General features: G+C 41.5%; 1 long non-coding RNA gene across 2 annotated transcripts; it reads left to right on the top strand.

Annotated features, from left to right (window-relative positions):
- Positions 1-54,728: 54,728 nt before the first annotated feature.
- On the top strand, positions 54,729-240,782 carry LOC138989524 (uncharacterized). 2 transcript variants are annotated; one of them, XR_011465816.1, is made up of 5 exons: positions 54,729-54,881; positions 69,067-69,147; positions 70,180-70,400; positions 73,688-73,769; positions 240,690-240,782. It is a non-coding gene; the product is annotated as an uncharacterized lncRNA (long non-coding RNA). The 2 variants fall into 2 exon arrangements; XR_011465815.1 differs by lacking the exon at positions 240,690-240,782 and adding an exon at positions 99,017-99,126.
- Positions 240,783-288,358: the final 47,576 nt, after the last annotated feature.

The following is a 288,358-nucleotide window of genomic DNA, read 5'->3' as shown; positions in this document are numbered from 1 at the left end:
GTGGCAGAGCTGGGCTTTGAGATCCAGTCTGGGGCGTCTCTGGTGGCTCAGACAGTAAAGAATCTGCTGGTAATGTAGGACACCTGGTTCGATGCCTGGGTTGGGATGATCCCCCGGAGAAGGGAATGGCTACCCACTCCAGTATTCTTTCCTGGAGAATCCCCATGAACAGAGGAGCCTGGTGGGCTTCAGTCCATGGGGCCGCAAAGAGTTGAACACGTCTGAGTGACTAGCACTTTCTGGGTCTGCCATGTTATGCTACTCCTTGGAGGATAATATAATTCTTACCATCCTGGATTGAGAGGGCAAATGAAGTAGAGATTATCAAACTACTTTGTGGATATTTTTTTTAGGACTCAAAAAAAAAAAAAAAACGTATTTGGCTGAGCTGGGTCTTAGTCATGGCACACGGGATCTTTTACTTACAGCACGCGTGAACTAGCTCCCTGACCAGGGCTTGAACCTGGGGCCCCTGCACTGGGAGTGTGGAGTCTTAGCCACTGGACCACCAGGGAAGTCCCTATTTTTTGAATATTGCTCTGAACCCTGGGTCCACATCTCCTGGTTTCCTATCTGGAATTGTCTGGGTTCTTCCCGCTCTCCAGTCATCTTCCTCTCCCTTTCTGGTACTACTTGAATCTTTGATTTGTGAACAGCCAATCTCACTGGCTAATCTACAATCCAGTGTTGATAAATGATGATAGCCTAATGCGTTTGCTTTTCTCAGATTACACACTTCCATTTTAGCTGAAGTTTTAACTACGATTTCCTAGTCTGCTGACACTAGGGGTCCCCCCTCCTTCTCCTCATCAGCCCCATGTTCTATGAGATGTTTCTGAAAGAAGCAAACTTTGTAGGAATTGGTTCCACACATGCGAGCATCTTTATACTTTATAAGACAAAAGAGAATTTGTGGGCCTTATTTCTGTGTCTTATTTGAAAGCTTGAAAAGTTCAGAAGAAATCCTCCTCACTGCCATCTGAATGGGCCACCCTTGTAAGAACCATTGTCTTGGGACTTCCCTGCTGGTCCAGTGGTTAAGACTTCACCTTCCAACGCAGGAGGTGCGTGTTCTATCCGTGGTGGGGAGCTAAGACCCCACATGCCTCGTGGCCAGAAAACCAAAACACGAAAGAGAAGCAATGCTGTAACAAATTCAACAAAGACTTTAAAAATGGTCCACATCAAAAAATCTTAAGAAAAAGAACCATTGTCTCTCCCCAAGGGCCACACAGCTGTGGAGGCTGTCAGAGTGGGGTACAGAGGGTACTGTGTGTGATAGGTGACGTCCCACTCTGTCTCTGGGTCAGGCTGGCCCTGCTGCTCAGCACGTTTCCCCCAAGAGCTGATGAGAAGGTGGACAGCAGACTCACTAAGAGGGTGGAACATGGAGCCCATGGGGATGGGATGGGGCTGCTGCCCAGAGAGGGGAAAACATGCCTGCAAGTTGCTGAGAAAGGTGAGTGTGTTTGCCTGAGGTTCATCACAGCCCTTCATCCTGTGTGCTGCTTGTATCCCCCCTGTTTCTGTTAATGGATGTATTCTCGGGGCTCTGTATACATACCTGACACATATAGGGGCTTCATTGCTCTGGGGCCATGAATGGCTCCAGGGCCTGTGGAGCATCTGTGCTGCCTCTTCCCCCACCACCAACCCCACTCCCTCTCCTCCAGCCACACTGGCCTCCTTGGACACATGACCCATACTCCTGCCTTGGCCCTTTAGCTGGTCTCTTTCTTGGGCTTTTGGTTCTAACAGTCTTACATCCTGGGCAAACTGAGGTCATTGATCCTCCTACATTTCTCTGGAATGTTCTCCAACATTCCAACCAGGCAAACAAATTCCTTTGTTCCCATCAGGTCTTTGCTTAAATCTTGCTTTCTCAACGAGGCCCACTGCTTCCTACTCTCATGGTAAAATGGAAATTCTACCATTTCCCTAGAATTAAGCGCCCTGAGGGCGCTGTTTGTTGGTTTGTCTGTTTTGTTGGTTTCTGACTTAGCCTGAGTGCCTAGAACAGTGCCTGGCATATAGTAGACGCTCAGTAAATAAAGAAGGAATGAATAAGCACTCATATTTTCTCTGCAGATGTTACTAGATATCATAGGAAGGGGGGTTAAAAAAAGCACTGCTGTCCTCGCTTTCAAAGAATTTATAATGTAGTGAGGGAAATACAGCAAGAAGTCAAGTTCTTTTCATCTGAAAAAGATTTATCCTTTATCCTGAGGTCCACTCTTGATATAATCTAATTCCTTCCACCTCTGGCCATGTAAACTCTGTGAGAGGAGGTGCTCTTTGAATGATAGCCATTTCTTCATTGTCCATCAAATCACACACTATTTGACTTTCTCTTCTCCTGCTCCACTGAAATCCTTCTCCTTAAAGCCATTGATAACCTCTGTACTGGCAAATCAGTGACTAGCTCTTAGCCTCCTGAAGCCTCAGTCTCATCAGCCTGGGTTGGATGCTTCCTCCTCCGTCAAGTGCTTCTTTCCTTTGCTTCCGTTGTATCCCCTGTGGAAATTCTTTCTTTTACAGGTCCCTTTAAAAGAAAGTGCAGAGAGTGCCCCTCTCTGCACTTCCCAGATGCTGGTTCTTTCGGAAGGTTCTGTCCTTGGACTGCTCCCTATTCCTTTTACAGTGTCCCTGTGTGAACTCACTCACTCTCAGGGCTTCAGTGGTTTTGTATTCCTGATCTCCACCTCTCTGTCCCCAGCTCAAAACTCACTACCAAACCGCCTCATGGACACTGCCTACTTTGTATCTCCCTTTGGATGACACCCAGGCCCCCCCTGCAGGCCACATCCCAAGAGAACCAAATGCCAGCCACTCTTAACACACTGCTTCCTGTTTCCTTGATTTCTGTTAGTGGCACCACCATTAGTTAGGCTTTCAAGCTGGACAAGCGGGAGTTATCCTTGACTTCTCCTTCACCGCCTGCCCCGCCTCCCCCGACCATATTCATTAAATTATTGGGTCCTATTAATTTTACTTCCAAAACTTATTTTCAAATATGTCATTTTTACTCTATACTAACAACCATCCTCTCTCGCTTGCCCCTCTCAGCAGCCAGCAGCCTCCTAACAGATTTCATGCATCTGGTCCTTGTCCTCGAGCCCATCGTCCATGATGTTGTCGTTCTTTCCCTATTGACCACTTATCGTGCGCCAAGCGTGGCGATAGGTACTAGGAATACAACAGTGAAAAAGACATAGACCCCGTTTTCATAAATCAGCAAGATCCACATAAATAATAAATCTCACCCTGGCCCTTTCTGGTTTACAACCTTCCAACATGTTTCAACCCTTGTCCCAATTAGCCTTCGCATGCTTTAGTCATGAATCCCTTTTGAAATCTGATAAAAGCTGAATTCCTGCATAAAACTTTATAACAGCTTCAGGGGGAAGGACCCTGACCCTGAAGGCCAGACTTCAAGAATCCTTGACCTTTGGGATGAGCAGATGCAAACCATTATACACAGGATGGATAAACAGCAAGGTCCCACTGTATATCACAGGGAACCATATTCAATATTCTGTGATAATGGAAAGAATATGAAGAAGAATGTACATATCACTTTGCTGTACAGCAGAAATTAACACAACATTGTAGATCAACTGTATGTATTCAAAAAATTAAAAAAAATGCTTGACCTGAATGATCAAGTGTAAGTAAGCCTTTCTGAATATACACCTAGCCCTCCATAGCCTCACCCGCAGCCTGCTGCTTGCCTCGCCCATAGTCATGTCCACCTGTCTCACTCTTTGGTGTCACAACAGCTTCGACCTTCCTGAAACTCCTCACATGCCTCATCCACTTACCTGGTGACCGTTCATGAAGAAGCGAATTTCTTAGATTCTGAGTCACAAAAGCACGGAGGTGAAAAAGAACGTGACGTGGGCTTTACGTTCCCCATGGCTTTCTTTTGCTTCGGCTATGCCCTCTCGTGGTGCCTCTCGGGTCCTTCCTTCATAACTGGTCATTGCCCACTTTGAAATTCAACTCAGGCATCTTTATTCCTGGAAGATTCTCCTAGATATAACCTCCTTCTTCAGATTGATTTCCTTCTCTGGGTTCATGGGTCTGCAAGTATCTGTCTCTGAGTCTTAATACATTATACTGGTACTTTTTTGTTACTTTGAAGGGGCTTCCCAGCTGGCACTAGTAACGGCACTAGTTCTTTCCGAATGGTAAAGAAACATAAGAGATGTGGGTTCAGTCCCTGAGTCAGGATGATCCCTTGGATGAGGGCGTGGCAACCAGCTTCAGGATTCTTGCCAGGGAAATCCCATGGACGGAGGAGCCTGACAGGCTACAGTCAATAGGGTCGCATAGAGTCAGACACGACTAAAGTGACTTAGCACACACACAGGAGCTTTACAAGGGCAGAAAGAGTTTTGTTCTTGAGTGTTTTATCCTTTGGTGCATGCTTCGATTTACTGCTCAATAAATATTTGTGAAATGGATGAATGACGAGGAAGAATGAATAAGGCTAGAAATACTGTATCAAGCTGCACCAAAGGAGACCCCTGAATGCTGGCCTAGGCGTTTTGTTCTTTACTGAGTAGCTCATGGGAGAGTCATTGGACATGTTGGGCAGAGGATGGTAGGGTATAAGTGAGCCATAAGTGCATCTTTGTGATGGCAAATCCAGCAATGGCTTCCAAGTGGAGGAATAGCTTCTGCCAAGGGCAGAATCTGAGTACCAAAGAGGCGAGGTGGAGGAGGGAAGAGCCCTGCTGGAAAAGCTGGGTTGGGGGCTCTGGCTTTAGCTGCACCACAGTTTAAGCTGTGCTTTATTTTTACTTCCCTCTCCCAGCCCTGGTTTCATCACCTGTTAACTTAGGGAGTTTAACTGGATGAGCTCTGGGCTCCTGTTCTATGTCTCTGGGTCTTTCCTGCTTGATGGCACCTCTCTGTTACAGACCCAAGCCCTCAGCTTCTCTAGGAGCCCGGGAATTACAGGGTGCTTGCTAGAAAATGGCTCTTGGAGTCCACTGTAGTGACCTCGTTCGTGCCTTGCTTAATTTGCGTGCCTGGAGAGAGAACTCAGACTTGGAAGGCAGAGGAGGGTATTTCAGGGTTGATAGGGATCTCGGATGTCACCAGGGCTTTGACTGCTGGATAATTAGGCCCCAAGTGCCGGCTGGCTACATCTCCAGCCCCCGTGTCCCATGTCAGCCTGGCTCTGGCTCCCTCGTTTTCTCTCCTTGGTTACAGAGATGGCCCCTGACTGGGATATTCCTGTGAGGAGAGGCCCGTTGTCAGAGCTGGATGAGGTCCCTCAGAAGAAACTCCGTGCAGGTGAGAGGGGCCGGTGTGTGCCCACTCTTCCCTCTAACAGGCTGAGGCTTCCCATCTGGTTGCTGCTTTAAACACACCCCAGGTCCCTGCAGGAGGCAGGCATCTGACAGGGATGTGTGAGCACCCCACCATCTGTGCCTGTGCATGGCCTTGCTGGGGTGTCAGGAGTGTCACCCAAGGGCTTTGCAACAGCCTGGGCAGGTGGCGTTTTGGCTTTTCTTGAGGAATGAGGGACTCAGACCCAGAGAGGCTGAGCAACTTGCCCTGGTCTCGAGCCAGTATTTGCCCCTGGGCTTTTAACTCCAGAGCCAGTAGTCTGTCTAACCATACAGGTGTGGAGAAGCAGCCGTTCCACCCCACAAGCTGCCCGCACAGCGACTTTTTACTATTGCGCAAAAATGGAGGAAACTTGGAATCCCCAAGGCGGGTTTGAGTCCTGACTCTGACATTTGCATGTGGCCTCTTGTGGCTCAGTTGGTAAGGAATCCGCCTGCAATGCAGGAGACCTGGGTTTGATTCCTGGGTTGGAAAGATCCCCTGGAGAAGGGAAAGGCTACCCACTCCAGTATTCTGGCCTGGAGAATTCCATGGACTGTATACTCCATGGGGTTGTGACGAGTCAGACATGACTGAGCGACTTTCACTTTGGGAAGTGACTCCACACACCTGCGAGCTTCGTTTGCCGTATAAAAATCAGGGGCCTCGGATCCCACTTACTATAGAAAGTTGTTGTGAGGAAGAACTGGGCTATCAGGAGTAGGCCCCAGGTTTTCTGGGAAGTGGCAGGATCCCTGTGGGAGAAAGAGGCAAGGGGCAACTCTAGGGCCCCTCTAGCGTTCCTTCAGGTGGGACCGAGAGGTCTCAGGGGCTCGGATGCAGGAGGAGGTGAGGAAGAGGGAGCCCCTTGCTTGGAGACAGTCACTGAGGAATGGAAGCCGAGCTTCAGCACCTGCTGGCTGTGAGACTTCCTGTAATTAACTCGACCCCTCTGCACCCCAGTACCTGCATCTGTGACTCTCAGTGTACCCCACAGGTTGTTAAACAACTTTTAAAAGGAGAGAAAGCCAGCCAAAGAGTGAATAAAAATATGGAGGCCATATAGTTCTTTAAAAACTAGCTTATCATGATGTTTTTTCTAATTTGTGAATATAATTCTGTGAAATGTCTTACGAAAGGACAGAATTAAACTGTATTTTGGTATAATTTAATGAATAATCTTTGTTTCAAAGACTCAAAGCATTTTGGAATATTGTGCAAAAAAAAAAAAAAAAACGAAAAACAACAAAAAAAAAAAAAACCTCTAGACCGTTTGATCACTGTTGATAAGGAATCCTTTTAATTCTTTTTTACTGATGTCAGTTGCAAGAGGCTGTAGATAGAGATCATGACAAAAGCAGCTGGGAAAAGCAGAACCTTCTCTGTCCCTTATGAATATTTTGAACACGTCCATAGAAAATATTTTTACCTGTTGACTCTTATTTCCCAACAAGGACAAACACTCACCTTCTCATGAATGCCTTTTTCTTTCCATTTTCAATGTTAATTCTCCCTATGATGTCCTTTTCTAGAGACCAAAGTAAGAGTTTGCTTGATATAAATAATGACACAGTGCATGGTCCTGGACTAACACAGAACACCAATTCAGGCCTGACGTTCCCCTATTATTTATTGTGCTATCAGCACAGCTTCTCAATTGGATCCTGGTCTTAAATCAGGGATCCCATCACGGAACCTAATGTGAGAAAAAAACCAGATGCCCTAGGAGCCTGTTTTATTTATCCTCCCTGGCTTGTCAAGCAGTCAGAAAACAGAGACTTGGCATTAAAAGGTATGAGCTGAATAACTCTGTCTGGTTGCTAATGATACTGTGATGTGTGAAACACCAGGTATTGCTGATGCTACTCCGAGCAGATCTGTATTCTAGCGGAGTCAGACCCAAACTCCTTTGTCTAATAAGACATTTAGCATTTAGAACATACAGCTAGAGCGTTCTCAAGGCATTTAAAATTTCATTTGAGTCTTATGGGAAATGCAAAAGGGTCGAGGAATTAAGAGAGTTGTTTGAGCTTCGAGGTGGACTCAGTAGGTTGAATTCCACTGGAGCATTGCTTGGACTACCTGGATTAAGTATGGGACAGTCCCCCGATGAGCTGCGTCCAGGTCAGGTGGGTGTTGTTCAACACACACAGGCACTCAGTGCCAACTCTGTAACAGCTGTTTCTAGAGATGAATGCAGAGGTCAAAAACTGTTGGTTCCTGCCCTAAAGAACCTACACTGTCAAGAGAGGTGGGAAAAACAAAATATGATTGCAGTCCCTAGGTGAAGCTTCTGCAGTGCTCTCCATGAGGGTGACTGCCAGGCCTGTTGGACTTTGGCTTTGGGGCATCAATAATGGAAAAGAGTTCCAGAACTCTCCCATCTTCTGATCTCTGCCTCCTAGAAAGTGGTGGTGACCCCATGTTTTCAAAAGGGCAATTTTCAAGGGTCCTTGTTCATTCCCTCACAATAATTAACTAAAAGGAAAGGAAAGGCACTTCAATGAAAGACAAGAGGTATCAGGTGAGATCCTGGACAAAGTCCTATGATGCAAAGATGGATATTTCTCTTTGACCACCCACTCTCAACTGAGAGGCTGGCCACATGTTACAATGGAAAAACTCTACTCTCTCCTGGAGACCTCTGGCCAGGCATGGAACCTAGTAAACTAGGTCTCAAAGGGGAAAGAAATAGCCTTGATTTATAATGTTTGCCAGTTTCCATGGTGTAATACTTCATCATGGTTGATTTCAAGCTGTCAGTGGTTTAAAAATGGGCTTGAAATTTTTTTGAAAATTTAGTAGGTTCTGGTGAGCCACAGGGACTGGGTTCTGTTTACTGCTGCATGGAATACTGTTTAATCTTCATTTCCACAGAGCTAATAATTTCTGCCTTGGAATCTCCAAGGTTATAGTAAATATGGGCATGAGGTAGACTGTGCCATGGATTATCATGGAGGGTCTTAATAAATGTTGGTTCCCTTGACTCCTCTTTTCTGTATCTTCAGAACAGCAAAGTGATATAGGAATTGTCACTTACTCATTGATTCATTTGTTCAATATTTATTGATCAGCTACTATGTAGGCTATGCTTCTAGGCCCTAAAGGTTTAAAATTGACCCTGATACTGGGAAAGATTGAGGGCGGGAGGAGAAGGGGATGACAGAGGATGAGCTGGTTGGATAGCATCACCGACTCAATGGACATGGGTTTGGGTAAACTCCGGGAGTCGGTGATGGACATGGAGGCCTGGCATGCTGCGGTTCATGGGGTCGCAGAGTCAGACATGACTGAGCAACTGAACTGAAGATAAGAGTCTTGTCTGAGTGCATTCTCTAGACCGGTGTGGGAGATGGAGCCATGGGTCAGAGTCATAGTTGAGTGCACAGAGGTTAATGCTGTGAACTAGCAGCATGAAGATCGTGAGCGGAGCAAAGAGAAAGGCCAAAGAGGAGTGGGGGATCAATTGGGGAAAGTTTCTTGGAGCCAGAAACATTTATTAGTCCTGATGCGTGAGGTAGATGAGAAGGGGAGAAAGTCACTGTAAGCCAGTGTGGACAAGTGACTTTCTTTTCATTATTTCTCCTCTAAGGAACCTTTTCAGACATCTTTTTCTTAGTCATTCTGACCTTCCTTCATGGAAAGTAAAAAGAAGCTGCATATCTGTGTATGTACTGCATGGAAGCTTGGGCTTCATACATAAAAAGAGTGTGATACTTTTCTTCTCCCCAGAACCAAAGGGCAATGTTGCCTCTTATTGAGACTCTTTGCTAATTCTTGAGCCCATAATAAGCTGTTGATCATTATTTGCAGAATGAATGAATACATAAATAAGTGTCCCCACCAGCAGAAAACGCTACTGCAAGAAATGGGGCAGAAGAGTAGAATACAGCCTAGGTGAATGAGGCACTGCAAGGCTTTGCTCTCATTTACAAATTTGGGCTTTCCAGGTGGCACTAGTGGTAAAGAACCTACCCTCCAATGCAGGAGACGTAAGAGTCACAGGTTCAATCCCTGGGTCAGGAAGATCTGCTGGAGGAGGGCATGGCAACACACTCCAGTATTCTTGCCCGGAGATCTCCATGGACAGAGGAGGCTGGCAGGCTGCAGTCCATAGTGTCACACAGAGTCAGACAACGACTAAAGTGACTTAGCACATGCAAATTAGGAAACCAGGCTCAGAGAGCAGTAAGGGATAGGATTGGATGGGTCAGTTGGGTCCAGTGATTAGGTAGGTCTTCAACTGTAAGCCTGAGATGTCCGCCTCAGTGACCTATGAGATTCTAAACCCCTTGGCTCACAGGAGGAGAGTTACCTGTGACTCTCAGGACTCCTCCTAGTTGTTCCTTAGCAATGAGCCAAGTTGAGGTCTGTGGACAGAGATGCACAGCCACTGGCTAACTTATTACGCTCCAAAGTTTTAATGAAAGAGCTACAATTGCCAAGCTCCCTGCCTTTGGCACTTGAGAATCCATCTCAATTTCCCCTTTCTTTCTGAAGCGACAGTGATTAAGGATTCATTCTGCACATAAAGCAAGTGATCAATGGCTCCTGGCAGTTGCCATTGTCTGTCCCCCCATCACCCTCCCATCAGTAGACAATGTATCTTGGGGAGCTGCCGGGGCCTGAGAAAAATGAGTTTGCCAGACACAGTTCTATTTTGATTTAGATCACAAATAGCTCAGCTGAGTTTTTACACTGATAACGAGGAGATGGGCTCTATTTCCTGAGTTCTGAGATCTGAGAGTACATTCCATCTCTGTTGAGAGAGAAGGGGAGACTTCTTGTTGCTAGCTGTAATACACTGGACCCAGAGTTCTGTGGTCAAGAAGGTGCCTAAGGGACTCAGTCTCACTGATCTGGCCCCTTTCCTGGAACTTGAGGGGTTGATGGGGTCACTGAGCCTGAGGTCTTCCTGGCCTGGGTCCTTCCTAAGCCCCTCAAACCAGGGCTCACCAGGCATCAGCCTTAGAGAGAGGGAGAGGGGAGGCCAACCTGTCAGCTACTGGTTCAGTGTCTAGGTGGGGAAGGGGCAGAAAATCCAGGGAGAACTAGAGGGTGACGAGGGGTGTCTTGGGCTAAGGCTGCTGGGCCCGCCTCTCGTGTTCCAGGAGGGACATCAGCCAGGAAGAAGGAGGGGGTCTTGAGGAGAGGAGATTCAGCCTCCCCATCCCATACTCTCCCACAAATGCTTTCCTTCCCTTCAGCTTTCCTAATGGGAATAAATCCTGAATTTGTGCTTGAGGAGCCCAGGTTAGGGTCAGAAGCCAGTGGTAGGAATAACGAATGATCAGTGAGAGAAGTACCAATAGAAGCAAATGGTGAAGACTCTGGGGAAACTTGTGTCGAGGAGACTTTAGGGCAGGCAGTGAGGGAAAAGTGGGGAGTTTCCAGCCAGGTAATCAGGGGAAGGGCCTTCCAGTCAGAGGACACCATCTAGATTAGAACACGGTCCTCAGGAACTGGCGGGCAGAGGTGGGGCAAAGGTTGGACTATGTGTCTAGGGACAAGAGCACCTAGGGGTTATTCTGAGGCAAGAAGTGAATTCAGGTGAAACAGTGTCCACCTGTAATTTCAACTATTAACATAACCATTGAAAATAAAATTTGGAAGGAAAGAAACCAAAACGTGAGCAGCACTTAGCTCTGGTGGTCACGGGTGACTTCTCTGTCCTTTGTTACATTTTCTCTATATTCCAACTGTCAATGAGCATGTGCTAGTTTACTTTAGAATTTTTTGGCCTATTTTTAAACAGCTTTATTGAGATATAACTCACATACCATATAATTCATCCATTTAAAGCATATAAATCAGTGTTTTTTAGTATATTCACAGAGTTGTATGGTCATCACAATCCATTTTAGAATATTGCATTATCCCTGAAAGATGCCCTGTACCCATTGAGAAACATTCCCTGTTTTCTGCATCCATACCACTCCCCGCCCCCCACTCCTACTTTCCATCTCTAAGCTTGTCTATTCTGGACATTTCATAAAAATGGAATCATATGATAGGTAGGTGCTTTTGTGTGACTGATTTTCTTTCTTGAAATCATGTTTTCAAGGTTCATCATGTAGCCTGTATTGATACATCATTCCTTTTTATGACTGAATAATATTCCACTGTGTGGATATACCACATTTTTCTGTCCATCATTGGTTGATGGACATTTAGGTTGTTTCTAAATTCTGGCTGTTATGATTAATGCTTCTATGAATATTGTTTAAGTTTCTGTGTGAATATCTGTTTTCAGTTGTCTTGGGTATATGTATGTGTATGTGAAATTGCTGTATCACATCCTGGAGAATTCCATGGATAGAGGAGCCGGGCAGGCTACAGTCCATGGGATCATGAAGAACCAGACATGGCCATGCGACTTTCACTTTTCATGATAACTCTCTATTTAAATTTTTGAGGAACTGCCAGACTATTTTCCACAGCAGCCCTACCACTTTACATTCCCACCAGCTATGTATGAGGGTTCCAATTTTTCATCGTCTTCTCAACACTTGTTGTTATATATCTTTTTTATTCTAGCCATCCTAATGGGTATTGAGTGGTATCCATTTTGTATCTGTGATTCCAATTTGCAGTTCCCTAACCTAGATAGCATATTGAAGAGCAGAGACATTACTTTGCCAGCAAAGGTCCATCTAGTCAAGGCTATGGTTTTTCCAGTAGTCATGTATGGATGTGAGAGTTGGACTGTGAAGAAGGCTGAGCGCCGAATTGATGCTTTTGAACTGTGGTGTTGGAGAAGACTCTTGAGAGTCCCTTGGACTGCAAGGAGATCCAACCAGTCCATCCTAAAGGAGATCAGTCCTGGGTGTTCATTGGAAGGACTAATGCTAAAGCTGAAACTCCAATACTTTGGCCACCTCATGTGAAGAGTTGACTCATTGGAAAAGACCTTGATGCTGGGAGGGATTGGGGGCAGGAGGAGAAGGGGACGACAGAGGATGAGATGGCTGGATGGCATCACCAATTTGATGGACATGAGTTTGAGTGAACTCTGGGAGATGGTGATGGACAGGGAGGCCTGGCGTGCTGTGATTCATGGGGTTGCAAAGAGTCAGACTCAACTTAGCAACTGAACTGAATGATTAACAATATTGAATACTTTTTCATGTAATTATTAGCCATTTGTATATCTTCTTTAGAGAAATTTCCATTCAGATCCTTTGCCCACTTTAAAATTGGGTTATTTGTCTTTCTATTGTTGCATTATAAGAGCTCTTTATATATTCTGGAGACTCTACCCATATCAGATATACAATTTGCAAATATTTTCTCAGATTCTTTAGGTTGTGTTTTTTACCTTCTGAAAAATATCTTTTGCAAGACAAAAGTTATTAATTTTTATCAAAATTCAAATTTATTTATTTTTTTGTTTTTCTTTGGTTTCTTGTTCTTTAGGTAATAAGAAACTTTGGCCTAATCCAAGGTCACAGAAATTTACCCCTATGTTTTCTTCTAAGAGTTTTATAGTTTCAGCTCTTACATTTATATTGATTTATTTTGAGTCATCTTTTTATATGATGTAAGGTAAGGTTCCAACTTAATTCTTTTGCATGTGATTTTGGGCTTCCCTGGTAGCTCAGAAAGCAAAGAATCCACCTGCAATGTGGGAGACCTGGATTCAATCCCTAGGTTGAAAGATCCCCTGGAGGAGGGTATGGCAACCCACTCTAGTATTCCTGCATGGAGAATTTCCCTGGACAGAGGAGCCTGGCAGACTACAGCCCATGCGGTTGCAGAGAGTCAGACACGACTATGCGACCAAGCATAACACAGCATTTAGTTGGTCCATCACCATTTGTTCAAAAGTCTATCTTTTTTCTTCCTTTAAATTGTCTTGGCACCTTTGTCAAGAATCAACTTCCTTTTAAAGGTGTGGATTTTTAAAAACTTTTTTTTTTTTATTTAAGGCTAATTGCTTTACGGAATTTTGTTGTTTTCTGTCAAACCTCAACATGAATCAACCATAGGTATCCATATATCCCCTCCCTTTTGAACCTCCCTCCCATTTCCCTCCCCATCTCACCCCTCTAGGTTGATGCAGAGCCCCTGTTTGAGTTTCCTAAGCCATACTGCAAATTCCCTTTGGCTATCTATTTTACATATGGTAATGTAAGTTTCCATGTGACTTTTTCCATACATCTCACCCTCTCCTCCCCTCTCCCCATGTCCATAAGTCTATTCTCTATGTCTGTTTCTCCATTGCTGCCCTGTAAGTAGATTTTTCAGTACCATTTTTCTAGATTCCATATATGTACATTAGAATACGATATTTATCTTTCTCTTTCTGACTCACTTCACTCTGTGTAATAGGTTCTGGGTTCATCCACCTCATCATAACTAACTCAAATGCTTTCCTTTTTATGGCTGAATAATAGTCCATTGTGTATATGTGCCACAACTTCTTTATCCATTCATCTGTTGATTGGCATCTAGGTTGCTTCCATGTTCTAGCTATTGTAAATAGTGCTGCAATGAACAATGGGATACATGTTTCTTTTTTCAACCCTGGTTTCCTCAGGGTATATTCCTAGGAGTGGGATTATTTCTGGATTCTTAATTCTGCTTTACTGATCTATATGTATATTCTTATGTTAGCACTTTATGTCATATAGTTTTGATTACTGTGGCTTTGTAGGAAATTTTGCAGTTGTGAAGTGTGAATTCTTCAACTTTGTTTTTTTAAAGGATTACTTTGGCTTTTCTGGGTCCCTTGAATTATTATATGAATTTTAGGATCAGTTTGTCACTTTGGCCAAAAAAGCCTACTGGGATATGATCAAGATGGCATTGAATTTATAGATCAACTTGGGGGCTTTACTTTTAAAAAAGGAAAGTGGTCTTGAAGTGAAGCTGTATGGTATAGAAGAAAGAATGGATGGAAGTTTCAAAGTCAGGTGGGGATCAGTTCATATCTGACCTCCCAGCACTGGCAAACTCTTGATCTTGGGTAATTCAAGTCTTCTTCTTTGAGCCTCACATTCCTTATTTGTAAAGCAGATCTAAGGATACTTATTCTAAAGCTGTTTTGAGAATTAACCAAGCTCATCTGAACAATGTATAAGGACAGTGTCTAGCAGTGTCTGTTTTCTGGGGTCTTTGGAACTCACCCAACTAACAGGAGGGAAAGTATCAGATCATAAAAATGTAAAGGCTGGGAAGGACCTCAGTGATTAATGCATATTGAAACGTCTTTGTCTGTGACCTTAATCTTTCCTTTGCCCCTAGAATACTTTTCTCCCTATAGCGCTGACAAAATTCTGTTCCCTCTGATGGCCTAGTTGGAAGTAATCTTCTCTTTTTTGAAAGTACCCAGCAGTTTTTCTTCTCTGACAGTATCTAATTCTGTTTGCCTATTTTCTCTGGATTTGTGTATGAGTCTTGGCTCCACTTTTAAATTGTAAGCCTATAAAGGCAGAATTGGTCATGCCCTCCTTAATAGATAAGTGTGGCAGGGTGGGATGAAGCATGGCCCTGTTCATGGTCAGACAGTGTGGGTGTCTTTGTGTGTATGTGTGGGGGGGTATCATTCCCTCCACACCTCTCTTCACCCTTCCCAAGCATACACATAACCCCCCTCATGCTCGTCAAGGCTCTGCTGACAGTGAAGTGTTTAAGGACAGATGAGTTGACTTGAAGACCTTTGAAAGGGTACTGAGATTTCTTCTACCCTGGGGTGTGGGCGCTTCCTTCATCACCCACACTCGGCTCAACTGGGAGGCGACTGACATCCTCTCCTCATTGATCATTACTTTTAGCTTTGCCAATTTGATAGGTGAAAAATAATATCATGTCCTAATTTGTATTTCTTTCATTGCTCCTGCAGTTGAATTTTTAAATATGTTTATTAGCTATTTGTAATTCTTTTTTGGTTACCTTTTCTACCTGAAGTATTTCAACTTTTGGATTTGTACTGCTAAGGAGTAGACTGGGATTAGCAGGAGATGCAGTTTAACAACCTTTTGCGGGCCAGTCAGTCAGAAGTTTGAAACTGACTCATTCTGGGGTGTGTGGGGGGTTGTGTGTGAGGTATAGGGTATGTCTGGGGGGTTGTGTGTTTGTAGGGTGGGGACACAGCCTCAGAGAACTGAGGACTCACTTCTGATATCAGTCTGTGGCACTCTTAGTTATGAGAGAACGATTCTGCCATGTGGTCCTTATTAAATGCAAATTTTAGCATCATAGCCCTCTGTGTAGAGCTCCAACTGAGATCTGTTTCTCTTAATTCTTTTATTTAAGCCTCCTTGCTGACTTCAGATGCTGGTGACTCTGTCAAAGCGTCTCTTCTGTGCACACAGGCTTCTGATCACTGCCCTTAGAAAAATAGAATGGAACATTACAGGCCCCCATTGGGGTGAAAAATTGCTTTTCTGTATCTGTTGCCAGTTGTCAGTTAATTACCTAAATGTTGGATGAAGGCTAGAAGTGGGGCAGGCTGGAGGCAGAAAGGGAGGGGGAGTTTCTGTGCTCCCTGGCCACATGGAGGGGTCCTGATGCCTGGAGTGGGCTGTTGGAGCAGGAGGATCACAGGAAGGTCCAGACAGGCTGTCCTGGTGAGGCCCTGGGAAGCTGAGGGCAGAGACATCAGTGCCCTGTAAGGCTCAGAACCCAAGAGAAAGATCTTGTGGATGGCTTCATGGAGCAGGGGATGTTTGGGTTAAAAGTGGGGGGGCAAGGGATGATGATGCTTTGTGTGGAGGGACTAGCAGGGAAAAGACCTGGGGCCATGAGAGCCCCACTTCCCCTGTGGGAAGTGGCAAGTGATGGAGACCAGCTAGGGCTCCAGGGCTCTAGGTGTGGATGGTGGGAATGAATGGTGGGGATGGACCCGGAGCGCCTGGAGGAGGCTTGTAGGTGGCGGAGATATCAGGTAGGACAGCCTCAGGGCTCTCAGGAGGCAGAATCTGCCACATTCACTGAGGGGCTGCGAGATGAAGTGACAAGGCCTTGTAGGGCCAACTCTGACTTCTGGGTGGATGGTGTTGCCAGGAACAGAGGTGGGGGTATCAGTAATGACTTCAGAATCAGTTCAGTTCAGTCGCTCAGTCGTGTCTGACTCTTTGCGACCCCATGAACTGCAGCACACCAGGCTTCGCTGTCTATCACCAACTCCCAGAGTTCACCCAAACTCATGTCCATTGAGTTGGTCATGCCATCCAACCATATCATCCTCTGTTGTCCCCTTCTCTTCCTGCCCTCAATCTTTCCCAGCATCAGGGTCTTTTTAAATGAGTCAGCTCTTTGCATCAGGTGGCCAAAGTATTGGAGTTTCAGCTTCAACATCAATCCTTCCAGTGAACACCCAGGACTCATCCTTAGGATGGATTGGTTGGATCTCCTTGCAGTCCAAGGGACTCTCAAGAGTCTTCTCCAACACCACAGTTCAAAAGCATCAATTCTTCGGTGCTCAGCCTTCTTCACAGTCCAACTCTCACATCCATACATGACCACAGGAAAAACCATAGCCTTGACTAGATGAACCTTTGTTGGCAAAGTAATGTCTCTGCTTTTGAATATGCTGTCTATGTTGGTCATAACTTCCCTTCCAAGGAGTAAGCATCTTTTAATTTCATGGCTGTAGTCACCATCTGCAGTGATTTTGGAGCTCAAAAAAAAAAAAAAAACAAATAAATAAAGTCAGCCACTGTTTCCACTGTTTTCCCATCTATTTCCCATGAAGTGATGGGCCCAGATGCCATGATCTTCGTTTTCTGAATGTTGAGCTTTAAGCCAACTTTTTCACTCTCCTCTTTCACTTTCATCAAGAGGCTTTTTAGTTCTTCTTCACTTTCTGCCATAAGGATGGTGTCATCTGCGTACCTGAGGTTATTGATATTTCTCCCAGCAATCTTGACTCCAGCTTGTGTTTCCTCCAGCTCAGCATTTCTCATGATGTACTCTGCATACATATAAGTTAAATAAGCAGGGTGACAATATACAGCCTTGACGTACTCCTTTTCCTATTTGGAACCAGTCTGTTGTTTCATGTCCAGTTCTAACTGTTGCTTTCTGACCTGCATACAGGTTTATTCGAAATGGAACATGTTAAAATGTGGAAATTGAGGTGGGAGTTTGGGGAACATCAGAGTTTGTGGGCAGAACAAGGAGCATCTGTGAAAGAGATCAGGGTGAGAGGAAACTCTGTCCAGGTCAGTTTCTTGGAGGCCCATAAAGGAGGAGGTACTTCTAGAAGGCAGGCACCAGTGATAGTGTCAGTTGCTGAAAGAGTTTAGATCAATATTTAGATGGATTGGACAGAGACACATTTGGCAAAGGGCATGGGCTTTAGGTGGAGATGAACTGGGGTTCAAAATTTTGTTCCAGTACCTAGTATTTCTAGGGTCTTAGAGATATAATACTAAGCCTGAGTCTTAGCTTCTGCATCTGTAGAATGGGGAGATGATAGTAGTAGCCAATGTAGGACTGTTGCAAGAATTAAGTGAACTGCAGGTGAGGTAGTAGGTGCAGATCCTGGAACACTGAGCAGACAATAAATATTACTCATTGTAGTTATGATAGGTAAAAGTGGTAACAATGTCTACTTACAAAACTGTGCTAAGAATTACATGAGAACGTACATGAACGCGGACTTCCCAGGTAGCGCTAGCAGTAAAGAATCCCCCTGGCAATGTAGGTAGATGTCAGAGACACAAGTTCGATCCTTGGATTGGGAGGATCCCCTGGAGGAGGGCATGGCAACCTACTCCAGTATTCTTGCATGGATAATTCCCCTGGACAGAGGAGCCTGGCGGGCTACAGTCCATGGAGTCACATAGAGTTGGACTTGACTGAAGCGACTTAGCATGCATGCATGGTTGCTGTCTCTTGTCTAGTCCGTGATGTTTGGGTGTTATACTGTGATTTGTAATAAGAAATGTATATATATTTGGTCTCTGTGGCCTTTGCATGCACGAATCTCTCCAAACCCCTAGAATTGTCTGTGATGAGGCCCATATAGGCATCTTTTGTTATGTTAATGAGGTGACTTTTGGAAAGCATCTAAGAATGGGGGCTGGTTGCTGGGGGAACCAAACTTGTGATTACAGGGCTTGAACTTTCAGCGCCCCACCGCCCACCCCCGTGAGCCCACCCCCAACCTCTGGGGAGGGTAAATGGACTGGAGATTGAGTTCAATTGCCAAGGCCAGAGATTTAATCAATTGTTGCTATGTAATGAAGCCTCCATAAAACCTCCCAAAGATGGAGTTTAGAGTGGTGTGCCTGGAGGGGGCATGGAAACTCTGTGACCCTTCCTGATACCCTGCCCCATGCATCTCTTCCATCTGGTTGTTCCTGAGTTATATCCTTTTAGAATAAACCAGTAATCTAGTAAGTAAAGTATCTCTTTGAGTTCTTTGAGCTGCTCTTATAAATTAATCAAACCCAAGGAGGGGTCATTGGAACCCTTGACTAGACTGAAAGTCTTTCAGAAATATAGGTGACAACCTGGACTTGAGATTGGTGTCTGAAGTAGGGTGGGGGCAGTTGGGTTAGGACTGAGCCCTTCACCTGTGGGATCTAATCCCATCTCCAGGGAGGGAGACAGTGTCAGAACTGAGTTGAATTGTAGGACCCCCAGGAGGTGGGGAGGCTTCACCAGGGACTCGGCAGTAAAGAACCTGCCTGCAGTGCAGGAGCCGCAGATGAGTGTTTGATCCCTGAATGGGGAAGATCCCTTGGAGGCAGGCGTGGCAACCCACTCTAGTATTCTTACCTGGAGAATCCCATGGACAGATCTCTATGGGGTCACATAAAGCCAGACATGACTGAAGCAACTGAGCATGGATGCACACAGCTGGTGGGGAGCATTGTTTGGATGTGTGGGAACTTCCACCCCTACACACACACACACACACACACACGATGTAATTGAGCGTAGACATCTTCATGGGGATGAGAGCTGCCAGGGGAAGGTATCAGCTAGGACCAGGCCAGGAAGAGTATAGTGTGGGTCTGAGAGAAGGCCTGGTGTCTGGACCAAGGCTGGGAGTAGTAGATTCAAGTTCAGTGCTCTAGGGGTCTGTTCTGAGAGGTCCTAAAGGTGATAATATTAAGTGGGAATCTTTTTTTTTTTTTTTGAGAGTCTGACAAAATCCAAACAAGGCTAGGCAACAGGGTGAGGGGAGTGAGCCTTTGGGGCAGACTTGGGCAATGTGGGCACAAATGCTGTGTTCCTGCTTTGTGGACATTGTAGCTGAGTTCTCTGTGGGGACTTGAGCTGGCCCCACCTTGAGGTGCACAGGCAGGAGAGCTGGGGACTATTTGCAGATGATGCTCACTCATGGGTAGGGCTCCATGTGTTCCCAGGTCTGGCTCTCACTGGCCCAGGACCAAGGCCTGGAGAACTGAGCTTATAGGTGACTGGGTACATCTTGGTCATCTGGAGATCATTTCTTATGAACTCACTGACCCTGTGAAAATGTCTAGACTGGGACTTGAAGTCAAGACGGTGTTGGGAGTTCATGCTTGAAAGTTCCCTTGATGTCAAACACATTGCAATGTGGGATGAAATATTTAAGAAGAACTCAAACATAGCCACATTCAATAAAGTGAGCACCTCTGTGAGCCAGAAGCAACACATTAGACTTACTGGGCTCCTGGGCTTGGGAATAGGTAGAGGGGGCTTGTAGTACACCTGCTGTGAGATGACAGGGACCAGAAGTTTTAGACTCATGACTGGGAACTAGACCTGAGCTCAATGGGTGAAACTGAAGTGCTCACTGCCAACTCTTCAGAAAGGACTAGAAGAAACTAGTTACTGCTTGGAGCTGCAGAATGTTGCAGAGCCGAATGCCTGGGTAGAGGGAAGAAGCTGAGGAAGCCATACCATCAGGACCTCAGGAGCTACTCCTGGCCCAGTGACTAGATCTGTGATACCCCTAGAATCACCTTGGAAACGGAATCCTGAGCCACCATTACCACAGCTGACTCTGGGCTAGGAGAGCTAGGAGGGGAACTGATCAACTTCCAGACAGGGAGGGATGAGAGGAGACTGAGGGATGATGGGAGGGAAACATTCCAAATGAACCTACCCACAGAAGTCCCAGAGCCCATGAAGTAAACTAATGTCGAGAAAGACAGCCAAAAGCTCAAAAATCAGCAGAATTCACTCCCATTGAAACTGAATAGAGCAACATGAAAATTACTTTAAAATGAGTATGTTTGAGATCCTTGAAGATATAAAGGAAGGAAGAACACCTAAACAGCAGGAAATCATGAACCAAAAACAGGCAGGTAGAAATCAAGAACAGGTGTATGTGAAAACGAACAAATTAGGGACTGGAAGTGAAAAACCAAGCAATTGGAATAAAGATATATTCAGGGGACAAGATCGACCCTGGAGTGGATGTGCCCAAGAGAGCATCAGGGATTTGGGAGGTAACACTGAGGTGGTCGCCTGAATATAGACAAAGAGGTGGAATCTGGAAAGAGACGTGGAGGACAGACAGAGTTTCCAACAGATGGGCTTCCAGAGATGGGGAACTGAAGGAATAGGAGAAGAGCAGTTTTCAAAAAAAAAATAAAAATAATAGCTTAGAAAATTCTGCAATTGAAAAAAGATACAAATCCTCAAATGAGAAGCACATACTAAACACTGAACAAATTCGTGTCTGGCACAGGACTCTGCACACAAGCGGTAGCTGCACAGTAGATATTAGTTCCCTTCCTTTCCCTGTCACTCCTTCCTCTTGTCCTTCCTGGTTTCTTTCCAGAAACCATTACTGACCATTTGGTATGAGCTTGACACCGTGCTGGACTCTGGACACACGAAGGTACAACACGTCCCCCCTAACAAAGAGCTGAGAATTTGGTAGGGAATACAGACATGTCAGCAAGTATTTGCAACAGAGTTAACAGGGTCCTTGACAGAGATCTGTTTAGAATCTGGAAGATACAGAAAGGAAGGAAAGGTGTGTTTGTGTGTATGGTTTGATAGAGTAAGTGATACTTCCAGAGTGTCATGGGAGGGATGAGCAAAGGAGAGGGGACAGCATAAACAAAGGCACAGAAGCTCATGCTTTTGCACCTGAGGGAACTGCAAGCAGCTTCCTGTGGCTGGAGTGTGGGGTTTGAGGGGTATGTGTGTATCTTCCCTTGATTGGCTCCATGTATCACAAACTCCCCAACAGTAGGCTCTGTGGGGCCAGTGCCTTTCCAGATCCATGAACAGCTGACCTTTAAAAAAAAGAGTCTTGCTGACCCACCTGCAGAGGTACAGAGCTATCTTCATGGATGCATTTTATTGACACATTCTGGAGAACAGAGGTTCGATGCCCTCCACAGATGCTCTGGGGAGCTCACATTCAGGCCCTTCTCAAACCCAAATCCCTTAGAGGAAGAGCTCCGACAGCCCAGGGAGGTGTTGCTGATTCCTTGGAGAGGGGCTGATCTACCCCCGTGGGTCCCTGGCTGATTCACTAGGGGAGAGTTTCTCAGCTTCTCTGTTCTTTCATCTGTCACCGGGGGATGACTTCCGTGTTTCACAGACGTGTCGTTAGCAGGAGCAGTGGCAACACCCTTTGATATATGGAGATGAAAGATGCTGGATTAATTCAAAGCTTTATTTGTTGTTTTTCACTATTATTACTAGTTAAACTGCTGAACACACTTTTGACAGTCTTGTCAGAAGCTCTCCCATATGGCCTCTCCCTGGAAGAGTAAACACTGCCTTCAGAGGCATGACTACTGTGTTTTTTTTCCCCCTTTCTTGGCAGTGAAAAATGACTTCAAATCACAGTATTTAGGATGATGATATTTTTGATGTACTCTATCTTCTTTCAAGCTCTTACTCTACTCTGTACTCCTGTGTAAAAATCAAAGGACAAAAGAAAATTTAGGAGCCGGCCTTGCCTTGGCTTCCAGAGCCACCTAGGGGTCAGTGTGAGGAGGCTGTCTGTTGGTGGATGATGGGGAGGAGTGGGCACTCAGAAACAAAGATTTCACAGGGGTTGAGTTTCATGGAGGCTTCCCTGGTGACTCAGATGGTAAAGAATCTGCCTGGAATGCAGGAGACCCAGGCAAGAGAAGGGCTGTACCCTCATACAGGGGCCGCATGAGACACCTCTGAACAGGATCTGCCTTCTTCCCTAGATCACAAGCTCCTTGAGAGCCTGGATTTCGTGTAACCATCTGTCTTTTGGGTGGAAAAGAATTCTTTGGAAGTAATGAAGTGTAAGCTTTGGTAATCCTTCATCTCAGATCTCATCCAAGGCCCTAGGAGAAGCCCTAACAACACGTTCACATGTTTTTGTAAAATTTGTAAAACTAAGACATTTTAACAGCCATTGGTTAAAACCAGTCTCTTTCCATTTAACTTCTCTATTACACTTCCCTTTGTGTCCAGGGAGCCTGGGGTGGCCATGAACACACTGGGGATTCTGCTAATGGAAAGTTGTCTGGAAATATGCCAGTCTGACTGCAATTTGTAAAAATAATTTGGAATATGGCAATAAACAAGTAAGCATTTACAGATTCCAGATTTGGGCCTATAAGAAGCATATCTTCTTTTGTCTTCATTTATTAAAGAGCTATGAGAAAATTCAGATGAAGATTAATAGACTGCGAAATGAATGCAAAAAGATATATAATTATATCAAAAAAATTCTCTACTTCCTGATGTTAGAATATGCAACGCAAAAAAAAAAAAAAATCCAGATTCTATTAAAAGGATATCTGTAAGAGAAAGAGATACATTTTTGAGTTTAATGACACTTAGGTCCATATAATTCTTGTCTGTAGCTCTCCTGGGCATTGTAGACAGTTTAAGTGTTCTTGGCCTCTGTGTGTTTATGTGTGCTCACTTGCTACAGTCGTGTCCAACTCTCTGTGACCCTATGGACGGCAGCCCACCAGCCTCCTCTGTCCATGGAATTGTCCAGGCAAGAATGCTAGAGTGGGCTGCCAAACCCTCCTCTAGGGGATCTTCCTGACCCAGGGATCGAACCTGTGTCTCCGACATTGCAAACAAATTCTTTACCTGCTGAGCCATCAAAGAAGCCCATCCTTGGTCGCTACTCACTAGATATTAGTGTCACTTCCCTGGTTGTGATAACCTAAAATTTCTCCAAACATTGCCACATGTGCCCTGGGGCAAAATAGCTCCTTTTGAGAACCACAGACGTAACTGCACTGAAGGGGGTTTGAGAAGAAAGGAGCTGACTTAAGTACTTTCGGAAATCTGTGTTTTTGACTCGATACTGTAAAGCTAAAGACAGAAAGTATTGCTCATACACATGGGATTTTCCCATGGAGATTTGGGTTAGCAATTCTGAAAGCGCTTTCTCTGTACACTAGGGTACAAATAAGTAAAAGTATTGTCGAGAACAAGAGCTTTCTTACTGTAAGAGGAAGAAGTTAAAAGGGAGGAAAGTATAGATTGAATACTGTGGTATCTGGATTGAATTCAGAAAATTATTAGTAACTCTTAGTGTGTATATAACATACACATACACATGTAAATACACAGATGCACAAATATAGATGTGTGTGCACACAAGGGTTAATGTACATGCATTTAATTTTCTTCTGTGGCGCATGAAAAGGGCCTGGAAGCAGAGGAGTGACATCCCAGGAGCAATGAGCAAACCTGCTATCCACATTGTGATAAACACTGCTCCATAGAAAGGAGTCAGAGTTCCTCGGAGAAGTGGCAGATTCCAGAGCAGGCTTAGGGAACAGACAAGATGAGCCTATAACAAAAAGTATGGAAGTCCACCCCCAACCCCCAAAAAAGGGGGAATATGTTGAAGAGCACAGAAGTCAATCTCAAAGAACTCCTAGTGGTCAAAGCTGGAAAATTTTGACAAAAATTAGATTAGGATAGCACTGGATTATATCCTAAAGAATGAAATAAATAAGCATGAGTCCCTAATCACCTGGAAAGCAACTGATAAATGTGGGGGAAAAGCTCTTTCACAGGGAAGAATTCCACGTAGTAAATAAAGAATTATACTTAATAAATAAAGAATGAGAGAAATAGAAAGTCATGTTTAAAACCACTGTATTGCCACAATAATAATTTCTATAAGTAAGTTCTACCAATGGATAATAAAATTAGAGGGGGAAAGTTTAAAGGGAACCAGGATTTCTGCATAGTCTCCAAGTATCTTCTTCCCAATGTTTATTAAATACAAATGGAGAAATAGTTACTTTTCAGTGGAGAAGTGTGGCATGTGCCATCTTAACCAAGAATCAAGGTTAATATCACCTGTAAGGCAGAACAACTCAAGTCCCCCTGACGTGATACACCAGGGATATCACCTCTGTGGAATTCTTTTCAGTAAAGAATGTGCTCAGTTTAATCGTGGGAAAACTCCACAAATTCACACGGGGGACCTTCTGCAAGGCAACTGACTAGTACCAAATAAAGAGCTCAAGGTCGTGAAAGACGAGGAAAAGCCGAGAAACTGCCACACATGGGAAGAGACTAAAGGAACAGCTACTAAATGCAATGTGGATTGAATCCTGGGACGGAGAAAAGACATAAGTGGAAAAACTAGTGATCTCCAAGGAAAGTCCGTAGTTTCGTTCATGGTGTTATACTAGTGTTAATTTCTTGTTTCATGGCTTTCCTATAGCTATATGGAATATTTACATTAAGGGAAGCTGGGTGAACACTTGGTGCTGTTTTTGCCACTCTTCTGTAAGTCTAAAATTATTTCAAAATAAATATTTTAAGTTTTCAGTTAACTACATCAGAGGAAATATTTAGTTACCTTTGTAATCTTTAGTTAGGAAACATTATAATTGTCCCATGAAGTGGTAATGATAAAATATTCAGTCAAAACTGCAGGAAAAACAATATTATAGAGTGTGTAGAAACATACACCTAAGTTAAGCAAGAAAACAAACAGTTAAGTAAGAAAAACATTGTTGTAATGAATTTTCTGGTGCTTTTTATTTGTCAACTTCTTATACTTATAACTTGCAGTGATTTTTCTGATTTTAATATTCATTTTTGTACTTAAATTTGTATTCTTAATCTTGTAGTCAAAGGCACAGAAGGGCTGTCTATTATCAATGTTGGTTTCCTGTCCCGTTCTTTCCTAAGGAACTGTTTTCTCTGTAACTTCACCCCCCATTCTCCTCTACATAATGGTGAGGGCAGCAACCTCTAGCTCCCTCCACTGATAGTTTAACACAGTCATGGTGTGTCTGCAAAAGAGACAGACCTGGGGGTTGTCTTGATTTGAATCTTGATTTGAAGACCCTGCTCCTCATTTTCCTAAATTTCCTGGTTGTCTGTCCAGTGGTCCCAATGTGCATCTCTTTCTGTGTTTCATCCTCTATATCCACCGAGCTTAATTATTTGGGATCTCCAATGATGAGAAAATATATTTGCTTATTGTCTTTTTTTTTAGGTTATTATTTTCAGTCCTAGAAATAAATAAATATTCTCTCTGAAAGGAAGGAAAAAGAAAGAATTCTTTCCAAGAAATTCTAATTCCAGCCCAATCAATGTAAATATTTTAGTATATCTCGTCCCTGTCCTTTTCTTAGGCATGGGGATGTGTGTATTTTAAAACATCATGGTGATAATGCTGTATGTATCATTTCATTTCCTGCTAACAGTACAACGTGAATATTTTCTCATAGTATTTTATGTAATATTTATATGTGTCATATTAGTAACTACACACTCTTCTGTAGAATGAGTATCATAGTTTACTTAACCATTCCTGGGTCACCGGATGCAGCAATGGACTTTATACACAGAGTATGTGTGTTTTCATGCATGTGTGTGACTTTTACAAGGTACACTGAGGAAAGTGTCAGTCGCTCTGTCATGTCCGACTCTTTGTGACCCCATGGACTGTAGTCCACCAGGCTCTTCTGTCCACGGGATTCTCCAGGCAAGAATACTGGAGTGGGTTGCCATGCACTTCTCTAGGGGATCTTCCTGACCCAGGGATCGAACCTGGGTCTCCTGCATTAAAGGCAGATTCTTTATCATCTGAGCCACCTGGGAAGCCCTAAGGAAAGGCAACCAGAATACCTCAGCAGGGTGTAAGCATATTAGGCAAGGACATTGTCTCTGCGAGGCCCCTGGACTTTTCCCTCAGATGATGTGAAAGGTAAGGGGACCACACCAATTGAGAGACAAGTTTCAGTTCTAGTCTGAGTCTGGAGTTCAGCTTTTTGGTTAAACTAGATGATTTCCTTCTTCTAGGATGAATGCCTAAGAGGATGTTTATTAAGCACCAGGAGAAATGAAAATTAATGCAAATGTCTATGAGCCACTAAAGCCCAAGGAAGGACAAGAATGAGACATTGCAGCAGAGAGGAAACGCAATCCATAATAATGGAGCAAATAGTGTGTGTGGGGACTTCCAATGAAGACAGAGACTTGCAATGTAATTAAATCAGGTCCTTGGACAGCTGAAAAACAGGGCCGTTAATGCAATGAAGCCCACTCTGCAGCAGAGGTGTCCGAGGATGCATTAGAGATCAGAGCCTTGGCTTCTAGATTCTGGATGCCACACTGATCCTGTGGTCTAGCATCTCAAAGAGAATAATTGTGCTCCCTAGTAATGTGAGTGATATGGAGGGCCCTGAATCTGCAGATTTGCCCAAAGTAACGGAATGCAGATGGTCATTTAGGAATTTGGAAAAACAAACACTCTTTTACTGAGAGAGGGTATTGTTTAGTTAATAGAATATTGTGGACAATTGCCTCCCTCAGTAGACCATGTACTTTGAAGGATATTGGTGACGTTCAAAAGTCCAGAAATGCTTGGCATGGAAAGCACAATGGGAACTTAAGACCCGTTGGCCCAGGAACTCTGTAAAAGCCAGCTGAGTGCTTGAAGCCAGCTGGTATTGGAGATAGTCAACGGTCTACCAGAGGAATCCCGAGAATTGTAGGGGCTGCCACTCACCACAGAGAAAGGGCTTTGTATCAGAAGCCTGAGCTCTTGCCGTCAATGCCGCACTGATGCCCATGATTTCCCACAGATGTTTCTAAACAAAGCGGAGAATGCTATTCTGTACATGTCTGTAGATCCTGCCAAGTCAAGAGAGTCAGGATTCTCCCAGGGGCCTGCTCAGCTGCTCCATGGAGAAGGGAAGATGAAAGAGGGGAAATTGTTCTTTTGGTGTAGACTGGAACAGACTGTGGTGATTCCATGTACCATGTTGGCATCTGATAGGGTAAGAGTTGTTTCTGAGCCAAACGTACAGGGGATGTCATTGCCCTTTTAAAAGTGACTTTCTTTTTTACTCATTATGAGGATTTATTTCCAGTAAGGCAATGGTTTTCAGAAGGAGAAGATAATAAAATTTCCAGCCACAAAAATAAGTAAACAATTTTGGATTCTGTTCCTGCCCCTCCTAGGATGACATCCCATGTGTTGGCACTGAGTCTCCTTGTGATCTATGCTTTTTCCAGTTTCATCTTCCATCGTGTTCCTGCCAAGATCATGCCCTCACTGACTTTGTGGTTTCTAGAACATATTTGGCACTGCCAGTCCTGTAGGTCCCAAAATGTTGATGAAATAGGTGCTTTCCTCTGTCATATGCACTTTGTCCTGGTGATCTTCCATGCACCCTGAAAGATCCATTCCAACGTTCACCTCCTCGGGGAAGCTATATCAGACAAGACTTCAAAAGGAGACAAAGGGTGTACTCACTTTAGAGTAATTCCAGGAGGGTTTAATACAGTTCCTAATAGAAGCAGAGGTACTATTTAGAGAGGAATTGTTGCTTAATTGTTCAGTCATGTCAGACTCTTTGCAACCCCATGAACTGCAGCATGCCAGGCTTCCCTGTCCTTCACTATCTTCTGGAGTTTGGTCAAATTCATGTCCATTGGGTCGGTGATGCCATCCAACCATTTCATCCTCTGTCTGCCTCTTCTCCTCCAGCCCTCAATCTTTCCCAGCATCATGGTCTTATCCAATGAGTAGGCTCATTCAAAGAAAAATGGACAGCAATATAAGCATCCCTAAGTCCAAAAGGATGAGGAAAGGGAGAAGCTCCCAGAATTCAAACCTAAAAGCATAAAGTTATGTGTAAAAGGCCATCTAGAGAGAATCAGGCCTATTTAATCAAATAGACACTCTGGATGCCCTCTCTTCCCTTCCTGTGATCTCCTGCTAAAGCTCCCCATTAGTCAACACCCAACCACATGTCAGGAGACAGGGGAGTCTCGTTGTTGAGATCCAAGTGGATCAGCTTGGGGCAGAGGACAGGGCAGATAGAGGAGGAGGGAGGGTAGATCTGGAGGAGGAATGGAAAATACCAAGTGCGGTCCACTTCTTTTGTCCTGCAGAATCCATTCTTGTTCTGTGTGTGTATGTGAAAAGTTAATATTCTTCAAGGAACAAATGCAAAAATTCATCAATTCAGTTTTACTTACGCAGGAATCTTAACCCACTAGCCACTGCTGATATTCTTTGTATTAGGAAGTTTTGGGCAGGGGGAGGGAGAGACATGAAATATTAAGTAACCTAAAACACAGATGTTCCAGTCCTTGCTTCTGAGCTAGTGTTCAGGTTTACAATGATAATCATATTTTCTCTCACCACAATTCCATGTTCTCTTTACCCTTTTCCAGACTCATAGGTGAGATGAGATTCTTTAACTTACTGTATTGCTAAAGATACCAGAACCTTTTTCCTGTAAGATCATAAGCCTTGGCAATCTTGTTTTTACTGTGTTCCATTGATCAAGGCCACTCCAGTACTCTTGCCTGGAAAATCCTATGGACGGAGGAGCCTGGTAGGCTGTGGTCCATGGGGTTGCTAAGAGTCAGACATGACTGAGCGACTTCACTTTCATGCATTGGAGAAGGAAATGGCAAGCCACTCCAGTGTTCTTGCCTGGAGAACCCCAGGGACGGGGGAGCCTGGTGGGCTGCCGTCTATGGGGTCGCACGGAGTCGGACACGACTGAAGCGACTTAGCAGCAGCATTGATCAAGGCCACTGCACAAAGGAGTACAAAATGGCACTCCAGTGAGAATTTTGGATTTCAAGCACACTCCTCTTTATTTCTTTTGGGTATCAGCAGTCTATTTTACTCCCAGCTTTTGGGATCATGCATATGTACACTGGCCATTAGAATGTCCCCTTTAAATTCCTTTTTGTTGGAAATGGTAAAAAGTTTTGTTTCCCCCAAAACATAACTTTGCCTGGGAATAAAAGCTTCAGACTTTGCACAGATGGTGCTTCTGTATACCTGATGATGCATCTGCTTTGGGTATATAGTGAAGCTAGAAGCTCCTTTCATTCATGTCACTTACTCCTTTTCACACAGATATGTGTTTGTGTCATGTCTAGATTCTTCCAGAAATCCTGAAAGGAGTTTGGTCAATAGCCATAAAGGCATCAGCTTTATCAGGAGCAGGCCTCTAAATCACAGTATTTAAAAGATATTTTATCCAGAAACAGGAGCAAGATATGAAGAACTCTTCTCCCACAGAGAGGTGCTCTGGCCAAGAGAGAGAGAGACTGCTGGCCACGGCTAACAAAGTAAAGCCAGAATTTTAAATGCTTTTCTCAAGGAAAAAGAAAAAAAAAGTCCTTGAACCTTTCTGAAAGAATTTCATCCATGAATTAGCTTAACCCTGCAGATATGTTTTGCTATATAAATAAGAGAAATCTTTGAATTCAGGGTCTTGGAGTTATCATCGTAGATGCTACTGAAAAATTGGAAAAAACTTTCTTGCCTTTAGCTACTCATACAGAAAGAAAAAAAATGAAGGCCAATGTCCTTGCAAACTTTCAATGGCTGGAGGAGTTGTTTTTCCAAGGTAAAACTGAGATACAAAATTCTCTGTCAATTTCTTTGAAAAGAAATCAGAAAACACCTGGAAACTCTTCAGAAGCTTTGCAAAATGTATCTCTGTCTTGATGGCACTAAAGTTGAATTAGAAATTCATAATCCTTCTCTTTCTGATATAAAAGTATATTGATGTGGTCAAAACTAAGTCCTTCTACTCTTTGAAAGCATCATTAGAAATATAAGAGAGACAAGCCACAGAATAGAAGAAAATATTTGCAAATAACTTGTCATAAAGCACTTGTATTTAGAATAAATAAACAACTCTTAAAATTCATTACTAAAACAAACAGCCCAGTAAAGAATGGGCCAATAAATTGAATAACCCTTACCAGAGATATGATCTTATAAGCATGTGAAAAATTGTTCAACACCCTTATTCATTCAGATCAGATCAGTCACTCAGTCGTGTCCGACTCTTTGCCACCCCATGAATTGCAGCACGCCAGGCCTCCTTGTCCATCACCAACTCCCAGAGTTCACTGAGACTCACATCCATCGAGTCAGTGATGCCATCCAGCCATCTCATCCTCTGTCGTCCCCTTTTCCTCTTGCCCCCAATCCCTCCCAGCATCAGAGACTTTTCCAATGAGTCAACTCTTCACATGAGGTGGCCAAAGTACTGGAGTTTCAGCTTTAGCATCATTCCTTCCAAAGAAATCCGAGGGCTGATCTCCTTCAGAATGGACCGGTTGGATCTCCTTGCAGTCCAAGGGACTCTCAAGAGTCTTCTCCAACACCACAGTTCAAAAGCATCATTCTTTGGTGCTCAGCCTTCTTCACAGTCCAACTCTCACATCCATACATGACCACAGGAAAAACCATAGCCTTGACTAGATGAACCTTTGTTGGCAAAGTAATGTCTCTGCTTTTGAATATGCTATCTAGGTTGGACATAACTTTCCTTCCAAGGAGTAAGTGTCTTTTAATTTCATGGCTGCAGTCACCATCTGCAGTGATTTTGGAGCCCAGAAAAATAAAGTCTGATACTGTTTCCACTGTTTCCCCATCTATTTCCCATGAAGTCATGGGACTGGATGCCATGATCTTCATTTTCTGAATGTTGAGCTTTAAGCCAACTTTTTCACTCCCCACTTTCACTTTCCTTCAAGAGGCTTTTGAGTTCCTCTTCACTTTCTGCCATAAGGGTGGTGTCATCTGCATATCTGAGGTTATTGATATTTCTCCCAGTGCCGGGAGCCGGTGAGGCATTCCACTCGTGACAAAGGTCATGAGGAAGGAGGCTCGGCATACACAAAGGCGGGATCGAGCCTCAGGAGTCCGCCCGGATATTCTTGAGCATCTACCCCCCCAAAAAACCAGAGTCTGCCTACTTTATTTTTTTTTTTTTTTTTTTTTTTTCATTTTTCTTTTAAGTCTGCCTACTTTATTGCTTTGTGCTCTCACCTCTGACTTTACTGGGGGCTGTCCCCTACCACCATCTCGCTCTCTCTGTCAAAGAGTTAACTTACAGCTCCAATTAATAAAGTTCCTGGGCAATTAGGAGTGTTTAAATCCAAACCCCTCAGATGGCTCTCTAACTCGCCTGACAAGTTTACCCGGACTCCTGCAGCTATGCATACGATTGTTTACAGTCTCCCAGCCTCCAGAGGCACAGGAAGCTTAAGATATTCAAATAGCTTAGAGCCTCTCAGAGAGTTAGAAACTGTCAGAATAAACTAGTAAAGGATTTCATTGATGAGTCAATGTTTGTTGCCAAGTTTTCACATCCCCTGTATTGTATCCTTGAATATGTATTAATTAATTAATAGTTGGTATATAGAAAAAATAAGTAGTGGCCTTGGTGTTAGTAACTTTAGATCCTTAAGGTAATAAATTCTTTCCTTTGTTGTAAACCCATTACACATCCGCCCTATAGGAATGCAATTTTATCTTTGGAAGATGGCGCCAAACCTTAAAATAATTACTCTTAGAGAAAATAAGTCTTTGTTGATAAGTCCTTGTCAAGAGTCATAAAATGTTAGTAGGCCTTCTGGCCAGAAGATGATGTAAATCACCTAAACCATTTGTATATGATAAATTTGCAGGAAAGAAACCCTGGTTTTTGATAAGAATCAAAGACTGCTGACTTTGCATCCCCTATTATCCTCTATGTGTAACTTAGGGTATATAAGCCCCTGTTGAAAATAAAGCTACGGGCCTTGCTCACCAACGCTTGGTCTCCCCATGTCATTCTTCCCTTTAACTTCCAGCTGAGTCTCCATCTGGAGCGCGGAACCCACCATGTTTACTAATTATGCCTGGGCTTCTAAGACCCACTCGAGAAGGTGTCTAGGGTGAGGCACCTTCTGCTATTTGAGAGGGCGCCTGCGGCCTACGTAAGTGGTGCAAACTTCTTGTCTTGAAGTTTTATTGGTCTCCCGCGTAAACCAAGCTACTCAGCCTCTTTTCTCCACTGAATTTTCCTACTGAGCTATCTTCATTCTATTATTCTTTATATCTCTAATTAGCATATAAATAGTCGCCTAGGCCGTCTCTCCTTCGAATACCCTGGATCAGCTGGGGCTGGTCCCCAGCATACCAGCAATCTTGATTCCAGCTTGTGTTTCTTCCAGTCCAGCGTTTCTCATAATGTACTCTGCATATAAGTTAAATAAACAGGGTGACAATATACAGCCTTGACGTACTCCTTTTCCTACTTGGAACCAGTCTGTTGTTCCATGTCCAGTTCTAACTGTTGCTTCCTGACCTGCATACAAATTTCTCAAGAGGCAGATCAGGTTGTCTGGTACTCCCATCTCTTTCAGAATTTTCCACAGTTTATTGTGATCCACACAGTCAAAGGCTTTGACATAGTCAATAAAGCAGAAATAGATGTTTTTCTGGAACTCTCTTGCTTTTTCCATGATCCAGCGGATGTTGGCAATTTGATCTCTGGTTCCTCTGCCTTATTCATTAGAGAAATGCAAATTAAAACCACAATGAGGGACTTCCCTGGTGGTTGGATGGTTATGACTCTGTGTTTCTACTGCAGAGGGTACGGGTCTGATTCCTGGTTGGGGAACTAAGATCCTGCATGCCACATGCTGTGGCCAAAAAAAAAAAAAAAAAAGAATTATTACAGTGAGACACTACTGCATACCTATCAGAAGGCCGACACAAAAACCGACAATACTAAGTTTTGGTAAAGATGCGGTGCACCCGGAACTCTCATTCGTTGCTGGCGAGGGTGCAGTATCACATGCACCATGGAAAGGCTTGGCTACAGCTTACAGTTTTAGATATGTATCTCCCATAAAACCAGGAAGTCCCACTTCTGGGCCTTTACTCATGAGAAATGAAAGCAAATATTCATATGGACTTGTACTTGAGTATTCACAGCAAATTTATTTATATTAGCCCCAAACTGGAAGCAGCCCAAATGTCCATCCACTGGTGAATGGATAAACAACTTATGGTATATACAACGGCAAGCTACACAGCAGTATAAAAGGACAAACTGCGGATACAAGCGACACGAGGGATGAATCTCAGAAGCATTATTTTAAGTGCAAAGGCAAACCAAAGACTGCATACTGTATGATTTCACTTCTGTGAGATTTTGGAAATGCGAATAACTGTAAGGATAGAAATCAAATCAGTGGCTGCAAGATCTGGGGTAAGGGAAAGAGAGTGACTGCAAAGAAAGGCAATGGGAATATTCTATAACCTGATGGTAGCAGAAGTTACATGACTGTCTATGTTTGTCAAACCTCAGAAGTGAACACCTAAAATGGGTGCATTTACTACATGTAAATTTACTTCAATAAATCTCACATTAAAATTTAAAAAGAGATTTTTTGAAAGTGTATCTCTGGCACCTCGAAATGGCTTCTCCTCCTGTGTTTTCTTTTTCAGGAACTGGTTCACCTTCCAACCTGGATCCTAACCCTGATAGCTGTATTGTAATTGATTTGTTGCCTACACCACCACTAACAAGCAGTTGCAGAGTCAAACAAATTGTTCCTTTTTTAAAACTCCTACATCTCTGTTTACTTCTGCAAGCCTACTGTTTCCCTTTGGTCCACACCATCACTTGCCTGTATTATAGAGACAACCCTGATAGTTCTCTCTGATGCTAGAATGGGTCTCCCTGATGGGTCCTGATGCTTCCGCTGCTGCTGAGTGGACCTATCAGAAATGCACACATCCTCACGGCACTGTCGTGCTCAGAACTGTTCAGTATTCCCCATTCATTGCCTGTAGGATTACCACCACCCTCTCCTCATGCTCTGGCCTTTGTTTACTTTTTAATTCTCGCTTATCATCACCCTCCCATAAATACGCTGTGCACTGTAACCTCACAGTATTTCTTCAGCTTGTGTGAAAAATGCGTGGTTCTCAGCATGAGTTATGCAGACCTCTCCACTGTATCATGTATTCTCCTGCTCTACTTTTCACTTAGCTAGTGCAGCCACACTTACAGACACTGTTCAAGTATACCATTGGGAAAGGCTTTCATGAAGTTTCTATCTGGGCAGCACTTCCTTCTGTGTCCTTATGGTACCCCATGTATGCCTTGAACACAGAACTTGCTGATATTAAATTGTGAGTCTTAGCTTATGAATGCAGGGCCCACGTCTTTTTCAGTCACTAGAAACTCAGCAGAGTTCTTGTTTCATAGTTGAACTAAATTCTTGTTGGGCAAGTGTTCAGTAGATATGTCTGCTGCTGCTGCTGCTAAGTAGCTTCCGTCATGTCCGACTCTGTGCCACCCCATAGACAGCAGCCCACCAGGCTCCACTATCCCTGGGATTCTCCAGGCAAGAACACTGGAGTGGGTTGCCATTTCCTTCTCCAATGCATGAAAGTGAAAAGTGAAAGTGAAGTCGCTCAGTCGTGTCTGACTCTTAGTGACCCCATGGACTGTAGCCTACCAGGCTCCTCCGTCCATGGGATTTTCCAGGCAAGAGTACTGGAGTGGGGTGCCATTGCCTTCTCCGACAAAATTCCTGGACACACAGCATGAAGGAATACTACTGAAATGGGATAGTTAAGGATGACAGAGTGGGAAAACCTGAAGTTGTAGATTTCCTGGTGTTGGTACTTTTTGCCTCCACAGGCTCCTAGGACCTCACTCACTCCCTACTTCTGCCACCAGGGGGTGCTATTCTATCAAGAAGCTTCTAAACCATTCCTCATTTCTAGGCCCACATGGATTTTTTTCTCTGATGCAGGTTATTTCATGTCCAAGAGTTCATAAATCATGGTGTGAAACTTGCGTTTGCGCAAAATTCCTTGAAGAGGACTATTAGAGAAATAATCTAGTGAACAGGATGTTTTAATGGAAAAGAGTAGGAATTTGATTCTACTCCAACTCTAGAGGAGTTTTTACTATCTGCTAGCCTGACCAGCACCAAATTTTAACTTGAAGTGTAGCATATAAAGAGATCTACTTTTAAGCACTTACTGCTTGTGAGAAACTTTCATTAATGCTATTAGTGATTGTGTGCCCTTGTGAAGGAGAGAAGTGAAGCCCAGTGTGTGCGTATGGCTTTGGGAAGGACTTACAGAGTGCCTTGCAAGTGAGCTTTCTGGTTTTTTCTTTCAGAGCCAACTCACTTCTCCCCTATTAAGCAAAAGATTCTGACTTCTGAGGAAATGTGTGTGTAAGTAGGTGACTTTGAAGCAAGGCAAGAACAGGGCTTTGTCCTGGATAAAGGTCGATTGGGAAGATAAATGCTCCCTCTGTGTCCATACTTCACACTGGTGAATAGAGTGGTAGTCAACCTGTTTATTTCCCAGCAAAAGGGAAGTGGCCATGTGACACATGAAGAAAGAGCTTGCATTTGCCTCCCAGATATTTGACCCTGTCCTTCTGAGAGCTACTGGGCATATTTCAAGTCTAAATCCACAGGAGAGTGTTTCCAGAGCTCATGGCCACAGCATTTAAACAGAGATGAGGAACAACCTGAACTGAGATGCATTAAGGAAATCCGACTCCATGACCTTCATCTGTGTCAAGTACAGCACCCGCATCTTGTGTCGTTTTTGCGACTTTACTGTCATTTTTCTTCCCACCATACTTCCTACCTTAGGAGTTCCTGTAGGAAGTGCACGATTAATCTTTTATAGACCTATTCACCTAGGCTTGAAGGGAGTTTGTTTATGACATTGTCATTCCATGAACTCTGAGTTCCCCTGGGGTATGTGTTTGTTGAGCCAAGGTCCTGGCTGAAAGGAATAATGGGTTCAGTTTAGTTTGAGAAAACATTTAGAGCTACTTGGTTTCAACTCAGAGGGGGTGATTTTTAGTGATAGAGTTAGTGACTGATAAAAGTGTATTTTGTTTATGGGAATTTTGACCCTTTGTGTGTCTATCTGTATCTGTGTGAGAGACCATGTGCCCTTGAGAGGTGGGGGGTGGGCACTCTCAGCCTGAACAAAATTGCCCTTTTTTAGTGTCATAGGTTTCCAATATTTTTTTGTTTTTTTCTTTAAGTAGCAGAAACCTATTGTCAAAATCTCATAGAAAACTAACATATTTAACATAAATCGGTAAGTATTTTAATAGCAAAATGTATTTTTTAAGGACATTACTTGATATACAGTTAATCAGTGAGAGCAGGAATGTGTTTGGGGAACACGGAAATTTGAAACTGCTAGTGACTGATGATAGTTACAGTCTTTTATAAGTTTCAGCATCCGCTTTATTTCTGTTTTTCCATATTTAGGTTATACTGTATCAAGAAAAGCCAGATTTACTTAGGTCAGTAATTGCAAATTGTAAGTTTTCTAACAGCTTACTTTACAATCTCAAAATACTCTTTCATTAAAAGAAAAGGTCAGGGAAGCTTTATTTTGAGGGCTCAATAAAAATGAAGTTACCTGGAAACTCCAGTGAACATGCTGGTATTTTCCTTTAAGTTAAAATTTGGGATGTAGCATATTTGTGTCAACATGCTTTACAACAGTTTGACAAATAAAAACATTTTTAAAATAAGATTTGTGAATGTTGGTCCTGTGGCACATGGAGTTAACACACTCTACCCTGTCTCTGCCACTAAAAGCAGTAAGAAATCCTGGGCAGAATACATAAAGCAGCTGTTGGAAGACTCCGAAAAGTAAATGGTAGCAGACAGATTGTGAAAGGGACCAGAACTTGAAGTTCAACCAAACTGGTGGTGAGGGAGTTTCTCTTTATTTTCCTCTGATATCAACATTTTTGGATTCAAAGGCAGCCACAAACCTAGAGATGCACACTAGGTGTGGGAACAAAAACTGAAGCAAACTCTTGTCTTCTGGTCTGAAGAACAGGAAAACAGTCCCTTCAGCTTACAGAAAGTGGGAGAAGTCTTTGGGATATCACCCCTTTTTTTGCGTGCCCTGTCTCTAAAATATACAATATCCCTTCCCTATGAAATAGCAGAATGGCCTTGTCAGAGAAAGAAGCCAGTGAGCTTGATAGATCAATAGAAACTATCCAGTTTGAATAATGGAGAGAAAAAAAGATAAATATATATATATATAAACAGAACCTTAGGAACGTATAGAACAACAAGAAAAAAAAAATGAGATTTGGATAACATATTTGTGGATCAAAGATATTTATAAACATTAAGTCAAACTACTAGTTATATGCAGGGGGAAAGTTTTCCTTTCCTTGAGGAATTGGTATGTTACTGCTTAAAGACAGTGAGAGAAATGTAACATATCACTGCATATTTCCCTTGTCATTTTGGTTGTCAGAAAATATGTTAAATTTCAGGCCCAAATATAATTGTTACTTTGATTCCTTCTAGACAGGTTTTCATTATTTATTTCCAGTGCAAAAATCCAGGAAAAAAATAAAAGGGGTAAAATTAGAAAAGAACAAGCAAAACTGTTGTTATTAGCAGATGACATGATTGTCTTCATAGAAAACTTAAAAGAATCTAAAAAAAAGCTAAAACCAATAAGTGAATTTAACAAGACTGGTGACTTCAAAGTCAATATACAAAAATAAATTGTATTTCTAAATGTTAGCAGTGACCAACTGGAGAAAGAAAATTTAAAAGAATTATATATATATTTTTTTAATTTTTAAACTTTACATAATTGTATTAATTTTGCCAAATATCAAAACGAATCCACCACAGGTATACATGTGTCCCCCAACCTGAACCCTCCTCCCTCCTCCCTCCCCATACCGTCCCTCTGGGTCGTCCCAGTGCACTAGCCCCAAGCATCCAGTATCGTGCATCGAACCTGGACTGGCATCTCATTTCATACCTGATATTTTACATGTTTCAATGCCATTCTCCCAAATCTTCCCACCCTCTCCCTCTCCCACAGAGTCCATAAGACTGTTCTATACATCACTGTCTCTTTTGCTGTCTCGTACACAGGGTTATTGTTACCATCTTTTTAAATTCCATATATATGCGTTAGTATACTGTATTGGTGTTTTTCCTTCTGGCTTACTTCACTCTGTATAATAGGCTCCAGTTTCATCCACCTCATTAGAACTGATTCAAATGTATTCTTTTTAATGGCTGAGTAATACTCCATTGTGTATATGTACCACAGCTTTCTTATCCATTCTTCTGCTGATGGGCATCTAGGTTGCTTCCATGTCCTGGCTATTATAAACAGTGCTGTGATGAACATTGGGGTACACGTGTCTCTTTCCCTTCTGGTTTCCTCAGTGTGTATGCCCAGCAGTGGGATTGCTGGATCATAAGGCAGTTCTATTTCCAGTTTTTTAAGGAATCTCCACACTGTTCTCCATAGTGGCTGTATTATATTTTATGAGAGCATCAAAACAAGAGGTATCTAGGAAGAACCTTTAAGGAAAGATGTGAAAGACCTGCACAATAGGCACTACAAAATATTGCTGAGAATGGTTAAATCAAATTGAAAAATAGAATTATACCATGTTCATTTTGATTTTCAAATGTTAAACCAACCTTGCCTTCCTTGTAGGAAACCTTCATAGTCATGATGTATTAACCCTTTATGTGTTTCTGGATAAATTTCTTTAAATTTTATTAAAGATTTTTTTTTATGTTCATGGTTTGTGCTTCACTTATAAAACTCATATTTTGATATCTGGGTTACACTAATCTCATAAAATGGTTTTATGGGAAAAATTTAATTCTTCTGTGGTTTCCCAAAGAAATCGTGTATGGTTGGTGCTATTTTATTTGTTCTTTAAACGTTTGATAAAATTAAACTTAGAGGGTATCTGGAAATGGTCTTTTTATTGTGTGAAGATTTCTAATAATTTAATTTCTTAAGGGCTATTCAGATTATCTGCATCTTCTCATGTCAGTTACACTGATTTATATCTTTCAAGGAATTTGCCCATTTCATCTGATTTATCAACTTTATTGGTGTGAAGTATTCCTAATATTCCTTTACCATTTTGCTTCTTTAATATTTTATGGCATCAAAGATGATGTCATCTTTTATTTTAAATGCTGGTAACTTACTTTGTTTTGTTTTTTATTTTTGGTCAGTCTAGTTAAAAGGGTTATAACATTTCTTATATTTTCAGGAAACTAATATTTGTTTATATTTATTTATTGTAACATTTGTCTATTTCCTATTTCATTGACTTCTGCTGCTGCTGCTAAGTCACTTCAGTTGTGTCCGACTTTGTGCGACCCCATAGATGGCAGCCCACCAGGCTTCCTCGTCCCTGGGATTCTCCAGGCAAGAACACTGGAGTGGGTTGCCATTTCCTTCTCCAATGCATGAAAGTGAAAAGTGAAAGTGAAGTCGCTCAGTCATGTCTGACTCTTAGTGACCCCATGGACTGCAGCCTACCAGGCTCCCCTGTCCATGGGATTTTCCAGGCAAGAGTACTAGAGTGGGTTGGCATTGCCTTCTCCATCATTGACTTCTATTCTGCTTTTTTTTCTTTCATCATTTTACTTATATTGATTTAAAATTGTTTTTCTTTGCTTAGTTTCCTAAGGAGAAAGTTCAGACATACAGCTTTATGCTTTCTCCCCTTTGTGATAGAAGCATTTACAGCATTAAATTTACCACAAAGCACTGTTTTATTTATAGCTCACAAATTTTCAAGTGATATATTTCATTATCATTCAGTTTTAAATATTTTAAAATTTACCTTGAATTTAAGATTTTAAGTCAGCATTTAACACAAGATTAAATTTCCACTAAGTATAGAAATTAGACTACATCCTCAACCCAACTTTTCTAGCTTTAGGAAGTATTACATAGGTATGTAAACTGCAACAACCCTAATGGAATGTAATTCTTCCATGTCTATCTCTAGAGCCTTAAAAATATTTAAGTCCTTTGAACTAATTATCTTAGTACCATCCTTTGTAAGTAATATGAAAGAAAAAGCATTATGCATAAATCCATTCATGCAGAGTTACAGACATTTTAGAAAACCCAAAACAGTCAATATATCCAAAAAGAAGGACATGATTGTTGAATTACAAACTCAAAAAATGACATATTTGCACTGGTAAATGAATATTTATCAAGAGTTTATAGTAAGATAGGAAAATGCATGTATTATAATATCTAGGGTAAATCTGTATATAGAAATATGTATACCTACTAAAATAATTTCTTTGACCTACGTTATTTATGTTTGGCTTAATTTCCAAATATTTGAGGACTTTCTGTATATTGTATACTATTTTCTAGTTTAAGTTCATTGTGGTCACAGTGCATATTCTGTATGATTTTACTTTTTTAAATTTATAAAGCTATGTTTTATGACTCAACATATGGCCTACTTCAGTTACACACTGACTTGTAAAGAATGTGCATTCTGCTGTTATACAGGTGCTGCATTCTATAAATATCAGTTAGGCTAAATTAATTGGTAATGTTGTTCATATTTATTTTCTTACTGATTTTTGTCTATTTCTGTTGATTTACTGAGAGAGGTGTGTAAAGATATAAATTTTAGGTGGTATGTTCAATTATGTCTTCATATACCATCAGTTTTTGCTTCATATACCTTGAATGTCTGTTATTGGATATACACATATTTAAGACTATTATGTCTTCTCCCTGAACTGAACCCTTTATCATTATAAAATGTCCCTTTTTATCTCTGGTCCTTGTTTTAAGGACCACTTTGTTGCCTACAAAGCCACATGAGTAGGTTTGCATGTGTAATATTTCCCATCTTTTACTCTGAAGTTTTATGTATCTTTATATTTAAAAATATAAGCAACACATAGCTTGATCCTTATTTTTTATCTAGTCTGATATTCTCTAACTCTAAATTAGAGTCTTAATCCACTTTCAGTTAATGAGTTATTGACATGATTGGCTTTAAGTCTACCATTTTGCTATTTGTGTTTATTACTTGACTACATTTCAGTATCGGATTCCCTGGTGGCTCAGACAGTAAAGCGTCTGCCCACAATGCAGGAGACCCAGGTTTGATCCCTGGGTTGGGAAGATCCCCTGGAGAAGGAAATGGCAACCCACTCCAGTACTCTTGCCTAGAAAATTCCATGGATGGAGGGGCCTGGTGGGCTACAGTCCATGAGGTTGCAGAGAGTCGGACAACCTGAGAGAATTCACTTCACTCACATTTCAGTATTACATTTGACTTCCTTGATTAGCTTTTTTTAAAAAAAATTTATTTATTTATTTTAATTGGAGGCTAATTACTTTACAATATTGTGGTGTTTTTTGCCATACATTGAGATGAATCAGCCATGGGTGGACATGTGTCCCCCATCCCAAACCCCCCTCCCACCTCCCTTCCCATCCCATCCCTCTGGGTTGTCCCAGAGCACTGGCTTTGAGTGCCCTGTTTCATCAAACTTGGACTGGTGATCTCTTTCACATATGATAAAATATATGTTTCAATGTTATTCTCTCAAATTATCCCACCCTTGTCTTCTCCCACAGAGTCCAAAAGTCTGTTCTTTATATGTGTCTCTTTTGCTGTCTCACAAATATGGTCATCATTACCGTCTTTCTAAATTCCATATATATATGTTAATATACTATATTGGTGTTTTTACTTTCTGACTTACTTCACTCCATTTAATAGGCTCCAGTTTTATCCACCTCATTAGAACTGATTCAAATATGTTCTTTTTAATAGCTGAGTAATACTCCATTGTGTATATGTACCACAGCTTTCTTTTCCATTCCTTTGCCGATGGACATCTAGGTTGCTTCCATGTCCTGGCTATTAGAAACAGTGCTGTGATGAACATTGGGGTACACGTGTCTCTTTCAGTTCTGGTTTCCTTGGTGTGTATGCCCAGCAGTGGGATTCCTGGGTCATAAGGCAGTTCTATTTCCAGTTTTTTTAAGGAATCTCTACACTGTTCTCCATAGTGGCTGTACTAGTTTGCATTCCCACCAAGAATGTAAGAAGGTTCCCTTTTCTCCACACCCTCTCCAGTATTTATTGTTTGTAGATTTTTTGATAGCAGCCATTCTGACCAGCATGAGATGGTACGTCATTGTGGTTTTTATTTGCATTTCTCTGATAATGAGTGATGTTGAGCATCTTTTCATGTGTTTGTTAGCCATCTGTATGTCTTCTTTGGAGAAATTTCTGTTTTGTTCTTTGGCCCATTTTTTGATTGGGTCATTTATTTTTTTCTGGTATTGAGCTGCATGAGCTGTTTGTATATTTTTGAGATTAATTCTTTTTCATTTGCTTCATCTGCTACTATTTTCTCCCATTCTGAATGCTGTCTTTTCACCTTGATTATAGTTTCCTTCATTGTGCAAAAGCTTTTAAGTTTAATTAGGTCCCATTTGTTTATTTTTGCTTTTATTTCCATTACTCTGGGAAGTGGGTCATAGAGGATCCTGCTGTGATTTATGTCAGAGAGTGTTTTGCCTATGTTTTCCTCTAGGAGTTTTATAGTTTCTGGTCTTATGTTTAGATATTTAATCCATTTTGAGTTTATTTTTGTGTATGGTGTTAGAAAGTGTTCTAGTTTCATTCTTTTACAAGTGGTTGACCAGTTTTCCCAGCACCAGTTTTTAAAGAGATTGTTTTTTCTCCAGTGTATATTCTTGCCTCCTTTGTCAAAGATAAGGTGTCCATAGGTGCGTGGATTTATCTCTGGGCTTTCTATTTTGTTCCATTTATCTATATTTCTGTCTTTGTGCCAGTACCATACTGTCTTGATGACTGTGGCTTTGCAGTAGAGCCTGAAGTCAGGCAGGTTGATTCCTCCAGTTCCATTCTTCTTTCTCAAGATTGCTTTGTTTATTCGAGGTTTTTTGTATTTCCATACAAACTATGAAATTATTTGTTGTAGCTCTGTGAAAAATACCATTGGTAGCTTGATAGGGATTGCATTGAATCTATAGACTGCTTTGGGTAGTATACTCATTTTCACTATATTGATTCTTCCAATCCATGAACATGGTATATTTCTCCATCTACTAGTGTCCTCTTTGATTTCTTTCACCAGTGTTTTATAGTTTTCTATATATAGGTCTTTTATTTCTTTAGGTAGATATATTCCTAAGTATTTTATTCTTTTCATTGCAATGGTGAATGGAATTGTTTCCTTAATTTCTCTTTCTATTTTCTCATTATTAGTGTATAGGAATGTAAGGGATTTCTGTGTGTTGTTTTTATATCCAGCAACTTTACTATAGTAATTGATTAGCTCTAGTAATTTTCTGGTGGAGTCTTTAGGGTTTTCTATGTAGAGGATAATGTCATCTGCAAACAGTGAGAGTTTTACTTCTTCTTTTCCAATCTGGATTCCTTTTATTTCTTTTTCTGCTCTGATTGCTGAGGCCAAAACTTCCAAAATTATGTTGAATAGTAATGATGAGAGAGTGGGCACCCTTGTCTTGTTCCTGACTTTAGGGGAAATGCTTTCAATTTTTTACCATTGAGGATAATGTTTGCTGTGGGTTTGTCATATATAGCTTTTATTGTGTTGAGGTATGTTCCTTCTATTTGAAGATTAGATTCTTAAAGGTATAAAATTGATAACAAATACCAAAAAGCAAAGATTAAAAATCTAGAGTACTCTCAAAGACACAATACTAAAAACACAAAGCAAAATGAATTCCAAAAATTATTAAAAAATATATATATATGAAATTTGCTTTAAAAATAGGGTCTTTTTTTGGCAAGGTTATAGTAGGTTATAAAAATGAAAATTAAAGGAGTAATAGAGAACTTAAATTTTAAAAACAATTAAAAAGTTAAAATAGTAAAAATGTACCTAGGAATTTCTCTGGAGCTGCTGTGGGCAGTGTGGGGTCAGTTCAGTTTCAGATAGTTCCTTGTTTCAGCTTGTACTTGTTCTCAAGGTCTATAGGCTCCCTCCAGTGTTTAGTCAATGTTAACTGTAAGGTTTTAATCTGTGGCACCTGTCACTTTCAGAGCAGTTCCCTCTTCTTTGTTTGTTTTGGCTTCCTCTGTTTGCAAGTCTCTGCTGCTACTGCTACTGCTACTGCTGCTAAGTCGCTTCAGTCGTGTCTGATTCTGTGCGACCCCAGAGATGGCAGCTCACCAGGCTCCCCCAGTCCCTGGGATTCTCCAGGCAAGAACACTGGAGTGGGTTGCCATTTCCTTCTCCAGTGCATGAAAGTGAGAAGTGAAAGTGAAGCCACTCAGTCGTGTCTGACTCTTAGCGACCCCATGGACTGCAGCCCACCAGGCTCCTCTGTCCATGGGATTTTCCAGGCAAGAGTACTGGAGTGGGGTGCCATTGCAAGTCTCTAGGGTGTCTAATTTCTGCCCTGGCACAAGAGGGCAAAGGTGGTCACTAATTTAGGCTCACTTGTTCAGTTGTGTTGTGGGGAGGGAGGAACACTGCAAACAAATATTGCTGGCACGTATGGGGAGTGCTTGCAGTGTATGGATCACACTGGGTTTGCCCCAGCTCACAGTGGCATGTGCTTTTCGGGTCTACCCTGCTCAGGCTCCACGGTGCTCTGCAAGGCACTGTCCAAAGCAGGCCCTGCATTTTGTGCACCTCCCAGGTCTAAGCTGCTTGGGCTCAGGTTCTTGGGTACTCCACAAGGGCACAGACTCAGTTTGGCATGTGTTAGGTGCCCTTCCCAGCTTATTCTTCTTTGGTACCCTGTTCTACAAATCAACCTATTTCATCAGCCTTGAATTCCTATATATACCACTTTAGCTCATCAAGGTCTCAGATTTCTGCTTGGGAACTACCTCTCTTCTTCATTTTCAAGAAATTAACTTCAAGCAGAAATGTGGGGTGGTGGTGGCAATCATCACATATATTTTTTCTTTTCTCAGGGATGACAAGTCATATGCCTCCTGTTTTCCAATGACTGAAAATAACTTACTCATGTATTTTGTCTAGTTTGAGAGTTGTTTACAACTGTAAGGCTAGTCTGGTACCAAGTACTCTCTCATGATTACAAAAACCTGTTATTTAAAGTAGTTGATGTTAACTAAATCCAACTTCTATTTATTTTATAGTACTTAAAACAAGTCAAGAGCATATGTGAGCAACTAAAATTTCAAGGACTAATAAGATGATGAAGCATGTAATTAATCTACTACACTAATAAATTCTACTGTGAAACCATATATTGGCATTTAAGCTTGAATTTTGACTTTGGCATGATAATATTTGAAACTCTTTCAAGGAAGAATTTTTAAAAGGTGACCCAACAGCTTTCTATAGATTGAATATTGGAAGTAGTGTTTTTTTCCATTTGGAAGCATTGATTTCTTCCTTGCATTGATTTTTATGTAATGCACTGATTGACGTGGCTGCCTTAGGATAGTAAGTCTGTTGCATTTCATTTTTTATCATCTCCAAACATCTTGATTCAAGCCTTAGAGTCATTGATTGATTATAGTGTTGGTGTCCTGAACATTGCAATGGGTTGTTTTTGTTTTAAAATTTAACCCCTGTAGGTAAAGTGAAGAAGAGGGGTCTATTATTTTTTATCCTGCTTCACATGCTTACTTGGTGACAGTTTATTCAGATTCCTGTAATTGGTGGTTTGTGGTTCTTTAGGCAAGTAGTGAAAGTTAATCTTTCTTATCTATCTCTTTCCTATTAATAGAGGCAAAAAAGTTTTCAGGAAGCAGAGAGCTCCCTCACTTTCCCCAGGTCTCACTGGCATGTAGAGTCATTCAGTCTTCAGTATGTCACACAACAAGGCTCTGAAGCGTTAACCACGTTGTTGGACTGTCATTAGCACACCAACCAAGTGGAACAAGAGCTGACCTGAGGATTGTGTTAGTCCTTCAATTGTGTCCAACTCTTTGCAACCCCACAGACTGTAGCCTGCAAGGGTCCTCTGTCCATGGAATTCTCCAGGCAAGAATACTGGAGTGGGTAGACATTCCCTTCTCCAGGGGATCTTTCTGACCCAGGGATGAAACCCAGGTCTCCTGCATTGCAGGCAGATTCTTTACTGTCTGAGCCACCAGGGACTTGATCTCAAAGATTATTGAGACAGAAAACTTGTAGGTATCCCCACTCATGCTCTTTAGTTCTACTTTGTCGCTGCCAAGGATTCGTTTCCTTTGTTTAGAGGAGAGGACTACTTCCTCAGCCTCTCACTAGCCACACATCTAAGACTGGTTATTTCTTAGGTCTAATATATAGAGCATCTCAGTTTTTATTCTCTTATTGAAGTAACTAGGAAGAGATGTGGAAATATACACATTATAATTATTACAATGTTTATTATACTTTTAGAATAGTTCCTAAAATCATTGACTTGCCATACTTGTCAGTCTGTTATTTTCTCTATCCTTTAAGGCTGCTAAAGCTACATTTCTTTAAAGAGTAGTTCCCAACTCAGACTTTGTCCTGAGTTAATCTGCTTGAATTACTGACATTTTGGTGTATTTTAATATGGGAATTCAAAAAGGGATGTTTTTTCTTTTCAGTTTTATTTTAAAAAATATTTATTTATTTTTGGCGGTGTTGGGTCTTTGGCGATGCTGCATGCTGCGGGCTTTCTCTAGTTGCGGCATGCAGGCTTCAGTAGATGCTGTGTGAATAGGCTCTGTAGTCGTGGTGCATAGGCTCTGTTGCCTTGCAGCATGTGGAGTCTTCCCAGACCAGGGATCGAATCCACGTCCCCTGCATTGCCAGGCAGATTCTTAACAACTGGACAACCAGGCAAGTCCTCAGTTTTCAATGTAAGTTAGATTTGTTACATAGTTGTACAAGAAATTGTACTATGTATTTAATGTTAAAAATGCTCTAAGATAATGTTCAGGATCAATTGTTAGAATATGTTTATTTGCTTTTAGAATTGTGTTTTCTAATCCCATGTATGAGTAATCCACAAATATGAGAAGCTCGTGCCTCCATCTATTTTGTGGTGTCCTTAACTCCCTGTCCTGGGATACACTCTTGGGAACAGCTTTGTATGGAAAATAGTGGAGTGGGTGGATTAAAGAATTCCTCTAATTTTCCACACTTAGAAATATGTGATCTGTCATACCCATTTGCCCTTTGGAGATCTTATAATGACCTGGCATCTGGAGGAAAGTAGAGATTTTCCTGAATCCTCCTGTCTTTATACATTTCTCCCTCTTTCTACTATGAAGATTTGTTAGGACTCTTGCTTCAGACCAGAGGTTATCTAGTCTTTTAAAAAAATATTTCTAACCTGGAGTTGGTAACAATCTTTTTCTTCCCTCCTGCAAAGAAAGAAGACTCTTTAATAACAAAATAATGATAACTAAATTTAGTACAAATCAGACTTTACAATGGACTTTCTAATAAAATCCTCCCAGCAACTCTGGGAGGCAAGCACCATTTTCATCATCACAATTGTAGACAAGAAGAGAGTGGTTTGTTGCCATATGATAGGAGAGATTCATATGGAATGTGAAAAGGAGGATAGCTTGACAAATGAATGGAGAGTTTTGAAATTTTGAACATTAAATTTTGGTTTTGATTGAAGTAAGGAACCAGAAGGGATCTATGAAGTCCAGCTCAATAGGCTTAATTTTCATACATAGAGACTTAGACACAAGGTGCTAGAGGTCAAGGACTCGCTGCTCTCAGAACTGGAACAGGGCACCCTGTCTAGAAGAGCAGCCTCTAGGGCAGAGCTGAACGTTCACCTTCCCAACGAGTTGCTTCCTCTTAATTAATTCTCAGCACTTCTATTCAGACTCGATGTAGAAAGAAGGCCTCACTTGCTGAGGGTACAGTAAGGACCTGTCCTGAAGTCACCTTTAAGGTAGAGTTCAAGACCCTCATTAAAATGCATCTCTGTGGGATGGGAAGGGAAAGACATGTGGGCAGTAGGCTTTGTGAGCCCACTAGCATGAATTAGCTGGTCTAATTGGTGTACTATCACTGTGCAGTCTGACTTCCAAGGTGACAGCTGGCTGGGCTGGAACCTTTTTATTGAGCAATCAAGGAAATGAAATGCTATACAGCACAGAATTGGAGAAGATGAACCTAAATGGGGCACCATGATGGACAGTCCTGGAGAGTTCAGTGGGCATTGGACAACTGGATTTGGCAGGTTGGGAGGACTCCAGACTGCACTCAGTTCTGCACAGGACCAATTCTATCTGACTCTTTCAGTGTGACCCCAGGGGTTCACTGATCATTCATTCATTTATCAAATATCTGGACTTATTTTTTTTTTCATGGAATTTCACTGAGTTCATTATAGTTAGAGGAGACTAATTAATGAATTAAGCCAATGTCACATTGTGTTCCAAATACAGAAAGGCCCTGGTGGCTCAGATGATAAAGAATCTGCCTGCAATGCGAGAGACCCAGGTTGGATCCCTGGGCTGGGAAGATCCCCTGGAGAACAAAATGGCAACCCACTCCAGTATTCTTGCCTGGAAAATGCCATGGACAAAGGAACCTGTTGGGCTACAATCCATGGGGTCACAGAGTTGGACACTACTGAATGACTAACACACACAATTACAGAAAGGCATAGTCATTGTGAAGGAAAGGCTAGACATTGAGAGAACCCAAAGGTGAAAGTGACATAGTTCTTGTCTTCAGAGTCTACAGTCTAGTACACAAATCAGTATTGAATACAATGAGATAAAAGGGAGGCAGAGATAGGTACTTAAGGGAGTATACAGAAAGCATTGTACAATCCACGAATGGAGAACTTTTGTGCAGCTGAGGAGGATTAGAGAAGGGTCCATAGAAGAGGTGGCATTTGAACTGGCTCTTGAAAGGTTGAGAAGAATGTCATTCCCAAATTCATATCTGCATGCCACAAGTCTCCCTTGAGCCCTAACTCATAGGTATAACCGCCCTGCTCACTTTTTCATGCAAATATCAGATAAAGTATCTCATACCGAACGTGTTTATAATTAGACTTGTTTTTACCACTCCAAACTGGCTTGTCCCCCAGTTTTACTCATCTCCGTTCTTCCAATTGGACAGATCCTTGCTCTGCTCCTAAATCTACCCCTTTCATTTTTGGCCAAAGTCAAGCTTTATGCATGCAGTAGATGATTGCTTTGTGAGACTTAGATTTTTGATGTGTTGATGAGACTGATAACTGGCTAAAAGAGACTTGATAGTATTTATTTATCTTAACTTTTTATTCAGTATTGGGGTGTGGCTGATTAACAATGTTGTGATAGTTTCAGGTGAACTGCGCAGGGACTCAGCCACACATATACATGTATCTCTTCTCCCCCAAACTCCCCTCCCATCCAGGCTGCCATGTAACATTGAGCAGGGTTCCCTCTGCTATACAGTAGGTCATTCTTGGTTATCCATTTAAAATACAGCAGTGTGCACATGTCACCCCAAACTCCCTAACTATCCCTTCCCCTTGGCAGCTGTAAGTTTGTTCTGTATGTCTGTGAACACTAAATAGTATTTAAAAAGCTCTAATGAAAGATGACGTTTTCTGTTTGTAAGACAATCCACCTAGTGGAGTCTGTTTGATCTGTACCCATGACTTAAAACTTACTTATATTTTAGAGGAATGAATGCATTCATAAGATTTGTGTCACCCTTAATTAACCAAGTATGATCTCACTGTGCATTTTCATTTGATTTCACAGCAAGAACATTGACACGGATGTCTTTACTTTCCTTATTCTACAGATGAGAAAACTGAAGGAGAATGAGCGATTTACCTGTGATATTACAGGTCATTCATAGAAGAACCTAGGAGGTGGCTTGGAACCTCTAGGCAATCAGTGGTTCAGTCCTAGGGAAGGGACAGGAGTAGATTACACTAGAGAAGAAGTTTGGGACTTATTTGTGGAGAGCCTTGAATGCCCCTCTTCAGGATTCTTCTGAAACTGGGATTTCCAGAATAGGACCAACTCTTTCCCGGAATATGCTAGGTAATCCACACAGGCACAGCAAAATACTAAATCCTGTATTCAGACTTGAAAAACCTTTTCTTTCAAATTAATTATTTTTGTTAGTGTCTTATAATATGGTAGTGCATTTTCAGAGAAAGACAGGAATACACAAAAGCACATACTTATAGCTCAATTTTTTAATTGGTGAAGTGAAATTATACTTTTTGACCAAGACAGTTTCATGATGACTGCAGTTGCCTTGGGAAAATTAACTGTGGGTACCATAGCTGGGAACTCAAGATAGCCCCATGCCCAAGGGTTCTTGAGCATGCCAGTTGCTCTGGTTTGTATAGGAAACCAAGGTGAGATAATACAAGTAAAAGCACCCCAAGGATGTAAAATAAATCAAAAGCATGCCAAAAGATGCAAACAGAATTTGTCTTTAAAACCACCCAACAGCTGATTTTAGATTCTTGGAAACCAAGGTCTGTGTTAAAGGTTAAGAGGAGAATCTTCAAAAGAAAGATGAGCAACTTGACACTGATGCTGTGGAAACTTTTTCAGATCTGACTGAGCAGATTTGAACTTGTTTATTTACTTGGCATTCCTACTGTCTGTTTTAGAATCCTTAGAGCCTCATCTGTGGGAAAACAGAAACACTGTAGAAAGTGGAACTGGGTTTTGAAACACCTGAACGGGTTTTTAAGGCACCTTTACCTTTTTATATGGGATGGCATTTATCATTCTGCGGTCCAGCACTGATAAAACACGAGCAGGAAGGCGTGCAGTGAAGGAAATAGCCGGGTGAAGAAATTGACTACCCAAGCATTAATAAGTAGGAGGTTCCATTTGTTCTCAACCCCCCTCCAGCTTCAACATGTTTTTATGCCCAGCCAGAGAGGCGGCATTTTTCTGTTTTTCAGAACTGAGCTGAACCTGTGTTTCAGGAGCTCTGGCTTGAAAAGGTTTTATTCTATGAGGAACAAAGTGGCAAACTTTCTAATTTAGTTAAAATTCCTGTAACTTAAGAACCAGCTCAAAAGGATCTTGGTGCAGAACGGTCTGTTTGCCAGAGTGAGGACTCCACTGGCGTGACAACTATTTTTAGGGAGAATGCTGGCAGGCAGCATCCTAATGAAAGGCACAACAGAAGTAGCCTAAATGCTTTCCTGCTCTGTCCAACCTCGACTGGAGAGAAGGCCTTTTTTACAACCACATTTTTCTGAGTTCAAAGGTTTTATGTGTCTGTGCATATTGCATGTGCTTCAACCACTGCTAAGTTCCATGGAGAGGGGGAAAAAACAGATACCATTTGCAAACCCACAGCTTAATGGTGGGTTGTTGGTCAGGAATGATCAGTTTTAGGGCTCAAGGAAGGGCATATTGAAGGTTATCAAATCTGAAGTGTAACCAAAGAAAATGCTGGGTAAACCTGAGTAAGGCAGGGCAATCAAGCCTTTTCATGGAGAAAATAATGTGTTTTTTTGTTGTTGTTATGAATGCCTTTTTTGAAGGCAAGAGTTATTTTGTTAGAACAAGGGAGTCTACTTAAACAACAGGAGTATAAACAGGACCTTCTTTTCTGTCTGCTGACAGTTTTGGGTTTCTTGTGGGAGAATTTTAGCTGGGAGAGTGGAGGGGAGCAGGAGCCCTGTGCTGGCTGGAGGTCAGGAGACCTGGCCTGGCTTGTCTATGTCAAGAAATGACTTTTGGGTTTGACCTTGAACCAGACCTTCTGCTCCCAGACCTGTTTCTGCTCCTGTAAGTGGTGCTTCTTCTATGAAGTGGTACTTCATAGGCACACCTGAATCACCTCCCAGCTATAAGAATATGACTCTCTACCTGTTGCTTTCCATGCTTCTCCCTTCCTCACTCCACGTGAGAATAATCCCTTTCTTCCAACAATGGAGCCTTGCTCTGGTTCGGCCCTGTGTTCTCCACTGTGGTGGGCAGATCAGCACCAAGTACCACCTTCCATGGAGTCTAACCCACGTTTGTCCGTATGCTGTGATGTTATGTTACCTACCACTTAGAAAAAACTACACAACAGTTCTACCTATTGTTGTTATTGTTCAGTCGCTCAGTCGTGTTTGACTCTTTGCAACCCCATGGGCTGCAGCATGCCAGGCTTCCCTGTCCTTCACTAGCTACTGGAGCTTGAGGTCATTTCCATTGCATCAGTGATACCATCCAACCATCTTGTCCTCTGTTGTCCCCTTCTCCTCCTGCCCTCAATCTTTCCCAGCATCAGGGTCTTTTCCAGTAAGTTAGCTCTGTATATCAGGTGGCCAAAGTATTGGCACTTCAGCTTTAGCGTCCAGTCCTTCCAATGAATATTCAGGACTGATTTCCTTTAGGATTGACTTGTTTGATCTCCTTGCAGTCCAAGGGGCTCTCAAGAGTTTTCTCCAACACCACAGTTCAAAAGCATCAATTCTTCGGCACTCAGCTATCTTTGTGGTCCAGCTCTCACATCCATACATGACTACTGGAAAAACCATAACTTTGACTATATGGACCTTTGTTGGCAAAATAATGTCTCTGCTTTTTCATACACTGTCTAGGTTTTTCATAGCTTTTATTCCAAGGAGGAAGTGTCTTTTAATTTTGTGGCTGCAGTCACCACCTGCAGTGATTTTGGAGCCCAAGAAAATAAAGTCTCTTATTATTTCCATTGTTTCCCCATCTATTGTCCATGAAGTAATGGGACCAGATGCCATGATCTTAGTAGTTTGAGTGTTGAGTTTTAAGCCAGCTTTTTCACTCTCCTCTTTCACCTTCATCAAGAGGCTCTTTAGTTCCTCTTCACTTTCTGTCATAACAGTGGTGTTGTGAGCATGTCTGAGGTTATTGATATTTCTCCTGGCAATCCAGCTTATGCCTCATCCAGCCCAGCATTTCACGTGATGTACACTGCATATAAGTTAAATAGGCAGGGTGATGATACACAGCCTTGTTGTACTCCTTTTCCAATTTTGTATAACTCTGTTGTTCCATGTCTGGTTCTATTTCTTCTTGACCTGCATACAGGTTTCTCAGGAGGCAGGTAAGGTGGTCTGATATTCCCATTTCTTTAAGAACTTTCCACAGTTTATTGTGATCCACACAGTCAAAGGCTTTAGCATAGTCAATGAAGCAGAAGTAGATGTTTTTCTGGAATTCTCTTGCTTTTTCTACTTGGGTTGTCAGCTGTGGGATGCACCCTGAATTCAGAGACTGATAATAATGTACACCTCTTTGATGCAATATAGCCATTAAAGACAGTGTAGTGATTGGTAGAACAGGTAGTGGGGGACACACCAGAGAGATGAACATGGGAAGGATGTTTCTGAAAGTCTTTCCAAAGACTACTAGGTCTGTTGAGGGGATTGGTGGCATTAAAAGCCAGACTGCCTGCCATAGTTTCGTTCTCAGCTCTGCCACTTACTGGCTGTGTGACCCAAGACAAGTTTCTTCGTGTCTTTGTAACTCAGTTTGCTCATCTGTGAAATGAGTGATGAGGATAGTAATTGCTTCATAGGAGTGTGGTAAGGATCATGTTAATGAATGAGTGTAAAGTATGTGGAACAGAGCCAGGCACTTAGTAAGCACCCCCTAAGTGTTCTGATTGATGTGGGCGTGACTGTATGGTCAATGGCTGGATCCCCCTCCAGGATGTGAGCTCTGGGAAAGCTGGGGACAGGCTTATTTGCTCTCTCATCGTAGTTCCTAGTGCCTGCCAGTACCTACTATATAATTAAGTGCTCAGTAAATATTTGTGAAAATGAATTTGCTCTTTATTATCTCCTAGGTCTTCCCAGGTGGCACAGTGGTAAAGAATCTGCCTGCCATTGTAGGAGATGTGGGTTCAGTCTCTGGGTTAGGAAGATCCTTTGGCGAACGGTATGGCAATCCACTCCAGTATTTTTGCCTGGGAAGTTCAATGGACAGAGGAGCCTAGTGGGCTACAATCCATGGGGTCACAAAGAGTTGGACATGACTGAGTGACTGAGCATGCATGCACTCACACACACATACTAGACATTAGCCAGTATTCACTGACCTCACAACACACACACACACATTGGACATTAGCCAGTATTCACTGACCTCACAAGGCTCTTTCATGAAATGAGCATGACAAAAACCCATTGCAATTAGTTTTTGTACAGTTAGCAAATGTATCAGAGAACTATACTCTTAGGTCCTTCCTTGCAAATGATAGGTGTCTGTCTTATCAGCCTGTAGATTCTGGCCTCCTAATAAGGACAAAAGTAGATGCTAGAAATAAGTAAGAAGACCCGTTGTTCCCATAACTCTACTTTCTCAAGGCTCTGCTGATTGGAAGGCAGATGATGTCCTTGAGCGACTCCACAACCCAGATAAGGCTGTCGTAAGACAAAAGGACTGTCCCTGCTTTGACAAATGGGACTGACCTTCCAGTCCTGGTGAAACATTCTGGCTTCAACAAAGTCTGTATCAGGTGGGAGATGATATATGGCTGGAAGTATGTAAATCCACAGGCAGGTGTTAACTGGCTGCTTTGTTATGCAATTAACCCACAATTCGCAAGCACCTCCAAATAAGTAGGTAAGTTGTATTTGCTGTCTCTCCTGCCTTTTTTTTTAATTTATTTTTTTATTGAAGGATAATTGCTTTACAGAAGTTTGTTGTTTCCTGTCAAACCTCAACATGAATCAGCCATAGGTATACATATATCCCCTCCCTTTAGAACTTCCCTGCCATCTCCCTCCACCCCACCCCTCTAGGTTGATACAGAGCCCCTTTTTGAGTTTCCTGAGCTGTACAGCAAATTCCCATTGGCTGTCTACTTTACATATGGTAATGTAGGTTTCCATGTTACTCTTTCCATATATCTCACTCTTTCCTCCCCTCTCCCCACGTCAATAAGTCTATTCTTTATGTCTGTTTCTCCTGGCTTTTTAGTGAAGTGTCCACATTAAGAAACACTCTGAGAAAGAAAGATTCATTAGTCTTAGATCCTGAGAGTCTCTCTCTGAATTAAGATTCTGTAATTTAGCTTCAAATAACAGTTATTTAAACACAAGATGAGTCAATGAGTAAAATTGGAGGGATTTTTTTTCTTTTTCTTTTTTTTTTCCTTAGTATGTTTGCCTTGGTACCACCTCCAGCAGTCAAGGAAGGTAACTTCAGAAATATCCTGATTCTATCAGGCCGGAAGTGAAGTAGCAATCAAGGAATGAGAATTTCACAGTTAATCTGAGCCCAAAGAAGAAAAGATATCTTCTGTTATTTGGTTCTCTGTCAACAGTTTCAGATAGGAGCTTGCTTTTCCATCCATTATCTTTTCCTCTGATCCAATACATCAGCTTGGTTCTCTTTCTCTGAAGTTAATCCAAATTTCTGTATTTTTCCAAAATACAGAAACTTTCAATTCAATGTCACTCTATTTTCAGATACTTGAACTTTTGAATTCCTAATTGAAATTTTGATTCAATTTGTAAAAATGAGGACTGGGAGGGCATGATAATTATCTTCAAACAGTTGAAGATCTGTCATGGGAAAAATGAAAAACATAGTTTTATAAGTATGTAGAACAAGGGACGCATGCTGTAGAGGGGTTTTTAATTTATTATAAAGGTGTGCTGTTTGTCAGTCAAGGATGAGCAAAAATGAAATTGGTTATCCCAGGAGATAGTAGGTTTCTCACACTAAGATATGCCATGGATTTGGCAGGGTTTGCAGATTTGGTAGACATTCATGCTGTTTTCCAGTATCTGACTCTTCTCTCATTCAGGTCACATAGAAGACTGAAATTCCTGGCCCTCTTGTGGTCCAGTGAAACTATGTGACTACTTCTGGCTCTTATATCTAGCCCATAATATTTAATTATGGAACTTTAAGGATGCTCCTCCATGGCCAGTATAATGTAAAAATCACACGGAGCTTCCATCAACTTGATGCCCAGGGGGTAACCATAAGCAGAGACCTCTGGTGTCCTACAGTGGGCATGTAGCAAGAAGGAGAAATAAACACCGCTTTTAAGCCATTGTGGTATTACTGAACTCATCCCAAACAGGGACTGGGTTCCCTTATTCCTGGGTAGCAGCAAGCTCAGGAAGATCGTTTCCTCCTCCAGCCTCAGGGTTGGATTTTGGTTGGTCACAGCCAATCATGGCTCTTTAATTTCTTTTTTTTGGTGGGATAACACCACCCATGGCTGGTCACATGATCAGGTTCCGGCTGATGAGACTAAAGAGCGGTCATGGGTGGGAGCAGCCTTTGAAAAAGGTTTTGTTTCCTTACAAAAAGAGGGAAAAGAACAAGGAAAGAAATTATTTTCTTTCCACTGTTGATTGTTTTGTGTGAGACTGAGATATTTGAGTGGGGAAAGTCTATTTCAGACAGAGAGGGTGGAGATGACATAATAAAAATAGAAATAAAGTGCATAGTAAATTTAATGCACTTGACTTGAATCATCCTGAAACCATTTCCCTCATCCTAGTCCATGAAAAAACTGTCTTCCATGAAATCATTCTTTTGTGTAAAAAAGGCTGGGGATCACGCATTAGAGTCTTCTAAGAATTAGAAGGGAAACAGAGACACTTGTCTCTTGACTCCCTTTTGTCTCAGTGGGGCCATGATGGCCTTCACAGTCACGTTTATAATCTCCTTTATGACCAGGTCTTTGCCCTCCTCCCTCCAAATGCCAGTGGAGGTAACTTGTGGAATTCATTATTCCAGGAGGTAGTGCAGTTTGTGCTCAACAAAGTGAAGTTCCCACTTCCTAACTCCACAGCCAGGCAACTGATACTTCCACTTGCTTGTCTCATAGGTTCCTCAATCTCAGCTTCAAAACCCATTTCTCCTCGTAGGGTCCCTGTCCCAGTAAAAAGAATCATAGACTTTGCTGTTACCCAAATTAGAAATCTGGGAATGACTCACTTCCGCTAATCACACCAGCTACTATAGGTTTCAATTACATTATCTTTGTTTTCATTTTATGGAATGAGACTTGTCTTGGGTGATTCCCACCGCATTGCCTGGTCACTTGTTGGTGTTTTCTGTGTATTTGTACTTTGCCCTGGGTTTTCTTTTCAAAAACAACAAGCCTCTTCACAGAGGCTTAAAGATTAAGCAGTACACCGTGGTGGGTGTGGTATATGCTCTGCTGCTGCTACTGCTGCTAAGTCACTTCAGTCATGTCCGACTCTGTGCGACCCCATAGACAGCAGCCCACCAGGCCTCCCTGTCCCTGGGATTCTCCAGGCAAAAACACTGGAGTGGGTTGCCGTTTCCTTCTCCAATGCATGAAAGTGAAAAGTGAAAGTGAAGTCGCTCAGTCGTGTCTGACTCCTAGCGACCCCATGGACTGCAGCCTACCAGGCTCCTCCGTCCATGGGATTTTCTAGGCAAAAGTACTGGAGTGGGGTGCCATTGCCTTCTCTGGTATATGCTCTACAAATGCTTTTTCCATTGATACTTGAGCAAGGCAGACTTTCCAACATCACTGAATGTAGAGTTAAACCTAATATTCTTTGAGTCTTCCTGTCCCCAGGGGAATTTCTTTGCAAATATTACCTAATATTTGTTTCCCCTTGTTTATGATTTTTTAAAAAGGTGTACTATTTTGTTTCTCATGTAACACATGTAGCTCATCTTATTTTCTGTTGTCCTTAAGGATAGCATGAAATCTCTCCTACCCCACAAAGACTTCCTAACAAGTGAGGCAATGTTTACTCATCCATCATGAACGGGTGACACGGTCTAGGCTGAGAGAAGCCTGCTTATGAAAACAGAATGGCCAACCTCTAGCCACCAGGCCTTCATGGTGTACCCACTGGGCCCAGATCTGCATTTGTAGAAAAGGCTACACTGTCTGGAGAAATGAGCACTAGTCAAGAGACAGGAAAAGGAATTAAGTCTACAGAATACAATTTGTCACCTAACACATCACTTACATGAAAGGAGATCTGAGCAGGGATATCAGGGTAAAGGCCAGGGTGAGGGGACCCTTCCCTCTTAGCTGGGTGAATGGGCTGCAAGGACTCTAGCTCTTTAGTGTGAACACTCATGAAGGGGCATGGACCCAATAATAATAACAACAAAATACAGCATCGATGATAGATGCTCTGTTCTGTTTTGAGAGCATTACATGTTTCATCTCCTATAATCCCTTCAATAACCCAATGAGGTGAGTATTATTATCACACCCATTTTATCTATGAAGGAAGCTGGGGCACAGAGAAATTGAAAATGCCTGAAAGTGACTGAGCTGGGACTTGAACCCCAGGCAGTCTGGGTGCAAAGTGTGGTACACTCTTGCCTCTCCAAACAGAGAATGAGCCTGAAGCATTTACTACTGACTTGGTAGTTAATTTTCTGTCCTCATGTCAAGCAGCTCTCTCTCTCCACTTGTAAATGCCTGTAATGACACTCCTGGTGTTTGAACACTCATGGATCTGGTGTTTGGGGGGAATCCCAAGAAGATAGTGGTAGACATGGCGAATTGGCCTCAGAATGAGCTGAGCATAATGGAACGGATTTTCTGAAGTCAGTAGAGCCCTGAGACCAAAACAAAAATGGGGACCCACTGACTCATAGACACTCAGACTCCTCACCTCAGGAGTTTCTCTCCACCCATGCCTGTCCAGCTGGTGATGTTCAGGGCTGTGTGTTTGATGAATGAGGGAAGGAATGAGTGAAAGGAAGACATTGGAAATGGATACGAGCATGGCCCTCTTGCTGGGGTAGAGCAGCCGAACAAGAGGCCCGACTACCCTCCTGCTCAAACCCCTCTTGCACAGTCTTGCTGAGCCTTGGCTTTATGGGGGGCGCTCCCTCCCAGCATTACAGCCTGCCAAAATGCCACCATCTCCTGAGGCCCAGCTGTAGGCTGTGCTCCCCTACGATGCCCTGCTGGCCCCTAGGCCTCCCCACCTTGTCCTTTGCAGACTCCCTTAGCGTATGGTCTCATTCAAACAACCCCCAGGCATAGTTTTACTCACAGTTGTTGCGTGAGTCTTCTGCGCTGTATCAGTATGGAAAGTTCTAGAAGATGGAGGCTCTCCTCACTTTTCCATGCTCCTTCAGAGCCCCCACTATACTGGCCCACTACTACTTGTGTGTTTCCTTGTATCCCACACATTTCAGTTGGATTTGCAGGGGAAAAGACAAAAGGGAAGCCTGAGAGAAAGAAGGTAGTTTGCTTTTGAAAGACAGAGAGATGCTTCCCTAATAAAAGATAAAATGGCCAAATGAGGGTAGGCTTGTGCCCCTGAGATAAGAGGAAAGGTCATTTCTTTAAACAGTAAATGGCTAGAAATGCAGAATGGATTTATAGGGTGCCTACAAATCCATAAAAAAGCTTGCACACAGATGCATGCATATTAATCCCGAATTGGCTATGAAATTTATCTTCATGAGTAAAGAGAAGAGGGATTGTTGATCCTGTTATGATTTTTACCCCCATCTTTCCAAAGAAGACAGGATTAATACCAGGAGAGATAAATCATGATGTGATTTTTGTATATATGCACAAAGCAAACACAATGAATATTTGATTTTCTCCAACTTCTGCAGGGCTAAATCAATTTGAAGAGATAATGGTAGAGGATTAAGTTATTGGAACGTGTGTAACTATAAAGTTTTGAATACAGTTAACTCACAAGTTATTACAATTTCAGTATAACATCTGTTATCATTGAAATAACAGATGTGTTGTGTATTGTGAAACTAAGGGGAAATTGGATATGCACACATTTTTCAAAAGAAACCAGACTCCTATTAAATTGTTTGTGAAATGCAGTACTGTAAAACTTATTGCAAGAGTAGATGGGGTGTCTCAAAAGGAGGCTATATCACAAATAATACTATTAATGGAAAGTCATCTTAACATAGGCGGCCACTGAAATGTTATATGAACTCCTGCACTTTGGTAAATCACAAAAAAAGGAAGTTACCATACTTAAGGATTTAGAAAAATGTCATGCTGCAAAACAGAAAGTAGCAATCTGTAAAAGTGAGCTTGGTGTAATGAATGATGATTTCCCAACTCTGCGATCCACGCTTACTGCCTTTGTTTTTAATCTTTTACTGCATAACTCTAGTGCTAACTCCTTGTATACAGTGAGTTATGTCCACCATCCTTTTCAGCAGTCATATTTTCTGAAACCCAGAGTTGGGACTTGTTCTTTAATGAGACCATGTTGATGTGCAGAAATGAGGGAAGAAAAGATTTGACATTTGAAGTTTTTCTCATGAAATCTGGAATAAATGGTCAGTTTTCCTGTGTTGCCCAGCGGGTGCTAGCCTTAAAGCAGAGACTCAGAAACTATTTCCTCATGGGTCTAAATCGCACCTTGCTCCTCACCCAGTACCACCCTTGAGGCACCTCTGTGAGTTTTCTGATCACAGTATTGTGATTACATGGTTGGTAGCATTCAGCTAATATTTTGTCTAGAGTCTTTGAAAGCTGTTGCTACATTTTTCTTTCTCTACCTGTCCACGATTGTGCTTTTCTTTTTTGGAAGGTCTGGGGAGACAAATTCCAGTGTATTATTATTTATCAAGTTTCGTGGTCAGCAAAGAATATACCCGAAATGTGAGGTTGGAAGTAGTTGGGGGAGATCTAATTAAGCTTGACTTGCTCTGGTTTTCAATTCTCCCACCGTTGACAGCTCACTCCTAGGAGAAAGTGGTCCCAGTTGGTCTCCACCACAAAAAGGTTTCTAATAAAATATTCAAGATAGCTGAGGACCTTCAGAATGGGTAATTTTATTCAACATACACTATGATCTGCTGCTGGTTGTGGGCTCTAGACCAATACCCAGGAGCTTCTCTTAGAGTGCCTGGCTGTTATGCATTATGCTAGAGTATTCTGTGAAAAGTCAATTTACTTGGAGTCAGAGACACGATATTTTAACTTGGAGACTAAAATTGTCCCTGGGGTTTAGTTTGCTGCCATGATTAACTTCTTTCTGTTCTGCAAATCCTGGATTTATTTTTAACTGCTTCAATGCTGCATTTTTTAAAGACTCACGAATGGTTAAAAAATAGAGAGAGAAAAAAATCATGCAAGAAATAAATCTAGGACTCAGGAAGAATGCTCTGATAAAGTGCAGACTTTCATTAAATAATGCCTGTAGTGAGTTTACCTGCCGTTGGCTTTGCCTCTGGTTTCGAGAGCCTGCCTAACCAGGCCTAGGACTTAATGAGGTGGCTCCCTTCAGTGTCTTAGACACTTAGCTCTCAAAAATCTCTATCTACAAACCAATTTTTCCCATCCATTACAAAACGAGCAGGAGAAATTGAATGCGTGTGTTGAAATCCCTGTTAATCAATTGGACGATTCCCCTTGGATTGTGGTTGAAGAGCAAGTTTTCATTATCTCTAATAATTAGCATCATCTTTTTTGAAATTAGCTGAATGGACTGACACAGTAATCTGTGGTGGATATGTCATGTGTCTTTCCATTATTAACTTTTCTGGGAGGAGGGAAAAGTGAGTAGGGAAAAAAAATGGACTCTGGGAATTTTTTTCTTTTCTTATCTCAGTGGCATTTAACATGAGCATGTTGTAGGTGGGGTCTATTTTAGATGTTCCAGAAGTGTAATGAGTGTGAGCTTTGGGAACATAATCAACAACTTGAGTCCTGTTCCTCCCATTTACTTGCTGAGTAAAACTGGGCAAGCTACTTACCTCCCTAAGTTCACATTTCTGCCTCTGTAGAATGGAGATGATGATAACGCCTTCCTTATAAGGTGACTGTAAAGATTAAATGAGAGACTGCACATAAAGCACTTAAGAATTTACTGGCACTTAGTAAATACCCAATACATTGTAGCTACTGTTACTGCAGCTTTATTACTTTAGGCAGCTGTCACATTAAATGGAAGTTCTTCTTATTCATCAGATATTGATGCATTCACTTAACCACTATGCTGAAGGCTGCTGATGGGGCCATGAGACGCACAGAGAGACAAATCACTCATTCATGTAGGGGGATCACATGTGGTCAGAAATGTTCCTGGCAGAAGGTGGGAGGTGACAAGTATCCTTGAAGATGAACAGGGCAGTGCCTGGCACACTGGTGCTAATGAGATGATTCCCCTTCAAGTGGTTGACAGCAGAGGTTATGGGACAGACCTACAGAGCAATTCTGTGGTTTCTGACAGCAGAACCGCCCCCAACCCCACACCCCCACCAAACTTAGCTCTGTTTTTGAGGCTATTGTGGAGTGAATGTTTATGTTCCGATTCACAGATTCATATGTTGAAGCCATTCATCCCAGTGAAAGTATTTGGAGGTGGGACCTTTGGGAGGTGATTAGGTTTAGATGTGATCATGAGAGTGCAGCCCCTCTGAGGGCCTTAGTGCCCTGGTAAGAGGAAGAGACAAGATAGCTCCCCCCTACCCTGCCATGTAAGGGCACAGCAAGAGGGTGGCTGTTTGCAAGCCAGGACTGGGTTTCTACCAGGAGCCACATTTGCAGGCACCTTGGTGTTGGACTTTCCAGTATCCAGAACTATGAGAAATGAATGCCTCTTGTTGAAGCCATCTGGTCTATGGAATGTAATAGCAGCCCAGGCTAAGCCAGAAGGCTTCTGTGAGCTCGCTGTTATCCTTTTCACAGATCTCTTTCTTGCTTCAGTCAGCCAAAGTCCATCTGCTGCTTGCCACCGTCCGGCAGCTGACCAGTGTGCCCGTCAGTGGTGGGATCTGCATTCCCATTGAGGCACAGCCTGTGTCTCCAGTCCTCTCTGCCTGCCTTCTTCTTTTTCATCCTGCTCCAATAGGCTAATTCCTTCAAGGCTCCCTCATTCATCTTCCAGAGTGAAAGAATCTGAATGGCCTAGTTAATCACAGGGGGCACAGTGTGACATCAGACCACCCCAGTGGAATGAAGTCAGCCTGGAGGTGGGGACACCTCTGGTCTAGTTTGGGGAACAGGTGTACTTGAGGTGGAGCTTGGGGCATCTTCCCTCCATGTGGGGCACAGAGAGGGCATGTCCCCTGAACAGAGCTGGTGAGTGCGGTAGGCACCGTGACTGATGTTTCTAGGACAGTTTTCACGGTGTGACATAAAGTGAGGCCCAACATCCCCAATGGGATATCTGGGAGACATGCTGACTCCACCCTTCCTCTACTGTCACTATTTCTAATGGCTTCTCCTGACTTCATGCTTCTAGCAGTGTTCTCACTAAATAGTAGACTTTCTGTGATTGCAACATTTTTGAACGCTGTTTATGTTATTTACCTCTCTTTCTCTTTTCCCTCTTTTCTGTGCATTCTTTAAGGTCAGGAACCAGCTTATAAACACAAACCTAGTGTAGAGGTGGACGCATCAAAGTTCATGTTAGGGTGTTGATGGCTGTTGCAATAAACAGACTTCCAGGTACAAATATGATGGTTTGAAGTCCATTTCCTCCTTACATGAGGACCCACATAGGAGTTCCTGATTAGTGGGTGGTCTTCTAGCGATCAGGGATCAGGACCATCTATCAAATGGCTTCACTGCTTCAATCTGAGGCCTTCCAGGGCTCCATGCTTATCTGCCTCAAACTGGAAGGAGGGTTCCATGTTCAGTGTTTCATAAGTGAGGACTGGAGGTGGCACATTTCATTCCTGTTGACCTTCCGCTGACTAGAGCCTGTCGCATAGCTGCCCTTCAATGTAAATGATTGGGAATTATAGTCTTGCTGTGGACCTAGAAGAGGAGGAAATGGTTTGGCATGCAGCTGGCTAACCTCCTGAGTCTTGAACTGGCATATGAAGAAAGAGGAGAATCTGAATGGATAGAGATGAGGGAATGGTACCTCAGAGAGCAGTGGGCTTGAGGACTGGAGTAGGGAGAGGGTTGGTTGTGAGGAACGCAGAGTGGAAAGCTAACCACTTCTCCCCAAAGTCCCTGATTTGAGATTCCAGAAACAAAAATGAAGATGCTTACTGAGGACCCATAATGCCTGGTTCAAATCTCAGTTCACATACTTATCAGCTGTGTTATCTGGCTTATGTTCTCTGCACTTCATTTCCTTATCTGTGAAATGGGGACAGAGATAGTTTCCACCTCCTTAGGCATGTTGCCAAGATTGAATAAATTAACACCTGTAAAGGAATATGGGAGAGAGCTTGGCATACAATAAGGAATCAACAAATGTTACTACTTTTACTCTTTCCATGCGTATGAATATAAAGTGTGTGTGTGTCTATAAATTATAACACCATGAGGTCATAGATATAGAAATACGGGGTAAGGGAGAGAGAAGGGAGGATGGTCAAGGATTTAATTTCAGCTTTGTATTGATACTTTGGTCACTAACTAATAATTCCATGACACTCACTCACTCTTGTTCATCTTAGTACTTCAGACAGTAAGTTTTTTTCTTCTGATGGCCTTTGCTCTCCCACCAATTATCAGCTGGTTCTTCCATGACATTTGGTTATACATTTGGTATTTTGTGTTACGACATAAATCTCTTCTCTCTCCAAGCTTTTGTCTGAAGTTTGGCTCATTTGTCCAAGGGCTATAATGATGCTCATTAGTATTGGAAGGACCTAGCTACTGCCGGCTTCTTTAGAGCAAAGCCCCACTCATGCCGGCCTTTATTCCAGTAGGGTGTGCTGCCCATTAATGCAAGGTCATTGCCAGTTCCTGCTTTCATTTCCGCCTGCCTTTCTGTGCTCCTCTGGCTTGCCTCTCCTATTGCCCAGCGGGTTGCCTTCCATGGTCAAAGGCCACCTCCCATCCACTGTCTCACTTGGGCCACAAGTTCTTGGGGTTCTATGGTACCACCCCCAAGACAGCAGCTGCCTTGAGCTGACAGCTCCCCCAACCAGAAGCCAGGAGGGGCGGAGCCGCAGCCTCCGGAGAAGTGACGGGTACTGGCCACAGGCATTTGATGAACTACCTCTCTGCATTCTTGCTTCATGGAGAGGCCCAGTGGAGCGGGTTTGCCAAGTTCTCAAAGAAGAAAACACTGTGTTTCCACTCGACTTCACATTTCGGAAGTAAACTCGCCGGGCAAGTTCTTCCATGAGGCTCATGTAACTTTAATGCCTCGTCCTGGCATTGTTTCCTGGCCTGGCTGGTCCTGGCCCCACTGTGTGGCCTCCTGGAGGACAGGATTTGTTCCGTGCCTCGAGGGCATGCTGTCCCAGGTCAGCAGATGGCCTTCTGATGACTGTTTCCAGCCTGTCTTACCTGACCATTCCTTCACTGTATGAACAGATGTTTCCTTCACTTCAGAGCTGCCCAACCGGATTGGTGATTTTTCTTCTGGCCTTTTGTTTGCACAGGACATAAATCTTTCTCTTCTTCTGACCTGGCCTGCAGTTCCATCCACCTGTGCCCGCCTGGAGCAATGTATAACTCTTGCCAGTTCTGTTTCCTTTGCTCGCTTCAGCCTATAAACCAAACTTTCTTCTCCCTTCCACCCACCCCCTCTTCTGGGCTGATTCAGCACTCTCTTAGCACCTGGCTGCCAGTTAACACTTAACCACAAAAAAGACATTATTTTATGGGTCTGACCTGAATTGGAAACTTCCAATAGAATGAGATATGCAATAGAAATCTCCATCCCATTGGCCTCCTTTCTTTCTTTTTCTAGAGTCTGAGGAGACTTAATTTACACCAGGTTAGCAGCAACCGTGTTAATTGAAAATGAGGTAATTAAATAACTTGATACTTTGAGCTGTCAAAATATAGCGAGTCAGTTGAATCAATCCAGTTAAATGTTTAACAATGATCCCCAAAATCGGATATGAATGTAAGAAGAAAGGAAAGGGACTGTGTTCCTAAGAGGGCACTCTTGTGGAGTCTAAATTATTACGAGGCAAACACTATTGACTTTTCCAATTGTTGCAACTGCTTCAGTGGTGCTTGGTTTGAGACTTTTATTTAGGTTTTCTGGACTAGAGAAGAATCCCTCAGCATATTTTCTTGTTGCCTTCTTTTTATTGCAGGTGTAAAATGCTCTCAAAACATTGTTTTTCACCTTCAGTTAGAAACCAAGAATGTGAAGCATTCATGTTGTAGCAACAGGCTGGTCAGAAAGGGGCCTCAGCTGGGGTTACAGTAAAGTTTGCAGTAGAATGAAAGAGATCCTTTGCCTCTAGAATGTACCAGCCACACAGTCACTTGTATTACTGTTCATAGATGGCTGCTGGTTGGGAATGCCTGGCTACATTTCTATTTCTTCAGGATGTTAGCTCGTGAGTTTTTTAAAAAATGGATCACACACACTTGTAGTTTTTACTTTGCAGCAGGTCAAGATTTGTTGGGTAATTAAAACCTAAGTCTTTTTGACAAGGAGTGTAGGTAGCATGAGAGATGCCTTCAAGACTTAGGCTGAATTGACAGAGCAGCCAGCATCTGGGTGGACGATTCTGACAATCCATCCGTTTGATAGGTCTCTTCACCTCAAAGAACTGGTATGCTGAATCCATCCCACTTGAATTAACTGATCATTCCATTTCTTTAGCAGAGCAGGATAACAGTTTATAGCATGTGTATGATGGTTTTTGGGCTTCCTTAGTGGCTCAGTGGTAAAAAATCTGCCTGCCAGTGCAGCAGACATAGGAGACATAGGTTCGTCCCTGGGTTGGAAAGATCCCCAGGAGATCCACTCCAGTATTCTTGCCTGGAAAATTCCATGGGCAGGGGAGCCTGGCAGGCTGCAGTCCGTGGGGTCGCAGAGTCGCACATGACTTGAATGACTGAGAACAGCACAGCATGAGCCTTTTATTTTCCAATGTGTTTTCACGTCTATTGTGTCTTTGGATTCTCACCTCAATTTACATGGAGGAAAAGGAGATCCAGAGTGGTTTGCCTGGGTTGGCTAAGGTTCTAGAACTTGTTAGCACCAGACCCAAAATTATATGCTAGATAATATCGTGATTCCTACAACAGTGAAACATTTTCATTTCACGTATACCTTCAGAAGTACACTCTGAATTTTAAAAGCGCTAACACATAAGGGGAGCCAACTTAAGCTTATGTAGAACTCTTTCGCCCCCCACAGCAAAGTTCACACTTTGTGGTACAGTTTTCTGTCTTTTGTCTCTAATAACCAACTTCTGGCATTGCCGCATCCTCAAGTATCATGTAAGTCGTCCAATCAAGAGTTCATTATGCACACTCTAGGAGTGTTAATTCTAAGACCAAGCCACTCTGGATGAATAACATCCCTTGAACATTTATCATTCATATATGGTACTTATGTAATTTGTAAAGTAAATAGAACTTTCAGGTGTTCAGGATGGTAAATATTTTGTTGTCGGTGGATGGAGTATACAACTTGGGTAGTGACGGGGAGAGGAGAACTGTCTAGTTGTGTCTTTTTATTTTAAAGCTGAGGAATTCAAGGCCCAGGGAAGTGAAGTGACTCTATCCAGACTTGTGCTATTTAACACCAGACTCAGGTCCTCTACATTTCAGCCTGGTACCTGTTCACCATGGTGTCATGCCAGTAACGGGAGCCTGACTGCCCAGCCTCATGGAGGGTGATAGAAGCCTTCCCACTGAGACCCCTGCCTCTCACAGTGGCCATGTGTATAGATAAAACCATGGCATAATTATAGTTGTTTTTTTTTTTTAAAGCATGGGACTTAAGCAATTTATTATCAAAGTATTTAAATTACTTATAGATGCATCAGTGTTCTTGTTCGACTCCTCTGTATTGAGCCTTGTTTAATAATTTGTAAATTCACTAGAAGTTAGGATCACACTCTATTTGCTTTATTGGTAAGGCTCCTGAAACCACAAGTATTGCATATTTAAAATAATGATAGCAAATATGTAATGAGAGCTTCCCCTATACAAGCATTTTGATTACATTTTCCCATTTAATTCTGTCAAATACCTATGAAGCTGCTCCTCTTATGATCTAATTTTATAGACAAGGAAACTGAAACCCCTCTCCCCCAAATGGTGAAGTTGTGATCTGCTCACATGGTCTGATTCTCAAACCTGCATTTTCAAAATTGCTGTTTAGCCAAGTCAGTCATATTTCAAAAAGAAATTCAGGAACTTCTCATGCTGTTTGATTTCTTTGATAACTACAAAATGAACTGCAAGTTAAAAATATAATTTGCTTAACATTCTCAGCTAAGAACTTCTGGATTTGGTAACCAGGGAATGCCAGGGTGGATGCCCTCCTGAATTCATTTAAGAGGGCTTTCCATGGGTGTTGACTACCCACAAACACCTTTTAGAAGGACTTTTGGGGATGAAACTTCTCTGGAAAGTTCTGTACCACTAAACAAATGTCTAAGCACACATAAGGAGCAGTTTGTATAAGAATCTCTTTTATAAAGCAAAGTAGAGGATTAAAGTGTGGCTTTTTCCATCACAGCAGAGGTGCTGGGCTCAGCCACTGGGAATGGCCTGAGAACAAGTCCACATAGAAGAAATCTGAACTGAGCAGAGAGATGGCAGGAAAAAAAAGAGATTTCTTTTATAATGTTTTAAAAATATTTCTTCTATTTATTTGACTGCGTTGGATCTTAGCTGTGGTATGTGGAATCTAGTTCCCTGACTAGGGATCAAACCCAGGCCCCCTGCATTGGGAGCACAGAGTCTTAGCCACTGGACCACCACGGAAGTCCTAAGAACCTCTTTTTATAATCTTGACACTTGTTTTAGAAGACAATGAAGACATTGAGTTAAAAAGATAAGCAGTGTGGAAATAATTATTAAACTAGTTAAAGCCCAATTTATGTTTTCAGCTGTTTCTAAATTAGGAATAGAGTAGTAAAGTCCCGTATATTTTTTCCTGCTTTATTCATTCTCCAGGTGTCATCACCCAAATTTTACCTGCCCATTGGTGAAGATTCAGCGGGAGTCATCACAGCCCAGGCAGGCTGCCCAACTCAGGTGAGAATATTGGAATAATTAGCTTTTGATTTTGAAACCACACCAATTTAATAAGGAAGAACCCACAGAGAGCTGACGCAACCTCCCGGTGTCCCTTTCACAGCTCCATTTTCCCTGGGCTTACCACCAGCCCTTTTAATAAACATGAGCTTTGAAAGAAAAAGCTACATAAAATTTTATACTTCTCAAATTCTGGTTTTCTTTTTAAGTTGCAAACTCAAGCCTGATTGTACTGTACTGCAACCAAAAGACCCCCTCAGGCAAGAAACACATTATGGGAAGCTATTTATAAGGTTTAAATTATCCATATTAACATACTTAAGATTCACCAGTGTGGTTTCTAGATGCCAGATTCAATCCAAAGTGATGTCTCAGCATCGGTTAGATAGTTGACTACGTAGACTTTCTCCGGAGAAAAATGCAGAACGAAACCACAGGGCTTGAAGACCCCTGGAGGAGTTAACTAATCTATCCTCCTGCCTCTGGCAGGACCAAAAGCAAAACCCATTTAGGTATCAGCACAGGCCTATATGCCTGTTTTGTTTGCAAAACTTGATCGGTTCCATCTCTTTCCATTTTTAAAGTGAAAGCTGTAGGCAAAATACAATAGAAAAAAATTATTTAGTATATATAGACATGCATATATACAGACAACCCTTGATCATTAAGTATTTATTGGAATTCTCCTGTATTAAAAGGACAGCATTAGGCCCAGAGAGTTAACCCAGTGTAGGTAAAAATACAGCGTTCACTCTCAGAAGCTTACAATTTGGTTAGGAAGACATAACATATATCATGACAGTGCTGGATCATGTTGACATAAGTATTAGCGACCTAATATGTACCAGCACAGACAATTCTAACCACATTTACTTGAACTTCAAGTTCCTTTATACTTTTATGTCCTGGGAATTCATTCATAGCATTTTGAAATTACAAAAACCTGACTTTAAGGAGGTTGAAGACATCCAATTTTTCTATCCTGAATTTTCGCCCAGAAATGTATCTGTTCCCTCTCTTTCCAACCCACAGCTGGAAATCAGCAGTGTCACCAACTGGACTGGTGTGAGAGAACCAACGATGCAGGACCAACATTTCCATGCAAGGTTTTGGTTCCTGGCATTCCCCTGGTCTAAGGGGAGGATTTTCAACTGGACAGAAATGGTTAATGGCTCCCTCACTCCTGTCTTCCCTCAAGTGGGATCAGTAGCCTCCTACCTGGGTCAGAAGTGTGGAATTAAACAGACAGCTGGGTAAAAAATCCACTTTCCATTACTTCATGCACTCATTCCTTGGGTTGTTCTGGGCTAGACTTTGGAGCTACAGAGATACTCGGCTCTGATTTGTGAAGAGTGCACAGTAGATATATAATCATGACGTGGTGGCAAAGGTCAGTAATAGAAGCAGGTACCCGGTGTATTGTGGGAACCAGGAGGGAAAGGGATTATATCAGCATGAGGTCTGCAGACTGTTTCATAAATTATGCCACATTTAAACTGAGTTTTAGAGAATAGCAGATTTCATTAGCTGAAGAAGGTGCAAGAATCATTCTAGGCAGAGGGAACACTCTGTCTGCAGAGTAGTGATCCTGGAACATGGTGTGGGCCAGAGAATGACGACAAGAAGAGGCCCTGCACAGAGCGGTGAGGGGCGGAGGCTGGAACTGCAGTTTGGTGACCATGTTATAAAGGGCCTTTAGAAAGCTTGTTTTGGGAGTTTGGATCTGATCCAGAGAGAAGGATGCGGACAAGGAGTGGAAGCAGTTAAAGCTCTTAGACAAGAAAGAACAGGTCTGAGTTCTTGCTTTAGGAAGATCATTCCAGCAGCCAGTGAGTGCAGGGAATATTGAGGTGGAAAGTAGCCCCGAAGAGTGAGACTGGCTTGGAGACCACATGGAAGTAGTCCAGGTGAGAGGAGATGAGGGCTAAGTCAAGGTGGAGAGGGAGAGAACGGCCTAAGGAGATGGGGGCATCATCAGAGATGACAGGATTTAGAGACTGGATCTTGTAGGCAAAGGAGAGAAAATTCCAGGAAAGTGCTCAGTTTCTCTCTGCTGCTGCTCCTGCTAAGTCGCTTCAGTCGTGTCCGACTCTGTGCGACCCCATAGACGGCAGCCCACCAGGCTCCGCCATCCCTGGGATCCTCCAGGCAAGAGTACTGGAGTGGGTTGCCATTGCCTTCTCCAAGTTTCTCTCTAGATAAATGGAAATAAATGTGAGAAGAGGAGAAAGTCTGGAAGGGGTGAGTGTAGAACCAATGTAGACGTGTTTTTGTAATGATATTTGTGGGGCAAGTTGTTGGCAATATTTAGTTCAGTTGAAAATATAAGATTACAGAGCTGAGGACTGACAGAGGTGGGACATGACAGTTAAACTCTCCATGGGTGACTGAGTGGGGATTGTATTTTTGGGAATTGCTGCCATTGCTGCAGGTGTCTCCCTGTCTACATCCCCAGAGATGGTTGTGGGCTCATTAGTCTAAGTCTCACCATGGTTCACATGGGTCATCCCTTCTCCAGGATTTTTTTTTTTAAACCGAGATGCCCTTTTATCACAGGGGAGACTGGGATCTGGGAGCAATGAGAAATTTTCTTTCAGGCGTCTGTTTAATCTGAAAAATGTATTAAAGTCTGAATTCTACCACATAAAACATCCATGTTTGTTCTGATATAAATTATATTTTAAATTATTTATTAGTTAAATTATGGGTGTTAGCTGCCCCTGCCCCATACCCAAATCTCTGTGTATCCTGGGAGATGTGCCATGGTTATCCTGTGGCCTCAGGCTGCCCTCGCATGTGACCATCCATATCCTTGGTTTGTCAAGCATACATCTCACCAAGATCTGACCATGACTGTGGTCAGCCTTCTGTTCAGAGCGAGTCCCCTGGTTTCCACATGCTCGAGTATTAGGTTATGATATTTCAGAATTCTGGAGCATACCTTCAGGCAAGGTGTGAACAGATACCAACTTCATAGCAAGAAAAAACTCAGAGCTAGTCCTTTTTCCTTTTCTTTTCTTCCTTTAAAATTTTTTAAATTTTGCGTTTTTATTGGACTATAGTTGATTTACAATATTAAGTTAGTTTCAGGTGTACAGCAAACTGACTCAGTCATATACATAAATATATTTACTCCTTTTGGGTTCTTCTCCTATATAGGTCATTTTAGAATACTGAGCAGTGTTCCCTACACGATACAGCAGTCCTTATTAGATTATATATTTGCCCTTTAAAAAAAAATTACAAAGATAGGACACAAAGGTAAAAGATAAACAGTACATAAGCACATTAACTATCAACTGTATGTTTCTACTTTCCTCCTAGTACCTGCCCCCACCCCCACCCCCACTCCTCAGGGGTGACCTAGCTGAGTAGGTGGGTTGTTGTGTTTATTGCCTTGCTACTCAGAGTAAACAGCACTCAGCAGCACTAGCCTCCCCTGAAAGCTTGTTAGAGTTTCAGGCCCCACCCTGGCCTCCTGTGTCAGAATCTACATTTTAAGATCCCCAGGTGATTCCTATGCACCTTCAAGTTTGAGGAGTGAGCTTTTTGTGGACCAAGGAGAAGGGAAAGTTTATTTCCTTTCCTTTCATCTAGGAAGGTCTGGAATTTGAATCTCCAGATGCTATTGCAGGAGGAGCTCAACCTGCTGTGGAGCATCATCTCTACTCTATATGGGACTGGTCCCCTCCTGGGGACTTAAGAGGTCACCAGCCAACCTCACTGTTGAAAGACCCCATCCATTCCTTCAGCTCAGACTTCCAGGAAAACAAAACCAAACCAAAAAGGACAATCCCCAAGCTGTGTTTCCTGGTGAACGCCTATGGCTGTTCACACCCTTTTGAACAGAACCGTCTCTCCTGGTGTTTCTTGGAAACCGCTGGGAAAGGAGGAAGAGTAGCTTCTCGTGACAGATCACCTAGTTCATGGTGCCATCGTGGCTGCTGGGGAGCTTATGGTGAGGTTGCTGGTGGAGGTGTTTCTCTGGAGCCCTGTGTGAGGAGATTCAAGCATAGATGTTACAGAGAAGACACCCAAGTTCACTACAGAATTTTACAGACTGGACACCGTCCTTCTGAGGAGAGAACTTAGTTTGTATACTGTGGTACTGCTGGCTCGGATTAAGGGCACCTGGGTTGTAAAGAGTCGAGTCAGTCCCTCAGGTCTCCTACATGGTGTGGCCGCTTCTGCTGCTTGCTGTGGTGGTGGGTCTTGGGATCAAGCACAACAGTCCGCCTTTCCCCGTTGTGTGGTGTGATGGCTAAGCTGAAATATACTGGGTGATCTAAAACGATTGTACAGGGGAAGCCATGATCATAGCCACCATGGCTTGGTCCTCTGGAGATGGAGAAGGCATAAGAGAAGGGATCTGGCAGTAGGGAAACATGTGTGAGATGGCTAAGAGGATGACGGACGCTTTTATTCACTCATTCAACATGTAAACTGAGAACAGAACAGGGCAGTCTTTTCCAATATTTTCAGGCTTGTGTTTTATTTTGATGTATCTGAAATGTCCTTTTTTTTTTTTTTCCACTGCCAGGGTTATAAGATATTCCTTATTCCCTCTGCCTCGCCTCGACCATCTCCATTAAAAGTCAGTGTCTTCTGTCTGTCTTCATCAGGTAAGATAGGGTTTTTTTTTTTTGGACTTTAGTTTCTGTGCTATGAAAATGATGGTTGTGTTTTCATTTTTAAACTATAAAAACGTAAAACTGAATGCATTTTCTCAAATTACTTATGGTCTTCTGTTCCACCTGGGGGGTTTGATCTGCCTCTTTAGGGATTTCTCTCGCCTCAGAGAGAATCACTATGCTAGGAATTGAGTGCAGGTGAACTTCTAAAAATAATTATCTTGTAAAGATCATGCCAGAGATCTCAGAAAAAAACCAAGTGGGCAGCTTCTTCCCATAGATAAAGAAGATAAGATACAGGAGAGGGCACACCATAAGGTTTGGATTATAATTGGCCTTTCTCAAATATGCTTTCCTCCATCTCCCTTCAGATATGATTCTGGGAAGGCACTTTAGCTGTTTTTAAGTTATAATTTTAGCTGTGCTTGCCAACATCTCAGATCTAAAAGATAAGGGACCAACTTATTTTTCCCATTGGAAGTTAGTTTTAAAAGCCCTGGGAGAGGCCTTCTCAGACAAAAAAATTCCTACTGAAGGGTGAGTGATTGATTGAGGTCTTTCTTAAAGTAAATTCTGATATAGGAGGTGGCAAAGAGTATGGGAGTTTGTGTGTCTGAAGAAATAAAATGGAAAAGGCACAGAAAGAGACACAGAATGTGGAAGACAGATGTGGCCAGGGCAGCAGTGACTATAGGAGTTTTAGTGTCTTGATGTCTCTAATAACACCTTTCATGCATATATAGTAGTGAAGGGCCAACATGGTGTTTCTACTCAGTATCCCAGGATAGCATCTGACAGATAGCAGATGTTCAGTTAATGTTGAATGAATCAGTCCATTCTTAAAAATATTACTTGGTAACTTCTTTAACTCTTTTTACCTGTTAAGGGAAATAATATTGGTGAGCGGGATGGCTTGTAATGTCCCAGGGGCTTCACTGATGTACAGAGTTCATCTGGGTATCTTAAGAGAACTTCACAGAAAAAGATAATTTTCACAAAATATCTGTAAGATGCATGGAACGAGTCCTAGCTTTGCTACTACTACCCTTGTGAATTTCTCCATGCCTCAGCTCTTCATCCCTAAAGAAAGTAGCAATGAGTATTTCAGAGTTGTCATCAAGATTGACATGGGTAGGGTATGAGGCATATTGATGGCCACTATGTCAATATAACCTCAGATATGCAGATGGCACTACCCTTATGGCAGAAAGTGAAGAGGAAATAAAGAGCCTCTTGATGAAAGTGAAAGAGGAGAGTGAAAAAGTTGGCTTAAAGCTCAACATTCAGAAAACGAAGATCATGGCATCTGGTGGGCATGGGAAATAGATGGGGAAACAGTGGAACCAGTGGCTGACTTTATTTTTGGGGGGGCTCCAAAATCACTGCAGATGGTGACTGCAGCCATGAAATTAAAAGACACTTACTGCTTGGAAGGAAAGTTATGACCAACCTAGATAGTATATTCAGAAGCATATTACCTTGCCAACAAAGGTCCGTCTAGTCAAGGCTATGTTTTTTCCAGTAGTCAGGTATGGATGTGAGAGTTGGACTGTGAAGAAAGCTGAGTGCCAAAGAATTGATGCTTTTGAACTGTGGTGTTGGAGAAGACTCTTAAGAGTCCCTTGGACTGCAAGGAGATCCAATGAGTCCATCCTAAAGGAGATCAGTCCTGGGTGTTCAATGGAAGGACTGATGCTGAAGCTGAAACTCCAATACTTTGGCTACTTCATGTGAAGAGTTGACTCATTGGAAAAGACCCTGATGCTGGGAGGGATTGGGGGCAGGAGGAGAAGGGGACGACAGAGGATGAGATGGCTGGATGGCATCACTGACTCGATGGACGTGAGTCTGAGTGAACTCTGGGAGTTGGTGATGGATAGGGAGGCCTGGCATGCTGCGATTCATGGGGTTGCAAAGAGTAAGACACAACTGAGCGACTGAACTGAACTGAACTGATGTCAATGTTAAAAAAATATCTTTACCCCAAAGTGATTCATGATAAGTGTACAATTAAAGTGGGGATCTGAGTTCCCTACCAGTTTAAATTCCTTTGGAGTAATGACTTTTAGGATTGTGGGTTCTTGGGAAAGTGGTATATTTCAGAAGCATGGAGTTGTCCTTGGTGGAGACATTGCCTGGTTCTCAGCAGGAAGAGAGTGTTGGTTTTTGATCAATGTGTTTATAAATGTTACTCAAACCAAGGGTGTAACTCAGAGGCACTAGAACCTCCTTAGAGATGATCCTTGGATTTAAGGCCGATGATATAGTGGTGGTTTCAGGAGCCATGGATTCTTTTAAAGCTTGACCTGGTAATTATAAAACTGAGTATTCAAATGCATTTGGACCATAGGCTTATTAGGGGCAAGAGATTGTGACTTTTTCTTGGTACCTGCACAGCTTTTAGCCAAAGCCTTCTAGTAGCCTCTAAATATTTGCCGAGTAAATTAATGAATGCCCAAAAGAAGGCCAACCAGAGAAACGAGCTAGAAAGGTTGAGATTGCAGACAGGGACCTAACATAGAGGGAGGGTGGCTAGTGATGGATGGAGGCAAAGTTGGCAGGTCAAATACAAGCAGCAATGTAAAAGATAGTCCAAACTCAGGCCATTTCCTGCAGAGGTTTTTGGGTTGGTGTTCCCCTGAATTTCACATTTTATAGGGCAACTGTAGGTTTTCTTGGAGGGCCTCCCCACAGGTAGCTTTGTCCTGGCCTCAGAGCATCCTGGGTCACTATGGGAAGTTGACTTGAGTCATCTTTGGTGCCAAGATTTCTTAGTCTGACTTGCATGACACCTACTTCCTGTTAGAATGGGGACGGAAGACCTTGGCTGCCTGGGATACAATCATGTGGTATGAGTCACCTCTGGGCTATAGTCCATTGTTTCTTTCTGCGATAGTGTGGAACTATTGCAGAATACTTTTGATCACGTCCTTAACAGTGGTTCTTCTTAAGGTCTATCTGTCGGCACTGGAAGCAAGCCCTTGTGACTCAGCCTCACAGGTCCAGGAGAAAGATGTGATGAGAAAAACAGCTTGTTTTTCAGAGTTGCCATGTAGACATTTTATAGTCTGATAACCCTCCTCACACCCAGAGCCTGGACATTTTGATAAGGCCTTGCCATCAGTTCCTGCTTTGCTTTTCCTAGGGCCCCTTTAAAAATAATGACCTACAGTAAAGCCCACAAAAGTTAGTGACCTCCGCCCCAACGGTACCCGTTGTCTCCTCCCTCAAGACCTGGCATGGTGGAGGCCTGCCTTTCCCCTGACTCACTGTGCCCTCTGGCATCTAGGATCTTGTGATTCGACTTCCTTTGTGTGGATGTATTGACATTGTGCCCTTAAAACGACCCCATGTGTGGTTTCACTTCCCCAAAGTGGGAGCTGGATGCTGAGGGAGCTGTCTGCCTCCCCCTTGTGAACAATGTGTGCTCCCTCCCTCGGTAGGTCACAATCCACATATTCTTAATTCAATACCCCTGCTCCAGCTCCTCAGCACAAGAGGTGAGCACGGACTCTGAAGCATTTATTTATCCTTAAGGACTTCTTATGTACAACATGTACCCTCCATGTACTCACCAAATGAATCCAACAATATTCGATGTAAATCCAGAAAAAACATTTCATAGGCTAGGGGTTCAAAATTATCATTATTACCATCATTGCCACCACCATTCCCATCATATCATCAAAGCTTCCTTTGAGAATCTAATAAAAATTATAGGCTTTCTTCACCAGAAAAATGTACCACACACCTGCACCCCAAATCCTGCGTGCTATTCATATTATAGGAGATTCACAAAATGCCAGAAACCCTGCCAGAACCTCCATGTTAAGGAACCCTGCTTTGGGCTGAAGTGGTCAGTTCTGGTCTTTGTCCTCAGACCCCCATCAGCAAGAAGACCGTTGATTAACACAAGAATGGTGTAATGTTCAGAGGCAGAGTGGCCAAGAAGAGGTGCTTGCTGAGTTGAAGTCCATCCTGATTCATTACTTTAGACCATCTTGGAGGTGTCACTTACATTAGTATGAAGTGCAAATTATTATTTTCAATGAAGGTGGAAGTAGCTCAAAACCTTTAGAAAGTAATACTTATGAATATGTAATAAAAAGTTAGTCTGGGTTTATTGAAGTAGCAGATACTTCCAATGAATATTAATAAGGGAACTGAGACAAGAAGAGATAGTGGGTTATAATGTCAATGCACCGAAATTGAGAAAGATAAATTTTAACAAAAATGATTAAAATAATTGATGCTAATATAATTTTTATATGTTCCAAATTTTTAAGGAATAAGAAATTGCTTTGGAATTCAAGGTCAGCAGATTACATGTTTAAATGCCAGCTCAGCTACAACTGTGCCATTACTAACTTTCACTACATATTGAAAAATCTATGTGGGGTGTATTTCGATTTCCCGATTTTGCTCTTTTTAAGAGAGAAAAGTTAAAAGGTGAATCCATCACCAGGCTGGTATTTAAGCTCATAATCAAGATAACCAGAATAACATTTAAGGTACAAGCTGCTGAAAATAATTGATTATCTCATGTACAGTCAATCTCATTAACATATGGCAAAGATTACAGCATAAACATGAGAGTCAGCATAAATCCATTTGCTTGAAAGTACTAAAGATGATATTGGCAGGTACCAAACAGATGTCTTCTTAACAAGGCCTGGGAATGATTTCCTCGCACTTTCACTGGCTACCTCCTCTTCTGCAAACCCCATCTCTAGTTCCTCTGCTGTGTTGGTCACTCCTCCTTATTATTTAGTGCTCTCCTTTGCCATTTAGAAAGAGAGATGGCCATCACTCACTTGACTACCATGGAAGTCTTTCTGGTGGGGATCTGAGCTCATCTTTTGAGATCTTTACTTATTTTCTGCCACTCTATCATCTTCAGCTGACTTTAAATCTGTGGATTGAGATTAACCATGCTATCTCCTTTTTAAAATTTTTTATTTATTAAATTATTTCTGCAGTGGATCTTCATTGCTATGTGCATCTTTCCATAGTTGTGGCAAGCCAAGGCTAATCTAGGTACAGTGCATGGGCTTCTCATTGCGTGGCTGGCTTCTCACGTCATGGAGCACAGCCTCTAGGTGTGCAGACTTCGGTAGTTGTGGCTCTTGGTGTCCAGAGCACAGGCTCAGCAGTTGTGGCCCATGGGCTTAGTTGCTCCACAGCATGCAGGATCTTCTTGGACCAGGGATTGAGTTGGTGTCCTCTGCATTGCAAGGTGAATTCTTAATCACTGGGCCACCAGGGAAGCTGGCAAGATAACTTCTGACTTGATTTATATTTATATATATATATATAGAGAGAGAGAGAGAGAGAGAGAGAGAGAAATGGAGAGGAAAGGGAGGGAATGACCGTGTGTGTCTGTGTGTGTGTGCGTACACTCTCACAGTTTTTTTCTCCTTTGTATGATCTCAGATTTGTATTAAGAAAATAATTCATGTCTAGCATATGTAGCATTTCTGTGTAGGTATAGTAGGGTTTTTTTTCAGGCTATACTTAGCCTGCCATCTTTCCAAAACTATGAGTTTGACCCAATCTCTTTCTTTCTCAGCTTGTCCTTGTCCATTGTTCACTCTATCCTCAGATTCCACATCATGGTTTCTAGAAGGTTCTGGGCTTTACCATCATGGTAGCACCATGTTCCAGAAATTCAAGGTATTGATGTCTAGTAGGAAAGGTTATTGGAGAAGGCAATGGCACCCCACTCCAGTACTCTTGCCTGGAAAATCCCATGGACAGAGGAGCCTGGTAGGCTGAAGTCCATGGGGTTGCTAACAGTTGGGCATGACTGAGCAACTTAACTCACTTTTCACTTTCATGCATTGGAGGAGGAAATGGCAACCCACTCCAGTATTCTTGCCTGGAGAATCTCAGGGACAGAGGAGCCTAGTGGGCTGCTGTCTATGGGGTCATACAGACTGAAGTGATTTAGCAGCAGCAGCAGCAGCAGGAAGGGGTATTGTGTGTGCCAAACAATGAAGAAGCAAACAACACATGTCCACTTGACTTTCCCTTTTGCTGTTACCTGGAGAAGGCAATGACAACCCACTCCAGTACTCTTGCCTGGAAAATCCCATGGATGGAGGAGCCTGGTAGGCTGCAGTCCATTTGCTCTTACCTGGACAGGTGTTTAATGAAGTGTGTTCAGGTACTTGTTATGCCAATATTTGGTGTTTTGCAATGGCACAATCATCACATAATGGCAGGAGAGGGGTATGACCTATCTTTAGGTGAAGGCAAATAAAATTGCATTATCATGTAGTTTAGGTGAGGAATAAATCTGCTAAAAGTCAAAAAAGCTTCAAGGTAAAAGCCAGACAGTTTATAACATCAGCAATTGATGATACTAATACTACCATAAATAACAACAATAACATAGTTTATAGCAATTTACCTTTTAAAGGATGCTTTTACATTTATTTACATTTAATAGTATATGTAGGCATGTGTGCTCAGTAGATTCTGACTCCTTGTGATCCCATGGACTGTAGCCCACCAGGCTCCTCTGTCCACAGAATTTTCGAGGCCAGAATAGTGGAGTGGGTTGCCATATTCTACTCCAGGGGTTCTTCCTAATCCAGGAGTTGAACTCAAGTCTCTAGTATCTCCTGCATTGGCAGGTAGTTTCTTTACCTGGGAAACCAATATTATATGTAAGCCTGGTATAAATTTCATTCTAGTTGCAAAAGGGTCAGACACGACTTACTAACTGAAATAACAAACATACCAAATAACCAGTGATTTGTAGAAGTAACAACTTGTTCTAAAATTAAAATGTTATTTTACTATGGAAGTAAATATGTGGTAAAAATATGTGGTAAAAATGATAACACATTAGCTACTCAAATTTTTATGTATAAAAAAATATGTGGTAAAAAGGACAACACATTAGCTACTCAAATTTTTATATATAGAGATATCTATAATAGCAAAAAATGGAATCTACATGAATATTGAACAGTAATAGAACACTTAAATTATAATGTATCTATTTGCTTGCATTATTAGTAAATGATTTCAACGTGATGCCCTCAAAGAATGTCTGATGGTAGGAAAAGTTCATTATACGTGATAAAAACAATTAAAAAGTATGAACAAACCAATATTCAGTATGTTTCTCACATAATTAAAAATAAACGCACAGGGATGAAATATACACACAAGCATAGGAGCAATATTCAAAGCAGATAACAACTGTTAGGGGAGGCACTAGCCAATCAGAACAGCCACTTTCTCTTCTCAATTGGTCTGGCCATGCCAGTGCTTACTGCTTAGTGTCTCGTCTCAAAATAGCAGCAGTGTTATGATAATGGGAGTGAATGTTCTTCTTTTTGTCTTTAAAATGTTTCTGCACATGTTTCTGTTTTCTAAATTCTGTACAGTGAGGATGTACGAATTAATAGAAAAGAATATAATCCCTTAATATTCTCTTTAGCAAAAACTATAACTTCCCAGAATTTTGCAATGCTGTTTACTTTCCTTCTTGTTTCTATGGTCCCTCCCCCACCCTTCAGTGCCTTGTCTCCCTTAGTCCAAGCAATTCACAGAAGATACTTAAAATGGGTCCATAGATGCATTCTCTGAAATGCCCAATGAAACTAATTGGCTAACTAACTAAACCAACACTATAAAAAGAGAAGTCTATCATTTTAAGATCATTGGTGTAAAACCACAATGTGACCACTTGTATTTTTAGTGGAGGAGTCATACTGGTTACCTTTATTGTTTAGTTTCTCATTTGTGTCCTACTCTTTATGACCCCATGGACTGCAGCACATCAGACTCCCCTGTGCTTCACCATCTCCTGGAGTTTGTTCAAACTCATGTCCATTGAGTTGGTGATGCCAACATCATCATCTAATCCTCTGTCATCCCCTTCTCCTCCTGCCTTCAATCTTTTCCAGCATCAGGGTCTTTCCAATGAGTCAACTCTTCACATCAGGTGACCAAAATGTTGGAGCTTCAGCTTTAGCATCAGTCCTTCCAGTGAATATTCAGGGTTGATTTCCTTTAGGACTGGCTGTTTGCCTACCTACTGACAATTAAAAATTTTTCTCTATCAACAGAGGAAAATAATTACAAGGTTTATTTAACTTTCACTATGTACCAGGCACCATTCTAAGCACTTTCCTTAGATGATTTCCTTTATCCTCACAACCACCCTATTAAGTAGGTGCCGTTATTGTTTTCATTTTATAGATGAGGCTAAGAGAAGTCAAGTAACTTGTGCAAAGTCACACAGCAAGTAGCAAGTAGAAACTTGATCCGAGAGCATCTGATGCCACAGCTTGGCTCTTAACCAGTTTACTACCCTGTACCAATGTTTCACATACAAGTCAGCTTGACTCCAAAAATAACAGAGTGAAAATACACTATACTTTCATACACACCCATCCCAAATGAACATAATTGGTGCTTAATAAATGATCCATAATGATACTAATTATTATTGAGGCTGTTGGCATTTGAAAATCCTTCTAGCAGACAGTGCTCATGGTATAGGACACAGGGCCTCTGATCTGCAGCGTTTGCTGGCTCTCTGTTCTTTGGAGTGATAGCTATGTTCTTAGGCCTCAGTTTTCTTTCCTAATAAATGAAGATAATAATTATACCCACCTTTCAGGGTGTGCAGTATAAACAAGCTAAACATATAAAGCTCTTAGCTCAAAACCTGGCATGTAGTCAGAACTCAGTAAATGTAAGTTGATGCTATGTCTTCTTGTCATTTTTACATTTAAGGGACAAAATATCTGCCTTGGAGGGATCTCCTTTAAGAGGTTTGAACTAGTTCATCATCAAGGCTCCCATGACACAAAGAGTCCAGGCACAGATGCTTAAATCATAAAGGTCAACAAAGAATAGCCTTTAGCTTTTTTTCCAGGCCTAATATTTGTTGGCACTGTGTAGTCCAGATTCCTGTCCCTGTCCCTTTCCCCCAGTGAATAACCAACCTCCTCCTCAAGACTCTGCTTTGCTCTGTAGTTTGGTTAAGGCTTTCCCTAGTCAATTTTGCACACACTGGCCTTGTGATGTTGATTTAAGATTAGTTTAGAGTGAATTTCAGCCATTGTGGATTTCAACCATTGATTGTAAGTTCATTCATAACATGGCTGAGATGAAGTGAATTTTGTCCAATGGTTTGATGTTAAGAGAGTGTGAGGCTAATGGAGTATTCATTGAGCAGTGAACACCTAATTAGGAATTACAGAGAGCTTGGGCTGGCAGCCTGGGTAGTGAAGGTGTCCAGTGAAGGCTGACTTATGGGTATGGGGAAAAGACTACGCTTGGCTGTTTCTGCACTTTTCTTACAGCCTAAAGGGCCTTGTCCTTCCGAATTTTCTGGGCAAATGGTAGCTACAGGGACAGAAATCCTGATTTGTGGCAGCTGAGTGGATGGTAGGACAAAGCTCTTACCCTTCCTGTGGATGAAGAAGAGAAGCAGTTGATTTCTGGGGCAGGCGATCTCTAAATGATTGTGCGCACCCTGATAATTTGGGGAGCTGCTAACATTTTTGGAAATGGGAATATATTTGAAATTCTAACATACAATTTCTAGCTATTTCCAACCTCCCATATGTGAATCGCCAAAAGTGAATTCTGAAAACGGTAGTGGGAAAATACTGCCTGGGGATAAAGAAAAGTTACCGCAGGAGTCTGGTTTCTATATTAATTTATTTCACAATAAGAGCAAATTCCTTTCCCTAGGGGAATATTTGACACAGTAATTGCACTAGGGAACAGTTATTATTTCATTTCACTTTCTTTCTTTTTTAAACTTTCTTTGTAAAGCAAAGTGTTATAAATCTTCCTGAAAGAGCCACTTAAACAAGATTTGTGGGCTGTGAGATACGTGTTTTATGTGTGTGTTTGTATATATATAATGAATGTTATAGATGTATACATGTATATTCATTCATTCATTTGTTGTTGGGTCTCACAATGACATTTTGACTGATCAAAAGAGAAAATTAGAAGTACATGAGATCTAGACACATGAAACACATTTTTCCAGATTTAGAGAGTGAACAGAAGAACACATGCTATCTATCATGAGCGAAAAACACAGACCTGAGTTCAACTTACATTGCTTTTATGGAACCAAACTCGGGCCTGCTTACCTGTGTGCAGTAAAGCCAGTCTACTGATGCCAGATGATGGTGAAGCAAAGTGTAATATTTACTGCAGGCTCTAAGCAAGGAGTCCTGGGCAGTTAGTGCTTAAATGTCCCAAACACCCTGAAGACTTTCAGGGAAAAGTTTATAAAGACAGGGTGAGGGAGGGAGCTTGTGATACATGAGATCAGTTTGTGGACATTCTTCTGATTGGTGAGGTAATCAGGAGTTAACATCATCAACCTTCTGGTTCTAACTGGTCTGGGGTCTACATAGTTTTGGGCAGTAGACAGTTAACTTCTTCCATCTGGTGGGGGTTTCAGTATCTAGAAAACAGCTCAAAGGACCTGACTCAGAATATTATCTACAGCCCTTGAGGAGGAACTAAAGGTCCTTGACTTTGTTTAATAGCAGAATTATTATTGTTTTGTTTTGTGTGACTGTTTTCCTTTCTTTCTGCATCTTCTCACTTCTCCGATTAAATTTATTTTTAACTGGAGTTTTTCTACAGACAAAAGGCAGGTGGAAGACATGGGGGGTGGGTGGGTAGAGTCCTGTTCTGGGAAGCCCTAATAGAATCCTGCTCAGTTACATTGCCTCTGACCAAGTGAGAATGATTTTATTACTTACAAAGGTTTTTAAAATGTAAATTGTATCTATAATACACATCGTAAGTAGTGAAGTCCTATGAATATGATGGTTGGATGGTTGATGCATATCCAATTTAAAACCTTGTGTTTTGAGATACAGGAATTTGAGAGGTACATCATTCTATATTTGAGCTTCAGTTGGGACCAGGCCTCTGGAATCCTTTGACAATTCAGCAGCCTTCCTGTTCCAAGCACCTTCTTACCCTCCTCTGGATATTAGCACTCACAAAATACTCTTGTAGCTTCTGGGAAATCTATAATTGACTCAGATGCCCCAAGGTTTGGGGGCTTAAGCTGCTGTCCCTCCCAGGAACATTTATCACAGAAAAGACCAATGAGAGCCATAGATGCCACTGTTAGAAAAAAAGATGGACTTTTAGGCATGAGGAGCTTTCATATCTTTCATTATCAGTCATTATCAGGGCTTCTCTGGTGGCTCAGCTGCTAAGGAATCTGCCTGCCATGCAGGAGACTTGAATTCAATCCCTGTTGAGAAGATTCCCTGGAGAAGGGAATGGCTACCTACTCTAGTATTCTTGCCTGAAGAATTCCATGGACAGAGAAGCCTGGCAAGCTGTAGTCCATAGGGTTGCAAAGAGTCAGATACAATGAAGTGACCAAGGCTTTCATTTTCACTTTTCAGTCATTATTGGGAACTAAGCACGTGCACAACACACATACTCCACGTTCTTCTAGACAGAGCCACTTACCGAAATAAATAAATAAGTTGCATTACTAAAACTTCCAAAGTAAGAGAGGAAATCAAAGGCAATGGAAAAATAAGAGAAGAATAAGTTGATTCTAAGGAGATTAACATTTCAAACAGATGTTAAATCCTTTATTCCTACGATTATTGTCATTATTAGAAAGATGATATAACCCTATAAGAAGTGGAGAAATGGACAAGAATCGTTCCCATAATCCTTTGCCCAATACAGAAGTTACTTTTTCAAAAATTTTTTGTTTCAACAATCTGATTATAGAGATTAAGAAAACTTTATTTAGGAAAATCAACTTGCTTACCATGACACAGCTTATACAGAACTCCTCAAGATCTGCAAAGAAGACACTCATCTAAGGATGGCTGATAAATTATATTGGACTGTTGTCTACTGATTTTTAAGTGCCGTCAAATCATGTAGCCTGTGTCTAATAAAGACTCTATGAACAGTACATTCCATTGGGCTTACTTTAGGAATGACAACTCTTCTCGGACTTCTCTGAAGTTCTAGAACAAACTATAAAAGCAGGACTGGGCCAGACTCCAGGGTTTCAGTGTCTAAGCCCAACCTTTCCCCTCCTACACTCTGCTACTTTATTCAGTTGTTAAGTTTAGAATGGGTCTTGTTAATAGTTTTCTCTGATTGATTCGTTCTCTCAGATGAGTATAACAGCTTCTTTTCTAGTGAAAATAAATTTAGGTAGGGAAAGAAAAGAAACAACTCCTTGAGGCAGTTGGTATTTTGGTTTTTGATTGTAGATGAGGAAACCAAGGCCCAGAATATTGAGTGGAGCAGGCCTTATTACAGGTCTGTGAACCTCCAAAGCCCATGCTCTCAAACCCTGTGCATGGTTAGGAAACAAAAGGGAGTGATGCTACTGCTTCTCAATGCTGTGTCTTGTTAGATGCTAATTAAGCACAATGCTCTTTTCTCTCAAGTCCACACTCAGCCTCAGAATCCTTTGCAACACAGGACTCTAGGCAACCACAGCCAACCAATGGGTTTGATATAATGTGAAACCTATAGACCAGCCTGGCAAGGCAATATATTCCTTCCCTGAGCTAGACTCATGCTACAAGTAGAGCCCTGAGTGCCTGCCTGTACCACCTATGTGAGTCTGTGAGCAAATCCCTTAAACTTTCAAAGCCTCTTTCTCTACCTTTCATGAGTGGAGGGAACAATACTAACCACTTTCTATGGTTGATGTGAGGAGCACAAATGAGAAAATATGTGTAAAAGCACTTGGTAAGCTTTTTAAATGTAGGGATGGATGATTATATTTAGTTTTACAGATAGGAAAAACTGATTGTACTCACAGAATTCATCACCACTTTAGGTATTTATTCTTTTTAGTGCACGTTTAAAAACCAAGTTTAGCATACTTTTATTGTTATCTCATTTGAAAGTTGCTAAACTGTGTTGCAAAATTCTGCTAATGATTTTTTCCCCCCAATTTTTCCCTTTCTTACAGTAATGATGTTGCTACCTGCCCTAACACATGAGGTTGCCTTCAAATACTGTGAAGGTGGTCTGGCCTCTAACAACTTTGTCACTTCTTTTTTAAAAAAATATTTTATTTACTTATTTATTTTGGCTGCACTGGGACTTAGTTGCTGTTTGTGGGATCTAGTTCCCTGACCAGGGATTGAAACTGGACCTCCAGCATTGGGAGCATGGAGTCTTAACCACTGGATCAGCAGGGAAGTCCCCCTTTTCTTTTCTTGAGTGGCCATGACACCATCCTTTCCCCTGCACCCAGCACTGGGAAATTGAGGAGGCGTGTGATTTACGAGGGTATGAGCAACATGAAAGATCAAAAAAAAAAAAAAAAAAGCAGCCTACCCCTTTTAACCTAGGTTAAAATTGATGGGGAACCCCACCTAGGCTTGCAGGAGCACAGACGAGACTGGTTACTGGAAACTGGGGTGGATGGCCCTGGAGGGGGCTGCCAGTCAGGAGCTGGAAGCTTTAGCAGGTGAGTGAATGCAGCCTGTGGTACTCTGTGATCCAGCAGATGACCAGAGCTGGGAAGGCAAGGAAGCTTTTGGTGTGGCCCATGTGCTCTGATTTTGGGACACAGAGAGGTAGAGAAGGGGGAGCCCAGGGTGCACAGAAGACGCCCAGAGCAGCAGACATTCAAAAAGACAAGTAGAGTAGTATTTGGAGGAATGAGATTTATTTGAGGCCATGGCAGAAGATCAAGAGAAGAGGAGGAGCAGGACATGTGATCTGTAGCTCTTTTTTTAAAAAATGCATTTTATTCAAGTATAGTTGATTTACAATGCTGTGTTAATTTCTGCTGTACAGAAAAGTTGAGAAGAGTATCCTCATATTTTGGAGAAGTCATCACACTGTATATTAGTTCCTTAGAACTTCTTCATTTTATAACTTAAAGTTTATACCCTTGGACTAACATCTCCCCATTCACTCCACTTGTCAGCTCTTGATAAAACCATCCTACTCTCTGTTTTTATGGGTTAGGCGTTTTTAGATTCCACATGTACTTAAGAACATAAAGTATTTGACTTTATTTATCTGACATTTCACTTAGCATAACGCCCTTAAGGTCCATCCATGTCATCCCAAATGGCAGGATTTTCTCCTTTCTCATGGCTGAAAAATATCCCATTGTATATACGTTCCATATATTCCTTACCCATTTACCTATTGCTGGACACTTAGTTTGTTTCCGTATCTTGGCTGTTGTGAATAGTGCTGCAATAAACATGAAAGTGCAGATATCTCTTTCCCTTGCTTCGCATATACACCCAGAGATGAGATTGCTAGGTCATATGGTAGTTCTGTTTTTAATTTTTTGAGGAACCATCATACTGTTTTTCATAGTGGCTGCATGAATTAACAATCTACCAACAGTGCACAAGGGTTCCCTTTTCTCCACATCTGTGTCAATTTGTCAATTTCTCCACATCTGTGTCATCGTGTCTTTTTGATGATAGTCATTCTAACAGGTGTGAAGTGATACCTCATTGTGGTTTTGATCTGCATATCCCTGTTGAATAGTGATGCTGAGAATTATTAGACATTTGTGTGTCTTCTTTGAAAATGTCTGTTCAGTTTCTATGTCCATTTTTTAAAAAAATTTTTAAATTGCTGTTGAATTGTGTGAGTTCCTTATATATTTTGGATATTAATCCTTAACTAGAGGTATATTATTTGCAAATATTTTTCTCCCATCCCATACATTGACTTTTCTTCTTGTTAAGTGTTTCTTTTGTTGTGCAGAAACTTTTTAATTTGATGTAGTTCCATGATTAATTTTTGCTTTTGTTGCTTGTGCTTTTGGTGTCATATCCATTGCCAATCCATGTCAAGGAGCTTCCACCTATGTTTTCTTTGAGGCATTTCATGGTTTCAAGTCTTATGTTTAAGTATTTAACTCATTTCAAGTAAATTTTGTGAGTGGTGCAAGATACCCATTCTTATACACGTGAGTCTTATGTTTTAATCTTTAACCCATTTCAAATAAATTTTGATAGTAGTGAAAGATGCTTTTTCTTGTGCATGTGGGTATCCAGTTTTCCCATCGTCGTTTAGGGAAGACACTTTCCTCATTGAGGAATTATGGCTCCACTGTCAAATATTAGTTGACTATATATGTGAGGGTTTATTTCTGGCTCTCTATTCTGTTCCATTGCTCTACATGTCTCTTTTTATGTTAATACCATATTGTTTTGATTACTGTATCTTTGTAATATAGTTTGAAATCAGGAAGTGTGAGGTTTCCAGCATTGTTCTTTCTCAGGAGTGCTGTGACGATTCAGGGTCTTTGTGGTTCCATACAAATTTAGGTCTTTTTTCTATTTCTATGAAAAACACCGCTGGAATTTTGAATAGGGATTGCACTGAATCTGTAGAGGTTTTGGATATTATGGACATTTTAATAATACCAATTCTTCTGGTGTATTAACATGGCACATCTTTCTATTTGTGTCTTCCTCAGTTTCTTTCATCGAAACCTTATAGCTTTCAGTGTACAGATATTTTATCTTCTTGGTTAAATTTTTTCCTAAATATCTTATTATTTTTGATGCTAATATAAATAAGATTGTTTTCTTTATTTCTTTTTATAGTTAATGTATAGAAATGCAACTACCTTCTGTGTATTGATTCTGTATCCTGTGGCTTAATTTGTTGATTATTTCTCAGTTTTTTAGTAGAGTCTTAAGAATTTTTTATGTATAAGATTCATCTGGAAACAAAGACAGTTTTATATTCTTCCTTTTCAGTTTGGATGCCTTTTGTGTCTTTTTCTTTCTGATTGCTCTGGCTAGGACTTCCAGTACTATGTTGAATTGAGTAGAGAGAGTGGACACCCTTGACTTATTTCTGATCTTAGAGTAAAAGGTCTCAACCTTTTATTGTTAAGGATGAGTTAGCTGTGGGCTTGTCATATATGACTTTTATTATGTTGAAGTACACTCCTTCTGTATCCAATTTGTTTAGAGTTTTTTATTGTAAAAGCATGTGGTGTTTGGTCAAATGGTTTTTCTGCATCTATTGGGATGATCATATAATTTTTTTTCTTTTATTATAAGGTAAGTTCCTTGCATACAAACCTTCAGTTTTCAGACTTTCAAAGATGCTAACATGCACTTGCATGCCCAATCATGTAAGTTAGTCACATATCTAGCATACATTGTTACATGCATACATAGCCTATAAGTAGTTGTATTTTTGCACACTTTGCTATACTGTACTATATAGAGTACAGCAGTACAGTATCTTTATTTGAAGCCCAGGATGTCAGGAAACAAGTGTAAAAGCAGTGGGATGTAGCTGGTAATACTGAATTTTTCAAGGTACTGTACTGTAAGATTCAAAATGTTTATTTTATGTGTTTTTTTAATGTATTATTTGTGTGAAAAGTATTATAAACCTATTACAGTACAGTACCATATAGCTGATTATGTTAGGTGAGTATCTAAGCTAACTTTGTTGGGCTTAATGAACAAACTAGACTTATGAACACATTCTTGGAATGGAACTCATTCATATGTAGAAATTTACTGTATTAATTTGGGGTTTCACATTTATTGATTTGAATATGCATTCCTGGAATACACTCCATTTGATCACAGTGTATCCTTTTAATGTAATGTTGAATTCAATTTACTAGTATTTTGTTGAGAATTTTTGCATCTCTATGCATCAGCAATACTGGCCTCTAGTTTTCTTTTTTTTGCATTGTCCTTATCTGGATTTGATATCAGGATAATGTTGGCATTGTAAAATGAATTTACATTTCCTTTACATGAAGGAAGTGTTTCCTTCTCTTCGATTTTTGGGAGGAGTTTGAGAATAATTGGTATTAATTACTTGGATGCTTGGGCTTCCTTTGTGGCTCAGCTGGTTAAGAATCCACCTGCAATGTGGGAGGCCTGGGTTTGACCCCTCGGTTGGGAAGATCCCCTGGAGAAGGGACGGGCTACCCACTCCAGTATTCTGGCCTGGAGAATTCCAAAGACTGTATAGTCTATGGGGTCACAAAGAGTCAGATATGACTGAGCGACTTTCACTTGGTAGAATTCACCAGTGAATTTCACTTGGTAGAATTCACCAGTGATCTTGCTGTTTTCTTTGATGGGAGGTTTTTGATTATGGATCCATTGTCCTTACTTGTTGATATGTTCTGATGTTTGATTTTTTTCATGAATCAGTCTTGGTAGGTTGTATGTTTCTAGGAATTTATCCATTTTTTCTAGGTAATTCAATTTGTTGCCATATAACTGTTCAAGGTATTCTCTTATGACCCTTTTTATTTCTGTGGCATTAATTGTATCATCTCTTTCAAATTTGATTTTGTTTGAGTGTTTTCTCTTTTTTCATAGTTAGCTTGGTTAATATTTTGCCAGTTTTGTTTATCTTTTCTAAAATTAGCTTTTAACATTGTTAATGTTTTCTATTATTTTTATTCTCTCTGTTTCTTTTATTTCTGCCTTGACCTTTATTATTTCCTTCCTTCTGCTAACTTTGGGCTTAGATTCTTCTTTCTGATTTCTTGAGCTTAATGTTGGCTGTTAAATGTATAAGATGCTTTCAGTTCAGTTGCTCAGTCGTGTCCGACTCTTTGTGACCCCATGAATTGCAGCATGCCAGGCCTCCCTGTCCATCACCAACTCCTGGAGTTCACTCAGACTCACGTCCATGGAGTCAGTGATGCCATCCAACCATCTCATCCTCTGTCGTCCCCTTCTCCTCCTGCCCCTAATCCCTCCCAGCATCAGAGTCTTTTCCAATGAGGCAACTCTTCGCATGAGGTGGCCAGAGTACTGGAGTTTCAGCTTTAGCATCATTCCTTCCAAAGAAATCCCAGGGCTGATCTCCTTCAGAATGGACTGGTTGGATCTCCTTGCAGTCCAAGGGACTCTCAAGAGTCTTCTCCGACACCACAGTTCAAAAGCATCAATTCTTTGGCGCTCAGCCTTCTTCACAGTCCAACTCTCACATCCATACATGACCACAGGAAAAACCATAGCCTTGACTAGATGGACGTTTGTTGGCAAAGTAACGTCTCTGCTTTTGAATATGCTATCTAGGTTGGTCATAACTTTCCTTCCAAGGAGTAAGCGTCTTTTAATTTCATGGCTGCAGTCACCATCTGCAGTGATTTTGGAGCCCCCCAAAATAAAGTCTGACACATGTAGCCACAAAACAAAAGCCACCATAGAGTCTCACAAGCCAAAGGGAAAAGAATCAAACATACCACTGTGGAAAATCATCAATTCATCAAGAAAAGTAGCAAAAGATGAACAAGAACACTAAGGAACTACAAAATATCCAGAAAAATTTAATACAACAGTGCTAATAAGTCCTTACATATCAATAGTTACTCTAAATGTAAATAAATTAAATTCTCCAGTTAAAAGGCATAGAATAGTTGTATGGGAAGAAAAAAAACACAGGCTCAAACTTTATGCTGCCTATGTGATGTTTACTTAACTTTAAAGCCACAGATAGGCTCAAAGTGAAGATATGGGGAAAGATATTCCATGTAAGTGAAACCGAAAGAGAGCATGAGGAGCTATAATTGTATTAGAGAAAATAGATATTTAGGTAGAAATGGTGACAAGAAGCAAAGAAGATCATTATATAAAGATTCATCAAGAAGCTGTAACAATCATAAATATACATGTACCCAACATTGGAGCACCTAAATATCTTAAATACTAACAGATTTGACAGGAGAAATGTGGATTCTTTGGCCTTGGGCAAAACCATCTGAGTCAGAATTGCAGGGGTATCCCAGGAAGCTGTTTTACAAAGGCTTACCAGGTCATTCCTTGGAGAAGGCAATGGCACCCCACTCCAGTACTCTTGCCTGGAAAATCCCATGGACGGAGGAGCCTGGTAGGCTGCAGTCCATGGGGTCGTGAAGAGTCGGACAAGACTGAGAGACTTCACTTTCACTTTTCACTTTCATGCATTGGAGAAGGAAATGGCAACCCACTTCAGTGTTCTTGCCTGGAGAATCCCAGGGACGGGGGAGCCTGGTGGGCTGCCGTCTGTGGGTTCGCACAGAGTCAAACATGACTGAAGCGACTTAGCAGCAGCAACCAGGTCATTCCTAGGGACCCTGCATTTTGAGAACCACGGTTTTAGAATTTTGCACTAGAAAAATAGTTTCTGTAGACTTAAGTGATTGTGATTATCGTGCACGATTTTAAAATCTTTGGTTTTATAGTTCAAACATCTTTCTTCTTTTATTACTTAACTCTAATCCTTTTATCCTTATTTTAATTGTTTAAGTGTATATGTAGGTCACCTTCAACATTTTTAGATAGGGTATAAATGATTAAAGAATAAAGTTGAAAGTGAAAGTGAAGTTGCTCAGTCTTGTCCAACTCTTTGCGACCCCATGGACTGTAGCCTACCAGGGTCCTCCATCCATGGGATTTTCCAGGCAAGAATACTGGAGTGGGTTGCCATTTTCTTCTCCAGGAGATCTTTCCAACCCAGGGTTTGAACCAGGTCTCCTGCATTGTAGGCAGATGCTTTACTGTCTGAGCCACCAGGGAAGTCCCAAAGAATAAAGTTAGGATATTATAAATAATAGTCCCCCACCTCCTGCTGTTGTTGATTCGTATATATCTGTTTCAGACCATGCTGGGTTTTTTTTAATGTGAAATTTTACTTTTGGATAAAGTTGTTTAAAACTTAAACTGTTCACCTCACAGTTCACATTCTGACTCATCCATTTGCACACTTCAGTTTGCGTCTCAGCCTGCATTCCCAATATCTACAGGTCATTACACTTATATTTAAAAATGTGTTTCATTTTCTAGGGAACTTCTTCAAGGCTCATAGGGGGACCAACTGTGAGTACAGAAGGCAAAGGTCACGGGGGAAGTGTTTCTAGAGACGCCGAGTATTGTTACCAAAGATCTAGCACCCTGGCCTGCTTTACACCAAACACATTTCCCAGGGGCTCTCTTGCAAAGTAAAGATGCAGTAAAGACATTCATCTATTCTTAGTATCTGCCAGACTTGGTTTTAAGTCCTGGCTTGGTCACTTACTGCTGTGTAACTAACTCTGCATGTGATTCTTAACCTCTGAAGCTTTGGTTTCAGAGACTTAAGTGGAGGAAATAGCAGTGCTTAGTGAGAGATTGGATAAAACAGGTGAAGAAGAGGAATGCAGCCAAGATGATGCTGAGAATATTTTTTTGAAGGTCAGGGAAAAGGGTTATTCCTAGGAGCACTCTCAGAGGGTTTTAATATGTTTGGGCACAGCACAATAATTGGGCTGGTCCCAGTTTTAGCATCCTCAAAGCCCTTTTCAAATTGTCACTCACTTTCCCTTTATAGCTTTCCACTCACCAGTCATAGTGGGGATCTCCGATACAGTGGTTAGCAATCTACATCCCATTTTTACAAGTTTTATTGGAGCACAGTCACATCCATTCACCATTGATTCATGCATCCTCTGTGGTTGCTATCGTGCTGCAATAACTGAGTTAAATATTTGCGACAGAGACCAAATGGCCCACAGAGCCCAAAACATTTACTACTGAGTCCTTTACAGAAAATGTTTGCTGACTTTGGTTCCAAGACAAGGTTTTCTGGCCCCACCCTGTCTCTCCCCTCAGAACCTTCAGAAGAGATTGGCTGATTTGAGACATTCTCTTGACAAAGTTGTTCCTGGTGTCAGTCCTCATCTATAGCATTTTCTTTTTAGCATCAGCCTTTAAAAGTCATGTCCTAAGAAAGAAGTGATGTAGAAACTGAAGGCAGAATCAATAGAGTGCATTTTGGATTGTGGAAATTTTCTCTTCACTCAAGTCCTACTGCACTGGCAAAACACCTGCAGAGATTGGACATACTTTTGCAATTGGTAGAACTGAAAACAGCTTTGTTAACAGACCTCCTTCCTGGTCAGTACTACTAGTATTCTCAAATTAGAAGGAAGGCAGAGATAGAGGTAAGAATGGGGGGTCCAGTAGGGCAATTTTGGGGCTACTGCTTAATCTCCTTGGGCCCATTTTATATTTTCTCTCGGTACTGAAGACTTGACCATTTAGGGGTACAGGCAAGTTTTGCAGGCTAATGAAAGCTGAGTGATGAAAGCTGAGTCCTGCTGCTGCATACTTAAGCCAGATGTTAACAAGATCTGATGGGTGGGCTGCCTTGGAGGACCCCCAAGCCCTCCAGTTTATTGTGGAGACCCAGTGACAGAAAGCGTTGGTGTTTCCTGAGGTTGATGCCCCCACTCCAGATCCAGCCTCCTCTGCCTGGGCAGGACCTTCCATCCCAGTGGTTTTTCCTCCTCCTTTGCCTACTTTTCTCACTTCTCCTCCTTCCAACATGCAGTTCTTTCTGCCCTGGCTCCTTTCCATTTCCTTTCATTTTTGGGGGGCAAACTCCCATTCCTCCTTCAAACTCCATTTAACTTCTCCTCTGCTGTGAATCTTTGCCACATGGAATCTCTTCTCTCTGTGACCCCAGAGTCTCTTCCTACTCCATTGTAGCCTCACTCAGATAGTATATTTGCATTTTTATCTCTTGCTCCCTTCCATAGTGTGCAGGGACTACATTTTTTTCAGTTTCATATCCCAGTTTCTACCGTAATATCTGGCACACAGAGAGCACCAGTAAATGCAAAGTGATTACGCTTCAAGGTGATGAGCAGGCGCAAATTACTTAACCTGTTTAAGCCTCAGACGTAGCATTGTTGTGAGGAGTGAATGAACTGATTAGGTATGGTGCTGAGGGTGGTGTCTGATACACAGTGACGTCTCAGTGTCAGCTTCTGTGTTACTGCTAATACCCTCCAAATCTTAAATTATCTAATATAATAAGCAACAGTACTGATAATGACGACATGGTGACGGATAACTTGTTGGGTGAAAGCTTCTTTCATTCTCTTGCATTCCCTCAGTGGGGCTGTTGACAAAGGCCAGCCTGCTACCTAAATGGAAAAGCTGTGCTTAGTAGTGAGGGACCTGGTTTCTTCCAAAGCTTCTTCCCACTTGAGCAAAGTTTGAAGTCTCTGAACTTTTCTTCAATCAGGTCAAGCGATCCTGGGCAGGGGGGAACCAACACCAAAGGCCAAGGAATGGGCTCCAACACCCCAACTCATTAATATCATCAGCATCCTAACAAATGGGAGGCCGGAGAGCCAGACCGAGCAGCCACTTGGTCACATGGCGGGGGTCTGCCCCGGGGCCCTGCGCACATTGAGCGGATGGGCACAAGTGCCATCCATATTTCTCTGTGCAGCCCTGGCCCCCACCTCCCGTGTTAACCTGCTGAGCGGGCTTGGCCCAGGTTCTCATGCTTCACAGAGAAGATTTATTCCTCAAGACTGACCTACATGGATGTATGTATCTAAATTCACAAAAGCTTGAGTTTGATGGCAAGCAACAAAAGGTCAGAGGAAAAGCAGGCAAGGCGTTTAAATCAAAATGATGAAACTGGGTAATTTCATTAGCAACAGTTGTATTTACTGGAAGTCACAGATGGCGCAGTTTAGCTCATAGCCAAGTTTTTAGGACAAAATAAGAATGAAGAAAGAAATATTTCAAGGGAGAGGTGGTTAAAAATTAAATAGGCACCAGATGGCTCAAGACTGTCCTTCCTATAAATTTGGTGAACGAAGGCATGCTGAATCCAAAGGCTTTCTGAATGGGATTAGAGCTTGGAAAGGGACTTTAAGAATATATAAATAAGACCTTTAAGAGAGAGAGAGCGATTGAGTGTGGAATTATATAGAGTGGAGGTGACAACTATATAAACTGTATTATGTTTTATTTATTTAGCATTCATGGAGAACCTACTGTGTGCCGTGTCCTGTTTTTAATGTCTACTGTGATGCAAAGGAAGGTTGTATTTTTCTGGAATATTGGAAAGCTCCTTGCCTAGGCTAAAAGACAAGGAGAAGATGGTTTTGAAATGCATCTGGTTATGGAGACACACTTGTTTCTTCTTTGGTGCCTTTACTGAGAAGTATTTAATGATTTCCCATCTCTTGGAGATGAAAATCTGAACTCTTTATCATGCACAGAGCCCTTTGTGAGCTAATTTACCTCTCTGTGCTTGGAGTTCTCAAAGCTGCTGTGCATCAGACTGTCCAAGGGACCTGCATTTTAGTGAGTGGCTTGGTTCAGGCAGATGCAGACTAAGGGATGAGAAATGCTGTTCTAGACTCTTTTCTCACCTGTCCTCATCATGCCTTATGCTGTGTTCCCTGAATTCCCAAGTCTCATGCTATTACACCTTTGCACATGGTATTTCCTAATGCACCTCTCCCATTTTGTCCTCATCTTCTCAGCTTAAGAAAGAAATCTCCGGAAGCACCTTTCTTGCTACCAGGGGCCAGACCATGTAGATCCATTATAAGGCTTTGACTGTTACTCTGAGTGGATTGGGGGTCTTTGCATAATTTTGAGTAGAGAAGAAGTAAGAGGTGATATGTGTTTAGTAGGCTCATTCTGAGAGCTTCAGTTCTAGTAATAATTGTCTTTTATCAGACTAACCATTCCTGCTGCTATAAACTGTGGACACTCTATGAAATACTTGTTTGAAGGCACTAGAAAGCAATGGATAGCAGGCAGAAGTTGAAAGGGACTTGACATTTGAAATAGAGGGGCAGTATTGCGTGAGGCTCGCTTCCTGAATCTTTTCTCCTGAGGGCACTTCTCAGTCTGTGCTTTGTGTGCTGGAGGAGGTCAAGGGGAAAGCCACTCTCTTACTCTCAAGGCTGTCAGAGCAACTAACTGAGGCAGGATATACCAGAAAGTGATGGCCATCAAAGCTGCATATAAGCTTCCCTCCATTCCTGAACTGCCCCCTGAATTGAGCAAATATAGGATGAGATTTTAGGAGCCCAGGAGGAAATTAAGAGTAGCTCACTAGCTCAGTTGGTAAAGAATCTGCCTGCAGTGAGGTAGACTTGGGTTCGATCCCTGGGTTGGGAAGATTCCCCAGAGAAGGGATAGGCTACCCACTCCAGTATTCTGACCTAGAGCATTCCACGGACTGTATAGTCCAGGGGGGTTGAAGAGTCGAACATGGCTGAGTGACTTTCACTTCACTTCACTTCACTATAAGTGCTCAGCAGAAATTTTGCCTTCTGGAGAGAAGTTGCATTGGGAGTTGAAAACTGCCGAGATTGAGGGGAGCTGGGTAAACCCCTTGGGCTTACCATTAGAAATCCCAGAAAGACCACATGGTACAGTAAAGATCACATTTTAGGACTAAGGTGCTGAAATAGACCTGCTCTAACAAAGCCTACAACTAAGCTTCCTCTAGTTCAAGGTGATTCATTGGTACTTAAAATGTCCACAGGGGCAAAACTCAGCACTCTCTAGAGAAAGATATATGATGTATCGTTCAAAATGTCTGTATACCTTTAAATGATAGAATCCCCCAGGTAGAAGAGGCTGGGAATGTATGCATTTTAAGATTTTTATATCCTTTGCTTGTTTCTTTGATTTTTTATGTATTGAAAAGAAATCTCTATCCTTAAATCATTTCATGTTACGCAATACCTTACTTTGGAGAAGGGAATGGGAACCCACTCGAGTATTCTTGCCTGGAGAATCCCATGGACAGAGGAGCTTAGTGGTTTACAGTCCATGGGGTCACAAAGAGTCAGACATGACTGAGCGACTAACCTAATACCTTACTATAGATGCTCTTTTGATCGTCAGAATTTCAAGATCCAATACCCAGTGATGTTTCCAGTGTTACTGTCTGGTGTACAGGGAATCCATTTATCTTTGCGTCACTATTCATGTTTTCTCTGCAACTTTAGCTCTATTTCCCGTTACACTCTCAGGCATTATCTCGATTCTTGATAATTTTATTATAGACCTATGTGATGTTTCCAGTATTTTGGTCTCCCCATTCCCTGAGCTCCCATTGCTGATGATTCTGCCCCACCCTAATTTAGTCACTCACTGTCAAGGTGAAACCCCAGACCTTGTCCTTATTAGTAACTGCAGCGCCTTCAACAGTCACAATTGCAAACATCCACCTCTTTGACGGTGACTTTCTCTCTTTTTAGCTCTTTCTTTCCTTTCCTACCCCAGCTCCCACCTCCCTTCATCTGTTAGTCATAGATCCACCTACATTAGGTCTCTAACTTCCCAGAAGTCTTCTCTCTCCTTACCATCTCAATTCCTTTGCATACCCACCTCCCTTACCCACCTCCTACTTCTTCATTCTGCCTCGATTCACCCCAAACCTGATGAAATGTAATCATTTGTCTCCTACAGCCCGGTGCCTTTGCAGCTGGACAAAACCACAAAGCCAGAATAGAGGACGTCAACAGAGCCCTCCGCGCTGTCTCCTCTTTCCTGCTGTGAGACAGCTGTTTCCACCTTTCTCCACTAAGCCTCCAGATCCCCTCCTTCTCCTCCCTTTCAGACCTGGTGTCCTATTATACTGAAAAAAAAAAAAAAATGAAAGAAAGAAGGAATCAGCCAAGAACTTCCATAGGCTCTCTACCACATCTCCGGCCTTCTATGCTGTGCTCGTTTATTCTCCAGGGGATCAAGACAAAAAGCTCATAAATTCCATTCCTCCCCTGGGGCACTACCTCCTGAGCCTACTGCTCCAGTGCTTCTCTTGTTTCTCAGAACATCAGCTGTTTCCCTCTCTGCTCAATCATTTCCAACAGCATACCATTTACCTTAAAAAGTAAAAGTATGAGGAGATCCCTGGTGGTCTATTGGCTAAGACTCCATACTCCCAGGGCAGGGGCCCAGGTTCAATCCCTGATCAGGGAACTAGATCCTGCACACCACAACTAAGACCTGGTGCAGCCAGATTAAAACAAAGAATTAGAAGTCTTTCTACTTTTCCTTTAACTGCTGTAGTATGACTCCTTATTACAGCTGCTGCTGCTGCTGCTGCTGCTAAGTCGCTTCAGTCGTGTCCGACTCTGTGCGACCCCAGAGACGGCAGCCACCAGGCTTCTCCGTCCATGGGATTCTCCAGGCAAGAACACTGGAGTGGGTTGCCATTTTCTTCTCCAATGCGTGAAAGTGGAAAGTGAAAGTGAAGTTGCTGAGTCGTGTCCAACTCTTAGCTACCCCATGAACTGCAGCCTACCAGGCTCCTCCGTCCATGGGATTTTCCAGGCAACAGTACTGGAGTGGGGTGCCATTGCCTTCTCCCCTTATTACAGTTGCTCTGCTCCAAAGCACCATGTCTGGTTGCTGCCCCATGTCTGATGTAACTCCTGATCTCCATCATCTTTGCAGTAACCCCAAAATTGTACCTTAGGTGATTTAGTCTGTTGTCTTTTTATTGTTTCTTTAAGCAGCATTGCATTTCGATGGAGTTATGGGTGATCATGATTTTCTTCCTTTTACTTATTTGTTCTTTCTTTCTAAATCTTCTATGATGAATATGCAGTACTTTGGTTAAAGTGGGAAACAATAAGATTATATATAAAAAGAAACACCATATTTTGTGAATAATTTACAATCAATTTTTATAGCAAAAATTGGCAGTGGGTTGGAGTGGAATGGGCATCGGGACTGGGGCCAGTTCTACTCCTGACTTGCTCCTGAGAAAGCCACTTAAATTCTCTGAATTTTGGATTCCTCAGCTGTGAAGGGGAGAAACTGCCATTTTCCCAATATTCCTTTCAACAAGGGATCTTAAAAGAAAACTGGGTATGAATATGCTTTGGGGGCTATACCAGTGCAGGCCCTTATCCCTCTTTCCCCATGCATTTGTAGTGAGCTACATGGACATCTTCCTTTTACTAATGAGGAAATAAGGATAATAAGATTGCACCAGTTTAAAGCCCCATCAAAGGTGAGCAGTAACAGGATCAGCTTTCATGCTTCTTGGTCAGGTTCTTCTCTGTGTCCTGATTTCTTCATCCATCCCATCTCCAAAATATACAATATCGAGTCTTCTCTCCATCAGAGATGACTGTAAAGGCTGGTTGACAAAGAAGAGCACTGTGAAGGTATATTGGACCACCAAATGCTATGGAAATATTGCCTGAAAGCCACTGAAGGCATCTGGGTTTTAACACCTGTTAGATCATGTGGGACCTTCACAGATATTGGCTAATAGTTTTGTCGTGTGCCAAAGCTGTGATCTGGGATTCTAGCACTGAAGCCTGCTTGGGTGAGGGTATGCTGACTCCTGTGTATGCAGAACATGGAGTGTGTGCAGCAGTTGTTTTATTGTGATTCTGTTCTTTATTTCCTTCTTTTCCTTCTTCTGACTTGTCTTGGATTTCTAATAAGTAGGCAGAGGAAAGCTCCCTGATACCTTAAAGGGAATGGATTTTGTGCATCCCTAGGCATGGCCTGATCCCCATGTTGGTAACCTGCTGGGTAAAGAAGTACTTCCTTTTCTTTTGTTGTAGAAAAAATATGGTATAGGAAAGCATGGCTGTGTCCCAGATCTGGGGTGATTCCCTGGGACAGACTGCCAAGTGAGGGATCTTGGCTTTGATCAAGAAAGGATTCAGGAGTGAAACATCGTAAAGTGAAAGCAAGTTTATTTATTTAGAGAAATACATACTCCATAGACAGAGTGTGGGCCATCTTAGAAGGTGTAAGAGGCAGCCCCAGTCCCTGGGGTTGTCTGAGAAACTAATAGCCTCCTAAGCTGCGGGGCTGGTTAGTTTTTATGGGCTGGGTAGTTTCATAGGCTAATGAGTGGGAGCAGCATTCTATTTGGAGAAGGGGTGGGGATTTCCAAGAATTGGGGCACCATTCACTTTTTGAGCTTTTATGGTTAACCTCTAATTTGTCATGGTGCCTGTGGGTGTGTCATTTAACTAAGGTATTACAATGAGCATGTGATGAGGTTCAGGGTCTACTGGAACTCGAATCTTCTGCCATCTTGGACCTAGTTGGTTCTAACCACTTTTTTGTGGTATCCTGCTCTTAATGGCTGTATCATTCTTTTTATGCCCCTTCCTTCCTGTCTCACTTTCACTTGTCCTTAAATTCAGCCCTGAGTCTCCTCATCCAAGATATGATGAAAGAACTACTATTTTCACTGGAGCAAGTGATTCTCAAGACATGGAACTTGCACATGAATTCCCTCACTGCCCAGTCCTCTATGCTTTGACCCACAGGTTCTCACTTTCCAGGGAGAAATTAATCTCTGTGTTTTCCCGCAGTCACCATCCCCATTCTTCACAAAGAAGGCCATATTATTTATTGAATGTCTGCTTTGTACTAGGGATATTAATATACCTTGCTCCATTAAATATCAAGGCATCCTTTTAAGGTACATAATAAGACAGTTAATGAAACTCTTTGACCCTGTTGTGTAGAGATGTATAGATAAATTGAAGCCCAAAGGCTAAGAAGCCACAGGACTGTGAATTGAAAGAAATTCTCTGTAATTCCAGAGCAGAGATCTTTCTACCATCCCAAGTGATTTTTTCAAGGCTTTTGCTCCCTAAAGTTTTCCTGACAAGCTCTCCCTCTACCCTTTAAAGTGAAAGGATCCCATACTTCCTTAGCCTTCATCTTCCCCTACTGAAGAGAGCATGTATTTTGACTTTTGTCCTCAAGCATACTGGGATGTTGACAAATCCATCCAGACAGGAGCACCTAGAGCTGCTTCCTGCTCAACAGAGGAGTTTCCTGGGGGAGAAGAAGGACTCCACCCAAAAAGGTTTTCTTGATAATTGGATTGTTAGAGTTTTCAGGGAAAGAGTCTGAATCCAAATAAGCACAATCTAAATGTAAATGAATGTTTACATGGGTATTTGGAGGGACTCTTGGGTTGGAATACTGATGTGGAGGTATTTAGTAAAGCACAGGGAGCTAGCTGACTTTGGAGCCCAGAGTTTGGAAACCCCTCCTCCTGTTCTGATTGAGAGAGAGGGAAAGAGGAATGGATCTGGCTTAAGGACCTCACTGAGCCTGTTTAAGCCTTGTTGTCAATCAGTCGATGAAAACACAATAATGGAAAAACACTTGTTGAGCAGTAAAAGGTGCTGCAGAAATGGCCCCAGTCTCTCAGTAGTTATAGTCCAACCAGACTGTCCTTAGGGGGTCTGTCTTATCATCCAAAGTGAATGTTGTCTTTGTCCTTGACCTTCCTGCTGCACTTCACATTATAGATGGCTGCTCTCCTCATTTGTTCAGATTTTAGGGAGCCCAGGACTCAAGACCTGAGCTTTTGCTCTTGGCTCTGTTTCTTCTCTTTCAGATAGTTCATCTGTCCTCTTTGCTCTGGTTGCTCCCCTCTACTGTTGATTCTTCCCCATGCCTGAACTCATGGGTAATCAATAGTCTCCCACACAAGTGTTCAGATCCTATCCATAGAACCAGCTTGTCTCCTTGCAGGTAGAGAGTATGTCTAACACCACTATATGCTCTGGAGGGCAGAGCCCCTTGTCGCTGCTCCAAACTTGTTTTTTTAATCCTTGCACACAAAACCCAAGAAACATTCATTCAACTTGTAACAAATATGTAATAAACATGACATAATGAATGGTTTTAAGATTAACACATTAAAACAGAAAATATGTGGAATCCCATGATCCTTCCTCCACCCTTCCTTCTACCAGACTAGAAGATATGAGAAGACAACAATAGATTTTTATTAGGTGGGGAGTAAGCATATGATTAGGAACACCCTTTGTTTTCCCAATTCAGTAAATTCAATTAAAAGCTATTTATTGAGACTTTACCATGTTCCAAGTTGGCTGCGAGCTAGATGCTAAGATGTCACTATAATCCCCTCTGCTCTCTGGGGTCTAGAAGAAGAGACAGGTATAGAAAATTGACAATGCAGCATGACCAGGGGGTTCACTCCATGTGAGGAGACGTGGCTTCTGAGAGGAAAGGAAGATATCAGAAAAGCATTCTAAGAAAAGGAAGCATCTGAGTTTTTGTTTTTTTAAATAAAGGCTGAATGGAAATGGGCAAGGCAAGAATAAAGAAGGGGCATACTGAGCAGAAAGTTCTGTGTGGGCAAAGCTGGGAATGAGCAAAGTCCAGTGGGTTGGAGATCTGAGTGGCTTTTCACCAGAGCATAACTCAGTGCAGGGGAAATGGGAAGAGATTGGGGCAGAGGGAGGAAATAGGCCCAGAGGGTCCCTGCAGCCCATCTTAAAATCTTATTCTCTTGCAGCTATGTATAACAAGTGGGGATTGTGGCAGAAGAGAGGCATGGCTGTGAGGTGTTTTACAGACAGGAGCAGGGTGGGCTGTAGGCCAGAGACCAGCTTGGAGCCTATGAAACAGTGCAGAAGGGAGATGATGAGAGATGGAGGTGACAGAGATGTGACACATGCATTTTTCCTTCAAAAATGAGGATGAAAAAGATAAGGGATGTAATTCATCCTTGTTATTCCCTCTAACCCTCTATTGCGAGAAACAGTGTTTGATACATCATAGGCTTTTAAATGTGTAAATGAATGAATGATCCAAAATAGTTATCTAATTCCTACTCTTAAAATTTAAAAACAAATTCATAAATTGAAACAGGATCAGGGTCTGGAAAGTATGGGTGGAACAGTGAAAGAAAGAAGGGAAAGTGAAGTCACTCAGTTGTGTCTGACTCTTTGCCACCTGATGGACTGTAGCCCACCAGGCTTCTCTGTCCATGGAATTCGAGTCCAATTCACTGGAGTGGATTGCCATTTTCTTCTCCAGGGGATCTTCCTGACCCAGGGATAGAACCTGGGTCTCCGCGTGCGGGGCAATCAGACGCTTTACCATCTGAGCCACCATGAATCAACATGGTGGAATAGTATCAGCTAACAAAAATCTAACAAGGTGTCAGTTGCCAAAAACTGGAAGAACTGGCACCAGATGCAGTTTGATTAAGATCCAGCTGGATTCTTTAGAGTAAAATGTATGGCCTTGAATGATACATTTTAATTATCCAAGCTCTTGGTTTATCATCTGTCTTTATGATGGGAATGATGGTATTTTCTCACAAACATGTTGCAAAGATCAAGAGAGAAAACTTATGTCAACATATTTTGCAACCTTTAAGGGCTGTGAAAGGTCAGAGTTCATTAAGGATGTCTCTGGTTAGGGAATGGGACACTCACTGATTGTGGAAAGTCAACCAGATGCTGATAGAGCTTTCTCCACGTTTCTCTGGCTGGTGGAGAAACTGGAACCATAAGATGCTGCAGTTCCTGAAATGTTGCCCTCTCCCTTCTGAATTCTGGTGCTGCCTTTTCTGTTTTTTTGTTTGTTTGTTTGTTTGCTTGTTTTATTTTTCCTGCACCTACCCTTTCCTGATACCCACTTCATAGGAAGCATCCAGGATAGTGTCATCCTTCTCCTGCTCAAACACTAAGCTCCTCTAGGTAAGGAGGTGAGGCTGTGAGTCCCTTGGCGGCAGCAGGTCACTGCAAAGGTGATGGGGTGCTGGGGAAGTGGCAGAGAATGGCCTGGCAGAGGAGTTAGTAAGAGACAGTTGTACTTAGGGTTCTCTTATACCTAAACGTACTGTGCATGAGTGCATCTGAGAGCAGAGGGCAGTACCCAGTGCCCGTGCCATTATGATAGAGCGAACAAAACTAGATGAAGGTTAAAGTGAAAAGTGAAGTCGCTCAGTCTTGTCCGACTCTTCGCGACCCCATGGACTGCAGCCTACCAGGCTCCTCCATCCATGGGATTTTCCAGGCAAGAGTACTGGAGTAGGGTGTCATTGCCATAGTACTAATACTTGAGTTTGCAAAGCCCTTTCACTGCTCTTCCATCACGTTGTGCTGACAGTATCTAGGTGAGGTGGAGCTGTGACTTTTATCAATGTTTGTCCAAAAGCAACTGAAGGCTTACAGTGCCTTCCTCAAGCTTCCCTGACTGGTGGCTGGAAAGGTGAGAGCCCAGAAAGAGCTCTCTGACTCCATGTGTATTCATTCTTGGCTGCCCTTGGTGGATGAACGTGGATGGGGTGCTGGTTTTGATAGGAATGTTTCAAGAAAATTTTAAAAAGTTAACCTTCTTTCACACAAAAGTAAGAGGTGCTTTGTAGAAACTGCAAACACACCAAGAAGTCTAAAGAGAGATCTACAAATTATCTGGGATCTCACCATTTAGAGATAAACACTGTTAACATTTACTGCATTTTTTCAGTCTTTCTTCTGTGCTTATCTTATATATAGCTGAGATTGCAATTTATATGCAGTTACATATCCTGCCTTTCCACTGAACATTCTATCACAAGATTTTCCCCATATCATTAAAAACTCTTAAAACTGTGATTTTTATTGGCATCACAGTATTCCTTTGTATTATAGGAATCTTAATTGACATAAACATTCTTTGACCGTTTAGGTTAGGGAGGCATTTCTTGTTAATTCGTTCCTCAGGTCCTATAGACACCAAAGCAGCATCTCAGCCGAAAACACCCTTTCAGAAGTTTGACTCATCTCAGAGATTCTCATTCCTTTAGGTTGAAGCAGTTTGTCTCTAAGTAAGCCAGTTACTTATTTAACACACAATATATACTCCTTCAAGAAGAGTGTACCTTTTGAATTGGCTGGTGGGAGACGACCTAGGAGGAGTCCCTCCCTATTCATGAACCGTTTGCATTATTTTAAGGCTTAGAAAACTAAAGCACAGAAGTAACTTGAAACAGATGCTCATTGCCAGGCTGTGGTGCTCATGACCACACTTCTTAAGGGGCGGGTTTGCAGAGACAGAGCCACGTGGTCAACGTAGCAGTGGCTCTCTCCCCTCTCTGACACTTTCCTTTGGAAGTAGGGTGGGACCTCACAGGTTTGGTCCCAGGAGTGAGTCTTATGCTGAGTGGTTCTCTTCGTGGATAAAACCTGGCGAATTCGGAGAAGTGTGTGTTTGCTGAATAGTTTGGGTATGAATGTCAATTATAGCAGCTAACATGTATTGAGTGTTTTCTGGGTCTAAGCACCCTAAGAACATCTATATCCTTCTTTTACCAGAAGGTTCTGTAGCAGAGGGCTCAAAACCACAATAAGTAGGGGCAAACTGTTTGCTCACTGTGTAAATTTAGATGAATAATTTAACCTATTTATATTTCCCCGTCCTCAACTGTATGAACATAGAAAAATGTCCAACTTGTAGGATGGTTAAGAGGATTAGCTTAGTTAAGACAGGTTGAGCACTTAATCTAGTGACTGACACATAGTAAGCATGCAACAAAGGTGACCTCTTATTACATAAACCTCCCAATAAACTTCCTGGTACCTCTTATTTTTATTCCATGTTATGGGAGGCTGAAATTGAGGCACAGAGAGGTCAGGTGCCTCACCGAGGGTCACACAGACAGAATAGGGTCCCAACAACTGGACTGCATATACTGTACTCTGATTACTATGCTATATTGCTCTAATTTTCAAGAGCCTGCACAGAAAAGCAGGGCACACTAACTTTTGAATGTGGTAAGGTCTTCAAAGGAGCAGGCAGAGCCTGAAAAGGAAAGAGAAAACCAGAGATGCTTGTGTCCCCGGATCTCAGACAATAATAGACTTCTTATGACAACCAAAAGTCAGGGAAGCCAGCTGTAGTCTTTTGGTACTTATAAGGGGAGAAGGTTGAGAAACTTTTAAAAGATTTCTGGGTGCAACAAAGTGGCCCATGGGATGTAGATATAATAGGTGCACACAGTTCAAATTTGATGCAATAAAACTGTCTCTTCACGTGTACCCTAATGTTCATTGCAGCACTGTTTATAATAGCCAAGACATGGAAGCAATCTAGATGTCCATCAGCAGATGAATGGATAAGAAAGCTGTAGTACATATGTACAATGGAGTGTTACTCAGCCATTAAAAAGAATACATTTGAATCAGTTCTAATGAGGTGGATGAAACTGGAGGGTATTATACAGAGTGAAGTAAGCCAGAAAGAAAAACACCAATACAGTATACTAATGCATATATATGGAATTTAGAAAGATGGTAACGATAACCCTGTATGCGAGACAGCAAAAGAGACACGGATGTATAGAACAGTCTTTTGGACTCTGTGGGAGAGGGAGAGGGTGGGATAATTTGGGAGAATGGCATTGAAACATGTATAATATCATATATGAAACAAATCACCAGTCCAAGTTCGATGCATGATACTGGTTGCTTGGAGCTGGTGCACTGGGATGACCCAGAGGGATGGTATGGGGAGGGTGGAGGGAGGGGTGTTCAGGATGGGGAACACGTGCATACCTGTGGTGGATTCATGTTGATGTATGGCAAAACCAATACAATATTGTAAATCAATTAACCTCCAATTAAATAAATAAATGTATATTAAAAAAACAAAAACAAAAACCTGTCTCTTAACTGCATAGACCCTGTATGTGGCACTAGCCTGGACAGAAGGAGTTGGAAGGAACTTGGTTTTGTTTCAATCTTTGGCTCTCTTTCTCTCCAGGCAAGTTGAAGTCTCCTTGTACCCCTTCTCACTCCCATTCACTTTCCTTTCTCTCCACTCACAGAAATTTCATGTGATGTCTATTTATCTATTTACTTCTGTTTGCTACAAATCACAGCGTAGCAACCTCAGGGTTCCCAACTTTCTGTTTTCACTCATTTTTGTGTTATTGCAATCTATGTTGATACAGATAGCTCAGTGCATTTGTTTCAACAGCTGTATAGTAGTTCATTGTATGAGTATTCTATAATGTGTCCAGGGGCTTCCCAGGTGGCACTAGCGGCAAAGAACCTGCCCGCCTATGCAGGAGACCTAAGTGGCACGGGTGTGATCCCTGGGTCAGGAAGATCCTCTGAGGAAGGCAGTAGCAACCTACTCCAGTATTCTTGCCTAGAAAATCCCATGGACAGGGGAGCATGGCAGGCTACAGTCCATGGGGTCACAAAGAGTCAGACACAACTGAAGTGACTTAGCATACGTAATGTGTCCATTTCCTTACTGATGGATGTTTCTGTTTTGTGGACATTGATTATTTCAGATGATAATGCAGTGAGTAATTTTGTACCGTTCTCCTTGTAAAAATGTGTGAGGATTTCTGGTTTTGGTATCAAGTTATATAAAATGAACAGCATAATTTTCATTTTTTTCTCCAGTTGCTTGAACCTGGAAAAATAAGGATTATATGTGAGAATTTATTTCTGAGGATTTGATAAAACATGTAAACTATTTGGATTAGTTTTCTTTTTAAGGAGAATGTAGATATGGTAATACTGAAAGGTATTAGATTAGGAATGGAATTGTTGAACTAGATAGGTAATTGCTAAATTGCTCTCTAAAGTGACTATAGCAGTCTATACTTCTGCCAGCAGAATTGTATTAGAGTTGTTGTTCCATATTTTCTCCAACACTTGGTTTTAAGTTACCTGATCGTGTCTTCAGTTTTAAATGTGCATGTAACTTATCATTAGAGACACTGTGTTCCACCTTTGATGAATTGCTTAACCATATATTTGACATTTTGCTAGTGGCATATTTTGTCTTTTTCTTAATGATTTTAGGAAGTCTTTACGTGGCTTGTGTTCAGATCCAAATAGCTAGCTTTAACTATTATTTCAAAATATATTCTGTATTTCATTATAATGATTTTAAAAGTTTGATTTTTTTTTTTTTTTTTTTTACTTATAGGCATTTAATTATCCAGGGTTTATTTTTGTGTGGAGTATGATCCAGGGATTCAATTCACCTTTTGTCATGTATAAAGCCACTTACTGAGTTGCAGTTCAGTTTATTTAATTGTTACTGGTTTATTGTTATTCTAGTTTTTCTTGGGTTTTAATGTGTGTATGGGTGTGTATGTGTCTAAAAACACACAAATCTATTTATATAGCCATGTCTATATCTGTTTATCATCTGTCTATAATTTTCTATGTCATCTAATTTTTTTAATTTATAATAATTCAATTCTTTCATAGGATACTCTTTGCAGATACAATTTATCACTTTTTCTTTACTTTTTCATTGGGTAGACTTGCTTGAGGTTTTCTTTTCCTGACTGGTCACTCAAAAATCAGCTTTTGGTTTTATAGACCATTAATATATTTTTCTATAAGATTTTGCTCATATCTTTTAAATTTATTCTCTTTTACTTTCTCTGGGTTGGCTCTGTTTTTCTTTTCCAACTCCCTAAATTGAATATTTAACTCATTTATTTTCAATATTTAATTCATGAATTTAAGACTACAAATTTTCTATAATTTTTTTCTGTCGTCAGGTAGCATAATTTTGATATATATTGCTTTCACTTTTATTCAGTTACAAATATTTCATAACCTCCAAGTCTATATTTTTTTTCTTTAACTCATTGGTTACCTAGCAGTATGACTTTCATTTTCTAAATTTATGTCTTTTATCTTTTTCTGCTTTATTTTTTTATAATTACTTTCAAGTAATATTGTGAATTCTTAATGACAGACTCCATGGGGCTTCTGGAAACAACCTTTATGATTCAGTAGGTAATCAACTTATGACGTTCCACATATGTGAAAAGAATGTGCATTCTCCACATGGGTGGCAGGGCTCTTTGTATTACTATTAGATTGAAACTGGCATTAGTGCTGCTCAAATTCTATCTTTCTGCTAATTTGTGGTTTATTTGATCTCTTACTGGGCTTTCCTGGTGGCTCAGATGGTAAAGAATCTGCCTGCAATGCAGGAGACCTGGGTTCGATCCCTGGGTCGGGAAGATCATCTGGAGAAGGGAATGGCTACCCACTCTAGTATCCTTGCCTCAGAAATCACATGGAAAGAGGAGCCTGGTGAGCTACAGTCTGTATGGTTGCAAAGAGTTGGACACAACTGAGCAGCTAACAGTAATCTCTAATTGACGTGTGAAGAATTCCCATGCGTGGTTTCAATTTGTCAGCGTATCAGTGTAACTCTTGTCACTTTTTGCTTTATGTGAGAAGAAACTGCTGGGCACACAGAAATTCATGATTGTTACATCTCGCTGATGCTGCTTTCCCTGTTAGCATTATAGTGTCCCCTCTTTGTGGCGTGTGTAGTTTGTGCTCTGCATCCTTGCTGTTAGCTTGGGGCCATCTGATTAGTTCTGGAGATCATCCTGGAGACCTTATGTTCCAGGTGACATAGGCCTTGTCACTGATGTCAGACTTTACATATTATACCATTGGGATTTTGGGAGTTGGTCAGTCATAGCAGCTTGTGTTAATCATCCTAAACTACATTCTTATTTTCATGCATTTTGCTATAAATTCTGCTTCCCGTTTTGCTAATATCTTTTTACTATACATTACCATCTTACTTTGTTCTGTATTCACAAGCTATTTCTTTGCTTCTGTTTTTCCCCCTCTTAATGTTTTCAGTAGGAATGCTTAAGTTTCCTGTCTTTTCTTTGTTTTTATTCTTTAATGGTACTCCTAAAATGTTGATATGGAATCTTTTAAGTATATTTTTATTTCTTAAGTTTTATAATAATTTCAGACTTACAGAAAGTTGCAAAAGTAGTACAGCTAATTTTAGCATATCCTTCTTCACCCTCAAATAATCATAGTAAAATGATCAAAACTAGGAAATTAGCATTAGTATAATACTCGTTGCTATTCTATAAACCATATTTACATTTTTTCAATTGGTCCTAAGTTATACTTTTCTAGGATCTAGATCCAATCCAGGATTCAATCCAGGATCACACACTGCATTTAGTTAATCTTCGTCTACACCAGTTTGGGGGAGTTCCTCACTTTTCTTTATCTTTCATGATCTTTACACTTTGAAGAGTACTAGCCAAATACATTTTATAGAATTATAGGAAAGTCCCTAGCATTCATTTTTGAATGGTGGTTTAACTGGATAGCATGTTCCATTGTCTTCTAGCGTCTGCTGTTGCTGATTGAAGTCCTCAGTCAGCCTAATTTTATTTAAAGCTTGTTAATTTATCTTTTTGTCTCTGATGGCTTTTAAAGTTGTCTCTTTTTTATAATATACTGTTTTATTACAGTGTGTGTATATGTGTGCATTTGCTTTAATTTATTCTTCTCATGATTTTGTACATTTCAACAATATGAGGACTTTGGTTTTCATTTCTAGACAATTCTTGAGTATTATCTCTTTGAATATTTACTCGTTTTCATTCTTTCTATTTCCATGTGGAACTCATAATGTGTATGTTGGAAATCTGTAACTTTCATGTGTCTTAACTCTTTTTCATATTTTCTTTCTGTGTTGCATTTTGAAGTGTTCTTATATCTATTTTTATATTTCAGTTAATCTCTCAGTGGTTCTGTCTAGTTTTCTGTTCACCTCTTTCATTGAATTTTTTTCACTGACTTGATATTTTTATTTCTAGATTTTCTATTTGATTCTTTTTAAAATATTTTCTTTTTCATGCTGCCCTATATTTGGCATATAACTTCTGTTCTTTCTGTTAGCTTCTGAACCAGGGGGAGGTCAAAGATTTGTGGAACCTGAAGCATTTTTGACAGCCCGTCTTTAAGAAAAAAAAGTAAACAATTACAGATACAAACTTAAATATACTAGGTAATATTTGTTTGGAATGAGAAAAGAAACCACAAAAATTGTTAGTTCAAAAAGCTGCCAGATACCACAAAAAAGTCCATAAAAGTAAAATACTTTTATTTATTAAGTACCCAACACAGCTCAATCCTTGACTTCCTCTTCCTATGACACATTTATAGTATTTTTAAAGGGAGAACAGAGAGATAATTCAGTCTTTTCTCTAGTATACTTGAGATTAGTGTTAAATTAGAATTTAACTTTTATTATTTGTGGTTTATAAAAATTAGTTTCAGCTTCACACATAGCTTTTGGCAATATAAGAATCACTGTCAAATTTGGGAAGAACTCTAATTTCTTTCATATATTATCTTTAAGAATTGAAAGAATTTTCTACATATGAGACTCTAAGATCTCAGTTGTTTTATCTTTTCTACATATTTGTGGTGCAGGGTACTCTAGGATAAGTTTACAGTAGGATACAATCTTTGGTCCTATACCTTCATGTCACTATACAGAAATGACTATTATCCTCATCAATATATCCAAATAACTCCAAACAATACATTTTCAAAATACATCTCAACTCCAATCTAATCCCAAAGATGTCCATTGCCATTCTCATATCTTCAGATAAAAATAGAAGTGTGAGTGAGACAGAACGGAAAGAGACAGTGGTCTCAACTAATTAAGGTTAAAATATCTTTTGTAAATTTTATAACAACATGAGGCCCTGTGAGTACATTCCTAAGGTCCCTCCCAGGGCCTTGGAAAGGGGCTGTGCCCGTGAGAGGCCCAGAAGCATTAGCTTCATTAACTTTACAGCAAATTTGCTTCTGCTTTGAACATCTAATCATAATTATTTTAAGACCTCTTTTAAATTGCCTTTTTATTTATAGGCACAATGGTTGCATTGGCTGACTCTTTACATAGTGTTGTTTTAGCTTACATTATCTGTAATCTTGGGTTATGGGTCAATTTATGTGGGGTTTGCTTTCTGTGGGAGTCTCAAGTGGTAAACTTGGTGGTTGCCTTTGCCAGGGCTCCCTGGTCCCCAGTCCATGTTAACTTCTCACTTAAGGTTGGAGGTCACATAATATGCAAGTCATGATTGTAGACTCCATACATTTATATGGCACAGATGGGGGTCCCAACTTCTTGCACGCGACTCTTTTTATCCTGGTTCAGTGGATGTCAAGCTTCCTTTCTGCTTCCCAAACCAGTCGGTGAAGCTCTTCCAGACTCTGTTCCAGATCTGAAGAAGCCCTCCTTGAGTTCTGGCAGGATCAGTTTTAGCTTTTCAAGGTCATGAAACCCTTGGTTTCTCTCCACTCCTTGCCCATATCGGAAATCCATCTCCCAGCTATTAGGACTTAAGTTCAAATACAAGAGTCCCATGGGCCATTTTAGCTGGCTTTTGTCCGTAACCGTGGCTTTGTTTTGTCACCTTCTTCCTTTTTAGTTTTGTCACCTGTCTTGGGTTTGAGCCCCATTACGTACTTAACATTCTTTTGTTAAATTTTATCTCACGCATCTGTGTATTTGGAAATGGGGGATGATCCTTTGAGTTAATCTAGGCAGATCAGCTTCAACGCTGTATTCAACACTGTACTTCTGATATGTGTCTACACTTTCTAGAGTACTAGCTATGCATCAGTATGTAATTCAAACTCCCTGTCCTTGTGGAGTTTACTTTCTTATAAATTGAGAGTAACTCTTTGTGCTAGGGACTCTTTTTTTCCCCCCTGCAGAAAAGGTAAAGGAGCCTAACTTCCCTCTCTCCTTTTCCTGAATGTATGTGAGGTTACATAAATGCTTGAGCAGCTCTGTGCCTGTAAGTATTGACTTAGCATTTGAGGATATTTAAAGTAAACTCTGGCTTCCCTGGTGGCTCAGTGACAAAGAATCTGTCTGCCAATGTGAGGGACATGGGTTCAATCCCGGGGTTGGGAAGATCCCCTGGAGAAGGAAGTGGCAACCCACTCCAGTATTCTTGCCTGGAGAATCCCATTGAGAGAGGGGCCTGGCAGGCTATAGTCCATAGGGTTGCAAAGAGTTGGACATGACTGAAGCGACTTAGCATGCACTCATGCAAAGTAAACTCTAGGTCTTTCCTATAGTTCTGTGTGCCCAGAATTTTCTACCAACGTGGGTCACTTTTATTTAGAATTTGTCTATCATCTGCATTGCAATAATAATTAAGCATTCATCCAACTTCTTTTTGCATTTCCCCACAACATAATTCTTTAATTATTTGAAAAGAATTTTCCTTTTTTTAATTTTCCTAGAAAAATCCACCCTTTTTGGTGTATAGTTCTAAGAGATTTGACAAACTATATCCAGTTATGCAACCATCACACAGTCATGATACAAAATAGTTTTATCACCTCCAAAATCTCTTATCTTCTTTTGTAGTCAAACCGTCCTTTTGCCCTCAGTCTTTGGCAACCACTCACTGATCTGGTCTCTGTATCTTTATCTTTCCAAGAATACTGTATAAGTGGAATCATACTGGATGTAGCCTTTGTGTCCGGTTTCTTTCACTCAGTGTCACATGTTTAAGACTCATCCACATTCTTGTGTGCATCAGTAGCTTGTTCTCGTTCTCCCATTTAAAACCCATGTCTTACTTAGAATCTTTTGTTTGTAAAAGCTAATTTTGGTCAGTGAAAATTGAGATTTATTTCTTTTTGCTTAAGATACCATAGAAGAATTCTATGTAATATGTATCATATTACTGGTTTTTAGAGAAAAATAAATAATTGTAATCTTGTGCTTAGCTGCTCAGTCATGTCCGATTCTTTGTGACCCATGGACGGTAGCCTGCCAGGCTCCTCTGTCCATGGGGATTCTCCAGGCAAGAATACTGGAGTGGGTAGCCATGCTCTCCTCCAGGGGATCTTCCCAATCCAGGTATCCTGCATTTCAGGTGGATTCTTCACTGTCTGAGCCACCAAGGAAGCCAATAATAATTGTAATACTTCTGATTTAAAAATTATTAAAGTGGGAACAAACATATTGTTTGGTGTTAGGTAATACTGTAACTCTGGGCCAAGGCAGAAGAATGTAGTGATGTTTTTTTCATACATGTGGGAAACCTGGTAAGTGGTACATATAAGATTTGAAAATCTGCTTTAAAAATATTGAGACTAGCAGATGCTTCACAAATATTTGAATATATGAAGGGTGGAAAGATGGAGCCTAACTGAACCTTAGGGGTTTCCTGAAGCATGGAGACTCTCAGGTTGGTGATTATTTACACTAAAGACCATCTGCCTGCAATCCCAAACCTTTTGGCTGCTGCCTGCAATTCTCCCTGATGTTGTAGTAGTAAGGGCTTTGGCATGTTCTCAGCCTTGTGGGCTTAGGAGGCAACACAAAAGAGCAGCCAGGTAGCACACTGCTGTTGTCCCATATCCTTCCAGAAGCTTGTTCAGGGCCTGCCTGCCAGGCTGCACACCTGCTGCAGCTTGCTGAGTCACATGTCCCATTGAACAGTGAGTTCCCTGATGTGAGGGGGCCACGCACCTGTTTTCTTTAGCCGGGCATGTAAAGCAGTTCATGGCATGAGCCAGATTTCACCTTCAGATATGTGCTTGGTGGTCCCATCACAGGTGACAGGAGGTGATTGCACCTCTAGGACAGGGCTGGGCCCCTGTGGCTGCCAGGGGTGGCCTCTTCCCACACCTGTGTGCTCCTTGCTCAAGCCAAAATGATATAAAATGTGTGTTCAATATAATCACTGCTTCAAAGTAGCTTACCGCCATTTTGGAGGCAGCATGCCACATTGGAGAAGGTGTTCTGTTGCATGCTGGCTGAAAGTTGGCACATCCCTGTCCTTTTAGGCAGGAGGTGTAGGTGTATAGCATCTCAGTGTGGGGAAGACTCCAGTGATCATACATAAAGTCAAGCGAACCAGGTACCACAGTTGCTTGGACAGTTCTCTCCTCTTCTGCATCGCATGAGACAACTGATGTCACATCAGTGGTTGGGGCTCCCACGGGCATTTCCAGATATTCTCCCTCAGCAGCATCAGTGAACTGGGCCCTTGCTAAGAATAACTCATCCTGCACTATCTGGAAACAAGAAGGAGAGAGGCCCTGGTATTTTCTGGTGATTTTTAAAGCTTGATTTTGTTCAGTTTCTTGACAGACAAAGATTTGGCTTAAAATTCCAGTCCTTTTCTTTGATTCTTATGGGCAAACGCTGTATCCATAAGAAAGATTTTGTTAGTTTCTTTTTTTTTTTGCTTTTGTTTTTGTATAGATCTGAGCTTTATTTCGCACAGAATCGGACACGACTGAAGCGACTTAGCAGCAGCAGCAGAGCTTTATTTATTAGAATCTTACAGTGTAAATTAATACTAAGGATTACTAAATTTGGTAACCCAAACTGAAACTGCTAGTTTACCAAAAGCTGGAGTCAGGAGTCTTTTCCTTATAAATATAGAACTTTGGGTGTTCCTTCAATTTGCCAAGCTCATTCGCACCCTAGGATCTTTGCCCTTACTGTTTCCTTTCAAAACTTTTGGACAACTATGACTATAAAAAAATACCCAGTTTTCATTAGGGCAAAATCTGTTTCTAGTTGTTTTTACTTCCTTGGCTCCATTTACCCCACTGATGCCAATAGCATGTACCCTTGGCAGAAGAAGAGAGAGACAGGGATTGCTGGAACCAACCTTGCCTCCCAAGTGCCTGGGATGTGTGATGTAATTTTGCCCCTGGTTAACTTGAACATTTTTCTAATGTTAGTTTTGGGCTTTGACTTTCACTTGGATAGAGTAGGTCAGAATTCAGTAATATAAAAAATTGATTGTATGCTCTTTGTAATCATCATGTAAATGGTCATGTATATAGATTGCATGTTCTAGAGTTTACTAACCTTCTCTTACTTTGGAAAGTTTAGATTAAAATTGTTTTCTGTAATTTTTACAGATCTGTAAAATAGGAAATCCACTCATCCATCACCAAGAGGTGGCTACATTTGCTGGCCTTTGTTCAGAGAACAGAGTCTCCCTTGGAATTAAGACAGTTGACTGATTTGCATTGTTATATGACAGAGACCAACACAAAACTGTAAAGCAGTTTTCCACCAATTAAGAAAAAAAAAGACAGTTGAAATCTACAATCCAAGAAGAGGCCATTCACATTTTAGTTTAGAAATCTTAGCTAAGGGGCTGGGTAAACAGAGATCAAAAACACAACTTGTTCAACAAAAGAAATTCATAATACAGCTTAAGTGTGTACTGAATCTTTTATTAAAGTATCTTGGCTTATTAAATGCCATATGTAAGGATGCTTTCCAAATGCAGTTTTAATAATGATCATAAGTGTACTGCAGGGTAGTTTGAGCATCCATGAAAAGAGAGAAATATGCTTACACTGTGTGGTCATAAAACCTGTAAACTGCCATTTAGTAAGTGGCTAAGAAGTGAATTGCCACAGAAACCAAGACTTGTAGCAGCTGCAAATAAAGGAAAGAAGTTTCTAAATGCTGACACTGGTCATGAAACTGATATTTTATTTAGATGTCCTTGCAGCACAGAGCTCTCAGAAATCATGTTTATAGCCTTCGTGCAATAGAAATACAAGCAATCGTGTATATTTTGGCAGATAGTGCCCGATTTAGTTGTAATAATTCACAGCACTGCTTCGGGGCTTCCATGTTGCTCCAGGCAAAACCCTGTATTATAAATTATAGCACACAAAGCTGAATTTGACCTACCAGTTGATGCATAATCAACTGACTTAATTCTGAATATTAACTACACATTGTGGCCTAAAGGTTTTATGCTCTCTAAATGTAACAATAAATTATACAAAAATCTTCCTCTTGGGTGAAGCCTAAATATAAATAAATCCCCAATCTTCATACTATGCCACAAGACCGGTTACTATAGACACCAGAGAGAATATATTAATCTTAAATATTATTGCCAAATAAAATAACTTTAGAATATCACTAAGTACCTGAACTAATTATAGAAACTTTGGGGAGGAGTTTCAGTACTTTAATAAAACACTTTCCCATTTGCCTCATTTCTTTAGTGGTAAATTGAAAGATATCACTTTGCTTCTATGATCAGGATGAGTAAAATATTTCACTTTAAAAGATTCATCCCAATCCCAGGTTCAGGGTATCGTCCTTATAAGTGCTTGGAAAATACTGTTCTATAAATGGATGAGTTAGGAATGTTTTGAAACATCATATAATCTGATCAAACCAGTCTTGAATTTGAAAAATGTGTATTTCTAGATTAAGCTATTTTGTTCTACAAATGACTTCCTGTGTGATACTTTCTGAGCGAATCGTGTAGCTTCTCTGAGCTGCTTTACTTGCTTATAAAAGGGAGATTAAGGGGAGAAAAATGACCCATTACTATCTCACAGAACTGTGATTTGTGAATACTTGAGACCAATGACTGTGAAGTGTTTTGAAATAATTATCTCTAATAAAGATGTTTTATTCAGGTAAGAAATGATCTTCTTTGCTATGCTTGTATCATATAACCCCAACCCCTCCCTGGCCACAGTTGTCTGTACCTAGGGTAGACAGATTTTCACTTTTAAGAATCTGAACTGAGAGATCCATACCCAGAGAGTTGGCTCACAATTGTCCCTAACCTGGAAGTTCCTTCCTGGGGCCTGATTCTGTTTCCTGGCCCCAGTTTCCATGAGCTGTCTTTGCATCCTGATAATAAACCTCCCTTTCTTTGAGTGTAGGATTCTATTTCTGGCAATCAAACATTTCTAAGTCAACTTTGTACAAGTCCCTTCACTCATTTCTTCAGCACTTACCAAAATTCAAACTCAGGAATTTTTGGTTTAATAGTGGGGGGATAAAATATAAAATTGACTGTAATATGAGTCAAAAATGCCAATACATAGAAAAATACAAGTAGTGGTTCAGTAGCAGAAAGAAATAATATCTACCCAAAGATAGATACAGGTAGATTAGGAGAGTCCTAACAGATGAAGCCTTGCAGGTATTGTTTCTTGTTAAAAATTTTTTTAATTTCCTATTGTTTGCTGTTGTTGTTCAGTTGCCAAGTTGTGTCTGACTCTTTGCAACCCCATGGACTGCAGCGTGCCAGGCTTCCATGTCCCTCACTGTCTCCTGGAGTTTGCCTGAGTGCATGTCCATTGAATCAGTGATGCTATCCAACCATCTCATCCGCTGTCGCCCTCTTCTCTTTCTGCCTTCAATCTTGCAAAGCATCTTTCCCACAGTTTTCTATTGCTGCTGCTGCTAAGTCGCTCCAGTCATGTCCGACTGTGCGACCCTGTAGACGGTAGCCCACCAGGCTCGCCTGTCCCTGGGATTCTCCAGGCAAGAACACTGGAGTGGGTTGCCATTTCCTTCTCCAATGCATGAAAATGAAAAATGAAAGTGAAGGCACTCAGTTGTGTCCAACTCTTAGCAACCCCATGGACTTCAGCCCACCAGGCTCCCCCGTCCATGGGACTTTCCAGGCAAGAGTACTGGAGTGGGGTGCCATTGCCTTCTCCAGTTTTTTATTGGGGTATAGCCAATTAACAATATTGTGATAGTTTCAGGTGAAAAGCAAAGGGACTTACATGTGTCCATTCTCCCCTCAATTCCCCTTCCATCCACGCTGCCACATAACATGAAGCAGAGTTCCCTGTGATATACAGTAGGTCCTTGTTGATTCATCACTTCTTTTTTATGAACACCACCTCTATCATGGTGCAACTACCCATTCTGTCATCTGTGGACTGTAAGAATAGCTTCTCAACTGCTACCGTTGCCTTCAGGCTGCCCTCCATAGCACTGTCAGAGTTATCAGGTAACATCAAACATACAATATCAGACATTGATCCTAAAATAACCTTTAAAAGACTCCCATGCCTATGGGTTAAGGTCCAGGGTCTGCACAATGCATTATGCATACTAGCATAGGGCATTTTAATAGATACTTGTTTAAGGGTCTGTCTTTTCTTCCTGAAGTAGCAAGTAGAGTGCCAGACAGGTGCTACTCATCTTTACATCTCCAGTGAGCATTTGGAAGGAGCTCATGGCAGGGGCTCAGGGAAATTATTGTTTAATTGGATGGCGATGAGATTTGAATTGGTCCTGGAACAATAGCTTCAATTTTGAAAGGTGAATGTTGGGATAGAGGCTTTAAGGGCAGGAGAATAAGAGCCTGAACATGAAGAGGGCAGGAAAGTTCAGACCAGATTCAGGGAGAGTGTGTCATCCGGTTTGGCTGGAACAAAGGGAAGAGATAATGAAGTTAAAGACAGAAGAAAATGTTGGAAAAATCAGTTGGGATCCTGTCATGGAGGATTTTAATTTAAAAGATGTGAGCTTAATTTTGTAGGCACCAGGGAGCCACGTCCACTGAGCATAATGGTAATGTGATCAAAACCACCTTTTAAGGAGGTGAACCTCAGGGGTGCAGAAGGTGGACTGGAATGGAGATCCTGGATTACTCTCATCATGTTCCCAGGGAGGAGGGCCAGGCATGATCCCCCATGGTTTCCATCTTCTTAACTATTTCTTTATATTTTACTGTTCTCTTTTTAGACATTTTTTTTTTTTAAAGAGTCATCTACCATGGCAGTCTCCTTTTCCTTCATCTCAAGTGTAGCAAGGATTTGGGGGGCTTTAAAGCATCTGATAGATATGAACAAGGGCATATCATCCCCTTCCAGATGATCGCCCTTTCATTTTTAGTAACGCTGGGGAGATGGAAATGGTTTGATATGGAGACACGCTTGACCTGTTCTATTTTTGCCATGCTTTCAGGCGGCTTAACAAGAACACTGGGTTCCTGCTTCAGCGAGGGAATTGGAAGGTTTCACGTTCCCTCAGTGGCATTGGTTTCCCTGCTGGCTCCCCAAACTCAGCAAAATTCAGGAAGCAGGACCTCCAAGTCTCAGCTAACTTCTATCACAAATATCACTTCCTCCTTGAAGCCTTCTTTGATTTGTTACCATTCCCCAGGCCTGAGGTAACCCCCAAGTTCTATGGTATTTCCTTTTTCTACCTGAAATATGGTTATCTGTAGTGTGACTCTGTATGCCTACTGGCCTGAAATTTCCTTGATAGTAGAATCAGGCCTTATTCATTCTTAATATCCTCCTCTCCCTCATTCAGTTTCATTGATGTCCATGTGTCTTGTACAAAGGAGGATCCAGTACTTTTTATTTGAATAGCACTTAATATTTTGCTCTTTCTTTTTTCTTTTGAATTTTCTATATATCAGCAAAGGAAGGCTTTACCATCTTTACTTTCATTTTTCAAATGAGAAAACTGAGTATTTGAATGATGTACCTAAGGTTGCATAAAAAGACAAAAAAATTTTTTTTCCTTCCAAATTCATCAGTACTGTTTCTACTACACCATTCTACCTCATGCTGCCTGATGAATGGGAGGACTTGAATTTTCGTTAGGGTTTTATTTTTTTTTGAATTATGCAGAATTCTATTGAGGGAAGAACCTGTTGAGATGCCATCATACTGTCTCCAGCATCCTGGGGAGGCCCACATGACAAGCAGGGGAGTGTGCGAGAATTTCTTGATCTGTCTGAAATATTTAAAATTCAGCCATTAATCATAACAGCTGCATTCTGACTTCAAGTGATCAGCTACTAATGGTTTCGACATTCTGAGTTTGAGAAATTCCTATTAATTGTCCTTAAAAAAGGGCAGGAATGAATAATCTTGACTTCATTTGTGAGAAAAGAATCAATCTCTCTCACTCTTAGGTGCCCCTCCCTTTTTTTTTTTTTCCTCTTCAAAATGTTTTGATCTAAAATGCAGATTTTTTTTTCCCCCTGGGCTTGTTTCTCTGGGTCTGACTTTGAATAGCTGTATGTTCTGAGAGGTTGAGTTTTGGCGGTCAGAATCACCAGGGTTGGGACTGGTGATAACAGGTGCTCCTGGATCAGTTCCCATGAGCTGGCTAAGCTTTAGAACACAGCCAGCCAGGGAGATGGGCAGAACTCTAGGCCAAAGAGGGTGAACACCCAACACATACTTACGATGATAGATTTCTTTCACATCAAGAAGACAGTATAACTTTAATGTGTGAGTACATACATATACCTGTGTGTATGTGTATCTGTGTGTATGTACCAATATGAGTAGGTGTCTATATGTCATCTAAATATAAACACCCTTTGCCATGTCTATGTAGGGGAACAGAATTTCCCACTCCCAAATATATCTCTTTAGTATATTAATTTTAAGCCGGTTATTTTCTGAGAAACAGCAGACATGGGAAAAACTCTGAACACCAAATAGGAGTTTCCCCTTTTAAGAAAAATTTACATTTACAACAGAAATCTCCATTTGTGAGGGTGTTTCATAGATATACTAGGAAGAGGAGGATGACCAAATCTTTAGACAGTCTTATCAGTGGAGAAGGCAATGACCTAAATCCACATATTAACCTCACCTTTGTTTACTATGCTTTCCTGGTTACCTCCCATAATTCACCTCCCATAACTGCTCTCCCCACCCTCAACATCCTCTTGTGTCTTTAGCTGAAGATGGTATTTAAGGTGAGGGTTTCAGCCATTATGACAAGTTGCTCAGTTTTTTTGAGTCTCTCCCATGTACACGTTATCACTGTTTGACTTTCTCCTGTTAATCTCTCTGATGTCAGTTTAACTCTTAGACCAGCCTGAAGAACCTAGAGGGGCAAAGAAAAATTTATTCCTCCCCGACACCTACTTTCTACAAAAGCTCTTAAGCTCTTTTTTTTTTTTTTCACATTTATTTATTTATTTATATTTTGGTTGTGGTAGGTCTTCATTATGCGCTAGCCGGGAAAGAAAAATTTATTCCTCCCCGACACCTACTTTCTACAAAAAAGCTCTTAGTTTTTTTTTTTTTTTTATTTATTTATTTATTTTTGTTTGTTGTGAGGTCTTGGGCTAGTTTCTAGTTGTGGTGAGCATGGGCTAGTCTTCGTTGTGGTATGCAGGCTTCTCATTGCAGTGGCTTCTCTTGCTCCAGAGGACAGGCTTTAGATGTGTGGACTCGGCAGTTGTGGTTCGTGGGTTTATTTGCTCCATGGCATGTGGGATCTTCCTGGACCAGGAATCGAACCAGTGTCCCTTGCATTGCAAGGTGGATTTTTAGCCACTGGACCACCAAGGAAGCCCCAGTTCTTGGGTTTTATTCATAGGTCCTTTTAGTCTTTGCTCATAAATTCACTGAATTTGGTATGAAAATTTGGAGGTTTTCAAAATGGGTTAATTCTCATCTTAATCTACTGTGCAAGGTAATCAGTCCATCTTCAATAAATCACTAATGATTTCAGAAATACTGAACCACTCCATGTGACAGCATTCAATTACTAATATGTGAAGAGTTTAATTTTCTATCTGATGGGAACGTTTAAAAAATGTTTTTAGTTATTTGTGTTTAGATGTTTAGTTCATACTAAACCTGTGTATTAGTTTGCTATGGCTGCTGTAACAAACTACCGCAGACTGAGTGGCTTAACAGAAATCTATTGTCTCCCAGTTCTGGAGGCCGGAAGTCCAAGGTCAAGATGCCAGTATGGCCATGCTCCCTCTGAAGGTGCTAGAGAAAGCTCTTTTCCAGGCCTTTCTCCTAGTTCCTGATAGTTCCTTGGCTTCTGACAGCGTGACTCCAATTTTCACATGGGATTCTCCCAGTGTGCATGTTTGTGTCAACATTTCCCCTTTTGATAAGGACACCAGTCATGTTGGGTTAGAGTCCACTCTGTGCCAGTTGAGATGAGTATGACCTCATCTTAATTGATTACTGTTTGCAACACCCTAATTCCAAACTAGGTTACATTCTGAGGTGCTGGTCCCCCCATTTATTTGGAGGGGGCTGCACTGTGTGGCTTATGGGATCTTAGTTCCCTGACTGGGGATTGAACCTGTGCCCCTGCAGTGAAAGTGCAGAGTCCTAACTATTGGACTGCCATGGAATTCCCTAGTCTTTCCAAATTGATGTCCTTCTTATATGCAAAATACAGTCACCCCAGTCCAATGTCTCCAAAGGACAACCCATCCCAGCACCAGTTCTTAAGTCCTAAATCTCATTCAAACATCATATAAATCAGGTATGGGTGTTACTCAGGGTATGATTTTTATCCTGAGGCAAAATTCCTCTTTACTGGTGAACCTGAGACTACAGACAAAATTCAATGATGGGACAGCACATGATAGATAATCCATTCCGAAAGGGAGAAGTCAGAAGGAAAAGGCAAGCAGGTCTGAAATCTAGCAGTGTAAACTCCACTGGATTTTTTGCCTTAAAATAATCCTTCTTGGCCAGATGCTCTGTCCTCTGGGCCCATACAGGCAGCAACCTCACCCGCTCAGTTCTGAGCAGTGGCCCTTGCCTCTGGAATAGAAGTGGTTTTTCTCTCAGGGTCATTTCCCCCTTATTTGAAGGATCACCCATTTGCAGCCAAACAGCTCTGTTTACCTATTTCCTGCCTGTAAGATACCCAGAGTCTGACAGCTTTCCTTCATTTTTGTCCTGGCTCTGTACCTTCTGGTTGTTGTATCCACAAATGACCTTACTGTTATCTGTAGCAAAATGTTATCTGGCCACGCCCCTGGTGCTCCATCCAGAACATGCAGTAGGTGCCAGTTTTTTTTTGCAATATCATAGGATGAGAATTTTCCATATCTTCAAGTTCCAGTTTCTTTTTGCTTAGCAGCTCCTCGTTCAATTTCTTTCTCTCGTCTCAGCTTTTACTATAAGCAGCAAGGAGGAATCAGTCCACACTCTCAACACTTGACTTGGAAATCTCCTCCATGAAATATCCAGGCTTATTATTTTCAAGTTGTATTTGCCACAAACAGAAGAATGCAATTCAGCCAAATTTTCAGACACTTCATCACAAGTATTCCCTTTTCTAATTATATCTGCAATGACCCTGTTTTTTTAATTTATTTTTTATTGAAGGATAATTGCTTTACAGAATTTTGTTGTTTTCTGTCAAACCTCAACATGAATCAGCCATAGGTATACATATATACTCTCCCTTTTGAACCTCCCTCGCATCCGCCAGCCACCCCATCACACCCCCCTAGATACATACAGAGCCATACAGCAAATTCCTGTTGGCTATCTATTTTACATATGGTAATATAAGTTTCCATGTTACTCTTTCCATACATCTCACCCTCTCTTTCCCTCTCCCCATGTCCATAAGTCTATTCTGTATGTCTGTTTCTCCACTGCTGCCCTGTGAATAAATTCTTCAGTACCATTTTTCTAGATTCTGTCTATATGCATTAGAATATGTTATTTATCTTTCTCTTTCTGACTCACTTCACTCTGTATAATAGGCTCTAGGTTCATCCACCTCATCAGAATTGACTCAAATGCATTCCTTTTTATGGTTGAATAATATTCCATTGTGTGTATGTACCACAACTTCTTTATCCATTCATCTGCTGATGGACATCTAGGTTGCTTCCATGTTCTAGCTATTGTAAATAGTGCTGTAATGAACCATGGGATACCTGTTTCTTTTTCAACTCTGGTTTCCTCAGGGTATATGCCCAGGAGTGGGATTGCTGGGTCATGTGGTGGTTTTATTCCTAGTTTTTAAGGGAATCTCCATACTGTCTTCCAAAGTGGCTGTATCAATTTACATCTCCACCAATGATGCAAGAGCATTCCCTTTTCTGCACACCCTCTCCAGCATTTATTGTTAATAGACGTTTTGATGAAGGCCATTCTGACTAGTGTGAGGTGATATTTCATTGTAGTTTTCATTTGCATTTCTCTAATAATGAGCAGTGTTGAGCACCTTTTCATGTGTTTGTTAGCCATCTCTATGTCTTCTTGGGAAAAATGTCCATTTAGGTTTTTTTTTCCCACTTTTTGATTAGGTTGTTTGTTTTTCTGGCATTGAGTTGTATGAGCTGCTTGTATATTTTGGAAATTAATCCTTTGTCAGTTGTTTCATTTGTGATTATTTTCTCCCATTCTGAGGGTTGTCTTTTCACCTTGCTTAGCATTTCCTTTGCTGTGCAAAAGCTTTTAAGTTTAATCAGGTCCCACTTGTTTACTTTTGTTTTTATTTCCATTACTCTAGGAGGTGGGTCATGGAGCATCCTGCTTTGATTTATGTTATCGAGTGTTCTGCCTATGTTTTCCTCTAAGAGTGTTATAGTTTCCGGTCTTACATTTAGGTCTTTAATCTATTTTGAGTTCATCTTTGTGTATGATGTTAGTGAGTGTTCTAATTTCATTCTTTTACATGTAGCTGTCCAGTTTTCCCAGTGCCACTTATTGAAGTGGCTGTCCTTGCCCCATGTATATTCTTGTCTCCTTTGTCAAAAATAAGGTACCCATAGGTGCATGGGCTTATTTATGAGCTCTCTATAGTGTTCCATTGGTCTATATTTCTGTTTTTTGTGCCAGTAACATACTGTCTTGATGATTGTAGCTTTGTAGTATAATCTGCAGTCAGAAAGATTGATTCCTCCAGCTCCATTCTTCTTTCTCAAGATTGCTTTGGCTATTTGGGGTCTTTTGTGTTTCCATATGAATTGTGAAAATTTTTGTTCTAATTCTGTGAAAACTGCCATTGATAATTTGATAGGGATTGCACTGAATCTGTAGACTGCATTTGTTAGTATAGTAATTGTCACAATATTGATTCTTCCTACCCAGAAACATGGACTATCTCTCCATCTGTTTATGTCATCTTTGATTTCTTTCATCAGTGTCTTATAATTTTCTGTGTACAGTTCTTTTGTCTCCTTATTTTTATAATTCAGTCACTCAGTCATGTCTGACTCTTTGGAACCCCATGGACTGCAGCACACCAGGCCTCCCTGTCCATCACCAACCCCTGGAGTTTACTCAAACTCATGACCATTGAGTGATGGACATCCAACCATCTCATCCTCTGTTGTCCCCTTCTCTTCCTGCCTTCAATCTTTTCCAGCATCAGGGCCCTTTCCAGTGAATCACTTCTTGGCATCAGGTGGCCAAAGTATTGGAGTTTCAGCTTCAGCATCAGTCCTTCCAATGAATATTCAGAACTGATTTCCTTTAGGATGGACTGGTTGGATCTTCTTGCAGTCCAAGGGACTCTCAAGAGTCTTCTCCAACACCACAGTTCAAAAGCATCAATTCTTTGGTGCCTAGCTTTCTTTATGGTCCAACTCTCACATCCATACATGACTACTGGAAAAACCATAGCTTTGACTAGACCATACTTTGCCTTTGTTGGCAAAGTAACGTCTCTGCTTTTGAATAAGCTATCTAGGTTGGTCATAGCTTTTCTTCCAAGGAACAAGTGTCTTTTAATTTTGTAGCTGCAGTCACCATCTACAGTGACTTTGGAACCCCTCAAAATAAGGTCTATCACTGTTTCCATTGTTTCCCCATCTATTTGCCATGAAGTGATGGGACCAGATGCCATGATCTTAGTTTTCTGAATGTTGAGTTTTAAGCCAGCTTCTTCACTCTCCCCTTTCACTTTCATCAAGAGGCTCTTTAGTTCCTCTTCACTTTCTGCCATAAGTGTGGTGTCATCTGTATATCTGAGGTTATCAATATTTCTCCTGGCAATCTTGATTCCAGCTTGTGCTTCATCCAGTCCAGCATTTCTCATGATGTTCTCTGCATATAAGTTGAATAAGCAGGGTGAAAATATATAGCCTCGATGTACTCCTTTCTCGATTTGGAACCAGTTTGTTGTTCCATGTCCAGTTCTAACTGTTGCTTCTTGACCTGGATACAGATGTCTCAGGAGGCAGGTCAGGTTGTCTGGTATTCCCAACTCTTTGAGAATTCTCCATAGTTTGTTGTGATCCACACAGTCAAAGGCTTTGGCATGGTCAAGAAAGTAGAAGTAGATGTTTTTCTGGAACTCTCTTGCTTTTTCCATAATCCAACGGATGTTGGCAATTTGTCTCCTTAGGTAAGTTTATTCCTAGATAATTAATTCTTTTTGTGGCAATGGTGAATGGGATTGATTCCTTAATTTCTCTTTCTGATTTTTCATTGTTAGTATATAGAAACACAAGTGATTTCTATGTATTGATTTTGTATTCTGCAACTTTGCTAAATTCACTGATTAGCTCTAGTAATTTCCTCATACTATCTTTAGGATTTTCTATATACAGTATCATGTCATCTGCAAACAGTGATAGCATTACTTCTTCTTTTCCAATCTGGATTCATTTTATTTCTTTTTCTTCTCTGATTGCTGTAGCTAGGACTGCCAAAACTATGTTGAATAACAGTGGTGAAAGTGGACACCCTTGTCTTGTTCCTGATCTTAGGGGGAATGCTTTCAGTTTTTCACCACTGAGAATAATGTTTGCTTTAGGCATATCATATATGGCCTTTACTCTGTTGAGGTAGGTTCCTTCTATGCCCATTTTTTGAAGAGTTTTAATCATGACCCTGTTTCTAAATAAGGTCATATTCTGAGGTACTGGGGTTTAAGACTTTAACAGGTGAATTTTGAAGGGACACTTTTTTTTTTTTTTTGCTGCATCAGGTCTTAGTTGCAACAGTTGGGATCTCTGATCTTTTTTGCAGTGTGTGGGCTCTTTAGTTGTGGCCTGCAGATTCTTAGTTGAGGCATGCAGGATCTAGTTCCCTGACTAGGGATCAAACTGGGGCCCCCTGTATTGGGAGTGTGGAGTCTTAATCACTGGACTGTGAAGGAAGTCCCTGAGGGAACGCTATTAAACCCATGAAAGTGAAAGTCACTCAGTTATGTCCGACTCTTTGAGACCCCATGGACTACATAGTCCATGGCATTCTCTAGACCAGAATACTGGAGTGGATAGCCTTTCCCTTCTCCAGGGGAGCTTCCCAACCCAGGGATTGAACCCAGGTCTCCCGCATTGCAGGTGGATTCTTTACCAGCTGAGCCACAAGAGAAGCCCAGTAAACCCATAGCAACCTGTTAAGTTTTCAGTTTTTTAGAAAGACCTAACTACCCCCTCACTCAAGTTCCAAATTCAATTTTGACATAGGTATCCTTATATGACAAGACAGCCACCAGAGGTATCAGTGATAAACTAGTCAGTTTCTATGGAATCAAATTCAAGGCAGCATGACTGCCTAAGGCAAGATCTTAGTTCTATGTCCCAGCCCAGCTATACTGACAATGACTAAACAATAGCCACCCTTTACCTTATTTCTACAGTATATGAAAGACTATCCTAATAGTCCTAATAGTTATTACATAACCTTAGAAAAACACTTCAAAGTACTATTTGTAGTGCCCATTTTATAGATTAGGAAACTCTTGCTCATACTGACCTGAGTTTGACTTACTTGCTCATGGTCACAGACCGCAGATCCATGCCTAGCAGTGTTTCAGAAACTTGTCATGACTGAGTCAGTCTGAAATCATCTGTAGACCTGGTGTTTGACTTGCTTTGGCTGACTCATCTTCACAGCCTCACCCCTGTCAGGGGCCTAGGTCCAGGTATCCAGGGATCTTTCCCTTTAGAAACAATTCACAAGCATTCTTATATCCTTGCTTGAGAAAATGATTAAGTTGTAGGTAGAGCTCATGTTTTGTCTATGCCAGAGGCCAAAATTTGGAGATACCCAGGAGAGAGGGTGTTGTGTTTGTGAACGTCATCTATCTCATGTAACATGGAACAAGAAATTTGATATCTGCACATTAAGTCAGTTTCAAAAGATTATGGCAAACTCTAGTCACACATTTGGACTTCTCCTCAGTGACCCACAATGGATCTCCTATTCCACAAATTCATCTCAATGTGCTTTGAGTCTGTTTATAAATGGCTTCTACCACCTCCAGGGCTAGTAAGTCCCCCAGATTTCCTACCTGCTGTGTAAAGTTATATTTCCTTTTAAGTGTTCCCTCATGGCTTTCTTCCAATTTGGAGACTGCTCCCTAGTCCTCAGGTGTAGGGTTAGCTGAACAAGGCCATGTACAACTTCTCACTTCCCTTCATCATTATCTTCGGAGACTTTGATTAGATTGTTTCCGAGCCCTGGTCTTTTCAGGCAGAGGAAGCTGTATTGTTTGAAACCTTTCCTAACACTGCAGAGCCTGCTTCCCCTTCATCATCCTGGCTTTCCATCACTCCAGGTCTGCTCCAGCTGTTAATCTCCAGAAATGTGGTACCCAGGGCAGCAAGGGGCCTCCCAGGCAGGACCCCTACCTGCACCCCTTGCCAGTAATAATGAAATCTCTTGGCCCCATCTTTCTTGTTCTCATCCCCCTGAAGGTTCATTCCACCAGGCGTGTCCCTCGGAGAATTCTAAAGCGACAGATGTCCCATGAAAAGGAAAGCAAATTTCCTCTGGGGTCACATCATGTACTGTCATTCCAAGTGTCTGATTTTAGATTCTGAAGTTCTGAAAGCCCCCGAAGAGTGGAATCTCCTGCTGTGAGGCTGCATGGCTAGCTAGGACGAGCTCTTGAAGTGGGCTTTATTTCAAGTGTGAGGACCTGGTTTATTAGAAGCCAGGGGAAAAACCCACACCTGAGACTTCTCACATGCTTGTGAAATTCAGACATGAGAAGAAACATTGTTGGGATCAATCAGCATCAGCTGGCCACCTGGTTGGAGGGAGATGGCAAGAAGGGAATGGGGAAACTTTGAAAATCCTGCCTTGAATAGAGCGCCCTGACTCCCTGGGGTTGGACCAGGATGAATGAGATCTGCTTTGGCTTGAGCTGACATCCAGTCCCTGGAGTGAATGGTGTTGGCCGCAGGAGGCAGGGGATTCTGTTCTTCTTTTTCAATAGAGTCTTTGTGGTGCCTGGTTTAGAATCTCTCAACCTGCCATCCCCACTCTCTTTGAAGGATGGCTTGTCAACACTGAGTGTTGGGTAAACCTTGAAAAGGTAGTCTTGTTCTTGGCCCAGTGCTGATTTAAAATTAGGTTTTCCTCCATATTTGCAACTGAATATCAACTCAAAGACTTGACTTAACTAAGAGTAGGCCAATAAGAAAGAAAAATAACCATATTAGTGATAGCTCTGCCTTTTAGGAAACACTCACTGAAAAGTGTTTTTTTTTTTTTTTTTTTACCCAAAGTGACACTATTTTCTGTTCAACCACTTGTAGGTAGAGAAACCCAAATGGGAAGATGAGAGAGGCAGGGTTAGAGAGGAAAGACTGAAATGAGCAGTCTTTTAAGCCAGCCAAATACAATCACTTCCAGTGGTTTCAGAAAGGTGATTAACCTCTCTGGGATAATGATATCTATTACATAGGTTTGACTTGAAAAAATGTTATAAAGCCTATAAGGTGATTAACACAGTATACAGAGCATGGCAGGTAAACACTAGACATTCTTTTTCATTTCAAGAGGCACTAAGGTTTTTCTGCAAAGGGAAATCTTGCCAGTATATAATCATGCATTATCTCTTTGTTTAATTTCCTTTTTGTATATGCTATGGAGAAAGATATATGAACCAATAGCAATGTGTTCCAAGAGGGTTAGTTATGACTGTAGAGGGTGGGCCCAGGAGACAGTCCCTTCATCCTTCCTCAGAAGGGCACAGACAGGAAGTGAGCAGGATGTCATTTGAGGAGGCAGGGAAGATCTGTGATGGAGGTTGTCACTGATGACAGGTTGAGAAAAAATGGTCTTACTCCAATAATAAAATAATAGTTAATAATAGAGCAAATATTAGAACCCAATGTATTGGTTATGTGGTGTTTACTAATACAGGTAGTGAACACATTAATTTTTTGATTTTTGACAAGTGGAAACCTGTTCTCTGATAAAGAACTAGAGAAAATGGCAAGACATGAAAACTTGGATAGCCACTTCCCAGGTGGCTCAGCGGGAAAGTATCTGCCTGCCAATGCAGGAGATGCAGGTTTGATCCCTGGGTTGGAAAGATCTCCTGGAGGAGGAAATGGCAACCCACCCCAGTATTCTTGAGTGGAAAATCCCATGGACAGAGGAGCCTGGCAAGCTACAGTCCATGGGTTGCAGACTGAGTCACTGAGCACACACTCACAAAAACATGTATAGAAGTTGCAGGGCTCAAAGGGACTCATTACTTAAGCATATCTTGTGGTGGGTGAAACAGAACCCAGCCACCTAAGATGGCCCAGGTCTGTTGTCTGTGGGCAGTCTGACCTCTTCTACCTGCCATTCCATTCTGTCATCTTCTGGGACAAGTACCCATTGCAATCCTTTTCTTCTCCATGTCCTCCTTTTCAGCACTTCAGGCTGACTTAGAAGATCCCTCCTTGAGGTCCTCACTGTACCCCTCTATGTGCTTTTTAATAAGTGCGTTTCATGAGTTACTCTTGATCTTATGGGATCTTCTTTAGGAAAAAGAATACAAAATTCAGCATAAAATTATTTGGAATGAGCAAAGAAATCATACCAAATTAAAAATATTGAATAGCCAACATATTCCACAGGTGTCCCGGACTGGAAAAATCATTCACTGCTTTAATCAGTTAAGTAACTGATAAATCTCTTTATTTGTACATTTTTGGTGTCACAGTCTGATCACTTTTTCCCATGACAGTGTTTTGGAATATTATCTACAGTGAAAATAGATAATTCACTCTTTTATCATAGTTGATTGAAATTGGTTTTTATTATTCATGACTTGGAATGATTTCATCCATCTTCACAACGTGGTAATTTCATGTAAATTCTTAGCATTTCTGTCAAGTTTGGGAAAACAATCATGCTCTTTTCCTATGAAAACTGTAAGATTTCAGGGCATTTCCCTTTTTTTGTTATTGTTCATTGACTAACCTTCGGTGTTCTTTGAATTGATTTTTTTAAGGAATGTTCCTGGAATCTAGAATGGCTGGCAATAATTTAATTGTACTTGAAAGTTATCATATTCTGCATAAATATATTCCACTAAACTCAAAATGGTTCCTCAATTCAACTTCCCAAAAGCTGCATCCACCCCAATGTTCAAGATCACTAAAATGGCCTCTGACACTTAAGGGGAAAGATAAGTAAGGGTAAATTGGGTTGGTAAGAGACAGTAGTAAACTCACTGAAGTTAAGTTACCTTTTGCAAGATTTATACAATCATATGACCTTAACCTTCACTTGTGTCATGGTTAATCTGCCTCTACCTGTTGGCTCTAGACCTTCCCCCACTGCCACTTGGTGGAGAGTCAGGCAGATAAACAAAGAGGGTACTCCAGGCCCTGTATACACATCCCAGTAAGGCCTTTCTTTCTGCCTCCCTCCATCCAGCTCCTACTTAGCCTGCCATGTCCAGCTCACACACTGCCTCCTTCACCATGACCACCTGGTCTTGTATTGTTCCAGCTTCCCCCCTGCCACTGCCACATTCCCAGCAAGGCAGTCATCAACCTGGGGGCAAGGGCACCGAGCACAGCTCTGGCACTTGATACAGGTACTCAGTGAACCATTCTTGGTCGATGGATTTGAAAATCCATCTGTTTTCTAATTGGTTAACTAATTGGTGACTGCCATGCTGACCTGGACCACTCACTGAAACCAGATGTTTCTCCTAGTTATTTTAAGGATTGCTTTCTAAATGGAATTTTGACTCCTTTTTCCAAAGATAAAGGAAAGCCTGCTGGGTTATTGCTCTCTGCCTACAGAATGTAGAGAAGAGAAAAGCCTTTCATAGACGACTGATCTCTAAAACAGATGTGCCAAGTTCCTTGGGCTAAAAACTCTTTAGTTGGAAATGAATCAGGGCATTTTTAATATGACTTTTCAGAACATGTACTTTGAGCAATACTAATAATGATCAGTGTGATGGTGACTTGGTTTAAAGGTTCTGAGGATCCAGAGTGCTAATAAAACTGCCCAGAGGAACATGAGATCATCTGGTAGAGCAGAACTAATGAAGGACCCACTGCACAAAAGTGTCTCTTGTCAGAGAGAAAGTATTTGTGTGTGGTCTCATCCAACGATGCGCTTGACAAGGACAGAAATAGAAAGCCGTTTGTGGCCACCTGACAGAGATGTTCCTAGTGCCTTGGTTTATTATCCTACTATTGTGCTTCCTTCTTTCCTAAAAATCTTTTTTTTTTTCTTTTCCCTCTTTGCCTTTGCAGTGGGCTTCCGCACCTTTGGTGAGTTTTCATCAGCACATTTCATTCTTAACTGAACAATGAAAAGATCAGGGAGGGAGAAGGGAGGAAATGAGTCTATTACTAATTGTAATAAGGAAGTCAGGGGGAATTGTGCTGGCTTCCTTGTTGTTCATCCAAATCATGCTGTTAATTTTCCTTGACATATACAAGAGGGAGATAAGGGTTCTTGTGTTTAAACAAAGAACCATGAGCATCGGGGGCCTCCTACATGTTAAGATGACACTTAGTATTTATTGAGAACCTACTGTGGACCAAGCTCTGTGCTTTGCATGGAAGCTAGAGGAAAAAGACAAATCTCCTGTCCTCAGGGAGCTCAGAAGATCTCTAGTCTGACATTTGTCATCCTTACAGCACAGCGATGGTGATCCTTGACTGGATGCCTTTTGTGTGTTAAGAACTGTGACAGCTCCAGTGAGCTAAGACACCTTTGTCCAAGGAGGTCAGACCAGGACCTGCATCATAATGGCAGAGAGCAGTCAAGCCTTATATCCATGGGAACAGAGGGAGAAATCGGTGTGAGCTGTAAAGAAGAGAAAGGGCAGAAGTGGAACACAGGCGTTTGCTTACAAAGGTTAGCTTACAGCAGTCCTAGAAACTGTTATCCTCTCTAAAATATGAGACGTTCTGCCTCCACATGGTTGGGTCTTCTTCTCTGTGTCCCGTAGCTGGACACTACTGCTGCTGCTGCTGCTAAGTCGCTTCAGTCATGTCTGACTCTGTGTGACCCCATAGATGGCAGCCCACCAGGCTCCACCATCCCTGGGATTCTCCAGGCAAGAACACTGGAGTGGGTTGCCATTTCCTTCTCCAGTGCATGAAAGAGAAAACTGAAAGTGAAGTCGCTCAGTTGTGTCCGACTCTAGCCAACCCCATGGACTGCAGCCTACCAGGCTCCTTCATCCATGGGATTTTCTAGGCAAGAGTACTGGAGTGGGGGTGCCATTGCCTTCTCTGGTAGCTGGACACAGAGCTTCTCAAAAGTTGAACAGGTCTTTACGTCTGTGTATCATCAAAACATCTTGGCACAGGATAAACCCTCAATAAGTCCTTGGGGAGTGAAGAAGTACCTAAACATTCTGGAAGCAGATTTCAAACTTAGAACTCTCTGATTTCAGAGTCTGTGGTCTTCTCTTCCATAGTGAGTGCTGCTGATGAAATGGAGAAGCCCAGCTGAGTAGCAAGCTTGGGGAAACAGACCTAAGTCCATTGTTGAACATCCTGAGTTTTAGTGATGATGGAATTCCTTAAGGTCCCTGGGAAACGTGGGTCTGATGCTGAGGAGTGAGGTCAGAGGTGAAGGCATATTCTAGAACCTTAGGGAATGGGCAGAAGAGCTGAGATGAATGGAGACGGAGCAGAGAGGGGTCTGGGTATGGGGAAAGTGACCTTCGTAGTGTTATTTGGATGGTCCAGGTTGCATGGGCCATAAAGATCCTTCAGTGAACTACCTCATTTTGTAGGTGAGGAAACTGAGAACTGAGAGGTTAAGTGCACACACAGTTGGTGGCTGGACTCTTCCTAGAACCCTGACTTCTGGGCTCCCTGCACCTGCCTGTCCAGTGAACTGCTTGGGTTACCCATGAGCAAATATTTAATGTGTCCACAGTCACTGGTATCCATCATTGCTTTGTATTTCTACTTTTTTAAATGGAGGTTGAGGGCAACAAGACAAGCATTAGATCCTGAGAAAGGGTCTTGTGTCGTGTGTGTGTGTGTGTGTGTGTGTGTGTGTGTGTGCAGGAGCAGGCAGGTCATTTGGTCATTGGTCTTTAAAAAAAATGAGATTCCTCATCACCTGACAGTGGAGATCTGGTAGTGTCCGGCATTTAGCATGACTCTCCATTTGATTTTACACGAATATTGCAAGGACCTGGTGGAATGATGTAATAAAGAATATCCTGTGTACAAATTTGATAAGCTCTTAACAATATGGTGCCTGACAGCCTCTCACTTAGAGAGAAGACGTTCTGTCAATCAGCATGAAACATGCTAAAATCTCTGCTTCCATAACGTTCTTTGTGCCTGCAAAGCAGCTTTCTTCTCTCTGACTCTAAGTGTCTTTAATATAATATGCCAACTGTGGCAATTGGAAGCATAACGAACAGTAAGTTGCTTTCTTAACTCTCAAGAACTTGTTATTCCCCTGACACCAGCAAGACTCTTCTTCCGAGCGATGCTGCATTAGCACTTTATTCCATCCTCCATCCACTGCTGTCTCCCCCACTTGGAGGGCAGGATGGAAGCAAACAATTGTTGATCGGGCCTCTGCCCTAAGCTTGGCACTCTGTCAGATGATCTGTTAACACTCTTAATCCTCCAACAGTCTTGGAAGGGTGGTGGGTGAGGGCCATGATAGTGTCCTCATTATAGAGATCAGGAAACTGTTATGGACCGAACTGAGCCCCTCCTAAATTATTATGGGTAAGCCCTAATACTCAGTGGGTCTATATTTAGAGAAAAGGCCTTCAAAGAGGTAATTAAAGTTAAATGAAATCATAAGGGTGGGGCCCTAATCCAATAGGTTTGGTGTCTTTGTAGGAAGAGGGACCTCAGGGTTTTGCACACACAGAGAAAAGGCCACGTGAAGACACAGCAAGAAGGCACCACCTGAAAGCCCAGGAGAGAGCCTCAGGAGAAACCAAACCTGCTGACACCTTGATCTCAGACTTCTAGCTTCCAGATCTGTGAGAAAATAAGAGTCTGTTGTTCAAGCCCAGCGTGTGGTATTTTATTATGGCAGCTCTTGCCAAACTAATACCCTGTGGCTCAGGGAAATTATTCACCTAGAAATGACTATTTCCCCAATTTGGAGAATCAGAAGAAGAATCAGAAGAACACCCCAAGGGCGGAGGTAGGGGCTTAGGAGACGTGGGCTTACATCCTGGCTGTGTGGCTAATAAGTTGTATGGCATAGAGAGAGTCACTGCATCTCTCTGGGCCTGTTTCTTTATCTACTGAAAGTCAAATAAGCAAACGATTGAGCTCTGGCATCTCTTCAAACTCTGAAATCTCTCTTTTTGACAATTTCTTCTATGCTTAATTTCCTTATTTGTGAAAGGAGATAAGAATATCTATGCTAAACAATCTGAGGAATATACAAACCCCAGTGAGTTAAATTAAAGGCAGGACTAAGTGTGTGGAAGATGACATAGCCCACAGATGTGCCTGCACTTGACTCAGCTCCTTCCTAGCCAGGGGTCCTGGATAAGTGCTCTCACTGTTTCTAAGCTTCCTTTAGTTCGTCTACAAATGGGCAGAACAGTGCTCCTTAATTTAAAGGACTGTAGTGAAAAATAAACGAGATGCTCCCTGGAACAAGTTCAACATTTACAATGTTGGTCAAGACTGACTACATTGAAGTCATGATGTACAAATAGGTTGTAACCTTCAGTTTGGAACCACCAGAATATTCCATGGCATTCTATGAGCAGTCACTTAGCTGGAACTTTGTGAAGTGTGTACCTCTGGGGCAGGATGTCAGTATAGGAAGTCTTGGGCTATAGAGTTAGACCTGGGCTAATAAGATCCCAGGCTGGGATAAGACCCTGTTTCCTCATAACTTTTGCAGAGGAATTGTAGGGTTGGGTTGATCACATGTTTGTCAAAATGTCTGACTTTTCCTGGCCCAAAGCAGGACTTCAGTAAACATTAATTCTCTTCTCATTTCTAACCAAGTGGAAATACATAATCTCTGATAATATAAGCAGTTTCCTAGAACACCTGGCCCTGCTATGTCTGTCTGTTAGGTTCAGCTAGTCTTTGATGAGAAACAAAAGGCTGCTTATCTACACTGATTGCTTTGAGGGGCTTCTTTGGGATCGAATATCAATAACTCTGGTGTTGCAGAGGTGCCTGTGTATTGTTAGCGCTCAATGAATTTGGTGGTTAGGGACCTTACAGTGTAGAAGAATGAAATGTTCAGCCTTGGTTAGATGTCTTTTCTGAGTAAGAAACTGTTCTGCCTACAAATCAAGGTGATGTGAGTGTCCAAAGCATTGCTTATTATGAATGGGGTGCCTTTAATATGAATCCAGGGCGAGAGTAAATTTACCAACAGCTGATCCAATAAAAATATTGCACCACCTGATGAGCAATTAGGTGAGATGTGTCTGAGTGCCCCTTCCTTGATTTCAGACATTTTATAGCCCATGTATGCCTTCCCACTACACATCCTTGCTCACAACCTGGATTTAGTATAACCTAGTCATCATGATCTGCCTGTGTCTCAGACACAATCCTGGGAAGGTGTAAGCTGGAGCTAATGGCATATAGAAGGAAAACATAATTTGTTTTCTGTTCTTTGTCATTTTACAACTCACAGGCACTTGCTGATCCACCATAGACTCCATTCATTTTGCCTCTGGTGCTCTCAGACCCCATTCTCTCTGTGTGCTCCATTGTCACTTCATGCTAGCTGCAGGAGATGGAGAGTGAAAGCAAGACTGTCTTCCCCCTCACTCTGTCCCAAGTATGGACCCAGGCTTCCCCACTGCATAACAAGACTCTTGCATCTAACACACTTGACTGAGGACTGGAGTTACGTAGGGGCATGACAACAGAGAACTCAACTCGATACCCCTGTCCCTGAAATCCATCACTGGCCATGCACCATCACTGAAAGCTCCTCCTCGACCTGCCATTAAGCCTTGCCTCCATCCAGGAAGTGCCCACTCTTTCATTCATTCAGATAAGAACCCTCCTTTCCATTTTCTCTCTTACTTATATTCTGCCTCCCTCTGGTACTCCTTATTCCTGATATCCCAGGGAACCCTAACCTCAATTTATAGTGCAATAGCTTCTCCCTCAAGGACCTGCTTTATCATGCAGATTAGTTCAGTTCTTGGTTCTTCAATCTCTCCCCTCCTTTGCAGAAAACCCATTGCAGGCCCATAACCTTTAAAAATCATCTTCACTCCTGAGATATATGGTGTTTTACTCTTAGAAATTGGAAATACTCGCAGACAGCATTTTGTTTTGGTCCACTGTGATCAGGATGGTTGTTAGCTGATGCCCTTTGAGTAGGATACCTTTAACAACTCCCTTGCCCACCCCTGAAGTTACCTCCTGGATCTCACACTGTTTCTGGGGCCAAACCTTCTTTCTCTTTTTTCTAGTTGGCCAGCTTCTGGAGTGATAGGAACTATTGAAAAATGGACTTTGTTCTCCAGAAGAAAGAACTGGGTCTTGGTCACAGTTAGGGAGAGACTGTGTCTGAGCAAGACTGAGTCAGCCAGAGGCTAGTTTCCATGGAGCAGGACTGAGAGTCAAATATAACCTTGCCCTTAGTGGCACCCCTCTGGCAGTAGGTAATAATAGATCCTGGATCCCCTGTCAGGAAACATCCAAGGAGTAGAGATGTCTGGCATGTGTGGAGGACATTAGATGCATTAATGTGTTGTTAGGAGATGATGGGAACAGATATTCAAACCAGGGACTTGGCTCTTATCAGTACGGCTCTTGGTCTGTTGGGAGAGAAATTACCTTTTAACTTCAGTTGCACAGCATGTGTTCAGATCTGTGAGTCTGGTTTTGGAGTCACCAGTGGAGATGCGCTGAAGCTGACAGAGGTGACAGCTTCTCACATATGGAAAACTGAATAATAACAATTCCAATTTTGAAGAAGGGCTGGAAATTGCGTTTTCAATTCTAATACAAGGCAGGGACTGAGATGAATAGATTCAAATTGGAATTTGCCAGAGCTCACTATTTTCCTTTTTAAGTGACAAAGGAAATAATGGCTGATGAAGTCCCTCTAGGGGATCTGAGAAAGATTCTGCTATTTTAAAAAATGAGATTCCACATAGAGGCTATTAATTACTACCAGCCATTTGATAAATGTAGCATTAACTGGTTTAACAGGATCAAACACCAATTTACCCATAATTCTCTGGCTGGCCTAGTTGTAAACAGAGACTTCTGATCACTCAGAGAGGAATATCTTCTTATAACAGTTATAAACTGGCCATTTTTGTTTTAATAAATGGTTTGATGAATCTCTGAATATAAAATAATAAATATAAATTATTTTGGAAAATTACTATCAAACAAAGTTGAGTACGTCAAGGCTGTATATTGTCACCCTGCTTATTTAACTTACATGCAGAGTACATCATGTGAAATGCCAGGCTGGATGAAGCACAAGCTGGAACCAAGATTGCCGGGAGAAATATCTATAACCTCCGATATGCAGATGACACCACCCTTATGGCAGAAAGTGAAGAATAACTAAAGAGCCTCTTGATGAAAGTGAAAGAGGAGTGAAAAAGTTGGTTTAAAACTTAACATTCAGAAAACTAAGATCATGGCATCCAATCCCATCACTTTGTGACTAATAGATGGGGAAATAATGGAAACAGTGAGAGACTTAATTTTGGGGCTCCAAAATCACTGCAGATAGTGATTGCAGCCATGAAATTAAAAGATGTTTGCTCCTTGGGAGAAAAGCTATGACCAACCTAGACAGCATATTAAAAAGCAGAGACATTACTTTGCCAACAAAGGTCCATCTAGTCAAAGCTATGATTTTTCCAGTAGTCATGTATGGACGTGAGAATTGAACAATAGAGAAAGCTGAATGCCAAAGAATTGATGCTTTTGAATGGTGGTATTGGAGAAGACTCTTGAGAATGCCTTGGACTGCAAGGAGATCAAACTGGTCAATCCTAAAGGAAATCAGTCCTGAATATTCATTGGCAAGACTGAAGCTGAAGCTGAAACTCCAATACTTTGTCCACCTGATGCAAAGAACTGACTTACTAGAAAAGACCCTGATGCTGAGAAAGATTGAAGGCAGGAGGAGAAGGGAACGACAGAGGATGAGATGGTTGAATGGCATCACTGACTCGATGGACGTGAGTTTGAGTAAGCTCCGGGAGTTGGTGATGGACAGGGAAGCCTGGTGTACTGCAGTCAATGGGGTCGCAAAGAGTCGGATACAACTGAGCAACTGAATTAAACTGAAAGCTGGGTTTACGTGGGAGTAGGAGAGACCAAATCTTGAGTCCTAGACTCTCAGAAGAATAGAATGTTTGTAAAATTACTATGTTCTAAAACGCAAGTTACTTACAAAATTTTTTTTTGTATTTTTGGCCATGCTTCATGAAATGTGGGATCTTAGTTCCCCAACTAGGTATTAAACCCATGATGTCTGCAGTGGAAGTCTGGAGTCTTAACCACTGGACCACTGGGGAAGTCCCTCAAGTTACTTTTGATCTCAATTAATTTTGAGAGTGTATAAGAGCTTAAGCTCTGGAATTAGAGGCAAATTAACATGAGCCCATATCCTAACTTGGTTTCCAGTTCGTGCTTAGTTAACTAGTTCACATGGGTTACTGGCCTCCGCCCTCAAGAAATCAGCCCTAGGTTAAGCTTTTATTTGAATAGATTTACCTTTACATTGGGATCACCTATCTAAAGATGCTGGTTTATGACTTGGAGAAGGGAGGATCTAGCACACTAATCCTTTCTTAAAAGCTATCAATTCTAGACAAAAATACCAAAAAAAACAACTCCTTGAGGGATTTGGAGACTGAAATGAAGTAGGCAGATTTTGGGGGTGACTTGAACCTTGAAGCAAATAACTCCCATAGAGTAAGTTCCATGGCTCAGTGGCAGCTGAAACTGACACAGAGCCCCCTGAATTTTTGAACAGAGGAAGTAGGGGAAAGAACCTAGGTCAACCAGGGATGCCAGGGTACGAGGGGAGAAATCCCCGAAAGGAAGGAGTTAGAGAAGAGCAACTCCAAATTCTGTTTCAACTCAGCCCAAGTCTCTGGCTAATCCCTCAGTTATGAATGTCTGGGACAAACTGGAAGCATCGTGCAGCTAGGGCTTAAAAGACTAAACTGAGGTTGGAACTCTCCCCAACCCAGGTGTGACAGTGTGTGGTCGTGAGCCTGACCAAGTGAATGGTCTACTGAAATAAAAATGTCAACACTCTTTGAAGATATAGAATATAAGTCTTTACAACTAGAATATAATACAAAATTATTCAGTCTATTAAGAGCCAGGAAAATGTGACCTAGTCTCACGGGAAGAAACAATTAACATATGCCAACCCACATATGTTTGTTCTTTTGGGCTGCTGTAATAAACAGCCACAAAATGGGTGGTCTAAATCAACAGAAATTTATTCCCTCACAGTTGTGGAGGTCAGAAGGTTGAAATCAGTGTCTCAGCCTCACTCTTGGAGGCTCTGGGAAAGAATTTTTTTCCATGCCTTTTCTTAGTTTTTGGTCATTGATATTCCTTACTGTTCCTTGGTTTGGGGCTGCATGTGTCCAGTCTCTGCCTCTGTCTTCACATAACCCTCCACGCTGCGTCTCTACATGTCACATCTTCCTGTCCTTTCTCATGTAAGGACCTATAGTTGTTGTTGAGTCACCAAGTCATGTCCAGCTCTTTGCAAACCAATGGACTGCAGCACACCAGGCTTCCCAGCCCCTCATCACTTCTCAGAGTTTGCCCAAGTCCATGTCCATTGAATCAGTGATACCATCCAACCATCTCATCCTCTGTCTTCCCTTTCTCCTGCCTTCAATCTCCCCTGGCATCAGAATCTTTTCCAATGAATGGGCTCTTTGCATCAAGTGGCCCAAGTACTGGAGCTTCAACTTCAGCATTAGTCTTTCCAATAAGTATTCAGTGTTGATTTACTTTAAGATTGACTGGTTTGATCTCCTTGTAGTCCAAGGGACCCTCAAGAGCCTTCTTCAGCACCACAGTTTGAAAGAACCCATAGTATTTTATGCCTAAAATTTTATATACAGCCATATTAGCATGGAAATACAAACACATATCAAAAGTATTTGCAGATACATAAGACTGCAAAGAGCCACACTGAAAATACTTTTAAAGGAAGTGTTCAAATTGATGGAGAAACAAATCCAGTAAATGCTGGAAGAAATCTGTAAAGGGAGGATGATTAAATAATTTAGCAAAGGTTGGTTATCTTTGTCTCTAAAGTTAAAGTTAAGAGACCGGAAAAGAAAAAGTATATGCTTAATAGCATAGAATTAAAATTCTACAGAGTATCAAGAGGAAAGTTGGAATGGAGTATGTAGGTGGGTAGAGAAACCAAAGAATAGGAGAGCAGGGTATTTTTTTGTGTTATTGGCGGCGGCGGTGGGGGTGAGGCACAGTAGGTATTGATATTTTAAAAGAGGGCAGAAGGGGAGAGTAAAGAGAATAGAAAATGTTCAGTAAATTGAAATTAGAAACTAGAGTTGTAGCAACAAATTCTCTTATATATTCATTATGAATAGAAGTTTAAATCCTCAAATTAAAAAACAGAGATTACCAGATGAGATTAAAAAATCTAGTTTCATGGTTTTTTTTTTTTTTTTTTTTTGTAAGAGGCTAAATCATAATGGAATATAAAATTTTAAATAAAAGATTGGGAAAAGATATATCAGGTAAGTATTAACCAAAAGAAAATTGACATGATTATTTTAGTAGCAGAAAAAGTGGGTTTTCATCATAAACCTTAGGATTTGAAAAGGTCAGTATATAATGATAAAAGTTTTGATTCATTCATCAAGAAGATATAACAATTCTGAACATGCATGCAATTAATAAAATAGCCCTAAAATATATAAAGCAAAGCTTGTTAAAACTATCAGAATAAATGGATAAATCCCTCATCCATAGTGGGGAATTTTGACTTACCTCTTCCTTTTGTTAACAGATCAAACAGACCAAAAGATTAGCAAAGATGCAGATGGTTTGAATCCCTGCACAAAACTACAGGGATAAGCTAATGAACATATATAAAATTCTGAAGCCCCAAATTAAAGAAAACTCATACTTATTTATTTTTATCTTCATCTTTCATGTTTTTAAATTATGAAAATATGATAATGCATTTAAGAAGACTTAGAAAATACATAACAATATTACATATAGTTCCACTATATATTACAATTGTTTGTTTTAAGTAGATAAATTAAGATTATTAGTTGGAGTTTCACTATCAAGCTCTCAGAAATTAATACAATAATTGTACAGAGAAGTAGAAGAATATAGTAGAACTGAAAGCATTATGAACCAATTCAACATAATTAAGATTTATATAATTTTCATACAACAGTAGGATACAAATTCTATTCACATTCCCATAGACTATAAACTAGGAGACATTGGAACATATCTAGGGACATAAAACTAGGTGCAAAAATATCATGGTCTAAAGGTATTGAAATCATACAGAGTCTGTTCTCTTATCACTGTGGAATTATGTTAGAAATCAATGCCAAAAGATATTTTAAAATAACCCACATATTTTCAAGTGCAGTGTGACATTTACCAAGAGAGATCTTTGACTTAGCCATTGAAAGCCTCAATGAAGTTAGAAGATTAAAAAAATCACAGAGTGTTTTTAGAGAAGAAAGCATTTAAATGAGAAATTAATATCAAAATGAGAAATTAATATCAAAGATACTTAAAAAAAACCCCAAGCATTTGGACATTAAATGTTTTCTTTTAAATGAAGGATATATCTAAGAAGCCATAACAAGGAAAGTTAGAAAATATTTGCACTAGAATAGAAATGAAAAGAGAATTTGCTAGAATTTGTTGCATGCAGCTGAAGCTGTTCAATGCAATTAAACGCAATGTTGAGTCTTGAATAAGGTATGAAAGCAAATAATGGACACTAGCATAAAATTTTGTGAGATTTGAACAAAATATGTGCTTTAATTAATAATACTGTATCACATGTTAATTTCCTGTTTTTTTTAACAACATAATATTTCTTTATATTCTCAGAATTGGATTAGAAGCTTCAAGCATTATTCACTTTTTAAAAATAATTAATATAATAAACTTTCTAGACTCATAGCAGTAATACTAGATGCTAAAACATATGGAACTATATCAAAATTTTGAGTGAATATAAATTAGAAATTTAGCTTTCTAGTCGTACTAAGTTAAACAAGTAGAGTCAAAATGTCATAAACATTTTCACTAGACAAAAGTTCATAAATTTTCTAAAATAAATATACCTAACTCTCTCTCTCTATATATAATATGTATACAAAAGCTTTTCTACTATGCTTGGTAAAGCCTTGAGAAAGAGCACCCAAAAAAATAGAGATGAAGAAATTGGAAACCATAAACTAAATTAAATGGGAGCACTGAATATGAAATAGAAAAAGTGAAACAAACTGTATTATGTTTCCATTATGGCTTGCAATTGTAATTATCTTTTGTTTTGGGGTCTGGCAATTGACTGTGAAAACTGATAAACATCTACTATTGTGATTTTTGCTTAATACAATAATCATATCATGATTGGTCAACAGAAAATAATAGAATTCTATATCACTAATACTACCATTTAATAGAACTTTTGTAGGAATACATAATCTATACTATAAGAGCAAGGACTATATCTCATAATTTCCCATATAATTGTACCTTTAACCTGTAAGTGTGAGTTATATCATTTTCAGACATATGAGAGTCTTTGTAAATATATTATTTTGTAGTTGACATCTGTATTACGGTCACAGAAACAGACTATAGAATATTAATTCTTTGGAATTTATGAAAGCTTCCTTTGAAGACAGGACAGAGGTAATTTTTATGAAAGTTCTATTCTTTTTCAAAATGAATTTCTTTTCTCCATTTGATGTACATGTTTAGTAATCATGTTATTAAACATTTTTATAGTTTAGTTCAGTGTCTACATCATGTATCAATTTCTGAGAGAAGTGTGTTAAAATCTTCAACTGATTTATTATTCCCATAGTATTGTTATTTCAAGGCAATGTTTTAGGTATGTATAGGTCATTAAATTAAAAGACTCTTACTCCTTGGAAGGAAAGTTATGACCAACCTAGATAGCATATTGAAAAGCAGAGACATTACTTTGCCAACAAAGGTTCGTCTAGTCAAGGCTATGGTCTTTCCAGTAGTCATGTATGGATGTGAGAGTTGGACTGTGAAGAAAGCTGAGCACCGAAGAATTGATGCTTTTGAACTGTGGTGTTGGAGAAGACTCTTGAGAGTCTCTTGGACTGCAGGGAGATCCAACCAGTCCATCCTAAAGGAGATCAGTCCTGGGTGTCCCTTGGAAGGACTGATGTTGAAGCTGAAACTCCAATACTTTGGCTACCTCATGTGAAGAGCTGACTCATTGGAAAAGACCCCAATGTTGGGAGGGATTGGGGGCAGGAGGAGAAAGGGACGACAGAGGATGAGATGGCTGGATGGCATCACCGACTCAGTGGATGTGAGTTTGGGTGAACTCTGGGAGTTGGTAATGGACAGGGAGGCCTGGCGTGCTGTGTTTCATTGGATCACAAAGAATCGGACACGACTGAGTGACTGAACTGAACTGAACTGAGGTCATTATATATTCCTTTTTCATTATTTTGTGCAACTGGAAGAAAAATAAATCAATTATTGGCAGAGCTATTAGATGATCACTCTTACACTGACAACTTTCAACATTTTTCAGAAATACAGTAAAGGTTTTATTGGCAAATAGACAGCACCAAGCCTCCTAACAATTTAAAATTAAAATTAACAATATTTTGAAATTAAGGTGTGTCATAATTTCTATTTTCTAGAGGCCAAGAATAAGTTATTCCTTTATTGCATAAAATATATCACATTTTGTTTTGCTGCCATTATTATTCAGCACCAATTCCTTAGCCACCTTAGTGCAGAACAGAAAGCGGACCTCAGATCTCTAGCTCTAGAGGACTTGAGATGGCAGTGATTTCAGCATGACAGCAAAGTTTGATTGAAATATTGGCCCTATTAGGCACAAACTGCATATTGAAACATTCTGAATTTTGACTACCTTTCCTCTTATAACTACATTGTCTAAAGTGACTATCAAAGCCACAAACACCAAAGTTGTTGTGAATGGGCCCATACATTGCAAGCTAAATCACTTGTCATGTCTGACTCTGTGTGACCTCATGGACTGTTAGCCTGCCAGGCTCCTCTCTCCATGGGATTCTCCTGGCAAGAATACTGGAGTGGGTTGCCATTTTCTCTTCCAGGGGATCTTCTTGTCCCAGGGATTGAATCTGAGTCTCTTAGGTCTCCTGAGTTGGCAGGCAGGTTCTTTACCAGTAGAGCCACCTAAAGAAAAAAAAAATTAAAATTAGAAAAATGAATTCTTATAGGGTAGCTGCCAGATGGGAAAATATAAAAGGACTAATTATTTAATATCCATCCCTCTTACAATGTAGGTTACTCTGACATTAAAGTGGTAGCATTGCTTGCTATACTTCTGATCCAACCTTAGACACTTCGTGAGGTTTTTATTTTTTTCATTTTATATTTTTTCATTTTATATTTTCATGCAGTCTCTGATATTAGAGGGTTATCTGGGTTTGGATCATATAGCAGTGAAAAAAATGAATAAGAGAACCTTTGAAATAGTTATGGCCAACTACATTGATATTGAGGTATCTAGACAAATATTGCCCTTACTGTTAACATATGGATGATAAATTATCTTAAATTCAACCGTTAGTGGTTTCAATGCAATCTTGGGTTGGTCTTAAGAAAATAAATTTTCAAAGGCAGGCACTACTTAAATTGGGCCATTTGGTCCCATAATTGTGGCTTGCCAATAAAGCTTATCATTCCTGACCAGCTCTACAGACCATTGTGTTGGAGGCCATGAGCCAGAGAGCTAAGTTTCAGTGCCATGGTTTGTCTTTTTTCAGTCTGGCTCTGTACTCTTCTGTATGGGCACAAGATTCTGATGAAAATACTTGATTTTCCAGGGTGATGTGGAGGTGCCTTTAAACTAAATGGGCAGTAAATTGTACAGGGAGGGCCACAGCTGGAGACAAGTCAAAGTATGGGTGAGAAAGTGCCAAGAAATGGCAGTAGGAATCTCTGGGTTTGTAGAAGCAGAGAGAACCAGAAGACCATCCCTTGTATGTTCTTGATTTGTTGTCAATTTGATCTGCATATACTATCATTTCATGTTTCTTGCTACGATCTCTAGTGTTGGGTTATATTTTGATTTGATCTCATTTGTTGGACATGAGGGAAAGAAAGTGGAGGTGGACCCTGGTAAGGGGGTGGTAAATATATTGTCTTATGAGGGGAGGTCTCTGCAACATTGGCAGGTGAGGAGGAGCTGAACACTTCTGCAGCCAGAGGGTTTGGGGGAGTCCAGGGATCAGAGTATGTGAATGCATCAACCCCACTGATTGCATCATATACTTCTGGCTCCTGCTGACTTTGCCATAGACTTGCTTATGTTGAGAACTGAACCTTCTCTGGAGCATTGCCCTCTTGTGAGTAAGTCCTGGCCTTCATCCTGATCCTCAGTTTTCCTTTTTTTACCCCTCATGAAAGCCCTGTGGTTTTCACACTTTGCTTAGAATTAATGACTTATCACCTTCAGCATTTTGTTATCTTTCTCTAAAGCCTTAGGTGTCCCTAGCAACAGCTGTCCAATTCTGTTGTCCTTAAAATTCCTGTTTGCCCTCTGTCTCCTAAATACCTGACCTACTGCATTCCTTCAACTAGTATACCATCTTTGTTCACCACTTGTAAGCGTTTTCACAGTTGCACTACAGACTTGTGCTAGGTGCAAACCGGGCTTCACCTACCACTGGCAGGGGTACCCATGATGTGGCCCCCGTCTTAATGCTGCTGTCTTCAAACATCCTGGCATTAGCTATTCTAGGTTGAGATCCCCTGAAAGCAGGCTCTGAGATGGAGGTCAGTGTGTAGGGACTTTTTGTCAGAGAATTTTCTGAGTAACAATTCTTGTGGGGATGAGTAGCGGGCAAGCTGGGGTAAAGAGAGAGTTGAAGTTACAGTGCAGTCTCAGCAGAGGCCTCAGATGACCATGCAAGAGCTTGGATCCTAGAACAGCCATTCAGCATTGTTCCTAGCTGCAGTGAGGGAGCTGGGCATTTATATCTTTTCAATGACCAGATATTAGGTATAGGTTGCTCTGGGAATGGAGTATGACCTTGAATGACCTTTTTTCCTTCGGCTGAGGCCAGTTTCTAGAAAACATTGAGAGCTGATGGCACTTGGAGCAATTGCATGAAAGGTGACACATTTGTGCTTCAGGGAAGACGCTAGAGTTCTTAGTAGTTTATTATTTTGTTACTTGTTTCTCCATTTCCTAGAGTTGATATGAAGATTAAAGAGTATGTATGTAAAGTGCCTGGCATAGTTGGTGTTCAGTATAGTATTATTTTACCACTAGTGCCACCTGGGAAGCCCAACTTTATATATTAATATTTGTACTTATATCTTTATAGTACTTAGTCATAGGTTAAGTTTTTTCAGAGTTATAATCAGTTATAATTACTCATATTTTCCATGTTGCCACTTAATCTTCATAATCATGACTTTGAATGGTATTTAATATTTAATTCCACTGGATTTGTCATTATTTATTATGCTATTTTTTACTTTGTATGTAGTTTTATGTTTCTGCAATTATAATGCTGAGTTGGACATCTTCATGCATCAGTATTTTTCTAGACTTCACATTATTTTCTTAGGCTAGATTCCCAGAAATGGAATTACTAGGTCAAAAACATTTTGACGGTTTTTGATCAAAAGTGCCAAATTACTTTACAAATACATTGTAATAAATTTACTGCCACTAGCAACATAATATAAACTTCCCTGGAGCCTTGCCTATAATTGGTGTTGTCGTTTGAAAAATTGTTACCTTCATAGGTGAATAACTGGTTTTAATCTCTTTCTTTCAGATCAGATCAGATCAGTCGCTCAGTTGTGTCCAACTCTCTGTGACCCCATGAATCGCATCACACCAGGCCTCCCTGTCCATCACCAACTTCCGGAGTTCACTGAGACTCACGTCCAACGAGTCAGTGATGCCATTCAGCCATCTCATTCTCTGTCGTCCCCTTCTCCTCTTGCCCCCAATCCCTCCCAGCATCAAAGTCTTTTCCAATGAGTCAACTCTTTGCATGAGGTGGCCAAAGTACTGGAGTTTCAGCTTTAGCATCATTCCTTCCAAAGAAATCCCAGGGCTGATCTCCTTCAGAATGGACTGGTTGGATCTCCTTGCAGTCCAAGGGACTCTCAAGAGTCTTCTCCAACACCACAGTTTAAAAGCATCAATTCTTCGGTGCTCAGCCTTCTTCACAGTCCAACTCTCACATCCATACATGACCACAGGAAAAACCATAGCCTTGACTAGATGGACCTTTGTTGGCAAAGTAATGTCTCTGCTTTTGAATATGCTATCTAGGTTGGTCATAACTTTCTTTCCAAGAAGTAAGTGTCTTTTAATTTCATGGCTGCAGTCACCATCTGTAGTGATTTTGGAGCCCAGAAAAATAAGGTCTGACACTGTTTCCACTGTTTTCCCATCTATTTCCCATGAAGTGATGGGACCATGATCTTCGTTTTCTGAATGTTGAGCTTTAAGCCCACTTTTTCACTCTCCACTTTCACTTTCATCAAGAGGCTTTTTAGTTCCTCTTCACTTTCTGCCATAAGGGTGGTGTCATCTGCATATCTGAGGTTATTGATATTTCTCCCAACAATCTTGATTCCAGCTTGTGCTTCTTCCAGCCCAGCATTTCTCATGATGTACTCTGCATATAAGTTAAATAAGCAGGGTGACAATATATGGCCTTGACGTACTCCTTTTCCTATTTGGAACCAGTCTGTTGTTCCATGTCCAGTTCTAACTGTTCCTTCCTGACCTGCATACAGATTTCTCAAGAGGCAGGTCAGGTGGTCTGGTATTCCCATCTCTTTCAGAATTTTCCACAGTTTATTGTGATCCACACAGTCAAAGGCTTTGGCATAGTCAATAAAGCAGAAATAGATGTTTTTCTGGAACTCTCTTGCTTTTTCCATGATCCAGCGGATGTTGGCAGTTTGATCTCTGGTTCCTTAATCCTATGCTTTATTCAATGTTTGTCTGTTATTTGCCTTTCTTTTAGTCACCTTTCTATTACACTGTCTTAGATATATAATATTTTGATTTTTAGGAAGTCATTTGGTTGATTGATTACTTGCAATTAATCCATCCTTTTATAACTTAGTATGTCATATCATATTAAGGGTTTCATAACATTCAGTTTTGTCCTTTCAATTTTTGTAAATTTTTATAGGCAACTAATTCATCCATAATTTATCTTGCCCCATGATATGACCCAAAAATATGAATAATTAACCAGTTATTACAACATTATTTTATTGGCAAAATTTAGTCAGAAGGGGTAGAGTGGAATAGGGAGTAGAAAAGATGTAAATGATTAGGAAGATAAAGCCCAGCCTTGGTAAGGAGCAGAGGTTAAAGAAGTAGAGTTATTCTAGGGGGAAATGAAGGTAGATAACTCCATGCTGAGGAAGGACATTGGAGGTGCACTTAGCCAACTTTGTGAAAATTCCCACCTCAGTTCAGTTCAGTTGCTCAGTTGTGTCTGACTCTGCGACCTCATGAACCGCAGCATGCCAGGCCTCCCTGTCCATCACCAACTCTCGGAGTTTACCCAAACTCATGTCCATTGAGTCGGTGATGTCATCCAGCCATCTCATCCTCTGTTGTCCCCTTCTCCTCCTGCCCTCAATCCTTCCCAGCATTGGGGTCTTTTCAAATGAGTCAGCTCTTCACATCAGGTGGCCAAAGTATTGGAGTTTCAGCTTCAACATGAGTCCTTCCAATGAACACCCAGGACTGATCTCCTTTAGGATGGACTGGTTGGAACTCCTTGCAGTCCAAGGGACTCTCAAGAGTCTTCTCCAAGACCACAGTTCAAAAGCATCAATTCTTTGGTGCCTACCTTTCTTTATGGTCCAACTCTCACATCCATACATGACTACTGGAAAACCCATAGCCTTGACTAGACAGACCTTTGTTGGCAAAGTAATGTCTCTGCTTTTGAATATGCTATCTAGGTTGGTTATAACTTTCCTTCCAAGGAGTAAGCGTCTTTTAATTTCATGGCTGCAGTCACCATCTGCAGTGATTTTGGAGCCCCCCAAAATAAAATCAGCCACTGTTTCTACTGTTTCCCCATCTATTTGCCGTGAAGTGATGGGACAAGATGTCATGATCTTAGTTTTCTGAATGTTGAGCTTTAAGCCAACTTTTTCACTCTCCTCTTTCACTTTCATCAAGAGGTTCTTTAGTTCTTCGCTTTCTAGCATAAGGGTGGTGTCATCTGCATATCTGAGGTTATTGATATTTCTCCCGGCAGCCTTGATTCCAGCTTGTGCTTCATCCAGCCCAGTGTGTCTCACGATGTACTCTGCATAGAAGTTAAATAAACAGGGTTTGACAATATACAACCTTGACGTACTCCTTTTCCTATTTGGAAAACAACAACAAAAGTCTGTTGTTTCATGTCTAATTCTAACTGTTGCTTCCTGACCTGCATACAGGTTTCTCAAGAGGCAGGTCAGGTGGTCTGGTATTCCCATCTCTTGAAGAATTTTCCAGAGTTTATTGTGATCCACACAGTCAAAGGCTTTGGCATAGTCAATAAAGCAGAAATAGATGTTTTTCTGGAACTCTTGCTTTTTCAATGATCCCGTGGATGTTGGCAATTTGATCTCTGGTTCCCCTGCCTTTTCTAAAACCAGCTTGAACATCTGGAAGTTCACGGTTCACGTATTGCTGAAGCCTGGCTTGGAGAATTTTGAGCATTACTTTACTAGTGTGTGAGATGAATGCAATTGTGCGGTAGTTTGTGCATTCTTTGGCATTGCCTTTCTTTGGTATTGGAATGAAAACTGACCTTTTCCCACTTAGTGAAGTCAAAATAAGAAAGCTTCTCTGTTCTTCATACCCCAGGTGTACTGTTTTTCTGAAGCTATAACTGCAACCACAGTGAAGGTCAACATGTTGTTGAGAGGTCCTCCTTCTGTTGATTGATAATCTTATATTTAACTCTAGTTGCTGCCTATTCTGTGCTCAGTTCAAGCCATTTATTTTTGCATCAGTGCCAGACTGTTTTAATTATTGATGTTTTACTGTATGTTCTGGATTTGGAAGGCTTCTTTCACCTCCATGTTACTTTTTAATATACCTTAAAAATATTTTGCTTGGTTATTCTTCCAAATTAATGTTGCAGTAATTTTATCCAGTTTAAGAAAAAGAAAAACCCTATTGGGGTTTTTATTGAAATTGCTTTAAAGCAACACTTTAATTGAAAGGAATTGACATCCTTAAAATATTTAGGCTTTTCATAGAAGAACATGCTGAGTCTTCCCATTAGTCAAGTTTTACTTTATATCTCTCAGTAAAATACTCTAGGCTCCTACCCCCACCTCTCCCAATCTAGGTCACACACACTTCCCATTAAGATTCCATCTTCATATTTTATATTTTTTGTTCTATTGGGAATGGGTTTTTCCCCCTCATGAAATGTTCTATATCTTTTTGTCTAGCAGTTTTATTGATTCTTAAAAATTGATTCAAACACTCTTTCAATGAATTTCTTAAAATAGTACTAATTTTCCTATTTCTTTTCTAATATGTATACTCTTTTCCTATTTCTATATTATTAGTGGTCAGAACCTCACTGTGGCTATGTTTGTTTTGTGCCTGATTTTACTAGTGTTGTCTGTAGTGGTATCTGCTTTAAGAGTAGTGTTCACTGGTTTAAAGCAAATGTTTATAGTGGCTCCTCTGGTGGTCCAGTGGTTAGGACTCTGTGCTTCCACAACAGGGGGCACAGGTTTACTCTCTGGTTGGGGAATTCCCACATGTTGTGAGGTGCAGCCAAATAAAACAACTAAAAAGGAAAAAGAAATCAAATTTGCAAACTTAAAAAAAACCAAAACCCAAAAGTTTATGTGTTGAATGAGACTGCTTCTATTTGCATTATTCAGATCAGATCAGATCAGTTGCTCAGTCGTGTCCGACTCTTTGCGACCCCATGAATTGCAGAACCCCAGGCCTCCCTGTCCATCACCAACTCCCGGAGTTCACTGAGACTCACATCCATCAAGTCAGTGATGCCATCCAGCCATCTCATCCTCTGGTGTCCCCTTCTCCTCCTGCCCCCAATCCCTCCCATCATCAGAGTCTTTTCCAATGAGTCAACTCTTCGCATGAGATGGCCAAAGTACTGGAGTTTCAGCTTTAGCATCATTCCTTCCAAAGAAATCCCAGGGCTTATCTTCTTCAGAATGGACTGGTTGATCTCCTTGCAGTCCAAGGGACTCTCAAGAGTCTTCTCCAACACCACAGTTCAAAAGCATCTATTCTTCAGTGCTCAGCTTTCTCTAAAGTCTAACTCTCACATCCATACATGACCACTGGGAAAACTATAGCTTTGACTAGATGGACCTTTGCTGGCAAAGTAATGTCTCTGCTTTTTAATAAGCTATCTAGGTTGGTCATAACTTTTCTTCCAAGGAGCAAGTGTCTTTTAATTTCATGGCTGCAGTCACCATCTGCAGTGATTTTGGAGCCCCAGAAAATAAAGTCTGTCACTATTTCCATTGTTTCCCCATCTATTTGCCATGAAGTGATGTGACCAGTTGCCATGATCTTAGTTTATTGAATGTTGAGTTTTAAACCAGCTGTTTCACTCTCCTCTTTCACTTTCATCAAGAGGCTCTTTAGTTCCTCTTCACTTTCTGCCATTAGGCTGGTGTTATCTGCATATCTGAGGTTATTGATGTTTCTTCCAGCAATCTTGATTCCAGCTTGTGCTTTACCCAGTCCAGCATTTCTCATGATGTACTCTGCATATAAGTTAAATAAGCAGGATGACAATATACAGCCTTGATGTACTCCTTTCCCGATTTGGAACCAGTCTATTGTTCCATGTCCAGTTCTAACTCTTGCTTCTTGACCTGCATACAGATTTCTCAGGAGGCAGGACAGGTGGTCTGGTATTTCCATCTCTTTAAGATTCCATTTCAAATCCTAAAAGATGATGCTGTGAAAGTGCTGTACTCAATATGCCAGCAAATTTGGAAAACTCAGCAGTGGCCACGGGACTGGAACAAGTTAGTTTTCATTCCAATCTGAAAGAAAGGCAATGCCAAAGAATGCTCAGTCTACTGCACAATTGCACTCATCTCACATGCTAGCAAAGTAATGCTCAAAATTCTCTAAGCCAGGCTTCAGTAGTACGTGAACCATGAACTTCCAGATATTCAAGCTGCCTTTAGAAAAGGCAGAAGATCCAGAGATCAAATTGTCAACATCCGTTGGGTCATTGAAAAAGTGAGAGAGTTACAGAAAAACATCTACTTCTGCTTTACTGACTATGCCAAAGCCTTGTCTAACTCAATGAAACTATGAGCCATGCTGTGTAGGGCCACCCAAGACAGATGTGTCATGGTGGAGAGTTCTGACAAAACATGGTCCACTTGAGAAGGGAATCACAAACCACTTCAGTATTCTTGCCTTGAGAACCCCATGAACAGTATAAACAGTATGGAATTGTGTCAGTTCAGTTGAGTCACTCAGTCGTGACTGACTCTTTGCGACCCCATGAATCACAGCACTCCAGGTCTCCCTGTCCATCACCAAGTCCCAGAGTTCACTCAGACTCAAGTCCATCGAGTCAGTGATGCTATCCAGCCATCTCATCCTCTGGCGTCCCCTTCTCCTCCTGCCCCCAATCCCTCTCAGCATCAGAGTCTTTTCCAGTGAGTCAGCTCTTCGCATGAGGTGGCCAAAGTACTGAAGTTTCAGCTTTAGCATCATTCCTTCCAAAGAAATCCCAGGGCTGATCTCCTTCAGAATGGACTGGTTGGATCTCCTTGCAGTCCAAGGGACTCTCAAGAGTCTTCTCCAACACCATAGTTTAAAAGCATCAATTCTTCAGCGCTCAGCCTTCTTCAGAGTCCAACTCTCACATCCATACATGACCCCAGGAAAAACCATAGCCTTGACTAGACGGACCTTTGTTGGCAAAGTAATGTCTCTGCTTTTGAATATGCTATCTAGGTTGGTCATAACTTTCTTTCCAAGGAGTAAGCATCTTTTAATTTCATGGCTGCAATCACCATCTGCAGTGATTTTGGAGCCCCCAAAATAAAGTCTGACACTGTTTCCACTGTTTCCCCATCTATTTCTCATGAAGTGGTGGGACCAGATGCCATGATTTTCGTTTTCTGAATGTTGAGCTTTAAGCCCACTTTTTCACTCTCCACTTTCACTTTCATCAAGAGGCTTTTTAGTTCCTCTTCACTTTCTGCCATAAGGGTGGTGTCATCTGCATATCTGAGGTTATTGATATTTTTCCCGGCAATCTTGATTTCAGCTTGTGCTTCTTCTGGCCCAGCATTTCTCATGATGTACTCTGCATATAAGTTAAATAAGCAGGGTGACAATATATGGCCTTGACGTACTCCTTTTCCTATTTGGAACCAGTCTGTTGTTCCATGTCCAGTTCTAACTGTTCCTTCCTGACCTGCATACAGATTTCTCAAGAGGCAGATCAGGTGGTCTGGGATTCCCATCTCTTTCAGAATTTTCCACAGTTTATTGTGATCCACACAGTCAAAGGCTTTGGCATAGTCAATAAAGCAGAAATAGATGTTTTTCTGGAACTCTCTTGCTTTTTCCATGATCCAGCAGATGTTGGCAATTTGATCTCTGGTTCCTCTGCCTTTTCTAAAACCAGCTTGAACATCAGGAAGTCCACGGTTCACGTATTGCTGAAGCCTGGTTGGAGAATTTTGAGCATTACTTTACTAGCATGTGAGATGAGTGCAATTGTGTGGTAGTTTGAGCATTCTTTGGCATTGTCTGTCTTTGGGATTGGAATGAAAACTGACCTTTGCCAGTCCTGTGGCCACTGCTGAGTTTTCCAAATTTGCTGGCATATTGAGTGCAGCACTTTCACAGCATCATCTTTCAGGATTTGAAATAGCTCCACTGGAATTCCATCACCTCCACTAGCTTTGTTCGTAGTGATGCTTTCTAAGGCCCATTGACTTCACATTTCAGGATGTCTGGCTCTAGGTGAGTGATCACACCATCGTGATTATCTGGGTTGTGAAGATTTTCTTTGTACAGTCTTCTGTGTATTCTTGCCACCTCTTCTTAATATCTTCTGCTTCTGTTAGGTCCATACCATTTCTGTCCTTTATTGAGCCCATCTTTGCATGAAATGTTCCCTTGGTATCTCTAATTTTCTTGAAGAGATCTCTAGTCTTTCCCATTCTGTTGTTTTCCTCTATTTCTTTGCATTGATCACTGAGGAAGGCTTTCTTATCTCTTCTTGCTATTCTTTGGAACTCTGCATTCAGATGCTTATATTTTTCCTTTTCTCCTTTGCTTTTTGCTTCTCTTCTTTTCACAGATATTTGTAAGGCCTCCCCAGACAGCCATTTTGCTTTTCTGCATTTCTTTTCCATGGGGATGGTCTTGATCCCTGTCTCCTGTACAATATCACAAACCTCATTCCATAGTTCATCAGGCACTCTATCTATGAGATCTAGGCCCTTAAATCTATTTCTCAGTTCCACTGTATAATCATAAGGGATTTGATTTAGGTCATACCTGAATGGTCTAATGATTTTCCCTACTTTCTTCAATTTATGTCTGAATTTGGTAATAAGGAGTTCATGATCTGAGCCACAGTCAGCTCCCGGTCTTGTTTTTGTTGACTGTATAGAGCTTCTCCATCTTTGGCTGCAAAGAACATAATCAATCTAATTTCGGTGCTGACAGAATGTGGTCCACTGGAGAAGGGAATGGCAAACCACTTCAGTATTCTTGCCTTGAGAACCCCATGAACAGTATGAAAAGGCAAAATGATAGGATACTGAAAGAGGAACTCCCCAGGTCAGTAGGTGCCCAATATGCCACTGGAGATCAGTGGAGAAATAACTCCAGAAAGAATGAAGGGATGGAGCCAAAGCAAAAAGAATACCCAGCTGTGGATGTGACTGGTGATAGAAGCAAGGTGTGATGCTGTAAAGAGCAGTATTGCATAGGAACCTGGAATGTCAGGTCCATGAATCAAGGCAAATTGGAAGTGGTCAAACAAGAGATGGCAAGAGTGAATGTAGACATTCTAGGAATTAGCGAAATGGACTGGAATTGGTGGATTTAACTCAAATGACCATTATATCTACTACTGCGGGCAGGAATCCCTCAGAAGAAATGGAGTAGCCATCATGGTCAACAAAAGAGTCTGAAATGCAGTACTTGGATGCAATCTCAAAAATGACAGAATGATCTCTGTTCGTTTCCAAGGCAAACCATTCAATATCACAGTAATCCAACTGTGCCCAACCAGTAATGCTGGCTACTGTGCCCCAACCAGTAACGCTGAAGAAGCTGAAGTTGAACGGTTCTATGAAGACCTACAAGACCTCTTAGAACTGACACCCAAAAAAGATGTCCTTTTCATTATAGGGGACTGGAATGCAAAAGTAGAAAGTCAAGAAATACCTGGAGTAACAGGCAAATTTGGCCTTGGAATACGGAATGAAGCAGGGCAAAGACTAATAGAGTTTTGCCAAGAAAATACACTGGTCATAGCAAACACCCTCTTTCAACAACATAAGAGAAGACTCTACACATGGACATCACCAGCTGGTCAACACCGAAATCAGATTGATTATGGAATTGTGTAGCTTTTAATATTATTTTATATTCATCAAATTTTTTAAAGTTTTTTTAAAAAATCACCTATAAGAGAAACTCATGCCAGAAATATTTGATGGGATAGTTATTAAAAACTTTTTATCTTTATTTATTATTCTATTTTTTTGGTGACTTCCTAGTGGCTCAGACGGTAAAGCGTCTGCCTGCAATGCGGAAGACGTCGGTTCAATCCCTGGGTTCGGAAGATCCCCTGGAGATTGAAATAGCAACCCACTGCAATACTCTTGCCTGGAAAATACAATGGACGGAGGAGCCTGGTAGGCTACAGTCCATGGGGTCGCAAAGAGTCGACAACACTGAACGATTTCAATTTCTTTCTTTATTTCTTATGCTATTTGGGTTTTATCTGACATCAATTTCAGTGATTTTTTTTTTCAGAAAGTTATCAATGTCATTGATGTTACCAAATATAACAGTATTCTCTCATTCTTATAACCTATAAATCTGTTGCTAATAGTTCCTTTCATTAAAAAAAATAAACCTATTGATCTTTCTCCCTCAATTCATGTCATAGATTTTGTCCATAGTTTTTAAAAATACCCAGATACTGGTTTTATTTAGTAATTCTAGTGTTGAAAGACAAAAGCTACACACATACACAGATTATTAAGAAACTGTACAATTATTATGAAATTACTAATCTGATCTCCATTTAGATTATCATTTTCTTGCAATCTAGAAAACAAAAGATTTCCTGTTTATCCTTGGAATTTATATTCCCCCTGGTTATACCTAGGTCAGTTCTTTCAACAATAAGCTTGCTTTCAGTAGTCAGTTCTTTTCAATTTGAAGAATCCAGTCTTCCTTGGGAAAACGTTTTTCTTTTCTTTTAAAAACTTATGGCTTCTACTTACAATTTAGCTTTTATTTTCCCAAGTTTTACATGCACATTATTAAAAAAGTCAAGTGATCCCACAGGACTTGCTATGAGGAACATCCCTCCCTCTACCAGCCAGTCCCCCTTCCTGCAATTTTCTGTTCTCCAGAGGCATACACCTTCAATCTTATTTTTAATCTCCCCCCTTTTCAGTAACATGCTTATTTTATCGCATCTTGAGTTTTAGTTGTTGGTGTCATCTGTAGCACCCCCATTTTGAAAGGTGTCTTATTACTTACCCTTCCCATTTCTCACACACACACACACACACACACACACACGCCTGGTCCCCATCCTCCTTATTTGGTCCTCTAATTTTTTTCCATTTCCCTTGTATTTTCTCTTTGTCCTTTTTCTCTGTATTTTGGGAGATTTGCTTAACTTTATTTTTCATCTGTTTCTGTACTATAATCTTTGTGTGGTTCTAGTATTGCTAAAGGTATGTGTTTACATTTCCTTCTTTAATCAGAAAGCTGATTATTGCTAGTTTTCTGTCCTTATGACATAAAAGAATCAGATCTATTGCATCCATCTTCCTTGCTTCTTATGTGTTGTCTTGACATTTACATTTTTTGCTTTCCATTATACAAAAATGTCATGAGCCGGTCTTTTAAATTATTTTCTCTTTGTTTTTTAAGTGCCTTTGTTGTTCTTCACTGCCTTCATTCAATTTCTTTTTTAAAAATAGGGTAATTCAAAACATTGTACAGTAATTCCTCTGTATTTTTCAGTTGCTCCATTTGCTCTTGTTTTATTGAATATATAAATGTATGTATTCAAGAAGCATAATATATGATTTCCCAAATTTCTTCTGTTTCAGTGGAAGCTATTGGCCTCAAATTTTTCAGCTTGGTTCTCCTCTTTCAAGTTGTTGGTCTCTTCACTTAGCCCATAATCTTTTAATCTTCTGATTTTATGGGTGAAAGTTTTTAATAGGTGAAAGCCTCATATTTTGAGATCAATCAGAATTGACAGCTGGTGTGGTTTTCATCAAGAAGTATGGTGTATAAGCTGCGTGTGTGTATCTGTGTGTGTGAAATGAACTGTGATTCCATTTTCCCTTGTGGGCTTTGCTACAGAGCAAACTATTTCATCTCTTCATTCACTTCTTCAGAATTTTTGGAGGGTTTCTCAGATTTGTTCTCTGCTTCATTAATCAAAAGGCAGTTACTATTTGGCTACTGCAATTTTATTTTGGAGTAGTCTTTTCGATTCAGTAAAAGCCATGTCCAGTGGTATCTTACTGAAAACATGAAGCAATTGTTTTTCCTAACATTGGTGTGGTTTTGGAGCAAATCCATTTCAGGGAAAGAATTTTACTCTAATGGTGCAGGAGTTAGCTCTGTGTTGGATGTTTCAACAGACTTCACTTGATTGTATTCTTTTTTTATAACTTTATTCGTGAGAGATGTCAACTGGGTAGTGGTGAAGAGTCAGGAAGTGAGAACTGTCATGAATTCGTTTGTGTTCTGCCCGAAGACTGTGCATTCCGTCCCTTAGGAACTGTGCAGTTCCTGTCTTATAGAAAGAATTGTGTGCCCACCTCCAAGTTCTTCCAGTCCTCCAAATCAGTGTTGTCCAGTAGAAATTTCTGGGATGATACTATATCCTCATGGTACTGTGTGTACTCTGTCCACTAGAGTAGCCGTTTGTCACATGTAGCTATTAAGCACTTGAAGAGTGGTTAATGTGACTGAGCACCTGAGTTAATGTGACTGAGGACTTGAATTTTAAATTTCATTTAATTTCAGTTTGAGTTTGAATAGGCACATGTAGCTGTGGCCACCATATTGAACGGCAGAATTCTTGGCACCTCAAAGCATTCAGATTGAGGAGAGGAGAAAATATCCCTTGTTAAAGTAATTCTGAATCTAGAGGAGAAGGAAAGTGTCAGCCAGCAACTCTTGATCTTCTAAGACCCTTGGTCCACAGAAGCAGAAGGAAACTTCAGATGAGAGTGAGTGGTCTTTTGGATTGAGACAAATACAGATTCCATCAAAGAACAGTCAAACTTTTAGCATAGAAAAAGGTACAGATGCTTGGATCAGTTCAATTCAGTTGCTCAGTTGTGTCCGACTCTTTGCAACCCCATGAATTGCAGCATGCCAGGCCTCCCTGTCCGTCACCAACTCCCGGAGTTCACTCAGACTCATGTCCATCGAGTCAGTGATGCCACTCAGCCATCTCATCCTCTGTCATCCCCTTCTTCTCCTGCCCCCAATCCCTCCCAGCATCAGAGTCTTTTCCAATCAGTCAACTCTTTCCATGAGGTGGCCAAAGTACTGAAGTTTCAGCTTTAGCATCATTCCTTCCAAAGAAATCCCAGTTCTGATCTCCTTCAGAATGGACTGGTTGGATCTCCTTGCAATCCAAGTGACTCTCAAGAGTCTTCTCCAACACCACAGTTCAAAAGCATCAATTCTTCGGTGCTCAGCCTTCTTCACAGTCCAACTCTCACATCCATACATGACCACAAGAAAAACCATAGCCTTGACTAGACAAACCTTTGTTGGCAAAGTAATGTCTCTGCTTTTCAATATGCTATCTAGGTTGGTCATAACTTTCCCTCCAAAGAGTAAGCATCTTTTAATTTTATGGCTGCAGTCACCATCTGCAGTGATTTTGGAGCCCCCAAAAATAAAGTCTGACACTGTTTCCACTGTTTCCCCATCTATTTCCCATGAAGTGATGGGACCAGATGCCATGATGTTTGTTTTCTGAATGTTGAGCTTTAAGCCAACTTTTCCACTCTCCTCTTTCACTTTCATCAAAAGGCTTTTTATACAGAGACCCAAATGTTCATTGAAGTTGGAGAAAATAGATACATGAGACTCAAAGCTATGTATGATGGGCCAATTCTTAACCCATTATTTCATAAATTCTCACCAGTACCCACATACCGTTGTTTCTTGCTTCTCATGTGGTTACACCAAAGTTTCCTTTCATAAGGTTAAGTGGATAATTTGAGTATTTGGGAGAGAGATTTCCTGGTATTTTCACTACTTACCCATATTCCCAGAATCCTCCTGATTTTATTTTCAAATTCGGAAAAAGTACTCAGTGGAGTACTGAGAAGAAAAATGGCAACCCACTCCAATATTCTTGCCTGGAGAATCCCATGGACGGAGGAGCCTGGGGGGCTATAGTCCACGGGGTCGCAAAGAGTCGGACACGACTGAGCGACTTCACTCACTCACTCAGTGATCAGCCAGGCAGATAAATTGATTAGTTTGATTACTTGGGAAGTGGGAACTTGTAAAAGGCATTTGTTTGAGTTCTCCACATAATCACAACAGCACCTTGCCAGCTGACACTCATTTTAATGTTACATTTGGGAGAGAGAATAGAAAAGGTGGGGTGTAGGTGTTACATGCTATGACTTCAAACACAGGGTCACTACTGTCGTCTCCTGCCAGGGTGCTCTCCATCCATCCAGATCCTCAGTCGCCAGTCACTTTACCCTGGAACTTGTTTCAACAAAACAATTTCCCACCCTCTTCACCCTGATCAGATTCCTTTTAAGTAAGAAAGATGAGGGTCCTGATTATATTGTCAGAGTTCCATCCACGTGGCACTGTGGGCAGGTTTCAAACAGCCTCCAGACTTCCCATCATTGAACCCTGTGAGACTGCTAGCACCCCAAGATGGCCTTATTTGCTTTTTGCTTTAAGCAGAAAAATTGGATTTAGAAAGCTTTTCCTAATCTGGATCTCTGCAATATATAATAGACTTCTTACATCTGTCACCATCAGCATTCTCCTTGCCGTCTTTACTTTTATGTTTCAAAGAGGAAAGACGGGGTGCCCTTTCTTTCTCTTCCTTATTCAAGCTCTGTCTTGGAACAGCTAGCCCCGAAGATTAGTGACATCTTCCCGGCCGGGATGATGGGGAACCGGAACAAATTTAGGATTGCCCTCTATACCAGCCACATTCTGTCCTTATTAACTTTAAGGAGCAAATTCTTAATCTGGAAGCCTCTAAGGGTTTTGAAACTTTTCAGATAGTAAAATAGAAGTTAAGCCTAAAGCTCTCTGAACATCCTCTCTATTGATAACATTGATTATGTCCTGGAGATAATGTTTTCAAAGTAGAGACTGAAGCCCACTTATGCCAAAATCATCTCCTATTCTAGTTAAAACAGACTCCCAGACCCACACCAGTCCCAACTGAATCAGAATCTCCAGAGTCATGTGCATTTTAACACACCCCAGGTGATTTCTATGCTTTGTGAGAGCCAGGGTGAAAGAGATATTACCAAATAGTTCCTTCAGTGGTCACTCTTAGAGCAGGGGGAATCAGACTGCAATCTTCTCATCAACAGAGATGTGATCCAGTGGAGAGTCAGGTGTTTTGAAACACAGGAACAAAGGAGGCACAAATTTAAGTCTTGTGACATTATTTGCCTACTGTGGGCTAATAAGGAATAAACCTAGACTCCCTGGCTTGGTTTCCTTGTTCACAAAGATAGTAATGCTTGCTTCACAGGCTTGATTATAAGTCACTTGGCACATAGTGAGCCATTTCTAAACATTTTCTACTTTGATTTTCTCAGTGGATGCTATGTTTTTAAAAGACATTCATATGAAAAAACTTTGCTTTATGAAGCAATAATTTATTCATTAAAGACATGTACACCTGCTAATTAAGGGTTCCAGTGAGCTTGAGTTCTCCCACTGATGTCATTCCTGCCAGTTGCAAAGGAGTTCGGTGTCTCAACCTAACATTATCCTTTGGCTTTTTGAAATATTCAAATACTCCCGTATCCCTGTGACTTGTCACTTCCTACCAGTACCTAAAACTCTGGTTGACAGCTGCAAAACTTTAGCCCATGTTCAGCTCACAGAGCCCAACTATCTCCCATGTCCCATAATTGGGAAGACAATTCAAGAGGATTTAATTCAAGACCCCATGGTTCCAACACCAGGCTCATTCTCTGTTAGGGCTGTCAAGTGACCATTACTCATCCTTGTTCCCCGAAGCACTTTCTGGTGATTTGGACGCTTATTTTTCCATTCAGAAATGTCTTTCCTCATCCTTAACAGATTAATGCTTGGAGTTGGATCCATCTGTGGGGATGGAGCATCTGGGGAGCTGGCCCCACAAAGTCTGGACTATGGGGGATCATGTCTTCTATGGTCTAGGCTTCCTACAGGTGCCTAAGCAAGTGTGGGCAGGCTGATAGATAAGAGCTGCACTTCATAGCCATGTTTAACTACAGCATCTCTGCACAGAATCCATTTCATGTTTTAGTATCCATGTGTAAATTCATTTGAGAAAACAGTGTCATTGTAAACACTGAACAACAGTACTTGAAAATAATTGGTATAGTCCAACATACTAAAACTCAAATTATGGCTGAGCAAACCGAAGCTCCATCAGGGAGATTAAATACCTAAAATAAGGCCTGATAGTTGGATTAAATCAATTTCTACAGACATGTGGCAAGTGCTTAGTGTGTGGCTAGATAAGAATGAGGGGGGGAGCCTTACCCACCCCCTAACTTGATACCCTTGATGGAGGACCAAGAAATGTGCTGTCTGACCTCAAAGGCTGCAATATCTAGTAAGGGAGAACAAGAGAGGCAGATAATTAACTACACTGCATGCAAATATGCTAAAATAAAAATGTTATGGGAATCCATTTGATGAAAACGATGCTAGGTAGCATTGTGCGCTAACTCTAAATTAGGCACTGTGCTTGATTATGTCTGTCTGTCTATCTTTGTGAAATAGGCATCATTTCCCTTATTTTCCAGAGAAGGAAGCCGGGATTTAGAGAGGTGTATCTTACTTAAGTTCACATAATTAGTAGGTGGCAGAAGCTAGGTTCCCACAGAGGTGGTCTGACTCCAGAGCTCACATCCTTATCCACTGCTGCTGCTAAGTCACTTCAATCATGTCTGAATCTGTGCGACCCCATAGATGGTAGCCCACCAGGCTCCCCTGTCCCTGGGATTCTCCAGGCAAGAACACTGGAGTGGGTTGCCATTTCCTTCTCCAATGCATGAAAGTGAAAATTGAAAGTGAAATCGCTCAGTCATGTCTGACTCTTCACAATCCCATGGACTGCAGCCTACCAGACTCCTCCGTCCATGGGATTTTCCAGGCAAGAGTACTGGAGTGGGGTGCCATTGCCTTCTCCACCTTATCTACTAGGGAAATCTAAAAACATCTCAACAGGAGGTAGTTTTTGAACTGGGCCCAAAACGATAAGGATTTTCTTTTAATAGGTGATGGGAGAGGACTATGAATCGGGAAAACATTCCAGGAAGAGTACCCAGTACAGACACAATCTTGGAAGCCTGTTAAAATGGTGAAAATGCAATGTGAGGCCACATTGTGAAAATCCTATGTAATTTCCCTGTAACCACTAGGCAATGATTGGATGGTAGGTGGCATGGCATGTTGTTTAAGAGGGTTGAGTCAGTATTCCCTCTTCTCAGCTATATGGCACCAGGCATGTTACTGCATCTCTCTGTGCCTCATTAGCCTCACATCTAAAATGGGAACATAACCACTTCACAGTGATATCATGATGATTAATGGGGTAATGTACATGGGTGTTTAGCATAGTGTCTTTCACATGGTATGGATTCAATAAATGGTAGCTAATTATTTTTTATGAACTCTCAACCTTATGGCTAATAAGACAAGCTACTACTTTTGAGCACATGTGAGTGTCAGGCATTACAACGAACAGTGCATGTGTATTTTTTAATCTTTACAGATAAAACCAAACTTTCCAGTGCTGATTTGAATGTCTGATTCCAGAGCTCTTAACTACTGTTTCTCTGTTTCCCTTGACACTGCTTGGAACTTTCATCAAGATTTGATGTATGTAGGAGGTTGATACCATGGTTCACTGATGACAGAGATATTCGGAATAAGTGGGCTTTGTAACAACCTCTTCAAATGATATGAAGGAAATGAATCCTTGGCTTTTATACTTCTTCAAGAGCCTATAATGTCTTGATTAAAGTCTCTGGTTTTACTTTATGTATATTTTTTATAAGCCATTCCATACAAATATTTATTTTTCCACCTCTTTGTATAAGGCATACAAATAGCTTTTGGTGCATAACAAACTAATCCAGTATTTAGTGACTTAAAACAACAATTATTTATTTAGCCCATGGTTCTGTGGGTTGGCAAACTGGGCCAGGCTTAGCTAGGTGATTCTTTTCTTTTGGCCTTGGCTGGACTCACTCTTAAGTTTGATTCAGCAGCTGGATCTTCTGGGGCTAGTTGGCCTGATACGTTATTCAGCTGAGAGGACTCACTTCTCCTTCATTCTCCTATTTTCTAGGATTCTAGCCTAGGCTTGTTCTTATGGGGGTAGAAGTGTTCCAAGAACTATAAGAAAGAGGAAAACTCTAATGTGAGAGCTCTTTTTGAAGTCTTTGCATTTTTCTTGTTTGCTGTTTGTCTCAGGGGCCAACACAAATCACATGGCCAAGTCCAGAGTGACTGTGGGCAGGTGAAAAATTCTGAGTGCTTTAATGCAACCATGTACCATCCATGCCTTTCAAGTCCAGCCACATGTCTTGGAAAGACTCTTGAGAAGAGCATCTCCTGTCAAGGGAGACTAGGTATCCAGCTTACTTAGGAGCAGTTATGATATCCTCTTGGTGTGATTGTGGTACCAGATGGTACCAGAAGGTGACATGACACATAAGGGACCACTCACTCCAAATCTGCCCCCTTCACATCCACTATACATAGCCCTTGAATCTGAAGGAGGCGCTTGTCAGAGAGCATTCTAGTAGCTGGTGAGGGCTGAGCTATGGAATGACTGGTTTATTTTTATCTTCTACCTTTACTGTGTCCCCAGGCTGGCATGGCCTGGAGAAATAGCTGTTACATCCATTAGAATTTATGTAGCCCTTAAAATAACTTGGCAAAGGCTCTCTCTAATCTCTATCATTTGTAAGGGCCACTAAGTTGGTCTTGCTTATCCTTGGGATCAGATCATGCTGATATTATCACATAAACTCTCTGGGGTAATAAGCTTTAGGCTAGAACATTCAATCTAGTTAGCATACCAATGGTTTTTGTCGTTTAATTTTTGCTCAACTTTCATGAAGAAAGAAAATGCTGTAAGGTATCTGCAAGTTACCTTATTGCAAGTGTTAGTTGCTCACTTGTGTCCCACTCTCTGCACCCCAGACTGTAGCCCACCAGGCTCCTCTGTCTATGGAATTCTCCAGGCAAGAATACTGGAGTGGGTAGCCATTCTCTTATCTAGGGGTTCTTCCTGACCCAGGGATTGAACCCAAGTCTCTGGCATTGTAGGCAGATTCTTTACCGTCTGAGCCACCAGAGGTATCTGGTATCAAGTTGGGTGCACATAATGTTACAATCTATTACTCAAAGCTGGTCATCCTGGGCAGCTACAATAAAGAGTCTGGTGAAAATAATTTTTAAGTGCTTTTTTTCCCTCCTGTTAATTTTAACAAGAAAGATGGTATAATAGTAAAATCCACCCAAATAAGGAAAATTCTTTGTCTCATTGTAAATACCTTAAGAAACACTGTGCTAATACTTTCAAAACTTGAAACTTGAGGCTCAGAGGACAAGATTCCAAGGGAATGAGATGATTATTCTCATCAGGCCTCAGACTGCTGACCACTGCTGCTGCTGTGTGTAATTGAGTTCTGGATTTGGCCTCCTGTGATTTCAGATGTGTTTCCATTGGCTTTGTGTGGAGAGGCCTCTTTGGTGCACGTGGTTTTCTTATAGGGTTGACAATGATAGTTTTCACAAATACTTTTCACTGAGGGTTTGAGGATGCCAGGATTCAGTTCTGCAGGGACCTTTGGTGGACATTGGACCCTCAGCTTAGCTCATCCCAATTAGTACTTGTGGAGCCCTTTCTATGCCAGGGCCTGGCTGCTATTACACATGGCTTTGACCCCCGGGGAACCTAGAATCTGGTGATGTTTAGTGAAAAAGGCAGGCCTCTTTCACTAGGGCAAAAGAATATCCTAAGATAAAGATACCAAGAAGAAGTACCTGCAAGAGAGGGATTGGTATTTGTGGGGCAAAGTGCAGGAGATTAGAGAGGTGATGCTTAAGGGATGTTTTGGTAGATGAACATTGAAATACATTCCACCTGCCTTGTTGAAACAGAACTGAATGGACCATGGTATCCGGAGAGAGGGTGGGCTAGATGGTTTGTAAAACTACCTAAATCTGCTTGGCAAAATATTTAACCTATCTAAATATGCTGAACAAAATGAATATATTTTAGTTTTTAAAGGAAAAGATGAGCATATAGGAGGGTAGGGAACTTCTCTAAGGTTAAGAATGAAGTAGGAGCAGATATCCAAAGAATTAAGTGAGGGCTGATGTTGCTGCCTATTTTATCGCCAATCACCAATAAATTCCAGGTGACCTGGGTCTCTGGCTTGGTAGTAGCTGTGCTAATGTTAGGGAGGTGGACAAGAAGGCCTGTATCAGAGGGAGACCACTCCTAACTGAAGCTGGGACAAATAAAAAGTGACATTCTCAGAGAAAAGGTGAATTAGAAAAATATCTATTTCATGGAGGCAGGCAGCAAGGCAGAACCTTGACTGATTCAGACTGGCTATTGTTGGATAGAGAACATGGCAATGCACCAGTTTTCATGTGAATTTGGAGCCCAAATTTACAGTATTTGCATGGTCCGAATAACCACAAGCTGAGAATTTTAATTTAAAACTGACCTAGCAGGCAGGAACACAAATCTCTGGAGGAATTCACATTTAGTCCCTGCTATAAAGAATTCCTGGAGCCTGGGTCCCAAAGAAGGTGAACTCCTAAGCAGAAATCACGAAGCATAAGGCAACAGAGTATCATGAGTGACAGTCAACAAAGATAGCCAGTACCAGCCATGGCCTCACATATTTAACATGCTGCATATGTTAAAGAAACAGAAGAGGAAAAAGAAATTATGAGTGAGGAGCGAAAGACTGTCAAAAGTGACCTGACATGAGAGCCTTGAAAAAGTTCTAAATGGAATGTCTGGAAATTTTTAAAAAATTATAATTGAAAAATAAAATTCAATACATGTAGTGAAATAGTAGCTCTAAACTTAAAAACATAGAAATCCATCAATAGGAGAAGGGACAAATAAACCACAGTATATTCATACAATGAAATATTACAGTGCAGTGAAAGTAACAGACTACTGCTAACGCAACAGCTTGGATAAATTTTATGGTCTTACAGTGAAACAAAAGAAGCCAGATTCAGATTACACATGCTATATGATTTCATGTATTCATGCATGCTAAGTTGCTTCAGTCGTGTCTGACTCTGTGCAACCCTATGGACTATAGTCTGCCAGACTCCTCTGTCCATGGGATTCTCCTGGCAAGCATACTGGAGTGGATTGCCATGCCCTTCCCCAGGAGATCTTCCCAACCCAGGGATCGAACCTGCGTGTCTTACATGTGATTTCATGTAGAGGAAGTTCAAAACCAGACAAAGCTAATTGTGGTCAGAATAGTGGCTGACTCACTGGGAGGGTATTGATTGAGAAGGAGCATGAAGGAGCAAGATGGGTGCTGAGAATGGTCTGTGTCTGGGTATGGGTGGTGGGTACACAAGTGTGTATACCTGTCAAAGGTCATCAGGCTGTGCATGTAAGATGTATGTTTTAGCTGTGAATGGAGTTATATCTTACAAAAAGAATAAAAACCCCAGTGGCCCTGTCTTCCTCACCCAAGACCAGATTAGACACGGTAAAGAGAAAATCAGTGAACTGGAACTTATGAAAAATATACAGAATTTGCCACAGAAAGACAAAAAACTTGAAAATAACAGACACTAAGAAACTTAGAGACTAGAGGGAGGTCTATGCAGAGCTCTGGAAGATATAATGGGTGAACGGTTTCTAAGAAAGACACAAATCCTTTGATCCAGAATCTCTGATGAGCTCCAGGCAGGATAGACAGAAGAAATACACACCTAAACACATCATTGTAAAACTGTGGGCCAAACACAAACAGCAGATCCTAAGAACAGCCAGTATGAAAATACAGATTGTCTGCAAAGAACTGTGGACTAGACTGAGCAAGTCAGTGGTGTTGTAAGGCAGTGGATGAAAGGATGTACCATCAGTGTCTTGAAAAGAAAGTCATTCTTAGATGCAGTCTGAGGTTCCCCAGCTCCTTCTGGGGGGAAGATTCAGTGGATGGTGGAGAGAGAGTCTGGGGTGTAGATGCCGAAACATGGGAACATGTGTTCACTGGAGCCAGAAGCCTGGGGTCAGGTTTCTTTTTTTTTTTTTTTTCTCCCGCTCTTGCTCTTTTTTTTTTTTTCTCATTTGTGTTATGGAAATTTCCTGTCACAGATCTGCAGTGTTTTTGTATTAAATATAGTATCATGTAATTTCTAGAAAAAAAAGAAGTAATTCTCAATCTAGAATTGTGAAAGGAGGGAATGAAGGCAAAAGAGTAACTTTTAAAAATCAGGAGAGCAAACCAAAACTGAGAAAGATTTTAGTACCAATAGATACTTACTTAGGGATTTTCTAAATGATGTACTCTTGATAGAAGAAAAATGAATACAGAAGGACCATCTGAGATGCAGAAAGGAATGAGGAGCAAAGGAAATGTTAACTATCAAATGTTCAGTTCAGTTCAGTTGCTCAGTCATGTCTGACTTTTTGCCACCCCATGGACTGTAGCACACCAGGCTTCCCTGTCCATCATTAAATGTTAACTATGTATATTTTCGGAGAAGGCAATGGCACCCCACTCTAGTATTCTTGCCTGGAAAATCCCATGGATGGAGGAGCCTGGTGGGCTGCAGTCTAAGAAGTCGCTAAGAGTCGGACACGACTGAGCGACTTCACTTTCAATTTTCACTTTTCACTTTCATGCATTGGAGAAGGAAATGGCAACCCACTCCAGTGTTCTTGCCTGGAGAATCCCAGGGACGGGGGAGCCTGGTGGGCTGCCGTCTATGGGGTTGCACAGAGTTGGACACGACTGAAGCGACTTAGCAGCAGCAGCAGCAGCATGTATATTTTGTATATATACAAAAGAACTATTTAATAGATATACGCACATATATATGTACACTATATATATAGAGTACATAATTCTCCATCCCCTCTTCCCTCTTATCTCTTGTTCTCTGTATATATAAAAGGAAAAGCTAGAGTCTTGTTCAGGGTAAAAGTTGTTCAGTTGCTAAGTCATGTCTGACTCTTTGTGACCCCATGGGCTATAGCATGCCAGGCTTCTCTGTTCTCCACTGTCTCCCAGAGTTTGCTCAGATTCATGTCCATTGTGTCAGTGATGCTATCTGTTCCATTCTCTGCCACCCCTTTCTTCTTCTGTCTTCAACCTTTCCCAGCATCAGCATCTTTTCCAATGAGTCATCTCTTTGCAACAGGTGGCCAAAATATTGGAGCTTCAGCATCAGTCCTTCCAATGAATATTCAGGGTTGGTTTCCTTTAGGATTTACTGGTTTGATCTCCTTGCAGTCCAAGGGACACTCAAAAATCTTCTCCGGCACCACAATTCAAAAGCATCAGGTTTTTGGTGCTCAGCGTTCTTTATGGGTAGAAGATTTATCCCCCAAACAGAGCATAACAGCCTTAATTAGTTGAACTGAGTCTGACTCATCCTTCCATTAATTCTACCTATTTCAAGGTCATTGCACATCATGAGTTGGGAGTTTTGTTCGATGGTGTGGAGTTCCTAGAATTGTCACTGAACCATTGACTTTGTTAGATAAATCTATCCTGCCATTTCTGACTATTATCTATGTTCCCCTCCATGATACTGGTTAAAAATAGCAACCCCCTAATAAGATAAAAACATATTTTATTCTTATAGTGCAAGCAAAGCCTAGAGATTAATTAAAAGCAGATTTTATTCATTTACATAATGAGGAAATTATTTGCAACATCAGCCCTAATAAAGTTGGATTTGTTTGACAAATGTGATGATTTGTTTTGGGCTAAATATACATCCTTTGTAAATACTTTTGGCTTGGATGGAGAGAAGGCACATTTAAGGAGCAAATGACACTACCATCTGCCCTTTGGTGTGTTAAGTGCTATAAGACATGAAATTGAGAATTCAGTCCCTGATAGGTGAGCACAGCACCCTGTACAGGAAGAGACAGTAGTCACTGGTAGCCTCAGCTGATAATTTATAAATCCATGTTCTTGGCATTCTGCTATCACTCTTGCAGTGACAGACTGCTGGTTTAAAACCTTGACCTCAATTTTCTAGTTCTTTCACAACCCCACCGATCCCTTCCATCTTAAACATTCCTTTAGTGGCCTTTTAATTCCTTAGTGAATATTTCAACCTAAATAAAAATTTCATCTTTTCCATCTTCAAGAGACAGCTCGGCTCTCACCTTCTCGATAAATTCTGCCCTTCATTCCCTGGCAGGATTAGCCACGCCCTCCTCTGCACTCCCTGCTATTCACATCTCTCTATGGCAATTACTTGTTTGTAAGTAGAGAGCTCGGGGATGGCAGACACAGTGAGCTTTTCCTCCCTTGAGCCCCAGCAATCTGGCAGATTGTTACATCAAAACAGAATTATTTCCATTTGAGCAGAAAAGGGGTTTGTGTAAAGCTGGGGCCCATAAAGAGGGTGATGAAGCCTTATGTTTCTTTATGCCTTCAAGAGCAGTTCCACTGACCTCTGGTTGCATCTGCCCTCATTAGGGAGTTAGAGCAAATATTCAAACCCTTCTTTGATAGATAAAACGTCCAAGGAGAGAAAGTTTAAATGGCTCACACAAGGTCCTGGAGTTCATGCAGTGGGGGAGCCCATGGAAAGGATGGCAGATGGGAAATAATAAGGAATAAGGTTTGTACTCCTCAGAAAAATCACTTTATTAATTTCCTCCCCATTTAAATCCAGCTCCTCCTTCTTGGTCCTTTTCTTCTCAGAATCAGAGAAGCGGCCTTTTGATGGAGGGAAGACGCACCGCAGAGACGCTGAATATGCGCTGACCCTCACGCGGGGAACATTTTCCTGTAGAAGCAGCAATAATCATGATCATAATGCTTGCTTGAACTTGGTACTTTTCCTCTCTTTAGTGTAGTCTGAAATGACCCGCTGATGCCTTCAGCGTGGCGGTGTGGCTGCCGAACAGAGAAGAAGCTGGGGACAGCGAAGCGTATTATTGTGGAGCAATTCTCTAAGCTCTCAGGCAGGGCTGTGAATGGCTTTGGTGGATAAGCAGGCCTGGGGCAGTTCAACGGGTTGGGTGGTCAGTAGGAAGCTGTGACATTGTTTCTCTAGAAGGAGTGGGCCGCAGACTTCTCAGGGGCTGTGTTCAAGACGCTAGACAGAAAGGCCCCTAAGAAGACCTCACCAGGCTTAAGCACACAAAACCCAGCTCTTCAGAGGCCCCAGGAGTGGCAGGAAATCTGCTTTCACAGAGGACAGGAAGCATGACAAAAATGAGTAACTCTTTACCTTCTTTCTCCATAAACAATGTCACACACAAATAGGATTCTTAGCCATTCGCTTTCTTAGGTGTGAATGTAACCCTTTTCTGAGGCTATCTCTGTCATGGAATAATACAGCGTTTCTCCTTTGCAAAAAAAAAGGAAAAATGTGAGAATTTAGGAGCTTTGAAGGGAGCTCTCCTTCAGTGTATTTTTTCTGGCAGCCAATAGGATAGATTCCCATAGCAGAGAACCTCCCTGACCTCAGTTCAGTTCAGTTGCTCAGTCCTGTCCGACTCCTTGCGACCCCATGGACTGCAGCACGCCAGGCCTCCCTGTCCATCACCAACTCTCAGAGTTTGCTCAAACTCACGTCCATTGAGTCAGTGATGCCGTCCAAACATCTCACCCCCTGTTGGCAGTATTTTCTTTTTTCCCCAAGTTTATGGAACTATAATTGACATTGTGTAAGTTTAAGGTGTATAATATGTTGATTTGATACACTTATATATTGAATTAGGTGCTGTTTTCCATTTCTGGCCTTTCATCTTTCAGCTACACATAAGAGTTGTGTTAGAACTGCAAAGTAGAACCCAGGCGATGGGGGAATAGGCTTCAGGAGGGCATCATCCTTAGGGGTCCTGACCTCTACTGTACATAAAATATCAGTGTTCTCCACCACACCTGTTTGGACTGACCAGGAGTGGGGCCTTTCTGAAGCTCCCATGGCGAGATGAGTGCAGAAACTTTTGGACTGTCCTCCCGGTCAGGAGTCCCAAACTATTGCCATGACCATGGAGACACGTAAGCACACTCCATGGATCAGACAATATTAAGCTGATAGAAGGAGAGACCATTGCATCTGCCCATGAGCTCTGCCTCCACGCTCCTTCTAGCTCAGTGGACAGGTGTGCAGGCTTCTACCCTAATTGGGAGCAAGCGACAGACTCCCGAGGGAGTTGTCTACCCAGAATTGATATTCAGGGCCTTGGCTAGCTACCCAGCCCTGCATGCTCTCTGATTCTCTTGCTTACTATTTGACTTTAACTGGTCCTTGACCGCTCCCTGGCCTTAGCTCAAATCCCTATTCTGGACGTGCTTCTAGATTACTTTCCTGACTCTAGATTACCCACACAGAAGCAGTAAAGAGGTAGAGAAAAGCAGGAAGACTTTCTGTATTGAGCACTGAGAAAGTTCTGGGCGACACAAAGAGAGATGATGCTGACCAGTACCTATCTTCTGGGCACTCACAGCCTGACTAGAAGAGACAGGCATGACCCTAAGGGTGCCATGAAGAGTTTTGGGGATTGTGATCGTCTGTATGGTCGGGTGGGCACTAGCAGAAAGAAGGAGGAGGCCAGTTCTATAGTGGGGAGGGTGACTGAGAGAAAAGGTGTTGAGGCTTCTTGTAGGAGCTGACACCCAACTGAGTGGGGTAGAGAAAAGGAAGGAGGTGGAGAACAAGATAGCCAGGCACCCTCATTCTGACACTCCTGTAGCCCTTCCGCATTCCTGGAGTGTGGAGACTGGTGGGGAACAGGAAGAGGTGAAGCAGGAGAGATGGTCAGGGACTGGGTGGTGGGGGCCATGAAGTATGGACCAAAACCAGGGGGACATCCCGGGGTAGGGCTGGCCTCCAGGGGGTCCTGGAGTTCAAGTCTTGGTGTCCAAAGGGCGTGGCATTCTTGGACTCCATTTGGGCTGCAATTATCAGAGGGCCACAGAATGTCCTGGTGGTGGTGGGATTTGAGGCTAGATGATGGTGATCCAGGGTTTCCCTGATGGCTCAGCAGGTAAAGAATCTGTCTGCAATGCAGGAGATGTGGGTTCAAACCTGGGTCAGGAAGATCCCCTGGAGAAGGAAATGGCACCCCATTCCAGTATTCTTGCCTGGGAAATCCCACAGAAGAGGACTCTGCTCATTTGGAATAGGACCTCAGGCTATGGTTGGAGAAACAAAGAGTAGGATTCACCCTGCACAAGAAGGCAGGCCAAGACAAGGCCAAACATCAGAGTTGCAGGAGAATGGGCCAGGGGTTCACGGGAGGAGTAGCTCAGCTGTGTGTAGACTGGGCCAGTCCATCTGGAGTAGGGAAGTGTGGCTTCAGAGGCTCATGTATGGAGACTGAGTCTAGGCAGCAGAATAACCCCAGATCCCTCCTTCCAATGGAGAGGAGACCTCTAAAATGCTCCCTTACCAGCTTAGGCCAGCTTGGAAATTCAGTGGAGCAGACTGTAGCCAGGGAAGTGGGAACTTGGGAAGAAGAGGCGAATGTGGAGATTTCAAAGTGAAAAGTGTTCAAGTTTGAGTGCAGATGGCCTCTCTTTTGTTCTTGGATAAGGCCACACTTTCTGCTCTGAAACCTTCACAGGCCAATCCATGATGCTGAAATCTCAGCATAAATAAGGACAAGCTCCCCACCCTTAGTCTACCCCCAACTTGGAGCTTTCTCTTCAGGGCTCTGCCTGCTCCAGCAGAAGCTGAGATGGGGTGTCTTCGCCAAGGTTTACTCCCATCCTCAAAGATAATCCTCTGGATAGGGGCAAAAGTCACTGCCTCTCTGTGAAAGGAAATTCCTGCCCCTAAAGGAGACCAGTCCTGGGTGTTCATTGGAAGGACTGATGCTGAAGCTGAAACTCCAGTACTTTGGCCACCTCATGCGAAGAGTTGACTCATTGGAAAAGACTCTGATGCTGGGAGGGATTGGGGGCAGGAAGAGAAGGGGACGACAGAGGATGAGATGGCTGGATGGCATCACCGACTCGATGGACATGGGTTTGGGTGGACTCCGAGAGTTGGTGACGGACAGGGAGGCCTGGCATGCTGCAGTCCATGGGGCCGCAAAGAGTCAGACACGACTGAGCGACTAAACTGAAGGGACCACCTGTACCCCTCTCCTGTTTTCTAAATAATCACTTTGTGAGGCTTGGATGCATGTGTGCTAAGTCGCTTCAGTCCTGTCTGACTCTTTGCGACCCTAATGACTATAGCCCACCAGGCTCCTTAGGATTCTCTAGGCAAGAATACTGGAGTGGGTTGTTGCATCCTCCTCTGGGGGATCTTCCCAACCCAGGGATTGAACCTGTATCTCTTATATCTCTTGCATTGGCAGATCGGTTCTTTACCACCAAGCCAACTGAGAAGCCCCTTTATGAGGCTTCATAGAGCTACATTTTCAGAATAAGTTATGAGAGATTTTTGATAGTCTCATCAGTCTAGTCTACAGAGAGATTTTGTTTCTCATTTACCAAATAACGTATGTCTCAGGACATTCCCTGGTGGCTCTTGGGTAAAGAAGCTGCCTGGAATTCAGGAGACGTGGATTTGATCACTGAGTCGGGTAGATTCTCTGGAAAAGGAATGGCTACCCACTCCAGTATTCTTGCCTGGAGAATTCTGTGGACAGAGGGGCCTGGTGGGCTATAGTCCATGGGGTCTCAAAGAGCTGGACAGAACTAAGCAACTGATATTTTCACTTTTTTTCACTTTGAGGAACCTCTAATGGGGTTCTCTTCCCCTAGTCATCTGGGATGCTGAAAGATGCTAACTTGAATTGTTTCTACACTGTAGTGAAGAAATGATGCAAATAAAACTCCCCTGCCCCCTGAGACTGTGTCCTGGACCTTCAGCCATACCCTGGGGTCTTCTCCCCAATCTATGGTCACCATGCTGTCACCCACCTGACCATGCAGAGTCTGAGCTGATGGGCAGAACAGGACCATGGGAGTCTCTAGGGCACAAGTGCCATCCTTGTGTTGCTGTCACTCTCTTCTTTCTAATATCAGGTGGGTGGTGGTGCAGAGGCTGAGATGTGGGCAGAAAACAGCTCCAGAGGTCCCAGGGAAAGACTTCTGGAGAACAGGGAGCTCCACTGCCCCCTTTCTGATATCCCCCAGGACTAGCACGGCCAGTGCCTATTGTTCTTGCTCTGAAAAAAAGACTCAATCTGTCAAATGAGGGGATAGAGCCATCTCTGGGGTCAGGCAGGCTTCAGAGTGCGGGAACCAGTCTGAAGTAAGGCTGTCTGGTGTATGGTGTCTGGAAGGATGGGGGCCAAAGGAGTGTGGGATTAAGTGAACCCAGCCTCAGGATTAGGTGAACTGGTTAGAAGGGCTGGCTGTTCTTCCATCTGTGCCCCCAGGAGCTGTTTTATCTCCTTAAACTCAAATGGAAGCTGAAAGTGAGGGCAGCCAGTGGGCCTGGGGGACACGTGGCTTAGGGAGGGGGCTTAGCACTATTTTCCTCTACCCCCTTCTCCTCCCTGAGGCCAGATCGTCTTATTCCCTCAGACACAGTTTGCTAAGAAAGCCAAAGAAGGGAATTAACATGAAAAAGAGAATTGTAAGTATTCTGCTGGGTTCTTTATATACATGATCCATAAAGAAAAACTTACAAAAGAATCCATTTTCTTATTTCCAGATAGGCAAACAGAGACTTGGATATGAAGTCATCCAATCTGGGACACTTCTAAGAGTAAAACGAAGGGGAAGGGCAAAGAGTACTTCCTATTACACACATATGTATATTTTAACCTATTTATTATCTGAGAAACTTGCTTTATTGTATTTTTAGAAAATAATTCTACTCAAAAACTCTTATTAAGAATACAATTTTTCCTTTAAAGTGAATCAACTGACAAAAACCAGGACTATCTCTAGCAAGTGGAATTGTGTGGTTACCCTGCTATTGACTTTTCCAAGGTCACACAGCTAGTAAGTGACAAAACCAGGCTTCAAAGTCAGTCTCTTCCCAGGATTTCATGCTGGTCAGTTCTAGGGGGAAAATATTTGCCAGAGACCCACTGAATGTTCCAGAAGTTTACTTTCAGGCTCAAGCCTATCTCTCTTTCCACTTGGGAATTGGTTTTCTCTGCCAAGCCATTTCTCCCCACTTCAGCTCTTCTAATGTGGCTCCCCTGGAGCTGTGTTTGGGCTGAGGTCACTCTTTGAGTCTCCTCACTGCTGGTGCTCCCTGGTGGCTGTGTGTGGCTTGGCCTGCTTGCAGACCCTCCCCCAACTTGACTCCCAGCGCGTGGCTATTACTAGGTCCTGGCTGTCTCCCTCTCTGTTTCTTGACCCTTCACTGCTCCCTTGGGTTCTATCTGCTGGGTCTGCCTTGACCACTAACCTTCAAGCTAGACTCTGGGCCCCTGGGGATGGTTCCCTCCTTATACGGTTTCACCTACCTCTGCCCCAGCTGCTCCATTTAAATTCATCCCTGGCTGTGGTCCCTGCACCCCACCTCCACACCCACATTCACAACTCCACAGTCTGTGAGATTTAATCAACTAGTTCATTGAGCAATCCAGGTGTATACCCACCTGATTTGAAGTGATTTAGCTTAATGAAGATGCTCACGTGGCCCAGGTTTTCTGGGGCAGCCCTAATTTTAAATATTATGTCTCTTTGTTCTCCACAAAAACCAAATACTAAAAATGCCGATATTTTGGCGTATAGACAACTTCTTCTAGATTGCCTCAGGCAACTAGGGGCAAAAAAGGCATAAATCCCTATTCAGACAGTGTGCCCTACCTTTGGCTCAGGACCTACAGTCCTCTGTTAAATCTTTATTTTTGTCAGCATGGGTGAGTCTAAGAGAGCAGCTTTTTTGTTTATTTAAAAAAAAATCTCATCAGCATCAGTGTCCTTTTGGTGCTGCTACTTTCTGTAAAAAAGTACTCTATTGTCTTCGTTGAATGGCCAACATGTTTCTTGCTGGGTAGCACTGCAGTTTCTGTGGTCTGTGTATCTCCAGGCAGCAACTAATACCCTGTCTGTTGTGACAACCAAGTGAGGTGGATACTTTCCCTGTGAGATTTGGAAGGCATGTCTTCATGCCCTTGTCTATCGCTTAAAGCCCCCAGGGAAATGGTGCTCCCAGTGAATGCCTATCCTTGGCTTTTATCCTTGGCTTCCCTGGTGGCTCAGACAGTAAAGTGTCTGTCTACAATGCGGGAGACCTGGGTTCGATCCCTGGGTCGGGAAGATCCCTGGAAAAGGAAATGGCAATCCATTCCAGTACTCTTGCCTGGAAAATCCCATGGACAGAGGAGCCTGGTAGGCTACAGTCCATGGGGTCGCAAAGAGTCGGACACGACTGAGTGACTTCACTCACTCTTCACTCAGGATAATGAAGCTAATGCCTGCCCCCTGTCCCATCCAGAGGAGCTTAGTGAGATCAAGCAGAGAGCACAGGACTTCAGAACAATACCAGCCTTAAGCTTCCATGCCAAGTCCACTCTGGTCTAGTCTGGTCCTGGTGCTTCTCTTTCAGATGGCCTTCCAGGTGGGATTCCAAATGCAAGGAGAGGAAATAGCCTGGAGAGGAAGAACGTTTGGAGAGGGCAGAGGAAAGTGGTCCCTTGCTACGCATTCTGAGGACCTCTTGTTCCCTGGGATGCTCTAAAATGGCCATGGGGCCAGTAGGCTTCACGACGACTCAGGGCACCTACTGGTATATGACGTCTCTGAGAATTTCTGCAGTCAAGTCACTGGTTTCTCCTAAACATACATATCACAAAATACCTTTTTCATATAATGACATTTAAAAGCTTTAAAAATCAGGTGAAATAGAAGAGCAGGGGAGTTTGGAGTCAGAAGGCCTTGCCTGGATTTGAGTTCAGAATCCTCACATTCACCTTTGTCTCCTTGGGTAAGTTACTTAGCCATGATTTCCTCATCAGTAAAGTGAAGATAATGACAAATGACCTTACAGGATTTTCATGAGTGCTAAAAGGTGCTGGATATGAAAACACTGGGCATATATGTGAGATATTTATAAAAGAAGGGACTTTGTTTGGGTACAAAATTCACTCAGCTAGTACACTTGGTGATGAAGATGATTATGTTGATGTCGACAGGGTCAGAAGCTGCCCTTTCCTGTTTGTAGCACTTTGGGATGTGCGAGGACTAGTGTATATTTGAAATGAAATGTCAGGAGTCTGTGATAGTCATATAATGGAGGATGCTTTTGAATTAATACTTGCTTTTAAGAAAATATTTAAAAATCTTGCAGCAAAATACAGGATGAAAGAGAGGGGAGGCTTAGGATTTGGCTCTAGCCCTCCATCTACAGAGTAAAGCCATGGATTTGAAAGTTGCAAAAAATTCAGTGGGAGGGCCTGGGTGAGCCAGCAGAGGGTCTGGGGTGAAATCCTTCCAAGGAGGTGTTGATGGGACCCAGTGCTCTCTAAGGGGGTGGCTCAGGAGGTTTGCTTTGGTAACTTGACTCCTTTTCATGTACTGTTGTTGTTCTTTAGTGGCTAAGTCATGTCTGACTCTATGCTACTGTGTGTACTGTAGCCCACCAGACTCCTCTGTTGATAGGATTTTCCCAAGAACACTGAAGTGCCCTTTCCTTCTCCAGGGGATCTTTCCAACACAGGGATTGAACCTGAGTCTCCTACATTAGCAGGCCAATTCTTTACCGCTGAGTCACCTGGGAAGGCCCATAAGAATTGACTCTTGCATATTCCAAATAACTTTTACTATCTTGGGATTTCGTTTTCTTTATACTTTATATCAAGAATTCTTAACCTGTACTCCATAGACTGTTAGGAATGATGCAGTGACAGTGGCTACACTTTAAGAGTCCAGAAATTCCCTGAAATTAGAAATAACATTTTGTGTGCATATGTTCATTTTTATATGGAAGAAAGTTCTAAACCACAGAATGCGTGTTGGTTTCTGTGAATTCTATAAATCACATTCAGGTTAAACTCTCTGGCCAGCAGAGTTCACTCTACAGGGGTGAATGGACAGAGGCTTGGGCCCTCCTGTGAACCTTCTATGAACCACCTGGGCTCCTGTGACTGGTCTTAGGCACTTTGCTGTACTGCCTCATCAGCATGACATTTTTTTAAATTAATTTATTTTGATTGGAGGTTAATTACTTTACAATATTGTAGTGGTTTTTGGCATACATTGGCATGAATCAGCCACAGGTGTACATGTGTCCCCCACCCTGAACCCTCCTCCCATCTCCCTTCCCATCCCATCCCTCTGGGTTGTCCCAGTGCACCGGCTTTGACTGCCCTATTTCATGCGTCCAACTTGGACTTTGATTTGGCTTGGTCCTCTAGCTCTTGGGAGCTGTAGCTTCTCTGTGATTCCTCCTCCCCTCTTTGGCATGCAGAGTCCTTGAAACCTGCTGTGGATGCCTCTGTAAATCTTGGGTTACCTGGGGGGCGGCTGACAAGACTTTCACAATTATACAAAGGGAGCAAGCAATGTGAACATCAGATAATTCAAGCTCCTTGCATTTCAGCAGGCACTTATCAGACTCTAGCTGGTGCCATGCTCCATATGAGGACCTAGATATTGGGAGGTGATAGAAGGTAAAAAAAGGATGTCAGGCAACCCCTGAATTTCAGAATCTTTCTGTCCAGTGGACTCAGACAAATGAGCATCTTATTATAACATAAGCAATAACAAAGAAATGATAGAGAATTATGGTTCTTACATTGCTACAGCTGTACTAGAGTTAGTGCTAATTAGTACTAGCAATAATGCTCTACAAGAGTGAGCCAGTGCTGGTGTTCTTAGGTCTCTTGATTTATTCATCTAACAAATATTGATGGTATGCCTAACATGTGTCAGGCACTATACTAGGTACTAGGGATCCACTGACAAGCAAACACAGACAAAATTCATGGCTAGTGTGGAAATTGACATTAAGTCAGATATTACATGTACACGCAGAAATGTAAAATTACAACTGAGATATGAGCTATAAGAATAAGAAACAAGGAACATTTGCAAGAAACGTCAGAGACAAGGAAAATTTGACCTTGTCAGGGAGATCTCTGAAGGCCTCTCTAAGAAAATAACACCTGATTTTTTTCTTTTTGTTTTTTAAATGGGAGTTAACTAGGTGAAAAGGATAAGGACAGACAGGGAACTCAGACCACCAGGAGCAGCATGTAAATAGGCCCAGGCAGGAAATAGCCTGGTGCCTATTAATATATAAAAGAAAGTTCACTGAGGCTGGAATCCAGAGAGTGAAGCGCACTGTGCAAAATGAGGCTGGCCCAGTCCATGGAGAGTCTTGCAAGATAGGTTGGGTTGTGGTCTTTATCCTAAGTTGTGGTCTTTAACCTAAGTGGTCTTTATCAAGTCATTGAAGTATTTCACACGGGAATATGACAAGCAATTTCGATTGAGGAGATTAGGGAAGGTTTTAGAATGGGTAATTTTGAAGCTGATTTTTGGGGAATGAGTTGGAGCTCAGTGGTTAAAGAAGAGGAAAGACCTTTATGGGAACAGCGTAGGTGAAAAACAAGGCAGAGTGGAAGCTGACCTAGTGCCCTGGGAGGGCTAGTTATGAGAGAAGCTTCATAGTTTTAGAGAGATGATGAGAAAAGTTAAGTGAAGCCAAACCATGAAGAGCAGAGATGCTTGCTCTGCTGAAGTGTTTAGGCTTTACTGATGGGAAGTTTCCACTGTTTCCATCTATTTCCCAGATGCCATGATCTTAGTTTTCTGAATGTTGAGCTTTAAGCAGATGGTGATTGCAGCCATGAAATTAAAAGACGCTTACTCCTTGGAAGGAAAGTTATGACCAACCTAGATAGCATATTCAAAAGCAGAGACATTACTTTGCCAACAAAGGTCCGTCTAGTCAAGGCTATGGTTTTTCCAGTAGTCATGTATGGATGTGAGAGTTGGACTGTGAAGAAAGCTGAGCACTGAAGAATGGATGCTTTTGAACTGTGGTGTTGGAGAAGACTCTTGAGAGTCCCTTGGACTCCAAGGAGATCCAACCAGTCCATTCTAAAGGAGATCAGCCCTGGGATTTCTTTGGAAGGAATGATGCTAAAACTGAAACTCCAGTACTTTGGCTACCTCATATGAAGAGTTAACTCATTGGAAAAGACCCCAATGCTGGGAGGGATTGGGGGCAAGAGGAGAAGGGGACGCCAGAGGATGAGATGGCTGGATGGCATCACTGACTCGATGGACGTGAATTTGAGTGAACTCTGGGAGTTGGTGATGGACAGGGAGGCCTGGCGTGCTGCAATTCATGGGGTTGCAAAGAGTCGGACACGACTGAGCGACTGAACTGAACTGATGGGAAGTTGGAGTTTTTAAGAAAGGGTACTGACTGATGTTACCTGCATGTTGAGTCCTGAGAATTCCATCACAAGCTCCCCAGTCATTTCTAGCCTTTGGTTTCTATCTCTAGTTTTACAGATGTGGATTTTGACCAAGTATTGCCACTTGACTAATCAGAATGTTGTTGGAGTAGAAAGTGTTACTTGATTCCATTTGTGACATGGGCTGTCTTTGGCCATCACTTTCTGCTGGGATTGGTCACCTTGATTCCCGTTCACTGAAAAACTGAAATAGTATCCTAATCCACAAGAGGCACTGGGATCCAGAAGTTCTTCTCCTGTTCTGCTGTCATTTATGGATGAGGCTGCACTAAGGGAATTTCCTGAGCAAGGAAATGGGAGCTAAACTTTATTAAGCACTTGAAGAATCTATTTTATATAATAGCAACATTTTGAGACTTCTTGTTCACTGAAATAATCTGGATCTTTTAAGTTTCCCCCTTGTGGAGAAACTGTCAATGTCTTCTAGGATTTGGCAATGGTTTAGCATGGAGATTGTACCTAAAAAATACTAAATGCTTGAGTCACTGCAGAAGAAAGTAACTCTTCTGTGAAGGGAATGGGAGGGCCCATTTGTTATTGGAATAAAGGTTAGAAATAAGCCATAAATACATGCTCAGTATTTCTTCCTGTGACATGTTCTGAAGATGAAGTACATGAAGATGGAGAACTGTCCTAAGTATTATTTTGAGATGGCTGAGATTTTTATCTATAAGTGCAATGTGCATGCATGCCAAGTTGCTTCAATTGTGTTTGCCTTTTCGCTACTCCATGAATTTTAGCCTTCCAGGCTCTTCTGTCCATGGGATTCTCCAGGCAAGAATACTGGAGTGGGTTGCCATGCCCTCCTCCAGGAGATCTTCCCAACCCAGGGACCGAACCTGTGTCTCTAATGTCTCCTGCATTGGCAAGTGGGTTCTTTATCACTAGCGCCACTTGGGAAGCCCCTATATGTGCAATACTATTTAAAAATTACGTGTATTGAGAGTTGAGGAAGATTTTTCCTTTTGAGGTTTCTAAAGATGGAATGAGAGTGGGAAGAAGCTTTTATTGAGTATCTGATAGATACAGGCCCTGTATCTGTATACTATATCGCACCTATAGTATATGACCCATTCTTATAAGAGCACTGCAAATAAAGCTGTGTTACTCATTTTATAGATGAAGATGTGCAGCTCGTAACTGGCAGGGCTAAATTTTGAATTTAGGTCTGACTGCCTCCGAGTACCATGCCATTGCATTATTCCAATTTTACAGGTGAAAACCTAGAAACAGAGAGATTTCATTGCTGACGTAGTGCTGGCTTTCATGTCAGGTTGTCTGACCCTTTGGCCTCTGGAGAAAATGAGGTGAGGTCTGAGTCATCATAGTCACCATTATAACTAATGTGCATTGAGTACCATCATAAACTCTGCACAGGTTTTATCCCATTTAACTCTCACAACAACCCTATGAGCTAGGGATTTGTATTATTCCTCCTGCATAGAAGAAGAAACGGAGGCAGAGAGCTGAAATATTGACCCATGTTCACATAGACAAGATGTGTTAAGTCTGTGACTCTTCCTGGGGCAGTCTGGGTCTAAAACCTGTGGTTCTAGCCATCTCACCATACAGCTGAGCTTTCCACAACCTACCCTGCGAACCTCCTGAAAAATGTCCTGTTCCTACTGAGACTGATGCTCTGTTTTCTCACCAACACAACTCACTGGTCCCATGTGTCCTTTTATTTCCATTTTGTCCTGCATATAAAGATGCTGCTTAAGCATGTCATTATCAGGCTGTGGCAAATGCCCTGTTGCGTTCTCCTTGACCAGCCCCTAATTCAGAGCCTTTTGTTCTAAGCACACTGGAAGGATTTCACTAAACTTAATTTATAGGGCCATAAGCCATAAAACACAGTTCCTTGTTGGGTAAGCTTCATTTACTGACTTGCAGGATAGATGACTCATAAATAAATTGCTCCTATTCCTTGTCGATTGCTGTCCCTATCTCTGGGAATGCATGGTTGCCTTAAATATCTGTAAAGAAAAGAAATTGGATTCTGTGTTAGTGACACTGCTGATTCTCTCTCTCTGACATATTCTGAATATTTTACCCCCTTTTTTTTTTCTAGCCTGGGAATCTTTATAGTCCTAATAGAATTGTTCCTTGTATGGTGCTTTATGCAAAATGGTGCTATTAATATTAAAATGATAAATATTGTGACTTCTGAAATGATATGTTTTGATCACACTTTAACTGTGGCAAAAACACTTTTTTAGGATCCTTTCAAATGTTGTTATAACCTTATATTCACATGCCTACACAGATATGGGTCATCTGGGCTGACATTTAAAAAGATGAAACCCAACTAATTCACCCACAATAATCTTTGGTATAATTTATGAGGGAACAACAAGTTTCTGCCTCTGATGAATGTATACTAGGTATGTTTCAGAAGAAATTTTCATGTTCCCTTTATACTGGGACATGAAGCAAGTCTTAAATGGATTTTTGGACGTCAGCTCACACAGTTGAATTTTTGTGTTAACATGGCCTTAACTTGTCTGACAGAGGCTCCCTCCAGCCTCCGGAGAGAGAGAGCTGTGCCCAGTGGCTGTGGCATGACCACTACTGATGAAATAAAGTGAGGTTAGGGGGTTGGGGGCCCAGCTGCTAACACCAGCTCAGTTATGAAGAGCCACTGAATGACTTGGGCAACGTCCTTCCCCCGAGCCTCAGTTTCCCCCTCTACACACTAAAGGACTTGAATTATTAAATAGTTGGTAAAGACCCTACTGGTACCGCATATTCCATGATTCTATGGCTCTTGATAACGTCCATAGGTGAAGTCCACAAAAACTTTCTTCCGAAATGCGTAATATAGAATTAATACACTTTTTCAGTTACCATCTTCTCTAGTTTTTTGTTGGAGTAAGAAAGGGGGACAGAAATTTATACGACTTTCTGAAAATACAATTAATGTAAATTGTATTTTCAGAAAATACAATTAATATAAATATTGTTATTTATTATATTATTATATATTACATTGTATAATAATGTAATAAAACCCATTTCTTATTTGATGCCTATAGGTACCTATAGAAGAGTAGGCCAGAATACTGGAGTGGGTAGCCTTTCCCTTCTCCAGGGGATCTTCCCAACCCAGGGGTTGAACCCAGGTCTCCCACATTGCGGGCGGATTCTTTACCAGCTGAGCCACAAGGGAAGCCCAAGAATGCTGGAGTGGGTAGCCTATCCCTTCTCCAGCAGATCTTCCCAACCCAGGAATTGAACCAGGATCTCCTGAATTGCAGGTGGATTCTTACCAACTGAGCTATGAGGGAAGCCCATATTATTATATATTACATTGTATAATAATACAATAAAATCTATTTCTTATTCAGTGTCTATAGGTACCTATGGAATAGTAGGTCCTTTGCTATTTCTAACCTTTAACTTTCAAGGAAGGTATTTACTGTCCCATTTTACAGATGAGGGAACCAAAGTACAGAGAGGTGAAATCATTTGCCCAGATTCATACAGCTATGAAGTGGTTTAGCAGAGAGTAGAAGCCTGGGTATGGGACTCCAAGCCTGAACTTTGCCACTGTTTCCACCACCAGCCCACACTTGGACACTTGTGGGCTGGAGCAAGAGTGTCACAGACCACAAATCTTAATATTTAGAAGTTCTGCTTCATGTTGACCATGAGGAGGCTTATTTGCATGGTATGCAGATGTGTCATTGTCTGACTCTCCTCCCCAGAGTCAAGATCGCTAGCAGGGTTCCTGACCTCTGACCCTGCTCACTTGTTATCCACGGTGTTCCCTCAGATGCCTTGTTGTGAGCTGGGAGATTGGATGTTCCACAGCTACATGGAGCCACAGCTTCCAACTGTTGGCCAGTTTTGTTTTTTTTTAAGCTCCTTTATTACTTTCCTAGAGCTGTTGTAGCAAATTACTGCCAACTGCGTGATTTAAGATAAAAGGAGTTTATTCCCACCTAGTTGTGTTGTCCAGAAGTCTGAGATCAAGGTGTCAGCAGGGCTGTGCTCTCTCTGGAGGCTCTCGGGGAGGACCCTCCCTTGACCCTTCCAGTTTCTGGTGGCTTTAGTGTTCCTTGGCTGTGGCTGCTCATTTCCAGCCTCTGCCTCTGTCTCCATATGGCTTTCTCACCTGTATTTTGGGTGGCAGATATCCCTTTCTCTTCCTTGGATTTAGGGCCTAAGTTTAGAATGATCTCATTGCAAGAAGATCCCCTGGAGAAGGGAATGGCTACCCACTCCAGTATTCTTGCCTGGAAAATTTTCTGGACAGAGGAGCCTAGCAGGCTACAGTTCATGGGGTTGCAAAGAGTTAGACTGACTGACTAACATTTTCCCTTTCACTTAAGTAAATTACATCAGTGAAGATCTTTCTCCAAGTAAGGTCACATTTACAGGTTCTGGAGGTTAAGACATAGATATATCTTTGGTGGGGGCACCTTTAACCCACTTTAGTCCTCGATGCCACCAGCTGGACTCAGCCAGACCTGAAGAGAGCATCAATGAGCAAAGGCAGAGATGCAGGCAAAAGGGATACAGGGATATAAAGAACTATGTGGGGTATAGAAGGAGCAGGAGACAGATGCAGAAAAGGAGGGGAGCATTTAGCAGAGGGTTGCACTGTAGGCTCACCCGGGGCCAGGGCTATGAGATGAAAGCCCGTATCAGACACTCTCTGTCGACAGTCAAGATGTATTGAGCTTTTACTCTGTGAAGTACTACAGGAAAGTCAAGAGGTTTGACTCCATACTGGGGCACAGGATTTGCAGACTGGGGAAAGAATCCAGGAGGAAAGCATGCTGAGACCCAGGTGGCACGGCCATGGTGAAAGCTGGCAGAAAACTAGGATGGGGCTGGTGGTGACTGGAGAAATGGTTTCAAATCCAAAATTTTCTCAGCATAAGCCAGAACAGTGAACGCTCAGCAAGGCAGGGTAGGCTTCGAATTCATCATTGCCATTTTTTAAAAAGTTTTATTTATTTATCTTTTGCTGCACTAGGACTTCATTGCTGCACTTGGGTTTTCTCTAGTTGAAGCAAGCAGGGGCTACTCTAGGTTACGGTGTGTGGATTTCTCATGGCGGTGGCTTCTCTCATTGGGGAGCACAGGCTTTAGAGCACAGGTTCAGTTGTTGTGGCGCACGGGTTTAGTTGCTCTGTGGCATGTGGAATCTTCCTGGATCAGGGATCGAACCTGCGTCTCCTGCATTGACAGGCAGATTCTTTACCACTCTTTACCACCAGTGAAGTCCCATCATTATCATTGATAAATAATATCATTAGTAGTAACAATAGGTGCTTCCTTGGTAGCTCAGCTGGTGAAGAATCTGCCTACAATGCACGAGACCCCAATTTGATTCCTGGGTCGGGAAGATCTACTGGAGAAGGATAGGTTTCCCACTCCAGTATTCTTGTATCATCGGTGGAGTGCTTATTGTATGCATATCAGGCAGCTCTGTGCTAAACATTTTTACTGACATTATCTTCTTTAAGTCTCACAACAGCCTTGTGAGGTCGGCATTATTCTTCAAAGGAGAATTTGAGATTCAGAGAGGTTCAGGAACTTTCCCTTCATTTCACAGCCCACGGGGGCAGGGCGGGTATTCACACCCTGAGCTGTGCGAGTTCAGTGTCTCCCTCTCAGTCCCTGCCTGAAGATATGGGTGCAGATTTGCCCATTTCTGGCAGGGCCCAGCTGGTGCTTGGGGACCCCAGGGGACACAGAGTCAGGCCCTGGGGGAGGGAAGACATCAAGAATTGGTGTCTCAGTCATGGAGCTGTGGTTCAGGGTAGCGCCTCAAGCTGGGAGTGAGTCAAGGAAGCCAGCTGGATCCTTGGGTGAGGACTGAGGCAGAAGTCAGTCTCGCAGACCAGGCTTGCTCCAGAGATGCCAAGGGCTATCACAAACCTCATTCCATGTCTTGCACATGGAATAGTGCAGCAAGACAATAGGGACAGCAAGACAGGCTTCTTGCAGGGAGGTAGCCTGATGATGGGGCATGCAGAGATCCTCTCTTCTAGAAGTTTCCTACAGTAGGGAGTGAGCTATATCAGTTCTTCTTGCTCCCAACTCAAATCAGCTCAAGAGCCGATCACAGGCAAGAGAACGAGCTGGGGCGAGAGGCAACAGTACATTTAGCTCTGAGGAGCTAGAGGAAATGGAGGAAATGAAGCAGCAGCTCACAGACACAAGGATGTCTTCCTCTGTGTGCCAGCACCAAGTGTGTTCCTCAAGCCATGGAGGGAGATGGGGGTGTGGCTCAGTTAGAGGTGGGGGACCTTCACTGCAGTTTCTCCCAAGTTTCCCTCTGGTTTCTAGATCCTACCATCTTAGAGTCGCTGTATAAAAAGTTAAAGCCTGTGCAAATCCTCAGAAGAGAATTTCTCAAAATGAACTTATTAGCACTTTAGCTGTATAAATAAGTATTTTAATTTTTGTGGTGCACATTAAAGTTGGTGGATGGGAGACTGTCAGAATTCTTAATCGTCATGAAATATGCTCTTAATAATCAGTCTTATTAAATCTAAATGAAATGCCTGTATGAGGCCCTGTTTTAGTATTTTCTGAACTCACTGCAGCTTTTTTATCTCAAACAGCAAGCAGAGTCATTCTAAATCATCATCAAATTAACTATTTATGCTCCCTTTCACCCACGTTGCTTCCTCCCCCGCGTTCTGCCTCTCCACCAAGCTCTCCACAAATCTCATGTTTTATGGATAAATTACCAGCCCCCACAGTACAGCAGAGGACACCCTTGGAGCGCTGGAGGGGAGAGAGCCAGTCACGGGGAGGCACGATCCCCCGAAGCTCCAGGAAATCCAGGGGAAGCGTCTCCTCGGGGGATGCTGCCCTGGATGAGAGGCTGTGGGCATCAGCAGGTGGCGAGTATCCACCCAAGCACAGCCTCTTCCAAGAGAGATGTCTGATTTGCTTCCTCAGTCAGCTTCTCTTGGCAGAAGGCCAGTGACAAGGTAACGCCTCATCTCAATTTCCTTCAGATGTGATTTGGAAGAAAGTAGCTGACTGGCTTTTCAAGACCTTATCTTTTTATTCCTTTTTGGAGGCTGAGCAGAAAATTTTCAATGCAGAGATCTGAGTTGGCCAAAACCGTAGTGGCAGATACAATGCAATGTCATTTTCAAGCCTGGATGAGATTATGAAAGTGTTGCCCATGACTTTCTAAGGAGCAGGGAGCAGGAGAGATGAGAAGTGACATCTTCTAAGTGGGGACAAATTCTCCCATGAAGGGATAGTGAAGTAGTATGTCATGGGAGTGTACAGGGTGCGGGTTTCTTATCCTAAGGTAACTGGTATCTCAGTGGAGACCCTACCCAAGGCTCTGAAACCATCATAGGAGCCCCACACCTTGGACAAGAGATAGAAGTCATCTGCCTGGCTTCAGTCTTTGCTGCCTTTGTGTGTGTGCGTGCTCAGTTGCTTCAGTTGTGTCTGATTCTTTGCGACCCCATAGATGGCAACCCACCAGGCTCCTTTGTCCAGGCGATTCTCCCGGCAAGAATACTGAAGTAGGTTGGTATTTCCTCCTCCAGAGGACCTTCCCAACCCAGGGAAGATCAAACCCACATCTCCTGCATTGGAGGCATATTCTTTACCTGTGGAGCCATCTGGGAAGCCTTACTTCCCTCCGTTTATCAGAAGAGCCTGGGCCTGAAGCCCCCCCCTTTCTCCAGTCATTCTGCCATTTGTCATTACCTTCTCCCTTCTCCAAGTGGGGAGTTGAAGCTGGACCTTTGATCAGGGCTGTCAGCTTTAGGTTCAGAGGTGGCAAGTGGCGTAGGGGGGAGGCCAGATGTGAAGACACCTTCACGCTTTCAAGGGAAACATTAACTTAGCAATCACTATGAATACTCACCTGCTTCTGCATCTTAAAAATGGGGTATTGTCCCCAATTTTGGGAGGGAAGTAGAGAAGCTCTGAACATCACCACCCATGCCCCACCCCTCACAGGTGAGTACATTAAGGCCAGGGGGGATGCAGTATTTCCAGGGTGACACTGTTGTTAGCACAGAGTCTAGATCATTCTGCTCGGCACCTGGTTCTAAACCTAGTACATGACCTATGGGAACCTGATATTCCTCTTATTCTTCCTCAGTTCAACCTTCTCTAATCCCTGCTCAACATACCTGGGTTCTCTTTTGGCATCTGAGCCACAGAGGCAGGCATCTTGGAATTTGCATGAAGTGTCTGCTGTGGTGTCTGATCAGGGTTTGAATCCTATATCCACCACTCACTGATGAGCGATCTTGGTCAAGCTAGATAACATTTCCAGGTCCCAACTGTCTCATCTCTAAAATAAAGATGATAATGTCTCCCTCCCAGGATTACATGAGAAAAAAAAGCATACGAGTTTTCTGACCCATGGTAGGCATTCAGTAAATGCTGCTTCCTTCTTTTCTTCCATGACAACAAATGTAATCAATTAAGGGACAGGATTCTGGGCTGTGTTTGGCATCTTTTAGATGCTGCCATTACACAAAGATGTTTGAGCCTGGACTTGGCACTGCTCTTTTGTAAACTGAAGTTGTCATTAAGCTGAAAGGAGCACAGTATGCCAACTGGAAAAAAAAATGCCTATTGTTTAAGGAGATGGATCCCCATCATAAGGAGTTGGGAAGGAATGTTCCTAAGAACTCACATGAGGCAAACAAGGGCCTCTGCATGAGTTCTGCAGTGCCCTGGCAATGTGATGCTTTCCGTTTTTCTCTGACCTGGCTCAGAGGGGCCAGGGGCCCATACCACAGCTATAGCACACCCTCTAAGGGCCTCGCAAGTGGCCAGCTACCAGAACAGAATGTATCTGAGTCCTCATTTTTCTCAGCCTGTACCAGGGTGCCAGTCTAGCTGCCTGGGAAACCTTATAGTTTAAATCTCTTCCCATCACTCATTCATTCATCAAACATTTATACATGTTTATTTTAATGCTAAGCCCTGGGGACGCGACAGTGATTGTTAGAACATCAGATGACCAAAATATTTACAAAATAATGTTGCCTTTAAGTGATAGAAAACTACATTGACCTGTGTACAGTGATCAAGCAACTGATGAAAACCACTGCATGTCAGCAAATAGAAGAAATGGCTTTGCTGTCAAAATTGGCCATTTAGAAGAAAGACCTAGGTTTTGCTGAAATCACCTGTGCAGTGATAGAAGAAGAATTGGATTGCCACCCAGGGTAGCCAGCTCTAATTCCTGACTTTTGGTTCTGGTTAAGTTACTTAGCTTGTTTGAGCCCCAGTTCCCTCCTGTGTAATACTAGAGCCATAAACAGTTTCCTTATGGTTTTGTTAAGAAGATTAGAGTCAGCAAAGTTCATGAAAACATGAGGGACAGGGCCTGATACTAAGTGCTCAGTGAGTAGAGGCTGAAACTCAGTTGGGAGAGGCCGGAGAGAGGGTCAGAGCTTCAAACAAATCTCACATCAGATAAGGTTCAAGCAGCGTGACTTAGAACAGATGGCTCTTCAATTATCCAAATGAAATTGGATGAAAAATCCACCCTGGAGATTTTTAGGTGAATTTAGATCCTCCATCTACTCTTCAGTATTTTAGCTCCTGTATTTGACCACCCACTGTGTAGAGTTGTTTTCCCTTTAATTTATCCATCACCTCTTTCACACTCCCAGGGGAACTTTTATTCTTGTGGACCTTAATTCTCTATTGACACAAGGAGTCAGGAAGGCTGTGGGCAGAAGAAGTGAATGGTTATGAAGCATCATGTCAGTACCTGCCTCAAGTACCTTCTTCTGGGGCCAATTTAAAGTACAAACTGATTTGTCTCAAACTTCCTCAACTTTCCTACAGCCCTCAGCCCTGTCTCTGTCCCACAAAGCATCCTGCTATTGATCTCAGTTAATATCAGGGACTCAGGAGGCCATAGCCTGGGGAAGTGACAATGACTTACTGTCAGAGCCTGGCAAGGTCCTCCATCTTCTGGCTCCTGGGCCAGGGCCCTTCTTCCATCAGTCACTTAGGTCCCCCTTGATGTTCAGGTGTCCAGGTCCAGCATTTCCTTTTACCTGAACTCTCAGGAAAAGTACACCTCCCCTCCAGACTCTCCACCTTGCACAACCCCTCAGCTATCTTGGACCGTTGCTTTATTCACTACTATCAAAGAGGAAACCACCCAAAATTGATTCTGCACAGATCAGGGCCTCCCCACTGATGAGACGTAACCTAGAATTGCTTTACGTCTCCCACCCCTACCCCTGCCATTGTCATCAATGCTGCCATTCTTAAAAAAAAAAAAAAAATCTTTGCCATGACATAGCAATCTGTGCTTTTTAAGTCGTTTTTTCACATACATTGTTCTGGTGCTCACAAAGCCTTATGCAGCAGGTGTGGCATTCTTACACTTTTTAAAAATAGATGTGGTAAAAGCAGAAATGTAGGCAGTGGCTCAGCTCCCAGGGCAAGGCCAAGGTAGAGCAAAATCTTGCACCCAGGTCCCTGACTTCCGGCCAGGATTCCCGGCCACGCCTCTCTTCAGGAACCAGCTCTTGGCATAGTTCTTTGCAATTCCTCTTCAGCTCCATCCACCACCCCTGTGCACACTAGCAGGCCTCTTTCTTCCAGGAATGATTACGCAGAAAATGGGAGCTGACAGTGATAGATGGACTTTTCCATTTTCTGCTAACGCAGGCTATGAAGTCAGAGCCCATTTTAATGAATGTCCATTAAGGTCAAATTTGGAAAGCAGGTATTAAGAGTCATTGCCGCTAATTACACCCTGAGAGCTCTATTTGTATTTTCAAATTGGATAAAAAGGTTAGTAAAATGGAACGTTTCAGCGCAGCCTGGCTCCTGGTTTGCTCTCCAAGTTTTCGGAAATGATCAGCTGTCCAAACTTGCTGAGAAGTAATGTTCTGTCTTATTCCTGCCTCCTGCCTCTCAGGTGAGCCGGTGCTACTGGGAGAGTCCTGTCAGTCTCTGGCAGATCCGATTACATCTGGGACCCTTAAGAGTACTTGAAGCAAAAGGCGCTGGTCTATTTTAATCCCGCTCCTTCTAGAAACTAGAAACTGAAAGGAGAGTCTTCCTGCTGACAGGTGGCTCCATAAAAGTCGTCCATCTGCTGCTAATTATGGCAGAGAGAAAATTCACACAGCCGAGTTTTCAGTTTATTTGCTAAAGATCTCCAAAGGTGTAACTGTCTTCCCAGATCACAAGGCCGTTCACAGCATTACATCTATAGAGCCTGTTAATTATTTAAATAATTTAAAACCCAGGGGGGCAGGAAGGATTTAACAGAAGGTGGGCTGGGTGAGGACTGGTTTGATGTTCTACCATGGCAGAGGGAGTCTGTTCTCGCAGCTTACAGAGTCTGCACTCTCAGGGTTTTGCTTTCCTCCTTCCCCTTCTTTCCAAGGGAAACTCAGAAAGGGACTGAATTAGGAAGAATCAGCACTTTCAATCTTCATTTATTTGCTTCCCTAACTGCAGTTCATCCCTGTCTCCCGATTGTAGCCTTGTCTATAAAATGGGCATAACCTTCCAACTATCCCACCCAGAAGGCTGCTGTGACCTTGAGACAGGATAACTGATTAGAAAGTGCAAGGTATAGAGTAATATAGTATGTAAAGATTCCTTTTTTATTTTTGTTTTTAATTGGAGGATAATTGCTGTACAATGTTGTATTGATTTCTGCTATGCAACAACGCCCATCAGCTATATGGACACATATATTCCCTCCCTCTGGCCTCATCCCACCCCCCCCCACCCCACCCTCTAGGTGATCATGGAACACCGAGCTGAGTTCCCTGTGCTACACAGCTGCTTCCCACTGGCTAGCTGTCTGTTTTACACATGGTAGTGTGTGTATATCATGTGACTGTCTCAGTTTGTCCCACCCGCTCCTTCCCCATGTCCACAAGTCCATTCTCTGCATTGTAAAGATTTTTAGGCCCATTAAATAAATGGAAATGATTCAGTCTGATAGAACACACGATGAAATAATTTAACAATAGAAGACTTTTTTTTCCCTTTCCTGTAGTTTTCTTTCTTCCATGCAGACAGCAGTAGAATTCAAAAGTTGCTTCTTCATCTGTTATATATGCTGCTGCTGCTGCTGCTGCTGCTAAGTCGCTTCAGTCGTGTCCGACTCTGTGTGACCCCATAGTATGCCTTTAAAAAAATTCCATAAAAATAGGTTTATATTGTGTTTTAGTCAGTGGTTTATGGATCCATCTCCCTCTACTTGATTGGGAGTGCTTCAAGGATGGGAACAGTCTTATCCTGTTTATTCATATTTATGCTCCCAGTGCCTATCAGAGTCAGATACATAGTAAATGTTCAGTATATGTTAAATTGAAGAGCCTAGATACTTGAAACAAACAAATGTGATTTTACTTTATGATGAAGTTATGTTCAGCATTAACTTTAATAACTGGCACTGAATGTGTCAAATTCAATCACTTTTGACATATTTGATGATTTCTGTGCAAGTGCTGGAAATTCTGTAAAATCCATTTCAAAAAGACAGATAACTCCACGTTGGGTGTGATGGGCCGGAAGTCTCCTAATCTGTTTTCTAGATTCTGCCCTTGCCCTTTGTGTTTCTCCCTGCACCAGAGTCTGCTTTTCACGTAGAAAATGAAGGTAGGATAGGGTTAATCAGGTAACTTAGGTTCCATCAAATATTCTCTGGTAGCTTTAAATGATAAGCTGGAAACTGGTTCCTAGTTGAAAATTTTGCGGCGAGTATGCAGAAAGTGCAAGAATAAAATGGAGTAATTCTCATTCTACACGAAAATGGTAGCACCGTGAGACAGAGGTGAGGCTGGAGGATGAGCCCACTTCAGCAGACAGCTGTATCTGGCTCAGTTGTTGCCTTGTATTTGGCTGTCCTTTAACCTAAATGATATTTTTGAAATACAGTTCATATGGTTTTCCATATATTCTGGTTCCCATGGAGGGTATGTTAAGAAAATAAGTTCTTTTATGACATCATAAAGTAACTTCAATCTAGAACAATGAAAAAATCTTTTAAAGGGCTAGAAAAGGATTAACTGACTAGTAAAAAGATTTTTATTTCAAAATGTCCTGTTAGGTGAAACCTAGTTGCATTAGCTGTTGATTTTATTTTTATTCAAAATTTTTTTACTTTATTTGTCTGTATCAAGTCTTAGTTGCAGCATGTGGGATCTTGTTCCTTGACCAGGAATAGAACCTGAGCCTCCTGCATTGGGAACCACTGGACCATCAAGGAGGTCCATGGATTTGTTTTCTAAATGTTTTATTCTGCCTCTGCTCTTTGCAGACTACCTCCTTCTGATTGTTCAGTGCTCCTCTATTCCTGAATATGTTACCTGTGCACAGAGGCTGCAAAGCTTACATGGCGGGGGGGGGTGGAGGGGGGGCAGGATTGTGCCTCCTGGACTGTACCCACAGCAGAGATTGTCCTCCTTGTACCCTGACATTGTTGGGGATCTCAGTTTTGAATTCAGTTGCCTCATTCGCCTTGCCTTTAGCATCTCTGGTTCTGACATCATCAGATTCCTGCTTTATGATCCCCATCCCTTGAAACTGAGCCTCACTTGGCCTGGCTTTGGTCCTTGCTTTCTTTAGTTATGCAGCCTGCAAGCCTGCCAGGCAACCTCTTCCTGCCTCTGTAGTCAATGAAGTCAGTGCTTCTCTGTGCATCCTTCTGGCCTCATGAGTAAGACTTAGACAAGACACGAGGTAGGAAAGCCTCATGTGATTCTTCCTTCAGTTCCTCCCACCTTTCAGTCATTTCCATTCTCCACTATGCTCTTTCATAAGCTCCCATGGGAAGATTTTCCAAAATCTGATTGTGCTCCAAGCCTTACACATTTGATTGTAAAAGATAGTGTTCTAGCTCTTTCTTCCCCTTTCCCCTATAATTATTTATAAGATGAGGAAAATAAGAAAGGGGTTCCTACTTTAAAAAGAGCTGGGGAATATTTCATTCATAATCTTCATATCATGGACTAATACTGATTATATATTGTTGTATGATATTCCTACTTTATTGATGTGTGTGTGTGTATGTGTGAATGTTCAGTCATGTCCAACTCTTTGCAACCCTATGAACTGTAGGCCACCAGGCTCCTCTGTCTATGGAATTTCCCAGGCAACAATACTGGAGAGGGTTGCCATTTCCTCCTCCAGGGAATCTTCCTTACTCAAGGATGGAATCTGTGTCTCTTGGGTCTCCTGCATTGGAAGGTGGATTCTGTACAACTGCACCACCTGAGAGCCTGATCGTCTCTCCCTAACTGGATGGTCCATTGACTTTCTTCAGTGAATCCATCTCTCTTGTATCTCTCAAGTGTAGCACATTGCCCACAAATACTATAGGACTCAGTTCAGTTAGGTTCAGTTGCTCAGTCGTGTCTGACTCTTCGGGGCCCCATGACTTGCAGCATACCAGGCCTCCCTGTCCATCACCAACTCCCAAACTTTACCCAAACTCATGTCCATCGAGTCGGTGATGTCATCCAGCCATCTCATCCTCTGTTGTCCCCTTCTCCTCCTGTCCCCAGTCTCTTCCAGCATCAGGGTGTTTTCCAATGAGTCAACTCTTCGCATGAGGTGGCCAAAGTACTGGAGTTTCAGCTTTAGCATCAGTCCTTCCAAAGAAATCCCAGGGCTGATCTCCTTCAGAATGGACTGGTTGGATCTCCTTGCAGTCCAAGGGACTCTCAAGAGTCTTCTCCAACACCACAGTTTAAAGGCATCAATTCTTCAGCGCTCAGCCTTCTTCACAGTCCAACTCTCACATCCATACATGACCACAGGAAAAACCATAGCCTTGACTAGACGGACCTTTGTTGGCAAAGTAATGTCTCTGCTTTTGAATATGCTATCTAGATTGGTCATAACTTTCCTTCCAAGGAGTAAGCGTCTTTTAATTTCATGGCTGCAGTCACCATCTGTAGTGATTTTGGAGCCCAGAAAAATAAAGTCTGACACTGTTTCCACTGTTTCCCCATCTATTTCCCATGAAGTGGTGGGACCGGATGCCATATCTTTGTTTTCTGAATGTTGAGCTTTAAGCCAACTTTTTCACTCTCCACTTTCACTTTCATCAAGAGGCTTTTGAGTTCCTCTTCACTTTCTGCCATAAGGGTGGTGTCATCTGCATATCTGAGGTTATTGATCTTTCTCCCGGCAATCTTGATTCCAGCTTGTGCTTCTTCCAGTCCAGCGTTTCTCATGATGTACTCTGCATATAAGTTAAATAAGCAGGGTGACAATATACAGCCTTGACGTACTCCTTTTCCTATTTGGAACCAGTCTGTTGTTCCATGTCCAGTTCTAACTGTTGCTTCCTGAACTGCATACAAATTTCTCAAGAGGCACATCAGGTGGTCTGGTATTCCCATTTCTTTCAGAATTTTCCACAGTTTATTGTGATCCACACAGTCAAAGGCTTTGGCATAGTCAATAAAACAGAAATAGATGTTTTTCTGGAACTCTCTTGCTTTTGTGATGATCCAGCAGATGTTGGCAATTTGATCTCTGGTTCCTCTGCCTTTTCTAAAACCAGCTTGAACATCAGGAAGTTCACGGTTCACATATTGCTGAAGCCTGGCTTGGAGAATTTTGAGCACTACTTTACTAGTGTGTGAGATGAGTGCAATTGTGTGGTAGTTTGAGCATTTATAGCCAGTGTTAAAAACAAAATTACCAAAAAAAATAAAATCCCTTTTTGCACACATGTACTTCACTTTATCACAAAAACAGGTGATAAAGCGGAAATCACCACATGTTTCTGTATATGTGTGCAAAAAGGGATTTTATTTTTTTTGGTAATTTTGTTTTTAATGCTCCAATGTACGGCTTGATGTCTTGAGAAAACACTTCTATTGTCACTACACTGTGGAGCTATTGCCAAGGTACATTTTGCTTTGCTAGTGTAGAAATGGCCTTTCTGTGACCAGTAAGAATTTCTTGGCAATCCTAAATCAAAATGTTCTTGCCAGTGCCTAATTTGGGGAATTGTATTTTTTCCTCACTAATTAACTCCATTGTTTCAATTAGGAAAGAACTTTTCCTTCCAGCCCAGAACACTGTCTCTGTACAGAAAGATGGCTTTGAAATGCTTTCATGATAAAGGTGAGGATTGGTACTAAGCTCATCCAGCCTCCCTAGTAATCATAGTTTCGAGATGGTTGACTCTGTGAGGGTCAGTGTGTTGGAATGAAAGGGTTATATACAGTTGAAAGTGACATCCAAAAAGTCCAGAAGAAGTGAAAAGGATTTGTATTATTGTTATCTTATGGCTAAGTCTCACTGGGGTCAAGTATGTTATCCAGGCTCATTATGGTACTCACATCCTTGAAACTGATCTCCTTAGGAGCTTGGTAACTAGCCAAGTTAATCAGTCATAAATTCTAAAACTCATATGAGCTACTTCATCCTCCTGGTACATTGCTGAAGAAATACTTTGAAACTATAGTGTAGAACATAGTCAGCAGTCTGTGATCTTTGGCTATGAAATCTTAAAATTACTTCCTCTCTATTAATGCAAATTATGGTAATTGACATTGGTGATATATTTAACTGCTTCCTTATGCATTAAGCTTTGGAAAAACAGCTATAAATATTTTGGTGATTTGTGATAGTAAATTAATTGCAGTACTGACTTAAGAATGATTTGGAGCCTTGTTGATCTGTTGGCTCATTTCCCCAAATGCCTTTGCCCTCATTGGGTCAGAAAAAAAAGTCACTATAGATACATTTGCCTTTGACAGATGCTCTTCCATTGATCTGTCATCCCCACATTGAAGACTTTAATGTTCAAGAACATTGGTAGAATGTAAAAGATGTAGTTTGACCTTTCTGGAGAGGCTTTGGGAGCTAATGGGAGAAGGGATAATATCAAGCCACCCTTTTCTATTCTCATAAGATTTCCTGTCTCACTTCATCCACGAATATTAACTGAGCATAAGACACAGGATCTAGGGTCAGATACATCCTGTTCAAAATATACTCTAAAAGCAGCTTCAAGATTGTCAGTGTTGACACCAAAAGGGCAGAAAAAGAAACCAAAGAAAACATTTATAGAGCTTCATCATATATTGTTCAACTGTTAATTTATAGGTTATCATCTCGGTTAATATCTCATCTTGATTCAGTAGTTTTCCTATGTTGAGTCCTGCTTGTATGAAGAACAATATCCTTTTATCTAGTTCTTCTGAATCCACACTTGTGAAAATTTCATGTACTATTGTTTATTCTGGTGTTTCTGGTTTAATTAGGTGGGGTGTGAGGGTATGTTGTAAGAACGGTGGCTGTTACTCCAGCCACTGGTCAAAGTGGTTATCATGGCCTCCATAGTATTGTTTCCAAAGTTGCTAGTCTTTGAGGGTCAGTGTTTGTCAGAGAATTGGAGCAGATGTTCCCTTCTCACTGTTGTGCTCCCTTGTCACCAGCATCCACCTAGCCCAACCGACACCCAAATCCTTGTTCTTACTCAGCATTTCCTTCCTAATGATGTCTAGCATTCTGCTAATTTTTTAAAGTAGCTGTACATTGATCAGTCGCTTTTGGGAACAATAATTTTTAAACCCACTGTTCAGTTTACAACTTTTTTCTTATGTATTCAAAGGAGAGGATATTTCCATTTAAGATTTATAGATTAAGTGCTATTTAAAAGACGGGACTATGTTGTAAGAACTTGATGGTTAAGAATAGTTTTATTCATGATTTTATACCTCACACTGACTAAAATAGTATTTAAAATACTTAAAGCATAGGAGATACACAATCCAAATTCCCTTAATTAAACTGAACAAAAGTAATGACTATGGCCTTCTGTGGTCATCAACACATTATCTAATGAGAGAAGGAGACACTGGATTTTAGAAAAGATGCTGACACGTGGTAGTGAGTGATGAGGTCATTCGTAGCGTCAGTACATAATTTACTTCATTCATTTAACAGCTATTTGCTGTGTTCCTATTATGTTGCAGGCATTGTGCTAAGTTGAAGGAAACTAGAATGTAGTTTGAAATTCTTTTGGGGGCAATCAGAATTACTTTTTTAAAAAATACATTTTTTAAGTCTTTATTGAAGTATAACCTACACATAGTAAAATGCGTAAATCTTAAGTGAACAGCTAGATAAACTTTTTATATTTATGTACCACACAGATCAAGTTATAGAATAGTTTTACTCCTCCAGAAAGCTCTCTCATGGCCCTTTGCTATTAATTACCATTGCTACAGAACTAACTATATTCTGACTTCTACCACCATATACCCGTTTTCTGTTCATGAACTTTATATAAAAGAATCACATGGTGCATACCTTTTTGTGTCTGCCTTAGTTTGCTTAAGTCCCTTCATGAGTCACTGTCTTGTTGTGGCGAAGGGGCTTGTGTAACTCAATGAAGCTATGTTTTGAGATTAATCTATATTGTTGCATGTATCAGTAGTTTTTCTTATATTTTCTCAATACACTAATTAATACAGTGCATTCTCAGAATTACTTTTTGACAGTCTTAAAATGCTACAGGGAAAACTCTGGGAAATGGCCACTGCTATGATGTCCTACTTTTTAAATCTCCCTAGAGCTACTTGTGGTGGGAGGGGAAACAGAGTTACTAGGTTAGCAAAACCAAAAATTCAGGTACAACAAAACTAAGTGAAAAGATATCTTCATGAATGCCAAATACTGATCGATATTAACTGGACCAGCATAGTAAGCAGAAAGTAGAATGGAAAAAAGAGAGGTTTCTTATAAACTGAGTGAGAATTCCCAAGCTGGAAACAGATACTTGGAAGCTGAGCAAGCTAATCCAAGCAGAGCAGCCCAAACTGGAAGATGTTAGAGCAGAATTCATGGGTAAGGTTTGTGTTGCCAGAGCAATCTATGACCAATGTGTCCTTGATACTAACCATCTAAGTCCTCCTTTCAAGGTGATTCCCTTAGGGAGGAGCAACTTCTGTGAATAGAATTCAAAGTGGTTAGGTTAGGGATAGTAGGAGCAAAGAAAAGAAGAAAAATGTAGGGGAGGGGAGCAGAGTCAGCACATCTCAGGAAGAATCAGAGCAAATGATTTTGAGCACTTAAAAATAACACAAAAGGGAGCTGTAGAGCTATGACCCTAAGAATGCTATCCTGGTTCATCTCCTTCTAGCACAGAAAAACTTATCTCACTTAAAACAAGAAACAGAAAAGGATTGTGGGCATACAAATTATTATAGGAAAAATAGCTATCCCATAGAAATTATTACAAAGACCCAATAAACATACTTACAGGCAATTAAAGAAACCAAAAAAAGCCTGCCCACAAAATAGATGAAAATTATAATGTAATATTTCAAAGTATATGTAAGAAAATAATAGAAGCTATGAAAGAACAACAAAAATATGAATTCAAAAAATTCAGAAATTACGTGAGTAGAGAAAAAAAAAAGAAAAGAAAGTTTGAAAAAATATCTAAACTAGGAAAATAATTAAAAATAAAATATTAGAAATGAGGACTGGATGAGAAGGAACACAAGAATGAATAAACATCACAGAAAATTCCTTAGGAGAAACAGAAGATAGAAAAGAGATTAAAGGTGTTTAAATAAAAAGAAATTTAAAAATAAAATAGATACTGAGAAAAAGTGATACAGAAAATAGGCAGTGAAGATCCAATATGTGTATAATAGAAGCTGTCCCCTCAAAGAAACCAAAGCATGGAACAGAATTAATATTAAAAATTCTAATTCAAACAAACTTTCCCATATGAAAGGTAAATGAAAATATATACTAAAAAAAATTTTTTTTTCCTGGTAAAATCAATCCAATATGGCCTAACTGGCTTAAAATGAAAAGAGCATCCAGATCATGATCATGGTATTGAATCATTCACAAGAGAGGGTAAAAAATCAGATTGTCTTAAGTCTTTTCAAAAGCAATTCTATACTATGTAAAGACAAAGGAGAAACATATTTCAGATATTCAAGAACAGTGAGCCAAGGAGCTTCAGTTCAGTCGTTCAGTTGTGTCCAACTCTTTGCAACCCCCTGAAATGCAGCACGCCAGGCCTCCCTGTCCATCACCAACACCCAGAGCCTACCCAAACTCATGTCCATTGAGTTGGTGATGCCATCCAACCATCTCATTCTCTGTTGTCCCCTTCTCCTCCTGCCCTCAATCTTTTCTTGCATCGGGGTCTTTTCAAATGAGTCAGCTCTTTGCATCAGGTGGCCAAAGTATTGGAGCTTCAGCTTCAACATCAGTCCTTCCAATGAACACCCAGGACTGATCTCCTTTAGGATGGACTGGTTTGATCTCCTTGCAGTCCAAGGGACCCTCAAGAGTCTTCTCCAACACCATAGTTCAAAAGCATCAATTCTTCGGCACTCAGCTTTCTTTATAGTCCAACTCTCACATCCATACATGACCACTGGAAAAACCATAGCCTTGACTAGACGGACCTTTGTTGGCAAAGTAAAAGGAGCTTATACACAGCCAAACTAATTTTGATCTTGATAAGGTCAAGTATAGTTGAGGATAAAGTGATGTGTTCAACTAGTTCAGGTACTTCAGTATCAGAGACAAATTTATCATGGCTGAATCTCCTTTAAGGTAACCATTGGTTGTGTAAGATGAAACTCCAAGTGCCATGATGGAGAAGTAGCCATAAGTCAGTATCCACAGATTGTTGGATACCTTTGGCTTTTAGAAGGATCCACTCATAAACCCCATGCAGAGAATTCCCAGAAGATCTGTATCAATAGGCTATACCCAGAAACAGCCTCTGCCAACAGTCACCTTAGGCAAACTTGTCCTTAGGTAACTATTTCTAGAAGTGAATATTAGCCTATTCTGGAAAAAAAAAAAATTCATTCTGTATAATCCTGAAAAGTAAGGTCACTGATACCCTGTGGTTGAGGCCCTCAGCCAGTGGTGCTATCACACTGTTTTGGGCACAGGTGATATATTTCAGGTATTGTCTATAGAACTGTGAGGCATTTTGAGCTTAGAACTTGCTCTACAAGATCTTACCTTTAATGTGAACACCCAGAGTGTGCACATGACATTTTGAATTGTGCTGCCTGGCTTTGCTTTTAAAAAACCCATACTCTTCCATTGCAATAGTATTTCCAGTTTGGTAAGCACATCTGACTTGGAGCCGCACCCTGGACCTGAACTGAATTGAAGGGCTGCCTCAACCAATGTATTCTAGTTCTTGTATACCTTAGTCTCTCTATATCCCATTTCTATAGGAAGGAAACTTTGGGGCATTTGGATAGTTCATAGGACCTTGTGTGTGTCCTTGGCCCCCAAATCCAGAGTTTGCTGTTGTTGCCTGATTGTATTGCTTGATGAAAAGATGGGGCACAGTCTTTGAAACTAATGGACTAAATTTTGCTGAATAACATTTTCCTTGTTTTATTTACCCCCAATAAAAATAATTTTGAGATACTCTAAAAATAATTGTATTGGATACAACTTTCATTTTGGAACTGAACTGAAATAACCATGTCAAAAGCCAACAAACAGATGGTAAACTTTCTGTTTCTGCTGACTTGGGCTAGATTTTTCTTAAAGCAGAAGAGGGGTTTCATGCCTTAGTATCTCAATGCCTTCTAGTCCCCTTTTAACTCTAACAGATTTGGGTCATTCACTGAAGACCCACATTTATTTCTAACCTACATAATCTCCCTGTTTAATTATTGTAAATGATTGACATCAGAAATGCTGAAACATGAACCTGAAATTATAGAAAACTCTCAACTTCTGGTGTTAATGAGCCCAACATCATTTCTGATTTTTTTCTCAGACATTGTTTCTGTTTCAAGGTGTTGAGACCCAGTAAGCATTTTGTTTTTTCTGGGGGATTTCAGAGCCATGTGCTACCTATAAACGAAGCTGAAGATCTGTCAGGTCAGTATACTTGTGGCTTCAGTTTTCATGCGTCCTGACAGACCAGAGGCAGTTCATGACTTCCTCCCTGACTGTTCCTTTCCCCTCTTTGTGTTCTTTTTCTGTACCGCCCCTCCTCCACACTCTGCCTCCATTATTCAACGGCACTGACCTGACACTCACTCTATTGGGTGTTTGCTAGCCATATTGACTTTCCTAACTCAGTCCTTGTGGTGACTGACTTGTATGTGGCGCGACTATGAATCCTTTCTGTTCATTTTAAAGATGAGGAAAACTAAAATTTATTGAGGTGGTAATTTGCCTCAGGCTATAGAAAGTAAGTTGCAGAGTCAGGGCTTGAGTATGAAGGCTTTGAAACATAAACATCTGATTAATGGCTTCTGAGAGCAGCATTTATAAGCAAATGATAAGCTCATTCTCACCACCACTGATTTATTTTCACTTCCCCTCTTTCTGCCACAGGTAGACCTTCACTCCAGTACTCTTGCCTGGAAAATCCATGGACGGAGGGGCCTGGTGGGCTGCAGTCCATGGGGTCGCGAAGAGTCGGACATGACTGAGCGACTTCACTTTCACTTTTCACTTTCATGCACTGGAGGAGGAAATGGCAACCCACTCCAGTGTTCTTGCCTGGAGAATCCCAGGGACGCGGGAGCCTGGTGGGCTGCCGTCTATGGGGTTGCACAGAGTCGGACACAACTGAAGCGACTTAGCAGCAGCAGCAGCAGCAGCAGGAGCAGACCTTCACTGTTCCTCTTCACAGCCTCAATCTTGTTCATCCTGAAAACTCTGATCCTAGCTCAGTCTCTGCCATAAGCTTCTCCAGCTCCTCTTATTTCTCTCTCTCTCCTCAAAAAACCTTTCCCTTCAGGCTCAGTCTCATGATCTCACTTTCAGCCATCCTCTGGTTTGGGGGACGGGAAGGGAATGCGATGCTGGCTGGACTCGTCCGGGTCCTAGGAATGCCCCTTGTCTGTGTCCACACCTCCAATCCAAGCCCAGAAGACCCCAGAGAGAATGGCCCGGATGGCCAATAGGAGTTCTGTTACCCCCATCAGAGTCCCTTGCTTTCTAGGACTGGATGAAACTGGGCAGGGACTAACGCCTGCACCCCAGACCTCAGACCACCCCAAAGTTTGCTCCCTTTGTAGGAAACCCTCTCTACCTCCTGTCTCCAAGTGCTGTGCTCTAAAAAGTCAGAGGGAGTTGCAAGAAGCCCTACTTAGCCCGCACGGGCCCCTGGTCTCTGCACTACTTCCCCCAGCCCTTGGTTATTTTTACTCTCTCTGAGCTTCTTCCCATTCTTCAGGTGCTGGGCGAGGTGGCGTTCATTTGGCTTTGCTTCTGACATAAGATAAACGAGCTTGGGGCCCTGGGCGATTCACTGTGGCTGCCAGGGGGTTCCAAAATAGCAAACTATTTTTCATAACAGCAACGTGATATGAAGGGGGACGCAGCAGGTGCACTCAGATTTCCCACCGCCGTCTGGGGCGTGTGGCACAGGGAGAGGATTCATTAAAGTTTGCACTTGTGTCCGGGAAAAAGAAGGGCCCCCGCTCACAGTGGCCATTTCCCTTTGGCTAGGTCAAGGTCTCACCTCCTGAAGGCAAATATTATCCTTGGTCAAGGTGGAAGTGCAGAAAAGTGGCAGCCTGGGCATCCCCATAGCGTTTCATGCCTTTTTTTTCTTTCCTTGTAGAAAGATAAGGTTACGGATGTGAATTTCTACCAAGTATTTTTTTTTTTTTAACACAATCTTGTGTCTTAAGCAAAAGAGCAAGATTTCTTAAGAGTTTCAAATATTTGACATTTTAGTTCATTAAATGTGCGGTCATTTCAGAAAGTTTAAAGGGTAAACTTCTTTGCTGTTCTCCCCGTTTCCAGAGATGTAAAGGTGAAAGGTCAAACTGACACTGCCTCTGTCAGTTTCTCTCTCATGCTCTGGACTCATTAGAAAAAAGCTCCTGTGTTTCACAGCACTAGTCGTTATTAAAAATTTGGTCCCCAGCTCTACATCTGATACTCTCCCTTTATCCCCCACCATGAATTATGCACATGTTTTTGAGGGTGGAAATTATAATAAAGCAAAGAGGATTCTCATTTCTATTTGCATGTACTGTTTCTTTTTGATGTTTCTCCCCTCATCAAGTTAATAGATCTTCCTGGTTGGAAATGAACTAAAAATAAAATTGAAGTCTATGATAGAATAATGATAATAATATGAGCTTTTCAAAATTAGAGTGATGCAAGGGGGACACATTTTCTGTCTTTCTTTCTTTTTTTTTTTTTTCTGGTCAAAATGTCTAGAGTCAAGGCCAGAATATGAGGGAACAAGTATTATGAGCACTAGCTACATGCTAGTGAGCTGTAATTGAGTCCGTAAAACACTGCATTCTGTCTTATAATACATCTTAATTTAAACATTTCTATTCCCAAGGGACCACAGGGTATGTGGTGCATGAATAAATAAATGCCATGACTTATTTTGGAGGCTCCAATCATAATACAATTATATGCATTGCAAATTTTCACATGCTACTTTTAGTTTCTAGGTTTTTTATTTTAATTATTAAACTGAATTGCACAAAGAGATAAGCCTCAGCCCAACTACAGAAATGGAGTCAGGAGTTTAGTGAAACTAGCCAACAGAGTTCCCCTCCATTGTAAGCTTGACCCCATCAGAGAAATAGTGATTACATTTTACATCAAATTATACTAATTACTGGTCTAGCTCAGTCAGGCCTAGAAAGATCAGGCAGAGAAAGAGAAAAGTGTGCCTCTCTTATTGTCATGTCTTGCTGGATTTTAGAGACCATTTCTCTTCTCAAATCAGCGGTAGCTCCTGATCCTACCAGAAGGAAATAATACATTTTTTCCTCCTTAAAAACAGCATTTTCTTTCCTCAGGTCACTAAGATCCATTTGCTAAATAACTCTTGAAGTCTAAAAAATTGCCTCTGAGTAGCCAAAAGAGGTGAATTCAACCTTGCAAATAGTTCTCTAAAACCATCACTCTCCTAAAAAGCCTTTTTCTCGTTAGACAGCGTGTTTAAGTCCTAGCCACATGGGGGTATTTTGCCATCTTCTAATCCCCTTTTGCTAACTATCGTTGACTCTAGGTCTCTCTCCTTCATTTCTCTTTATTAAAAAAATCCTAAGAGAGATGCAGGATAGTGGAGAGGTTAAGAGGACTGGCTTTCAATCATATAGATTAGTGTTTCTGTCCTATATTTTATCCCCCCACTTATTTACCAGCTGTGTGACCCTGGGCAAGTTACTTAACCTCTCAGTACCTCAGTTTTCTCATATTGAAAAAGGTGGTAATAATAGTTCCTATCTCAGAGTTGTTAGGATTGAATGAGCACATGAACTACTCAGAAGACTGTCCACATGATCCCAATACGTATTAGCCATTATCATATCAAAAGCATCTTACTACTATAGTAAATCCATTGTTTGTGATTTCCCATACCTATCTAATTAAGAAATCTAAAACAAGAAGATATTTGGATTAACCTAATTTGGAGGCTGAATAGTCTCTTTCATTTGGTCATGTCCAGGTAAACAGAGGCGTCCACCTCTCCACGTACCCCAGACTTGTGCACACTTAGTTTTCTGTCTTCACATGTATGGCCACACTCTCGCCAACCAGACCAGATGAAAAGGGAATTGAGGACAAAGCAGGGTTTGCAGTTGACTTTTTTTTTTTTTTTTTGGTCTACTTGGACACATTGACTTATATTCTCTCTCAGTATTTAGGGTCTTGATGATTCCTCTCTTGAGTTGGAAAGCTCAAGCCCTGGGCTCACAACCCCACCCAGGAGACTGATTACTGTAAATCACCATTGACCTCCTCTCCACTTAAACCCAGAGGTCAGAACTTTAAAGACGCTGTAAAGAGTTTACAGTGGTGCATTAGGCTTCATCTATAACATAACCTGGTAGTGCTGTGTGGGAGAGATAACCATGGCTAATAGGCCTGGTGGAGCAAGATAGGGGGCCAGCAGCCTAAGGCCGGAGGGAGAGGCAGAGACTTAGGAGTGAAGGTCATGGGCAAGGATGGCACACCAGCCACTCTGGCCAGTAGATGGGGCCACAGCCCATCTCCGCCAGCCAGGTGGAGGCCCTTGGGTGCTTGGTGCTGCCTTTGATTCTCCTTTTTCCTTTGGAACTTGATTCTTCCTCCCTCTCTCCCTTTTTGTAATTGCCAAAGTTGTTTTACATTTCCCTGCAGTTTTTTTTTTTTTTTTTCTCTTCTCTTTCTTCATTCCCATTCTATTCATATCACACACATTTGAGTGCCTACTGTGTGCCGAGCACTGGTCCAGGCACTGTCAGTAGAGGATTGATTGAGGCTCTCAGGGTCTCTGTGTTTGGGCTGCTGACATTCAGAGATGTAAGCCAGTGCTTCTCAAACATGAATGTGCATGTAAATCATTTGAGCATCTTGTGAAAATGCACATTCTGATTCAGGAAGTCTCTGTGGGGCTAGAGATACTGCATTTCTAATAAGCTCCTGCGTGATGCTGACACTGGTGGTCCAAAGCCTATACTATGCATAGCAAGAATGCAGAGCCCTTCTGATCCCCCCTCCTTCCCTAAGCGGCTGGCTGAGTGTTCTCATTTATGTTAGTGGAGTTTCACAATGTCACAGACTTGACCTTTCCTGTGAGGCTGTCAGTTGTGTTCTGTGCCCCCGCGTTAGGCTAGCATTCACTCAAATATTCAAGAAACACAAGGGAGACACAGGCGGGAGGGCATGGGGAGATGACCCCACAGCTTTCCATCCCAGCCAAGTCTCATGCCGTGTGGTGAGCAGGACCGCTGAGACGCATCAGACACACAGGACAGCTCCTGCTTCTGGATGATAATAGCACATTAAGCGCCTCACATGATATAGGCTTTCTCTGGTAACGGGGGTGCCATTTACTAATTTGCCGCTCTTACATGACTAATTTAACTCTAGTTACTACTCAGTCATTAGGGAGTCACTTATTCACAAGGCAGAATCAGGCTAAATAAATAATAGGAAGCTGGGAAAAGAGGCAGATGAAAGTAGAAAGTGGAAGTTAGCTTTTAATGCAGGCTAGAAATTTGCTGGTGTTCAATGCAGATCCCCCCATTTAGAGCATAAATACAGGCTCTTCCTCTGTTTTTAAGTCCCTGTGACCCTAAATGAATAGAATCCTCTAGCAGAGAGCAGCTACCTTCTCTTCTAATAAGAATCACATCCCAATAGAATGTACATTTCCAATTATTATGCAAAAACAATGGCAGAATTACTTAAAAATGTGCAGCCCCCTAAGGGCTCACGATGCTGTAGTCCATGTGAATCTACCATTTGCATGCAGCTATTGTGGGGGAACAACCGAATCCTCCATCACAGGCTATTTAATCAAGCGAGAAGCCCCTAAATTTCTTTGCAAAGATTCACAAGTTCTGGAGCTAAATATGCAATTGGTAATATATTCTGACTGTCTGCATGCACCCTTCCTTGTTTCATTCTGAATGGCATGGTGTTTGCGTTGACATTTAGATGATGGGTCATCTTGGATTGCTCGTGTTCACAGCTGGAACTTTAGTGGCATCTCCCATTAGTAATCACTGTGCTTTTTTTCCCTAGTGACTGAGCCGTTTACAAACCAAGAAAAGGAAAAATTATATATTTGGATACAGACTGTAGAAGAAAAATAAACGATCAGCACAGTAGGAAAGGTGCCTAGGGTTACTTTCTGTGGATAACTGAAGATCAGGTGGAAGTAAAGGACTCAAATGATGTGTTTCCCCCACCGTTACCCACTAGCCCTACTGCCAGACTTGTTACTGAAAAGTTAGATGAAAACGGCCTGCAAAGACAGACTCCAGAATCAACCACAGCCACTAATACAATAGATGTGAGGGGAGCAGAAAGAGTTCTTTGTACAAACATCTACTTTTCTGATCTGTCAAGGTGCCTGGAATTCTCCCTTGCTTTTATCTATCTATCTGATATCCATCCATCCATCCATCCATCCCCTTGAAGTTCCTATTAAGATACAAATGAGTTTTCAGGTTGGAGCTCCTATCCTAATCCCTTGGTAGTCACAAACATTTTGGTATCATTTAGTTATCAGCTTCAGCAAGCTGTATCAGTGCCCTGACGGACCAGTGCGTCCAGAGTCCAAGGGGAGCAGGCCAGAGGCAATGCTTTCAGAACCATAGAGGCCCCAAGTACAGAAAACGTAATGCTCCATTGTCTCTAATGTGCAATGCAAACTAAAGACAGTTTTATTTTATTAAATTAGTATAAGAAAATCAAACTCAGTTTTGATTTTTCCTATGATGGCATTTGTTTTTTTCTTATGATGGATATTTCTGCCACCGTTCCTGTTTTGTGAGCTAACTTGGCCAGGTCTGGGAGCCTGAAAAGTCTGAGAAGAGTCAAGGGACAGGGTAGAAGGGTGGCAGAGACATGGCAATGGAAGGAGAGAGAAGGGAAGAAAGTGTTTCTCCATGAAATGTGCCTACTTGGCAATTCTGCTAAGACTAGCCTGCACAGTTTTTCTTTCAGAGATGAAAAGAAGCCATCCTGCTATTCCTTTTTAATCCTTCAAGTCATTTTCTATTACTAGTCCTGCTACATGACATCCCCACTCAGCTCTGAGGCTGACCCAGCAGAGCCCTTGTCACTCCACTGATGAATTTAAAGGCTTCTTTGGGCTGATTTGGCTGGAGGTGCACCTTCTTGCACCTTCTCTGAAACTAGAAAATTACATGGACTTGAACTCGGGTCATCTGACATTTTCTCCCTGCACTCCACCTATGGGTCTCACTCATTTGTCCTGGGTTGGAGAAGCGCAGGAACTTCAAAGGTCAACCTGATTCTCTTTGTGAGAACTTCTGGATAAAAGCACAGACCATCTGCCACTGTGATAGGACAAGACTGCAACCCAGCAGAGAGCAGCTTGGGAGTTGTGGGCTGTCTTCTTGGGAGAGGAGCCAAGATGGTGTTGATGGGAACTGGAAAGAAGAAGTTAGTAATGAGAAGAGTTTGTATTTTTCCTTTAGCTTGCTATGTAAAGGTAATGGGGAGCAGCCTGTTCAGAGCAGCCATGCTTAGAAGGTGGCTTATAGTCTAGGCCTTACAGAACCATGGCCACACATTTATTCCTAAAATCTTCCTGAAGAGAAAGAAACTGCAAATGACAGGTGAACCTTTCATCACAAATCCAGAGTCCCTAAGAATACCTGAAGGGTGCTTATTGCTCTCAGACTTTGTTTTAAGCAGTTTACAAATATTAACTCAATGAATGATTGTCGCAACTCTCTGAAGTACGCATTAGATTATTCTTGTTTGCAGATAAGGAGACTGATGCAAAGAGAGATCATAAGATTTGCAGAGGTCATGAGATTTCTCTTTCTCCTATCAAAATTCTCCAGGATTCTGCTTAAAGCTTAACGGCGGCATAAGCACTACAGAGTATGTTTCTAAACAGTCACTGTTGTTTGTAGCAGGCTCTATGCTTAACGCTTTATACAAGGATCTCATGAGGTTTGTACTGTACCCCTCCACTACTTTTATTTTAACAGATTGGAGACAGAGAATAGAGAAGCTAGATACTTAACAGAGGGTCACATTCTTAATGCTTCCCAGATGGTACAGTGATAAACAATCTCCCAGTAATATAGGAGATGTGGCTTCAATCCCTGGGTTGGGAAGATTCCCTGGAGAAGGAAATGGCAGCTCTATCCAGTATTCTTGCCTGGAAAATTCCATGGAAAGAGGAACCTGGAAGGCATGGGGTCGCAAAGAGCCAGATACGATCTAAGCAACTGAGCACATACACACATATTCTTAATAAGTGACCTGAGCTTAGACTAGAACCTGGGGCTGTTGGCTTCTAAAAGCCATAATTTAACTACAGCAATAAACTATTTCTCAAACTCTGGATGGATAAGAGCTACCATAAGTGTGGTTCTATGAATCTGTAAGCATATTCTAGATTCTAAGTGCCAGGAATGGAGTTTAGATGCCTCAGAAGGGACCTGGGAAATGTCCTGGTTGCATCTCTCATAGTGGAATCCTTGACAGTTACAGAGGAAAATAGTGACTGTGAGGAGTCAAGTGCCATGATTGTCAATGAATCTCAGTTCAATTCATCAATAATTATTGGTCACTGATAACAAGCCTTCTTTCTGTTACAAGTTTCAGCATTATGAAGGAAAGGAGTGTGTTATGCTTGCTTTCAGGAAACTCACAATCTTATTACACTGACGAGATATTTACAAAATGTATTTAATAGTATAAATCAAGTATGGACATGAATGCAAGCAAGTTTTGGCTACCAAATATTTTGGCCTTCTCAGTACCACCAATGTGTGGGCCAGAAAATATCCATAAGTCACAAGTTCCTTTTTCTGGGCAGAATCCCTCACCTTCTACCTTTCTTTATTCCCACCTTCCACTTTCTGTACTAGCCCCTCAAGAGGCACTTGCCAGTCTTCAGCATCAAAACCACCAGTCCCTTGAGCCCTCTCCTGGAACCACTTTTCTTCCCTTCTGGCCAAACCCAATGGTCATCTAATCCTTCCTTTCATAGAATTCATTGTTCCCTATCATCTCCCACCATCAGTGATGTCCAGCATTTCCCCTTGATAATTTCTGACCTGAGGAAGGTGTATTGCCTGCCTTCTAGTCTGCCAGGTTTAGAGAAAGTCGTGAAAACAGTGGTAATGGGCCCATTACTGATCTGTATTTCCCTAGCTGACCTCTGGCTCTATATTTTATATTTTATAGACCTCTGGCTCTATAAATTTATTGTCAACTTCCTACTGCATTCTCCATAATGACCGAACCAACCATTGTCTAGACTTCTCAGACCCCTATGCCTATTTCCATTCTTTGCACTTGCAGAAGATTAAGTCCCATCATCTTTACTGCTGAAGACTTCAACTTGAGAGCTTCCAGTCTTCCCCCTTTTAACCAGAGGATCTTCAAGTATTTCCACTCACTATCTTGGTCTCACTCCTGTGTCTGCAGAAGAAATCGCTTCATCTTTGCAGAATTCAAACTCTTCAAAGTAAGAAACTTCATGGCTAGTATGAAGTATGTTTTTGGAGGAGATAGTTTTACTATACATTCTTTCTTTCTCCTGCCCCTTCTGGCTCTCTTCCCTTAGCCTAAAATAAGCTTAGGCCTCCCTTTTCTTGAAACAAAAATAAACACAAAACCCGTTACTTCTTATATCAAGCTATGGCCAGATTCCTTTAAAAAAATAAGTCAAAACACATTTCCTTACCGACTTCTAACTCCTCAAGCAACTGTACTTGGCTTCTGCTTTTCTTATTTCTGAGGATCTGCATTTGGTGGTTTCCTAATGGTAAAATCTTTAGCTTTGTCTCAGTCTTTACCCTATTTCACCACTGATGGGTGTTTTCTTTTTTTTTTTTTTTAAGAAAACATGCCTCTTGCAGGGCAAGTTCTTCTGAATCAGCCTGGCGCTTGGGATCCACACAATGTTCCCACCATATTGTTTCAACAACTTCTACTAACACTTCTTTGTACCCACCATGTCATCCAGTGCAAAGAGAGTCCTCACTGGACCCTAAGTGGATCCAGTGCTGGACCACTCCTGCCTCTTTCCTTAACTGAACTTTAATTTGGAATTCACTTCTTCCTCTTCCACCTCCATCTGAAAAACTTCTATCCATCCTTCTGTGCCCAAGTCAAATGCTACCCATTCTAGGCAACTGTCTGATTTCCTCCAGGGAGATCTCTTTGCCTTCTTCTACCCTCCCTCTTGTTCAGTGTTCATACCTCTGTTGTGGAACTTTACACATTCTGCCTTTTAGATATTTTTCTTTCCCTCCTAGAGAGTAACATAGAGAGTATCCAGGCTGACAGAAGGTGTCTAATTTCTTATTATTGATTAGTCAAGCACCTGGAATATAGAAGGTGCTCAATAAAATCTTGGTGCATGAATAGTTGAATATTGTCAATGGTCAGAAAAGAAGTAAGTGCTGGCAGGCATAGCTGGGTCAAGTTTCATGGAGGAGGTACTCTTGTGCTTTATTCCATTCTGCTCACAAGTATTTCATAAAATACCATATCTTGAGTGTTTGTGTTTACTCTGCTGCAGACATTGGGTTTCCCTGGCAGCTCAGTGATAAAGAATCTGGTCTTCCCTAGTGGCTCAGTGGTAAAGAATCTGCCTGCCAATGCAGGAGATGCAGGTTTGACCCCTGGGTCAGGAAGACCCCTTGGAGAAAGAAATGGCAACCCACTCGAGTCTTCTTACTGGGAAATCCCATGGACAGAGGAACCTGGTGGGCTACAGTCCATGGGGTCACAAAAGAATCAGATATGACTTAGTGACTAAAGAACAACCATAAGACACTGGGCAAGTACTTTTGATGCATTATTCCACTTATTCTCACAATAGCACAGGTGAGTACTATGATTATCCATCTTATTTAGATTAAGACCTCATCTATAAAATAAACCTTAGAGTACTCTGTGTGCTAGAGGTCAAACAGCTGAGAATAGGCTGTTGGGAGTCACACTCAGGTTGATTGGGGCTAAAGTCTAGCCTCTTAATGATTATACTATTTTAACAGTAAATTTAATTTTTAGATTTATTTTCAGATTTAAAAATCATTCATAAGATTCACATTTAGTCTCAGTCATTTTAATCCAAAACTTGTGTTCACATTCCAGTCTCTGACTTTATTATTGATTCTGTGGCTCAGAGTTCCTCTTTGGGCCATTGAGGCACCTGTCATTCTTGCCACACCCATGACTTTCTCTGTTATTATCCTAAAAAAGAAGGCTGATGTTTTCATTAAAGTCATGCAGAGTTGCTTATTCTTCATGAAAAGCTGTTGATCTCACCTTCAAAATTCATCCATGTTCTCCTTGGTCATAGTGAAGTCACATGTTACATTATTGACCTGGTGCAGGAGTAACTTCATCTCCTTCCTTGAGGTAAATCTACATATGATAGATTATATGCCTTCAGAGAGAATTACCTTCCAGAGTACTATAATCTCCAACATATAAGTTCACTGATAGGAGGGAAAAAATTCTGCCGTTGCAAGGTTATTTTAGTTCTACCTGTATCATGGAGTGAAAACCATGGGTCATTTTGTAATGGCAGTCTAGACTTGACTAGATTATAGAACAGAGAGTTCTTGAGCAAACAGGGATATTAGCTGAATTAATACTGTCTGCCATTTAGTAATTACTTAGTAATTTCTAACTGTGAAATGACATGTATTATCATAGGTGGTACAGTATATTGCTATCTTCAAGACATCAGCTCTATGGTCAGGCATTAAATCCCATGCTTTCTCTAATCTAATATGGAAACAGGATGGCATACTCTCAGAGAGCTGTCAAGTATAATGAAAATGTTATCTTTCTATCTTACTTGAAAGATTTAGCTCACTAGGGGCTTCCAGCAATCCCACAATGTTCAAGCATGGCTAAATCTCTTTTAGGGTTTGTTATATCCCCTCAGTCTTCAGTATTGGCAAGTTTCACTTAAAAGCAAGGTGCTTTTAATATTTTCTAACCAAGAAAACAATTTGGTGATTTTAATCTTGCAATATAATTTCCTAGAATTATTTACTAGCAATAACACTCCTTTTCAATTGGATATTGGATAAAATAGGGGAAAAGGGAGTGAAACATTCTAAGACCCTCAGAGCTTCCTCAGAACATGCAGTTGTATATGTCATCATTGTAGAACTAAAGCTATCTAGCCACAATGCTGATGCTATTAATCAGAAGTTTCCAGGAGGATCCCATTGAAGTATATACATCCCTCCCTCCACCCATCACTTGATCAATTATTGGGTATCTTTTAAGAAACTACTTGATATGATGACTTCAATTGGCTGGCAGTGTGGGGTAAGTTGGTTCTATATGTCAACAAATTTAGAATTTGGTCTTGGTGATAAGATAATAAACATAGCTTGTGATATGTGCATTATGAGTCTAACCAATACACAGTTATCGGAACACATCATACTCATTCATTTACTTATTTTCTTTGGCTGCTTTTGCATGGTGCCTGCCAATGCAGGAGACGTAAGAGACGTGGGTTTGATCCCTGGGTTGGGAAGAGGAGGCATGTCAACCCACTTCACTATTCTTGCCTGGAGAATCCCATGGACAAAGGAGTCTGGCGACCTATGGTCTATAGGGTAGCAAAGAGTCAGAAATGACTAAAGTGACTTAGCACACACATATGGCACCGTAGAGTTGAATAGTTGCGACAGAAACCATATGGCCCACAGAGCCTAAAATATTTGTTATCTCATCCTTAATAGAAAAATAATGTGCCAACCTCCGCTCTAGAGTTCATGAAGAAGGCCTTATAATAAGGCCTAAGAAAAAGGTAAGAATACAGATTTCAGCTTGGCTTTACAGGGTGACGAGAGGACTGGGTTCCAGCTATTAGGTAGAAGACTTTGGACAAATTTGGCTTAGAATGTTTTAGCTTTGAAATCACAAGGAAGTTTTTAACATTTTTAAATATGTATGGGACAGGAACTCAAAGTGAGCATTTTCTACACCAAAACAGGAATCAATATTTGTGACCATAACCACAAAAAAGCTTTATTTAGTAAAGAGGCCATATGATAACAGGATGAGGCAAAGGCAGAGCTTAGCATTTTTTGGTAGTAGGTATATGGGATTTTAATTTAAAAACAACTTCTCAATGAACTGGTAAGCTGAGAGTATTTTTAATACAGAAAAAGTATTTTACATACATCCTCACAATTCAATTGTATTGGTGATTAATTAATATCAATGGAGATGTCAGATTAAGACAGGGGGGTTATCATTGTTCTAATAAAAGCAAAACACCCCTACTATTCCTTTGAAGAAGGAAATTCTCTCCAATTTTATATGTGCCTCCTCCTTTGATTTGAAGGTTCTTTTAAAAACCTTTCTAACAGCTGTAGTGTATGACCCTTGGAACACATCATTTACCTGGGGAATAACATTCATTTTAATATCTTTTCACCAAGGAAGCAAGACTTAAACCTGCATTTTCTGATCCACTTAGTTGATAATATTCTTCTAAAAAAATTTTCTGGCTGGTGAAAGGAAGATAATTTAATTTAAAGAGATTAGATATATTGCTTGAAATGCAAGTCCCCCAGAATTTGACAGCAGAACAAGACCAGTGAACAGAAAATTCATCTTGCCTCCTTGCTAATACATGCATCAGGGAATTTATAAGTTGGGCCGTCAGTCTTTGCTCTGTGGAGTAATGTCAATGTCGTTGATTCTTAAAATCTGACATTCATTAGAAGCACCCAGTGTGGATATGTAGCAGGGTTTTTGACAAATCAGCCAAGTGTCACCATTCTGTAAAGGATTATAGAGTGATGCTGCTCAGCTTTGAGCTCTTTCTTTTGTCTGAATGGATCTTGTCTTCATAGAGCACATGAAAGGTTGGGTTTCATTTTCATTCCAAATGGGCTGATTTCACTTCTTTTTCCATCAAATTAAGGGGAACTTGAGGGCTTCTCCATAGGGAAAAGCTAACATTTATTACTCATTTACTATGAGCCAGGTACTGCGTAGGTTCTATTTTTCTTTTTCTATCTAAAAACATAAAATGTCATGTGTGTGTGTATGTGTGTGAGTGTGAGTGTATGTCACAATAACCTATGAGTTAGTTAGCTGTTATAATTTATCCCCATTTAACAGATAAAGAAACTGAGGCTACAAGAAGCCCTGCCTTTTGTCCAAGTAATAGAGCTTCAGGGAAGAGGAAATTTGTAAATCTGAAAGAAAATTTATTCTGTGCCATACAGAATTCCATTGGTTGGGCTGCTCTGCCTACTTCTACTACCTTTGTAGGGGAACTAGAAATCTACTGATGCTGGTTGGCTCTTCAAACTTCATGCTCTCCTCACAAGCCTTGTGCAGAAATACTATAGTGGTGTTTATTATTTTGAACACAGGCACACACCTGCCCCTGCCCCCAGTTGTGTTGTTAGATTGGAAACAATGCCGCCTGTGGCTCTCTGTACCCGCCCCTCTCATTATAGCCCATCCTTGGAACACAATCATTTTCTGTGTTGTCCAAAGGTGTCATTACAGGGTGCCTGCTATATAGTTAGTGCAGTGTCAGCATATTCGGTTTGAATACCCCCACCCCCATCCCCAGAGGCTATAACTAGGCCATAGGAATTCCTTTGGGGCTACTATATTGGGTAGGGACATAGTTGTGTGTCTGGGGAACTGTTTTCAGTGGCTTATTATCTATAGCTTTAGGTCAAATTTGAATAAATTCTCTCCTCAATTCCAGGAAAACGATAGCTCCACAATTTGGGATGGAAAAGTAAAGTGGATTTGCATGAAGGCTTTGGGGAAGTTAAAACAAGTCAAGCCATGGGATGAAAAACTGGAGTTAAGATGTTTTATTTAAATTACAAGTTTTAAAATGAATATTGTTGAGGCAGAAGTGTATATTCTAGATAGTATTTTATGCTGGAACTTAACCTTTTACAAAATAATTTAATGGGAAGTCTGAGGTTTGTCCACCATATTTCAGAATCCTGAACATTCCACATAGTAATTTCCATGTTTTCCCTGCAGCATCACTTTTGAAAAACTTTTTTATTTTTCCCCAGCTTCAAATATCTTTCAATTGAAAAATAGAAAGGGTTATCTTCAGAATATTTCTTTATATTCTTTCTTTATATATTTCTTCAAGGTAGAGAATGTATAGATTTTTAACCATGATAATCAGATCAGATCAGATCAGTCACTCAGTCATGTCCGACTCTTTGCGACCCCATGAATCGCAACACGCCAGGCCTCCCTGTCCATCACCAACTCCCGGAGTTCACTCAGACTCACATCCATCCAGTCAGTGATGCCATCCAGCCATCTCATCCTCTGGCGTCCCCTTCTCCTCTTGCCCCCAATCCCTCACAGCATCAGAGTCTTTTCCAGTAAGTCAACTCTTGGCATGAGGTGGCCAAAGTACTGGAGTTTCAGCTTTAGCATCAGTCCTTCCAAAGAAATCCCAGGGCTGATCTCCTTCAGAATGGACTGGTTGGATCTCCTTGCAGTCCAAGGGACTCTCAAGAGTCTTCTCCAACACCACAGTTCAAAAGCATCAATTCTTCGGCGCTCAGCCTTCTTCACAGTCCAACTCTCACATCCATACATGACCACAGGAAAAACCATAGCCTTGACTAGACGAACCTTTGTTGGCAAAGTAATGTCTCTGCTTTTGAATATACTATCTAGGTTGGTAATAACTTTCCTTCCAAGGAGTAAGCGTCTTTTAATTTCATGGTGATTTTGGAGCCCCTCAAAATAAAGTCTGACACTGTTTCCACTGTTTCCCCATCTATTTCCCATGAAGTGATGGGACCGGATGCCATGATCTTCGTTTTCTGAATGTTGAGCTTTAAGCCAACTTTTTCACTCTCCACTTTCACTTTCATCAAGAGGCTTTTTAGTTCCTCTTCACTTTCTGCCATAAGGGTGGTGTCATCTGCATATCTGAGTTAATTGCTAGCTAATGTAAAAACTACTATTTATTAAGCAAAGGCTAAGAGCATGGACCATGGAATCAGAATGCCTGAGCAATTTGGATCTCACAGACTTCACAGCTAATGAGCCATGAAACTTTGGGCAGGTTCTTCAACCTCTTTGTGTGCCTGTTTCCTCCTCTGTAAAGTTAGGATAATAGCACTTACCTTATAGGGTTGCTAAGAGCATTAAATGAGTGAATTCATATGTTGGGGCTGAAAACCTTTTCCTCTACCCTTAATTTTCAGTAACCAGGACCTGTGAATTAAATTAATTAAAGACAGATTAACAGGAGAATAGATGTACAATGATCATTAATATTCACGTGCACAAGATTTCACAAATAAGAACTGAAACGAGAAAGTGGTTAGACTTGGGGGCTTATGGACCGTTTTCACAAAGGAGAAGGGTGTTGGGCTTCAGGGGTGATACATCATGGAGAAGTGAAATATATGGGGGAATATGGGGGTGCTGACAGAAGATAAGGGTTATTTTAGTAAGGTCTGTGCATGCAAACTCATCTCTGTCAACTCTTCATCTCCAGTGATAAAAGTCATTCTCCTTTTCCTGGTACAAGGAGGTGGGAGAAACACCTTAACAAAGAAAAATGTGTGCCCTGGTTTTAGGCAGATAAAAGGAGGGCACAGAACTTATCCTGCATCTGCTGATTCTCAATTGCCTTCAGCTCAAAATACTCATTATGCTAAAGTGGCATTTTTGGCGGTGGCATACCTGATCCCTTTCACATGTAAAGCACATAGAATAGCAAAAAATAAAGGCTATATGCATTGTCCCTGATGGCACAGGTAAAAGAATCTGCCTGCAATGCGGGAGACCTGGGTTCAATCCCTGGATTGGAAAGATCCCCTGGAGGAAGGCATGGCAAGCCACTCCAGTATTCTAGCCTGGAGAATCCCCATGGATGCAGGAGCCTGGAGGGCTCCATGAGCTTGCAGAGTTGAACATGACTGAGTGACTAAGCACACGTATGCATTATAATTCTTACTATATTAATTGTAGAACTATCAGACACTGTTAAAAACATCAACCCTAATCCTCAAAACATGAAAGATAAATTAACCTCCATTTTACAGATTAGAGAACCAAGGCTCAGAGAATTGACTTTCCCAAGACCAAACAGACCATAAATCACAGAGTTAGGAAACTATAATATTTCTCTTTTAACTGTGAACGTTGGCACAGTCGATGTGTACAAGAGAGACAGGAACAGGAAACTGTTCTTGAGTCTTAGGGTTTTCCAGGCAGGGCTTAGAGGATTTTCCGAAGCAGTGCTCACTGCTCCTTTAACTGAGCAGACATGAATATCCCCCATAATGTTTCAAGATCCGGAGGTCAACTCACATCCCTGGAGAAACAGTTTAATACTAAAAAAAGAGTCATATTTGCATAAGTCCCTTAGTTACAAACAATCATCTAGTGCTAGTTGCCTGTCAGGAGCTCCTGGGAGATGCAGATGCTCAGAATTCTCCAGCACTCCAAGCCCTTGGGGAAAGTCTGTTTGCTCAGGGCACCCAGGCATAAGTTCTGAATCTAGTGGTGCTCCCTCTTCGCTCAATCCCTCCTCTCCTGCATTACACAGCCCCTGAGGGGTCACGGTACAAAAGGATACTCAAAGCAGAGTGGCTTCCCTGGAGAAGCTTCTGGAGAGCGCGGCATTTCCTTAGGGGATTCTGAAGGATGCTGCTGCTGCTGCTGCTAAGTCGCTTCAGTCGTGTCCAACTCTGTGCGACCCCGTAGACTGCAGCCTACCAGGCTTCTCCGTCCATGGGATTCTCCAGGCAGGAACACTGGAGTGGATTGCCATTTCCTTCTCCAATGCATGAAACTGAAGGATGAGATACATTTAAATGGCAGGGAAGGTGTCTTCTCTGTGGAGGAGGGCATGGCAACCCACGCCAGTATTCTTACCTGGAGAATCCCATGGACAGAGAAGCCTGGTGGGCTACAGTCCATAGGGTTGCACCAAGTTGGACACAACTGAAGCGACTGAGCATGCATGCATGCAGAAGGCGTCTTTTACTTCTCTAGACTCCTCAGCCACAAGAACTTTGTCTTAGTCTCCTGGGTTATACTCTACACCTGGGAAGTTATCGTTGTTTAGTCACTCAGTTGTGTCCAAGTCTTTTGCGACCCCATGGACTGTAGCCCACCAGGCTCCTCTGTCCATGGGATTGTCTGGGCAAGAATACTGGAGTGGGCTGCCATGTCTTCTTCCAGGGGTTCTTCCAGACCCAGAGACTGACCCACATCCTTTGTGTCTCCTGCATTGTCAGGCGAGTTCTTTATCGCCAGCACCACCTGGGAAGTCCTTGGGGATCCCACAGGTGAGGGGAGAGACTTTGGCCAAAAGGCTGGGCAGCAGAGGGACTGTCCAAAGCCGTACCAGACGAATGAACTGTGCACGTGAGGTTCCAAATCTATAGTCTTCATGAGTCCCAAGGGCCTGGGCAGCGGAGGCTTATGAAGACCCTCGGGCCCCTATCTGATGCCTACCAAAGTCCAGGGCCACAGCAACTCACTTGTGCTGTTCCATTGCACACCCTGGGGCCAGCTATTCCTCCCAGCAGCTGCAGGCACTTACAATTCATCCACGTAGACCATCACTACCTGCTTCTTGAACTTTTCTCCTTAAGCGCAGCCTCAGGTCAGTACCGCTCTTTCGGCACCTTAAGCAATTGTGGGGTTAGGCGTTTCACCCAGTCCCCTCCATCCTGAAATATTGTCTCTTCTAAACACCAAGGGAGACACCTGTGGGCTTCAGCCTGGGCCCAGTGGGTGGAGTACAGGGTTTTCCAGGAAGACAAATAGGGAGCAGGAGGAGCTGGAAGGGCGTGCTGTGTGGTGATGGGCTGGAACACTCCGGGCCTCAGGGGCTGCTTAGAGAATGGTGAAATCTGACAACCCTGATGGTTCCTCTTGGAGGGGCCCTGATCTCGGGGTACCTCAATAGTTCTATGGGGTCACAAGGGAGTGCTGGGGTGAGAAATGCCTAGGTGAACTTAAAACAGACTGAACTGAACCATGCCCCAGAGGGGGCTCTAGTAAATTATGAGCAGCCTTTTACAGGGAGGTGAAGGAGTCGAGACAAGGATAGAGGGAGAGAGTGAAGTTAGGGTGTGTGTGCAGATGGAGGATGTATTAAAGGCAGGGGGTCATGAAGCAGCTGCCCAGTTCAGGTAAGTAGGTGGACCAACCATCAGTCCCTCTGCGTTGAGGGGGCGACAGAAAGCACTTCCGGGTGTTCACAGGCCTGTTGGTGACTCAGGATGATTGGGGTCCAGCAAGGATCCCTAACAGTGCAGACTGTAGTAATTCAGAAGAGACCCGTGCTCCCTGGGGACTGTGGTTGGCAGGAAGGGTCTGTGAAGGAGGGAGGGCTCAGTAGGGGTGATTAAGGGAATAGCTACATGCCCAGGAAAATGTCATCTTAAAAGAGTGATAATTTTCCAGCCGCCATGTGTGTTCAGTGAGGTAGACCCTGACCAGAATAGAAAGTTACTAATAATAGTTAACACTGATTGAGGCCTGTAGGTCAGACACTGTGCCATGCACTCTGCATGGATTATTGCTCTTGGGTCAGGCTGGAAATATTTTACTGAGTACTTGGTGTGTGTCAGGCATTGTTTTAGGCACTGGGGGTTCAGCAGTGAACAAAAGCCATCTGTCCCTCCCCTCATGGAACTTTTACAGTTATTCTTCCTTACAACCAAACCCCGTACTATGGGTTTTACAGTTATTCTTCCTAACAACCCTGTACTGTATGATTCTCATTTTATAAAGGAAGCAACTGATGTACTGGGCCGAGAGATTTAGTAATTTTGTAATGTCCAAGATTACATGTGTAGTTATCAGTGTGTGAACTTTATTTAACTATGCTGGGTCTTAGCATCATGTGGGATCTAGTTCCCTGACCAGGCATCAGACTCTGGCTCTCCTGCACTGGGGGCATGGAGCCTTAGCCACCAGACCACCAGGGAAGTCTCTCTGTGAATTTTTAAAGTAGTAAATGCCCAGCTACTGCTATATAAGGGACAGTGGGATAAGTGTGAGGCTCAGGAGATGGATGAGCTATATTTTAGGCTCTGAATGAGTTATAGGTGAGTGGGGAAGGTGAGAGGCAGGCAGCAATTACAGGTACAGTTACAATTACAGGTACAGTTACAATCATGTAACATGTACAGGACTGGAGGCGGCGAGGAGCAACAACTTTGCCAGTGAGAAGGAGTCTTCCTTTAAGAGAAATAAAAGGCTGAGTAGAGACTTACCCAATATAAAAGTGGATTGGAAGGCTAGAGGCATTTTGGACAAGGAAAATAGCAATGACAATTTTATTATTAAAATTTCAGTAGTCGAATTTTAAAGGTTTGTCATTATAGTTCAGGAACTTCTAGTACTACACAGAAACTCACTTTAAACTGACATATTTAATAGCATCACTAGACTTGTGCACAACAGAATATAGTTCAGAATAAAATGTTTCAGTAGCCTGTGTTCTGGAAGGAACTTTGTTTTTAGGGCACATCTAAAATACTTTTCATTATAAATAATGAAAATTCTATGTACTTACCAGTACACAATATAGCATCATTTTAACAAGCTTTTTGCTTAAAAGTTCAGCTTCTGTGGGAGGAAAAATATATAAGAATGTCTTCCTAAAATACTCCTGTCAAGTCTGTTGTTTTATTGAAGTCTGGCGAGAATAAAATGTGTTTGACTTCCTCATTTGTGTCTAATAATTTCCCCTTTTCTTCATTTAAAAAAATTTTTTTATTTTGTCCGGACCAAAGATAGTTTATTGTGAATGTTATTGTACACGATTCTGGAGCTTTTCCTCCTCATGAAATTTTGATATGGTGCATTTGACATTCTGCTTTTAATTTGTCCTCATAAAATGTGAAGAATTCCCAAATAAGACTTTTTCTTAAAAGACTCTTGGCCTAAATGGAATTAAATAATGACAATTTAAATACACTCCTTAAAGGCTTTTAAAAAATGTAATGGATGCTAATACACCAAACAATTCTACAAGGATTAGAAATATGATACAATTGAATCTCTATTATTCCACCTTGCATTGTTATTTAAATTTCTGTATTTAAATAATTCTTTGGTTCAGAAAGGATGTACATTAACTAGCTAACATTTTCTCTTAACATTTATATTGTCAACTTCCTTTTCTATTTATTTAACCATTTGAAAGCTGAAATTGGTTTTTGGCACCAAAAAAAGACTTTGTATACCACTAATCATTATAGTATTTTATTCTTGCAGTAATAAGTATGTATCATGCACTAACTGACTAATAATATTCAATTTATAAACCACATGAGGAGATTTTTCTTAATACAGCTAGAATGCTTTCCTGTGTTTGAAAATAATAAAATCAAATGACACACCTCATTCCTATTGCTGACATGATTAAAATATAACAGTAAGAAATAATGGTTGTGATCATATGATTATTGATCATGCATAAGCTCAGGGAAGCCTGAAATGACTTTGAAGTAGGCCTTTCATTATTTTGGACTTTTGAAAGCTGAAGCTGAAATCAGATTTATGGCCAGTTCCAATACTGAGGCTGATCTTCAGTGTACTCCTCACTTAATGTAGGTCCTCCTCATCTTTTTCTGGTTTTTGTTTTTTATTGAAGAACAACATATAATAAAAGTACTCAAATCATAAGTCATCAATTTGGTTAGTTTTATCAAGGTAAACCTACCTAAGCAACAGGTATCCAGGTCAAGATAAAACCAGTGTTACATCTCAGGAGCCCCCTTTGCGCCCCCTTCCAGAAACTACTACCACCAGAGGAAGCAAGTATACTGACCTTTAACACCAGAGATGCTTTAATTGACCTTGAACTTTGTATCAAGTGATCACATATAGCTCTTTTGTATCTGCCTTCTTTAGTCCAACAGTACCTCTGTGAGATTTTTCTATATTGTTGCATGTATTTGTAGGTCATTCATTCTTATTGTTTGATAGTATTCCCTTGTGGGATATATCACAGTGTATCCGTTTTGCTGTTGATGGCCTCTGAGCAATTTCTGAGGCCTTTTACTTTTGTCAAAGATTTATTTTAAAGTGAAAAAAGAATGTTTCTATACTCGTTATAAAATAATCATTAAAATTAAAATTATCGTTTAAGATCTTGTCCATTCCATCTCTCAGTAGTCTCTGAGTTATACCCCCACGCTGGATATTTCTTTCAAAGTGTAGTGCCAGCAAAATCTCTGTCTCCTTTGAGGAAGCAGTATGCTAAGAGGTGTGCCTATCAATCCCACTTTGTTCCAGAAAGAACTAATTGCAGCATAATGAAATAAAGAAACTTAAAGATTAACTCACAAAATTAAAGACAGGTAAGAAAAGGTAAAAAGAAAAGCAAGCTCCGGGAGTTGGTGAAGGACAGGGAAGCCTGGCATGCTGCAGGGGTTTGCAAAGAGTCGGACACGACTGAGCGACTGAACTGAACTGAGGAAACGGTGAGGCAATATAAGAACTCTAGTAGCCTGGTCCACAGGCGTTGAGGCTTATTCAGGCATAGGTAACGAAGTCCTATACACTTTCTGACTTGGTGACTGGATTTAACTATAAGCTTCAAATCAGCTGATTCTAAATGGAAAATCAGACCAGTCTGTGTCCAAAATATGAGAGCTGGCCTATTCCTCAGAAGGGTACCGATTTCTGGTGTAAGAGATTCATGCCCCTCAAGGCTTCTTGGGCCAAGGACTGCCTGGATATCAGTTGTGGGGGGCAATATATTTAAGGGGCTATTTTTTTTTAATCACCCCTATCACACCAGGGGGCAACTGAGTAAAAATATTTAAGGAGTTTAGAGAAGGTCCTGGGAGGGTGATGGGGAGAGGCCATTAAATAGTACCATCAAAATCGTTCACTTCTCAACTGACCTGACTTAATCCCATGGTAGATATTGTGTATCTGGAAGAAGGTTAGATGAGAAATCTTTTGAATTATCCCTGCCTCTTCCATAATATCACTTACCTTAATAAACTTGATGGATACAGGGTGGGAAAAACACTCAAGGTCATAATCCTCATCAGACACAAGTGTATAATTTTCATATGTTGCCAGTTAAGTGTCCTGAGACTTGATGAAACAGCTAACTGAAGAACAGGATAAGTTAACACCATTTTTAGAGAATTGAGGATCCTAAACAGTAGATTCCCTGGAGAAGGAAATGGCAACCCACTCTAGTATTCTTGCCTGGAGAATCCCATGGATGGAGGAGCCTGGTGGGCTACAGTCCATGGGGTCGCAAAGGGTTGGACATGACTGAGCGACTTCACTTGACTTCAAACAGTAGATTGGTTCTTTGGCTGGATTGAGATTCAACATAGAAAATAATTTTGCATCTATTCTCCCTAATGTCTGCCTGAATGGCTTTTCAGAGCTGCCGAGTCATATTTCATCTAAAACATCCATAATGACTGTGGCCTGGACAGTTGCAAGGCAGGTATAAACAGATGCCCAAAGCGACAACTGAACATCAAATTCCTCTTTGATCCTAGTCTGATCGTTATGTAACATGCTGTGTTTCCTCTCTCATCCTAATGGGCAGGCATCTCAGAGACAATTTTTAAAGCTTAATTTTTAGTTTAATTACAAAACGTAATTTTTAAAGCTTAATCACAGCATCTTTGCTTATTTTTACATTTAAAATATGTACGACTGCCTCTCACCTTGACCTGGGTTTCCTCTTTTCTGCTCCTATTTTATAGCCTTACTGTAGATAAACCTTATTTTGTAAAAGGTCTCAAAGCCTTTCAAGAAAAAGACATGGTCTAAACAAATTTCAGGAGAACAAAGTATAAAGGGTGAGGAAAGTGATCAAGAATTGGCAAATGTCTAATGCTTGTCTCCAGTTCTTCTGCTCTGGGAATAAAGACCTGTCTGTACAAAGGCTTCCTGACAGCCGAAGGAACAAAATGCTCTCCGGAAAGAAAAGAGCCAGAGTCGCTCCATCTTCCCTCCACCCCTGCTTTAAAATGAAACAATGCTTCCCAAAGGAGCTGGCAGCTGGCCCTTGGCAGGTGGTAGAAACAGCACTGTAGCCTGCACAAAAGGAGAAAACCCAAACTTTCAGCTTTAGGGAACAGCGTGATTATTCTGCTCACTACCTCCCCAAAGACTAGGGACTGCCACATCAACCAGCCAGGCTGATTTCCCCAAAAACACAGGCTTCTCCTCCCCTTTGCAATTCCCATCTTTGCTCCTGTTGCCTCAAGGCTGACAGATATACAGCCCCTGACCTTGTCCCCTAGGCTCCTTGTTCATTCCAAGTGTGTTCACTCACCTTTAGTTGATCTGCCTGCAGTGGTGGCCACTGTGTCAGGAGGGCACAAGCAGAAAGGCTTGGAAAGGTGGGGGCGGGGGAAGGAATGGAAGGTCAAGTTCTGCAAAAGGAAGGACTGGCGATGTGCATTCTCCATTTGAAGGGCCTAGGGAGGAATTAAGGTTCAACTAGACTTGGATTGACTATGGAGTTTCTGGATCTTGATGCTTATTTTGACTCTGGTAGATGGTAAATAACGGTTTATGGGACAAGAATGTCTTTCATCTTTCTCTCCTCTTCTGTCATCCACCTTAACTTAAGATGGCAAAACAAGTGAAGACACAAAAGTCACAGGTATTTCACCTCAACCTATATTCTTCAAGCACCTACTGTATTGTTATTAGTATATGATTTTTTATTGATACCCTACTCTATGGTCGTTGAGTTCAGTTCAGTTCAGTCGCTCAGTCATGTCCAACTCTCTGAGACCCCATGAATCGCAGCACTCCAGGCCTCCCTGTCCATCACCAACTCCCGGAGTTCACTGAGACTCACGTCCATCAAGTCAGTGATGCCATCCAGCCATCTCATCCTCTGTCGTCCCCTTCTCCTCCTGCCCCCAATCCCTCCCAGCGTCAGAGTCTTTTCCAATGAATCAACTCTTCACATGAGGTGGCCAAAATACTGGAGTTTCAGCTTTAGCATCATTCCTTCCAAAGAAACCCCAGGGCTGATCTCCTTCAGAATGGACTGGTTGCATCTCCTTGCAGTCCAAGGGACTCTCAAGAGTCTTCTCCAACACCACAGTTCAAAAGCATCAATTCTTCGGTGCTCAGCCTTCTTCACAGTCCAACTCTCACATCCATACATGACCACAGAAAAAACCATAGCCTTGACTAGACGAACCTTTGTTGGCAAAGTAATGTCTCTGCTTTTGAATATGATATCTAGGTTGGTCATAACTTTCCGTCCAAGGACTAAGCATCTTTTAATTTCATGGCTGCAGTCACCATCTGCAGTGACTTTAGAGCCCCCCAAAATAAAGTCTGACACTGTTTCCACTGTTTCCCCATCTATTTCCCATGAAGTGATGGAACCAGATGCCATGATCTTAGTTTTCTGAATGTTGAGCTTTAAGCCAACTTTTTCACTCTCCACCTTCACTTTCAAGAGGCTTTTGAGTTCCTCTTCACTTTCTGCCATAAGGGTGGTGTCATCTGCATATCTGAGGTTATTGATATTTCTCCCGGCAATCTTGATTCCAGCTTGTGTTTCTTCCAGTCCAGCGTTTCTCATGATGTACTCTGCATATAAGTGAAATAAGCAGGGTGACAATATACAGCCTTGACGTACTCCTTTTCCTATTTGGAACCAGACTATTGTTCCATGTCCGGTTCTAACTGTTGCTTCCTGACCTGCATACAGATTTCTCAAGAGGCAGACCAGGTGGTCTGGTATTCCCATCTCTTTCAGGATTTTCCACAGTTTATTGTGATCCACACAGTCAAAGGCTTTGGCATAGTCAATAAAGCAGAAATAGATGTTTTTCTGGAACTCTCTTGCTTTTTCCATGATTACTATAGTGCATTTCTTGATTACCTCCTGTATGGCAAAATGAAAAAATCATGGTTTTTGCAGTCAGCCAGACCTAGCTGTGTCATTCACTAGCTTGGAAACTTTGGAAAATTTAGTTGACCTCCCTGAGCCTCAGTGAACACATGAAAAATGAAGATGCTAATGCATACCTCATACAGTTTCTCTAGTAATAAAATGGAGTGAACCCATGCAGCTTACCTGGTAGAACACAGAGTCAGCATTCAGTAAATGAATGCTATTCTTATTTGGATAACGGCCATGAAAGATGCATTCATCTTAGGAAGAACTGCATTTTGTTCCTGAAAAGTTTGTGGGCAGATGATACCACATATATAATACTGTTCCTTAGTTTTCAGTGTCTAATGTCTTTTCTAGAACCATAATGGTGATCAGGGTCACTAGAGAAGTGACTGAATCATTTGATTAAAAAGCACAGGATATCAAGAGGGTGTTCACCCTTGTTAGCTGCCAGGGCAGATCCACCCCAGGAATCCTTGGAGAGAGGAAAGATAGTTGCTTGCCAGGTCTATGACTATGGCAGAGAGGAAACGTGGGAAACAGGACTAAAGCTTTCTAGCCCTTGCATTCTGACTGTTGAGTTCTGTGACTCTGAGCAAATCACAGAAAATAAAACAATTACCATTTATTCACCTATTCAGTGCTAGGCACATGCACATGCACACATCATTTAATTTTGTGAATAAGAATATCTGCCTCTCACAGAACTCTTGTAAGGGTCAAAAGAGATGGCAGATGCCAAAGCTTTTAGTATTATTGTCATCATTTGAAGTGGGTGGTCACTGGCCACTGGAAAAGGGTCTGTGTGCACTTTCCCTTTATGGAACCATAAACTCATGCCTTATGGCTTGAGTAATTTGCACTCTGTTCTACACAGTTTCCGATGTACCCTGAACCCGATTCAATGCAGTGAGTGTTTAATACCAACTCTATTCAAGGCACTGAGACGGGACTGCAGCCTCGGTCACTTTTCATGGGGTTCATGTTCTTGTGGGGACTACTGTAGGGGCTGGTACAGAATGCCGATATGATTATGTAGCAAGAGAGACACAAGCAGTTCTGATGTATTTAAAGAAGAAAGTACATGCTGCGGTCTGAGGCCTGGGGGAGGGAGAAGAAGAGTCAACCATCAGAGAAGTTTTCCTGAGGAGGTGGGATTTGGGGATAGATCTTGAAAAACGAGTAGGATGTTTTAAATTGATTTTTTGTACCAAATCATTGCCAACATGTACATTATGAGAAATACATAAAAACAAAAGAGTAAAAGAAATATACCACCAATTGGCAACCAATTAAGGACATCATTGTCATATTTGAGGTATTTTCCTATCGTAGTTTTATACTCAAATATGTAAGTATTCAATATATAAGTACATTTAACTTAAAAGTACATATGTATGTATGCAATATGTATATATAGTTACATAGTTTTGCATCTTGCTTTTTTTTCCACTTGAAATTTTAAGTATTTTCTCACTTTGGGAAGACTTCTCATAAATATGATTTTAATAACTGAATAATAATGTCTCAAAGAACAAGTATGACAAAACATATATTTAACAATCTCCATGTTTTAAAATAGTGTGATTTACTATTTTTAGCTCTTATAAATGATCCAGTGATGTGTTTAGCAGAAGCAATAAAGCTAACTGCCAGGTATCTGGTCTGGGGCATTGACAAATAGCTTGTAGGTATCAAAAGATTGTCTGTGACAAGCATTTTCTCCACTTCAATCTTTCTACTCACTAAACTTCATAAATCATTTAACTCTTATTTTCAGAATCTTTCAGTGAAGTTTCAGCTGCTCACAATTTTATATCCCAAGTTTGTTTTCTGCCGTTCTGGACTCTCCAAACCAGATCCACGTGTAAATAAATTCTTATTTCCTGCTTGCCTCCCCTCCAAAGATGGCCCCTGTCCTTTCACTGTCTTATTTCCTATTTTGGGCTCTTCAACCTTAGTAAGATCCTTTGTCCCTTGACCCCTCCCTTTTATCCGACTCCTCAGTTCCCTCTTGGCCTCACTTCCTTTCTTCTCAGTTTTAGATCTCATCTTAACAGATTTTACTTTATACTTAAGCTGAAGTGCCAGGGCTCCTTGCTTTCACAGGCCTTTTCAAAGGTGCTATACCTAATTTTGCATTTGTAGTTTTGTATTCTTTTTCTTAAAGAGGGATCTCAAATCATATAAGCTTTAATCCCTACAGAACCTGGATCAGCCTGTGAACCCTATGGTTGTCACTGAAACTTCCCACATCTCCAAGAAACTTTCTTTTCTTAGCTCCAATGCTTTTTGTGCTCTCAGTCCTAAGTAATATAATGTACATGCATGCTCGGTCATGTCTGACTCTTTGTGACTCTATGGGAGTGTAGCCTGCCATTCTTCCTTGTCCATGGGACTTTTTCTAGGCAAGAACACTAGAGTGGGTTGCCATTTCCTCCTCCAGGGAATTTAACATATTGAGTTGTAATTGTTCTTGTAATCATAGTTCCTTGAAGTCAGGGACTGTCTTATTTATAGTTATGTCCATAATAAATGCCTGTTTGCCAAATGTCTTGCAAATTCTTGATACCTGTACTGAGTTTCCTCTTTCCAAAATACTACTGTTCCTACAGCTAATGATTGCAAACATTTTAGAAAGCACAGTAGGTGTGGCAGACTGTATTTCCCCCCAAATAGCTGCAGTAGTATTTCTGGTATCACATGTTGTTTTGGATCCTTGCCACTCCCAATCTAGAAGTGATGTCAATTTCCCCTGCTTGTGAACCTGCAAGGGCTACAGACAATATGGGGGAAGTGATGCCATGTGACTTCTGAGGCTAGATCATGGCAAAGGGTACATTTTCTTACCTTTTGAATATTTACCTCTGGAACCCAGCCACCAGCTGTGAGGAAGCATGAGCCACATGGAGAGGCAGCTTGTAGGTGTTTCAGCCAATAGCTCCAGCTAAGACCCCAGGCAGGATCAACAACCTTCAGATGATTCCAGCTCCCAGGTTTCAAGCTGCCCCCACTGATGCGGAGTGAGGAAAAAACATCTGTTTCCTCCAAGTGCTGCCCAGATTGCTACCAGTGAGAAAAAATGAATGTTTGAAACCACCAAGTTCTGGGGTCATTTGTTTCTCAACACTAGATAATCAGATGGTATGTTGAAACCATTACATGCATCACCTTGCTGAAAAAGCAGGAACCGGAAAAGGTAAATGACTTGCCCAAGCTCACCCTTTCTCCACCTAGCTAATTCTGCCATTTCACAGGCCATATCTCCTCTACTAGGGTTTTTGGCATGTGTAGATACATACAGATTCTCCCTTCTTTTAACTCCAACAGCCAACTGTTCTCTGTCTCTCTTTTTAAAAACATATTGTTTAATTTCATTTGTCATATACACATACATATAATATAAAAAAATCCATTATAGGTTATTACACAATATTGAATATAATTCCCTGTGCTATACAATAAAAACCTTGCTGTTTATCCCCTCTCTATATATAATGGTTTAGGGACTTCCCTGGTGGTCCAGTGGTTAAAACTCCGTGCTTTCATTGTAGGGGATGTGAGTTTGATCCCTGGTCAGGGAACTAAGATCCTGCATGGCCCCAAAAAATAAAGTAATAACTTTAAAAAAATAGTTGCATCTGCTAATCCCAAACTCCAAGCCTATCCCTCCCTCCCTCCCGTCCCCAGCAACCACAAGTGTGTTCCTTGTGTCTATGAGTCAGATTCTTTGTTATAGATATGTTCATTTGTGTCATATTTTAGATTCTACATGTAAGTGATATCATGTGGAAATTATCCTTCTCTTTCTGAATTATTTCACTTAGTATTATAACCTCTAGGTCCACCTTTGTGGCATTATTTCATTCTTTTTGTGGGTGAATACTATTCCATTATATGTATGTATATAGATCTTTGTCAGTTCATCTGTCAACGGTCATTTAGGTTGTTTCCATGTCTTGTTTATGGTAAATAGTGCTGTTATGCACATACCAGTACATGTATCTTTTGGAATTATAGTTTTGTCTGGATATATGCCCCGGTGAGATTGCTAAATCATGTGAAAACTCTAGATTTAGTTTTTTGAGGAGCCTGCATACTTTTTTCCATAGTGGGTGCACCAATTTACATTTACACCAGCAATGTAGGAGCATTCCCTTTTCTCCACACTCTCTACAGAATTTATTTATAGACTTTTTAACGATAATCATTCTGACTGGTGTGAGGTGGTAGGAAGCTCATTGTAGTTTTGATTTCCATTTCTCTAATAATTAGCTATGTTTAACATCTTTGTGTATGCATGTTGGCCATTGTATGTCTTTGGAAAAATGTCTGTTTAGATCTTCTATCTGTTTTTTTTATTGGGTTGTTTGGGTTTGTTGTTGTTGTTGTTACTGAGTTGTATGAGCTATTTGTATATTTTGGAAATTAAACCCTTATCAGTCACATCATTTGCAAATATTTTCTCCTAGTCTTTTCATTTTGTTTTTGATTTCCTTTCCTGTGCAAAACCTTATAAGTTTGATTAGGTCCCATTTGTTTATTTTTGTTTTTAATTCTAACTGTGTTCTTCACATCTGTTGCCTACAACAGCCTCATGATGTAGATGTGTCACTTTCCTTGTTTAATGGTTGAGGAAACATGTATACAAAGAGGTTGGACATTTGCTTAAGGAAATAGTGCCAGAGGCATGTCTTCTCCAAATAATTATTCTTTTATCTATTCCCGAATTGCTTTTCTGAGGTCTTTATTTTGATCACTTATTTTGATTTTTAAGGCAATATTGCCTTGTTTTAGATCTTAATCATTTTTGTATATGCATTCCCATTTTCTGCGGCCTTCCCTAGCAGCTCAATAGTAAAGAACCTGTCTGCCAATGCAGGAAACGCAGGTTTGATCCCTGGGTCAGAAAGATCCCTTGAAGAAGGAAGTGAAAATCCTCTCCAGTATTCTTGCCTGGGAGATCCCTTGGACAGAGGAGCCTGGTGGGCTATAGTCCATGGGGTCACAAAAGAGTCAGACACGAGTTAGTAGCTAATAACAACATTCCTATTTTCTGCAGAGAATTGTGCACTTTTTGACAATAGGGCTCACACTTATTGGCCATCCTTTTTAGTATGCTGCACAATGCTAGGCACAATATGTGGGGCACTCGTCAATTGAGTACATACAAAAAGCAACACTCAGCTGCCGCAAAAGGTATTTTTAGAGATACATTAAGAAAAAAAAATTAGAAACACAGAAGTTAAACCTTGCAACTAAATCAGTAAGGGCTTTAGGCAAGTCTTAGTGATTTCCTTCTTTTAGCTTGTCTAAAAATATCTTCTCTTTTCAAAAAATATTTGAGTCTATCATAAGCATAAATACTTGTTTATGTCTTTTTAAAACAGCTTTTTTTTTTTTAATGGCTTTCTCATCAACCTAGTGTTTTTGTGCAGTGTTAGAATCTGTTTTTGTTTTTTTTACAGATGAGATTTGAATGAAGGTCTCATATTGATCTCACTTATTGCTGCAGGCTCCAGCTTCACATTGAAACTTGATCAATATGGATTTGAGGCAGCCTGGAACATTAAATAAGACCTTGTTAGACTGATATTTTTTCTTCTGCGTTATTTAATTTGGAGGGGCAGGGAGCAGGAAGGCTGGATGAGAGGTGGATGCACACTTCAGTCGGTTGCTGGGAGCGAGTGTCTTGGTTTTCCTTCCCATGGCTTCCTCTGCACAGTGGTCCTCGCTGAGTGATGACAAATTGAGTAGCATCGTTGTGCCTGTTCCATATGGCCTCTTGTCCAAATATAGGTTCTATTTTTAAAAGACCCTCTTCAAAGCTTTTGAGAAATTTAGAGGAAAAGAATGGCAGTTTGCGGGCTCCATCTAGTAAATAAAAACACAAAGATTTCATTTAATTCACAATCAATACTCATTTTCTGAGCACCTACTATGAGCCAGGAATGGGCTTAGCAAAATGGGAAAAAGTGCAGCTAATCTCACAGAGCTTGTAGCCTTGCCTACCATTTCAAGGCAACGCTTTCTCTGAAAGATATGGGGCTGGAAAGAGCTGTCAAAATGTAATCCCATCTGACATGACTGTTCTCATAGCAACACCACCTTATAGTTTGGCTGAATATGGGTCTTATAGCATTTCAGATTAATAACCACTTTCTCAATATAAACTGCTTAATATGGGAGATCCTTAATGTCTGCATGTCCCATAAGCTTAACGCTAATTTTGAGGCATAATTTAGGCAACTGGCATTAAAAAAGGGATGGGTTGGGAGAGATAAAAATATCGCAGTATAGAAGTGGGAGAGCTGAGACTTCTCATTTTATAGAGAGGAAATAGAGGCCCATGCAATGAATCATTGAACTCCATCAGGGTCCATGGATCATGTAAACACATCTACTTAGCCAACAAACATTTATAAATGAGGGTGATTTCCTTGGCAAACACAGTGGTACTGTGAATACACAATAAATAAAATACAGCTGCTGCCTTCAAGGAGCTTAAGTTAGAAATTGCAGCAATGTAGGAGAAGGCAATGGCACCCCACTCCAGTACTCTTGCCTGGAAAATCCCATGGGCGGAGGAGCCTGGTGGGCTGCAGTCCATGGGGTCGCTGAGAGTCGGACATGACTGAGCAACTTCACTTTCACTTTTCACTTTCATGCATTGGAGAAGGAAATGGCAACCCACTCCAGTGTTCTTGCCTGGAGAATCCCAGGGACGGCGGAGCCTGGTGGGCTGCCGTCTTATGGGGTCGCATAGAGTCAGACATGACTGAAGCGACTTAGCAGCAGCAGCAACAGGAAGAAGAACTACATACAGCTCATTATTCTACTGTCTTCCGAGTTCAAGACTATCTTAATGCTGTTAATTGTGAATAAATCTTTTGGGTCCATAAAGCTTTAAGCTTTAACTTCAGATTTGACAATAATATCACTGTACCTGCTTCCTTTTGGTTTGTTTTGCCAAGTATATTTTGCATAGCCCTTTAATTTCAACTCTTTTTTCCCCTGTACAGTTGAATTTGTGATTTTTGAGCCTAATTTGTAGTTCTTCCTCTTCTAATGGGGAAGTTTATTCCATTTGCATTTATTTTCAGTAGTTATGCTTGGTCTTCTATCATCCTGCTTTTAATAATTTATGTCACTTGATGAACAGACTTTGTCTTTTTTTTCATGTATTTTAAGTGATTTAGATTATATAAAGTCCATTTTCTTTCTATAAGTGGTTACTTCAGAATATATTTGAACCAATATTTTATCTGTAATTAACAATGTCAAGAATAAAATATAAAAATACAGGATCATAGTCTATAAACTTGCAGGATGAAAATGAATGCCTAGTTTTTCTTAAAGAATTTTGAAAATTAGTTTAAACCAGCAGTGTTCACCCGAGGTGAGTTTGCCCCCTTGAGGATATCCAGCCACATCTGGAGACATGTTTGGTTGCCATAGCTAGTGTTGTGCTTCTGGCATCCCATGCAGAAAGAACAGAGATGCTGCCGAACATCCTGCAATGCTCCCAACAGCCCCCACCACAAAGAATTATCTGGTCAAAATTAATAGGGCTGAAGTTGAAAAACCCTGATCTACTCTTTGGTTTGTTTGCACTCGCTCACTGAATTTTTACCACCATAATTATATATATATTTTTTCTGATTTCAGACTTGCAAACAAAAAGAAAAGGAATTACATGTCTATGTCCTCTCATTATTAGTTTCTTAATTTGTTCTGTCTATAAATCAATACAACCCTTTGATGAAACATCTCTTTTCGATCATTTATATACTTTTGCCCCCATCCTTTTCAGGCGTACTACAATGGAGTTCAGGCATTACTTAGGGTGCCACCTATAAGGACACCATTCCCTTCACAGATCAAGCGTAACTCAAGTGAAAGCACAGATAGCATCAGGATATTCCTGGCCTCTCTCCTGAGCTCCTGCACTTTCCTTCTTCTCCAGTCCTCATCCTAGTTGGACTCCAAGCCTCACCTGGGGGCAGGGAGCAGGTACTCCCTAACATCTGAGGGTTGTGTGTATGCCTATAGCCAGCATAGATGCTTAGGGGAGCTAAAAACCTCCCTCAGGCAGTGCATTCAGACTCTATAATAATATACCAACTTAATTTATTTTCCCCAAGGAAGAAATAAATATAATATGGAAGTTTAGAGCCAGATTGTTATTAAATTATTATTTTCATTATATATCTTCTTTCAATAATTGTTATTAATGATAATTATTTAATTAACTGTTTTAGCACAGTAATTCTCAACCACATAGTTACACATTAGAATCACCTAGGAGACTACTTAAAAATACTTTTGAGGGGCCCACTCTGGACCAATTAAATCAGTATATCTGGCTTAGCAACAAAACAGTGGTACTCTTACAAGCTTCCCAGAGATTCCAATGTGCAGCCACATTTAAGACCCATTGGTTTAGTGGTTACATCAGTCATCACCAATTCCTTTGAACCAAAGATCCCTCATATTTGACTTCTCAATTTTTTTCTTATTTCTCTTAGTAATTTTCCTTTGTTTCTGTGCACAGAGATAATATCATTGGTTGCCTTTCACACAGATGAGAATTTGGCTGGTTATTGTGTTCAGGTTAATATATATATATATATATATATTTTCTATTTATGGTTAGAAGTGTGTAGCATTGCCCCTTTTCTTTTTGAGTTTGTATATTTATATGATTTTTTTTCCCTTGCCTGGGTTCTTCATGATATTTGTCCTTGAAATTCAACAATTTATAAAGCTATATATCTGAGTTGGTTTCTTTTACTTATCCTATCTATCAGTAAGGCCCTTTGGTGATGAGGCACAAGGTTTTCTTCATCTTAGGATCATTTTTTTCTACACTTTCTTCTATTTTTTGCTCCTCTCCTGTGTGCTTGGTCATATTCTTCTAAAATATCTATTCCACATATATTGTAGTGATTCCAAAACTTATTTACATATTAAATTCACTGAGGGATTTTTAAATAGCCCAGTACCCAGGTCACACTCAGTTGAATTAAATTGAATTCTCTATGGGTGGAATACAACCACCAGGAGTATTCAAACTGTGTGCAGACAACTTTAGGAACTATAGACATGTTAGGTTTCCCAGATTTGTTTTCCACGCCTCTGTTTTTTCTTCTTTGTTTTCAGGTCTGTTCTCCTCTGCACCCAAGACAAGATTCAAAGACACTCAAAGACCTGGGTCAGTCTGAATTTCTCTCTAGTTATTCCCCAGGTTGGGTAAGTTGATGGCTATCCTGTATTTGTTTAGCACAGTTCATATCCTAACCTATCTTTTTGCTGAGTTTTGTTTCTTGTTTCTATTAATCCCTTCATCAATAGTGCGTCTTTCCAGTTCTTTCCATGGCTGCTCACATTTGGGATTTCATTTTGCTTAAAAAACCTTAGTTCTTAAACTTGGTTGCACATTGGAATCATATGAATTCATGTCCAGAGATTCAGATTTAATCATTTTGGTAAGCAGAGGGCATCAGAAATGTGTAATGCTCCCCAGATCATGCTAATGTACAACTAGTACTGAGAAGTGCTGCTCTAAGGACTTTTACTAGCCTATTTGTGTGTGTCTGATAATGATAGTAGTTCTCAAGCTTTAGTGTGTATCAGAATCACTTAGAGGGCTTCTTCTTTTTTTTTTAATTTTATTTTATTTTTAAACTTTACATAATTGTATTAGTTTTGCCAAATATCAAAATGAATCCGCCACAGGTATACATGTGTTCCCCATCCTGAACCCTCCTCCCTTCTCCCTCCCCATACCATCCTTCTGGGTCGTCCCAGTGCACCAGCCCCAAGCATCCAGTATCGTGCATCACACCTGGACTGGCATCTCGTTTCATACATCATATTTTACATGTTTCAATGCCATTCTCCCAAATCTTCCCACCCTCTCCCTCTCCCATAGAGTCCATAAGACTGTTCTAAACATCAGTAGAGGGCTTCTTAAAACAAAATCTGGGCACCACCCTCTAGAGTTTCCCATGTAGTGAATCTGATGTAAGGCTCAATAATTTACATATCTAATAGATTTCCGGGTGTTACAGATACTGTCTTTTGACACCACTTTAAGAACTCACCAGATTAGGCTGGGTTCATTGGGCACCTTCCTCTTCCACCTATAATATTGGATTTCTCTAACAGGGGCACTTTTGAAATCTGATGTGTATATTTTATATGCATGTATGTAACTAGAGTCTTGATTCTAAGACACTACAATCACTGAGACCCATCTTTTGAAGTGCTACTTGGCAAACAGTATGTATGCTAAGATGGAAAAAGGGTAAAAAGGATGAAATGAAATATGCTTACTCAGGTAAACTCACAGGTACCTTCCCTTCACCTCCTCCCTCCACTTTACTTGCCGATATTTTCAATCGCTGTGGATGTGGAAAAAGATGGAGCTAAATTGGTTGGAAATTGGGAAAGATATTACTATGTGGGTAAAAGTATAAACTATAACATGTATTTGTGCATATTTAGTCCTTGGAGCTGAAATGCCTTTTCTGCTCCCTTGATGCCTCTGTATATCTTAAGGTTGACAGCATCTTAAACCCTCTGCAATCCAGAAGGGTCTTGGTCTTTTAGAAGGTCAGGGTTGCCTTGGCATGCCGACACCGTTTACCGACTGTATTGCATTTTAACTTAGCAATGGCATTTTTCACTTCCATGCAGTTTTTCCTTTCCTATTTGTGACTACCTGTTCTAGTTTTATAAATGCAACAGCCTCTTGAAATATGTTGAGAATGTAGTTAGGAAATTTCTAAATTGTTTTTTCTTGAAGTAATTTTCATAGGAAGGGATGAGCTCTGATTTCTCAGTGTGGTTCCTCATTGTGTGAACCGCAGAAAGTTTGTGTTTCTGGTAATTGTTTTTTCTCCTTGTGCTTGTCCTTTCCAAAAGGGTTTTTTGCTTTTCTGGTACTGGGAGGGGTGAGGTGGGTCTTGTCAGATTCTGTGTGTGTGTGTGTATTCTACTTCAAATCTCCTAGCCAAAGGGAGAAGTTTATTTTTCCTGTCTTTTTCCTTTGCCGATGTGTACTTGTAGCAGCCTGTGGGTATAGGACAGATGCCGAATCCCAAGGCTACATGTTGGGAGGCTATACCACTCAGCTGAAAATTAATGATTATCTATTACAGGCAAGAATTATTTGGATATCACTGCACCTTTTGGCCTAGTGAGGCCCACAGTACCCAAGGCAAGTCGGGGGTCATAGAGCTATTGCATACATCATTGGAATGGCCATTGATGTTTTTATACTTGCAGAGGCAATTGTGGGAGTCACAGCCTGCTGACTGTCCCTCCACCTACCCTAATCTCCAGTCCTCATCCCTTCCAGTTAGTGGGTGTCTTCACCTTTTTCTCTAGGTCAGTTCTTCCTTCACAGGTGGGGAGGTATAAGATTAGGTAAAAGTTTTCCAACCCTGTTATGAAAAGGGTCAGAGAGTATCTCCTGCAAAGGCTAAAATATTTACAGGCTCTGTCAAAATTATTCATGTCTACTGTTTTGAGAAAGCAGCCATAAGCAATATATAAACAAATGGACATGGGTTATATTTTCAGTGAAATTTACCTGAAAAACAGCCCCCCTTAGATATCCCCTTAGGTCACCCCCTTAGGTGACCGCTTAGATAGTTGGTCTGTTTTCCAAACTGCCCACCTAAACTCTTATCAATCAACACGTCTGGTTTCTAATGTCCTCTTGCCCCAATTTATAATTTGATACAGGATTTTTTTTTTCATTTTATGTTTTTTTTTTGTTATTTCAAAAATGACAATGGAGGTGAGTCACACATGCCATCAGTTTGCCATCTTTCCAGGAATCTCTAATGCCTGATTTTTTTATGTTCCATATCACATTCCACGATAAAGACCTTTAATGTTCTTTAACTCCACATTGATATTTAGTCTTGGGAAATGAATGTTGATACCCGAAGCCTAGTTATTTATTTGTATTTTTGCTGCGGTGTGTCTTCGCTGTTATGTGGGCTTTTTCTCGAGTTTTGGAGAGCGAGGACTACATTCTAGTTGCAGTGCAAGGTCTTCTCATAGCTGTGGCTTCTCTTGTTGCAGAGCACAGGCTGGATAGTTGTGACGCATGGGCTTAGTTGCCACACGGCATGTGGGATCTTCCCGGATCAGGGATTGAACATGTGTCTCCTGCATTGGCAGGTGGATTCTTTACCACTGAGCCACCAGGGAAGCCCTGAAGTCCAGTTTTTAATTTTGTTTAAGAATTCTCTTCTATACTTCTTTAATAGCAAAACAAAACCAAACCAAAACCAAAAACAAACAACTCTTTTCTAGGGACAATAAGCTTTTCATGAAGCTTGAATTTCTTGGCTGACTCCATGTATTACTGTTGCAAAAAGATTTCTGTGGCTAAAGAAAAACAACTTTCCTTCCAGTTTCTGTAACTTAGAAAATACCAGTACTTGTGTCTCACTCAAGGCATAGTGAAGACTCAAAAATCTCCTTCTCAAGGTCATATTTTCAATAAAATCTGAACAGATGAAGATAAGAGATGCTCCCTGGGTGGAAATTCAAGCAGTAAATATAGAATAGCTTCTCTGTTCTAGACACCATGAATGTTTCAAAGGTATAAATCCTAGTACCTGTCTTCTAGGAATGAATCATGAAATCGATTGGTTCATTCTTTTTTTCAACACACATTGACTGAGTGCTTATTACATGTAAGGTTATGTTCTAGGCTCCCCAAATGCAAAAATTAAGACATGGTCCCTATGAAGATGTTTATAGTCTGTCAAAGAAGATAGATATGCAAACCAGTAACTGGAACAGAGAGATGAGGGCTATAATGGAGAAGATCACAGAATATGATAAGTGAACCGAACCCTGCTAGGAGCAGGAAGAATTCAGAGCAGGCTTTTCAGGAGTCAATGAATTTGAGTTGATTGAGTTAAATGACCAGGCTTTTCCACCCAGTGGGGAGGAGTTAGCAGAATATGCACAGTCATGGAGCAGTGAAATCACAGGGTTAGCCCAGGGAACTCTATGTAGGTAGAACCTCATAATTTCCACACTTAATGGTTATATTTAACTACTCTCAGCCAACACCAAGGGCTATGGTATGGAGTACCATGGAAACTTGCTAATATACAGTTTTGAATTATCTGTAGAGAGAATCTTATTTAATCCCTGTGTCTTCAGCACCTAGGACAGTGCCTAGCAATACTAGATGGGGATGTTTGTTGAAACAGTGATCCTTTAGTTATTGAATGAATACAACCAAGCTCTTAGGTGGGGGTGTAGTTACAATATTTTGTTTTTGGCCTAGAACCTCCTGTGAAAATAATGATTTGAAAACACTATTCTTTTGTTGAGGAAATAAGATGGTCCTGGAAAGGTAGCATACTGTTAATGTTGGTGATGGAAGTAAAGATGGCTAAAAGAGACTCCTCATATAGTCATCTCTATATCATTAAATATTCAAGAAGTTTTGAGTAACTTGTCTCTTCTTTTTCTCTCACAGCCTTTTTCCATACACATACATGTCCAGTCCATCACCAAATCCTTTGCCTCTGTCTTGAAAATAGAATCTGAATCTAGCACTTTTCTCTACCTCCATCACAGCCCAAGCCAGCATCATCATAGAGAACATTCACTCATAGTCACTCCCTTGCTGGTCCCCCTGCTTCTTGCTGTTAATGAGCGCTAATGGTCTTTACTGCACCAGGAGCCAGACCAGCCTTCTAAATCATAAGTCAGATCATCATTATAGCTTAGAAGCCTCCAGTGGCTTCCCGTGAAATATCCTCAGCCCACTTCTCTCTGACCCCATCATCCACCACTCTCCCCTTGCTCACTGGACTCTAGCTATTGTAGGCTTCTAGTCTTTTTGCCCTACCTCAAACTCAGTACAGCCCCTCCATAAGGCTTTTGAAGCTGTTTGTGCCTCTGTCTGAACCTCCATCACTTCTCAGGTCTAATGCCACTTTGTCCAAGAAGCCATCCCTGACCCCCATGTGGGATAGTGTAAAGTAGCAGTCCTGTCTTCTCCAGAGATGTTATATGTTCTTCTGTTCACTTTTTTTTTTCCATGAACTTCTATTTCTCACTAAAAGTTTCATGGGATCACTGTTTGTTTCCTAATAATGATTCTTAACCAGAAAAATAGAAAATCTGATTTTTTTAGAGTGAAACTTTGAATTTGAGAATGGCTAGGATCTCCAATGGGAGCTACTCTCTGCTCTGTGTGGAAACAATAAGGAAGTAATCTGCAGAGCTGTTTCAGGAGGGGACCATGCAGTTCTTCCTCAGGGAAAGTAGGCAAAGGCTATTGGAACCTCAGAAACTGCAATTTTTAGGGAGGCAATCAATATAAGTTTTTCTTTTCCTATGATAAATAATAATGGCTAACAATTGTATGTCAACAGTGTAACCTATGAAGTAAATGTTCTATCATCTCCATTTTACAGATAAAGAAATGGACTAAAGGGAGGATAGGCAACTTGCCTGAAGTCTCACTTTGAGCCATTAGCAAAGCTGGGATTTAACTGAGTCCAACTGGCTCCATGGTCTGCCTGCTTGACCGGTTCCCTGCTATGCCTGGGAGGGACAAGAAACGAAGGATGTTTCTCTGATCTCTGTTCCATCACATTCCCAGACCAGATTCAATCTTAGCTGTGCTATGTATTTGTGGCACCATATTAGGAGCTTTGTATGACTTTGTTCACTGAAAATATACTCACCATTCTTTCAGGATTTATGGGAGCAGACTGTGTGAAATATAATAAAATGCACTCATTCACCATACAAATCAGCCTTAAACAGGGCAGAAGGATTGAAGACCTCTCCCCGAATGAATGATTTTGTAGATTATTGATTTGGGCAGCAGTTTATTTAAACATTAAAACCTTGAATGAAGTAACTTAGCCTGAAGAAAAATGTGTCAAGTGCAGTCCTTGTTATAGCTAGTTTTTCAGCCTCTGAGGACTTTGTAAACTGTCCAGATGTATTTTTTTTTTTAATATTTTCTCAAGGAAAAAAAGAATGGATTGGGAAAGGGAGAACAGGATTTGTCTCTAGAAATTATAATCTCTTTGAAAAGGAAACTTTTGAAAGGGTGTTTTGATTTTGTTTGCAGAAGCATTCTGTCTTTTGAGCCAGTCCTAAAACCTGACATGTTGTTATTTCAGATTCTGAAAAGTGTAAAATGTCTGTTTCCCTTCTCTATTGCCTGCATACCCTATTGCATTTGGTGCATGGAATTGGTATTCTCCCCAAAGGACTTAGAAGAGATGGAGCCACTAATTAACTAGAGGAACTGTGTGCCCATTTAAAACTGGTGTGTAGAAATTGATAGTTCCTGTCTATGGTGTCTCCAAAGAACAATTAAACAAACATTAATGCTAGGTAGTTGTGTATGGTTCACAGAGCTCTATTATGCATATTTCCTTTGGATGACAATACCATTAAATGTCACTGTATTTGTCTCATGTGTGTTAATTGTGGCTCTGTGGCTAGTGTTTAACCTTTGTAACAAATGGGGCCTGTATAATAGAGATTTTAGAAAAGGTGGGCTCTGGATTCCACTCTTTGCCATGACTATGCAGATTGGGAAAATTGCCTTCGCAATTCTCATCTATAGAATGGGAATAATAGATTCTGGAAGGAATAAAAGAACTAATATTTATAAATTTGTCAATGCAGCACCTCACATTTTTCTAACCTGCATGGTTATAAAAGGTTTTCCTAAGTTTTCAATAAATTATTATGCTAATCTTTATATGTTAGTTAATTTTCTCTAAAAGTGCATCAGTTGGAGAGAATCCCTTTCAGAATTGTCAGTGCTTCATTTCTCAGGAAATGAGATGAATGGGAAAATTAGAAAGGAGGAAAATACAAAGTTGATTAAAAACTTATGGTCGATTATCTCATGGTGATTATCATGATGCTCCAGTGAGCATGTTTAAATTAGAGGCTTTTTGTGTGTATTTTACTATCTTAATCCAGACTAGATCCTGGTTAAGGATGAAAACACAAACAAAGCAAAAGTAACTACAAATAAATGGAAGAGAATGAATTGCCAAGTGTATGTGTAATGAGTTCTGCTCTGTTGGGAACAAGGGTTTCCAGCTATATTTTTGGACTGAGATTTCAGTGGGTGGGACTAGAAGATTGGAATAATTTGAGTAAAGTATAAAACCATCCCACATACTGATTTCTTTTTTTTGCCTGTTAGTTTTTTCCTGAAGCATAGTTAACATATAATATTAGTTTCATATATATAATACAGTGCTTCAATGTTTATTGTCTTTGTTATTCAGTCGCTAAGTCAGGTCCAACTCTTGCAGCTCCATGGACTGCAGCACACTAGGCTTCCCTGTCTTTCACCATCTCTGGGAGTTTGCTCAAATCCTTGTCCACTGAGTCAGTGATGCCATCCAACCATCTCATCCTCTTTTGCCCACTTCTCCTCCTGTCCTCAATCATTCCCAGCATCAGGATCTTTTTCAATGAGTTGACTCTGCATCAGGTAGCCAAAGTATTGAAGTTTCAACTTCAGCAGCAGTCCTTCCAATGAATATTCAGGGTTGATTTCCTTTAGGCTTGACTGGTTTGATCTCCTTGCTGTCCAAGGGACTCTCAAGAGTCTTCTCCAGCCCTGAAATTTGAAAGCATCAATTTTTCAGCACTAAGCCTTCTTTATGGTCCAGCTCTCACATCCATACATGACTATGGGAAAAACCATAGCTTTAACTGTCAGCAAAGTGATGTCTTCGCTTTTTAATATGCTATCTAGGTTTGTCATAGCTTTCCTTCTAAGGAGTAAGTGTCTTTTAATTTCATGGCTGCAGTCACTGTCCGAAGTGATTTTGGAGCCAAAAAGATAAAATGCTTCCATGTTTTCCCCTTCTATTTGCCACGAAGTGATAGGACCATATGCCATGATCTTGGTTTTTTGAATGTTGAGTTTTAAGCCAGATTTTTCACTCTCCACTTTCACCTTCATCAAGAGGCTATTCAGTTCGTCTTCACTTTCTGCCATTGGAGTGGTGTCATCTGCATATCTGAGGTCGTTGACTTTTCTCCTCCCAACAATCTTGATTTCAGCTTGTGATTCATCCAACCTGGCATTTCGCATGATATACTCTGCATAGAAGTTAAATAATCAGGGTGACAATATACAGCCTTGAAGTACTCCTTTCCATATAACCGGTCTGTTGTTCCATGTCCAGTTCTAGCTATTTCTTCTTTTCCTGCATAGAGGTTTCTTAGGAGATAGGTAAGGTGGTCTGGTATTCCCATCTCTTTAAGAATTTTCCACAGGTTTTGTGAACAACAAAGTCTTTAACATAGTCAATGAAGCAGAAATAGATGTTTTTCTGGAATTCCCTTGCTTTCTCTGTGACCCAACAAATCTTGGCAATTTGATCTCTGGTTCCCCTGCCTTTTTAAAACCCAGCTTATACATCTAGAAGTTCTTGGTTCATATACTGTTGAAGCCTAGCATAAAGTATTTTGAGCACAAACTTACTAGCATGTGAAAGAGTGCAATTATATCAACATTTATATACATTATGAAATTATCACTATAAGTCAAGAAAACCATCCATGACCATACAAAGTCCTGTGACTTGTTTATTTTATAACCGGAAGTTTGTACCTCTTAATTCCCTTCACCTATTTTGCCCAACCCCCACCTCCCTTCCATCAGGCAACTACCAGTTAGTTTTCTGCCACATGCTAATTTCTTACCCCTTATAACTGGCCCCAGTCCCTACCAGCCAGGCTTTTTCCCCTGGTTTGCCAACACAGAAGCTCTGATGTATATGTTTCCCATTTCAGAACTTTTTCCTGAGCATGTTCCCAAAGTAGGAATATATGTCCACTACAGGGATTGGGGGCAGGAGGAGAAGGGGATGACAGAGGATGAGCTGGCTGGATGGCATCACCGACTTGATGGACGTGAGTCTGAGTGAACTCTGAGAGTTGGTGATGGACAGGGAGGCCTGGCGTGCTGTGATTCATGGGGTCGCAAAGAGTCGGACACGACTAAGCGGCTGAACTGAACTGAACTGATACCTCATCCACCTCAAGATAGGCCTTGAAAAATTATATTAAAAATTATAAATCAGATTCCTTCATATTTGCAAAAAATAACATTTTGGAATCAAAATGAAATGTAGTAGAGTATGAATAAAGTCTGTTTTTTGGTAAATAGTGCTTTCCCCATGTTTATTTTTTGGTTTTGACAAATGAATCATGGTGACATAGTATGTTGACATGGGGAAAATTGAGGAAACAAAACTCTGTGCTATCTTTGCAGCTTTTCTGTATCTAAAGTTAAAATAAAAGGCTTATTTAAAAATGAAATTTGAGATAAATTGAACCTTTGTCTTATTTTATAGAGAAAGAAACTGAGTTTCAAAACTCAGGGACCTGAGTGACCAAAAGCCTGGTTTCCTGATCATTTGACAAAGTGATACAGTGTTTGTAAATGTATATAGAAACTGTAATCACTTAACCAATGGGCTCTTTTATAAAAGAAAATACGAGGTTTTCCACTTTTTTGCCCTGCCATATCCTCATAGACATTGTGGAAGTCTGTCTCATGGGGTCTGAAGGGGTGGCTACACTAAGGGGTCTGTGTGTGAGGCTAAAAAGTGGGGTCTCCTGCCCAAAACCATGTGGCCTAAATTCAGTCCAGTGCTCTAGTGCCGTCACATTATGATACAGGTCCTGGAACTTGGGGTCATGTGGAATTAGAGGTCATGCCCTGAAGATAAGTACAGGTGGGGGTCTCAGGAGCACAGACTTTTCAAAAGGAATGCCAGAACTTTGGCCCAAAACAGTGTTTGAAACCAAATGAGTATACCTTGGCTGCTTGCTCACTGACTTTGGAACCCAGACTGGCAAAGAAGCCCATCTCTTTGATTTGCTGAGTTGGGAATTTGATGTCTTCTGTTGGCTATTTTGCTTTCCTACACCTGGTCATACTCCTCGCTTTGAGTTCCTGCTGCTTCCAGGCTTCAGCACCCCACCTGCTCGCTCCTAGCTTTCCAACCTCCTGACTTTCCCACTAGTCATTGGCTTTGCCTTTTCCACCTGGCCTTGACAGCTTGCACTGGCCCTGTCCTGCAGTGCTCACTGGCTCTTGACTAGTAAATCACCATGGACAGCATGTGTGGTGTTAGGAGACAAGACTGCCTTGTTCATGAGAATAGAAACTCGTTTATAAGGACTGTCACCCCCTTGTTTTCTTGAACCAACACATATCCTGGTGTTGTGCAGCATCACCACATGTGACCAGCAGGTTGATTCAGCATTGATGATCCCCTCTCTCCTTTTCCCCCATGACCACTAGCTAGACATGACCTCATCGTAGTTCTGGTTCTGACTGAGAAGAATCCCAGGAACAGGAAAAATGGGCAGATGGAGTTGGACAGTAGTGGTGTGAAGTGAAACTGCCGGGGAATTTTTCTCTTTGAGTCTCAGTTCTCTCCTCTAAAAGAGGAGGTCATTTATTAATGGCTTCATTAGTAAGACTGATTTAGGTTTCTGAGTAACTACACCCAACAATAGTTCAAGTTATTTCCTCATATATGATGGAATTAAATTGTTATACAACAATATCAGAAGTGAAGGGATCTCAGTCCTACAGTTTCCTGGACCCCAACTTCCTACAGTTTCCAGAACCACATTTCATAATCTCACCCTGAGTTCTCAAGAGATACCACTACACTGGTAGATTGTAGAATTAGTGAATGGAATTACATTCTCCAGTTTAATCAGAGGATCTTGTAGGACAGCCTGCTCTTCTAACTTGTGTTATTTCAGCCTGAAATTTCTTGGCATTGACATTCTTGTGGTAACCTCATCTCTGAGCTAAAATAGAAAACTTTGGAAAGAGCATGATGGCAGTTTTGTTTGGCACCTCAATATGTATATACTGAAAAAATACACTAAGATGTTAAGCAGTGGCTGTATTCTGGAATTCTGAGTATTTTAGTTCTTTTTTTATATTTTCCTTTTTCTCCAATGTATATATTACTTCAATAGTCAGATAAACAAATAGGTAATGTATAAAACATTTTGAAATCTTGTTATTTTCTAGTAATAAGAAATGAAGAGGATGAGAGAAGAAACAGTTGGAAGACCTTGAGTAACATGTTTTTGTTCATTCTTTCAATAAATGTTCATTGACCATCTAATATATACATACTCTAACTGAGTCTTTGCCAGAGGTAAAAGTAAATCAGCAAGTTGACCTCAATTAACTTGGAATTTAACTAGGAATATACAAATGTATACTAAGCATATAATATTAGAGTTCATGCACTAAAGGTCATATGAAGCCCTATGCAAGGAGCTTCGGCTTATGTAAGGTAAAGGTCATCTCAGAGTTAGTAGGAAAGACTTCATTAAAGAGGTGGCATTTGATTTGACCTTTGGAGGGTGAGTAGGATTTTGAAAAGTGAAGATGGGAAGAGGAGATTGTTGATTGCCACCTGTTTCCTTTTTATTCCCTGTAGCATCTGTGAGAGAATACAGAGATGGACACTCTCCATGGTATGAAGATGGGCCTGTGAAGAGGAGTAGAAATGGTGATGTTGAAGGTGGGAATTCCACCCTCTTCATCTTTGTATTCCCGGTGCACCAGTCTGGCCATGTAACATGTGTGTGTGTGTGTGTGTGTGTGTGTTAGTTGCTCAGTTGTGTCTGACTCTTTGCGACCCCATGGACTATAGCCCACCAGGCTCCTCTGTCCATGGGATATCCCAGTCAAGAATACTGGAGTGGGTAACCATTCCCTTCTCCTGGGGATCTTCCTGATCCAGGGATCAAACCCAGGTCTCCTCCATTGCAAGCAAATTCTTAACCATCTGAGCCACAATGGAGTCCTCCATGCATAGTAACCTCAGTAAAAGAGTCAGTCAATGATCAATGAAGTCATAAAGCATACTTAGTAGTAGTGTTGGAGGAGGTCGTCGAGAGGGCACAACCACTGGCTGGCCTGTGAGTTGGACCTGGGCAGTCAGAGGCTCCTACTCCCTTCCATGTCCTTGGAATGTACATTCTCCCACCTTTCCCACTGTTCCAAGTGGGAACTTTTCCAAGGATGCAATCGAGGAAGTAAGGTGTTGTGACCATCTGGATGGTAAAGATGACTTAACCCAGATAAGGCATCAAGGTTAAGATCCTGGTGGGCAGGTGTGGTGATCTTGTGGCTGCCCAAGACAGGCTTCATAAGTTCCCTTATTTATCAAAACTGCCACCTACTAACCTGCCTCTTCTTTTGTCTCTCCTTGCCCTCTATGGGGGCAAATTTGCAAACCATCTAGTTGCATTGAATTTCTCTAAATTCATAGAATTACTCAGATTCACTTTTCAGGAGGCACCTGAAAATATGTCATGTGAATTTGTAAAATTTTGATGCATTTTTCATTTTAATGTTCCTAACTCCCCTGTACATACCTACCATCTCATAGTGCTCCCATCATTCTCTGAAAGTCCTCCATCTTAACTCTGGGATTCAGTTGCTTCACTGTAATACACCACACCATCAACTGTACTTGCTGAGGACCACATCTGTACCTGGTCCATGGTTATTTCCCCAGGGCCTAACAAATGGACTGCTCCCAAGTGGGCTCTACATACATATCTGTGAAATGAATGAATGCCTGATGTCCCTTGATAAAGTGTTGTCATGGACAGCTGTCAATGGATATGTCAACTTGAGTATAATTGACTATGGACTGGGGAAAGTTCAGGCATACACTAACTGCCTGTAAGTTTGTTTGGGGACTTAAATTGGATCATTTACAGAGAATGAAATGTATAAGGACAGAATATGTAACATTTTTGGGGGGGTATCAAAGAATGAATCAATAAATACAGATAAATGCCATGGAATGGGTCAGTAGGATCCTGCAGGATGTCTCTCGTGGGGTTCCACTTGTCTGGAAGTGCCTCAGTTTGGTCTGGACTAACATTTTGGTCAACCCTCAGGAAGTGACAAAGTTGAGAGTTTCAGTCCTCTTCCTACATATGAAAAAATGGGGAAGGAAAATCATCTGAAACTAGGTTCTTAACATTGTCCTGCCTTTGCTTAAAACAGGCTCCTTTAGCCTGTCTGATTAAGTCCTCTAAGACTGCACCCATGACTCCCAGATAAATAAAGCCAGTGATCAATTCTTAACCCTCACCTTGATTAGCACATCCATGCATTTGGCATGGCTGATTACCCTCTCTGATATATATATTTTTTCACTTGGTTTCTAATTTCACTGACTGTTCCACTTCAGCCACCTGTGCTGGTTCCTTATCATTTCTTGTTTCGTGTTGGAGTAGATCAAGACTCAGGTGTTAGTCCTCCTCCCTTTATCTTCACCCCTTTCCTATTCTGTCTTATGATTTTAAGTACCAAGTGTGTGTGTGTGTGTGTGTGTGTGCGCGTGCGTGCGTGCTAAGTTGCTTCAGGCCTGTCCAACTCTTTGCAATCCTATAGGCCACAGCCTGCCAGGCTCCTCTGTCTGTGGGATTCTTCAGGCAAGATGGGGTGGGTTGCCATGCCCTTCTCCGGGGGATCTTCCTGACCCAGGGATAGAACTTTTGTCTCTTACATCTCCTGCATTGGCATGCAGGTTCTTTACCACTAGTGCCACCTGGGAAGCCCCTTAAGTACCAAATAAGCACCAAAAATTCCCAAATATATCTCCAATGCAGCTGACTTCTGGAAATTTCCAATTGGAGATACAGACACCTCACTCTTAATGTGTCCATTGCTCACTCCTTTCTCTCTCTTCTAAATTCAATTCAGAATGTATCTTGTTAGTCTTAGTATAAGAAGTGTATCTAGATTCTACCACTTCTCACCATTTCCACTACTGCCTTTCTGCTGTGAGCCTCCATCCCCTCTCGCATGATACTGCCAAGATCTCCTACCTGGTCCTGCTCCTTTTGCACTTGCCCCCTGCAGATCCTTCTCAATATAGCAGCTGGAACAATCCTTTTAAAACGTACATCAGATCATGTCACTCCTCTTCTCAAAACCCTTCAGTGGAGCACATCTCACACAGAGGAAAAGCCAGAGTCCTTATAACAGCCTGTAAGGCGTTACGTGATGCATACCCTTCCCACTGCTCATTTCTTCATCCCGTCTTACCCTCCTCCTCATTCTTCCTTCTGCAGGTACACTGCCTCCTTGATAGTTCTTGAGCTTAACAGAAATTCTCCCACCTTAGGCTCTTAGGAACACTGCATGTTCCTGCCAGTTGATGGTATCTTCATGGCTGTCTGCTTCATTCTCAGATCTTTGCTCACTCAAACGCCACCTTCTCCCTGAAACTGGTCCTGCCCTACTCCTGGCACTCCCAACCCCTCTTAGCCTACTTGGCATCAATCAACTTCTAGCATCTTATACACTTATTGGTTATATCCATTGTTAACTCTTTCTATCTCTGCTCTACTATCTATAGGTTTGCAAAGACACAGATCTTTGTGTATTTTTTTTTCCATTAACAAACCCCAAATATCTAGAACAATGGCAAGTACATAGAGGGTTCAGTTCAGTTCAGTCGCTTAGTTGTGCCCTACTCTTTGCAACCCCATGGACTGCAGCACACCAGGCTTCCCTGTCCATCACCATATCCTGGAGCTTGCTCAAACTCATGTCCATTGAGTCAGTGATGCCATCCAACCATCTCATCCTCTGTTGTCCCCTTCTCCTCCTGCCTTCAATCTTTCCCAGCATCAGGGTCTTTTCCAAAGAGTCAGTTCTTCCCATCAGGTGGCCAAAGAATTGGAGCTTCAGCTTCAGCATCAGTCCTTCCAGTGAATATTTAGGACTGATTTCCCTTAGGATGGACTGGTTTGACCTCCTTGCAGTCCAAGGGACTCTCAAGAGTCTTCTCCAACACCACAGTTCAAAAGCATCCATTCTTCGGCGCTCTGTTTTCTTTATGGCCCAACTCTCACATCCATACATGACCACTGGAAGAACCATAGCTTTGACTAGACAGACCTTTGGTGGAAAATTATGTCTCTGCTTTTAATACACTGTCTAGGTTTGTCATAGCTTTTCTTTCAAGGAAAATAGAGGTACTTCCAAGTATATAGAGGGTACTCAATTAATACTTGTCAAATGAATGAATAATATTTTCATCACTCTTTGTACTTCCCCTGTAGCCAGTCATTCATCAAATCCAGTTATTTACACCAGTCCCTTACCTATGTATACCCATTGCCTAGATGCTTAACTATCTCTGAGCTGTTGTTCTTTACTGTCTTCTGAACCAAATGAGGGCTTCCCTCATAGCTCAGTTGGGAAAGAATCTGCCTGCAATGAAGGAGACCTGGGTTCAATCCCTGGGTTGGGGAGATCCCCTGGAGAAGGGAAAGGCTACCCACTCCAGTATTATGGCCTGGAGAATTCCCTGGACTGTATAGTCCATGGGGTCACAAAGAGTCAGACACAACTCAGTGAACCAAATGAACACTTTCCCTAAATTTATTTAGGGAAAGTTGTCTCCAGCCAGGCTGAACTCCTAACTTCAGTGTCACCTCATTGCCCATGTGATGAAATTCTTACTCCTTAGCCTGACCCCAGGGGCTTCTAACTCACTAGTCCAATCTCAGCACCCAGCAGTCCTCTCTGCAACTTCTCTTCCTGCCAGATGACCTTGCACTCCATCTCCTATCAGCACGTTACCCTTATCTTCTTTGCTCCTGCACATACTGTTTTCTTCCACCCAGGAAGTCTTCTCTCTACTTTCCCATCAATTTTCCAGTGGTCTGCTCAGTTCCTTGTGGTCTGGGTTCCCTAACGAAGTGGGCACATTAATGATATGCTGGCCCTGATGTGGTCATATAGCTCCTTTACACATAGAACAAAGAGCTCTGACAATAGGTGTGTTTTAGAAGATACTACAAGGAGTGAGGAATAAATATTCAGCTTAGGGTGGGAGAAAATGAAAATACCTGAAATGCATAAAGGATTCATTTGCTCTCCTCCTTAAAGCATTTCCTGACCCTTTTGGGCTAAAAGACCTCTCCCCCGTGCTTTCTCACCGCACTTTATTATCTAAGCCACACGAATGACAGTTCTTTACATAGGGGCTTGTGATGTCTTCTTCACTGCTCATTGTGAACAGTTTGATCATGTATTGCCACTTTCTCACATGTTTATTTTTGCTTTTATGCCCTCTGTGAGAGCAGGATCTACACCCTACCCTTCTGGGTATCCTTTGGGGTACCTGTCAGAACTGCCTCTAACTGTGCCAACTGTAGCTTTTGGAAACCCTGAGACTGAACCCTGAGGGTCCCCTTTTACCACTTTCCTTTGAAGTAGGATTGAGTAGCCCAGCCCCAACCCCACTCCAGTTTGGTCTTTGTACTGCTGTTCCAAGGGGCTGATTTTTCAGGAGCAAGACATGGTGCTCACCACTTGTGTGCGAGTTAGGGACTCAGTCCCAGACTCTTTTCTCTATCCTTTACCAAAGGCCACACCACAACTTTTGGGGTAAGAGAAGGAGCAGGGAGTGAGGAAGGACAGAAAGGGGCAGTGCCAGGTGTGGGTCCCACAGACTTAAGTTCCCGTCTCAGCTCTACTACTTCATAGACGTTTGATGCAGGGCAAGTTGCTTAACCTCTTGGAGTCTGGATTTCCTCATTTAAAAGCTCTGAGTAAGAAATTTTTGCTCATCCTCCATTTATGAGGAGTATCTCAAATAGTGTCTTACCCGGAGTAGACACCTAATAGGTAAATGGCAGCTGATGGACATTGCTTTTATTTTCTAAGTATGGCCCCGTCATGACAACATTTATTCCTCATAATAATCCCATGAATCCAGTAGGGTGCACTTCTTATCTCCCTATTATAGACATTAAATAAAAGGGAGTTTGGAGAAGTTAACTGGCTTTCTTATTATCACTCAGAAATGTCATGACACCACGAGGTCGAAAATCCAAATCTTCTGTTTTCTAAACCTGAAGCACTTTGATATATTTATGCTTAGCATGCATGCTCAGTCATGTCCCACTCTTTAGGACCCCAGGTCCTGTAGCCCTCCAGGCTCCTATGTCCATGGGATTATCCAGGCAAGAATACTGAAGTGGGTTGCTATTTCCTCCTCCAGGGGGTCTTCCTGACTCAGGGATCAAACCCACATCTCCTCCATTGGCAGGTGGATTCTTTACCACTGAGCCATCTGGGAAGCCCATATTTATGTTTACATGATATGAATAAAGAAATGTCTTCAAAGGGCTTACAGACTGAGTGGTAAAATATTTTACATCGGTTTCAGGTACAGCATGGTGTGTTCTTTAATTGGATCCTTGTATGTAATTAGTTCATTTTATACAAACTCATGGATGGATATTATTTTTGAGAAGGAAGTTTTAATTTTTCTCTATATACCTTATTCTATAAGGTTTGTCACCAACTCAACTTATATAACCTAGTGAATTTTTTATTTTCTTAAAAATGTAAGAGATTTCTTTATAAAAGTAGCTGAAACTTTTTTTTTTTTTTTCTGGAGTGGGTCTCCAAGGAAGCAAAGAATTGCCAGACAAATTTACTTTATTCCCCCTCCATCTAGGAGGTGAAATGTAGTCTTATTAAAATCCGGAGAATGAATTCACTTAAGCTCTCTACTGCAGGATGTTTTTCTGACAAGCTCTGTCTTGGAAAAGTATGTTGTACCACTAATTAAGAAATTATTTTGACAGGGTGAATGTTTTGAAGATGTGTGTTGTACACAACCTAATATAGTCTAATTTTCTTCCAGTGTAGCAAAAATATGTGGGTTAAAGGGGAAAAAAGTGTGGCCAGATAATATCAATAATAGGAGTGCCTCAATTTTAGCTGAGAAGAATTCAAGAAGCAGCCAGCCAATTTGTCTAGGGAAATTTGCTCTCGGCTAAGATGGTATAAAAGGTCTTACCCTTGGGCAAACCATTTATTTAAAAAAGTTTAGAAAAAAACATTTTTTTTCCACTGATGGTAAGATTTTTTTCAGAGTTGCCATTTCTATATGCAAGGATGCAGAATGGAGGTAAATGGTTTGCTCTCTAGAAGGATAGCAAATTGGGAGTGTTTTTGAATATTTACAGTTAAGCTCCATTCTGAGTTTTAAGCATATTCTGGACTTGAAGCTTTTTCCAAGAAAAATTACAGGTGAGTTGGGCATCTGTAAATCCCCAGCTGGTGATCTATCCTAATGTGTGTGTGTGTGAACAACTGTAAATAATTCAAAATCTTTATTTTCTCTATTCCTTTCATTTCTAATTGATGATGCTTTCAGAGTTTGGGTGAGAAGACTTGTAATAAAATGAATACTTTACCAAGCAAGTGCTACTTAGAGCATTCGTTTTTATATTATACATTTTATAACAAATTTCATTATAAAATGATAAACATATTCTTGAACTCTGTGTAGGAGGAGTTATCCCAAATAATACCTAGGAAGACAAAGCCCACTAAAAATTCCCATACATAAATGAAAATAGTATTTTAAGTCAAATGTTAATAAGGCTCTCAAATTATAAATACAAAACAGATGGGGGTCATATCCATGTTTTTAGTTGAATTAGTTAGTAGGTCTGTACAGAAAGGCTATTTCTAGGTGTTTTTCTATGTTCTGTAGGACTCTGGAGGGCTTCCCTGGTAGCTCAGCTGATAAAGAATCTGCCTGCAGTGCAGGAGACCCAGGTTTGATTCCTAGGTTGGGAAGATCCTCTGAGAAGGGAACGGCTACCCATTCCAGTATTCTTGCCTGGAGAATCCCATGGAGGGAGGAAACTGGCAGACTATGGTCCATGGGGTTGCACAGAGTCGGACATGACTGAGTGACTAAGCACAGCACAACATAGGATTCTGGGCCCTAAATACCACTGAATCAAATGGACCTCTTTCAGGAAATACTCACTCCCTGGCCACACTAACAGAATCAGAACTCTCCTTTCAAAAGCTTCTCAAAAATGTTGTTGATGTAAAGTGCTTGCTTAGTGATGGGAAAGGTGAGGGAGAGGAAGTAGTCTAGAAGGACTCTGGTTTTCTAGCCTGGGTTACCGGATACCATGTCAAGAGAAAAATAGCTTTCAGGGGGAGTGGAGGGAAAGAATATGGTCAGTCTGGGACAGGTTGCATTTGAGGTGTTCATGGGAAACCAGTTGGAGACAGCTCATAGTTTATTGTAAAACATGGATCTGGAGATCACTAGATAAGGCCAGACCAGAGACATGCTTTGTTAACTTGTCCATTGGTTCTTGATCATTTAAGCGGCAGACATGAACAAGACTTTCCATGGTGAGAGCATGGAATGCAAAGGAAACTGTGGTCTTCAATTCATCAAACACTTTCTGATTTACCCTACTATGTACTAGGTATTGGTTGATAAAAATGAATGTCTCTTCCCTCAGTTAAATTCATGTATTGGTTGGGAAGAAACATGCACAGTTGAATACTGTTGACCCTTGAGAAGCCTGGAGGTTAGGGTGCTGTGCCTCCATGCAGTTGAAAATTCAAGTATAACTTGGCAGTCAGCCCTCCCTATCTATGGTTCCTCCAAATTGGAAACTTTTCATCCATGGATTCAGTCAACCTCAGATCATGGAGTACTGTAGTATTCACTATTATAAAAAAAAAATCTGTGTATAAATGAACTCATGTAGTTTGAGCCCACATTGTTCAAGAGTCAACTGTATATTGGAGAATAATAATGTTCTATTGGTTTATGATAGTGTAGGTGCTAGGATACCTGAAAAGAATGGTGAGAAGAGATGGTGAAACTGGAATTCCTTAATATTTGAGATGAACAAAGAAAGGGATAAAACAGGAAGTGAATACTCTCAATATTCAAGGTGGTTTGTCATGCTTGGGGAAGGGAGAAAGAATTCTCAAAGAATTGCTGGATTTAGACCCGCAACCAAACCAAACCAGGCAGAATCAGGATGCCCAGTTAAATATGAATGTCAGGTAAATAATGAATAAATTTTTTAGTATAAGTATGTTCAGTGCATTATTTGGTGCATAAAAAGTGAAAGTGTCAGTCGCTCAGTCATGTCCGACTCTGTGACCCCATGGTCTGTAGCCGTCAGGCTCCTCTGTCCACGGAATTTGGGGTATACTTATGGTGAAAAGTAAAGCATTGCTTATAAGATCTTCAAATTTAACTGAATGCCCTACTATCATGAGTCAATCATGATACCTATATGTAGCGAGGATAAAGAAAGGAGTAAATCAGTAATGAAGATGGTTTGCAACACTTGAAGGGGATAAAGGATTCCCAAACCCCTTCTACCTTAGGATTTCCAGATCTAGCATCCCCAAGTGAATATATTTGCACTTGGTCACTGTTTCTTATCAGAATGTTCTCCACAATCATAATTGTTTCTCATTTTGATGAGAAACCTCATTTACCTTTGTTCAGTATTCAAGATATTTTCACATAACTATGTCATGTGTCTTCACAACAACCCTTAGAGGTTGGTAGGAAAGAGATTAGCAGATTCATTTCCATATAAGAAGTAGACAGGTGAGGTTCAACTATTTGCCCAAGTTTACAAGCTTGATTGCGGTGGAATGAGACCCTAACTCATCTTTACTGACTCAAATTCCAGTGCTAAATAATATGTTATGCCATCTCTAAAAAAACAGAGAAACCTATCATGCTGAGGTCAGTTTCTACATTCTCAGATTTTTCTCTATAGGGGAACATATTGTCTAAATTATATTTGAACAGATGATAAACTTTGGGGCAGATGATAATAGAGCAATGTAAAGGGGGACGGCCTTCATAAATTAGCTACATTTATAGAGGATTAATAAAGATCATTGAAGACTTCCAAATATCTCATGAACAGCTGCCATTAATGAAGCCTTGAAATAGTCTTTATACGTTGATCACTAGATGTATTCTGTTCTCATGACTTCCATATTTGGAAAAAAACATTTGCTTAATACAGTATAGCGGTTTGTTCCTTGGTGTCTGTAAACTTGTAAATAATTTCATAAATTAAAATGGCTCAAGAAAAGAACATAGTTTATAACTGAAAATTTAATAGGGCGTAGATATTTATGTCATCTATTACTATATATTTGCTCAGTAATGTATTCTCTGTATGTTTTATGGGACATGAATCTGATCTCTGAGAGTCTAAATTGAGGTTAGTAAATCTATCATAACAAGGATACTAAATTGTTATTAGAGGAACATAGGGCTTTTTACTTTTAAGTTTAATACTTAATGAATGTCTGGTTTGTTTTTTTTCAAGTTGCCAAAAATAGGGGTCCTGTTTGGTAGGTAAAGAATCCTGTTCTTAGGCAATTTTTTGTTCTCCATCACCAGCCACTGTTTCTCCTTCAGGTTCTTTTTCTGTTGCTTTTAGCTCACATTCAATAAATGATGCCTGTATTTTCATGTTAAATGCTATGTTCTTTTTTAATTTTATTTTTTTTCTGTTTTTATGGAGTGTTATGAAAAACTGCTCACTTTAAGAAATTGACAGGTCCATTAACAGAGAACTTTATGTCTGAGAGTCCAAGCAGTTAGGCCTTCTGGATATTCAGGAAGTGGAGGGTGTCAGACCAGTCATTTTTATTGCAGACTAAAATGATGGCTGCAAGGAGATGGGCTCACATTATCACTTTATATAAATCACCCAGCCTGTCTTTCATTTCTAGCCTTCTCTTAGAAATCAGAAAGCTCAGAGTTCTTACACTTAAAATAAGAAAATAACAGAAAGCTTAAGAAACTGGGTCCAGCCCAGCTTATGTCTCAGGGTCTCAAGGGATGTATAGGAAGATGTGCACTTTACATCTGATTAATTTCAAAGAGTACATATATTTCTCAAACAAATGAGCATGCATTTTGTAACCACACAAACCTAGTTATAAATCTCAGCCCTGCCATTAATAGCTGTGTGGCCATGAATAGGTTGTTTAACCTTTCTATGTCTTAGTTATTTTCATCTGTAATGTGACATCAATGACAATTGATGCTCTACAGTTATGGTGCTTGAGAAGACTCTTGAGAGGCCCTTGGACAGCAAGGAGATCAAACCAGTCTATCCTAAAGGAAATCAACCCTGAATATTTATTGGAAGGACTGATGCTGAAGCTGAAGCTCCAATACTTTGGCCACCTGATGCAAAGAGCTGACTCACTGGAAAATACACTGATACTGGGAAAGATCAAGGGCAGGAGGAGAAGGGGGCAACGTAGGATGAACTGGATGCATGGCGTTATTGACTCAATGGACATGAGTTTGAGCAAGCTCTGGGAGATAGTGAAGGTCAGGGAAGCCTGGCATGCTTCAGTCTGCTGCTGCTGTTGCTAAGTCACTTCAGTCGTGTCCAACTGTGTGTGACCCCATAGACGGCAGCCCACCAGGCTCTGCCGTCCCTGGGATTCTCCAGGCAAGAACACTGGAGTGGGCTGCCATTTCCTTCTCCAATGCATGAAAGTGAAAAGTGAAAGTGAAGTCACTCAGTCGTGTCTGACTCTTAGCAACCCCATGGACTGCAGCCTATCAGGCTCCTCCATCCATGGGATTTTCCAGGCAAGAGTACTGGAGTGGGTTGCCGTTGCCTTCTCCGTTGCTTCAGTCTATGGGGTCACAAAGAGTTGGACATGACTTAGTCACTGAACAACAACAATAGCAATTCTTCTGATGGAAGAGATATTCAAATGATGGACATTTGGGCTGGAAATTCTTCGTTGTGGAAGCTTTTTGTGCATTGTAGGATGTTTTGCAGTATCCCTAACCTCTACTTAGGCCCATAGCACCCCATTCCCAGTTGTAACAAAGGAAAAGTGTCTCTAGACATTTCTCTGGCAACATCCACTGGGGATCAGCATCACCTCGAGTTGAGAACCACTAGTTTAGAGGAAGGAGGGAATCTTGAAATCTCGCCAGAGGCTGGAGTAAGTCACTGATGCCTACAGAGCAGGATTGAAGACTATAAAGAAAGTGCTCCCACACAGTGCCTGGTATCAAGGTGGGCTATCAATAAATTGAGTTTCTTCTTTTTCCTCTTCCTGGAGTGAATACTATGGTGTGCCTCCATATCCCCACGTGAGGACCGAAACACTCCTTCCGTCAGCTACCAGGAGCATGGCTGCTGACAGCTCACCGTGTCTCTCCCTGGGCATTGCCCTTAGCTGAAGTGTGCTGTCTCTCTCCAGCCATGTCCCCTCCCTGAGAGCAGCCTGAAGCTGGCAACTAGTTGTTGCAGGGGTATAAGTCCCAGTCCCCTTGCCTCCATTGGGGATGTCCCTGAAAGGCTATCTCAGCCTCAGAGCTTTAGAGCTGTGGGGTCACCCGAGACTTTTGTGGGTGGATTGTATTGGCACTTCTCCCTTGCTGGGTCCCATGTCTGTCATTCCTTAAAAGTGTTATTCTTGCGAGCTCTCTCCTGTCAGCCTCCTGCCCCAAACCTCTACCTCAAAGCCTATTTCTCAGGGAACTCCACCTAGGCCATGCTTCTTTGGAACCATGTTTTGTGGGAATCTGCCAGTTTTAGAGAGATAATACAAGTCAAGTCCTTAGTTCTGTAGTTAAGCATGACAAACATTACTTATTGTTGCTGCTACTGCTAAGTCGCTTCAGTCGTGTCTGACTCTGTGCAACCCCATAGACGGCAGCCCACCAGGCTCCCCCAGCCCTGGGATTCTCCAGGCAAGAATGCTGGAGTGGGTTGCCATTTCCTTCTCCAATGCATGAAAATGAAAAGTGAAAGTGAAGTCGCTCAGTCGTGTCCGACTCTTAGCGACCTCATGGACTGCAGCCTACCAGGCTCCTCCATCCATGGGATTTTCCAGGCAAGAGTACTGGAGTAGGGTGCCACTGCCTTCTTTACCCATTATTAGTATCTGAATTTACCCATTATTTAAGTTATGTGTATCTTAGATTTTGTTACTTCCTATGGGTAATGGAAGGCAGCACTGATGGCAGAGTAGGAGGACGAAAGCTCATCTTCTGTGAAAACACCAAAATAGCAACTAGCTCCTGAGCAACCATCAACAGGAGAATTCTGGATCCCACCAAAAAAAGATACCCTGTGTCCAAGGGCAAAGGAGAAGCCCCAACAAGATGGTAGGAGAGGGACAATCGTGTTTAAAATCAAATCTCAGACCCGCCAAAGATGCTCAGAGGGCACAAACAAAACCTTGTGTGTACCACAAGTGAGGGAAGGGACCAGTGACCCCTACAAGAGACTGAGCCAGACCTGCCTTTGAGTGTTTGAGTGTCTCTTGTGGGGGCACAGGTCAGCAGTGACCTGCCGCCAGGGCAGGGGCTCTGGCTGCAGCAGACCTGGGTGGTGCGGCATGGGGCATGAGTCCTCGTGGAGGAGGTCACCATTACCCCGCACCGTAGAGCCTCTGAGCAGACAAGCCACAAACTGGAGAACACTTATACCAAAGAAGTTCTCACAATGTTACAAAAATTCTAGGGTCCACAACAGACTTCCCAACCTGGGGATCCAGCCAAAGGACTGAGAACCCCCAGGGAAACAGACTTTTCAAGGGCACAACTAAACCTTGTGTGCACCAGGACCCAAGAGAAAGGAACAGTGAGCCCACAAGAGACTGAGCCAAACTCGCCTTTGAGTATCTGGGAGTCTCCGGCGGAGGTGTGGGTCAACAGTGGCCTGCCACGGGGTCGGGGCACTGACTACAGCAGTCCTGGGAACTGTGGTGTGGTGGCATAAGTCCTTCCGAAGGAGGTCCCCATGACCGCCAGTACCCCTACCATAGTTTGGCCTAAGGCCAAACCACAGGGAGGGAACACAGCCCCACCCATCAGCAGAAAATTAGATCAAAGATTTACTGACCATAGGCCTGCCCACCAGAGAAAGACCCAGTTTTACATAGCCAGTACCTACCACCAGGAAGCTTCCAAAAGCCTCTTATCCTCATGTATCAGGGCAGATAGAGTAGAAAACACAATCACAGAAAAGTAACCAAACTGATCACATGGATCACAACACTGTCTAAATGAAACTGTGAGCCATGCCATATGAGGCCACTCTAGACTGATATGATAGGTCGTGGTGGAGAGTTCAGACAAAATGTGGTCCATTGGAGAAGGAAATGGCAGACCACTTCAGCATTCTTACCTTGAGAACCCCATGAACAGTATGAAAAGGCAAAAATATATGACACTGAAAGATGTACTCCATAGGTTGACAGGTGCTCGATATACTACTGGAGAAGAGTGGAGAAATAGCTACAGAAAGAACGAAGAGGCTGAGTCAAAGCAGAAACAATGTTGGTTGTGGATGTGTCTCATGGTGAAAGTAAAGTCTGATGCTTTAAAGGACAATATTTCATAGGAAACTGGAATGTTAAGTCCATGAATTAAGGTAAACTGGAAGTGGTCAAACAGGAGATGACAAGAGTAAATATTGACATTTTCAGAATCAGTGAGCTAAAATGGACTGAAACAGGTGAATTTAATTCAGATGACCATTATATCTACTACTGTGGGCAAGAATCTCTTAGAAGAAATGGAGTAGCCCTCATAGTCAACAAGAGTCTGAAATGTAGTACTTGGGTACAATCTCAAAAATGACAGAATGACCTCTGTTCATTTCCAAGGCAAACCATTTTCAGTATCACAGTAATCCAAATCTATGTCCCAGCCACTAATGCTGAAGAAGCTGGAGTTGATTGGTTTAGGTCTATGAAGACATACAAGACCTCCTAGAACTAACACCCAAAAAGATGTCCTTTTCATCATAGGGGACTGGAATGCAAAAGTCGGAAGTCAAGAGATACCTGGAGTAACAGGCAAGTTTGGCCTTGGAGGATGAAATGAAGCAGGGCAAAGGCTAACAGAGTTAGGCCAAAAGAACACACTGGTCATAGCAAACACCCTCTTCCAACATCAGAGATGACTCTACACATAGACATCACCAGATGGTCAATACTGAAATTAGATTGATTATATTTTTTGCAGCTGAAGATGGAGAAACTCTATACAGTCAGCAAAAACAAGACAGGGAGCTGACTGTGGCTTAGATCATGAACTCCTTATTGCCAAATTCAGACATATTGAAAAAAGTAGGGAAAACCACTAGGCCATTAAGGTATGACCTAATCAAATCCTTTACAATAGTACAGTGGAAATAACAAATAGATTCAACGGATTAGATCTGATAGAGTGTTTAAAGAACTATGAACAGAGTTTCGTAACATTGTACAGGAGGCAGTGATCAAAACCATTCCCAAGAAAAAGAAATGCAAAAAGGAAAAATGGCTGTCTAAGGAAGCCTTACAAATAGCTGAGAAAAGAAGTGAAACATTATTTTAATGCTTTAATTTCTTTAAAACATCTGAATTAAAAAGAAGTGACGTGAAAGGCAAAGGAGAAAAGGAAAGATATATCTACCTGAATGCAGAGGTCCGAAGAATAGCAAGGAGAGATAAGAAAGCCTTAAGTGATCAATGCAAAGAAATAGATGAAAACAATAGAATGGGGGAAGACTGGAGATCTCTTCAAGAGAATTAGAGATACCAAGGGAACATTTCATGCAAAGATGGGCACAATAAATTAGGTCAGAAATGGTACAGACCTAAAAGGAGCAGAAGATATTAAGAAGAGGTGGCAAGAACACAAAGAAGAGCTATACAAAAAAGATCTTAATGACCCAGAAAACCACGATGGTGTGATCACTCACCTAGAGCCAGATATCTTGGAGTGTGAAGTCAAGTGGGCCTTAGGAAGCATCAGTATAAGTAAAACTAGTGGAGGTGATGGAATTCCAGTTGAGCTATTCCAAACCCTGAAAGATGATGCTGTGAAAGTGCTGCACTCAATATGCCAGCAAACTGGAAAACTCAGCTGTGGCCACAGGACTGGTAAAGGTCAATTTTCATCCCAAGCCCAAAGAAGGGCAATGCCAAAGAGCGTTCAAACTACCACACAATTGCACTCATTTCACATCCTAGCAAAATAATGCTCAAAATTCTCCAAGCCAGGCTTCAACAGTATGTGAATTGAGAACTTCCAGATGTTCAAGCTGGATTTAGAAAAGGCAGAGGAGCCAGAGATCAAATTGCCAACATTCATTGGAGCATAGAAAAAGTAAGAGAATTCCAGAAAAAACATATGCTTCTGCTTCATTGACTATGTGAAAGCTTTTGACTGTTAGATCACAACAAACTGTGGAAAATTCTTAAAAAGATGGGAATACCAGACCACCTTACCTGCTTCCTGTGAAACCTGTATGCAGGTTAAGAAGCAACAGAACTGAACATGAAACAACAGACTGATTCCAAATCAGGAAAGGAGTACATCAAGGCTATATATTGTCACTCTGCTTATTTAACTTCTATGCAGAGTACATCATATGAAATGCTGGGCTGGATGAAACACAAGCTGGAATCAAGATTGTGGGGAGAAATATTCATGACATCACCCTTATGGAGGAAAATGAAGAGTAACTAAAGAGCCTCTTGATGAAAGTGAAAGAGGAGAGTGAAAAAGTTGGCTTAAAACTCAACATTCAGAAAACTAAGATCATGGCAATTGGTCCCATCACTTCATGGCAAATAGATGAGGAAACAATGGAAATGGTGACAGGCTTTATTTTCTTGGGCTCCAAAATCACTGCAGATGGTGACTGCAGCCATGAAATTAAAAGATGCTTGCTCCTTGGAAGAAAAGTTATGACCAACCTAGATAGCATATTAAAAAGCAGAGACATTACTTTGCTGACAAAGGTCCGTCTAATCAAAGCTATGGTTTTTCCAGTAGTCATATGTGGATGTGAGAACTGGACTATAAAGAAAGCTGAATGCTGAAGAATTGATGCTTTTTAACTGTGGTGTTGAGAAGATTCTTGAGAATCTCTTGGACTGCAAGGAGATCAAACTAGTCAATTGTAAAGAAAATCAATCCTGAATATTCATTGGAAGGACTGAAGCTGAAGCTTCAATACTTTGACCACCTGATGTGAAGAACTGACTCATTTGAAAAGACTGTAATGCTGGGAAAGATCGAAGGCAGGAGGAGATGGTTGAATGGCATCATGGACTCCATGGATATGAGTTTGAGCAAGCTCCAGGAGATGGTGAGGACAGGATAGCCTGAGTTGCTGCAGTCCATGGGGTTGCAGAGTTAGACACAACTAAGCCTCTGAACAATAGGTAATTGTTTTTGAGGCAGTTATCCTTAGAAATAAACTGTATATCATTTTATGAATATTATATCTTTCAGGAGTTGGCTAGCTCATTCTCAGATGAGTTCTGCTGACCATATCTCCTCATACTGGTGATCTCCTAATTTTCTAAGTTCTGATCAGAGGTGGTAACCCATTTAAAATGTCTCCAGTGAGTACATTGAGGCAGACTCCTGAGGGATCACAGCATTGTAGGGAGGGAACCTTGTTATCATTCCAGGTTACCATAAATTTTGATCTGTACTATATCTGCACTTGTGAATAATAGGTTTTTTCACTCTTCTTTCAGGATCAGAAGTTCTTGAAGGGTCATCTTTGCATCTTTCTCTCTCTCCCCTCTCCATCTTCACTTCCAATACTTTACGTCATAGACTTTCAGTATACACTGCCTGAGGTGTGGTTGGAGGAGCAGGGTTTGAGACTCAGAAGGCAGAGAAGGAATGATGAGCTGAGGCACAAAAGCAAAGCTTCTCTTGCTGGAGGATGTGAACCCCAGGTTTCTCTGTAGGAGACCAGGAGCATCAGACTCATAGCATAAACACAGACATTTTTGTGAAATATAATTACTGACATTAATTTACATAACATTTATCAAGGGTTCAGTGCATGCCAGAGCATTTTATCTGACCAATCTTTGCTAATCATTTTCTGATGTCCTACTAAGGTAGGACAGTCATTATTCTGTTTTTAAACTCAAGATATACATCTTACTTATTAAAACCAAAGGGCAGAATTGAAATCCACATCTGCTCAATTTTATGCTTGGGGCTAGTGCACTGGGATGACCCAGAGGGATGGTATGGGGAGGGAGGAAGGAGGAGGGTTCAGGATGGGGAACACATGTATACCTGTGGCAGATTCATTTTGATATTTGGCAAAACTAATACAATTATGTAAAGTTTAAAAATAAAACAAAAAAAATAAAAAAAAGAATTTTTCAAATGACCATGAATTTCTCAGATGGTCTAACCCAAACCTTTTCCATGAAATCTAATGTAACAGAAGGCAAATCTTATAAAAAAGTTCTTTTAGAAGATTTATGTATTTATTTGGCTGCTCTGGATTGTCATTACTGCGCATGGGCTTTCTCTGGTTTCACTCAGCGGGGTCTCCTCCTCATTGTGGTGAGTGGGCTTGTCACTGCAGTGGCTTCTCTTGTTGCAGAGCACAGGCTCTAGGTGCACTGGCGCAGTAGTTATGGTTCATGGCCTTACTTGCTTCTCAGCAAGTGGGATCTTTCCAGACCAGGGATCAGACCTGTGTCTCCTGCACTGGCAGGCAAATTCTCAACCACTAGACCCCTAGGGAAACCCTAAATCTTATAAAATTTTAAGATATTTTAAGAGAACCCTCCCCGAAAAAGTCATTTTGGGTGGAAGCAAGTCACTTCCAGTCACTTTTTCTGGACTCCAATTCTATCTCTTTATTTTTGAGGAAAATCTATTTTCTCAATCTCAGTTTCCATGAGGAGTGATTTTCCTTATGCATACTCCCAGCCTCTGTTTTCTCACAACCTTGGGAGGTGGAACGGCCCTCTGATTGATAAATGTGGAAAGAGTCATTAAGGACGCTCAGCTCTGTGACACCTTTGTTCTCGCTCTTGCATGTGCTTTCCTCCTTTTTCAGAGAGCAGTTGGATCCTAGAGTTTTCCAGGTGCTCTTCTTTCCTGGGTGGCTGCCACATTACTGGGTGGGTAAGAAGCCTTCCTGGTTCAGGGGTTCACATGTCTGGTCCACTGGACTCACCAAAGCTATACTCTTTTGCTTGAGTTCTGTAAGTAATAAAGATGATACTTGACCTCTATTTCAACTCTTCTGTTTCTCAAATTGCTCAGAACCTGGTTGGGGAAGGAGGCCTATTTATCGCAGATTCCCCTGAAGCCCTCCACGTTCCTGCCTGCTAGGAGTATATTAAGAACCAACCCACTTGCCAACGCAAGAGACACAAGGGACATGGTTGGGTTGGGAAGATCCCCTGGAGGAGAATGTGGCAGCCACTCCAGAATTCTTGCCTAGAGAATCCCATTGACAGGGGAGCCTGGCAGGCTACGCAGTCCATAGGATTGCACAGAGTTGGACATGACTGAAGTGACTTCGCACGCAGGACTATATTTGGGGATAGCTTGAGATCTGCTGGTCTATGTTGTGAACTTGCTTTCCTGTTTTCTTGCCCTAGTCTGGTAGTTCCTCCCAAGCTGGAATTCTGTTCCTCTCTAATTCCTCTTTCTCCCTCTTAATCTTCCTCTGCCCAGGGTTCTCAGCAAGGAGCAAAGTAAAAATTTTATTATCTGCAGTTTTCAGTTTCTTGGGTGTCAAAAGCAGGGTTCATACTACGAAAATCTTCTCTTCAGAGATGCTCTCATTGTTTCAAAAATGGTATTAATAAAAACAGCATATGAAATTGACCATTTTCATAGGGCATCCGTGGTAAGGTCTTTGTTGTAACTGACAAACCAGGTGCAGAATATTCCATGTATAATTTAGACCCCTTCCCTGTGGACTGCTCTGCTGGTTTTGTATATAACTTCAGTTATTATTGCCATTAAGAAAAGATATTTTAGGGACAAACTCATTTTTTGAATAGATTGTTATCTCAAATTAAAAAAGATTATGGGAACTGGCAATCAATGCAGCCATCTAATTGCTATTTCTCCAATTAAAAATTAATATACAGAAAGAGCTGCCTGGAACCAATTGGTCTTTAGATAATTTTGAAATGAGGGGAAAGAAGAATAGTTTTAAAGCAGCGGGCTCAGGTGGTTGAAGGCAGGGTTTGTGGATCCCCGTCTCTTTTGCAGTAAGGCTGCAGGGACAGGCATGTTCCTGACCTTGCCCTGTGGCCACCACACCCAGGACTGACTGGAAACAAAAGAACGCTGTGAATGTGTCTCATTGTTCTGCCTCTGTTGAAGATTTATGTGTAAAATCACTGCATTTTGTGATGTACTGAAGAATAGATGGCAGGTGTCATTTTCGTACAGTTCATGTCATTTCATGGAAACTGTAGAAAACGTGTGTGACGGTGCTTGTGCTAAAAATGTTCTCCTGTTCTTTGAGGATGTCAGTGATGCCATCCCAGCTCCTTCTCTTCTGCAGAACTTCATTTGCTGAGCAGTGTTCGGATAGATGGGGACCAAGGAAAATGAAGTCAGAAGAAGACTCTTGTATCTTAAAGACAGGATGTTCTGCTTGGTTCAGAATAAGACTCTTGAAGCTGAAGGAGTTACACTTTGCATTTGGAGGCTAATAGGTACTTAATTTTAATCAGGAACAAATTATTATACATATGTGTATATATGTACATACATATATACGTATGATAAATAAAATGGGTGGGAAAGCTTATGTATCCAGAGTTCTAATCAGATCCCGATAAGGAGGTGGGTTTCAGTGAGAAGAGAGTAGCCCTTTATTGGATGGAGCAGGGATTTTATGTGGAACCACATGGAATTCACGTCTGGGATGATGGAACGTTACTTCAGATCTTCTCATCTCCAGAAAGATAAGATGGAGCTGGAGAAGATGCAGAGTAAGAGTGCAGAAATGGTTCAAGGGACAGTAGACTGGCTAAGAAAATGTAGGCCTGTCTGTTGCTTAGAGTTGGATGAAAGCCCTGGGGCACTGAAGTGAGGATGTGTCCAAAAAAGCCTAGCTGTCTGCAGCCAGGGAACTGGTTGTGAAATTTGTGAAGACTGATTGAGGAATCAGAAGGCAAAGAACTGAGATGGAGAGGGAGCTGAGAGGGAGGTTTAGAACCTAGAAAAGGAATGTTAGCTTAGAACACAGGCACCAAACCTCTATTGCTCATTATCTGCAGCTGGGGTAAAATTCAATACAAACGGTTCTCATCAAAGTAGGGATGATGACATCAAAGTGATGTCGAGGAAGACCAGAGAACCTTCCCACAATTCCTTGTTCTCTGTTTCTTCCAGTTTTTCCTGAATCTCACTTAATGGCCCTCTTGGTCTTCCCTAGTTAAGGTAGTTAAGCCTGAACCTGGGGAGACATTTGGGGAGTCTCACCCAGGCAGCATCATATGCCATCATAACCATCCTGTCATGTAGTTTCCATTATCAACATCACTGTTGGATTTTGCAGAGAAAGAAACAAAGACGCTATGCCAAGGTGCCAAGGTTAAAGCTAGTATATGTTTTAGTCAAGATTTGAATCCAGGCAGCCTGGTCCACATTCTTAACATGTTCTACTGCCTTTCAAATCAATAAATCAACAAGCTAAGGGTGCACAGGTTAATATAGTGTGCATTTTGGCCAAGGCTTTCACCCCCAGGATACCTATTCAAAGCAGTGACTCCAGGGGTAATAGATTGTCAGCAGGACTGAGTTGGGACCCTCATCAGCGTTCCCCCAAGCAACCCACCTGAACTTCTGTATGTCCCCTTCTCTTCTGGGCCCAGTCCCTGACTTTTCCTTCTTCGAAAGAAATGAGTATGCAGTGATAAGAGGCCGCTTACGCTCACGCCCATGTGGTCTGCCATGGAGTGTGGTAGAGAAGGTGACACTGAGTGTGGGTGTGTTGGAAGGATGTGGAGGGGGTTTTTACAGCTACCTCTATCTTTTTTAAAATTGAGTGTGGGTTTGGGTACCTCTGTGCCCCTGGGCCCAAATGTTTCATATTTTACCCTCCCATAGGAGAACTTCATAGGTGTGAGTGTGGTGGGGGATATTTAGCATGTGTCCAAGAAAAAGAGGTTTTCTTGAGACCATGTGAGGAAGACGGGGTGGGTTGGGGAAGACAACTGTAGAGCTTGAGTCTTTCTTCTTCTCTGTGGAAGGAAGAACTAGAGAGCGAGTGAAGGGCAGTGGTCATCTGGAGGAGGCCAGGGAGCCACAGCAACTGTGCAGCCCAGACCATCCAGAGACCAAGTGCTTCCACCCATGCTGGGAATGCTGAAATTAGCCAACAGCAGGATTTCATAGGCAGCTGCTTCCCTTTAAAGGAAAGAAAAATTAAATTTCGTATTAAAAATGTTTAAACATGGACATTTGTCCCACAAATAAAACCTTATCAGTTATTCTTCCATTCACCCATTTGTTCAGACAGGGAACATAAATGTGCTAGAGCCCAACTCTGCCTGAAGCCCAGGGCAGGACACTAGTCTAGGGGCTGCTGCTGCTGCTGCTAAGTCGCTTCAGTCGTGTCCGACTCTGTGCGACCCCATAGATGGCAGCCCACCAGGCTCCCCCGTCCCTGGGGTTCTCCAGGCAAGAACACTGGAGTGGGTTGCCATTTCCTTCTCCAATGCATAAAAGTGAAAGTGAAGTCGCTCAGCCGTGTCTGACTCTAGTGAACCCATGGACTGCAGCCTACCAGGCTCCTCTGTCCATGGGATTTTCCAGGCAAGAGTACTGGAGTGGGGTGCCATTGCCTTCTCCGAGTCTAGGGGCAACAGGTTTAAAAAGCAAACCCTCATGGGTGCTATTCAATTAATTCTACTTCCCCATTTCTTGCTTGCAGTAACATTTTCAGATACCCTGCAGTAACCACACGATAAATGCAAATTTGTTTTGTTCTGTGTTTGTGTTTGTAAGTAATTTGTCACAACATTTCCCTGGTAGCTCGGCTGGTAAAGAATGCACCTGCAATGCCAGAGACCTCAATTTGATTCCTGGGTCAGGAAAATCTGCTGGAGAAGAGATAGGCTACCCACTCCAATATTCTTGGGCTTCCCTGGTGGCTCAGATGGTAAATAATCCACCTGCAATGCTGGAGACCTGGGTTTGATCCCTGGGTTGGGAAGATGTCCTGGAGGAGGGCATGGCAACCCACTCCAGTTTTCTTTTAGAGAAGGAAATGGCAACCCACTCCAGTATCCGTGCCTAGATAATCCCATGGACAGAGGAACCTGGTGGGCTACAGTCCCTGGGGTCGCAAAGAGTTGGACATGACTGAGCAACTAACACACACACTACTCCAATACAATTTTTAAAAAAATAAACAAAAATAAAAAGTCCTGCCTTCAGGGAGACAAACTCATACACAACTAACTATAATAATATCTAAAGGAATCACAAGCTAGGATGGAAAAGTGAGTATACAGGATAAAATGAGTTCCTCATTTTTATGAAATTTGATTAAAAATAGAATATCAAGTTGGATTATCACTAAATTCACAGAAACATTTTAAAAAGACACATTTTACCTTCTCCTCCAGCACCTTAGTTTTCTATGCCTGGTTTCTTTTAGCAACTCCATTTTCTGCATTTTCCCCCTCCTACCTTGGTCAATGGATAGATTCCTCTCTTTTTCTTTGGGTAAACTGTGTTCCCTTCTTTATACAGGGCTTATTGGATTAGGACTCAACATTTAGGGGCACATGTTCAACAGAAAGAAGTGCCTAGATCCTCTGTTGTTGTTGTTTAGTTGTTAAGTTGTGTCCAACTCTTTTGTGACCCCATGGACAGTAGCCTGCCAGGCTTCTCTGTCCATTGGATTTCACAGGCAAGAATATTGAAATGGGTTGCCATTTCTTTCTCCAGGGGATCTTTCCAACCCAGGGATTGAACCAGTGTTTCCTGCAATGGCAGGTGAATTCTTTACCACTGAACCACCAGGGAAGTCCTGGATCTCCTGTGGTCCATCCTTAATGTCATCCATACCACAAAGAGGCTCTCTTGTTAGCTTTTTCATAGATCAGTGGGGTGGTGGTTATAAAGGCAAGAAGGATGAGCTTCATAGAGAGAGCTGATAAGTGTCTCCTACTCTTGCCTGGAAAATCCTATGGGTGGAGGAGCCTGGTAGGCTGCAGTCCATGGGGTCGCTAAGAGTCGGACACGACTGAGCGACTTCTTTCACTTTTCACTTTCATGCATTGGAGAAGGAAATGGCAACCCACTCCAGTGTTCTTGCCTGGAGAGTCCCAGGGACGGGGGAGCCTGGTGAGCTGCTGTCTGTGGGGTTGCACAGAGGCGGACACGACTGAAGCGACTTAGCAGCAGCAGCAGCAGAGGAACCCTGGAAATGTGATTCATTGGAGATGTGTCCTAGGCTAGTTACTCTGTCTCCACACCTTCAAGAATGGAAAAAGTATAGCCAACCTGGTTTTGAAGATTAACTAGTAGTTTCATAACTCTGAGGGAGTTATTTGACCTTTGTAAGCCTCTATGTTCTCCTCTATAAAATGGAGTTGAAAGTAATAATCATGTAATGAGATTGCTCCTTGAAAGAAAAGCTATGACAAATGTGGAATGTGTATTAAAAAGCAGAGACATCACTTTGCTGACAAAGGTCCATCTAGTCAAAGCTATGGTTTTTCCAGTAGTCATGTATGGATGTGAGAGTTGGACCTTAAAGAGGATTGAGCACTGAAGAATTGATGCTTTCAAACTCTGGTGGTGAAGACTCCTGAGAGTCCTTTGGACAGCAAGGAGATCAAACCAGTCAATTCTAAAGGAAATAAACCCTGAATATTCATTTGAAGGGCTGATGCTGAAACTGAAACTCAAATACTTTGGCCACCTGATATGAAGAGCTGACTCATTGGAAGAGACCCTGATGCTGGGAAAGATTGAGGGTGAGAAGAGAAGGTGGTGACAGAGAATGAGATGGTTGGATGGCATCACTGAGTCAATGGACATGAGTTTGAGCAAACTCCAGGAGATAGTGAAGCAAGACAGCAAAGTCTGGCATTCTGCAGTCCATGCGGTTGCAAAGAGCTGGACACAGCTGAGCAACTGAACAACAAGATTGTAGAAAAGACTAAATTAAAGAATTAGATAATATATATGGACTATAAAGAAAGCTCAGCACTGAAGAATTGATGCTTTTGAACTGTGGTGTTGAAGAAGACAGTTGAGAGTCCCTTGGACTGCAAGGAGATCAAACCAGTCCCTCCTAAAGGAAATCAGTCCTGAATATTCATTGGAAGGACTGATGCTGAAGCTGAAGCTCCAATTCTTTGGCCACCTGATGCGAAGAGCTGACTCACTGGAAAAGACCCTGATACTGGAAAAGATTGAAGTCAGGAGGAGAAGGGGACAACAGAAGATGAAATGGTTAGATGGCATCACCAAGTCGATGGACATGAGTCTGAGGAAGCTCCAGGAGTTGGACAGGGAGGCCTGGCATGCTGCAGTCCAGGGGGTTGCAAAAAGCCAGATACGACTGAGCAACTGAACTGAATTGATGTATAAAATACCCACATGGTACCCAGTGGATGGTGGCTAATATGATTAGCTATTAGTCCACAGCCTCTGTGATCTGGGGTGGGACCTTAGTGAGTGGTTTCAAGGATGAATCAGGCAGGTAGAGAGGCCGGATCCTGTCAGTATGGATCACATCCCTTCCCTTTAGCCTTCTCATCAAGGCCAAGTCCAAAAGCATTGCCTGAGACCTGGTCTGGTTGAGGCATGTAGTCCAGCCCACAGGTATTCTTGCTATTGTGTGCTCCTAAGAACTGGCCACTGGGTAAGGAAGCCTCAGAAGGCAGAGAGTACAAACGTCAGAGCTGCCTCCACCACCTGTGTGAATTTTCCTAACATTCCAAGATTAACCCACATCCACGCGCTGGGTACTAATAGTTGTTTCTGTATGTTACCATGTTGAATACTGTCGTGTGTAACTCTGGCTTCAAGTTGTGTCTTGATTTTTTTCTGTCATTGGGTTTCTCCCAAAGAAGTAACTTGGTGGACCAGCCCCCAAACCTGATCCCCACACTGCCCTCACTGAGACCTGTTCCTATGGTGGGCTTGCGTTCCAGTCTGACCTCAATTTTAAAAGCCAGCAGTAAACAATTTCTATAGACTCCACCCCCCAAACCAACTCCTACTGAACAAAGGCAAAAATGCTGAGAAAATTATCTGTACTTGTGTTGCAGATGTAGAAATTCCTGGAATCTTTTGGGACATTTTGTTCCACCAGCAGAATTCCAGAACAGCATTAGGAGGACATCAACTCATTTGGGTTACTTGCCGGGACTTTTGGAAGTTAAGCAATCTTTAGCTAGCCTCTGTTTTATATTTGATCCTCAAAATCCAAATATAATACTTGGGAACACTGAGAGTGGAACTTCTTTCTCCCAAGCCAGATTGCGTTTTGCATATTTTTACCCTGCCTTCTTAAATTACCTCTGATACTGCCTCTGGACAAGAAAGAGACTAGTATTTCTTTGCAAGGAAAACTGAGCTCTGTACTTAAACCATTTCTTGTTACCCTCCAGTCTGTGACGAGACTCGAGCAATTCAAGTGGGAGATTCTGTGGCAGACCAAGCTTGAAACTCCTCTTCTCCACTCCATTGGGATAAAAGAGAAGCACACATAGCTGTAAGGAACAGGAGGTGAGGAGAGCTCTTCCTGGTGGTAAAGCTTCAGCAAACAATAAATGACTAGCTCTGCCAGCAGCAAACCTGGAGGAGAACTGTGCTGCAGCAAGTCAAAAGTTAATTTCCTCCAAAACAGTAAGATAAATCTAAAGGCAGATTGCTTGCCTGCTCCTCCTCCTCCTTCCAGTATCTGTCTCAGACTGACCCTTGAGGTTGGTGAATAATAAATCTTTCAGGCTTGCCTCCAAGAGTTTGTAGATTTCCAAGAGTTTGTAGATTATGGCCAACTCCTACTAGGATATTTTAGCAGTGAGAAACCACACGGCAGGATGGGGACAGGAGTGGCATGCTCTGGACCTCCATTCCCAGCCACGTTCCTGCCTCTTCCACTTGCTTGGACATTTAACTGCTACTCTGGTCCCATGGCTGGTCCTGCCATCCTGGCACAGACATTCTCAGAGATTGTCTTGAAGTCACTGAAGGTTGGGAAGGTTGACATTCCATCCTGCTATTGTGAGGACTGTGTACAATCTTTTCCTAGCTGGCTTTGCCATCTGATGGGCAGAAGCCTTAACATTTCTCCAGCATGATCTACCTCGATTCAAGGAACTGTTCTAGGTGGTATATGCTGAAAAAGTGAAAATACTCCTTTTCCAAAGGTCCTCTGTCCTCAGGAGAGCAACCCAGGTTCCTGGTGTTTTTTTCACATGTGCTCTGCAATTCAAGCAGGAAGCAGTTAGTGCGCTCTTCCAGAGAGCCTACACTGTGACTGGAGTCAAAGCAGAGAGCTCTGCTTATGATGAAATTGCCAGTTCTACTTTAGGCCTGGGTTTCAGTTCCAGATTTGCTGTTGTTCAGTCGCTAGTCATGTCCAACTCTTAGCGATGCTATGGACTGCAGCACACCAGGCTTCCCTGTCCTTCACCATCTCCCAGAGTTTGCTTATACTCGTGTCCTTTGAGTCAAAGATGCCATCCAACCATCTCATCCTCTGCCACCCCCTAGGGTCTTTTCCAGTGAGTCGACTCTTTGGATCAAGTGGCCAAAGTATTGGAGCTTCAGCTTCAGCATCAGTTCTTCCAATGAATATTCAGGGTTGATTGCCTTTAGGATTGACTGATTTGATCTCTTTGCTGTCCAAGGGACTTTCAAGAGTCTTCTCCAACACCACAGTTCAAGAGCACAATTCTTCAGTGTAAAGTTGGAATGCAGTGAGTACAGTAATAAGAATCCTGAACTGGAAACAGTCCTCACTCAGCCACTCTCTAGACTGTGACGTGGGACAACTAGTTTGGCAAGCCAGTCGGCTGCCTAGTTCTAGATCTCTGTTTCTTCACCACTGAAGATGGTGGAGTGGTCCTCTGGTGCTACTAGTCTTTCCTCTGTGTTCACACTTGTTAAACATGACTCTCTAGTTGTGGCCTGAGGGCTCTGGAGTGAATGGGCTCAGTGGTTGCGAAGCTTGGGCTTAATTGGTCTGTGGTATGTGGGATCTTAGTTGCCTGACTAGGGATTGAACCCACGTCCCCTGCTTTGCAAGGCAGATTCTTAACCACTGGGCCGCCAGGGAAGTCCCAGGTTTCATTTTCTTAACTCACTTATCAGGGGAGGTCTTTTCCTCAGACCTCCTGCTGTTGAGAAGGGGTGTTTTTGTTCCCTGCTTCTTGTGGCATCATTCAACTCTGAGCTTTTCTGACTGCTCCGTGGGCTAAGGGGTTAGTGGGCTTCCTTCAGGTATCCAGCTCTACTTCTATTTTATATTCTGAGCCTCAGCTGAGATTTTGTTTGAGAAAAGGGCTCCGCAGTCAGATAATGAGTCTGAAAAATCTGTAGATTGGACCCATTGCTTTTGTTCTTAGCACCTTTGCCTGGGCTTGCTTCTGCTGCTTGCCTGCAACATTCTGGTGCATTCTCCAGGGTCTGCCTTCTTCATCTAATCTTTTCACCTTTAACTCTAGTGGGTTTTTTTTCAGTCTAGGTTCTTCAATCATCACTTCCCAGTTATCCCCACTGAGATGGAAAACTTAGTTCCCAAACTGAGCCATTGTGTTGCTCACCTCCCCTCTTTACCCCTCAAACCTAGTCTCTCTTCCATACTGTCTATCTCTTTGCAGGGTACCATCAATCACTTAGCCTCTTGACTTAGAAACTTGGGATCTGTCCTCACTTCTGCCTCCCCTGACCCCACATCACTACTACTGCTGGTGGGTGTCTGTGGTCTCTCTCCGACAAATATGCTTCTTGCTATTCTCTTCTTCTGCTTATTCCTCTGACATTCCATTTCCAGAGTAATCTTTCTACAGTAGCAATACGATTGTGTCTCCCCTCTGCTTGGAACCCTTGCCTAGTGTCACATTTCCTGTTGGTAAGATCTAAACTCCTTTCCATGGCAAACTGAATTCTTTGTGATTCAACCTTGGCTTGCTTCTCTCATATTTCTCTTCTACCTTGCACTTGATGGCCCTGCAGTCTCTAAGTTCTTGTGGTCCTTGAAATGGATCATGCTGTGAACAATTCCCTTTTCCCACATGCTATTTCCCCTGACTGGAATGCCCTTCCACCCTTGTTAACTTGGGGAATTACTGTTCACCCTTCAAAGGTTGGGCTTAGTAGTCAGCTTATAAGACTCCTCACAGATAGAGGTATTCATTTCCTCCCTCATGTACTGTTCCTTCGCTGTATCACTTAGAACAAAGTATAACAATTTGTTTGCCTTCCTGAATACTCTTCATGACCACAGGCTCCTTAAAAAAAGGAAACCCTCTTACACTGTTGGTGGGAATGCAAACTAGTATAGCCACTATGGAGAACAGTGTGAAGATTCCTTAAAAAACTGGAAATAGAACTGCCTTATGACCCAGCAATCTCACTACTGGGCATACACACTGAGGAAACCAGAATTGAAAGAGACATGTGTACCCCAATGTTCATTGCAGCACTGTTTATAATAGCCAGGACATGGAAGCAACCTAGATGTCCATCAGCAGATGAATGGATAAGAAAGCTGTGGTACATATACACAATGGAATATTACACAGCCATTAAAAAGAATACATTTGAATCAGTTCTAATGAGGTGGATGAAACTGGAGCCTATTATGCAGAGTGAAGTAAGCCAGAAAGAAAAACACCAATACAGTATACTAATGCATATATATGGAATTTAGAAAGATGGTAACGATAACCCTGTATGCGAGACAACAAGAGACACAGATGTATAGAACAGTCTTTTGGACTCTGTGGGAGAGGGAGAGGGTGGGATGATTTGGGAGAATGGCGTTGAAACATGTATATTATCATATGTGAAACAAATCGCCAGTCCAGGTTCGATGCAGGATACAGGATGCTTGGGGCTGGTGCACTGGGATGACCCAGAGGGATGGTACAGGGAGGGAGGTGGGAGGGGGGTTCAGGATGGGGAACACATGTATACCTGTGGCGGATTCATGTTGATGTATGGCAAAACCAATACAATATTGTAAAGTAATTAGCCTCCAATTAAAATAAATTAAAAAAAAACACAGGACTATGCCTTCAGCCATCTTTCAAACCACAATGCCCAGCTCGAGGTCTGAGACAGAGTTGATGCTCAGCTAAGTTGAATTCTCATGCAAAGTAGCTGAGTGCCAAATTAGCAAATTATAGGGATCCTTAGTGATAAAGAGGTGACTCGCTTATTTTGTCCTAAGTTGTCAAATAGTCATGTGTTTTAAAACAGCCAGTCGTCATTCTGCCTGGAGAGGAACAAAGCAGATGGGAAACTAAAACTAAAAGAAAGATGCAGTGGGTGCAAGTTCGGACACCTGGGTAAAGAGAAGAGAGGCTTGGGAGTGGGGGTTTCAGTGTGAATTCCTCAGGAAGTATCTGTAGCTAATACTTTGAATTGATTTCTTCTCAGAGCTGTGAATGTTCTGTGGTATGGCTGATTTGCTCCCACTTATTTTTACCTTTCAGCTGGCTTTATCTTTGCATAGATTTTCTTCTCTGATCCCATTTTAATTCCACTTACTCATGGTGTGCAACCCAGGAAAAGGAATTGGGAGTCCTTTGGGATTTCATCACCATTTGATTAAAAAATATATTCTAGTGAAGCCCTTTTTTTAAATGATGGGGCTTAAAAACCCTATGGATAATCAAATGAGTTGAAGAAATGGTGCCCTCCAGTAAAACATACTTGAGTCTGTAAAGTAATTCCCTCAGTTGTCTTAGGAGGAAAGGGGATATTTTCTGAGAAACCCACCAGCAGTGTGACATGCTTTGTGTAGGAGGCACCGCCCCTGCGAGCCCCTTCAGGATCTCCGTCTGCGCTTCAGTGTTTGAATAATCCATGGTTCCCGGAGCCTATCCACGGTTCCTATTGGAGGTGCCTCTTCCCTGAAGAAGGGCTTCCCTGAAAGTCAGCCGGTGAAGAATCCACTTGCAATGCAGGAGATCTGGGTTCAGTCCCTGGGTTGCGAAGATCCTCTGGGGAGGGGAATGGTAATCCACTCCAGTGTTCTTGCCTAAAGAATCCCATGGACAGAGGAGCCTGGCAGGCTATAGTCCATGGGGTCGCAAAGAGTTGGACATGACTGAGTGACTAACATTACTACTACTACTTCCCCGAGGAGTTTGCATGATGAGGGAAGCTGAGGTAAGAGCCAACCCTTTTCAAGTAAAGGCAGTTCATTTCTTCTTTAGGTGAATTCAGCAAGAGCTGACTTGCAGTGAAGGAGCCATGGGGTAGTTAACCCTCCTCAGACCACTGCACGTTTTTAGACAGTCTTATTGGGCACAATTTCTTTTGCTTTTTCTTCAAAATTTACTAACATTGGAATTTTACTATTAAACATTTGGCAATCATATTTTAACATTTGATATTTCAGAAAAGGGACATTTAGTTTTCACTGTAGCAGCTAGATTGTTCTAGCAAGTCACTAAAACACATATCTGGGATACCGGGTGTTGTGTGTATGTGCTGTGTCACTCAGTCATGCCCAACTCTTTGCGACCCCACGGACTGCAGCCTGCCGGGCTCCTCTGTCCATGGGATTAACCAGATAAGGATATTAGAGTGAGTTGCTGTGCCCTCCTCCAGGGAATCTTCCTGACCCAGGGAATAGAACCCATGTCTCTTAAGTGTCCTGGGTTGGCAAGCAGATTCTTTTCTAGCGCTCACTTTTCATGTGAGAGACTGAAATTAGTAGAGAAGCAAAAGGGTATTGAGGGTATTGTGTCATTTTTTACTAACACTTTCTTTTCTTCATGTTCTTTTAAAAAAATTCCCTATTTATTTTTATTGAAGGGTAGTTGATTTACAATGTTGTGTTAGTTTCAGGTGTATAGCAAAGGAACTGAATCGCTCTGCTATACACCTGAAATGAACACAATCCTTTTTACGTTCTTTCCCCTTATAGGTTATTACAAAATAGTGAGTAGAGTTCCCTGTGCTCTCCAGTACCAGTAGATCCTTGTTGGTTACCTATTTTATATATAGTAGTGTGTATATGTTAATTCCAAACTCCTTATTTATCCCTCCCTAGCATGGACACTTTCTTAACCAGATATGAATTAAGCTTCCTCAGGAGGTTTTGCTAGTTTTGTGATTGTTAAAATCCATGTTAGGCAACCTGAATAAGAACAGTGGGCTTGTTATGATCTGCAACGTCTATATAAATACCCAGAGCCCTCTTCTATTCAGTTTGCCCTGCCTAGTTCCTTCGGTCTGGAAATTTTAAGCCCCCCTGCCATGCTTCCCCTAGTGGAGAAAGCCTATTTCAATATGTGTAGCTGTAGTACCCTTTATTGAAGGCCAAATGGAGAGTTAGCCAGTGGTCACATGGGAAGAGGCTTGGACTCTGTGTCCAGAGACATGGCTGCAGGCGGGCTTACGGTGTGCTGATCTCTGCTGTACAGCACAATGACTCCATTTTATACATATATACATTCTTTTTTAAAAACATTCTTTTCCACTTTTGTGTTTCCCAGAAGATCGGATATAGTTCCCTGTGCTGTATACAGCAGGACCTTGTGGTTTTTATCTGTTCTAAATGTAATAGTTGTGATTTTTTTCTTAAGTCAAAAAGTTATGATTTACCACAAATGAAATCCATTTTATTAGGTGGACAGTTCCACCAACATGGGCAACATAAACAGTGATGCAACCACCGCTACCATCAAGATGTAAAATAGTTCTATCATCCCAGACAGTTCTCTAACCCCTGAGTAGTCAGTTCTCCCATGATCTCTCAGCTTCTGTTGACCTCTGAACTCTTCCTTATTCTAATAGTTTAGGCACTTCCAGAATACCGTATAAGTGGGATCACAGAGCATGTAGACTTTTAAGTCTGGCTTCTTTAACTTTGCAAAATGGTGAGATTCATCTGTGTTGTTTCGTGTGTCAGCAGTTGGTTCCTTCTTATTGCTGAGTAGTGAGTGCAGAGGATGAGATGATTAGATAGCATCACTGACTCAATAGACATGAATTTCCACAAACTCTGGGAGGTAGTGAAGGACAGAGGAGCCTGGCATACTGCAGTCCAGGGAGTCTCAGAGTCGAGCATGGCTAGTGGCTGAATAACAACAACAACAACAGTGTTTGGTTATGTGGATATTCCACAGTTGATTTATCTCCTCTCCAATTGAGATATTTGAATTGCTTCTATTTGGGGTGATTATAAAAATGCCATAAATATTTACACATAGGTTTTTATCTGGGCATAGCTTTTCAAGTGTCTCTTGGGTGACACTTAGGAACAAAATTACTGGTCATGTGCTAAGTGTGTGTTTAACTTTATAAAAAACTGCCATAACTGGTTTCCAGTGTGACTAATACTTCTGCGTTTCCACTAGCAGTGTGTGAGAGTCTCACATAGTCTGCTTCCTTGCTAGCATTTGAAATCATCTTTTTAAAACTTGGACCATCAGAATAGTGTGTGTTGCTAGTTTGTTGTGGTTGTAATGTGCATATCCCATGACAAATGATGTTTAACATCTCTTTTTGGCTTCTTTGCCATCCATAACTCATTCTTAGTGAAAAATCCTTTCAGAACTTTTGTCCGGTTTTTAATTGGGTCATTTGTTTTCATATTATTTCATTTTAGAGCTTCTTTATATACTGTAAATACAAATCCTCTCTCAGATATGTTTATCAGTGTGTTGCAAATATTTTCTCCTGTGGCTTATATTTTCATTTTCTTAAAAGTGGTTCTGAAACAGCAGACATTTTAAATTTTGATCAAGCCCAATTTATCAGTCTTTCATTTATGGTTGTTCATGACTAAATCAAATTTGCATTTGGAAAAAGGTAGTAGAGTAAGGGATTCAGTATTTTTGGAAGAAAAAGAGGAGAAAACAACCGATAGCTTTTGGCCTTACCTTGATTCCCACCTTAAACTGCCTTCACTGTTAAAAGTGTATGCGCCTTGTTTCCCCTAATCATTCTTTTTCTCTTTTCTCCTCTGTGCACATCTTCTGCCACTCCTACTCTCTGCCTTACCATGACCAGCTGTGATCTGAGACAGGAAGGACCTTCTGTACTCCAACTTGACTGACACTTTCCCTTCCAGATGTTTAAGCCACACTGAAAATGCAGATTCCTTTCTGATATGCTCCCAAGTGAGGGAAGTGAGTCTAAATTCCATACACATGACTAAAGGACTCCGTAGAACTCCATGCTGTTGGCATTTCTTGATTATTATGTTTCCTGTAAACTCTTCTTCCTGGATTTTAAAAAGCTCCTCAACTACCCCTGCTTATTTATCCAGCCCTGGCTGCCATGTCTGCGTCCTGGTATGAATGTTCACTGTCGCCACATTAGTTGCCTTACCGTCCATGGGCGTAGCATAGTCTATCTTTCACCCTTTACAGAGCTGTTTCCTTGTGCTTGGAAATGATTTTCCATGCCTGACCTTGTCGGCCTGGAGAATTATGAATCTTCCATTAGGACCTTATGAAACTGTCCTGCCCCATTGGCCAAATCTTCAGCAGAGTCCTTATTGGTCTTCCTTCATCCTCTCTGACCCCCGCCATTTGCACACCCTCTGAGAGCACTTTCCATGCAATGGTGACTGTGGAGCAATAGTCATTCCCACCTCCTCCAGACCACGACTTCTTGAAGACAGGAGCTTCATCTGACTTATCTTTGCATTTCAAACTTTAGGCAAACTCCCTGCCATACTGTAGGCACTTAACCTTTATTTGTTCAATGAAAAACCCCCCCTTTGCCTTTTCTCTTTCTGTTTCTGTCTCATGAAATGTTTCCTGTCTCATCCTTATACCAACTCAGATCCCATATGCCCTTCCAGGTCTAGTTTGGAGTTAGTCTTCTCCACGAAACCATCCATTTGCACTCCAGATTATGCTCAGCTTTCACCTTAGCTCTTCAGGTGCTCTCAGTATCTTGTCACCAAGTCTGTCTCCTAATCACACAGGGCACTGCCTCTCACTGTTGCTTTCGCTTCATTTGCAGTTGTCCTGCTTCCACAGCCTAGCTCTAAGGTTTGGAAGGCAGAGGCTTTGCCTTAAGCTTCTTCACGCCCTAAAAATATCTGGTATAACGTTGCCCTTCCTGACTCCTGCTTCAGATTTTTTCAGACCTTCAGAATTGACCATTACCTCATCTCTGCTACATTGTATGCAGGTAAAATCCTGTTGTGGGTCCCTCGCACTTCACTGAACTAATGATGTACCCATCCATCTTCCCATGACACACTGTGAACTCCTCCAAGGCAGGGACCAGAACACAGGCTTTAGACTCAGACAACCCAGAGACCAAATTCCAGCTCCTCTACTCGCTACTGAATGAAGTTTAATTAGGAAGGATCAGTCATAACTCTGCAGTCCCAATGCCTCGACATCCTAAGGTTTATTTATCTATTATGTTGGTCCCATGTCTGTAGGTCATGGAAGGAGTTCCTGTTCCCCACAGCCCTTCAGGAAATCAGTGTCCTTCTATCCTGTCATAACCCCATCTTCAAGCATGAATTGTCACCTCCAAATGGAAGAGCAAGTATGGAGGATAATGCACAGGATTTTATTGCCTGGCCTGGAAGTTACAGATATATCATTTTCACACACAGCCCATTGGCCAGAACTCAGCCTTATGGCCTGAGTTACCTCCAAGCTAACAGCAAGGGAACCTGGGAAGTGTATTCTTCCTGAGTTCTCAGGAGAAAATGCAGTAGGTTTATGTTACATGTATAGCTGACCCTTGAATACAGGTTTGAACTGTGTGGGTCCACTTATAGGTGGATATGTCTCAATAGTAAATACTACAGTACTACATGAGCTGTGGTTGGATCCACAGATGTGGAGGAACTTCAGGTAAAAGCTCTGGCTATGAGTTATATGTGGATTAATTCCCACGTTGTTCAAGGGTTAACTGTTTAGCGTCTTATCTGTCTCAGAAGTGGAAGGAATTCCTTAAGCTCTCTAAGCCTCCTTTTCCTTACAGGCAAAATGGAATTACGGTTAACCTTTGAACAACATGGGTTTGAGCTGCCAGTCTACTTTACGCAATTTTTTTCCCCAATAAATATATTGGAAAATGTTTTTGAAGATTTTCCATTGATTTGAAAAAACTCATTGGTGAGCCATATAGCCTAGGAATATTGAAACAAATTAAGGTAAAGTTAGGAATGTCATGAATGCATAAAATATATGTAGATACTGGTCTATCCTTACATTGGTATAAGGTGAGTGGTATCTAATATAAAATTAATACTCAGTTTTCTTACTGTTTTATAATTTTGCTTTCAAAAATAAATTACCAAACAGTATGGCTTTCTTTCTCATAATTGAAGAAACTGCACATCAGCCTCTCATCACTGGTAAATGTAACAATGGTTCCAATACTGTGTTATGAATATGACTAATACTGTATGCCATAAAAATTTTGTCTGAATCATTTTTTAGTATATAGCCAGGCTACCATGAAACATCCCTATTGATTATTCTAGGCTACCATTGTAGTTCAGTCGCGATGTTATATCTGACTATTTGCTACGCCATGGACTGCAGCATGCCAGGCTTTCCTCCTTTACTATCTCCCTGAGCTTGCTCAAACTCATGTCCATTGAGTTGATGATGCCAGCCAACCATCTCATCCTCTGTCGCCACCTTCTACTCTTGCCCTCAGTCTTTCCCAGCATCAGGGTCTTTTCCAGTGAGTTGGCTCTTCACATAAGGTTGCCAAAAAATTGGAGCTTCAGCTTCAGCATTAGTCCTTCCAATGGATATTCTGCGTTGATTTCCTTTAGAATTGACTAGTTTGATCTCCTTGCTGTCTGAGAGACTCTCAAGATTCTTCTCCAGCATCACAATTCAAAAACATCAGTTCTTTGGCACTCAGCCTCCTTTATTGCTGGGAGAAATATCAACAACCTCAGATATTGCC

This window comes from Bos mutus, chromosome 10 (genome assembly GCF_027580195.1).
Source record: "Bos mutus isolate GX-2022 chromosome 10, NWIPB_WYAK_1.1, whole genome shotgun sequence".
In the NCBI taxonomy this organism is placed as follows: domain Eukaryota; kingdom Metazoa; phylum Chordata; class Mammalia; order Artiodactyla; family Bovidae; genus Bos; species Bos mutus.
This window is presented reverse-complemented; position numbering and strand designations above follow the sequence as displayed.